Source organism: Carcharodon carcharias, chromosome 8, assembly GCF_017639515.1.
Source record: "Carcharodon carcharias isolate sCarCar2 chromosome 8, sCarCar2.pri, whole genome shotgun sequence".
NCBI lineage: Eukaryota > Metazoa > Chordata > Chondrichthyes > Lamniformes > Lamnidae > Carcharodon > Carcharodon carcharias.
The window spans coordinates 60,179,243-60,448,590 of NC_054474.1; the positions used below are offsets into that span (position 1 = coordinate 60,179,243).

General features: G+C 40.6%; 6 protein-coding genes across 9 annotated transcripts; 3 read left to right on the forward strand and 3 right to left on the reverse strand.

The window, feature by feature from the left end:
* Window positions 1-2,559: 2,559 nt before the first annotated feature.
* On the forward strand, window positions 2,560-130,488 carry rnf44 (ring finger protein 44). Of its 4 annotated transcripts, none has more exons than XM_041193334.1 (12): window positions 2,582-3,009; window positions 24,668-24,741; window positions 89,458-89,651; window positions 100,974-101,220; window positions 102,522-102,689; window positions 105,244-105,414; window positions 108,110-108,271; window positions 110,353-110,459; window positions 114,635-114,719; window positions 117,996-118,117; window positions 118,791-118,890; window positions 129,084-130,488. In XM_041193334.1, exons 1-12 carry the CDS (start codon window positions 2,688-2,690, stop codon window positions 129,144-129,146), a joined length of 1,815 nt encoding a protein of 604 aa, XP_041049268.1. In that variant the 5' UTR covers window positions 2,582-2,687; the 3' UTR covers window positions 129,147-130,488. The 4 variants fall into 4 exon arrangements, 3 of the variants coding, with proteins under 3 accessions (XP_041049268.1, XP_041049269.1, XP_041049270.1); XM_041193335.1 differs by having other exon boundaries at window positions 2,584-3,009; window positions 101,010-101,220; XR_005943764.1 differs by lacking the exons at window positions 118,791-118,890; window positions 129,084-130,488 and adding an exon at window positions 111,243-111,378 and having other exon boundaries at window positions 2,560-3,009; window positions 117,996-118,018.
* Window positions 130,489-142,482: 11,994 nt separating this feature from the next.
* faf2 (Fas associated factor family member 2) lies at window positions 142,483-157,097 on the reverse strand. The gene is made up of 11 exons (XM_041194016.1): window positions 156,948-157,097; window positions 154,590-154,658; window positions 154,141-154,275; window positions 153,440-153,516; window positions 153,219-153,357; window positions 151,901-151,986; window positions 150,364-150,455; window positions 146,972-147,149; window positions 145,160-145,331; window positions 144,331-144,474; window positions 142,483-143,254 (listed from the first exon to the last, which is right to left on the reverse strand). The coding sequence occupies exons 1-11, from the start codon at window positions 157,077-157,079 to the stop codon at window positions 143,072-143,074; spliced, it is 1,407 nt and encodes a 468-aa protein (XP_041049950.1). The 5' UTR covers window positions 157,080-157,097; the 3' UTR covers window positions 142,483-143,071.
* Window positions 157,098-176,820: 19,723 nt separating this feature from the next.
* cltb (clathrin, light chain B) lies at window positions 176,821-192,901 on the forward strand. Its single transcript, XM_041194196.1, has 5 exons — window positions 176,821-177,060; window positions 182,820-182,866; window positions 184,082-184,199; window positions 184,906-185,017; window positions 192,323-192,901. Exons 1-5 carry the CDS (start codon window positions 176,871-176,873, stop codon window positions 192,492-192,494), a joined length of 639 nt encoding a protein of 212 aa, XP_041050130.1. The 5' UTR covers window positions 176,821-176,870; the 3' UTR covers window positions 192,495-192,901.
* Window positions 192,902-212,176: 19,275 nt separating this feature from the next.
* Window positions 212,177-215,510, reverse strand: higd2a (HIG1 hypoxia inducible domain family, member 2A). Its single transcript, XM_041194588.1, has 2 exons — window positions 215,312-215,510; window positions 212,177-213,087 (listed from the first exon to the last, which is right to left on the reverse strand). Exons 1-2 carry the CDS (start codon window positions 215,460-215,462, stop codon window positions 212,921-212,923), a joined length of 318 nt encoding a protein of 105 aa, XP_041050522.1. The 5' UTR covers window positions 215,463-215,510; the 3' UTR covers window positions 212,177-212,920.
* A 330-nt stretch (window positions 215,511-215,840) lies between these two features.
* nop16 (NOP16 nucleolar protein homolog (yeast)) lies at window positions 215,841-228,382 on the forward strand. The gene is made up of 5 exons (XM_041194578.1): window positions 215,841-216,030; window positions 222,457-222,565; window positions 226,177-226,243; window positions 226,596-226,702; window positions 228,009-228,382. Exons 1-5 carry the CDS (start codon window positions 215,924-215,926, stop codon window positions 228,147-228,149), a joined length of 531 nt encoding a protein of 176 aa, XP_041050512.1. The 5' UTR covers window positions 215,841-215,923; the 3' UTR covers window positions 228,150-228,382.
* A 1,772-nt stretch (window positions 228,383-230,154) lies between these two features.
* On the reverse strand, window positions 230,155-249,500 carry LOC121281579 (ADP-ribosylation factor-like protein 9). Its single transcript, XM_041194577.1, has 4 exons — window positions 249,340-249,500; window positions 239,873-240,041; window positions 232,867-233,042; window positions 230,155-230,622 (listed from the first exon to the last, which is right to left on the reverse strand). The coding sequence occupies exons 1-4, from the start codon at window positions 249,472-249,474 to the stop codon at window positions 230,443-230,445; spliced, it is 660 nt and encodes a 219-aa protein (XP_041050511.1). The 5' UTR covers window positions 249,475-249,500; the 3' UTR covers window positions 230,155-230,442.
* Between the last annotated feature and the right edge of the window lie 19,848 nt (window positions 249,501-269,348).

Sequence of the window (269,348 nt, forward strand, 5' to 3'; positions counted from 1 at the left end):
GAAGAAAACAAGTCAGTTTTCTTCTTTAAATCCTTCTTAAACTCATTGATATTTTGAAATTTAGTTCAAAGCCATCAAACCTTAATTTATGAACTGCTGCTTATTTAACAAAATGCAATTGTGAAAGTTTTTTTTTTCCAAGGTTACAGAATCTGAGCCATAATAAAACATTCAAAGATAACCAAAATAGAGTACATACAAACAAGGAGCAGGAGTAGGCCATTCAGCCCCTCAAGCCTGCTCTGTCATTTAATAAGATCGTGGCTGATCTGATAGTAACCTCAAACCTGCCTACCCCCAGTAACCTATCACCCCCTTGCTTACCAAGAATCTATCCACCTCGTCCTTAAAAATATTCATAAACTCTGCTTCCACTGCCTTTTCTGGAAGAGGGTTCCAAAGACTCATGACCCTCAGGGAAAAAAGTTCACCTCATCTGCATTTTAAATGGGTGACCCCTAATTCCAAATTCTCCCACAAAAGGAAACATCCTCTCCACACCCGGCATGTCAAGAGCCCTCAGGATCTTATATGTTTCAATCAATTCGGCTCTTACTCTTCTAAACTCCAGTGGATACAAGCATAGTCTGTCCAACCTTTCCTCATAAGACAACCCACCCATTCCAGGTATTAGCCTGGTAAACGTCCTCTGAACTGCTTCCAATGCATTTACATTCTTCCTTAAATAACAAGACCAATACTATACACAGTACTCCAGATGTGGTCTCACTAGTAACTCAAGATAACCTCCCTACTTTTGCATTCAATTCCCCTCACAATAAATGATAACACAGATCCCAATGACTGAAAAAAAATAAAGAAAATCGCTATCAACCCTCTGAAGTAAAGTCTGTATCATGTCCAAGACTGAAACTCCCAATGACTTCGGGTTAGATATGGACTTACTCCATCTAATTATTTTTTGCCGTATATTTATGGCTGTTCAGGCAAATGAAATAAATTTGCATTCCCTGGTCTTTCAGACGGAAAACTATGATTATAAACAGGGTCTTAATGGACATAGCTCAGTAGTTGCTTAAATTATTGAATAAATTTGATTGTAGTGACTTTCTGGCCTAAAATTGTCTTAAGTCACTTACTCGCGAATTTCCTCGTTAAAAAAATCGGTGCCAGGTGGCTGTTACACCATTGCCCCATTGAAAATTAGGAGGAAATTGTGGTCCTGCATTTTAAAATGTTTCGAATTCATGGGTGAAGGCAGTGCAACGTTTACATGATATTAACCAAAAGGTTCAAGTTTAATAGCTGTTCTAGGCTAAAATAGCTACCAAGTTTCCGCCGCAATATCAATTTCGCAGCTAACATTGGTCTTACTGTCCCTGGGCTATAAATTGATCCTGATTGAGTGCACCTGAACATAATCTGGCTCATCTGTGACCTTCTGCATGACAAAATAGATACCATTGGATTTTCACAGGAAAGGTGGCACCTGTGGAATTGCTTGCAATCAAGAGTCGGGACAAGTAGTGAGGCTAAAGCCATATTTTGACGCATTGCGTTTTAATAAGGTTTGAACCAATCTTAGAAATCGTTTTGTATTAAAGATCTTTAGAGCTTTTTTTTCTAAAAAATGCCATTTATTAAAGTGGGAACTATGGCACAAGACCATAAGCAAAGTGCACACAAAAGAATCACTAGTCGCTAGGTTAAAGGCACGCTTAACAGTTCAGTTTCATAATTTAGGCATTTACTGGTTTCCTAAATGATACAGGAAAGCCAACACACAGTGATCTACTGTGTGGTCGAAATAATAAGCAGACTTATGCTGCCAAGTATTTGCAGAGGCAGGTCAGCTGGTCAATAGACATCAATGTTGCAATGGTAGTTAGTGTCCTTCACTGAGATGACATGGCTTGCTTTTATTCTGGTGGCGTCCCATTAAATGGGACGAGGTTAAGAGTTGGACTGGAACGGCTGGGATGTCTTTTTTTTAATAGATAGTATCAAGCAAGGCCAAGGGGAAATTTCAGTCGCCTCCCCCGATGGGGTATCGATATATCGAGTCTGGGAAGTGGCTTTGCAGCGCTGGCTCTGGGAAGCTGGAGCTGAGCACAAAGTATGGGCTGCGGCTAGAAGCCTGCATTCAATGTGAACACTGTACAGCGTTCAAATCCCGAGCTGGCAGCGGCTGCTCTGCGCCCCAGACCAGACAGACACACACACACGGAGACACAGACAGGGGAATTAGATAAGTAGGGGCATTGGAGAGAGAAGGCTGCATCTACGCGGCATTTTTTTTGTCTGTAGTGCGTGTATTGGATAGAAGTTACTGTGCTCACCATAAAGTTTTTGGCCAGCTCTCCTAGTAAAGAGAGGCGGAAACTTAGCTGGTGTCGTTTTGTGAAGGGCTCAAGTTTGGAGGGGGAGGAGGGGGGTTGAAGAAGACAAGCAGCAGCTGGAATGTTCTGTCTGGCACTGGGCTCTGACCATTTTGTGGGTGTGTTGGACGTTTAAGTTTGGCGAGAGTCGGAGTTCCGGATTATATTTAGAGAGAGAAAGAGGGGAGGGGAGGAGAAGAGGAGGGGGAACAATCCATCGATTTAAAGGGACAAGACTGGGTTTGGTTTGGAAAGTTTAAGGTCTGTGATTTAGATGAAGGCTGGGCTTTGAAGAAGAGGGTGAGAGAGGAAGGGAAAAGAATTTTAATTTTTTTTTGTTGTTTAAAAATGCCGATTGTGAGTAATTCCCAAGCGAATGGGGATCGTCTGCATTCCCGGTTCAATCCCCGGCTTCCAGCCAAGCGCGGCTCCCGGTGCCAAGCGGGAGAGATTCGGGAACAAGCCGCTCAGTTGGGAGCCTCTTCGGATCCAGAGGGGAGCCGCCTCTTGCTGCAGCCTGTGGAGGCTCGGCCCGGCCGCCTCTCCCCGCCCGCAGGCCCGGAGAATCCGCTCAGGCCCCGGCCTCGGGGAGCCGGCTGCAGCCCAGCTCTCCAGGCCGGCTCGGGGGCGCTGCTGGCCGCTCGGCGCCGTGCGAGGATCTCTTCAGCAGGTAAGAACCGGCTCAGTCAACATGGACAAACTGATCTTTCAATTGGGGCGGCCTGAAGGGGATTTTCAAAATAACCTCATTTTTAAATATATATATATATATATATATATATCAGGTCATGGTTACCTTCACAATATTGATCACCGTTTAATTTTCTGAATATGTCTGCTCTGTACAATGCGTTCAGAAACGCTGTTTTTTTTCCCACTTTTTATCTGGTCACAGTAAGGACATGTCTTAATAGACTCACGAGTTAAACGGCTGAACTTTTGTCACTGAAAGAGGCGTGCAGTAATCTGATGTTCTGAGAATTTCTCTCTGATTCCTACTGTGCATAGTTCCTTGCTGGACGGGTGTCTTTTTTTGGTACAATTGACATTATATCCTGGGTTTCTGGAACACGAGTTTAGTGATTCCAGTTTTTATGCGACCCTTATCCTTGTCTGCATTTGCCCTAATGTCGCTGTGAAGGGTTTTGTCTGGTCCATTAATTGTGGGCACAAATGTGTTCTTCCAACTTGGCAACCTGGAATACGAGCAGGAATACATTGCTGCCTTCACAGTGGTAAAGTTCAGGCTTGAACATACATGCACTGGGAAGTCAGGTGCAGTTCCGCTACGTGTAGTAAAGCAAACGTTTTCCCCATGTTAGAATCCGGGGTCTGCAGGTCTCAGCCAAACATGCGGCTTAAAGAATTGCTCTCGTCATGTAGGATATTTTCAGCAGAACAGCTCCATAGTCGAATTATCTTTAGCTAGAAGGATACAAAATGTGGCGTGCGGTGTGGGACATAAGATTGAAGAGGTGTGCAAAGGGAGATCAGCTGCCAAGTTAGAATGACAAATATTCAAATTGGTGCCACCGTGAAATAAACTTGATATGGATTTGGTTTACAGTGGCCCAAAGCTAAAATTAGCCTAAATTGTACATTTTTGAGGATGACGTTCAGCTGATTGTGTGACTGGCCTGACCTCTGAAAATCTATGTGCAAAATTAAAATATAAAAGGGGCACCTGCTTATAGGTCCTTTTTGGTGCCACATTACAATAACCTGTCAGTTCAAGTTAATGAATAAATTATAGAAAAATAAATAATTTGATGGACTTGTATTACTACCTACTATTACTATGCCCATGCATTTTGGTTGAATCCACACCTGTTTATATTTGCTGCAATAACAAAACAGCAAAATATTTGTTTCTTCAATTACCTTGTGTAACAAGGGTAAGCTATGGATTTCAAGAACTTTCATCGAAGAAAGTTATATTTGAGCTAGGTTTAACTCTTGTGTTCCAATGTTTTGTTCACAAATGTCTGACAAAAAGGAAAGATCTAAAAGATGATTACAACTTTCAAAGGTGTTGAGAGAGAATAGGAGCTGATTTTATCAATTTTGTGGTTATTGAAACCACAATAGAAAAACGTTTTTTCCTCTTTTAATAGTTGATGTGAATTTAGGACCATTTTATATCTATCTGACAGTTTTATTGAAGAATGTTATGATGTTGGATGGGGGAGTGGGGTGAGTCTACAACATGCTTTCCAATAATACATGGATGTAAATAGAAAAACAAATAGATACATTTAGCTTATAAAATGCAGTGAGATGTTAGATTCCCTCACTATTGATGAAGAGCATGCAGCGTGTAATGGAGGCATTGAAGCTCTTTAGCCAAATGTGGGACTGGAATTACTTGAGTAGCTCTTTTTTAATTCCTCACCAAGTGAAGAGGCAAATCTAACCAGAATAGTCAATATCAATCTCAAGGAAAGTGTAAATTTGAAAACAAGTGACCTGTACCTGATAGTTGCTACCAACGCTCCAGCTAGTAATAATGTTTCGCAAATGATTATTCATTAAATTTTTAAAGTGTGTGAGAGAGAATTATACACCCATTCATGACTAGCGTTGAATGAATTTCTGCAAGTACACTGAGCACTATTGGAATGTATACAAATATAATTGAAGCTCCTGTAGTAATTCATGTGGGTTAATTTTGGGTAGTGATCTGATTTGAGTGTTCTGAAATGGGCCTATCATGAACAAAAGTGATTCTGTAAAAAAAAACATTCATAGCCTGTGTTCTCATGAGCAGAATAGTATGGCTTATGTGTTATAATGTGTTCCTTACAGTCACTCTATCCTCTGAGGTTATACATAGCACACAGCCTATGAGGACCAGAGGGACCATCTTTGGTCAGCTGCTGTCAGGTACAGTGCCAGAGGTGTGTAGTGTCTTAAGAGGAAGTAAAATGATGCACGTTTAACTTTTAAACCCTAAAATTATTTATTAGCTTTGAGATAAAATGTCATCACAATGGAAAGCTACTTTAATAGTAGTTTGATACTATGCTGATAAAATGCTGCAATTCCAGGTGGGAGGAGAGGAAATGCAGAAATGTTGGCAGGACCACTCCAGTCCTACAGAGGTGTAACTCATGAGCTCCACAGAGCTGTTTCATGCTGCCTATGGAGATGCCTCCATCTCAAAAGAATCTTATTCTCCTAGCATAAAGATAAGCACAGCCACTAATAATTGTGAACCTAAAAGGACCAAATCTAAAAATATCAAAAACTTTGTGGTCTACCTATTTGCAGAAGGAGACCATAAATCTTACCCCTCTAAAAGTAAAGTGGATCAATTGCTTATGCAGAGATTACTTTTCCAGTCAGTAACTTGAAAATAAACTTGTCTAAACTGTTTTGCTTATAACAGATGTGTGATTAGAAACCAGCACTATTATAAAGACTCCTTACAGATTTTAATGTGACCTGCCAGGTTAAAAATTGCCTAAATCTAGATTTTTTCTTTTAAGTCTGTGCAATTTGTTACAAACAATTTATATTTATGTGCTGTTTACACAGCAAAATATTCCATAATTCTTCACAGAGATTTAATTTAACAAAAGAATAATTGCTGAGATATTGCTGGAAATATTAAGAGTGACAGAAGGTTTAGTCAAGTAGGTGAGTTTAAACAAGGTTTCAAGGAGAAGTGAGAGGTGACGAGTCAGTGATTTTTAGAGAGGGAATTTCAGAGATTGGAGCCTAGGCAGATGAAAGCATAGTTGCCAATAGTGAAGCAAAGAGAAGTAGAATGCACAAGAGACCAGGTTGGAAGAATAGGAAGTTCAGGAGGGGGATTGTAGGCTGGAGGACGTCAACTGATGCAAGCAGAATGAAGGCTATGAAAGGATTTAAGCACCAGATAAATTTAAATTTGAAGCATTGGGAAATGAGTTAATGCAGGCAAGCAAGGACAGAATTGATGGGTGAGTGGGACTTGATGTGGAATTTTGCATGAGCTGCCATTTCTGGAGGGTGGAGGGTGAAGGGTGGGAGAGTGGGCAGGAGAACACTGCAGTGGAAGATACTGATGTTACGTAAATGGACATAGGTGAGCACTAATGGAGAGGGAGGAATATGGGGTCAGCAGCTCAGCACAGGGTCAAAGAGGCTGAGCAGCCTGAGACAGTGGCTGCGAGTGGGGTTGGAATCAGCTACAAAGCTGTGCAGCCTGAGAGAGGGGCCAAAGATGATGGCTTAATTCTTCCCTGTGCCTAGCTGGTGGAAATTACAGCTCTTCCATGATTAAATATTGATCCCTAACACTCAGTGGTCAGCTAGGTGTCTCAGTTCAATTCCTCCTGGAACCACAATTAAAGATTGAGAATTGAGAGAGATTAAGAATCAAGTTCAATATAGAAAATTCAGAAGGGAATTGAAAAAAAGCAAGAGAAGCGAAGCAAGAGTATGAAAAGAGACTGGCAGCAAACATAAAAAGGAAACCAAAGATCGTCTTTAGGTATATAAATAGTAAAAGGATGGTACAAGGAGTGGTGGGGTGATTAGGGACTTAAAAGGGGAATAAGGCATGGAGGCAGGAGTACTAAATTGACTTAGGTACTAAATGAATATTTTGTATCTGTCTTTACCAAGATGATGATGCTGCACAGTTCATCGTGAAATATGAGGTAGTTCAGACAACAGGTTTAAAATTGGTAAGGGGGAAGTATTGGATAGGCTGACTGTACTTAAATTTGATAAAGTACCAAGACCAGATGAGATGCATCCAAGGATATGTAGGGAAGTAAGGGAGAAAATTTGCAGAAGCGTTTCATTATTTTCCAATCCTCAGATACAAAGGTAGTGCCAGAGGATTGAAGAATTGCAAATATTGTACCCTTATTCAAAAATGGGTATAAGGATAAGCCCAGCAAATATAGCCCACCCCAGTGGTGGGAAAACATTTAGAAACTATGATTCGGTGCAAAGTTAATAGTCACTTGGGCAAATGCTGGTTAATTAAGAAAGCCAGTGCAAATTTAAGGGCAAAATCATGTTAAACTAATTTGCTGGAGTTTTTTGAAGAGGTAGCAGAGAGGGTTGATGAGGGTAATGCTGTTGATGTTGTGTACATGGACTTCCAAAAGGCATTCAATACATTGTCACACAACAGACTTGTGAATAAAGATAGAGCTTATGGAATAAAAGGGACAGTAGCAACATGGATACAAAATTGGCTGAGTGACAGGGAACAGTGTAGTGGTGAACATTTTTTTTTGGAGTGGAGGAAGGTTTGTAGGGGAGATTCCCAGGAGTCAGTGTTAGCACTCCTGCTCTTCCTAATAAACATTAATTACCTAGACCATGGTATGCAGGGCACAATTTCAGAATTTGTGGATGACATAAAACTTGAACGTATTAGGAACTTCAAAAGGACAAGAACAGGTTGGTGGATGTGCAGACAAGTGTCAGATGAAGTTCAATGCATAGAAGTGTGAAGTGATTCTATTTGGTAGGATGAATATGGAGAGACATTATAAAATAAAGGGTACAATTCTAAAGGAGGGTGCAGGATCAGAGGGACCTGGGTGTATATGTGCATAAATCATTGAAGGTGGCAGGACAGGTTGAGAGTGTGGGTAATAGAGTCTATAGGTTCCTGGGATTTTTAAATAGGGGCATAGAGTACAAAAGCAAGGAAGTCATGATAAACTTGCATACAATATTGGTTCGGTCTGAACTAGAGCATTACATTCCGTTTTGGACACCATGCTTCAGGAAGGATGTGAAGGCATTAGAGTGTGTGCAGAAAAAATACACAAGGATGGTTCCAGGGATGAGGACTTACTGTTATGAAGATAGATTGGAGAAGTTAGGACTGTTTTTCTTGGAGAAGAGAAGGTTGGGAGGAGATTTGATAGAGATCTTCAGAATCATGAGGGATCTGGACAGAGTAGATAGGGAAAAACTGTTCCCATTGGTGGAAGGATGGAGAACAAGAGGGCACAGATTTAAGGTGATTGGCAAAAGGAGCAATGGCTTGAGACAACCTTTTTTCTGCAGCAAATGGTTACGATCTAGAATGCACTCCTGAGAGTGTGGTGGAGGCAGAATCATAGCATTCAAAAAAGATATTGAATCATTATCTGAAAAGGAAAAATTGGCAGGGTGACAGGAAAAGGCAGGGGAGTGGCATAGGTGAATTGCTCTAACAGAGAGCCAGCACAGGACATGATGGCTGAATGGTTCTGTGCTGTAATCATTCTATGATTCTATAAAAAGAAATAATTTACCTTCTCGCACAACTTTTTGATAGGTTAAGTGGGCGGGCCAAAAATTGGCATTTGAAGTATAGTGTGGGAAAACGTGAGGCAGTCCACTTTGGCAGGAAGAATAGAAAAGCAGAATGATGAAAGGTTAAGCAGGTTGGGCCTATATTCATTGGGGTTTAAAAGAATAAGAGGTGATCTTATTGAAACATAAAATTGTGAGATTCAATGGGAATGAGGGGGAAAAGTCTCCATTGGTTGGAGTCATACCTAGCACAAAGGAAGATGGTTGTGGTTGTTGGAGGTCAATCATCTCAGTCCCAGGACATCACCTCAGGGTAGTGTCCTAGGCTCAACCACCTTCAGCTGCTTCATCAATGACCTTCCCTCGATCATAAGGTCAGAAGTGGGGATGTTTGCTAATGATTACACAATGTTCACCGTTAGTGACTACTCAGGTACCAAATCAGTCCATGCCTATATGCAGCAAGATCTGGACAACATTCAGACTTGGGCTGATAAATGTTAAGTAACTTTTGAGCCACAAAAGTGCCAGGCAACAACCATTTCCAACAAGAGAGAATCCAACCATCTCTCCTTGAAATTCAGCGGGATTACCATTGCTGAATCCCCCATTATCAACAGCCTGGCGGTTACTACTGGACAGAAGCTTAACTGGGCCAGCCATATAAATACCATGGCTATGAGAGCAGGTCAGAGGCTGAGAATTCTGCGGCGAGCAACTTATCTCCTGTCTCCTTAAAGCCTGATCACCATCTGCAAAGCACAGTTCAGGGGTGTGATAGAATACTCCCCATTTGCCTGATGAGTTCAGTTCCAGTGACACACAAGGAGCTCAACGCTGTCCAACACAAAGTAGCCTGTTTGATTGGCACCCCATCTACCACGTTCAACATTCATTCCCTCAACCAATAGTGGCAGCAGTGTGTGCCATCTACATGACGCACTCAAACAACTCACCAAGCCTCTTTCACTAGCACCTTCTAAACCCAATACTACTACCATCTAGAAGGACAAGAGCAGCAGATACATGGGAACACCACCACCTGCAAATTCCCTTCCAAGCCACACAGCAGCCTGACTTGGAAATATATCGCCGTTTCTTCACTGTTGCTGGTTGCTGGAGCTCCCTTCCCACTAGCACTGTGAGTGTTCCTACAACACGTGGTCGGCAGTGGTTCAAGACGGTGGTTCACCACCACCTTCTCAAGAGGCGTTAGGGATGGGCAATAATTGCTGGCCAAGCCAGCAATGCCCACACCCCATGAAAGAATAAGAAAAAAACTCAGATGCTGAGAGGATGTTTCCCCTTGCAGGAGAGACCAGAACTAGGGGACACAATTTAAAAATAAGGGGTCTCCTGTTTAAGATGGAGAAAAGGAGGAATTTCTTTTCTCAGCGGATGTTTGGAATTCTCTTTCCCAGCGAGCAATAGAGGCTGGGCCTTTGAATATACTAAAGGCTGAATTAGACAGATCTTTGAATAGCAAGGGAGTCTAGGGTTATGGGGGAACATGTAGGAATGTAGAGTTAAGGCCATAATTATAAGCCATGATCTTATTGAATGGTGGAGCTGGCTCAAGAGGCCGAATAGTCTACTCCTCCCATTTGTTTTATGTTCAGCTTGTGGGGAAGCAACAACATCATCTCCATGCAGGGCTTTGGTTAAAATGACCATTGTGCCTGAGCGATGTCATCTGAGTTCAATTTGCAAAATATTATAAAAGGGCACCACTGCATTCCAATGAGTGTCCCCCTCATACTTGCTCAGAACACCAGATTAATATTGGAACCTGTGGTTAGATGGTGGGCTGAGTATGGGCCATTTTTACCTTTTGTATGCCTGGTTTCTACCATATGAGGAGAGTTAAAATTGTCACCAATGGTTTTCCATGTTGAACTTTAAATACGGTAGTTTCTTTTTAAAAAGGCTTTAGAATTGTACGCACCAAATTTTATCCGACACGTGAATTTTTTTTCTTTATCAAGTCGTTCTGAGTTTGAAATTTATTGTACAAACAACTCAAAGCTTCTGTTAATTTCTGTTTATCTCTTAAATTTTCCTTTTAACTTCAGAACTGTATGCTCAATGATTGCTGTAATAAAATTCCAAGTGTTGACCTGCCTTTGGTTATATCTAATTTTTTTCTTTATAATGTACATTCTTTAAAGTACCATTTGGTATTCTTTACTGGTTATAGCCTCTGATGAGGTTTTTCATCCATTTTTCAAATGGGACCTTAAACTGAGGCCTAGTTTGCCCTGTTGGGTGGACATTAAGGTGGCCATTCATCTTGTTTTCAGGTGGTCTGTACCCTGTCCTTTTATCCGATTTTTAAACCAGACGCCTTATTGTTTGGTGTATTACTGTATTTTGAAGCACCTAGACCCTAGGGAAGCATTTAAAATTGAAATTATTGGTCCTACCTGTGCTTGAGAAAGATCAGCCCAAGGTATCATAGCAGCCCGCAAAGGTCTCATCAGGCCTACCCTTTCATGCACCCTTGTGACCCCCTCATGCTACATTGTTGTGCTGCGATTAACTTAGACATAGAGCTACACTGATGCACATTGCCCTTGACTAGCTGCTATGAGACATGAGCAACCTGGTTTAAAAACTCTCCATGTCTATGTATGCTTTACTTCTATTTTCAACCCAGTTTTGCTGTCCATTAATGGAACAGGTTACTAGGTGATCTCAACACTTTTACATACACCCTGATTAAAAGCATCACTTTTTTAATCTGCTTTGGTTTCTTCAAGGTTCATTAGAAGCATGATATGTACAAGCTCCCCAAGTTTAGCTCAACCTAAGATACTGAGTTCATTATGCAAGGTATTCTCACCTGTTTTATCAAGTGGTTCAGATAAGTAGTTATTATTATTAATTTATTTTATTACTGAAAAGAGAGACATGTTGCTGAAACTTTTCACCTTGCACTCATCAGAACGAGCCCAAGAATGCCAAATGTCAAAACAATCACAACAATTTATACTGCAGAAGAGAAGGTTGCTGACTGGTTGGAAAGTTGACTCTGATTAGCCAAGGCATTGCCATAAAGAAAGCAATGGGGAGCTATAGATTCCCCAAGCTCCCAGGTAGTTCAAAAAAGGTGCAAGGCTTTAACATTACTCCACAATTGGGCAGCAATTACTCAACAATCCTAAGTGCACCAATAGCTACGCTAACAAACATTTAAGATAATCAGTGGAGCTTGTAACCTGGTTATTTTATGCTTGCTAGAAGTGACATACATTCATATGCAGGCATCCGTTCTGCAAACAAAAGGAATATGTTCAAGCCTAGTGCATTTTTTTAATCCCCCGGGAGCTTGGGGAGCCTTGGTTCCTCATTGGCTGAGGCATTGCTCTGGAGAAAGTAATCAGAACCAACCAATCAGCACCCTTTTCTCCTGCAGCATAAATTGTTGTGATTGTTTGGAATTTGGCATTCTTGAATTTGTCCTGATGGGTGCAAGATCAAAACTTGCAGATTTAAAAGATTATCAAAACTTGCAGTAACATGTCTCTCTTTTCACAATATTCAAGGTCTGTAATTTTTTTTAGAGTGTGCAAATGCATACATGTTTGGGGGTAGTCAGGATATCCAGTATTCTTGAGGTCTGTCACTGGCAGCCCTACTGGGCATGAAAGATCCTGTGGCACTGTTTGAAGAAGAGCATGGGAGTTTCCAAGTGTCCTCACCAATATTTGTCCTTCAACCAACATCACTAACATAGAACAGCTGGTCATTATTGCATTGCTGCTTGTGAGGCTAATTGTGAAGAAATTGGTTTTTTGCTCAATGCGGTTAGCTTTTTCCATGACAATGTGAGGGGTAAGATCAGCAATGACGGGGCAACATCAGGCCTTTTGAGATCCACAGTGGGACCAAACAGGCTTCTGTTCTGGCACCAGCACTCTTTTAGGCATATTCGTTTCTGCTGTTCTCAAATGCCTTCAGGTCATCTGCAGAGGGTATCTATTTACTTACCAGAACTGATGAAGCTGTTCAGCCTTGCTTGCCTAAGATCCAAGGCAAAGGTACGCCAAGTCCTTATCAGAGAATTGCTCTACACTGACGATGCGACATTAGCATTCCATATTGAGGAACACGTTCTTCAACAAATGGACGTGCTCTCCCGTGCCATCAACAAGAGGAAGACAAATGTCATGGTCCAGGATGTTGCTGTAGTGCCATCTGTCAGCATTGACAATGTGACACTGGAAGTTGTTAATAGCTTCACATGTCTAAGCTCCATAATCACCAGTGATCTGTCACTTGATGCTGAAATCAACACACGCATCGCAAAAACTACAACTGTTATGCCAAAGCCCTGTAAGAGAGTGTGGAACAACAGCAACCTGACTGAGAACACAAAACAGTGAATCTACCAAGTCTGCATCTATAGTGGTGAGACCTGGACAATGTATACAAGACAGGAGGAAAGGCTGAACAATTTTCACCTTCGCTGTTTCGGAAAAGTCCTCAGCATCTCTTGGTAGAACAGTCACTATCTCCGAGGTCCTGGAGCATCTTAATTCCATCAGTGCGCTCTCATTGTTAAGCCATGACATCTGCGTTGGCTTGGCGTCATTCATCGGATGGATGATGGCCGTCTACCCAAAGACTTTCTACACGGTGAACTGATCATTGAGCCATGACCTTCTAGGTGTCCATACCTCCACTGTGAGGGTACCTGCAAGTGAGACATTAAGAAAATGGACATTAATACTGACAAATGGGAGATGGTGGCTGATGGCCGTGACCTCCGGAGGTTGACTGTTTGGAAGAGGTGAGCAGAAATGAGCAGCTTAGTTAGTCAAGATGAGGTCCCAGAGAAAACAGAGGCCAATGAATCATGCATCTTCTCAACCCACTGTCTTTCTCTGCAGCAAGTGTGGCAGAGATTGCCATTCCAGAGTGGAGATCCTAAGTCACACCAAGCAATGTTGACCACCATGGCACAAACCATCGTCTAACTGAGAGGAAAGCTGTTACGAAATGAATAAAATTAAGTAATATATCACTGAGTGACTGAAATGGCATTTAATTTAACTTGCTCTAACAGATTCCTTGCAGTAATTGTGAAGAGGACCTAGATTTAAAATATTTATTTACATTTTTCCATTTTCAGAATAAACAAACTTCTGCAGAATAATTTTACAGCAAGAGGTGAAACTTAAAGGAGTTTAATCTCATTAGACTTATATTAAATATTAATTTAATAAATTAACTCTATTAATACTTAATCTGATTTGTTCAGCAAATCAAATTATTTACACATGTAATGCAGCACATCTTCAACAGCCGTACACCCAGATCAGTTGTTGCTTGAGGGATATATGCTTCATAATGAACTCTGAAAAATAAGGGATCACTTCTGCATGTTCTCTTGAAGTATTTCTAATTCCAACTAGTCAGGAAGTAGCTGGGATGCACTGGATTAATGTAGTAATCATGGTAAATTTTTGACGCTTCACTACATATCAATTTTTTTAATCAAGGAGATGTTGAGCGCAGCACTGGGCAAACCCAGAATTTGAAGATAGTTGGATTTAAAATACTGTAAAGTTTTAAATAGACTAACTTGTAAGTTTGTTAGTTACTTTAGAAAATTTCATTAGTAGTTTGAAAAACAAACTGCTTTTGTGTTGGACATGTGTAAATATATTTTGTGGCCTAGCCCCTTGGTTGGTGTTATCTTCACTGTCATCAGTTTCAGTTGGAAGTGATTGTGGCATTTTGAAATTATAATTTGCTGCTATTTAACATCTTACTTTACTCCATTTGGAAAAACCAAGCAGTTCTATTCAGACCAAGCATTTAATTGGTGGTACACTTTGCATTTTGTATTTGGCAACTTCATAACTCACTACAAGGGCAGAAGTTGTGGCATGATGCAACTGCGGTATTTACAAAGAGGCATATTATAGGGTAGCTACAGAGAAGCTTTTTTCTTTCGTGGGGAATCCTAATTTTAACTTTTATGGTTTTACATTAGGGCAGGATTTGAGTAGCCTGACAGTAACAATACTATTTGTGCAATGTTTCAAAGTCAAAAGAACTGGAATTGTAATTGAATCTCACTACTGTTTTTTTACAATATCAAATTGGCACAGAAATTGACTAAACACTGGAAAGTTGTCGATCAAAAATTCCCACTAAACTTCTTCATAAATGATAGGATCTATTTGTTCTTTTGGAAGGGCGGCTGGGATGGGGGTGAGATGAGAGACTGAAAAGCACCCCCGTGCAACACTGAAAGGATTACATGCTCGGGTGTGACTTGCCAGTACTGAGGTTTATACTGTTATGCTTCTGAGAGAAATGAAATCCCAAACTACCAGTAATGTAGCATCTGTTTATAAAATGTGGAGGAGTGCTGCTGCATTAATACCAATGTTCTTACTTGGGTGAACTTAGAACTGCACCTACATGTTTCCTCCCATGTGCAGCCTGACCCCGTTGCCAAGGTAGTGTATTTTTCACAGATGGATGTAATAGGCTTCCTATTACATCCATCAATTTGTTTGACCCCAGGAATGTGTGCAGAAACCAACAGCATTAAAGGAATTATTCCTTACTGAACATAAATGTTTCCTTGATGGCTTAGCAGATAGACATAATGAATAGCTGAGCTTCATATACCAAGAAGATTTAGGCCCAATCTCATCTGTGTTACATTTGTCTGAGTTTTTCCAGGTAATTCTGTTTTTGTTTTACATTTGTCCGATCTCAGCCAAGGATGGCGATGGGCACTAGAACTAGCCTTGATCCCCTTTGGTTAGGAAAGGGGAATTTGGCTGGGCTCCTAGTTTTGATAGCTATACAGCACCCTCTATTGGAGGGGTATGTGTGCATGCCAAATGAGATGCTGTCCACGGGTAAATAGCATTAAAAATTGAGGCTAAAACATGGCCACTTGAATGACATCAGACAGCATGAAACCATACTCCAGCAATTGGTCAATGTCTTCAGATTTGGACAAGAGGGGAAAAATTTGCAAGAAAAAAGGAAACAAAAGAATACAAAATAAGGGAAAAACATTAAAATAAATTCTGCAGGAAAGATGTTCTGTACAGTGCATAGATTTGCAAGGAATAACAGTCGAGTTTCCACTAGAATATTAGCATTTGCTAAATGATCACTGTGCTAGGAAACTGATGTAGCTGTTTTTAAATGGGAGAAACAAAAATATTAATGTGTGTTCATGACTGTTCATGGTTGGCTAAACGGAGACACACACTGACTCGTAAACCTGAATCACTGCTGATGTTTTCCATGTAATGTATTTGTTTATCCCTTGGGCCACAGCATGTTTGATGAGTAAATGCAAACAATTATACTTTTTGAAATGGCAAACTGTTTGTTTGAAATTGGAGGGAGAATGTCTTATGATGTAAAGTGCAAAAGATAAGCTATTCTCCAGTCATTAATTTCTGTTTCAGGGATACAAAGTGAAAATACTATTTTAATAAGCAGAAGTATAAGTCCCAAACTGATAAGTAAATGTTCTGCATCAACTTGAACTAACAACATTTGAACCACAGGACCGTATCTGATACATAATGTCCATTTTTCTGAGAAGATTTCATTGGTTCATCTTTCCTGGAATACTTGTACTGATTTAGAAACACTTACCATATTCACTATTGTGAGATTCTATGCTCTTTATCCAATCATTTCTATTAAGTGAATATTGTAATCAAATGCAATGATTAGGACCCCAGGAAAAGCTGAGTTTAAAAGATTCGCCCCCCTCGACTGAGCTGTCCCGTGTTCCAGTCTTACGAGGGCTCTTAAGGTAGATCAGAGATTGCTTCGATCAGTCACCATGCAGATACCGTATATTTGTTTTGTCGGGTGACGAACATACTAATTTGGCTAATCTGCTAGAAAGCATTGTTGTGTTCAGAGAAGTAGCTGAGCTTCAAATCTGACTCATGCAGTCCCCGAATTTTATTCGGTGCTGTTGTAAAATGGATGAATGCAGCTTTCCATTTCTCAGAAAGTTGCAACAGTTCCTTGGAAAATATTTCCAGATGTGAAATTTCAAAAAACACTCAATTTATAACTTTCCGTAGTGACGTATGCCCAACACTTAATGTTACATCTGGATGGAGAAAAGTTTCTACCCTCCTTTATTTTAGTTCATTCACGGGATGTGGGCTTCGCTGACTAGGCCAGCATTTATTGCCCATCCCTAGTTGCCCTTGAGAAGGTGGTGGTGAGCTTCCTTCTTAGGTATACCCACAGTGCTGTTAGGAAGGGAGTTCCAGGATTTTGGTGCAGCGACAGTGAAGGAACGGTGATATATTTCCAAGTCAGAATAGCGAGTGACTTGGAGGGGAGTTTCCAGGTGGTGGTGGTGGTGTTATGACTCGGCAGTTTGGTAAAGCAGAGTTATTTAAAAAATCCCAGAGGGAAACTTTTTTAAACAACTGTCATAACCTATATTTTTAAGTGTTATGTTTGAGTTGCAACTCTAAACTCGGGAATCAGACCACTGGTTCTCAAGGTTTTACATTAAACTGAATTAAACATTTTATTAGTTTTACAGGTTAAAATATATACACATGGCTACAAATTACTGCTATCATAACTTTTAACAAATTCCCAAACTAATCTCCATTAAGGCAACAGCAACCCATAGACTTAACCAAACACCAGGCAAAGCATTTTCACCTTATAAATTCAAAATGAGGTTCCTCTCTCTTTCATTCCTGTGGTGACAGTTGTAAGGTTACAGTTATTTTGATCTTACATTGCTTCTGCCATCCTTATATCTAGTACATCTCATTGAATGTAAATTCTCATTGTGGCACCAGCCCTCTGAACTCTACCTCTTCGAACAATAAAACCCCTTTCATAGTACCAATTTTATTAGCAATATGAATATATTGCTTGGCCTCTGCTGGCTAGGTGCCAGATTTCACCCCATTTCTTGAATGGTCTATTCAAAAAATACAAATGCACTCGACCTCTCTTACATCTCAAACATAGTACACAAGAAAGCACCCAGACTAGCTGGCTTTAATCCAATTAAGGCACACTCACAGACCAAACCTCTCTTTTAAAAGAAAAATATTTTCCAATAATATTATACATTATTGGCTTCATGACAGTGTTCACATCTATCTGCTGCCCTTGTCCTTCTAGATGGTAGTGGTTGTGGGTTTGGAAGGTGCTGCCTTGGTGAATTTCTGCAGTGCCTCTTGTAAATTGTGCACACTGCTGCTATTGTGCGTCAGTGATGGAGGGAGTGAATGTTTGTGGATGTGCCAATCAAATGGGCTGCTTTGTCCTGATGGTGTCAAGCTTCTTGTGTGGTGTTGGAGCTGCAGTCATTCAGGCAAGTGGAGAGTATTACAACACACTCTTGACTTGTGCCTTGTAGGTGGTGGACAGGCTTTGGGGAGTCAAAAGGTGAGTTACTGGTTGCACGATTCCTAGCCTCTGACCTGCACTTGTTGCCACAGTATTTATATGGCTAGTCCAGTTCGCTTTCTGGTCAATGGTAACCCCCAGGATGTCAATAGTGGGGGATTGAGTGATGGTAATGTCATTGAACATCAATGGTTGGATTCTCTCTTGTTGGAGATGGTCATTGCCTGACACTTGTGCAGCGTGAATGTTACTTGCCACTTGTTAGCCCAAGCCTGGATATTGTCCAGGTCCTGCTACATTTGGACATGGACTGCTTCAGTATCTGAGGAGTCACAAATGGTGCTGAACATTGTGCAATCATCAGCGAACATCAACACTTCTGGCCTTATGATGTAAAGAAGGTCATTGATGAAGCAGCTGAAGATGTTTGGGCTGAGCACATTGCCCTGAGGATTGGTTGTGGGATCTGCAGTGATGTCCTGGAGCTGAGATGACTGACCTTCAACTACAACCATATTCCTTTGTGTTAGGTATGACTCCAACCAGCAGAGAGTTCCCCCCCCCTGATTCCCATTGTCTCCAGTTTTGCTATGTCACACTCAGTCAAATGCTGCCTTGATGTCAAGGGCAGTCACTCTTCCCTCACCCTGGGAGTTCAGCATTTTTCTCCATGTTTGAACAAAGGCTGTATTGAGGTCAGGAGCTGAGTGGCCCTGGCAGAACTCAAACTGGGCGTCAGCAGGTTATTGCTAAGCAAGTGCCACTTGATACCACTGTTGATGACCCCTTCCATTACTTTACTGATTACTGAGAGTAGACTGATGGGGCAGTAATTGGCTGGGTTGAATTTGTCCTGAATTTTGTGTACAGGTCATACCTGGGCAATTTTCCACATAGCCGGGTAGATGCCAGTGTTGTAGCTGTACTGGAACAGCTTGGCTAGGGGCATGGCAAGTTCTGGAGCAGTCTTCAGTCCTATTCCCAAAATATTGTCAGGGCCCATAGCCTTTGCACTATCCAGTGCCTTCAGCTGTTTCTTGATTTCATGTGGAGTGAATCGAATTAGCTGAAGACTGGCATCTGTGATGCTGGGTACCTCTGGAAGAGGCTGAGATGGATCATTCACTTGGCACTTCTGGCAGAAGATTGTAGCAAATGCTTCAGCCTCATCTTTTGCACAGATGTGCTGGGTTCCCCCATCATTGAGGATGGGGAGATTTTGTGGAGCCACCTCCCCCCAGTGAGTTGTTTAATTGTCCACCACTATTCATGACTGAATGTGACAGGACTGCAGAGTTTAGATCTGATCCTTTGGTTGTGGGATTGTTTAGCTCTGTCTATCAATTGCTGCTTATGCTGTTTGACATGCAAGTAGTCCTCTGTTACAGCTTCACCAGGTTGACACTCATTTTTAGGTATGCCTGGTGCCACTCCTGGCATGCCCCGGCTGCACTCTTCTTTGAACCAGGGTTGATCCATTGGCTTGATGGTAATGCTAGAGTGGGGGATATGCCAGGTCATGAGGTTAGATTGTGTTTGAGTACAATTCTGCTGCTGCAGATGGCCAACAGAGCCTCATGGATGCCCAGTCTTGAGTTGCTAGATCTGTTCAAAATCTATCCCATTTAGCATGGTGGTAATTCCACACAACACGATGGAAGATATCCTCAATGTGAGTCTCCACAATGACTGTGCAGTGATCACTCCTACTGATACTGTCATGGACAGATGCATCTGTGGCAGGCAGGTTGGTGAAGATGTGGTCAAGTATGTTTTTCCCTCTTGTTGGTTCCCTCACCACCTGCTCCAGACCCAGTCTAGCAGCTGTGTCATTTAGGACTCGGTCAATGGTGGTGATACCTAGCCACTCTTGGTGATGCACATTGAAATCCCCCAACCAAGTACATTCTGCATCCTTCCCACCCTCAGTGCTTCCTCCAGGTCTTAAAGGAAGTGGCAGCAGAGATACTGGGTGCATTGGCTATAATATTCTAAAATTCCCTGGATTCTGGAAAGGTTCCAGTGGATTGGAAAAATGCTAATATAATGCCCTTATTCAAAAAAGTGGGGAGGCAGAAAGTAGGAAATTATAAACCAGTTAGTTTAACATCTGTCATTGGGAAATTGTTGGAATCCATTATTAAGGAAGTAGTATTGGGGCATTTGGAAAGTCAATATGCAATCCATCAGAGTCAGGATGGTTTTATGAAGAGTAAATTGTGTTTGACTAATTTGCTAGAGTTCTTTGCAGATGTGACAAGCACAGTGGATAATGAGGATCCTGCAGATGTAATATATCTGGACTTCCAGAAGGCCTTTGATAAGGTGCCGCACAAATGATTAATACACAAGATAAGATTACACGGAGTTCGGGGTAATATATTAGCTTGGATAGAGGATTGGCTAACCAACAGAAATCAGAGAGTTGGGATAAACTTGAACTCCCTCCTCCATCCCCACCCCCTTTCTGTTTCTTTCCCCTTCCTTTTGTTTTTTCCAATAATTTATATAGATTTTTCTTTTCCCACCTATTTCCATTATTTTTAAATCTTTTCTGCTCCCCCCACCCCCACTAGAGCTATACCTTGAGTGCCCTACCATCCATTCTTAATGAGCACATTCGTTTAGATAATATCACCAACTTCAACACCTGTGTTCTTTTGTCTGTGACATCTTTTGATTATCTGCTCCTATCACTGCTTGCTTGTCCCTACAACCACACCACCCCCCTCCATTTCTCTCCACCCACCCAAGGACTCTCCTCTCCACCCTCCTCCTCCACCACCACCAACCCCCCCCCCAGCCAACCAGCCCAACTTAAACCAGTTTATATTTCACCCCTCTCCTTGGATTCACCCAGTTCTGTTGAAGGGTCATGAAGATTCGAAACATCGACTCTTTTCTTCTCCGCCGATGCTGCCAGACCTGCTGAGTTTTTCCAGGTAATTCTGTTTTTGTTTTGGGATAAACGGGTGTTTTTCTGGATGGTAAGCTGTAACTAGTGGGGTGCCACAGGATTTGGTCCTTGAGCCCCAACTATTTACAGTCTATATTGATGAGTTGGATTCAGGGATAGAAGGTACTATAGCTAAGTTTGTAGATGACACCAAAATAGGTGGGAAAGTAAGTTGCAATGAAGAAATAAGAAATTTACAAATGGATATGGACAGGTTAGGTGGATGGGCCAAAATTTGGCAAATGGAGTTTAACTTGGATGAATGTGAGATCCATTTTGGTTGGAAGAATAAAAAGGTAACATTATTTAAATGGAGAGAAGCTTCAGTGCAGAGGGACCTGGGTGTCTTTGTGCATGAATCGCTGAAAGCTAGTATGCAGGTGCAGCACGTAATAAGGAAGGCAAATGGAATTTTGGCATTTATTGCTAAAGGAATAGAGTATAAAAATAGGGAAGTGTTGTTGCAACTGTACAAGGCATTGGTGAGATCGCACCTGGAGTACTGTGCACAGTTTTGGTCCCCTTACTTGAAGGATATAGTTGCATTGGAGGTGGTTCAGAGGAGGCTCACTAGATTGATTCCAGAGATGCGGGGCTTGTCTTATGAGGAGAGATTGAGCAGTTTAGGCCTATACTCACTAGGGTTTAAAAGGATGAGAGGAGATCTAACTGAGGTATATAAGATGCTAAAGGGGATAGACAAAGTAGACGTGGAGTGGAGTTTCCCCTTGTGGGGCATTCTAGAACGAGAGGCCATAGTTTTAGGCTGAGGGGTGGTAGATTTAAATCAGAGGTGAAGAGGAATTACTTTTCTCAAAGGGTCATGAATCTGTGGAATTCACTACCTCAGAGTGCAGTGGATGCTGAATAAATTTAAGGAGGAGATAGACATTTTTAATTAGTAACAGGTTGAAAAGTTATGGGGAGAGGGTGGGAAATTGGAGTTGAGGCCAAAATTAGATCAGCCATGATCGTATTGAATGGCGGGGCAGGCTCGAGGAGCTGAATTGCCTACTTCCCCTAGTTCTTATGTTCCAAGCTGTGTTCAACATGGAGGAAGGCGGTAGGTGGTTTTCAGCAGGAGGTTTCCTTGCCCATGTTTGGCCTGATGCCATGAGACTTCACGAGGTCCAGAGTCGATGTTGAGGACTCCCAGGGCAACTCCCTCCTGACTGTACACCACTATGCTGCCGCCTCTGTTGGATTGTCCTGCCAGTGGGACAGGGCATAACCAGGGATGGTGATGGTGTCTGGGAACATTATCTGTAAGGTATGATTCCATGAGGATGACTATGTCAGGCTGTTGCTTGACTAGCCTGTGAGACAGCTCTCCCAATTTTGGCACTAGCCAAAAGAAGAGTACTTTGAAGAGGCAGCGCTGAGATTGCCTTTGTCATTTCCAGTGCCTACATTGATGCTGGATTCCTTTTTTGTGACTTTTTAGTGGTTTGATGCAACTGAATAGCTTGCTGGGCCACTTCAGGGTGCATTTCAGACTCAACCACATGGAGTCACATGTAGGCCAGACCAGGAAGGATGACAGTAGTGAATCAGGTAGGTTTATATAACAATTGTTAGTTTCATGGATATTAGACTTTTAATTCCAGATTTTTATTGAATTCAAATTCCACCATCTGCCCTGGTGGGATTTGAACGCAGGTCCCCAGAGCCTTACCCTGGGTCTCTGGATTACTACTCTAGTGACAGTCTATTTCAAACCATGCTTGGGCATTGATACTAACTGGTCTTCACTTTTCTCAAGTAGCTGTTCATCTCTGGCAACAATTCAGTTATGGATTTGTCTGATATCCAGACACACGCACTTTCTAGCAGAGGTCCTTGAGTGTGAACCTTGGCTGCTTGTTTTTCCCTTCCTAGTCTTTGCATTGTAGATTGGACTAGGGATCACACTTAGATGGTCTGTGTGGTTCAACAGTAAAGGACGAGCTAAAAATAGTTGAATCATTCTCTTGTTCTGCAGCAGTTTAAATGTCATTAAGACTAGCAAGTCCCGAGTTCAATTGCAGATCTGTGCTGATGTCAACTAGTATAACAGTAGTAGCATTTTAATTAGCCTCAACATCCATGGGTTGTAGGGGGAAAATCAAATGGGGATGCACCACCCCCCCCACCCCCGCCCCCAGCCTCTGTTCAGTGATCTGTGCTGGAAGGTCTGCACATGTGGACACCTGGTGAGGACAGGATTAGGCATGGATGTGATGCTCCCCAACGTCTGACACTCACTATCTAGGATCACATCATAAAAACAGAGGCTGCACAGTGCCCAATGATTAGTCGATGCCAGCGGGAGAGGAGGTGCACATTGTTCTGTAGGAAGGGGAGGAAGTAGCCATAAATAAACCAAAAGAAGAATCGTCTACAGCAGCTTTCAAACTCTGAACACAAAGCAGTGATTTGTTGATTGATTTCAGCCTAAAAGTTTCATTTTTAAAATAATCTATTTTATGCCCAGCTTTTACTCGATTGGGACCAACTTAAACCCTGATATCAAGTTCAATTTTAATAAATAAAATTATTGCATGTACTAAAGTTTATAATTACCTTCTCATTTAATCAAAGATGTTTATATGCATATCATCTGAAAATTACACACAGTACTGCTGAATTTAGCAAAGGTTTGCCAATGAAATGTTTCTTGGTATGCATTTTTTCACAGCTATAGGAAAGTGATGCCTACCCTGATCTGTAGTCAATTTTCATTCAGTTATTTGATGTATGTATTCTGAGGATTAGGCCTATGATTTAGACTGGAAAAAAATAATCCAATGAAGCTGAAGTTCTTGAAGATATCTGCAGCAGCATGTGTAATGTATCAACTATCTTGTTTGAAATTCTGTTTCTGAGGAGGATAGGCAAATGCCTGTCTAAACAGCTGTGTGCATTTTTTTCTTGAGGGTTCTTTGTTTCCCCAATTTTCTAAATACAAAATAAAAACAGTTCCCTAATCTGTTTCCACATGAGCAAAAGTGACAATTTACCTATTGTGCCTGTCACAGTTTGTTTGAGTAGCTGCACAAATCCATCCTGCCCACTTGCAATAAGTAGCAGCTTTTGTTTGCAATTTTAAAAACCTATTTCAAGGATATTTATTTGACATACCTGAGTATAGATAAAGTATCTCAATTTTCAACCCCCTCCCCTCCCACCAAACCTCACCCCACCCCAATCATTCCAAATCAACACGTGCACTATTTCAACCATTTGTTTCAGAATCGTCAGCTATGTTGTTTCCTTAACTAGTTGCATGATTAATGGAGCCTGTCTATTTTCATAATGTTCTTGAATATTTTATATGAATCCTTCTGAGGTATGGGTGTGAATGATACTGGAAAGGCAGTTCATTTGAGAATTTTTTTTTAATTATAATTGAAATAATGGGATATTTGCCAACTGACTCTGGTCAAACCACATTCTTACTGGGGAGTCCACCAACTGAAGAAAATCCTTGCAGATTGTAAATATGATTGATCTGAAAGTGCTCAAGTTCTGCAAAATGTGTCCAAAAGTCTTCAAAATAACAAGGGTAAAGCTGTTTGTTTTGCAAGACAAAATTAACATGATAAACTAAACAATATGTTACAGCTTGGTGTGATAACACCAGCATTTTTCTGCTTAGTTTTACAAGTACAACAATTAATTGCTTTAAACAGCGTTATTTAAATTGATTAGAAACTTTATCCTTTTGCATTTATTATCTTTTTTCTTTAAGCAGGGGAGCTGAGTTCATCTTTTCAGTACCAGGCAAGCCAACAAACTTATAATTGTAATGAGGAAGGTGACAACAAGGTAGGTCCTTCACAATACATTTTAGGCTATGTCCAACATTATACTTTTCATGAATAAATAATTTCAACATATTGGAAAATGCCGCTGAAGTATATACCACGTGTAAGGAAGTGAAATTGTGTAGCCCATATAAAATGTGCAGTCGGTTGATTTTTAAAAAAAATCTAATGGTCGTTATTTGAGTAACCGTCTATACACAACGCCTGACCAAACTTCACTGACCAATCATGGAAAAGGGAGACCGGCAAATATTATGAAGAACGATAAATCATCAACTTAAATTTAAAGCAATGCTAGCCACAAAATGTCCCTCACAGGCATCTCCAATCCTTTATTGAAACAGCTGTGTTAAAATTAATTACTTTTATGTTCTATTCCTGAGCTCTCTAACAGCACATTACTAAATTATAAGTCTGAAAACACACGGTTGAACAATTTGCACTAAATCATGTACATCTACCCTTGTGTTAAAATTAAAATCTTGATATGAAGGAACTTCCAAACTTCTAGTGCAGAAAGAAATTAGTTCATTGTACACGTTACCAATACAGGTACTCCATGCAAGAAAGAGACATCCTTTAATGTGGAAGTCAGTCAAACTTGCATACAATGCTATATAAGTGATAGGAGTAAGATTTTGAGGCAATTACCAAGTGTATCTGCATCACATTATACATATAGCAAATAAAACAATCTTTGATGTTTAAGCACCATCTTAATATTTAGGTATGATAGACTTCATGAAGTAGCTCCAGGCTGTACTTTTAATTCTTAAAATCTGAAATAGGATAGTTATAAATAGTTTAAAATGTCTTTTCTGATTTTTAAGTTGCAGAAAAAAAGGGTATATATGTTTATTATTTATTTTCCAAGTACTAGGCTCGTTTGTATGTAAACATTTCCGTGTATTATCTGGTCCAGACAACTGGTGGTTTCACATCTCTCCCATGGGACCTTGCCAGGTTCCTCAGGATTTTACTGCCCTGCACCTGTTGTATATTAACAGTGCTGGGAAAATGTTGGGAATTAATGAACATCAGAATCACTGAAGATGCAAACGGGATTTGCATGACAAAGCCAAAAAAAATCAATTCAATTTGCTGATAAATTTTGAGACAGATGTCATTGGGTCACAATTTAATAACAATGCATCATTTGAAGGAAGAGTCCACCACTGAGTAATTTATTAGTTCTTGTCAATAGGCCAACATCTTGACAGCCAGATTAAAAATTGGTCTCTCAATGGCAACATGCAACACAATTAATTGCTTGACACTGCTTTTTTTTTTAAGATGGTCAAAACTTAAATCTGATTAATTCTTTGAAAATTAAGTATATTGGCAACTGTCTAATTAAGGCAAATACAAAGGTTTATTCCAAACCTCACATTGTATTGTGGAAATCTGATTGCAATATAGAAAACTGCATCAAAACAGCAAAGTTGTACAAACCTTAACGTGAGGAATATCAGTTCTGGAGAAATAGAACATTTCCCTTTTCAGTACCGACTTGCATTATTATAAAACATCCCAAAGTGTGTCACACAGGCATATGCAGACAAAAATGGATGCTAAGCTGCAGCAAGTGATATAGAAAGGGTAGGCAATGACCATATATAAAAGGAAAATAAAATTGGCTAGGGTGTAACACAGTGACTTGCTGTTAGCTATTCACTTGTGTCTTGATGCAACAATCCCTTCTTTTTCCGATGTATTTCCTTATGGTTCTCTGATAAATAAGCTAGGGGCGTAAGGTTTTTTTGTATACATAGTGCGACTTTAGCCCTGGGCTTGACTTGAAACTTGCTGATTCTGTCACTAATAACTCTTACTAGGTAGATCAAAGAAGCTTTCATTCTGTTAATCTGAGCTGAATTCAAGCCCAGGACTTGGTGGTGTAGGCACGACATACTAACTTGTAGCACACTCTTTTTTGAGGCTTTAAATTGATGGTGACTGTTGGTTCTCATCAGTTCTGTTGAAGGGTCATGAGGATTCGAAACGTCAACTCTTTCCTTCTCCGCCGATGCTGCTAGACCTGCTGAGTTTTTCCAGGTAATTCTGTTTTTGTTTTGGATTTCCAGCATCCGCAGTTTTTTGTTTTTTTTTTGTGACTGTTGGTATTGATAACTTCAGGTTCAGAAGGATCTAAATTCAAGTCTTGTAAGGTTGACAGTGTTTTACCAGTCTCCCACCACCCGCCTGCGCCCCCCCCCCCGCCCCTGGCCCCAGGTTAAATGACAAATGACACTCATCTAATGCAAGGAGTATAAATATCAACTAACAACATATTGAGCTGCACACCACCTAATTGCATCATTTTGAAGTGTTCTGTCCTAATTAAGACCGGGTGGGGATAGGCAGTACTCACTTGGCCTCACAACTGCTCTCGTACAATTTGTTTATAATGTTCAAAGAAGAGTGCAGGAGGGCATGCCAGGAGCAGCACCAAGCATGCTAAAAATGAGATGTCAACCTGGTGAAAATGCAACACAGAGTACTTGCATATCAAACAGCAGAAGCAGCAAGCAATTGACAGAGCAAAGCAATCCCACAACCAACAAATCTGATCCAAGCTCTGTAGTCCAGTCATGAATGGCAGTGGACAGTTAATCAAAAAATCGGAGAGGAGGCGGCTCCACAAATTTCCCTACTTCATTGATGGGGGAGCCCAGCATGTCTTTGCAAAAAAACCGGGCTGAAGCATTTGCAAACATTTTCAGTCAGATGATCCAACTCTGTCTCCTACAGAGGTCCCCAGAATCACAGATGGCAATCTTCAACCAATTTGATTCACTCTGCATGCTGTCAAGAAATAGCTGAATGCATTGAATACTGCAAACGCTTAGGACTTTGGACAACCTCCCAGCAATAGTACTGAAGACTTGTGCTGCAGCACTAGCTACGCTTCTAGCCAAGCTGTACCAGTACAGCTACAAAACTGGCATCTACCTGACATTGTGGAAAATACCCAGGTATGGCCTGTCCACAATCCAATCCAGCCAGTTACTGCCTTATAAGTCTAACTCTGGATCATCAGGAAAGTGATGAAAGATGTCATCGACAATGCTATCAAGTGGCACATATTCAGCAACAACATGCTCACCAATGCTTAATTTGGGTTCTGCCAAGATCACTCTCCTCCTGACCTCATTGCAGCCTTGGTCCAAGCCTAGACAAAAGAGCTGAATTCATTAGGTGAAGTGAGAGTGACTGCCTTTCGCAGCAAGGCAGTATTTAACCTAGTGTGACATCAAGGAACCTGAACAAAATTTAAACTCAATAGGAATCAGCGCAGTTAGGGGGGTGCAGTGTGTGAATCTCAGCTGGTTGAAGTCATATCTAGCACAAAGGAAGATGCTTGTGGTTGTTGAAGGCCAATCACCTCAGGTGCAGGACATTGCTGTCGCAGTTCCTCAGAATGGTGTCCTAGGCCTAATCATCTTCAGCTGTTGCATCAATGACATTCTCTCCATAAGGTCAAAAGTGGGGATGTGCAATCATCACACATCCACAATGTTCAGTACAATTCATAACATCTCATATATGAAGCAGTCAGTGTTCACATGCAACAGGACCTGGACAACATTCAGGCTTTGGATTATAAGTGGCAGAATACACATCTGCCACACAAGTGCCAGGCAATGGCCATCTCCAACAAGAGAGAATCTAACCATCACCCCTTGACATTCAATGGCATTACCATTGCTGATTTTTTTTTTTATTTGTTAATGGGATATAGACGTCGCTGGCTAGGTGAACATTTATTGCCCATCCCAAATTGTCCTTGTTCAAAGTGCATTTTAAGAGTCAGCCATGTTGCTGTGGGTCTGGAGTCATATGTGGGCCAGACCAAGGAAGAATGGCAGACTTCCTTCCCTAAAATACATTAGTGAACCAGATAGGTTTTTACAACAAACAACAATGGTTTCAGGTCATCATCAGACTTTTAGTCCCAGATTTTGGAATCCCCACTATCAACATCCTGGGGGTTACCAGAAACTGAACTGGACTCGCCATATAAATACTGTGGCTACAAGAGCAGGTCAGAGGCTAGGAATCCTGCAGTGAATAACTCACCTCCTGACTCCCCAAAGCCTGTCCACCATCTACAGGGAACAAGTCAGGAGTGTGATCGAATACTCTCCACTTGCCTGGATGAGTGCGGACCCAACGTCACTCAAAACTCAACATAATTCAGGACAAACCACTGCTTGATCAGCATCCACTGCACCACATTAAACATTTGTTCCATCCAGCACCAATACACACTGGCAGCAGTGTGTGTGCCATCTATAAAATCCACTGCAGCAACTCACCAAAGCTCCTTCGATTGCACCTCCCAAACCTAAGACCTCTACCACTTTGGAGGACAAGGGCAGGAGACAGGTGGGACCACCATCACCACCTGCAACTTGCCTTCCAAGTCCCACACATTACTGAATTGGAACAATATCGCCAATCCTGCTGTGAGTTCGGAGCAAGAGTAAGCCAATCAGACCCTCGACCTTGCTCCACCATTCAATGAGATCATGGCTGATCTGATTGTGGCCTCAACTGCACATTCCGCCTACCCCCTATTACTTTTGACCCCCTTGTTACTCAAGAACCTATATACCTCTGCCTTAAAAATATTCATTTGATCCTGTCGTCTCCACTGCAGAGAAGAGAGTTCCAAAGACTCACGAACCTCTGAGAGAAAAAATTCTTATCTCCATCCATAAGGTGAAACAACCTTTCAGCATGCACCCTGTCAAGTCCCCTCAGGATCTTTTCTGTTTCAGTAAGATCATTTTTCATTCATCTAAACTCCAGTGGATACAGGCCCAGTCTGCCAACATTTCCTCCTAAGATAACCGCACCCCCCATCGACCCCATCCCAGGTATCAGTCGTGTGAACCTTTCCTGAACTTTTTTTATTCATTCATGGGATGTGGGCATCACTGGCTAGGCCAGAATTTATTACCCATCACTTATTGCCCTTGAGAAGGCGGTGGTGAGCTGCCTTCTTGAACAGCAGCAATCCATGTGCTGTCAGGAAGTTCCAGGATTTTGACCCAGTGACAGTGAAGGAATAACGATATATTCCCAAGTCAGGATGGTGAGTGGCTTGTAGGGAGACTTCTAGGTGGTGGCATTCCCACATATCTGCCTCCCTTGTCCTTCTACATGGTAGCAATCATGAGTTTAAAAGGTGCCATCTACGAGGGTTGATGAGTCCCTGCAATGCTACTTGTAGGTGGTACACACTGCTCCCACTGTGCATTGGTAGAGGAGAGAGTGATTGTTTATTGATGGGGTGCCAATCAAGCAGGCTGATTTGTCCTGGATGGTGTCAAGCTTCTTGAGTGTTGTTGGAGCTGCACACATCCAGGCAAGTGGAGAGTATTCCATCACACTCCTGACTTGTGCCTTGTAGATGGTGGACAGGCTTTGGGAAGTCAGGGGGTGAGCAGGATTCCTAGCCTCTGACCTGCTCTTGTAGCCACAGTATTTATATGGCTAGTCCTGTTCAGTTTCTGGTAAATGGTAACCCCCCAGGATGTTGATAGTGGGGGCTTTAGCAATGGTAATGCTATTGAATGTCAAGGGGATGATGGTTAGATTCTCTCTTGATGGAGGTGGTCATTGCCTGGCACTTGTGTGGGGCAAATGTTATTTGATACTTGTCAGCCCAAGCCTGGATATTTTCAAGGTCTTGCTGCATTTGGACATGGACTGCTTCAGTATCTGAGGAGTCACGAATGGTGCTGAACATTGTGCAATCATCAGTGAACATCCCCACTTCTGACCTTGTGATGGAAGGAAGATCATTGATGAAGCAGCTGAAGATGGTTGGGACTAGGAACGACCCTGAGGAACTCCTGCAGTGATGTCCTGGAGCTGAGATGATCGATCTCCAACAACCACAAACATCTTCCTTTGTGCTAGGTAACTGGCTGGGTTGGATTTGTCCTGCTTCTTGTGTACAGGACATACCTTGGCAATTTTCCACATTGCTAGGTAGATGCCAATGTTGTAGATATACTGGAACAGCTTGGCTAGGGGCACGGCAAGTTCTGGAGCACAAGTCTTTAATACTATTATCAAGGTCCATAGCCTTTGCAGTATCCACTGCCTTTAGCCATTTCCTGATGTCACGTGGAGTGAATTGAGTTGGCTGGACTGGCATCTGTGATACTGGAGACCTCCAGAGAAGGTCGAGATGGATCATCCACTCAGCACTTCTGGCTGAAAATTGTTGTGAATGCTTCAGCTTTCTTTTGCACTGCTATGCTGGGTTCCCCCGTCATTGAGGATGGGGATATTTGTGGAGCCGCCGCTGCCGCCGCCGCCTCCGGTGAGTTGTCTAATTGTCCACCAGCATTCAGGACTGGATATGGCAGGACTGCAGAGCTTAGGTCTGATCCACTGGTTGTGGAACTGCTTAGCTCTGTCTCTCAGTTGCTGCTTCTACTGTTTGGCAAGTAACTAGTCCTGTGGTGTAGCTTCACTAGATTGACACCTCATTTTTAGCTATGCCTGGTGCTGCTCCGGGCCTGCTCCCCTGCTCTCTTCTTTGAACCAGTGTTGATACCCTGGCTTGATGGTAATGGTAGTGGGGGACATTCTGGGCCATGAGGTTACAAATTGTGTTTGAGTACAATTCTGATGCAGCTGATGGCCCAAAGCGCCTCATGTATGCCCAGTCTTGAGTTGCTAGATCTGTTCAAAATCTATCCCATATAGCATGGTGGTAGTGCCACACAACACGATGGAGGGTATGCTCAATGTGAAGAAAAATTATTAGAACTTAAAGTTGACATATCCCCAGGTCCTGATGGAGGGTAACATATTAGGTCTTACAAGAAATAGCTGCAGTGATAGTAGATGCATTGGTCTTAAATGTTCCAAAATTCCCTAAAAGGTTCTATCAGATTGGAAAATAGTGAATGTGACTCCTCTATTCAAGAAAGGAGGGAGGCAGGAAACTACAGGCCAGTTAGCTTAACATCTGCCATGGAGAAATTGCTAGAATCTATTATTAAGGCAGTTATAACAGGGCACTTAGAAAATCTTAATGCATGGTTTTGTGAAAGGGAAATCATATTTGACTAAACAACGTAGATAAAGGGGAACTTGTGGATGTGCTGTACTTAGATTTCTAGAAGGCATTTGACAAGGTGCCACATCAAAGATTCTATGCAAAATAAGAGGTCATGGAGTAGAGGGTAACATATTAGTATGGGTAGAGGATTAGTTAGCTAACAGGAAAGAGTAGGCATAAATGGGTCATTTTCGAGGTGGCAAGCTGTGACAAGTGGAGTGCCACAAGGATCAGTGCTTGGGCCTCAACTATTTACAATTTATGTCAATGACTTGAATGAAGGTATGTTTGCTAAATTTGCTGATGATACAAAGATTGGTAGGAAAGTAAGTTCTGAAGAGGACATAAGGAGTCTGCGAAGGGTCAGAGAGAGGTTGAGTGGGCAAAAATCATAACCAACGTATCTGCTATCTCTCCAGCTATCTCTTTCCTACCCTAGGATGTAGGCCATCAGGTCCTGGGATTTTGTCAGCTTTTACTATGACATTACTAATAACTCTGCCTCATTGCACAATACTAGATGTAAAATAGCTTTATCCCTAGTTCGTTCCACAATATATTGTTCCAGAACACTGTCACAAAAGCTTTCGACAAACTCATCGGCAGGCTCCTTTTGCCAATTGATTTGTCTCATCTATATGAAGATTATAGTCCCTTTGTAGCCATGTCTCTATAATGGCAATAAATCTAAACAATTTCTCCCTGTGCAGCTGTTTCATCTATCCGATTAAAAATGCTTCAGACCTTCATTCAGAAAAAAAGGTTTTTTTTAACAACTATTCTTTGCATGAATGTTATTCTCTGATGCACTATTACTGTTAAACTCTCCTGTCCCACCTGGCTTGTCTTTACCCAAATCACTACACAGTTCTATTGCCCTGACTTGTGGGAATAGTAACATGGTGGTAATATTACTGGACTAATAATCAAGAGGCCCAAAGGAATGCTGTAGAGACACAAGTTTAAATCCCACCACTGCAGCTGGTAGAATGTAAATTCAAATAATTAATAAATCTGAAATGTAAAAAAAAAAGCTAGTCTCTGAAATGGTGACTATTAAACTACCAAATTATCATAAACATCCACCTGGGTCACTAATGTCCTGTAGGGAAGGAAATCTACATTTCTTACCCGGTCTGGCCTACATGTGACTCCAGATCCATAGAAACGTGGTTGACTCCTAACTGCCCTAAGCAATGGCCGAGAAAGCCACACCGTAGCCCACCTGGACTGCAGGGGTTCAAGAAGGTGGATCACCACGACCACCTCAAGGGCAATTTGGGATGCACAACAAATGCTGGCCTTGCCAGCAATGCACTCATCCCCTGAACAATTTTTTAAAAAACTTTTCTCTTTCAATTTCTGAATCTCCTTTCAGTTAATCCCTCCACTCTTTTGGTTTAAAGCCCTATCCACAGCCTGAATTATACAAGTCGCCCGAATGCTGATCCGAGCCCGGTTTAAGTGGAGGCAATCACAGTCTAACATCATCCTCTTTCCCCAGAAATGGTGCCGTTGTCCCATAAATCAAAACCCCTTCTTCCCATGCCACTCCATGAGCCATGCATTTAATTCTCGAATCTGCTTGACCCTGTGCCAATCAGTGCATGGCTCGTAACACTCCAGAGATCCTTAACTTGGAGTTCTGAATTTTAACTTGGAAGCTGGGGTCTGTAATTTGAAATGTTGCTAATGGTACTAAGGAAATTTTTTATCTGTTAATATTTTTATCAATATCTGCAGAAAATTCTCATTTTGTGACGGTACAATTTATTTATTGGGCTAAATGGAGTATTTTTGTATTTTTTTATGGTTCATACTGGAGGGGGTTGTGAATGGTCAATATATATAACCAGTCACATTTGTCTGCTGCTAAAGGTTACTTGGTTCTAAATTTCACAAGATGCATTTCCTTACATTTTTAATCTGACCATTACTCTTTCAGGGGTCCCCCCCCCCCCCCACCCCCCCACTCCTTCTTTACTTCCCTCCTCCCACGGGATAGAGTTCCATGGATTATAGTCATCTTCCAGTATTCAATCCAAGTTGCCAGTAATTATGTGTGAGCTGAGACATATTGGCCTAGGTCTTCCAGTCAATGGCAATGCTGGATGCATTGCCACTACCTGCAAAGTTTTCTCGACCTGACGATACTGTCCATTTCTTGTGATCCTGGCTGAAGCAGAAATAGACAGTGCAGTGCTTCCAGGGTAAGTTCAGCTAGTGTAGTAGAGTCAGGAGAAGGAGAGGACATACCTCTTTTTTTAACGGTAATAGCTGCCATATTCAGGTAAGTTTTTAAGTTTTTTTATTGGGTGTGGATGATTGGGGAATCTGTTGGGATGCTCAGTTGTGTTAAACTGCACAACATTTCCTGGTTACAGGAATATCCTGTGAATCTGGCCCAAGTCTCCATCCTAAACTTGGGGTCGGAGACATTTGCGTCGGATCCTGGGCAACATGGAATCAACCCATCGGAAGTTTAAACTTCCCAGTCAATTTCCACAAATGTCTGTGTCAGGACTTTTGTAGCGTCCGATCTCGCATCTCACAATTGGTATACCATCTCGAATGATCACGTGACTGGAAGATTTGTGCCATTATTACCCTCAACTAAAATTTACACTTTCAGCAGGAGTTGCTGGTTAGTGATCAAGAATTGACTTCCCTGGTTTATTTCCCCTTCCCTGACCAAGCCAGCTGTAATCTTCCTACTGTTATTCTGGCTGACATCAGCTAACTCAGCACAGATCAGGGTTCAAACCTGGAGCATTGCTGACCTGTTTTGCATCAGCTAATCACTGATAAATTCGCTGAGTTGCTGAAGAAACCTACTGTAACTTTCTTCTGGTGTTTGTTGTAAGGTCAGGTAATTATTCCAAACCAGTGCACAATTTGTGGCCAACATTGTTCTCTGCAAAACTAAAAGAAAACCCTGCTCTTGCTCAATTTTAGCATTTACTTTGGAGGTGCTGCTAAATTTGTCAAAAGAACAAATCTCCAATATCAGAGCATTTGAAACAATACACTAACCAGTCTGCAACTAAGTTATAAACACAAGAAATGTTCCATTCTAACCCTTGGACCATGCTGAATTAATTCATATCAGCAGAATAGCAACAGGCTGTTGTAAATGGCTCCTGTGCTTCAGAGAGAAGGGGTAGGAAATTAGCTAATTCTTGTTCTTGGCTGTTATCTGATGATTCCTGCTGGGGAAGATGTGTGTGGATCTTGGATGAAGACAGATCAGATTCAACACAATGAAGTCTCCATGGTCAAAGAACCATGTCAAAATGCCAACACATGCTTCACAAGAGAGACTGGGCCTGATTGTGGCATTAAATTTCACCCACGAACGGTGCAGAGCAGTAAATGGCATATAAGCTACATATTTGGAAAACCATCCTTCAGTGGCTTCAGGAAATGCAGGATGAATAAGAGTTTAATGTAAAGAAAACCCTACTGTATCAGTTTCCCACTCCAGTAACTCATTTACAATGTGCTTTCTATCATAGAATGTGTTTTAAATGGAAGTGCTTCTAAAACCTGAAAGTCTAGGCTTCCCACTGACATTAAAGGCTGCATGTGGTACAGTGGACATTAAAATTCTCACAGCCAGCTTCACTGCTAAATGTTTCTCATACCCAGCATTTTTTATAATCCCTTGTTTTGTGTGGATCACCCTATTGTTTCTGTACTTGCTTTGATGTTAAGCACTTCCTGCACATGTCTTCATGAATAGTAGTTATTTAGTCTAAGTATCTTTGCCAACTGAAGAAGAATGAATGGATTTTAAATGCCTTTGAATTGTACTTTCTGGTTGCTGTAATAAAATTTATTGCACACTAATGTCCTAATTAGCACAGGAAAAGTAGTCTTGATTCTTTAGTTTTTGAATTGTTGCTTCGTTAGAACATTCTATTGCACTTATCTCTATTAATGTTAGACTTTTCTAATGAATTACTGATGTTCTTGCTCAGTTGTACTTTACTGCTTGATTACCTGCCCCGATGGTTACAGGAGAGAATCAGAAATGTTTTGCTTTTGTGATAGCTTTAACTTTTCCAGGAACACAAACTGCCAAAAGAATTATTTTATTTGTAATGAGTAAAACAATTGGAAGGTAAATTTAATGAATTTTAAGGAGAATATGGTTCACAAACCATTGTCTCCAGTCCCCACCACAAACTCCATTCACTCGCTATCTATTCCAACCCTCTGATAAATGCAAAATACTGCAGGTGCCGGAAATCTGAAACAAAAACAAAAAATGCTGGAAAAACTCAGCAGGTCTAGCAGCATCTGCGGAGAGAGAAACAGCGTTAACGTTTCGAGTCCATATGACCCTTCTACAGAGCTCATACGTACTCAAAACGTTAACTCTGTTTCTCTCTCCACAGATGCTGCTAGATATGCTGAGTCTTTCCAGCATTTTCTGTTTTGTTTAACTCCATCCCTCTCTCTGGCAAACCGTTTGCAGCATTGGTGTCATATTTGACCCTGAGTTAAGTTTCCCACTATGTATATGTGCCAGCACTAAGACTGTTTATTTAAAACTTCCTAATATTGCCTGATTCTGCCATACAGTAACTCACCTGCTGAAACCCTTATTCACACCTTTGTTACCTCTAGACTGGATTTTTTCAATGCTGTTTTCCCACCTTTCATCCTCCATAAACCTTAGCTCATCCAAAGCTCTACTATCCATATAAGACCATAAGATGTAGGAGCAGAAGTAGGCCATTCAGCCCATTGAGATGGCTCAGTGAGATCATGGCTGATCTGATAATCCTCAACTCCACTTTCCTGCCTTTTCCCTATAACCCTTGATTCCCTTACTGATTAAAATGTCTATCTCAGCCTTGAAGATACTTAATGATCCAGCCCTCTGCAGTAAAGAGTTCCACAGATTCACTCCCCTCAGAAGAAATTCCTTTTCATCTCCATTTTAAATGGGCACCCCCTTACTCTGAGATTATGCCCTCTGGTCCTAGACTCTCCCACAAGGGGAAGCAACCTCTCAGCATCTACCCTGTCAAACCCCCTAATGTTTCAATAAGGTCGCCTCTTATTCTTTTAAACTCCAATGAGTATAGGCCCAACCTACTCAACCTCTCCTCATAAGAAAATCCCTCCATACCTGGGATCAACCCAGTGAACCTCCGCTGGACTGCCTCCAATCCCAGTATATCTTTCCTTAGCTAAGGGGACCAAAACTGTTCACAGTATTCTAGGTAGTTTCTAACTAGTGTAAATGAGAAGTGTAGTTTGCAGTCCTAAGTCGCAACAAATCCCATTCATTCATCCATCCCTCCTATGCTCGCTGACCTACATTGGTCCCTGATTAAGCAACACCTAAATTTTTTAAAATTCTCATCCCTCCATGACTTTGATTTTCCCTATCTCAGCAAACTCCACAAAGTATCTTTGCACCAATTCTGGCCTCTTGCAGATCCCTGATTCTAATTGCTCCGCCATGGGTGTCCATGCCTTGTGTTCTCAAGCCCCTAAGTTCTGGAAGTCCTTCCTTAAACCTCTCAATCTCTCCTTTTAACTTTAAATATGACTCTTTTGACTAAGCTTTTTGTCACCTGCCCTAAAATGTGACTTTGTCAAATTTTATTTGATAATATTCCTGTAAAGCGCCTTGGGGTGTTTAACAATGCAATATAGATGCAAGTTATTGTCTAAAACAGGTGTACATCAGTTTCAGAGCAGTGGCACAGGAGAGTCTGCTCTGAGGAAATGTAAATTGAATTAGCCAATCTTTGTCTCTAAAGAGGTTTTTTGGCATTGGGTGTTTATTTTCTGACCGTCCATAGTAAAGTGGGGGAATCTTGCCCTCTGTTTGAGAAGCACATGCCAATTTGTTTTTATCCCATCTGTCTTAGCTGCCACTGATTAACTAAACCATTGGGAGCTGCATTAAATAATCTTGCAGATATGTATTCAGAGCCTCCCTAAGAGAATTACGGTGGGTGGTGGTGTGATTATGGTTTTCTACACTTGCATTTTTCACTCTTAATTGTGGAAATATTGCTAAAATGGTGTATTCACAACTTCATTCAACTGTGAGAAGAGGCTGCTGTGATTTAAAAGTTCTATGGCATTAGGCCCAGTGCCACCTCAGTTTCAAATAGGAAAGCTTGCTGGTTGGTAGCTTTGGGACAGTCTGTGTAGGAAACTGGAAGAGTCCAGTGTCGTGAAAGTTATGTTTGTATTCTGATAGTGAAATCAATTTGTCTTGTTGTCTAGCAATTCTTTAAAAGATGTGAAGGCAAATTATGCACATGTATCTTTTGAATTATTGCATTTATAGACAACGTTGAATTTTTATATGGTACTGAGACCTAGAACCGATGTGGAAAATAGTTAATTCCATCTGTTGTTTGAAGGTTGGCCATTGTGAAAGGGAGAAAAAGATATTTGTGCAACCCCCTCTTTCCCATTGGCACAAAATTCCCTATTAATTTGTGTTCTAATCAAACTTTTTTAACCACATGATACCACACTGTGCATGTGCATAAAATGAAAGGCACTCTACAGGTTATACTGGAATAAAGTTTTTTCAATTTTCGCTCTTTTTTTGTTCAAATATCTTTGAAAATAAAGCAAATGAGTTTTATATGAGAGTGAGTGAGAAGCAATCTGTTGATACAGATGGGGGTGAGAGAACTGAAACTCCTGTCCCCTGTCCTTACTGTAATCAGTGTGCTTTTTGACCAGGAAGGAGTGTGTATTTCCTAACCAAAGTGTATGATCAATTTGAATAAACAGCAACAAGCTTTCATGGGTTTAAATAGAGCTTATTCACAAGTTTGACCTGAAAATCTAACACTGTTGAATGATACCCGCTTAGACCACACCTGGATTACTGTGAGCAATTTTGGGCACCACATCTCAGGATGGATATATTGGCCTTCAATGGGGTGCAGCATAAATTTACTAGAATGATATATGGACCTGAAACATAAATCAACCAGGAAATATTAAACAATCTAGGGTTGTTTTCCCTAAAATTTAGAAGTTAAAGGCGTGATTTGAAAGGGTTACTGAAAGGAACAGAGGGTAGATTTCTACTAGCTGGTAACTCTTGGACTAGGAGAGATGGTCAAAAAATGAGAGCCAGACCTTTCAGGAGTGAAATTAGGAAACACTTCTTCACACAAGGGTGGTAGCAGTTTGGAACACTTCTGCAAATGGCAATTGATGGTAGATCAATTGTTAGCTTTAAAACTGAGATTGGTTAACAAAAATTTCAGAGATATTAAGGAAATGGAGCAAAGGGGGGTTATGTGGGTTTACCTTTATCTTCTTGAATGGTGGAATAGGCTTGAGGGGCTAAATAGTATACTCCTGTTCCTATAAATATAGATTTCCCATTATGTTTGTATACAGAATCCTATTATGCATATATGAGAAGTTTCATGCATTATATTTGTAAGGTGTGTATCTATATTTATTAGTTTGGGTTGTGGTTCAGTATATAGTATATTCACTTATGTTATAGAATTCATAATATACAGAAGATCCCATGTTCTAAAGCTATCACTGCCAGGACAGTCATAGGGTTGCTACATTTAGTTTCAGCTCCCTGCTTTCTGGTTAGTAAGGGGAAAATCAAATGGGATTCTTGTTCCTAATTGTTATTCAGTGATCTCTACATGTGGGTTTTTTTGTGTGAGATCTGGATTGACATAATGTGCATTGATAAAATAGCCTGCCAGAATGTACTAGACTTGCACATGATGTGCTAGATAGATTACAGCAGTCATGGAGTCATTATTTTCAGATGAGGTGAGAGGAGGAGCAAATTAGCAAAAATAAATTTGAGTTACATTTTTGGATATTAATTTATTTTTCTAAATTCTCTATTGGCAAGTTTATTATTACGTAGGCATAAATGGGCTTTGAAAGGGTCAATTGACTGGGTAAAACCTAAAAGAGTCTAACCAGATTGGGCTCTTGGCTCAATATGTTCTATTGTACAAAATGAATGTTGTGCAAGCCAATGTTATCACCAATTCGCCTAGCATCAGAAGTGATTATTTTATTAAAACTTGTGAAAGTAGGACATTTCAAAAATAAATATTGAGGTGATCTGTTGATTTTCAAATACAGAATGCCAGATTGCTTAAGTGGAAATGAGTACAGGAAATCACTTGTAAATATTATCAATGCTTGTTTAAAGTTTTGTATGTTTATCAGGGTAAATGCTGGTATTCAGAGATATAAATTCTCTTCCTCTACTACTGGCATGAAGCAAGTTATTTGTGTAATTGTTTATTTTGAATATAATGTACAGGTTATTGTTTTTAACCAATTTGCAGTTTCAAAAAAGTAGGCAATATGTGATCTATTATATATTTATGTATATTATTGGCTGTAGACTGCAGGAAACAACAGTCATTGTTAGCTGTGTAAAAAAAAAAACTGTTAAAATGGATAAAAAAGTGAAGCTGAACTTTTTATTTGGTGATGCTCCTTCCATTTGCAAAATTTACACTATCCTGTTGACTACTACCGTTTTCCTCCTTGCTGTCTTTGGAGAAATTGTAAATGTGTCTGTCAGACCACACAAAAAAAATGTATTTAATAATTATAGGAACAACCTTTTTTACTTGAGGTTTTGCCCAAGCTAGAACTGACTGGACTATGGAAGGTTTTATTGTGAAAATTAATTGAGCTTAAGGTATAAATTTGGGTCCATTCATTGAAACTCTTGCCTCAGATGAGTCTTCTGCAAGTTCAAGGGCAACCATTAATACAATTTTCTCCTGTTCTTTCAAGCTATTTTGTGCTTTAATTCAATTTATTGGATTTTTAAAAATGTAAATAATACAGTAAATGAGAATTTTGTGGCTTAAGAAAAATTGAATGAATATATAATTGAAATATGAACTAATTTGAATTAAACTATTTTGAATTAAAGTGAGTGGGTTGTAATTGCAGATATAACGTAGTTTCTTAAACTCTTACCTTGAATTGATATTTTTTACCCAGATTGAAGCAGGCTGTAAATTATACTTATATATTTTTGTACATAACTGCTCTCCAGCCAATTGTAAGTGGCATTGCCGGGCCTCCTTTGGGCAAGAAGTCACACGCCTGTTTTTTGTTCTTAATTCCCTTCCCAGACAGCTAACTCTGACAGCTACTGTGAAATGCAATCTTGCTAACATTTAGGTAAAATACAAAATCTTGTTGAACTCATATCACCAATACTTGGCACCTCAAAACATCAATTATTTTCCAATCTTGAAATCCTAGCAACAGCGTTACCATTCCATATTTGACACTATTGACCTGAAAATAAATGTTGAGCTGTTGCAGTGTGGGTGAGTGTACACCAACAACTTGCATTTGCATAGCTCATTAACGTAATTAAATCACCCAATGTGATTTGTTGATAGGTGAATGAACTGATCTGGCAGTAGGAGAATTAAGAGTTAACCAAAAGCAAAGTCAAAAAGATGAGGATTTCAGGACCAGAAGAGAAAATAGGGAGGTAGTCCAGAGAGTTGGATCTAGATAGAAAACTTGGCTACCAAGCATGGAACATGGTGAAGTGGAAATGCATAGACTTCAATTGGAGGACAACAGGATCTGGACTAGGACGTAGGACTGGAGGAGACGGCCAATTATACAAGACCAATTACAAGCAAGCACAAGGATCTTAAACCCTTAACTGTCATGTTTTATCATTTCGGGCACATTAGTTTTCACTTGAAATTTAAGTACAGGTGAATTTTTAATCTCAGCCTCATGGTCAGCCAAAAGCTAATAAAAGGCGGAAAATGGCATTAATTGGAGATTGAGTTTCCCATCCTGCATTCTACTACATCTCTGTTCTGGAGCAGTTTGTCAAAGGCCTAAAGCAGGCTGCCTGACTACTGTCTTGGTTGAGGAATAGCTTGCCGATGTACAATAGAGAGATTTTGGGGCGTGCACTGCAAAATGATGTGAAAGGAAGTAATCACCTTTATCAGATACTTAACATCTCCCCCACTACAAATTATGTAACGCCAGTAGTTACAGAATCTTATGGCTTCTCTTGGCTCTTCCCTGGTCCTTCTCTCCTGTGTTATCTCCTACTGGTCACCCAGTCATGTAATTTTTATTTCAGCCCTCAAGTACATTTTCATCCTCTAATCCTAATCTGAATATATAAAATCATAAGTAGAAGCAGGAGTAGGTCAAATGGCCCTTCAAGCCTGCTTCAATATTCTATAAAGATCATAGCTGATCTTCAACCTCAACTCCATTTTCTGCCAATTCTCCAAATCCCTTGATTCCCTAAGAATCAAAAATCTAACAATATTAGTCTTGAATATACTCAATGATTGGAATTCACAACCCAGAGGGCTCAGTGTACAAAGGTTCAAAATGCTAAGTAAAGAAATTTCTTATCTCAGTCCTAAATGACTAATCCTTTATTCTGAAACCATTTCCCCTTGTTCTAGATCCTCTAACCTGAGGAATCAGCCTTTCAGCATCTACCCTACCAAACCTTCCCAGAATCTTGTGTGTTTTAGTGAGATTGCCTCTCATTCCTCTAAACCATGCAGTTGACTGCATCTTTAATCATGGGCTCTAGCTTTAAGTGTCAGTGCATGGGTTTCCTGGACTTCCAGGAACTCACCTGAATTGACAGGCTGGAAGGCTTTTAAATACAGAGATAGGACAGTTACTTGTTGCCATCCGCGAAAGGCCTTTGTTCTGTGAGCTGCTTTAGAGGTGAATTCTGAGACCTTGGTGGTCATTTCAGCAACCTTGGAGTATTTTGACTTTGATCTGCCCTTCTCAACTGCCGGCTTTAAGATCAGCATGGGTGAATCTTCTGCGGCTGTACCTTGGACTGCAGATGAAGAACAAGAGAAGCAACACTAGCAAGGTCAGCAGCAGCCTTCTCCTCAATCATCTGTTATTCCACAGAGCAGAGGGATGAACACAGCTTGAGCTTGCATGAGGTGATACCCCCAGCCCAGGATATACAGGCAGAGGATTAGCTATCTGGACATGACTGAACATCAATGTCTCAGTCAGTTAGGGGATTGCAACTGGTCATTGCTAACATTTGCAACCTCCAGGAAGAAAACCCCCTTCCAAGGGGACCGTGTGGACACAGTGACGGTCAAAGTCATAACAGATTTAAATTTTTTTGCCTTTGCTGGTTACATTTGTAGAACATGCTCTGCACTAGGGCATGTCTCAGGTGATGGATATCTTTTTGCCAGAGCCACCATTTATGTCTACTTAGTTATTGATGAGGCCAGCCAAATAAGAGCGCCCTCAGCCTTGCTGCTCTGGTGAGATTCCTCCAGGTTTGAAGAGTCCTAGATCCCACATGTGGCAATCAAGATACCCTCAGATCAACCAGCAGTTTTCATCAATCAAAAGGGATTCCACTCCATTTAATGTCTAGCTGGTATGTAACCACCAGGCCAGCCTCTGCAAGATATCCAAGGAGCTGCCATGGTGCTTTCATTCTACACTAGTCAAGTTTCCTACAGTTAGTCAACCATACCTCCCCAGAGTTAGCAGCTGGCTCCTTGAAGATGAGGGCTGTCCTCTAAGGACGTGGCAGATGACACCTGTAAGGAGCTCCACCAATGACACCCAAAGATGCAACAGAAGCTGCATGAGCATAAGAATGGTCATTGACAAAACTATTGGGGTGCTTAAGATATGATTCGGGTATCTGGATAGATCTGGGGGGTCCCCTTCAGTATGTACCAGCTAGGTTGCGCACAGTGATAGCAGTGTGCTTGAAATGCACAACATAGCACAGCGGAGAGGACTGGAGCCGCAGGAGGAGGAAACTAATGACCGCTCAGCATCTTCAGAGGAAGTGCAGGCTACCCCACTGCATCCCTCCCCTTCCATTTTATTTATCTTTTCAAAATGCCAAGTCCCCTAGAATATTTAATTTCCAACCATGCAACCAGTCTCTTGTGCTACTAATTTGTCTATCTTGTTATAAATGCTTTGCGTATTCGGTGAAGCACCTTTAACTTATACCATTGTTCCCTGATTTGACTTTAATCATTGCATGATTACTGTTAGGCTCTTTGTTTCTTCCTGTCATCAGCTTATCTTATCCTTGCCCAAATTGTGACACTGTTCTATGGCCTTGAATTTTTTCTTTAGTGATGGGCAACAGAAGGGATATTTATAAAACTTATCTACAGGCAATCCCCCTTGATTAAGTCCACCCACTCTCTGGACCTTTCTTAGCATTGTCTCCTTATGAACAGAAACCCAGCTGCCCAGTGGTCCTCTCTTGCCAACCTTTCCGCTCACTGAAAACTACTTGTGGCAAACTTTTTCCCACCACTACACTCTTGGACTCTCCCAGTAGATCAACAATCATTGACCCATGTCCACTGTCCATTCATACACATAAACAAGCAAGGCTTTTGCCATTTAAGACCTTATTGTCGATGATTGCATTTGACATCCTGGCTTTTATTAAATGTGAGTTTATGGGTGCCTTTGCCTCTTACTAAACCTTCCTGCCAGGCTACAATTTCCACCACCAGTTTGCGCTCTCCCTTTACCAGACTGGCACAATGACATTGTGGGTCGTCTTGCCAAATCACACCTTAAACTTTTCCCCCTGCTCCATTGGCACTTTGTTCCTTCCACTGCCCCTCACTACGCCAGCTTGTTCCATCCATCTCATCTCTCCTTTAAAATCCACATTATCTACTGATCCCCATCTACCCACCTGAGTTCCTCCCTAAGATATCTTGCTCCCTACGTTTCTTCAGCCTTTGCATCTTTTTCTTAATTTCAATCTCCATCTCAGTATTTTCCTGTCTTATGAACTCTCCTGAGTTCACGGCCTTCATGTCCTCAAGATCTCTTGCAATTCAAAACATTCCTACCAGCATTAATGATGCACCCGTGGCTTCTCACAAGGCCATCTCCAACCACCTCCTTATATCCCTCACATCTGCATCCCTGAAATTGTGTCTAACCCCACTTCCTTCTGTGTCCAATTCTAGAAAGAACTCTTCTCCCAAGTTATTTATAACACTACTTCCAAATTTTAATCTGCTTTGCCTTTGGTCCTCCATACTTCTCTGCTGATCCAGTCATCTACTCTACCTGGAATGTCCTTGTCACCAGAAAATAGTTTGCTCTCTTCTATCTTGGTTATTCCTGCTGGTGCAGTCCACTCTTTGCTCCTTCATGTACACGGTAAGGGCATCTGACACACAATGAACTATTCATCACCCGATCTGGCTAGATCACATTGGGCAGCATCAGGTCTCACCTTCCCGTATCTGTCTTAGATGAGTCTCAATTTCCTCCAGGAAATATTTGAAAGACTGAAGCCATCATCTTTAATCCCTGCCACAAACTCCAAACCCATCACACCGCTTTCCATCTGTATCTCTGCTACCTTCTCCCAAACTCTCTAGTTTGTTCGAGTTCCTGCTGCTTGTGCACTGTCTCTCCCCCCTCCCCCCACAAACTTACTATTGCCTCACACTTGGCAGGAATGCCTTCAACCCTATGCTCTGGAATTCCCTCCCTAAACTTCTCTGCCCCTTCAGTACCCCTTCCTCTTCTGAAACCTTCCTTAAAACTCATCCATTTGATCACCATATATCTCATTTGGTTTGTCGTCCTTTTTGATTGCATTTATTGACCTTTTCCATATTAAAGCTGCATATAAACATCTGGACAGTGAAGTTGTAATTCTGATTACATAATGTATCATATAATGGTAACATTTTTCATGCATTATAATTTTTAAATCCACTGACAACCACTTTAATTCCAAAATGGGATTATAAAGCAGCTGGAAGCAAACATGCTGTTCTCTTCACCCTTTGGCTGGGTGCTTTTCCCAGTATAAATAGCCCAATTTCCACTATCCACAGTGAGGGCAGAGACTCAGATTGTCAGGGTGGAGTAGTTTGTTGCTGAATCTGGTCAATGTCTCCTTCAAATACATTGTGGTTGTTAACATGAACAGAACTAACTCAACATTTAAAACAATTGTAAACTGAGTTTGAAAGAAGCAGAACTTTGGATGCTGTCATTTCCAGAAATAAAGATTACATGTTCTCTTTTGGTACCAGGTCTTGTGGTCTAGATATCTAAAGATTTTGCCCCACTTTCGCGCAGTTAACTCTTTCACTGCTTCTATTGCTATAAGCCTGGTGTCATTGTATCATAGCATGTTGATCCCTGGTAGACCCTTCCGGTGCCCTCCAATGAGGCCAAGGAGTATAGTAGATAATGGTCGTGCTCTGAAGTCCACTAAAAGCAAACTCTCTAATGTGAAAGCGTCTACAGATATACAGCAATGCGAGTTCCCTCGCTGGACATGCACACACGGCGATGTAATCCTGTCAGTGTAGGTTGTATGTATTGTTGCACGAAGCAACAAAATGTGACCTGCGTCATGCATGTCACTCCGGGCCAGCTGAGTTTATTTTCATTTTGAAGAGTCTGTTTACGATAGTTCACTTCCGCCGTTGTACCCCCGGCCTTTTAAAGGAGTAAGGGGTGGGGGAGAGCAAAAATCGATACAAAGTAAGCGAGTGTTTGTGGTAACGTTAACAAACTCCTTCAGTTGTCTCATTGACTGACTGACTGACAAACAAGTGACTCTTCGATGCATATATACTGGATTATTTTTTTGCTTGGATACATTCCTCTGTAACAGTTTTAGCAAGCTGGAGTTGATGTATGATAGCCTGCTATCTGCAGTCTCTCTCTCTCTCCTCTTGCCTGGGATCTGGGCTCAGCTGTCAATCAGCAGCGTTGTTTGTCGTAGCCAGTTTCAGTGCGAGCAGTCCAGTGAAAGCTACATGTCGGGGGTAAAGCGAAGCTCTGCCAGCCGTTCCAGCCCATGTCATCCGGAGCATTCTCCAGCAGCAGCCGCTCGCTGGCTCTGCTAACCACTCCATGCAGGAATTGAGAGTCCGCCTGGCAAAGAGGGATCTGTCAGAGAACCGCATTGGTGAAAATCCAGCACGATTACTTACCTATTTATGTTTGGTGACGCCCCTGGACGGTTCCATTTTGAGCCTTGGAGGACCAGCAGGGAAAAAAAACCGAGAGAAAGAAAGAGAGCTCTTAGATAATAGGAAAGCACTGAACATGTAGTGAGAGGTGGAGGAGGATGAAGTGGGCAAGATCAGCGATTAAAGTGATGTCAGTTTAAAAGCCTAAATCAGGTATACGAGAATGCTTTTAAAGGCTTTTGCACAATGTTGCGCATATTTCGAATAGCAATATTTGGGCGTATGTTTGCATTGAACGAAGGTTGCACCAAGCCAGCTTTGCTCCGATTGCAAACGAATCTCCAGCCTCAGCTGGCTTTTGTTTGTGCTTTTTTTACCGCGAGCTGCCGTCAGATCACAGCCCCCGCCTTGTTTTTGTTGGTGCTGCCTTATATTTTTATTTCCTTATTTTCCCCCCTTTCTTTCCAGTGGTTGCTCGGGCTACACGGCGACTTAGTGCGTCGGTTTATTTTTTTGTGTGTTGTATTTATCGGGATTATTGCATGGTCAGTGCTGGGATTCGTTTGCATTTCTGTAGGATCATGTTTAGGCCTGAATTGTAACTGTACATTTTTGGCTGCATTGGGAGGAATGCAAAGGCTCTGGGCCTTCTAGCTTTTTGATGTACAGTAATTACAGATGAGCAAGAGTGACGGATTTTAGTGACCCAACAAAGCTTTAGCGCACTGTTTGGCCATTTATTTATTTATTTTCTAGGGAGGGTGTGTTTCCTCATCCACCAGCATATGTAATTAATGTAAAATTTTAATTTAAAAAACTATTTGTGTAACTTAATTAGTGATATTAAAAATACAAAGCATTGAGAGATATCAAGGTATGCAATAGGCTTTGCAGTGAGAATCTTTCTGTGGCCTTCAGCTTTTCACTGCTGCTGTTTGGATTCGGTGGGTTTCAGAAACTTTTAACAGCACAGATGGAAAGCAGGATCCTCCTTTTCCATTGGCAGTTTTAGCCTGGATTGTTGCCTTTATTGTCTACGTTGTAAACTCAAGATTGTATCCTTCAATCTGGCTCAAAATCTGCAAAACTTCATTCTGCTCTGAAAACATGCTATGTCTTAAATGCTGGCCTTTTTAAAAAAGAATGAAATAATTAGTTCTATTTTTTTAAAGAACTCTGCATGTTTTGTTATCTTAACAGTTTAACATGGATAATATTATGTGTATTACTTATGCCCCAGAGAACACTTTCCTCTCGAATGAGAAGCATTTCATGTGTGACCACGTTTAGATTATGATTTTGTGTAATCAAAATAAAATGAGTTTAAAATTCAGGCAATTTATACTTATACTGTATATGCGGTTCATTCTATTCAATATACAAAGAAACCCCATTCACTAACATCCTTCATATTCCACTTTTTTAAAAAAAAATGTCCTCAATATTCCGTCTCCTCATTCCTTTTATCTAACTACCTCATTGTGCATTGTAGTGTTGAAGTTGTAGTGTGAACTGGCCTCCTGTTCTGAGGTAAGCACAGAACTCTACCTTAGATGCATCTCTTGTTCTAGATCTCTTCTGTTTTGCTCTTTGGAGAAAGTGTGGGGTGGGGGAATGAGATATGAGAGACACTGTTTGGCACCAAGTACCTGGAGAAAGCACAGGGAAGTGCATTGGTCATGTAGCATCTTTGCAGGGAACACCTCTATTTACCTATTTTGCAGGATCTTATCACTTTCTATGACAAATTCTACTCTGCTTAGAAGTTTTGAGTTTAATCTGTGGCAAAGCTTTGTTGGATCTGCTTTTATTTCATATTTTTTGTGGACTGCTGACCTTTAGGAGTAAGACTGGATTGGTTTTAAAATTATCATAAGTATTTATTCATTTAGATGGAGAATCCTGTTTTGCAAGTAATGTAAGTTTGGTTTTACAACACTGAGAATGCTGAAGCTTTGTGGTGTGCAGTATAAATTATGGTCTGATGATTTGAAGCAAAGAATCTCTATGATAACTTTTATCATGATGTAGAGGTTGAAGGTATATGGCATTGCATGATCAATTGTCCTGTGAATTGCAAAAGTGGCAAGAGTAGCAATTTTTTAAAATAAAATGGACGATTGAGTAAGTCCAGCAACGAGTTATATAAACGTGAGCTTAACTCAGTTGGCAGTAGTCTCACCTCTGATTATGAAGGTTCATGGTCTCGGCCCCATTCTAGAATTTAAGCCCATAATCTAGGTTGGTAATTTAATGCAGGTCTGAAGGAGTGCTACATTGTCAAAGGTGTCATCTTTTTTGATGAGATGTGAAATTGGGGTTTTGTGTGCCTGTTCCAGTGATTCAATAGGACATACAAAATCCCATAGCATTTGAAGGAGAGTCAGGAATTTTCTTGGTGTCAACACCAGCATTTCTCCTTCAACCAGCACCAGCAGAACGGATTAATTGGTCATTCATTCAATTTGTTTTGTGCATGTTGGATGCTGTTTGTCGATATAACAAGTAACTGAAGCTCAAAAACAAATTTGTTACGGAGTGCTTTGAGATGTAGGTGCTGTTTAAATGCAGGTTTTCTGTAATTGCACAATTTGTGCATGAAAAACAACAAATCACTCCCTTGAAACTCACCATAAGCTATCTATTCTCTATACCTGGTGAACTTGATATATTTTTGGTGCAGCAAAAGTTTGTCCCATGGCTAAACTTGCTGGTGATAATTTTCACAATGACTCTTAAAAATGACAGCACACTTGTGTTCAATGATCACTTAAAACTCCATACTGCATATTCCACTCCAGATGCCTCTTAAACACAATCTATATGTCTGATCTGTTATTTGTACGATAAACACAACCACCACAGTGCATTCTGCTTTTATTTTACATGTATGCTCTCTTCATTTAATCCATTTGCCACGTGCCATAGTGTTTGAGAAATGTCTCTTTTTGTACTTGTTAAATAAAACCAATAGTCCGTCATTACTAGTACAGAAAGCATTATTTCCATCATTGCAACAGTGCTTGGGTTAAAAAATACAGTCCCTACTCACCATTCGGAAGTGTAGTTTCTAGACTCCATCATCTGCTGTGAATTTGTAGGGAGTTATCTAAACAATTCTGTACAGGCGATGGAGTCAGGATTTTGTCAAGTAAGCATTTGTCAGCAGTAAAAACCTTTTCCCATAAATTTGATCTATTTAATCTTTGAATAACAGCAAAGGCGCTTTATAATCTTCATTAGCAGTTCGGTATACATGGAATTCCTAGCTCAGAGGCACAAATCCACAGGGGAAACAAGACAGTATAGCTGGGCTACCAAAGCTATAACTTAAAATCTTAGCTGTTCACGCTGGTGTTTGGGGCAGTTTAGTACACTTGCAAACATTGTTCAAAAAGTATCTCCCTCCTGTTGGTATATGTTTTATCTGTTGTCTATACTCGGTCTGGTTTTGCGCTTGCTAATCCACTGCTAAATGCACTGTTCCTGCTTTTGGAGACCCAGTGTTGTTTGCAAGCTGTGTCACTGCTGCAACTATATAAATAATGTGTCTGTTGGTATTCTTAAGTATTACACTGGAAAAATTCAACTTCACAGATTTTGGATTTAAGCATGCATTTCCCAGTTATAATTCAATGCTTTTGCTTTGGTTTTATGTTGACAATATGTGACATACTATATAAGTAAATATTTATCTACATGTTTTAGACTCTGCAATTCATAAAATTTAAACACTAAACAACTTTAAAAACCATCAAAAACTATTTTCTCAATTGAGCATTAAAGGTTGTATAGTTGGTTCACATTATTATATTTTGACAGATTGGATTTTTTAAAAAGTTTTTGTGTCATTAACCTTTGATTTAATGGTAATGCATGCTATAGACTACACACTCCAAATTGTGAGTCTATTCCTTTTTCCTCTCTCCAGGTGCATCAATTGGTTTATTTATTTGTATTGTAAGGGTTGGTTTTGTGGTGGAAGCCTGAGCAGTTAATATTTGAAACTGAAGGATAAAGTGTTTTTTTTTTTAGCTGTTATTGTACATTTTTTTATCTTTCGAGTTTTCTTTATTATATTATTTTATTTTATTCAAGTCTTCAAATGTTTGCAAAACACACTTGACATATTAAATGGTCCAGCATCTTCATGTGCATGTTAGAATAGAGTAACAGCCAATCATTGAAGGGGGTGTTTCCATTGCTGTACTGAGAAATTAAACAATCACCATTTGTTCCTTTTACTTCTTAAAAATCTTATTTTTGTCTTCCCCTTCCATGGGCTGAAGTGTCCCATGTCCAATGTCAATGCTTTCGTTGTGATGTTTCCTTGCTGCTGTTGTTTACGGAGAAACTTACAACCATTACCACTCTTAAAGTGCAAACCATGCAAGAAAGAGGCCAGTGAATAGTGTCACCTCGGAGGTCGCATGACACTTGATCAGAGAATCCACAGCTGGTTGGGGGAACAGAAGCGATTGAAATCCTCAAATTGCATGTCTGAAACCTTTGCACATTTTAGATGGAGTCCTGGGAGTTATTGGGAGTCCTGGGCAGTCAAGATTCTTAAGTGATGTTTTCATCTGGAGCAGTGTATTTTGTATGCATTTGTGGGAGGGTGGGCTGGATATTTGCCACCAAAATACTTTTTTTATCAGAATATTCTTTTGCACTTGGTTTTGCTTCACTTCCATTTGTGGTGCAACAATTTTTGCTAAAATTGATACTGGCAGACAAGTTTTACAAATTTGGCTCAAAAATTTGGTCATAATTTGCTGTAGCAAGGCAGCTAACTGAGTCTGCCATTAGTTAAACTTGCCCATGCACGTTTAGATTTTTTTTTTGTGTAGCAACTTGCTGAAAGTCATGCAGGAAGCAGAGCATCTGGGACCTGAGTAAACAGGGCAAGCAAACTGTAACTCAACCAATCAGATTGAAGCACTGTGAAATGTAATAGTGCAAGGACTGAAGGAAGTGTCAGTTAGAATGGGTGAAATCTATGTCAAATCAGGTGCAGAAGAACTAAAGAGAGGATAAACCAATTGTATTAAGAGAGAGGAAAAATTGGCAAGTTAATCTTTATTGCAAGGGGACCAGGATACAACAACGAGAAAGTCTTGCTACAATTGTATCAGCAAGCAATTAGAAGGCAAACAACATGTTGGCCATTACTGTAAGGGGACTGGAGTATAAGAATAAGGAAGTTTGCTACAATTGTATAGGCATTGGTGAGGCCATACTGGGAATACTGCGTGCAGCTTTGGTCTCTACATATAAGGAAGGATATACTTGCCTTTGGGTGCAGTACAGCAAAGTTTCACTTTGTTGGTGCAAAAGCAAAATACTGCAGATGCTAGAAATCTGAAATCAAAACAGAAAATGCTAGAAACACTCAGCAGGTCAGGCAGCATCTGTGGAGAGAAACAGAAGTAACGTTTCAGGTCAATGTCCTGATGCCGCCTGACCTGCTGAGTGTTTCCTGCATTTTCTGGTTTCACTATATTGGTTCCTGAGATGAGAGAGTTGTCCTATGATGACAGGCTGAGTAGATTGGGTCTATACTCATTGGGTTTAGAAGAATGAGAGGTGATCACATTGAACCATTCAAGATTCTGAAGGGGCTAGACAAGATTGATGCTAACAGGTTGTTTTCCCTTATTGGAGAATATTGAACACGGAGGCACAGTCTCAAGGAGAGAAATTTCTTCATTCAGACGTTTGTGAATCTTTGGAATCCTCTATCCTAGAGGGTTGTGGATGCTCCATCAGTAAATTTTTGATCTCTGACGAAATAGAAGGATATGGGGAGTGGAAGGGAAAGTGAAGTGAGGGTAGAAGATGATTGGATTGAATGACAGACCAGGCTCATGGGACCAGATTGTCTACTGCTGCTGCTATTACTTACAGTAATTAATACTTACTACATCATTAAAAGAATGCGTAGAGTGAAATGAACAAAACTATCTGTGGCGAGTTTGGTTTGTATGTACTGCACAAATGCAGTAACTTCATTCTGTTCAATGCATTTTACTAGTGAGGCAGAGAGTGAGTTCCTGTTTTTACGAAGCTAACAGTAGAGCAGTACAACTTGGACAACAACTTTTGGATTTCTGCATTTCACCACTGCAATGTTTGAGAATAAATAACAGCAAGTATTTTTTTAATTCATTCATGGGATATGGATGTCACTAGCTAGGCCAGCATTTATTGCCCATCCCTGTATGCTCTTGAGAAGGTGGTGGTGAGCTGCCTTGTTGAACCGCTGCAGTCCATGTGGTGTAGGTACACCCATAGTGCTGTTAGGGAGAGAGTTCCAGGATTTTGACCCAGCGACAAGTGAAGTGCCATTAGCTTTGTTTTTACTTTGACAGCAAGTTATAACCCTTTAAGCTTTTCTTTGATCTAAACATTCCACCTGAAAAGGATGTTCAAATTAATATTTGCATGGAATGATTAAGTCTAAAATTATTGCAGCACAGGACTAGGACATGGGGCTTCTGATCATGAACATACTATCTAGTGTTTCAGCAGATGGAACAGAAATCTGACAGCAGATGTAATCCACTCTGCTCCTGCATGACTTTTAGTGACTGGTTTAATTGACCAGGGGTTTGGAAGCAAGTAGCCCATCCTGCATGTAGCTGGTGGATCAGGGGACTTCAGAGAAGAGGGGAGAAAATAATTTATAAAATGGGTAGAAATCAAAAGATTTTAGCCTTTTTATTTTAAAGTGCTGAAAACTACTTGAAGCTCAGAGCTGGCATGAATCCATAAAGAATGGCATATACAGGTTTGAGTAACTGAAGTATTGTTTAGACACTTAATTGTACATTTCGGTATATCATGAATTGACGTATGCCCTCAGTTCTAACAAGTGCAAAGAGCTCATGGATTTCTTTATCACCAAGTTGGAGATCATCCAATCAGCTGCCTCTAATGCTTGCACTCCTTCCACTTTTACCCTTACTCCCCTTTCCCCAGACCTGAAACCATACCTGTGTATCATTTTCTCCAGTCTTGCTGTCTACCTTTCTCAAAGTCATCTCATCTATAGACCCACCTTCTGCTCCTTAACTCCATTTCCTGTCCCTTGACCCTGTTTCCACTTGACGCTTGACCACCCAGTTTTCTGTCTTAGTTCCCCTGCTGTCTAGTACAATGAATATTCTTCTTGTTGGATACTGTCCCTCTCCCCTTGAAAAAAACCACCCTGAACTGCTTTGTCCTTGCACATATATTGCTGTCCTGCCAAACCTGCCTTGTCCACAGTTCACCAATTTTTACCCTTCAAATTTTTCCTGCAATTTTCTGTTTGAATCCCTCAAGTCAAGTTTCCACAACACTAAAATAATTGTGATCAAAGTGATTAAATGAATTCTTTCTGACTGTGTGCATTATCCCTTTTGCCCATTCTTAATCTCTCTCTGTCTAGTTTTTGACATAGCCAACCAAACTATCCTCCCCAATATCTCTCCTCTGTCATCCAGGGCAGTAGGACTGCTCTCACTAAGTTATTCGATTGTAGCCAAAACATATCAACCAATAAATTGTCTTGCAACCTACCCGCCATCAGCTGCAACGTTAGCATCCAATATGACCCTATATCGTCTCCATCATAAAGACTGCCTATTTCCACTTCAAAGCACCAACTTCTGCCCCTGCCATAGTCTATCTGCTACAGAAATCATTATCCACACTTTTGTCACTTCCAGATTTGACCATTCCATTGTTCTCCCGGACAGCTTCCCATCTTCCATAAATCTCAGTTCATCCAAAATTCTGCTGTCTGCATCCTCTTTTGTAAAACGTTCCACCTAGCCATCAGCCCTGCATGTTGCTAACCTATATTGTCTCCTTCAAATTTAAAATTCTCATCCTCATGTTTAAATCCCTCCATCGCCTTGACCTTCCTATTTCAGCAAAAAGCTCCAAAACTGTAACTGCAACTTATCAAACTCTCCTTTCTTCTCAGCCGGCCTTCTGGTGCTTCTCGTTATTCCACACCCACTCTTCCCCATCTTTCCCCCTTCCCCCCAATTTCAGCTATCTAGGCCCTAAACGCTGGAATTTCCTCCCAAAATCCCTCAAACCTCTCCATTCCTTTTAAGATTCCTTTTTAAAGCCCATGTCTTTGAAGCTTTTGGTCGTCCATCCTAATATAATCATCTTTGGCTTGGCATCCACTTTTATCTATATGTCTCTGTGAAGCACATTGAAATATTTTCTACATTGTCAGAGCTACAAAGAAAGAAATTACACTTACATTGCCACTTCCTCTCGACAGAATGTACCAAAGTGCTTTACAGCTAATTCGGGTTTTTTTTGGAAGTAAAGTCAATGTTGTAAGGAAAATCTGCCAATTTGAGCATGTCAAGGTCCCATATACTGTACTGAGATAAATGACAGATCATCTGTTTCGGCGACATTGGCTAAGAGATAACTATTGGCTGGGACACCAGCAGAACTTCACTGCTCCTCTTTGAATGGTGCCATGGATATTTTGTATCCACCTTAGAGCAGTTGAGCCACAGCTTAACATCTCATCCAAAGGATGACACCTCTGACAGTGCAGCACTCCTTCAGTGTGAACCTGGATTATCTCCTCAAATCTCTGGAGTGGGGTTTTAATCTCACTCAGCACTCTCAGTTCAATCAGAATGATAGCTATTAATGAGTCAGAGCTGAGATCTTGGTTATTGCTGTGGATATGTGCATAGGTCAGCAATTAACATAACAGATGAATGTATTATAACATTTAGTTGATGAAAAGGTAAATCAACTAATCTTATTATCAAGTAACCACATTTTTAAAAATGTATTTTCTAATTCTTATTAGTGGGGCAAGGATAACAAAACAGCCAAGGGTTATGGGAGAATGGTAAATAATGGATACTCAGTAATTGTTCAGTATCCATTTAACCAGCAAGTGTTTCTATATTTCTAGTAGTATAATCTTGCTCTATATTGAATTAATCTGTTTAAGCAATAGAATATATAATAAAAAATCAGGTATGTGTTTATTAATGGTAACATAATTACAAATATATCAATTACAGATATGGGTTTTGGTAGTTTATTCATGTGAATTTAATAATCTAACTAGGCCTTTTTCATCCTGTGTGAAGATATTTCATTGTTAAATTTATTAGAAATATTGACATTTTTGCAAACTTTTAACCACAGCTTTTTTTCTGAATTACTTTTGTAATTATTGCACTTTTGTCATTATTGTAATTAATAAAGATTTAGAGGGCTGTAGATTTGAGGATATTGCAGTGAAAGAAAGTTTTATCTTTTCACAAGATAAAACATGAAAATCTCTGCAGCTCAGAGAAGCAGATGTACACCTATTGTAATGGTTTGAATAAGCTGCAGTTTGTCATCCTATACATAAGAGCTGTGGAGCAAGTGTATACAATAAATACCGTTTACATTACAGTTGATATCAAATATGTAGCTAATGCTATAATTTTGCAGTATACTTTATTTACATGAATTGTCAGTCTTTGGCTGTGCACCCATTCATGAACTAGTACCTATTTATATGGCTCTGCATTTTTCCAATTTCTTATTTACATATTAATGGTCCTCTTTGCTGTGTTTCTAATGTGTACCTGTACCTTCTAGGGCCAATAAGTATTGTGTTAATGCAGTGCTGTATTCCTCTGAATTTATTTGAATGCATGTACATTTACAATTGTTGTGTTGTTTTTTGTTGTTTGTTTTGTATTTGGAACAAGAGCCCAGAACCACATCCAGTTAATATTTGGTTCACGGCCAATGCAGTCAAAGAGATATATTTAGTTAACAGTTGGTAAAGTCAAAGGGTTAGATTAGGTATTTTGGTAGTCTTAGGTGCAAGTATAAAAAGAGGTTCTGTTCAAATCCATGTGCAAATTTGTTAATTTACATTTGTGGAATATGTCTTTATTCTTGTATACAGTGCTGTGTACAGTTACTGTGAAGCTGTGCAATCAATTTAATGTAATGTTACAAACTTTTATAACTCAAAAACCAATTACAAGTCAAAGCTGACTTAATCTGAATGTGCTAATCAATTATTCTCCACTAGATATTTATTTAACATCTGATATTTTCACTAATTTAATCAAAAGCTGCAGATCCAAGAAATGGAATAAATTCATTCCTGCTTTTAGATAAATCTCTATGATTTTACAAAAAATAAATCTTCTCCAGCCTCCCCTGGGGCTGGGAAAGTAAAATTGCAAGGCTTTTTGATCAGTGTCCATAGCATTGCCCATAATCCTGACCAACCACTTCTGCTTTTAACAAATAATCTACTGATATTTTTAACTGTTGTAGACCTTCTCTGGGCAACATTGTAAATGATTTTCAAATGTATGGAGTAATGTATTAGCTACAGTAATGCACTATTGTACTCTGAATGCAGAGACACCAACTAGGCCGTTTCTTCTGATGTCTCATTTGACCTTCCTCAAGGGAATGAGAATGCAGAGGAAATGGGGGCAGGTGAGGAGTTTTTGTTCCACCTCATATTCAGTCGAGAAAAGATCATCAATGATATCCATGGACTGGGCAATTGGTACTTTGGTGTCATGACTTGGTACAACAGTGTTTATTTTTCATTTATGGTCCGAGGAAATGGATAGCCTTGAAAAAGATGATGTTGTGGATAGTTTGTCTCTGATCTGTAGTGGTTTTAATGAGCTTGTCCAGTGCAGATGTGTCATTCACCAAGAAGGTCCCAGATTTGCTTCCCAGCCTGAGTCACAACCTCAAATGGAAGGTTGATAAGAGTGCCACAATTAGGATTAACTAACTCCTGCTTGCAGCTGAGTGCACATGTTGCCATCAGGTGAGGACAGGTTGTCTTAACTTCAAGTTGAATAACCTGCCACTAGCGCATGAATAATACTTGGGAAACACCTGGTGTCCCTGGTACTGTACACAGGAAGACGATGACTTCATGAAAGTCGACGGAAAAATAGGCAAAACAAGGAAAATTGAAAGAAACTTGGTTGATATTTTTTATTTGTTTATAAACATTTAGGGAATGTAAATTGTATTTGGAAAAACTACTTGCCTTGTTAAATTATCACAAAAGTATGTTCCTTTTCTGCCTTGAAACAAAAGCAGTTATCTATTTTGCTGAAGAACACGCTGCTTTTGTGTGAAAACTTAAGACAGCAACACAAAATCAAACCGCTTGGATCATGACGTCCACAAAGTACTTCGCTGAGTCGGCTGGTAAAAGGAACTGGAGGGATAGGTTTCAAGTAGAGTCGAGCTGAATGTAAACTCCCTTTCTAACAGTTGTCTGTCTGAGCGTCTCAAGCTGTGACTGCAGCATGTGTGTAACTCCCTCCTCTCCAAACACGAGGCTCCGCTCCGGGAACGCGCCGCGGGAGCGCGCTCGCCCCGAATGTTGTGAATCAAACTTTTTAAGGTTGTGCCGTTCGGAGCCGGGAGTTTAATCACAAACTTCGCGACTGGAGGCAGGAGAAAACGGAGCTTGCACCAAACCAAAAAGAAACAAACATCAGTTTGAAATAAACCCACGCCGAGCCAAGCCAGTGGGAGGTAAGAGGGCGAGATATTATTGCTGGCCAGAGTGAATGGGGGAGTGAGGGAGGGGAGGATGGGGGAAGATGGTGAATGAGAGGGGGTAGTGAGTGAAGGAGTGAATGAGGAGAGAGGGTGGATGGGGGAGTGAATGAGGGAAGGGGTTGGATGGGGGAGTGAATTGGGGGAGGTGAATGAGAGAGAGGCAGGTAGTGACTGAGTGAGGGACCTGAGCTCAGCGGGGTGGCTACATTCACCTGGATACATTGTTTCAACTGGAGTCACTCTTCCTGCTCAGTGAGACCAGGTAAAGAGCGCGGCTCCTTCAAACTTCCCCATCAGCCCCCACCCGGAGGCTGAGCAGCATTCCCCCTCCCCGGGCAGGGGGAACAGTTACTGTCCTGTTTCTTCCTTTTGTTGTTTGATTTAGTTATTAATCTGTGGTGCTGGTTTTGAGAGCGCGGTTTCAGTGAAACTGAACCCACTGTACCTGGGGTGGGGGGTAGATTCTGTCACTCCAAAAAGGAGTGGGGTCGGATCAGGATTAAATTAACCCCACACCCCCTCCAACATCCCCTTTTCCTCGGCATGAGGGAAGGAAGGGGGCTGTTTAACTGAACTTGGGCTCCCTTTCTCTCTCTCTCTCTCTTTTTGTTATTATTTTGATCCTATTGTTCGGCTTCTGGATTCGGGGGCGGTTAATGGATTCACATTAATGGACCTCGAATGGTCCCGTTTATTACCCAGGCCGCCGCCCCCCGTGCCCGGGGAGGCAGTTGGGATCGTTGGTCCGGTTCGGTTCCCGATGCGGGGCTCGGTTTGATTCGGGTTTTGCTCCCTTTCTTCCCGGAGATTCATTGTTGCTTTGTTTGGCTGCGAGCACGTGGTGCCCTGGCGGCGCGGCCCCGAATCGCTGCTCCAAATGTATCCCTGTTGTGGGAGACTCGGCTTCGCCTCAAATCACTTGGACAGAGTCCCTGGGCGACTCGGGCAGGATTCCCACTTTGTGTCTTTGTTGCTGCTGCTGCACAGTGAGCTGAAAGGCGTCCTCGATTCCCCAGTGCAGCAGCAGGAGCTTTGAACGATACAATCGCGTTCGGCAGAGTGAGCCCATGTTTTTAAATGGTGCAGGCATCGTTACATTGTGTACTCGTCTCGACTGCTGGATATCAAAACAAACAAATCGCCGTCTCCGCTGGGGAGTTTGCCCACAGTAAGTTCGCGACTTGCTAAATTTCAAGCTGAAATTTAGTGTAAAATTGAAAACTTAACCTGATGCACAATACCTACAATAGCTTTTATTCTGGGCATGAGGTTGGAGCGCATGGCCTTAACACACAACCCCATAGTGCCACCCGACAGATCTGCTTTTCTGTCTACCAGTTTAAACACCTCTTTAGATTTAGATGTGGGTTATCAGTTGATTTGTTTTAACTGGTATACGAAAAACTTCAAAGTTTGTTTGATATAGACCCCAGATAGTTTCACCAAATCCTGGACGTTATTTCTGATTTGCATGCGAGTAGGTCCTGTTATTACTCAAGTTTCTACCTTTATACAAGCCAGACTCCTCCAGCTGCAGATTTTTACTTTGATGGTTCTGGCCATATGAAAAAAAAACTTCACTGGCATTCACAACTAGTAGCCAACTGGTAGAACTCAACCAGCCGCAGAATTTAACTCTGCAAGGTATAGTCAAACACAAAGCATAAGGTACGCTAATGATCCCAGCATCCAGAAAGGAAAGGGAAGCTTCAGCTGAGTTGGAATTTCTGATCTTCACAGAATTTTAAGAGCACAAAAGGAGGTCATTCGGCCCATCATGTCTGCACAGGCTCTCTAAATGAGCATTATGACCTAGTGCCATTGCTCTGCCTTTTCCCTGTATCCCTGCACATTGTTTCTATTCAGATAATCATCTAATGCCCTCTTGAATGCCTTAATTGAACCTGCCCCCAACACTTCCAGGCAGTGCATTCCAGACCCAAACCACTCTTTGTGTGAAAAAGTTTTTTCTCACATCACATCACATTTGCTTCTTTTGTAAATCACTTTAAATCTGTGCCCTCTCATTCTTAATTCTATTATTAGAATTCTTTGAGAAGGTAACAAGCAGGATAAACAAAGAGGAACTAGTAGGTGTAATATATTTTGATTTCCAAAAGGCATTCGATAAGGTACTGCACATAAGGCTACTTAATAAGATAAGAGCCCATGGTGTTGGGGGTAGCATATTAGCATGGATAGAGGATTGTCTAACTAATAGAAGACAGAGATAAGGGGGGCATTTTCAGGATGGCAGCCTGTAACTGGTGGAGTGCCACATGGATCAGTGCTGGGGCCACAATCATTTACTATATATATATATATATATATATATATATATAAATAACTTAGATGAGGGAAGTGAATGTACTATCGCCAAGTTTGCAGATGAGATAAAAATTGGTGGGAAGGCAAGTGGTGAGGATGATAAAGAGTCGACAGAGGGATATAGACAGAGTCTACAGAGGGACATGGTCAGGTTAAGTGAGTTGGCAAAAAACTTGGCAGATGGAATATAATGTGGGAAAATGTGAGGTTACGCATTTTGACAGGAAGATGGAGAAAGATTGCAGAAAGCTACAGCACAGAGGGATTTGCGAGTCCTCGTGCATGAATTCCAAAAAGGTAACGTACAAGTCCAGCAGGTAATAGGGAAAGCAAATGGAATGTTGGCCTTTATTTCAAAAGGAATGGTGTATAAAAATAGGGAAGCCTTGCTAAAACTATTCAAGACATTAGTTAGACCACCCCTAGAATACTGTGAGCAGCTTTGGTTCCCTTATCTAAGGAAATATGTACTGGGATTGGAGGCAGCCCAAAGAAGCTTCACTAGGTTGATCCTGGGTTGGAGGGATTTTCTTATGAAGAGAGGTTGAGTAGATTGGGCCTGTACTCACTGGGCTTTAGAAGAATAAGAGCTGACCTTATTGAAACATATAAAATTCTTAGGGTGTTTGACAGGGTAGATGCTGAGAGGTTGTTTCCTCTTGTGGGAGAGTCTAGGACTAGAGGGTGTAATCTCAGAGTAAGGGGGCACTCATTTAAGACAGAGATAAGGAGGAATTTCTTCTGAGGGTAGTGAATATGTTGCATTCTTTACAGCAGAGGGCTGTAGAGGCTGGGTCATTAAGTATAGAACCATAGAACGCTACAGCACAGAAAAACGGGCCATTCAGCCCTTCTAGTCTGTGCCAAAATATTATTCCGCTAGTCCCATTGACATGCACCCAGTCCATAACCCTCCAGACCTCTCCCATCCATGTATCTATCCAATTTATTCTTAAAACTTAAGAGTGAGCCCACATTTACCACGTCAGATGGCAGTTCATTCCACACTCCCACCAGTCTCTGAGTGAAGAAGTTCCCCTCAAGTCTGAGACAGACATTTTTAATCAGTAAGGAAATCAAGAGTTTTGGGGAAAAGGCAGGAAAGTGGAGTTGAGGATTATCAGATCAGCCATGATCTCGTTGAATGAAGGAGCTGACTCGATGGCCTACTTCTGTTCCTACATCTTATGGTCTTGTGCATCTAAACACATTGCTTGGCATACATTACACCAAAAATGATTTGTGGATGAAAGTGTGCAGTTAGTCTACTTGCAAAATGCTGTGTAGAACCTGCACAATTAGCAGAAATTTTAACACAGTCAAACCACTTTGTTTTCCATTTGCTAGAACCATTAGAAACCATCACTGGGATACTATGACAGTGTAATGGTTGTGCCGATTTTGCCAATTTGTTTAAAATATACACAACATAGCTAGTGACCTGAAAAATAGTTTACAAGTTTTGTATTTGTTTACTGGTAGAGTGTGCACATGTAAAAAGTGATGAACCGCATCTCAGTGATGATGATGAGGACAAGACCAAGTTCAAAATGAGTCATCCTTCGCTTTGGATGTGTTCCCCTAAGCAACCAGTTACAGAGGAGCTTACATGCAAACCAGGGAAAAGAAAGCTGACCTACCTTGGACATGGACTGATTTGGTGGGGGGGTGTGGTCGCCCCTTCAACAAGTTTTTTTTAATGAATTAAATTAAATTTGTGATTATTAATTAGACAAGGAGCATGTAGACAGCTTGAATAGATTGGAATGGATTGTGGTGTTTTAACAACATGAGCATGTTGCATTGTTTGACATGTTGTGGAAGTTTATTTTTACGTTCCCTGTCAGCTAGAGGAGTGTGTGAGGGGGAGAGAAAGGGTGTTGGGGGGGGGGGGGGGGGGGGGGGGGGGAGTGATTTTATAGCATTGATTTGTGTAACTTAATCAAGAAAGCTAGTTTATGTTTTGCAATGATGCATGGATGTTGAGGGACAGCACAGTGGTCGATGCTGTAATAATGCCCATGAAGCGATAGAATGCAAATTTGTGCTTGAGATTCTCTACACCATGAACCTTGGCTCAGTGATACCACTCATGTTTGAGAGTCAGAAGATCATAGTTTCAAGTCCCACTTCAGAATCTTGAGTCCATAATCTGAGCTGACTCTTCAGTGCAGTATTGAAATCGAGTCTTTGGATGAGATGTTAAACGTCTGCTCTCTTAGCTGAATGTAAGTGATCCCATGGCATTGTTTGATGAAGAGCAAAGGAGTTATTCCAGTGTTCTGGCTAATATTTGTCCTTTATCCACTACCTAATACTTATAATTTATTACTATATCATTGTTGATTGTGGGGCATTGCTGTGCACAAATGAACTGTTGTTTCCCTGCATGACAACAGGGACTTCATTTCAAATCTGCTTTGGCTGTAAAGCACTTTAGGATGTCTTGAGGTCATTAAGGGCAATATATAACAGCAGTTCTTTCATTCACCATGAACTTCTAGACTTGGCCATGCTTCCATGTCATCAATTCTGCAAATGAATAATAACATTGAGGACAGGGAGGTGTTTTTCAAACTTGGATTTAAGTAAGTAGATGTCTCGTCACAGTTTGGTAAGCTTGCAGTTGTGTCATCTTAAGTCAGTTGCATTAGTAAAGTCTTTGTTTGCAAATGGTGCTCATACATACTTGGATCATATGCCAGTGGCTTCATACCTTAGTAACCCAGCATTGCCTTTTGGTATAAACTGATTAAATTGTTCTACACTTATAGAAATGGAATCATCCTGAAAGTGGACCTTGGTGGTATTGAGCTTCAGACTGTGTTTAAAACTTTGAGCCACAATGACCATGAGTTCCACCAGTGTTCCACAAAGTGGTATTAGGAGCTAATTGTGTGATAATTTTTATTCTCTCTGTGACTCCTATAGAATCATATTATCCTGTGCAAAAACAATTTGATTTCTGCCTGTTGTATATTTCAGGCAATATATTGACTTTGACTATTTGCTTGAACACCTAGCCAAGTTTTTCTTTGCTTGAATTAACTTGGTTGCCTATAACTTTTAGTCTTATATGGGATAAACAGTCACTTACAGTTTTTTTTTACTTTGGGTGAGACATTAAACCGAGTCCTGTGATTCAGCTGAATGTTAAATATCCCCTGGTTCTATCTGAAGAAAAGCAAGGAGATTTCCTAGAGCCATAGCCAATATTCCTCTCCAACACAAGGTCACTAAAGACAGATTAACCTTATTGCTCTGGCGGGATGTCACTGTGAGCTAATAGCAATACTGTTTATTTACATAAAAGCAGTCACTGCAATTTATTTCTAAAAAGTAGTTTATTCTAAGGGTGAAGTGTTTTGGGACATTACCAAGGGGCATGAAACATTCTTATAAATGCAAATCTTCCTGTTATGTTTTCTGCCAAAGTTTCAAGTTGGGGAATTTTACACTTCATTTTAGATTAATAATCAGGCAATGAACAAGCATGTAATCATTTATTAAGCAGGGAATACCACCAGAATTGATCCTGACAGAAAATAAAGCAACAACATATATTAACCGTCCAGATTCATCCATTTTGCTTCTGGAGACGGTGCGGCATGTGATTGATCTAATGACTAGTGAAATCAGACTAGACTTATCTGGCAGTTATCATTAAACTAATTTATCTGTGTTCACATTTACATACAACTTTCATTAAACAGGATTGAGTTTTTAATAGATTTAGTTCATGTACTGATGTACAGTATATAAAACTTCCCCTCATTTTTTTGTACAGTTTCAGTTCTAGATTTTCACATGCTAAACAATATAATGGGTTACACTTTTCACCAACCTTAAGTTAGCTTTATGATTGAGTAACTTGACATTATTACCCAATACTGGGTATTTCTAACGTTTTTAGTTTGGAGACTGCAATACACTGGATTTCAAATACTGTTCTTTTACCTTTGAATCCACTTGACAAATGGGATGAAAAACTGTGTAATTTTCAACCAGTTTCCAGAGAGAGAGCAGGTCCACAACATAGACCTTCAATACAGCACAAGTTGGTGGTGTCATTTAGAAAAGCTATTAGGTGGCTGATGCGGAAAATAAAAACATCTACCCTGTCTTAGTAATCAGTAAGTTGAAGTTAAGATCATAAAATACCTGTAGATTAGGCTGGCCATTCAGCTTGTATTTTTCCATTCAAAAAGGACTTGTATTTTTACATTTAACTGTTTTATCAATGATTCCAGGGTTTTGCCTGGCAAACCATTCTGATTTTTCCCTATATGAAAAACCACCATGATGTCAGCCCTAAAATGATCCATTGCTGATTGGAACTTGTGTCTCCATGTCCTACTCCCAGTCTTATTCCCAGACTAATTTAGTATTCCAGATTATCTTTGCCATCACTTAATTATCTTATGTACCTCTGTAAGATCACCTCTTCATGTCTTTATTGGGTAAAAAGCATAATTCTCTTTAGTCTTTTCTTATACCTTTGGTCCCTGTACCAGGGACCAGCTTTGTGGCTCCTCTTTTATTGCCTCCAGCACTTGAACATTTCCCCTTTGTGCCTCGGTGACCAGAATGGGATGCTGTATTTAAGGTGTAGTTTGGTCAAAGCAGTGTAATGTTTGAGAATTTTGTTCTGAAATATATTCTGTTTTTGGATAGGTGAAGTAGAGGGATTTTTTTTGAATCTGGCATTTGTTGCGTGTTAATTGGAGGTGTTAGAACTTGACATTAGTTGACGAAAGTCAAAACAAATGGTCAGTTCTCTAGTACTGATGCCGTTCATCTTGATCAGCAAAATAACTCTTCCTTTCTTTCTGTCCCCCATATGTAAATAGTGTGGTTTTAACATTTAAATCTAGCTAAGACTGGATCAGAAAATACTACTGTTACACACCTTGCTTACAATTTTAGTTAAGAACAGCTTCAATTGTCTGGCTTGATCTTTTCTGTTTAACTAAGATCTCTGTAATTGTATGCGGATTTATATTAACGTGCTGATAAATGTTCCAAATTAAACATCAGAACTTAGTAGCAAAATACAGTTCCTTTTTAGACATGGTGGAATTCAAAATTATTAATTTCTGCTCTTCCATGGTTTGATTAAATTGACCAACATTTGCATATCAAATTGTATCTGGCACTACATTTTCCTAGCAGCTGCACTCCTTTGTACAGGCTCCACACGCGATCTATACCTGGCAACCATTACTAACCTAGTTTTAAGTCCCCAGTACAGCACTTAAATTCTGAACAAAGCAGAAACCTGATTGTTTAAAAACCAGTAGCAATCTTAAAACAGTAGCCTGCTGCAGCATGATAAAACTTCCACAAAAATGCACTTGCCAGCTGCATTATAGTCAGAATAGCATTTACGCATGAACTGGACAATGCTGTGGCCCACCTATTTGGAACCAAAGCCCATAATTTAAAGTGTACATGCATCTAACGTAATTTACATTGGAAAAGCCAAAACAGTACCTACTTTTAATGGGCCTTCAACTCAGAATAGCTGATCAGTTTAGGCACATGACTGAGTGAATGCCACAGTTGACTCATTTAGAATCTTTTACACAAGTCTCAGAATCCTGATCATCATCCCAAGTCCCTCGAACAGCTGCTCCTCCCACTTCACACTGAACATGCGTTGTGCTCTCTTTCTTCCTTTGTGCTCTGAGTAACAATGCCATGTACAAACTCAACTATATGTGGTTCACTGTAAATTTAGACTTTTATACATTAATTCTTGTGAAGCTGATCTTTATAGTTATTACTTGTTGCTGAAGATGAGATTAGTTTACTTGTGGAAGTAAAGCCATAGAAAGCCCAACATCATCTGTTGTCCTCTGTGATAATGAATTGGACCATGGTGACCCAAGACATACTTGCATGAGTGACTGAGTCCTACCATTAACCTTTAACTCCTGGAGGATATCCAATCTTATAACACTGAATTTAAGAGTTATTCACCATTCGAACGATTTTTGGTGTTTTATCCTGTACTTTCTGTTTGTTTCAAAATAGACCTGAAACAATTATAACAATATGGTAGTGTATAACCTTCATAAAAATAGGTTGGAACCATAACTGATATCTGCTTTTCACTTAACTTAGGACGATAAATTAAACAATCTGATTCTGTCCTCTTTCTCCATTGATAAAGCAGGAATTCCGTCTGTGGTTAGCACAGTGCTTTATTGTTTTGTAATTTCATGGGAGGTCTATTGTGCATTCTAAAATTCATGAACATATAAGATGGAGTTCAAACTTGAATGACAACCTGTTTGAAGAATAAACTGGACTATCTGGATAAAGTCATGAGTGTTTGTGTTTGCATCAATCTAGAATTGAGATTGGATCCCTGTGAATCAGGTGTTCTGTTCCATGCGTAAAATTTGATAGACAAAAAGATACCGTGCCTTATTTATAGGCAAGGCAGATAGGCCTCTATGTAAAGTATCTAGCAAAGCAATGGAATGGATCAAACACAAAGATTTGAAAGGTAGCTAAGTTTTCAGAAGTAATTAATGACTCCCTTTTCCACAAAAATCAGTTTATGCTGGATTTTGTCAGCAAATGCTAATGTGCTGATTGCCTCACAAACCATTGACTATCAGCATGAAATGCTGAATGTTGGCATATATGCTGCAGGCAGATGGCAAGTTTTTAGAGCAATAAACATGATTTTACTTAATATCTTTATAAGTGCAGAGCCATAAGCGTGCATTCAGGGAAATTCACCGTACATTGGTCGAAATGGTCCTCTCATGGTATCTCTTACTATTGTGGCTGCAGCGAGAGTTCACATGCAAGAGTTGTATATATTTCTGAGTTAAATCCAGCCCGAGAAGATTGCTAGAGTTATATGACCAATGTAATAAAACTTGCACTTGGTGAATCAGTCATGGGATCTGGGAATTTAGAACCCAGCTGAATCTTCACCTCTATTTTAATTAGGCTCAGTTTGGCTTTCTTCCCATCTGCTGAAGAGATAGTCTGTTTGAAAATATTTTTAATGAATTGTGACTTGGTGAGTTGAGATCAGATAATTAATTCTGGAAGGAAGGTTCAATTTTGACTTCATCCTTATTGAACAAATGGGCGTGATAACACGGAAATGTCTATGTTTCATATTCAGTAAAGAATTTCCTTCAATTTCATATAGAGAAGAGGGGGCTCGGTTTACTCCATCAGTGTCCCAAGCTATGTGCCCCAGGCGAAAAGAAATGTTACTTAGAAACTATTTATGAATATCTCTAGTAACTACAGATACATGTTAGAATCCCAGATAGTAGAAAGCTGAATTTAAAAATGGGGCTAATCCTGGATGTGTTCTAGTTTATACCTTAGCCAATGATTGGTCATTCAAGCGCTGTGATGCTGAGTGTTCTTTCCCAGCTACAGTGTGCCTTTGCCAGATAAAATGTTTTGGCTTTAGCAAAATCCAAATTTTCTTTACATAAGACGCTGAGCCTGTTGAAAAATAATTTCAGAAATACAAAGTGTTCAAAAACATTGTTCTTAATGTGGAATAATTTATAACTCTCTCTTCCTTTGGGCATCCTGTACAGTTCTAGTCATTGACACCGAGTGTGGCAGCAAGGACCCTGAGCAAAACTGGAGTCAATGGGAATCGGGGAAAACTCTGCTGGTTGGAGTCATACCTAGCACAAAGGAAGATGGTTGTGATTGTAGGAAGTCAAACATCTCAGTTCCAGGACATCACTGCAGGAGTTCCTCAGGGTCGTGTCCTAGGCCTGACCATCTTCAGCTGCTTCATCAGTTATCTTGCTTCCATCATAAGGTCAGAAGTAGGGATGTTCGCTGAAGATTGCACAATGTTCAGTACCATTCACAACTCCTCAGATAATGAAGCAGTCTATGTCCAAATGCAGCAAGACCTGGACAATATCCGGGCTTGGGCTGACAAGTGTCAAGAAACATTTGCACCACACAAGTGCTAGCAAGGATGTGGGCTTCATTGGCTGGGGCCAGCATTTATTGCCCATCTGTAGTTGCTCTTGAGAAGGTGGTGGTGAGCTGCCTTCTTGAACCGCTGCAGCCCATGTGTGTAGGTACACCCACAGCGCTGTTGGGAAGCGAGTTCTGGAATTTTGACCCAGCGACAGTGAGGGAATGGCGATATCTCCAAGGCAGAATGATGAATGACTTGGAGGGGAACTTCCATGTGATGGTGTTCCACAGGGTACTGCAGGAGTTCCTCAGGGTAGTGTCCTGGGCCCAACCATCTCCAACTGCTTTATCAATGACCTTCCTTCCATCATAAGATCAGAAGTGGGGATGTTTGCTGATGATTGCACAATGTTCAGCAGCATTCGCGACTCTTCAGATACTGAAGTAGTCCATGTCCAAATGCAGCAAGACCTGGACAATATCCAGGCTTGGGCTGACAAGTGGCAAGTAATCTTCATGCCACACAAGTGCCAGACAATGACCATCTCCAATAAGAGAATCTAACCATCACCCTTTGAAATTCAGTGGCACTACCATCACTGAATCCCCCACTACCAACATCCTGGATGTTACCATTGACCAGAAACTGAACTAGACTAACCATCTAAATACCGTGGCTACAAGATCAGGTCAGAGGCTAGGAATCATGTGACGAGTAACTCACCTCCTGACTCCCCAAAGCCTGTCCATCATCTGCAAGGCACAAGTCAAGATAAGTCATCCACTTGCCTGGATGAGTGCAGCTCCAGCAACACTCAAAAGCTTGACACCATCCAGGACAAAGCAGCCTGCTTGATTGGCACCCCATCCACAAACATTCACTCCCTCCACCACCAATGCACAGTAGCAGCAGTGTGTACCATCTCCAATGCACTGCAGGAACTCACCAAGGCTCCTTAGACAGCACCTTCCAAACCCATGACCGCTACTACCTGGAAGCACAAGGGCAGCAGATAGATGGAAACACCACCACCTGGAAGTTCCCCTCCAAGTTACTCACCATCCTGACTTGGAAATATATCGCCATTCCTTCACTGTTGCTGGGTCAAAATCCTGGAACTCCCTCTCTAGCAGCACTGCGGGGGTACCTATGCCACATGGACTGCAGTGCTTCATGAAGGCAGCTCACCACCAACTTCTCAAGGGCAATTAAGGATGGACAGAAGAGATTGCGGAAACTTGGAATGTTTATATTAAAAACAGGAAGGTGCAGGGACTCTTCATCAAAGTTTGCAAGATTTTAATTGTCCTAGAAAAAGTGCCCCCAAATAAACTGTGACTGAACAAAAGCTTTGTAATAATATGAATGTGCTGAAGCGCAGAAGGAATGTGAATAGATTCAAGTAGCTCACAGATATTGGTGAATGTGTGTAATAGACTGCAGGGAACACAGTGGAAGCGAAGTGTGTCAGCAATTTGAAGATGGAATGGGATACTTTTTTGGCAAAATGATAAGCAGACATGTGCAAGACAGCGGTGTATAAGTTATTGAACTTTGGGGCCTGCCGGATAGGCCACAGTGGTCTTTTCTGGTCCCACGCACTAACTTTCCACAGCACTAGGGATTGGAGAGGAAGGAAAGATCCTAGTTCCTCCGTTGCGCCTAGTTAAAATGTATAATAACAGTGGTTTTATCAAGATGAGGGATGTTGTTAATCCGAGGGATGGAGCGCATTCGTTTTGACATCAATAAGGTACTCAGATTAAACTGATACATCAAGAAACAGCTGCAGAGTAAAACTCCTCCTATTCTGCAACGATGTATCTTAAACTCTGACATGAGATGGGTGTACGAATGAGCTTTTCTGTTTCTATAGAGGTCATCTCAGTTGCTTCTGAAACTGTTGACCTAACTGCTGAAATGTAGGCTTATGTCCGCCAAGAACTGAGTTGAGGATAATCCAGTTCATTGAGTGTATACTATACAAAAAAAAAGTATTCACATTGAGGGCCACTTTCATATTCTCAGCACAACCAAACACATTTCTCAAGCACAACCAAACACATTTCTCAACCGGTTAAGCACTGTTATAGCGTAAGGAAAAACAGCAGCCACTTAGCGCAGAGGGCGATTGCACAAACAGGAATGAAATAAATAATCAGGTAACCTTTTTCCAATGCTGCTGGTTGAGAGATAAATATAAATCATTACATTGTGAAACTTGCTTGCTTTTGAATAGTGCCATATGATCTCTTAGGTCCAACTAAAGGCAGCAGGGACCATGATTTAAGGTTGAATTCTAAAGACAGCATCTCCACCAGTGCAGCACTCCTTTGGTACAACATTGAAGGCCCTGTCTATATTATGTGTTTAATCCTCTGATATGGGGCATGAATCTTTTGACTGAGGCAAGGCTGAACTAAGTAAATACTGTACAACTCCATTCCGGACTTGCTTTGGCATCAGTTAATCAATACTGCCACTTCTACAACCTGAAGAGAATTTGCTGGGTTTAGTGTGTGAAACTGCTAGACACTGCGACAGCAGAACATCTGTGCAATGCCATTAAGATTCGTGAGAGTGTATTCACCAGAAGAAGAGCTCGATATTTAAGACTCTCTTATTAGGAGGCTTAAAATTTATTGGGCAAATGCATTTTTTCATGGTCATCTTTTAGCTGCAGAAAAGGGGGAGCTTGATCAAACGATGTCATTGCATGTTGATGTCATTGTGTCAAGACCAATCGCTTTTTTTCCCTTGCTGAATGTAAATTGCCGAAGACTGCAATTCCTAGTGCTATGGAAAGATACTGTGCGGAACCAGAAAAGGCCACTGTGGCCCATCTGGCTGGCCCCAAAGTTCAATAAGCACTACCCCACACTCTTGCATATGTCCGGTTTTGTTTTGCCAGAAAACAATCTCATTCCCTCTTCAAATAGGACGTCAAACAATTGTCCCTGTGATTTGACATTCTAAACTCCAGTTTGACGTGATATGAATGCTGTTAGCCCTCATTGGCACACCACCATCAGCATTCTAATGGAGCAGAAGCTACTTTGTGGTGACATTGAAGTCTGTGCGATTATATGCGTAACTTGCAACATGTTGAACAGAGGTTCCCAAACTGTGGTACAGGTGCACAAGCCATCTCTTGGGAAAAGAGGGGAGAAATTGTCTAATGAAAAGAACAAAACCTTGCATTTATATGGCACCTTTCATGACCACTGGACATCTCGAAGTGCTTTACAGCCAATAAAATACTTATGAACTGTGGTCAATGTTGCAATGCAGCAGCCAGTTTGCGCATAAGAAGCTCCAAAAAACAGCTAGCTGATAATATTACCTCTCAATGAACATCACATTAACAGCATCAATAACAGGGCACTGTGGAAACTCCTCTTTAAAATAGTGCCGTTATCTTTTGTGCCCACCTGAGAGGGCAAATGGGGCCCCTGTTTAACGTCCCAGCAGATTTTATCTACATATTTGTTTATTGTACTATATAATAGGCTACTCAGGCAAAGCTTTAAAACTCAGGGAATTTATTACGCAGTTAACTTACTTCAGGATGTTTCAGTAAGAACACAGATACAGAGACAATTATTATTTTTTTATTCATTCATGGGATGTGGGCGTTGCTGGCTAGGCCAGCATTTATTGCCCATCCCTAATTGCTCCCTTGTACAGAGGGAGTCGCATGTAGGCTAGACCAGGTAAGGACGGCAGATTTCCTTCCCTTTAGGGAAGTTTTAGGGAAAGGCATTAGTGAACCAGATGAGTTTTACAACAATTGTCAATGATTTCATGGTCATCATTAGACATATAATTCCAGATTTTTATTGAATTCTAATTCCTCCATCTGCCGTGGCTAGTTCCAGATCCCCAGAAAATTACCCTGGGTCTCTGGATTACTAGTCCAGCGACAATGCCACTATGTCATCGCCTCCCCTTTCAGAGCTCTTACCGCCAAGCACACCATACACCACTGTTTCAATTGCCTAACATCTGTTTGTTGCGTCTAACTGAGCTCAGAACTAAATCAGGCTTTTTTTTTTTTTGCTTGTATATGTCACACGGTAGTTATATTTGCCAGAATGTTTTGGGACGAATTGAGAGCAGAGTTTCCTGAGTTGTCAGGCAGGACTGTCAGGTTTAGATACCATTTTCTACAGCTTACCTGAGAAGATGGATTTTCATCACCCATGAATGAAATCAAAATATCATCAGCACTTTAGTTTGAGTCACAAGTTGTTTTCTACACAATCTCAATATCACTCCAAATATTATGCACCAATGCTCAAACAAATGACCTCATTTGTCACACTAATGGCAAATAGTACTATTAAGCTGTTGCATAGGTTGGACATGAGTACTATATACACTTTGTACGATGCCTGGATATTAAAGGGGTTAAAATAGTAAACCTGTTTGCTGGCAGGATTTTGTGGGTAGTTGGAAGATCTGGATGCAGTAAGTAACATTTGAGAACCTCTTCTTTAAGCTAATAGAGGAGATATTTGGGCTACTCTTAAGCACATATTCTAGACACTAAGATGATATTTGTAACATACTATTACTTTTGGTTAAATGTGGAAATTTGAATTGAAAACGTCTATGTTGTTTGTTGATTATGTTGAATTGTAATTTCAATCTGCTGTACATTTTACCATAACTGTACACTCTGGAAAGTAATATTTTTCTTTGCATGAAAGATATTCTCAATGTTGCTCTAAGAATCAGTAGAGCTCTGTAATAAGTGCACCCACCAACTAGTATGCTGGGTTTCAGCTAGCAGTCTGAAATCCTAATGATTTCTCAAGTACTGTGCTTGGAATCATTTGCTTCCTTGAAGAGAAGGGGCATCCAGTTGTAAAAATGGGAAAATGCCAGACATTTTCACAGGGATAATGTCATTTTACCTCCGTTATACTTTTAGTTATATGTTATTTGTTCAGTTTGCGTTTTGAGTATTTTTTCATGTCCTAAAACACCCAAGTGTCATGGCAGCTTTTGAAAGTTAAACGGCTGTTCACTTAATTGTTCATCTGAAATCCCAATACAAATAAAACTTGTTAAACCAACCAATTTTTTTTTCTATTTTGGTTATGAATGGTTAAACTAGTAAAACATAATATAACTGATTACATGAACCTTTTTTTATTTTCAAGACAGCTCCTGTTGAATCTTTTTATTGATTCTGTTTAATTTCTGTTCCTGAAGTATACCATGTAATGCAGTCCCAAGATTTGTAACGGCTGCTTGTTGAAGTCATCAGAGATAAAAGATCATATGTTGTTTCTTGCAGAATTGAAAGAAAATCGTTGCATCTAGAATGAAAGTATCATATTTTTTTCTCCCTCTCCCCCTTTCTCTCGCGGGCTCCCCCCCACCCCCTTGCGTGCTGCCCCCCCTCTCTCTCGCGCGCTGGCCCCCCCCCTCTCTCTCACGCGCTGGCCCCCCCCTCTCTCTCGCGTGCTCGGCCCCCCCTCTCTCTTGCACGCTGGCCCCCCCCCCCCCCCCCCCCCCCCCCACGCGCGCTCGGCCCCTCTTCCACTCACCCAAAATAAATCTCCAGTCAATGCCATGAGCACACTTGCATCAGAATCACAAGGTTCAGGATTAAAGTCCCTCTCCAGGACTTGAGGACATAATTCTAGACTGACACTCCTGTTCTGTACAGAAGGAGTGCTGCACGGCCAGAGGTGGCACCTTTCGGGTGAGGCATTAAACCATGGCCCTGCCTACCCCCTCAGGTGGACATAAAAGGTCCCTTGCACTATTTCGAAGAAAAGCATGAGAGTTATCCCTTGTGTCCTGACTGCCTTTATCTATGGCCAATATCTATACATAAATCAACATCACAAAAACAAATTATCAAGCCATGATCACTTTGCTGTTTGTTGAAACTTATTGTGCACAAGTTGGCCACTGCATTGCAGCAGTGACTATAGTTCAAAAGTGCTTCATTAGCTTAAAATGTTTTGAGACATCAACCATATAAAGTGTGATTAGTGACTAATGAAATAATTTGTTTTTGGGCTTCCAGAACAACCTGCATTGATGAGTTCAGGAATAAGACTTCGAGTTTTATGGTTCAGTAGCCTGCTAACATCACTTTGCGTTCTGCCAGGGTCATTCAGCTCCTGATCTCATTACAGCCTTGGTTCAAACATGAGCTCCAGAGGTGAGGTGAAGAGTGAGTGCCCTTGATATCGAGGCAGCATTTGACTTGAGTGTGGCATCAAGGAGCCCGAGCAAAATTGGAGTCAGTGGGAATCAGGGGAAAACTCTCCGCTAGTTGGAGTCATACCTAGCACAAAGGAAGATGGCTGTGGTTATTGGAAATCGATCATCTCAGTCCCAAGACATCACTGCAGGAGTTCCTCAGGGTAGTGTCCTAAGCCCAACCATCTTAAGCTCCTTCATCAATGACCTTCCATTCATCATAAGGTTAGAAGTGGGGGTGTTCCCTGATGATTGCACAATGTTCAGATACTGAAGTAGTCCATGCCCAAAGGCAGCAAGACCTGGATAGTATCCAGGCTTGGGCTGACAAGGAGCAAGCACCACACGAGTGCCAGCAGTGACTATCTCCAACAAGAGAGAATCTAGCCATCACTCTTTGACATTCAGTGGCATTGCCTTCACCAAATTCCCCATTATCAACATCCTGGGGTTACCATTGACCAGAAACTGAACTGGACTAGCCATATAAATACTGTGGTTACAAGAGCAGGTCAGAGGCTAGGAATCCTATGGCGAGTAATTCAACTCCTGACTCCTCAAAGCTTATCCACCATTTACATGGCAGAAGTCAGGACTGGGATTTAATACTCTCCGTTTGCCTGGATGAGTGCAGCTCCCACAACACTTGAGAAGGCTGACACCATCCAGGACAAAGCAACCCGCTTGATTGGCACTCCATCCACAAGCATTTACTCCCTCCACCACTGATGAATAGTGGCAGCAGTGTGTACCACCTTCAAGATGCAGTGCAGTAGCTAACCAAGCCTCCTTCAGTGGCACCTTCCAAACCCACGACCACCTAGAAGGACAAGGGCAGCAGATGCATGAGAACCACCACCACCTGAAAATTCCCCTGCAAAGCACTCAGCACCCTGACTTGGAAATACATCACCGTTCCTTTCGTGTCGCTGGTTCAAAATTCTGGAACCTCCCTCCCTAACAGCACTGTGGGTGTACTTAGACCATGTGGACCGCAGCAGTTCAAGAAGGCAGCTCACCACCACCTTCTCAAGGGCAGTTAGCCAGGGACTAATGCTGAGAATGCCAAAACAATTCACAAATTTATCTTGAATCACTTCTCAAAGCACTCGAACCCCCAACAGAGCCCAACCCCCATAAGTGAATGGTTGTGATGCTGCATTAACATTAAGACTTTTCAGCTCTGAGTTAATCAAGGTCCATAACCTTCCAGATTATTACATGAACAAATGAAAGTGGCCACGTTCAGTCAGGTCAGCCAGGTGTCCTTGGGAGGAACTGAAATGATCAAAAAGGAAGAAGAATAAATTAGTCGTTTGATGCTAGCTGGAATAACATGTTCCTATCTCTGGTTATTGTTGGTACTTTCAGCCTTTGACGATCGCACCATTAAAAGTGGAAGTACGAATGATAGTTTACAACCTAACTGGATAGGCCACACGAAGCAGTCAGGAACAATGTTCAATACACACAAGTTTATTGTGAAAGGTTACCAAGAACTTTGCAGCCAAACAATTCTCTTTTTATTAATGTGTTATGGTATTTTAATCTATATCTACAGTGTGATGTTGTAGTTCATATTTTCCATATTGATTGAGTTTCCATTGATTCGGTTTCTATATGTACTTGTATTGTCTACCTTTGAATTTGGCCGCCTTTGTCATCCTTAATCTTTCTTACTGTCACGATAATATTCATTTTCATGTTGTTATCCTCAGTAAGTAGTTTTTTTATTTTCTAGCTAATTTTTTTCCCTATACTCCTCTCCTGAAAGCACTGCTCCCTCATGGGTTATGATATAATCGTGCTGGTTGTCCTCCAGTATTCCACTCAACTGTCTAGCTGGAGCTTTGGTGGTGAACCTAGGTAAATGGTTTGACAATGGGTGAGGATATGAAAGTCCTTCACTGGCCTTACCTAATTAAAATTTATCAGTATGGTTGCCAACAGGAGAAGACAATCAAATCAATTGAGTATTGTACATTGTTGTCTGCAATCTTGGCCTTTGTGCCAACAACCAATTGTTACACTAAATGCAGGTCACCAAATGGACAATGCCGCCAGTAGCAGCCCCAGATTCAGTGGCAGTGCAACCAGTGCCTTGTGGTTTGGTAGCCTAATGGTTATAGTGCTGGGCAAGCAAACCAGAGGCCATGAGTTCAGACCCTATCATGACGTTTTTTTTCTGGCAGTAACTCACAAATTTTCTCTGGAAGTTTCTAAGTGACTGTGAAAATGCAACCAGGTCACCAATGTTTTAAAGGGAAGGGAAAAACTCTTTCTCCACATAATTCCAGTCCAACATGACATTTTTGACTTAATGCCCCTGAAGTAATCCAGCAAACCACACATTTGTAAGCAAGCACTATGATATTCAAAAAGAAGAAAATTGGGCAAGACTATTGGCAATGAACCAAACATCCTACCAAGGTAAGACGACAGTAAGTTTAGCCCGGTAAACCCTTCAAATTCCTCCTCCCCAACAGCTGTTGTCTAATTTAGCATACTTGACTTAACAGCCTCGTGAAGTGATAGTCACATTTTCTGAATCGTGCCCATTAACCACTTTTCCGTACCCTTTGAGTGCACCTGTGGAGATGGTTGCACAGCGATAGCCTCAGTGATTTAGTCAGGTCAGGATGTTCCTGGAAGATATTAACGTTTACTGAAATGTATATTTTCAAGTCAGATAATGCCAAGGAAACCTCTTGCTAATCAACATCTCCTCCATGTTGAACATCATTTGAAGAAAACGCTGAAGGAAGTAAAACCACAGAGCACTCTGGGTTGGGGACCTCAACGTCCACCACTAAGAGTGGCTCAGTATTACCATTGACTAAGCTGGCAGAGTCCTGAAGAATAAAGCTGCCAGTCTGTTTCTATATCAACTAATGTTCTTGACTTTTCTCTCACCAACCTGCTTAGTTGCAGACATCTCTGTCCATGATAGAATTGGAAGAAGTGACATCGCACAGACCTTCTGACTATAAAGTTGTGTTACCACCATTCAGATACTCCATCATAATGCAGAACAACTGCTGCTGAACAGGCTATGAACAGCTCCAGCAGTTTAAATCTGGCCATGCGTGAAATAAGGTGATCCATCAGCACAAGTGAATTACATACCACCACAATCTAACATCACCACCTGGCACATTCCTTGATCATCAAGCCCAGGAGACCAAACCTGGTTCCAGCCCTGGAATGTAGAAGGGAATAACTACATCAACACCAGGTATCCCTTACAAAGGGGAATGGTCATTGCAATGCTACTACAAAGGGCTACCTGCATTTTAAAATCCAAAGTGTTTCCTTGTCATTGCCAGCCCTATTGTGGATTATTGGTTGATAATCAGGCTTGCCTCTTATTGAAATCTTTTCATCTAGCAGCACCAAAATCAGAGTCCCTCTTTGCCACATCACCACAGTAGTCCTCAGCGACTTCACAAATGGCATCCTCTGAATGATTATGGTGCATTATCCATCCTCAAGCTCTTAGTAACTTATGACACCACTCTTCTTCTATACCCCTCTGCTATTGTCCTGCTCAGTGGCACAACCCTTGTTTCCAGTCGTAGCCAGAGTATCTACTGCAGTGGCTTCTACTCCTGCCCCTGTGCTGTTACCTCCAGAGTCCTCCAAGTATCTATCCTCTCCTTGACCTATATCATGGAAAATACAAGGTCAGATTCCACATGTACATCCAGCTCTGCCTCTCCACAGTCTCTCTCCACTCAACCACTGCAGTTAGTGTATGGCTGCTCATGTGCAATCCAGTCTTGCATGGACCTCAGTTTCTTCATTTTTTGGCCCTGGTATGAACTCTGTGCCCTTACCAATAAGTTTCACCTCTTCCCCAGCCATTGGTTTGGGTTAAATTGGCCTATCCTAACCTTCATGTCCTGTTTTGCTGACCCCCATCTTCTCTCCTTTCCAAAGATCATGCACTTCCATCTCTGTAACATGTCTGCTTTCCTCCCACCTCAGCCCATCAGTAGTTAAACCTCACCCACAGCTTTTTCACCTTCAGCTATCTCTATTTCAGTGATTTCCTGGCTGACCTCCCATCTTCCACCCTCCATGAGCTCCAGGACATTCAAAACTATGCTGCTTGTCTCTGCCTACCTCACCCCAGGCCTACTTGCCCCTAAGTGCATTCCTTGTGGACCTACTTTGGTTCCTGGTTCTTCCAGTGCCTCAAATTTATAGTTTTAAACCTTATGTTTAAAATCCTTCACACTTTCTAATTTCTGTGCATCTCCTTTGGCCATTGTCTCTCTCTCTCTCTCTCCCTCTCCCCCCACCCTCCCCCACCCCACCCCACCATCCCCTGCAAGTGCTTACTCAGCTCTCTTGTGCATTATCTCCTTGCTTAACCCCACCATTGGCAGTTGTACCTTGCTTGGCTCGCGTTCTGAAATTCCATCTGCATCTCCTCTATGTGGTTGACTTTACAAAACAATTTATCAATGAGGTAGTTTTGAACGTGACGGTCACAACAATAAAATTAGTTTTGGCTCTTATAGTGCTTGTTTCTTTTCACAAGCATATAATGAAGCTGCAGATGAGTTCAGTTTAATTTACTACTGATCAGAAACATTCTCAATGCACGTAAAAGTTGACTGCTTATTTTGGGAGGCTGAAGTTTATGGCCTCCCTCTGAACAGACACTATATAAATGCAAGCTGTTGGTTGTTTTGTACAAACACACCCATCAATAGTTTTATCAATGCGCAAAAGCAGTGGCAGTGTACAGGAAGGGCATGCCCACATCATGAAATGTACGTGATTTTGAAAGTGTGCAACCTGTTGTTTGTTCCTATGCAGGCTGAGCCCTGTGGTATATGTGATAGCTCATCTGTGCATGTAAATCTTTATTCCCATCACAGCAGATTTACAGATGTCTTACTTTATAGCTTTATAGAAATTGTTTAAAGTTTTCTTTAAAAAGAAAATCACACAACACTATAATAAAAAATATCTCACTCTCAGGACTTTTTTTCTCTGTAGGTTAGATGTAGGAACATGTGGACTGTTAGCTGAACTGACACATAGAAAGACAACCATAAGATGGGATAAGATTTCCAGTCACTGATACTCTATTAAAGTCTAGTTATTGTATTTATTGAAGCTTTGAGGATAAAGGCAGAGTACAGTAAAATTCAAAATATTCTTTCAATAATTAAGATAGTCATTTTTAATACCTACGTGCTGGTTCTCCTTTTTTCCTCAGTTTGTGGAGAATTCATAGATTTCTGTACTGCATTCTTTTGTTTGCTTAATGCCATCCTTCATGACAACATTGGCAAAGGTTGAAGAAGGAGGTGTTAAGCTTGTTTGTGTTCTCTTTATTTTTTTTCTCCTTATATCTGCCTTTCACTCCTGTTTTCTCTCTTTTGCACTCACCCCCTTGCACACACAACCTCTCCTCGATCTCACTACTATACCTCCAGCACATCCTCCCCCTATTTTTGCTTTTCTTGATTCCTCTCCTCATTACTCAGCAAAGTTTATACTTTATTCAGTATGCTTTAGTCTGTTGCTATATTACCTTTGGTGTGATTGCTATATTACCTTTGGTGTGATTGACTTACTATTCAAATTACTATTACCACTGTTGACAAACCAACAAATACTAGCGTACTGTTTATCGCAAAGTAATGTCCATCACAGCGAGGTTGGATTATGGAGAAGTTGCAAGGTTTTCGCCTTTCACTTGGATATACAGTATGAACATTTTCTGATACAATACTGGTATGCAGTTGTCCTGCTCCTAGGCCTCTAATTTCTACAAGAACCAGCCCAGCAAAACAGAGACTGAATTTGCTGCATGTAAATTTGCACCTAGTGCTGTGCCTTAACTATTCTTCCATGTGCTGCACCTCCTTCCGTCAACATTACTTTCCAAATTGACATATTCCAAAAATGTTGTTTGTAACACTGCCATAAAAATTGGCATGTAATTTCCTCTTAATTGTTGATGAAAACAAAACATCATAGAATGGTGCTGCACCGGAGGCCATTCAGCCCATCATGCCTGTACCAATGGTTTGAATGAGCTAATTAGGCCCACTCCTCTGCTATTTCCCCATAGCCCTGCACATTTTTCCCCTTCAAGTATTTATCCGACTCCTATCGAATTTGTTTCCAGCACCCTTTCAAGCAGCACATTCCAGATCATAAAAAAACTTGCAATGTACTTTTTTTTTCCTTCTCTCCTTTGGACCTTAAACCTCTATCTTCTGATGGTTAGTGACCATTCAGCTATGTGAAGCAGTTTCTCCTTATTAATTCTATCAAAACTCTTCATCATTTTCATTGCTCCAAGGAGGGCCATGCCATTTTCTTTGCCTCTGCACATAAGTTCTGCATCCTGGGTATCATTCTGGTAAATCTCCTTCTCACCCTCTCTAAAGGCTTTGTCATCCTTCCTAAAGTGTAGTGCCCAGAATTGGCCACAATACTCCAGCTAGGGCTCAACTAATATTTATTATGGTTTAGCATAACTTGCTTGCTTTTGTACTCCTATGCCTTTATTCATAAAACCAACGATCATGTATGTTTTTTTTTAACAGCCATCTCAACTTATCATGTCTCTGATCATTCAGTCGATTGTCAGCTGCCAGTGGATTTCTGCAATAAGATTTCTGAGTGATAACTTCTCAGCTGACATTGGGCTGGCATTTTGTTTCTGTGCCCATTTCAGTGTGAAGCACTGTGTTTCATAATGAAAGAGAAACTTCCCAAAGGAGATATTTATTGTTGTAACTACTGTGCAAAGAATGGAATTACAGTGCTGGGAATTAAGTTTATTGCCATTCTGGGTATCTGGTGTCAACGTTGAGCGTTTCCAGGTTGTGAATAGTGAGTTACAGAGTAATCCTCTCCATCAGCACAGATACTGTGCCTTAGCTGTAACCACAACTGCAGAAGAGCAGACCCTGCCACACCATTGGGAATTTTTTCATTCTCCATATCAGCTGTTCTTGAGCTGTGCCTGAAATTGTCCATTTGAGTTGACTTTGGTTGGTGTATGATTCCTCATGCATCTGCCGTACTGTGATGACATCAAAGTCCAATAAACCAGTTGTGGATAACTCTGCAGTTTCCTAATGCCAAGCGATAAAGTTGGCAAAGGTCTGGTGTCAGCCTGAAACCACAGTCAGCTGATGGTTTTGTTTTGAATGTAAAGTGAAGCTAGGTATGATATACAAACTACCCTCTCTATTGGTGCTTAGGTATTTTAAATAGGAATGAATGAATATGAATCCCTCCAACATGCTGGCCACTGAAAGTATGTGTACACACTACAAGTTGCTCTAGCCACTGTTCAGGTCTGCTTCAAGATGGTCAAGGGCCTTAATTGTTCTAGAGATCCATATTTAGGATATGGGTGAATGTGTTTTCATGAAGACTGTGTGTGGATATACCCTTTGGCAAGACAAGAAATGACATGACCTAAATGAGGTGTTACCTGCCAGAATGTTGTCCTAATGTATACTAAAGCTACAAAAACTACTGGAAGCATATTCTTTAAGTAGTTAGACTGGTTAACGTGGCACTTTATATTCCTATACCAGTATCGGGCAGATCTGCCATGCTTTTTCTCCAAACTTGCAACCTTAGTAAAGATCATGGGGGCCAGTGAAAGTATACTTGGAAGGGCCATTGAATGGAATCCTGATGCTTGTTGAAACCAAAGCTATTTCCTCAGATTGTGTTCACGATTCCAAGTCTTATATCTGATGTTGGTGCTAGAATCTTACTGACCAGCATGTTTGTGAAATGTTTTTTCTGCAGCAACGAATAATGCTGTTAAAATAATTGTATGGCACATTTCACGAGGTGCACATTAACAAAAGGAACATTGAATAATGGGAATCACAGTTTCTTCCAGGCTAATGTATGCCTTTGTTCCGCAGCACTACTGTGCAATCCTGCTTAAGAATTGAGATGTCACTGTAACTTAAAATCCTCCCTGTTCCCAAGCAGCACCTGTTAGCTTCTGCTTACATGCTGGTCAACAACATTTGTGACTATATAGTGGTAAGTAATAAAACAAAAGTGCATTCAATGCTGTTTCAAGGTCAAGAACTGTTCAGTAAATTTGTACTTTTGTGCCTGTAACTCGCTGTTCAAATAAACCCATAAAACATCATTAAAAACACAGACACAAACAAAATGGGAAGTAATTGTAGAGCTGATATTGTAAGAAGCTATTTGTGTGCTGTGCAAGTTTGTGTGAACAATTAATATTATTCTAATAGAAGTTGGATTCACTTTCTTTTCTATTAATAGCTAGATAACCTCCATGGTGCAAACTTTTGATGATCCAGTGTCTTGTGCCGTTATCCTAACCCCAAGGGTTTGTGAAGCCTAGTACTGGAACACATTAAGTTGCAACTAAACTCAAACTGTTGTCCTAAAAGTTTCTCATAAAAATGCAGATCTCTATAAATATTTTCCTTTCCATGCTCTAGGTGTGGTTTGTTGCTTGTGTTTGTGTGTAGCTGCGAGATGCTGAATGGTAGGACTGCTTCTCTAATCCTATTTCTGAACCAGAAAAAAATTACCTCAGAATTATGTCTGTTTGTGTTACTGAGTACAAGATAATTAAGATATGAACCAATAATAGTTAGGACAAAGCTGTCCTAACCCATTTTTCCGACAGAGGCGATGCTTTTTTCTTTACATATTCTTTTCCCACTCAAATTAGTCAGAAGCACTGGACCCCAGAGCTGTTGAAAGCTGCTTAAAAGCAGTCAGTTTGTTCTGTTTTTTGTAGCCAATTACTATGCCATGTCCATGCCAGATTCCATTTTGTGCAATTAACTATAGTTGTACAGGCTATTATTAGTCATAAAAATCACAGATTAACTTTTTATATTTTGGTGGGTTGAGTCGAGTGCTTGCACTTGGGTCCTTGAAAGTATTTGTTTAAATTAAGTTGCAAACGAGAAAAACATGTCATTGTATTGAGATCAAGTCATTGCTCATGTAACTTTGTTGCTTCAACACTTTGGGCCTCTTAGTGGTGTAACAGCATTTACATTCACCAGCATCCTGCTGGCAAAAAAAACTCTACTGGAGAGGGCAGATTTTCCTACTGATTGATGCTCGCAGTTCCACACACGCTTGTAGTGAAGCCTGTGCTGCCTCAGGAGCAATCATCCCATTAGAATGGAGCTGACCTCAACATTCACAATTTTGTAAGAAACATGCTCTCATACTCTTGTAGGAGCAATGGTCATTGGGCAGTATTTGACTCTTGGACATTATGGCTACAATTTTAACCAACTCTGCAAGGTACTCCTCCAAACTCCCCCGCACATTGGCTTCAGCCTTCCATCCGCTTTGCTGCTGTTATTTGTGTGAGGTCCCTTGAGATGTTTGTGGCTGATGACTTGTGGATGCTTAAGCCTCTGAGGGCTCAGTTGCAAACTGTAGCACTTGAGCTGCCACCAGAACAGTCTGGGTCCAGCTGGCTTTCTGGCATCATGATTAGTATTGGCTGAGGGCAGGATAAGGAAGCAGATGCACTGACATTCTGTGAGGAGGCAACAGATGCTGCTCCCATTACGCCATTGCCACTCCCATGAGGCTGTGGCTCTTCACTTCAATTGAAACACAGTGGAGCAGACACAAGATGAGTGACACTTTGAAAGACCCTCCATTTACTCAACCCATCTCTGCAAAGCAAACATCTGCCTCTCAAGGCAGAGCACAAGTTCAAGCCCAGGATCTTCATGGCAGCTGTTTAATGGCCACATTCTCCAAGGCTGAATGCAGAGTGCTGATGTCATGCGAGAAAGAACCATGCAGGTTAAAATCTTTACCTATGCTTCCAGTTATGGTGCTTAAACTCTTTAGGTCTCCCAGTACTCAATTTGTGTGAAGTAAGCGTTTTCTCATTGTTGGGCCCCTAAAGTCCTCACTTTTGTCCTCCTCAGCATAACTGGCAGACATGCTCTCCTTCAGATTATCTGGACTTTTAATATACTACTTGTGGGACCCAGCAAATTGGTTGCAAAATTGACTACATTTCAAAAGCACTTCATTAGCTGTAAATTGGTTTGGGATATCAGAAGGTTGTGAAAGGTGCTGTATAAATGCTTCCTCTAGGGTCAGATTAAGTAGTGGTGCATTTTCGATAAGGCTACCTTCTTCAGCTTGATGTGGCACAGGGGCATCAACATTTTCAGTTTCTGGCCTGAAATGAAAGAAAGGGCTGAGTGCCTTTGGTGTAAAGGGAGAGCAGAAAGAGATGAGTCAGGCAGTGTGTGTAAGTTGGGATAAAAGCAAGAAGGGCATCGGAAGATGAGGTGTGAAGAAACCCTGCACAAGATAGTGTGATGAGTGATAATGTTAGAGACTATGATACTCCCGCCTATCTGTGATGGCCAGCATATATTCTTCCAAAGCAAAAGGGTGTGTGGTGACATCAGCATCCTCTCCAAGATTATCTGAAAGAAAGCAAGGACTGTGTTAGTGGCAGCCTTGAGATGTTTTGAGACCTGTCATGGTCAAATAATGCAATAATGTGTGTGGAACATAGGGAAACAAGGTTGTAAAGCAATGTGAGGAGGTGGAGTGAAATGGTTCTGTGATCGTAGAAGAGTGAAGGGAAGTGGAGGAAGGAAACATAGGCAATGCTAAACAAAAGAAGATCAAGCTCTATCTAGTTAGTTTTTTATCATCCTGATAATCACATGATACAGAGATAATGGAGTTTTTGATCCTTGCAATTAATCTCTATCAATTAGTTTGCAACAGACCAAGACATGGCATGAGGAAAATCCCTTTGGGAGCTAGAGATCCAAAGTCACTTGTTCCTTCCAAGCTTGCTACATGTCATATCAAATTACTCATGTACTTTTCCCAAAATGTTATTTTCTGAAAAAAATCTATCTAATTTACATTTAAATGAATCAATATGAACTGCTTCACTGTCCCCCGACAGAACCTGTTCCACAGATTGACCATTCACTGAAATATTATTTTCGCAGATTAGTTTTGAAATCCCGCACCCCCCCCCCACCCCCTTCAAATCAGGCCATGTCCTCTGGTTCTATTGTTCTGCTCAAGGTGAAATAGCTTGTCACAGCCTGTATTATTGAGTCCTTTTAGGATCCTACAGCAATGATATTGCCTCTCTGCTTTCTTTTTCCCCACTGAGAGCATGCTCAATTTACAAAATCGTTCCTCATAACCCAATCCCATCATCACCTTGATCACTCTGGTTTCTCTGTTCTGTATTGTTTCAATAGCTGCAATATCCTTTTTGTACTGTGACCACCAGAACTGTAACTAGTATTGTCAGTGCAGTCACACCAATAATTTATAAAATGGCAGGACCAGACTACCTCTGTTCAGTATTGACCTTTTTAAAGCATCCCAACATCTGATGTACTTTACTCACTGCCACTAAGCATGGTACGATAGCCTCAATTTATTATCAATCAGGACCCTAAGATCTGTCGGAAATTTTCCATTAACACTAATTTCTTTCCATTTAAGTGAGACTCCCTTGCTGAATTTTCTGAATAGTGTGGCTGCAATGATGGAGGGTAAGGTGATAGTTCATTTTCTTACCTTAACAACTTTGCAGAAATCATTGACAATTTATTGTCACACATTGGGAGCTAAGCTCCTGGCATTAACAAGCTCTGAAACCTCTTCCCATTGGCAATAGACGTGTTTCTTCGGCAGCTTTCACCCATCACTCTCCCTTGGAGGGAAACAAGATTTTGCTGCTGTTCACAGCCCATAAAGCTGTATCAGTGAATGCGAGACCCTGTCAATGAGCTTTCTAGCCAATGTAGACCTTTCGCTGCATTTCCCTGCTGTCTTTAGGGCAAGTGCACCTTCTCTTTAAGAGTTACTGGCTGCCTTTTAAGTTGCACCAGTGAAATCTACTTTCCCACTGCACACCTGATTCCTCATAGTGATCTTGACAGTACAAACTTAACATGGTTTCAGCAGCCATGTGATCAGGTGCGTGTAACGCACCCCATGCCTGACATTTTCAGTCACAATCAGATTTCGAAGCCAGTGTATTGCTTGAAAATATATGGGCTTACTATATTTCTGATAATGCTGAATCAGTCAATGACTGCAGCTGCATTACTGTACTTGATTCTGCTGTTGAGACCAGCTGATAATAGGTTTAACCCTTGGGATCGTTTTAGTGTTTCCTAATATAATAGGATGGAGTTTGAATTCCAGCCCAAATCTCTCCGACTTTATTCATTTTGATCAAATTCTAAAAAGGCAGTAAGAAACATATTTCCAGTGATTTCTGTTCTAATTGAATGTTGCACTGAAAGCTTGCGCACACTTAAATGCTTGCCCTTTGCAGCTCATGTGGCATTATGTGATAGAGTATATTCTCGTGACTAGAACAAATTTCCATTTTTAAGGAAAAATGTGTATGTTACTGATTTTTCTATTTGCCAGTAAATTGTAATATCATAGATGATGTAATTTTGGGCTGTTAGGAATTTAAAGCCTGTCTCCTCTGCCTGTTAACCTTAAGACTCTTGTGAAATGTATCTGGCCAGTTTTAACCCAGTGATCACAGGTCTGTACCACAGAACTGACTCCAGAGATGCCATAGATGGACTGGTGTGGGAAATGGAAAATGTTACACAGTTACACCAAGGAATACTTTAATGTTGGGGCTGAAGCACATTATTGGACAGCTTTATTTAATAGAACACGTTCTATTTTACAGTGCTTACACACTTCACTTTGATCAGCAAAATATGTACTCGCACCACCCCCCCCCCGCCAAAAGAAAAACCTAAATGAAACAATCACACAATGTTATACCTTTATGAAAACTAACTGCTTCAAGTAATGATTTCTCCACTGAGACGTCATAGATTCCTGTGTTAGAGGATTTAAGGATGGTACATACTGCCTTAACTGGAAACTGCCACAGAATTGAGGCTTGCCAGAAAGTGTAATTGAGTCTCAGCCTCTGGCTGAGAACTGTGAATCCTAGTCCCAGCCTCTCAGCACTCCCTTGATGCTCTTAGCTGAGTGTCCTGGGGGTCCAAGGCATTTAATTTGGAAAAAAATATTATGAGGAGACTACTGAAGTTGAGAAGATCAGATAAATTGGCAAGTAGGCACTGGATGATGCCAAACTTAATTTTGAAAAGCTGGCAGTAGGAAGGGACAGTGAATGTGTAGTGGCCAGCGGGGTTCAGAGTTATGAAAGTAAGTTCTCAAGCATACTCTTCCAGAATCACAAGCTAAACTTAGAGACTAGCAGGATGCAATTTATATGATTAATTTTATGATTCCATATATCACCATATTAAAATATGGTACTTGCAGTATAGTGAAAAGCTGTTATTTCAAAATTAAATGGCACGAATGTATAATACGAAATTAGCAAATGCCAGCCAGTGGCGAGATTAAGAACTAACTATATAATCAGTAAATTAAATTATAAGCCCAGATACGTGACCACTGTTAGTGACAGGAATCGCAGGCTTTTTTTTTCTACGAAAAATAACTTGGGAGGAAGTGACTAACATGGAGACTGATGGTAATTTCAGCAGATTGATAATTAAATTTCCATTTCATTGAATTAGAAATACACGTTCTGAAATTACCCTTTTTCTTTAAAATCTGCACCCTGAGATTGCATACATTAAAAATCTAAAGCTTTGCTGCCCATATCATTCTCCCCGTATCACTTATTGTACTGTTTGATGACCTGCAGTGACTTGGTGAAATCACCCTTTCACTGATTTGAAATATTTCTATGGATTGAATTAAAAAAAATGGAGTCTTGTTTTTACATTTAAACAGTGGGAAATTCTGTCTTAATTTCAATTACCCAAATTGCAGAATCATACACTACCAATAATTTTTTTTCATTCCCAAATTCTCATTCCTAAGCTCTGGCTACCAATTCCTTTCCACACTCTGTTTCATCCTCTTCCCCAATCTGCTCTTCCTGTTTCTTGCAGTCCTTGAACAGTTTCTCTCACCTTTTGTCTGTGGCAGCATTTTACATTGTGGTTGTAACACAAAAAATTCAGTAATTTCTTTGAAAAGCAGGTTTCCTTAATGCTGTTCCTTTCACTGAAAAGTTTTGCTCCAATTGAAGTGCTTTTGACATTGTTACTAGTCCATTTGTTACTAGTTCTAGTTTGAAAATCTAATTTGATTTTGAGACCAAAATGCCAAATGATTAAATCAGCACAGGAATCTGTGGCTTAGTCTGAATCCCATTCCCCATCCTGTAGAATACTGACTTGTCCCAATCTCTCTTAGATTTACTCTTGTGTGCAAGTTACACAAAGACAAAGAATCTTTCACTTACCTGTAATAGAATATGTTGTGGCTCCAGTTAATCACAACGTTTGTAAATTGCTTTTTGAAGTTGGTGTCTGGTTTCTTTAATTCTGTAATTTCATGGTCAAAATTCACCACCACTTGTTATGAAAACTTCTCTTCAGTTCCTTTGGCGTTAAACCTCCCGTCCTGCCCATGTCTGCCTTACAAATGTCAGTAGTGCCTAGATTACATCTGTTGTTCTTACGTTGCGCTTTGCAGAGCGACGACAGTCCCAGCCCAAAACGCCGGCGTCTCTCTCATTCTGTCCTTGAGATCCAGAGTGCATCTCCTCCTCAGACACCACCAATGCGACCATGGGAAATAACAGTGAATAGGCGGCCTCCCTCAGCCCCTTTCAACCAGCGACGATTCTCAGGGGAACGGTGCAACACACCAGCACATCACAGGAGAAGGTGAGTTCCTTATTGGAGGTAGACCTCCAGCTTCTCAAGGCATGTACAATTTTCTGCAGGGCTGTCTAGTGGTGGGAAGGGGAGATGATAGCAATGGGTATTTTCTGTCCATGTCCAAACTTGAGAGCACTAAATTTCTCCACCAGATTTTACAAGGGAGTTCCTGGAAAGATATGCTTCTTTCCTTCTGAAGTTTGCTATCTTGGTTTGATAAATTATAGCATGTAGCTGAGGAGGGAGGATTTGTGGTTGCTCTGTTCTATTTTAAGTGGGTACAACATTCTAATGCATTACAGTTAGAGAATAGAGAATTCTTGAAAATGCTCTTCACTTCAAGGAATTAAAATGTAATTGGATAAAATCTAAAATTGGCCCATCAGTATTTATTTGCTCTATTGAGTTGTGACATTATATAGTAATGCTTTGTGCAGAAGAAGACTACTATCCTTCCTAATTTCTGCTTCCTAATTTGCATACCATGTCTCTGAAGCTAATTGCCTTGTATCTCCTTTTCTAAAAGGAACTCATCTGGGTCCTTTTTAAAATCTGCTGTGGCTTTCTGTTCTTCCACCCTAATTAATCTTACTACAAACCTGTCACACTCTTACTCCTTTTTTATACCCTCAATTTAAATGTGTCCCCTAGCCCTCAGATCCTGTGCTAGAACTTGTCTGGAGCCATGTTTTCCATACTTGTGATAATTTTAAAAGATCAAGTGTCCTTTCACTCTCCACTTCCCAAGATATCTTTACTCAAAACTTGGCCCTCTTAAGTTCAGGAATCCACTTTCATAATCTTCCTCAGAACACCTTCAATAATGCTACATCATTCCTGTAGCATGGAAACCAAAATTGAACATGGACTTACAAATGTAGCCTCACCAACTTCAATATTACCTCCTTAAACTTGTAAGTCACATTCCCAACATTTATTTGCTTTTTTCACTATCATCTGTAATGGATCACTGAATTGACACCTTCAATGGCCTACCCACCAATGCTCCAACATATTTTTCCTACTCTGTTATCTCAAGAATGTTTCCATTTTAATAAGTAATTTATCTTTTTGTTTCTTCTACCTAATTGCATGACATACACTCGTCCATTTGCCATCTCTTTTTCACATTAACCAAGCTGTCCAGATCCCTTTGGATTATCACACATTGGTTAGCATCAATTGGTACTACACCCAGTTTGATGTAATCCACAAATTTGGACACTTTGGACAATGTTACTTCCTTGAAGTCATTTATAAAAAAAATACAAATTGCAATGACCCAAATATCAATCTATGGGAGTCCGCTGGCAGCTGGTTTCCACCTATCCATCTTTCATGCATCTGTCTAGCCAAATACTTTGCAATCAACTTTATAGACACAGACCTTGTGGATCAAATTATTATGTAGCTTAGCATTGATTTTCTCCCTGAAATGCAGGTGCATAATATCTACTTACTACTTTCTATAACTTATTGAGTGAATTGCAGTATATTGGTGAAATATATCAATTTCTTTGAGGGTGGATGAGGTGTCTCCAGTTAGATCTACACCAACTGTCATCAGACCCTGCACTTCTTGATGATCCCTTTGGAAATTGGCCATCAAAGTCCCAAACACTTAATGCCACAATGTTGGTAATTTAAGTGTTCAACTTGACTTTTTTTTTTACAAAGATGGGGTTATATTTGCTATTTTCTGTTTCAGTGAGTTTGGAACAAGTTTGAGAATTTGCAACTCCTGAGCCAACCCCATCAGCATGCAGCTCTGCTTACCTAGTATCCTACACTAAATACCCAGGGCTCTTTCTTAACACTCCTCTCTCAACATGGTGTCACCTTCACCCCATCAACCCATGAGAAAAACACTTCCCTGATCTCCAGTATGTCCCCCCTCCCTCCACCAGCAGCCCCAAACAGAGCGTATCATCTGGGCTGACAAATCAATTCTTCACTGAAGAAGTGCTGCATTGTAGGAGGTGCCACCTTCCACAAGTTGTTAAATCAAGGTTTTGTCTGTTCAGGTAGTCATAAAATATTACGTGACACTCTTTAAAGCAATAGAGATTTCCTGGTGTCTGGTCCAGCATTCACCTTTCAACCAAAACCACAAAATTAGTTTAATGATCATTATTCTCGGCACACGTTTAGCTACATGACACCAATTACGGTTCATTTAATTTATTAGCTATGTTGCACTTCGTAATGTCCTGAGAATGTGAAAGGTGCTACATAAATGCAATTTATTTTGCTTCTGATAGGAATGGAGGAGCAGGCCATTTGGCCCATCAAGCCTGCTGTGCCATTCAAACAGGTCATCTACCTTATGCCATTTTTCGCACTCTCGTCCTATCCCTTGATGTCATTAATATCCAGAAATCTATCGAATTCTGTCTTGAATATGCTCAATGATTGAGCTTCCACAGCTTCTGGGATAGAGAATTCCAAAGATTCACCGCCCCCTGAATGAAGCAATTCCTCCTAAGTATTAAATGGCTTGCCCCTTATTCTGAGACTGTCCCTGGTTCTAGACTCACCAGCTAGGGAAAACATTCTATCCACATCTACCCTGTCACATCCTGTAAGAATTCTGTAAGTTTCAGCGAGGTTGTTCAGATTTAAGACCCTAGTTTCAGAATGAATTATATCACTTTCAAACTTAATGTAAAATCCTGTCATATTATGGTCACTATTTCCTAAAGGCTCCTTTACAGCAAGGTTATTAATTAGCCCTTATTACTTAATACCAAACCTAAAATAGCCCAATCCCTAATTGGTTCTTCAACGAATTGCTTCAGAAACCCATCTTGTATACACTCCAGGAACTCATTCTCCACAGCATTAGTGATAATTAGGTTTACCAATCTATACATATATTGAAGTCCATTATTACTGTATTGCCCATGTTATATACAGCTCTAATTTCCTAATTTATACTGTGCACAGCATTACCACTACAGTTTGGTGACCTATATACAACTGCAATATTTGACAGCATCTGTGGAGAGAGAAACAGGACTCGAAACATCAACTCTGTTTCTCTCTTCACAGATGCTGTCAGATATGCTGAGTTTTTCCAGCATTTTCTGTTTGTGTTTCAGATTTCCTGCAGTATTTTGCTTTTATCCAACCAATGTTTGCTGCTCCATGCTGTTTCTCAGCTGCATCCAAGCTGATTCTACATTTCACTAATGTACTGATTTTGGCTCTTATTAACAGCGCTATTCCATCTCTTTTTTACCTATCCTTCCTAAGTGACGAATGTCCTTGAACATTCAGTTCCCAGTCTTGGTCACCCTGTAACCACATCATCGTAATGGATATATTTAAATGAACGTTTGGTAAAAATCCTTTTATATTTTTTGCTATTTTTCTCTCATTTTCTATTTGCGTATCCTCAGTTCTGTAGCCTTCTCATATACCACAGATATGTTGTTGGAAACTTAATATATTGCAGCTGGTAGCAGAGTGTTATTTATACAATATTTACGGGGCCCATGGTGGACCGACCTTACCATCTCCGTCTGGCTCCTTACGGCAGGAACGTATCTACTAGTGGTTTTATGACCATTATTCTACATTCTTTCAACATTCCTTTACCTGTGATTTTCTGATGCCATGATGATGTCCTATTTTCTATGCAGATATTATTTGTAGACAAGGAGCTAGAGGATATAAGTGCTAGCATCCCCTTTATCTGCAATTCAAAACAATTGTACAGCGATGTTGTTCTACACAATACTAATCAGCTGCTTGAATGGTCCCTTTCTGGAAAATAAAAATATATGTCCATTTCCATATAAACAAGTGTAAAGTAAAATCTCAATTTGAATGAGGAAAGCAACCCAATTCTCAGCTGTCCACAGCCATGCTTGTGTGTGTATATATTTCAGTGCCCATTTCAGTTCTAATTCCTTTCTCATCATATCACAGCCCTCTTGTCTTCTCTAAACAAAACTTTTCCTTCCATTTAACTTCTCCTTGTATTTCTCTTGACCCCACCATCTCCTGTGGCCTTGCTACTTCATGGGTTTGATTACCAAGAAGACAATCTGTAGCCACTTTCTCCATTCCTCACTACCCATATTGCCTTGTCTCCTTCAACCTCACCTTCTATGTCTGCACTGGAAAATGCACTTGCACTCTTGTACCCCATAATGCTGAGCCTTTGGCCATCTGGTTGCAATGCTATCGCTGAAATTGTTAATTCGCTCAACCATTCCTTACCTCTGTGATCCTTGCCTTGTGCTCAGTAAAACACATCTCCTATCCCAGTTTTCCTGACACTGTTCCATCTTTGTTTCTTGAATCCATGAGGCACAAATTTGTGTACCTGGTGCACAACTAACTTAGCCATTCATTGCTAGATCTGACTTGATGAACTCTACAATGCTTCACTCTTCTCTGCCAAAACGATTTAGTACCATAGCATTGTTCTGAAGGACTGCTTTCCTCCCCTACCAACTTTCTCTATAAACCTCTCTCTCTTTCCTACCCCTCCACCCTCACCTCTAACAAAAAAATGTAAAAGGAGTTTATTGATTTCTTTCTCTCTCAGGCAGAGTGTACACACTCAGCTGACCACTTTGCCAAAACTGTCCCTTTTCATGAACACACACATGTAGACTCTTATTCTTTTTTCCCCCAATTTCTACCTCTCTCTCTCCTTCTCCTACTCTCTCCTCTTCCTGCTGTATCCAAGCTCAGCATATCCACAAGACCGATGTCCCCAGCCTTAGACTTCATTTGCAATAAACTGCTAAATTGCTGGTCCCCATATAGCCAATACAGTAAATAGTTCAACTTTTCAAAGCTACCATCATCAATCCACTCTGCAAAAGGGAAGCACCCTTGCTCTTTCTTTTCAATCACTACTGTCCTTATAGTCAATATACTTAGAAACAAAAGAGAGGATGTTAGGAGGTGAACCAAGCTTCAGTATGTTCCCACTCAACCGATGAAAGTGAACTGAAGATTAGGGAGATGGCTGAGCCTTCTCCTGTTCATGATAGTCATTGCCCAACACTGATGTGAGTTGCATATTATGTTATCGAGGTCTGCCCTTAAGCTGGAATTTGCTGCTTCACCATAGGAGGAGTCGTGAATGAAGCTGAGCATTGTGGAGAAACATCAGTGAAAAGTCCCACTCAACAACAACAACTTTCATTTATCCAACATATATAACATAGTAAAACATCTCAAGGTCCTTGACAGGAGCAAAACTAGGCAAAAATTAAAACGAAACCAAAGACAGCTACACCAGGAAAAGTGAGACATTTGACCGAGCCATGTAAGGAGATATTAGGAAAAGCAACCGATAAAGCAAAAACTAAAGTGCTTGAGGAAATAAGAGAAAGTGACAGTGACTATATGGCAAACTCAAATTCTGCTTCTTTGGTGCCCATTTTTAATAAAATATGCAAATTGTTGTTAAAAGCACAATTGAAAGCATGGAAGGCTTTGCTAAACTAGTAATGAATGTCTTGGTATTTGAATTTACTTTTAGTTCCAGTTTCCAACATAAAACTTGATGAACATTAATTGTTGCTGCCTATGGATTTTGGTAGTTTTTAACATGCTGTAACACTTCTCAGTTTTGCTAGTCAGATTGCTTATCAGTACTAGAGTTGTATATGTTTTGGGATGCTTAGTGTGTAATCTGGAGTATTGCTGTTACTGGTACTTCTCTGCTGAAACCTGCCAATATTTGTTTTTGATGCCCAATTTGACAATCTTGGCTCTTGGTAGACTCCTCATTGTTTATGTCCAAGCTGCAAATGATTTAATCGTCTTCTCTCATGGCTGAAGCATCCAATCTGGGATCAGCACTGATGTCCACAGAACTGACTGTTCATGTTGTTGGTGCTTGAGGGAACTTCTGCAACTGTGTTGCCTCTGGCCTTCCTCTGGGCACATTGGATGTTGTGAGTTTGTTGTTACTGGTCCTTGAAAGATGCTGAACTGACTTTCAGTGTTTGGCTCTAGGTGGGCCGGTCAGCAGCAATATATTCCCAAGAGCCTTATGTTTATAATGCTCTATTTTAGGATGTCATTGCATCATTTGTACTGATCCCCTTGATGATGTTTACCCTGAGGCAGTTTTTCATAGAAGACCTGCTTAGGGATTCTGTAGTTATGCGGCAGACATGCCCTATCTAAGCTGAATTAATGAGGGGTAGTTTCCGTGCTGTTGAGTCCAGCACAATGAAGGACCTTGTTTGTGATTTTGTCCTGCCATCAAATTCTTATGATGGACCTCGGATAACTTTGGAAGTGTCTCTAAGCTTTGAGGTAGCACTTACGCCAGACCCAGGATTCTGCGCCGTACAATAAATAGGGTGGTAAGGACAATGGCCTGTTGAGTTTGATTTTAATCTTTGGCTTCATGCCATACTGCTTCCAGACACAATCATGGAGTCACCTACAGGCAGAACAAGCTTTCTGGATGTGTGCATGGGTATCTTCATCAATAGTGGCATCCCCAGAGAACACACTACCAAGATATGAGAATTTTTCTACAAACCTTAGACTGGTGCCATCAATGGTTATGTCTGGTGCTTCGTATATACCTGGTGCTGGCTGAAACATAACCTCTGTCTTGGAGACACTGATTTGGAGACCAAAGTCTTTAGCAGCACCCAAGAATTTGTTTGTCATGGTCTGGACGTCTTCCTTATTGTCCGAAGCTAGGATATAGTCATCTGCATGGAGATGCTCTCTGATCACTGTTTCTGTGACTTTGGTGGCGGCACACAATCTGAAGAGATTGAAAAGTGCCCCTGAATGGAACCTGATGTTGGTGCCTGCAGGCATGTCTTTGTTGACTTACTTAAGTATCAAAGAAGAGATGGAAGAATTGGGGATCCTTGCTTTACACCGCTGGTTACCTCAAAGGCATCAGACATCTCACCACCAGTCCAAACCCATCTAACCATGCCATCACACAATTGATGCAGTATTTTGATAAACTTGTTCCAATATCCTAGCTTGGAGAGCAAGTGCCATAGACCAGATCAACTCTCACTGTGAAATGTTTTAATTAGGTCTATGATACTGATGTTGCTCTTTGCACTTTTCTTGTCTCTGCCTTGCTGCAAATACCATATTGGCTGTCCGATGGTTAGTTCTAAAACCACACTGTGATCCCAGGAGGGCATCATCTATGAGGCTGTCTAGAAGATGGTCTAATAGGACCCTTGTTTGATCTTTACTGCGATTGACAGAGGACTTATTCCTCAGTAGTTGCTGCATGCAGTTTTGAATCCTTTCCGTTTCCAGATGTTGACTGTGTTGGTATTCTTGACGTCCTGTGGAACGTCTTCCTGATCCCAGATACTCTTGAGGACAACTGTAAGTTTATTAATGAGCTGTGTACTATTACACTTCCATATCTCTGGAATGCCATCTGGGCCAGGGACTTTGCTTTGTTTGGTTGATTTTTATTTATTCATTCATAGAATGTGGGTTTCACTGGCTAGGCCAGCATTTATTGCCCACCCCTACTTACCCTTGAAAAGATGGTGGTGAGCTCCCTCCTTGAACTGCTGCAGTCCATGTGGTGTAGGTACATCCACAGTGCTGTTAGGAAGGGAGTTCCAGGATTTTGACCCAACGACAGTGAAGGAATGATGATATATTTCCAAGTCAGCATGGTGAGTGACTTGGAGGGGAACTTCTAGGTGCTAGTGTTCCTATCTATCTGCTGCCTTTGTCCTTCTTGATGGCAGTGGTCGTGGGTTTGGAAGGTGCTGCCCCAAGAACCTTGGTAAATTCTTGCAGTGCATTTGATTGCCTTTATCACATCTTCAGTGCAAGGAGGAAGAGACAGGCTTTCTTTCTCAGACATTCAATTTTTTGCAGAGAATCTGCTGAGATCTCTGTTGACTTCAATGAAGTGTCGCATCGCCTTTCCATTACTGCTGTCTTATCAGTGATTGGTTCATTTCCTTCAGCTGTTAGGGCCCAAGCAGAGATTGTGGCGGATGGGCCATATACTATCATCACATTATGTAAAAACATGGATCATGCCTTTTAGCTAGATGTTGCAGCTTTTGTGGTCCACTGGTCATTCTGCAATTCCCTTAACTCTCACTTGAGCCTGTGTTTTGTAGGCTTGATGCTTGGTTGTTGACTGTGGAGTTGCTAAAAGACTTGAATGTGTGAGCTGTTTCAGTTTGAGAAGAAGGCATCATTCTCATCAAACCAGCCTTGGTGCTTGCGCTTGCAGCATCCCAGGATGTCTACTGAAGTCTTGAAGATCATAGAGCTCTTTCCACTTTGTCACTTGAGCAGAGAGGAGGGGGATCAAAGTTCAGATTGGTGTCAAGTTGTGTAAAAAGGTTACGGGCAATAGCAGGGTTATTGAGACATCTAGCTTTGGCCATGCCTGGCAAGTTGATTTACAATGTTTTGGCTGGATCTTTACACTCAGCATGGTACATATCAGGATCAGGGGTGATCTGTCCAGCAGTCAGTGCCTCGCATGGCACAAGTTATTTTGAAGTCAGCCTTTTCTTTCTATCTGACAAGTACATAGTCAAGGGGATGTCAATCCTTAGATCATGGCTATTGCCAGGTTGCCTTGTATTTTCCTTTCAGGTGGAACATAGTATTAATTATGCCTGGTGCATAATGAAAGTAGCAGTGTTCCATTTGAGTTTTCCTTTCCAACTCCATGTTGACCAAGGATGCCTGACCATTGATGTGGTCATGTCTGACCCTGGCATTGAAATCACCCTTGAGAATTTTGTCATCTCTTGGAGTCGATCGTAGGAAATGGTCCAGATAGTCATAGAACCTTTCCTTTACATCCCACTGTTGATCATTGTGGGAGCATATGCATTTATGAGCATTGCATGTCTCCCACGTCGTTGCAGGGGAGGGTGTAAGCTCATCAGGCATTCGTTAATGCCTTTGAGAACGTTTTCTAGACCCTTTGTAATTGGAAATCATTCTATAGAAGGTAGAGCACTCCAAAGAAATGTATCCTGCTCCCATTTCTTCAAGCTGGCCTTTTCCTGCTGGTCTTATTTCCCTGGCTGCTAGAGCTCAATGGCATTCAGGTCTGCAGCTGGTTTGGCGATTAAGTAGGCTGTGGAGATCCCAGAATGACACTGTCACAGTTAGTGAGTTTGTGTTTGCCTTTGCTTTAGTCTGTGGCTTCTTGCCACTGAAATGAGTTGCTCCCAGGCGTCCCATTGCCATAGGACTTGGTTGTATATCTGTAGGTCTCACTTTACAGCTAAACTTATGCTAAGGAATTTGATTATAGTTGAGGAAGGCTGCATGCTGCTGCTTCCATTCCCTCGGTTGCTTTTGCATGATCTCAGAGGTGAGGAGGATCCAAGACGCCTAGGTCACTTGGCAGCTGTAGTGGTTAGCCGTACATGGTGTTTGCTTTTGCCTTTCCTGCACTTTGTTACCGTGGTGTCATATTTGCTGAAATTGCCAAATACTTGTACGTATTGCCATCCATGCTGTAGTAGACTTTGTTTCTCCCCTCCAACATCTGATCCTCTACTCTGTAGTAGAGATTAACAGGTTATACCATGAGAAAGGGTGGATAGAATTTGAAGTGAGAGGCTGTAGATCCAGAGGGAACCTCTCTCGGATATCAGCTTCCTTTTCACTATTGAGACATTAGCTAGAATCCATCTGGTAATCAAGATGAGACTTGCCTCGCAACCTTTGAGCTCCAATCTGACAATAGAACATTATAGAGGAATTGTGTCACACAGGAAGTAAAATCTATCTGATAAATTTTAGCATCACACATTTCGAAGAAATAAAGTAAATCATTTTTGTTGCTTTGATTAAGGCGTCTGTGACACTGCAAAGCACCTAAACAGCTCTCAATTCCAAGATGACACTTTGAAAACTGGCTTATAATTCAGATTGTTTGTATGGTGCAAACAATTTGTGTTATGGGAAAAATTCAGTTTTGAAATTATCCCCATTATGAGAAAGACCTTCCTGAAAATGTGGTTGTGAATTATTATTTTATGTGGTTATTTTTCCTGCAATCTTCACTGCTTTTAAGGTAGGAGAGAGGGAAAAAAAATCACATGAAAGGAAAGCGACTAAATGCAGAATGGATATATCGCTCAATAAAGAAGTGCAGATTGAATGAACAATTTGAAATACATATATATATAAAGCAGTCATTCTACACAGGGGATTACTTCGTAGCCATCGTTGAATAAATGGTTTTGCCTAAATAACTTAGTTCAGGATTAGATGTGGCAGAAAAGTTTGGTATAAGTTGAAGTATATTGAGAGTGAAGGATGGGAGGCTGGCCAAGAGATCTTTTGAAATTTTCAAATTCAGAGGTGACAAAGGCATGGGTGAGAGTTTCAGCAGCAGCTGGTTAAGGGAGGGCTAGAGGTAAGCAAAACTATAAATGTGGAAGCAGGATGGTCTTTATGGTAGAGAGTATTTAGAGTTGGAAGCCAAGCTTGATTTCAGAAAGGATGCAGAGGCTGCAAACAGTTTCAGCCTGAGATTGTGGCTCAGGAAGGAGATAGAATCAAGGGTCAAAAATTGGAGTTTGTGGTGGGGTCAAAGTTAATGGCTTCTATGTTTCCAATATTTAGTGGGTAAAAGTTGTAGTTTATCCAAGACTAGATGCCAGATGAGTAGTCTGGTAACAGGGAGGCATTGGATCAGTCGAGAAAGCTGCAAAAGACATCTCTTGATTGCAAAGAGGCTTTCTTTCAGGGGCTATTAAAAATAATGCCAGTTAGGAAGCTGAGCCTGGCTGTAAGAACATAATGGGTCTCAGAATGTTGAAATTCCTTCTGCTCATCGTGGCTATGTTGTTGGGGTGGAGCTGCATCTCTCTCTGTATAAGCTGGGTCAGGACCATTGTGTGGTTTAGGGTTTCATTGGGGAGGTGAACGCAGAAGGTGGGGGTGGTTACTGAGTTGGAGGGATGTGCAGGCTGAATTTATCAAACTGAGATAGCATTTAATTCTCAACAACATCCACTCTCGGGACTCAAATGCTAATTTGCATTTACACAACTCTCAATCGCTAATATCTCTTTCATGCTAAGTTTCCAAGTTCTTCGCTGGGACATTCAGTGCAGGGCAGTATCAGTTGCTTAGCAAAAAGAAGGGAATTAAAATTAGCTGGGGTTGTGTGTCTGGTTGCATTTTCACAGCAACACTGGGAGATTGAAAATATCTGGTCACCTGCCCATCATAACCAACATCTAGGAGGAATTAACAGTGAGAAAAGTGGGAGCAATGCAGATAAACAAAATTCAAAATGAGGATGCAAAAATTGTCTGGATTTGGTGTATATTTTTAAATCTTTTCTCTTCACAGTTTCAATCTTTTTACATTCTTGCCGGTTTGTTGCAGTCCTCCTGCGCGACGCCAGTGGGGTAGGCGTGACAGGCCTTTGCATAATCCTATAAACCAGGATGAAAACTATCACCATCCTCCATATTCACAGCAACTGCCTATAGATGAAAATCGATCTTACAATCACACAAGCCTATCACCACGTATGCTTCACCCTGCTGCACATCCTCCGCAGCAAAATCCCGTCATGGTGGATCTCCACGAACAGGTTAGAGTCACTTACCACCTTGCCAGATAAACGGTGCTCTGCTCTTCAGCTACTTTCTGATTTAAATGTGTGTCACTGGTGTGAGTATTAACATCATTGTTGGGCCTGCTAACTAAAAATATGAAATTTAAATGCCCTAAATTAATTAGACGTAAGGTGGAATAGCAAGCGATTGTTGCGTTGTTACCACCGCACCCTATAATGAGGCCCTGTTTCCTTGAGAGTGTAAAGGATACTATGGATGAGTTGGAAAGGAAACTGACAAATAGGAATGGAATTGAGAGAGTTGGTGCAAAGGGATCAGGAGCAACTCGGGTTCTCCTCCTCTTGGGCGCCTTGCCTCACGTGACCAATAGACATTGCTATCCCCTGACAGATACTGATCCTCTCCCGTTCCCTACTTTCAGATCCTGTGGTCCACTCTGTGCATAAATTCTTAGACTACATTCTCAGTGCTTCGTGACGCCAGAACCATCCCGAGTATACTTATTCCCTGAGACCTCCCCTTTCAATCGCAGATTCCAGGACGTGTCCCAGTGTTCCCAGACCCTGGAACCCCCAAAATAATGTTGGATCCTGAGATGCCCCTCCTCCATCCAGGTACACATAAACACTTTTCCTCGTGCTCCCATATGCCAGTGCCACCCTTCCACGCTCGTAAATCCCTGGTAACATTGCCTGGCATAACCTTCTTGTAAAGTCTGTGGTTCACACCAATGGTCCAGTATTAGATTTCTGTGCATTTGTGTTGCAGTTGCACCAGGTCTTGCATCCCTAATTTTTCCATTCCTTCCCACTCACAGGCGAAGGGTTGGCTGACTTTCTTTATTTCCAAAGCTGGGATAGGGAACAATATTGGTTTGCAACTGAGTATTTCATCTTGCAGGAAAAATGATTCAAAATATTCAAATAAAATGAAAGGGGGAAATAAATACCATAGTAAGGCATTGTCTAGCTATTGCCTGATCTGTAAAATACCTGTAATAATTTGTGCTGAACTGGGTTTTGCTAATGAATTCTGTACCCTATTCAAGTCTAATATTATTGTATCAAAGCTTCTAAATAAATGCATTTTATTACGCTGTACAGTTTGTAAATTGGCCAAATTATTGAGATCCTTAGCTTACCAGTTAAGACATGAAATCTTTCTTAATCCATACAGTGGGAACTGATTGGCTAACTTTATTCTGATGTATAGACAAACATGAATAGAATATGCCTGTTGTTAGTGTCATTGAAGTACTGATTTCTTAAAACTATTTGCAGTCACCTTGAGTAATACTTTTTCTTTTTCCTCCTAGATGCATCAAGGAACAGTTCCTGTGTCCTACACTGTAACCACAGTAACGGCACATGGTTTCCCACTCCATGCAGGACAACATATCCCAGGGTGCAACACGCAACAGGTCCCAGCATGCTCAGTAATGTTCAGTGGACAGCACTACCCAGTCTGCTGCGTTCCACCGCCTGTGAGTCACAACTTAAGACGTGGCATGTTAAGTCACTATTCTCTCGCTGTCAAAAAAGTTAGTTTAGAAGAAAAGGATTAGGATTGAGACCTTAACAAAAAATTTCTTGCCATTTGTAATATTTTCTTTAGTGTCTGAACAACTACTGTGAAGTCAAAGTTTCATAGTCTCTTTTGATTACAATAAATTTGATTAATGAAGTCAAGGGGACACAGTCATCTAAATTCTGCATCTGTCTTGTACCAGAGGAGCCCCATAGGAGCTGAAACTCAGGTTTTGGGTTTCAGCTTCTTGTTCATCATGACTTAGTAATTTTTTTGAGAACATTTTTAAGAGTGCATTGATATTTTCATATGATCTTCAAAAGTGAAGAAAATTTCTACTCGGTCAGGTCATCCTTGAAATATAAATGGGATTTGTTTAATGGTGTACAACAACTGTTAAATCCTAGAGGGATTTTTCATTGCAGAATTCATCAGAAATATAGACCGTGTGTTTCTCAAAAACTGAAATAGAGAAAAAAAACTTTATTCATGATTTCTTAGATACAGTGCTGCCTCCAATTTGTTGGAAGATTGTTCAATATCTTTGCTTATTGTCTCAAGGAATATCAAGAATGCTCCTTTTGTGTTTTTAACCTTGCATGGATTTTATAATGCTATCAATAAATTTTTTTGCAGTTATTTTGCAGATTTCATATTTTATCCATTGTCAATGTGATTGACAGTTGAGACTCTTGAACACACTTTAAACATGTTAGCTTTGTGGTGAAGTCTCCACGTGGTGTTTGCCCTCAGTAATGTGTTCACATTGAGCTGAATTGAGTGCTTCAGCTTAGATCGTTCAACCAGTGCATACACCACTGACCCAACCAAGGACCAGAGGAGCAAAAATACATTTTAACAGCTGTTAATGTCCTCTGCCTTCTCTGTATGTGGATTTCATGACAACTAGGAAGCAAGATCAGCATGATCCATAGCCTACCTTGCTGCTTCATGGCAGGATAATTGAAATATTTCAATTTGTGATTGTCATAGCCCTAGTATTTCAACCTCCCTCACAACATAAAATTAAAAGGCATTTACTTAGTTAACCGTGCAGCTTTGTTTTAGATCATTTTTAACAGAGAGTAAAATAATTTAACTGTTGATTTTTTAGAAGTACTGGCAGTGTAACTAAAGCCTTTGCATGACAAGAGTGTAACTATACCATTTTAGTTTTCCTTAATTTCTATCTACCCATCACCTCTTTTTTTTTGTTTTCACTTCAGCAGCATAGGGTATGTTTTGTTTTATTTAAAGCCTTTCCTCTTTGGTTCCAATTGTAAAATTGGGTTTTGTGGAGGGACTCCTCAATTTTTAAACGATATGTCAAGTTCTGAATTAATGAAGTGATTCTTGTGGGGATGGGGGAGCCTGTCTAAAACTATTGTTTCCATTTAATAGAGCAGTTCTGACACCACCTCATCTCTGGCAGTAGAAATTGATAATGCTAAAATACAAAAAACTGAGTCAGGTTTTGCTGTAAAAATAATGGTAAAACTAAAAGCACCTACCATTTTTCAAATGTAAATTGGTCAACAGTTCTTTGCACCTCCCCCCTACTCCATCAGACCAGACATGTGCAAGTAAATACAAAAATCAGGTTTTGCTGCCGTGTTACCATGTTCCTCCAGAAAGCTGCGCTACGATGGTATCTCGCCGAGACATTCTGCATTTTCTGTTTTTATTTCAGACTTCCAGCAGCCATGGTATTTTGCTTTTGTGTTAGTCTAAGTAGGATCCCATTTAGTTCTGCCTTGTCTGTATGTCTGAGGAAAGGCTGTGGATTGAAAAGACTGTAAAGGTTTCCTAAGCATTGAGCTTAGCCAGTGAGCAGGTGAACCACAGAGACCCAGGAAGGTTGCAGGTTTGATTCTTCGTATGTTTGCAAAGTTTTCTGTCTTAGACAGGGCAGTGTTATGGGCACTAGGATTTATGGGCAAAGTAATTCAGGTTTCCCACTCCAGGCTATATGGCAACTTCTGCTAAAATTGTGCCTATCTGAACATCAAGTGGCTGTGGTACTCCCTACAGTTGAATAGCATGCTTATTTGTTATGAAGGTTCATAGGAAAACAATCACAAGGGTATGATGCTGCAGAGTAAATGACACCTGTTGGACTCTAATGCAGCAAAGAGAGAAAGGGGAAAGAAGTATTTGAAGTAGCTGAGCAACTCTTCCTCACATGCATAGCCATGAAAGCATTTGTCTTCAACAACAACTTCAATCCATAACAAATATAACTTCCTTTCTCCTGCTTGTTAATCATTGCATGTAATCTGTTTCTTGCCATATGTGTCTCTGAAATGCTAAGGTGCTGACCTGTTCAGAATATATGGTGAATTGCATTGTAACTGTCCTAACACTTGGTCTTTAGCTAACCACGCCCTGTAAATATTCAGAATTCCTAGGAATTTAGCAGTATGAGTACATCTGTTAAAGTTATCCATCTAGTGTCGTTTGATGTTCTTGCATTTTCATCCTGTAAATATCTTCTTATCATTTTTTTCCAGCTGATCCATGCGTGCACAATGCAGCATCTGCCAGTCTCTTACCAAGCCTTCCCTCCACTTATCTCCAGTGAACATTTTATACTGCACCCTCCCCATCTGCCACCCCACCAGCACCCCCACCTTCCTCCCTTGGGCCAGTTTGTTCCAATCCAGCCACAGCACCCACGACTGGTAAGTAAAATAATTTTAAAGAATAGGAAATGGCTCAAATTTAAAGCTTTATTGTTCAGTGCAGCCTTTCATTTATGTAATGCTATGAAAGGCAATAGTAATGGTTCACCTAATCTCACCCCCCCCCCCCCATCCTGTCCCGAATAAAATCATGTAAGTTTCAATTGAAGTTATATCATCAGCAGGAGTGAAATTCAATGGAGCAAGGATGCAAAACAGATGATATCACATCTGCAACCAGAATCCACCCACCCAATATTCAGTACCATTGGAGTCAATGGAACTAATTTGGACAGGGTATATTCGAGCAGCAGATATGTCATTGCTCATTTTGCATCCCATCCAAGTCACACCTTTACCCTTGTGTGTTTTGTATAATAGCAAAAAAGTTTACCAGATAATTTTATTTCTCAAAGACCCCCATGGGCCACTTAGGAAAATATTTATGTAACAGAATTGAGGGATATAGGGATAGTGTGGTGAAGTGGAGTTGAGGTCAAAGATCAACAATGACAGGGCAGGCTCAAAGGGCCAAATGGCCTATACCTATTTCTTTAAGTTCGTATGAATCTCACAGACGAGCAAGTCTTGAGTCTGATTGATGGTCTATGTTAATTGGGAGCAGGAGCGGCCTAATTAATTTCATCCCATGGGCTAGAAAACCAAGCATCAAACAGAATTTCAGCTCCTAATCTGCTTGCTGGAAATTGAGCATTTGATACTCTTTGCTCGGCCAATCTGCCAACAATTGCTAGCTGTGCTTACACAAGCGGAATGAATACTTGGGTGAGTTAGCAGGTTTGTATCACCCATAGAACTCATTTCAGCAGAGGGGATGCAAATTGTTACAAAAACACTTTTTCAAAACTATTCATGTTCTTCCCGCATCTCAAAACAATATTTTAGCAGTTTTGTGACATTTGTTGAGCAGGTGTTCTCTCTCTGCCATAAAGACAACTCTCAGAATGGAACACTGAAACCAGGAATTAATTTAACATATTTGGAACACAAAGCTTATCAAATAAATTCAAGCCACTCTGTCAATAATAAGAGTTTGCAATTTCTAAACTTGACTTCGTTTTGAATGAAACTCTTTTATATTTGCTGGTAAGTATGTTTAATGTATGTGTATCCATGTAGCCAAGTCAAGCACAGCAGGGTGGCCAGAGGGAATGTCTTAGATCCAATTATATGTGTAGAGCTAAATGATCTCGGTTACAGAAACACTGAGAATGCTAAAACTGGCCTCCGTTCTCCTGGTTTACAGAGAGGGAAACGTCAACCAGGAAAGGGAAATTAGGAGGCTTCTTTTTAACACTGGGTTGTTGTGACCTGGAATTCATCACATGAAAATTGGTGAAAGCAGATTCAGTGGTAACTTCCAAAAGGGCAACAGATATATACTTGAAAAGGAGAAATTTGCAGGCTATGGGGAAAGAGCAGTGGCTCTGAGCAGAGACTAATCTAAAAGTCCTTTCAAAAAGCTGGCACAAGAAGAATGGGGAGTGAATGGTCTCCTGTGCTGTACAACTCTGTGAAATACTGATGTTAGTCTATTTATTTTGTGAGAAAGATCTTGAATTGAGAGTTTCTGTGATGCCCTTTTGTAACATTGCCCAACTCTGCTCCTGTCTCAGCTCATCTGCTGCTGAAACCCTCATCCGTGCCTCTGTTTATCTCTAGACTTGACTATTCCAATGCACTCCTGGCCAGCTTCCATCTTGCACTTTCAGTAAACTGGAGGTCATCTAAAACTCCGCTTCCTGCATCCTAGATCACACCAAGTCTTGTTACTCATCACCCTGAGCTCACTGATCTACATTGGTTCCTGGTTAAGTAACTACTCAATTTTAAAGTTCTCATCCTTGTCTTCAACCTCTCTATGGCCTTACCCCTCCTGAACTAAGTCATCTTCTCCAGCCCCACAAACCTCTGAGATATCTGTGGTCATCTAATTCTGGCCTCTTGCATGTCGCCAGTGCTAATTGCTCAATCATTGATGGCCATGTATACAGCCATAAAGGCCCTAAGCTCTAGGATGTCCTCCCTTGGCCTCTCTGCCTTTCTACTTCTCTCTCCTCTAAGATGCTCCTGAAAACTTACCTCTTTTGACCATGCTGTTGGTCATTTGCCATATTATCTCATTATGTTGTTCAATGTCAAATTCTTTTTTGATAATGCTCCCCTCAAGCTCCTTGGGATGTTTTAATGTGCTAAAGATGGAACATAAATACAAATACAAATAGTTGTTGCTTGTAAATGACAATGACTTTTGTTCCATTCTTGACATACTGAGTAAGTACAGTACTGAATAGCTGAGGGAGTTACATTTTTGAAATCATCTTCTGTGGTGCGCGGCACATGAGATAATCCACTTTTTCCACTGCACTATGTGCAGCAGATCGTACTCCAGGGTGTTTCCATAACCAAGTCCCTTTTTTTTATGCAGTCTGTTAGTCTGACTCTCAGTTCCCCATCAGGAGAGCCAGCCATGGAAGAGGATGTATAGGAGGTCACCACTCTGCTGCCACTGCTGGATAACAACTCAATATTCAGAGATGGGAGCTCTGGATTCCATATGCTGGGATACTCTCATTGTTGTACTTGCAGTTAATTATTTCGAAAAACTTCTTTGGTTTCAAGTTTAAGTAAGCAATACTGATTTGAATCTATTCTACCTCTTCTTTCTCAATAGCCCCTGCAGAGGATAGAGAATGAAGTAGAAATGAGGGGGGACCAGCACCCAGTTGGTGGTTTTACATACCCACCTTCACATCATCCCCCTGCCATGCCGACTTCTGTCCCTCTGCAGTATCTTCCTCATGATCCCTTACACCAGGAATTGCCCTTTGGAGTGGTAAGTATTCTCTCTAATTGTCTTTGTATAATGAGGCAGTGTAATACAAACAATTATGTGAAGCTTTTTGATAACATGACAACAGTGACTATGAATGTAAAGGCGCTAAAAATTAAATTGCCAAGAGAAGAGAAGTTGTGATCTAGAGATAAATGATGTCTTAGTTTTGGCTTAAATTGTACATTATCCCATTACTGCTGTAACTATGATCACCATCTTTTTCCTCTTCAAATTAAACAGCGGCATAATTTCATTTTATATAGCAAATAATTCCAGAATAATTGATTCCTGGATTGACCATAAGTTAATAAAGTATGACTTTTTAAGCATGTGATTGATACTTTTGCCCTGTGTGTAGGCATATTGTGTCACTGGAGAACTTTGTCTTAAGTGCATCTCATCTGTACACTTACAGCCTCCATTCTCCTTAAATAATGAAACTGATGTTATTATTCAGGAGATGCTTCACACAGGACCTAAGAATCTGTGATTACATAATTGGCGTCTGCTTAGTACAGCAAAGATGCTATGGCAACCCAAGGTGGCTCAGTAAATGAGCAAAGAATGCTGTGATCTGAGGAATAAGGAATATCTTAGGAACAGCAGCAATATCTTAGTGAAAGTAGACTGAATATGGTAATGAAAGGAATGACAACATTAATAATATTTTTGGTCCTGCTACAAAAATAGTGAAAATTTTACTTACTCCTCGTGCACTTCACTCTCAGAATTAATGGGGATTGCCACTAAAAGAATTTTTTTAAATGCCGAGAGTATTTGAGGAGAAATTCCAATAATGCTCTGTATATTTCTGTCCGTAAAATTTTTTTTTTTGCAGCAGGGAGCAAAATCATGCTGTTTTTACTTTGAGGGGAAAATTACAGATGGTTCTTTATACAGATGTAAATTGGGTTGTTTAAATGAAAAACTACGACTGTACATTTAGTAGCAGAGTAAATAAAGTGGAGGGTTTGTTTTATTTGCCCTAACTAATTGTGCTAAGATTCTAATGTTAGAGAGTAACTGTACATGCACAGGTGACTTCACTGTATGTTAAAACCTTTTGTTGTACCTCAGTAAAGTAGGGGTGGGAATGGGGGAAACGTAAATATTGTGTGTATTTGACACAATGAGAAATGTGATAGCGAGCATTTGTTTGGTGCTCTATTTATTCTTTGAGAACATGTCTAAATCTGAGTTAAAAGTAGCATAAATACAGACATAAATAATTTAGCCAAGCCATCCATTTATATAGATGGGCAGCTAACTAAAATTTACTCTCATTTGCACCCTCACACCTGCTTCCCTTACATGCAGACTCTCTATCACACACACATTCTCCATCCTTCTCTCTTTCTTTACTATAGACAGACACGGCATGGAATGTGTAAGCACAGAAAATACTAGGAAGTGGAATGCATCTATGGGGAATCAGGTTGCAAGTCCGCATCCAATTAATGCTGGCAGGCATCCATATTTATCCTAATTGATATGAACATGAGACCTGTCCCTGAGATGGGTCTTGTTGGATGCTGATTCAGAGCTTGTTCTTGGGGCATTTGGTAATGGCATTTGGGGGTCAGATTTTGGGGTGAATCTGATCTACTCTTGCAACTGTAATACACTGTATGAAGGTGAAATAAGTAGGGATGTGTTTTAGCACTCAGCATCACCTTGTGGTAACTTCCATGGTAAATACACAGCATTTGTTTATACTGTAGAAAATGAAGGTTTGTGGAAATGAGGTAACTAACATCTAGGCCATACCTAAAGCCATATTCCTGGCACTCAGTTTTAACCATGGGCCTTGAACCAATATCTGCAATTATAGATGGTGTTAATTTTGAGATTAAATATTTTATTGCAGAAGTAGCTACCTATCACCTGGCTCATGAATGCTGCATTTTCTTTTCATAGCCACAGTTCCCACTTGTCTTGCACAAGGTAGATTGAAAGTAATATTCTCCTGTATTATAACAAAGAAGCCCACAATATTTTTTTAATTGCCTAGAATGAATATGTTACAGGAAGCAACTTTCAAATGTTTAATTGAAATCCTTATTTTTCCTTTATTTGGACAGCCATACCCACATGTTATGCCACGGAGAATGACTGGACAACGATACCGCTTACAACAGCCTTTGCCACCACCTCCACCCTATTACCCCAGCTTCCTGCCATATTTCCTGTAAGTGATGCATCCCACAGGTCACTTTTACTCTTTTAAGATTTCTTTTGATACATTTCTTAATGTTCTGAGTTACAGCTACATGTCTAAATGTAAATATGAACCTAAACTAAATAATGAAAAAGCAGCTGCTTAGATCTCATTTATTAGCTTTCATGTTATTTAAGCTGGTTTGCTGTGACTGAACCAGTCTTTAAGAAGATTACATACATTAACACTCCTATGATTGTGGATTGTTCAATCTGCTTAGACACAGTTTTTAAAACTGACCATGCCTGCACTGATCTATGTGTCACTGCCAATGAGGCTTCATTCTCTTTAAGACTTCATAAAACTTTTTTGTTAATTGTATGTGTATTTCATAAGATATGAAATGAGAGTAGACCATTGAGACTGCTTCGCAATTTAACAAGATCATGGCTGATCTTCTACCTCAACTCCCACTTTCCTACCTATCCCCATAATCTTTGATTCCCTTGGTACCTGAAAATCAGTCGATTGTAGCCTTGAATATACTCATCAGTTGAGCCATCTCAGCTGAGTAGAAAATTTCGATTCAAAGCACTCTCTGAGGGAATAAATTTCTGCTCATTTCAGTTACAAATGACTGACCTCCTTATCCTGAGACTAGGACCCCTAGTTCTAGATTCTCCAGCTAGGGGATGCAGCCTCTCAGTGTCTGCCCTGTTAAACTTCAAAATTTCATATGTTTCAGTGAGATAACCTCTCATTCTTCTAAACTCCAGAGAATATAGACTTATTCTGCTCAATCTCCCCTCATAGGACAGCCCTCTCATCCCAGGAATCAGTCTAGTGAACATTTGCACCCCTTCTAAGGCAATCACAGAACGGTTAAGGACATGATGGTAATTTGACGTGAAGAACAAGAGATGACACTGTAGCTGCCTATTTCTAAACTGTAAGAAAGCTGGAGGATGAGTTGCCCATTACACTGTACCTGATGATTATCTTATTCAGAATGTATTGAATAGTTACTAGCTTTGTGATTTGTACACAGTGCCACTTTGTGCTTTCTGGGCAGTGAGCACCTTATCCAAGGTCATAGATCACTGTATCTTAAAACAAAAGGTTGCTGCAATACTTAGTCCCAGCACCGGGTGTATTTATTCGTATCCAACTAGATCTCTGCAGAAAATTTTAACAGAAATCACAGCTGTAAGAAAGGCTGTTAACTTTCTCTATAAAGTTAAGTAGTTAACATGTCAGGACGGTTAGATTTTCAACTTGCTGCCCTGCAATGGACATGAAAATGAGGTGATTTCTAGAATGCTCCACTGATCTGCGACATCAGTTTTACACCTGGAAGTAAGTTGGAAATCTACCCATGGGTGTCTGATTCATTAAATTATTTATATTGAGTCAAGTTTATCCATCCCACAACAGTTACAAATTGTCAGTGCAATTATTGAATGAGGCTAAAATTGTACTCATGGTGATGCTGCAATAACCAGAAGAGGCTGAGCCAACTGTTTTCCGACTTGAACCAAGTTCAAGCTGGGTCAATAAAAATAATCTTTATTATTCACTCTGTTGAAAGTACATTTGTAAACAGCCTTAATTTCTAGGATTGGTTTTATTTAATGTTTGATTTTGGCATATTTATCCCTTTTTAAAATTGTCTCTTTCATTCCTTCCTCTTGTGGATCCTTGCTAGAGAATGGTCTGTTGGGCCTGGTAATCTTCAGTATCGTGCTTGTGTGGCCATTGTTCAGGTCATCTTGGCAGCCTATTAACTAGAGAGCATCGCAGCCCAGCATAATTCATACATGTGTGCTTTCTAGCAGTGATTGCTGGATAGTAATTAGGAGCAGATACCCTGACTGATTTTTTTCCCCCTTTTTTTGCACTCTGATTGCTTCCCTAGCTAAATCAGTTCAGGGACTGGGTCTCAAGCCTAGGACCTGTTGGTCTGTACTGTGGAGTGCTAAACCAGGTGGTGCTTTTTACCTACCAAGTTATCAGGATAGTGAACTTGGGTCAGTCATTCAATAATTAGTGATTTATTTACTAGTGATTTATTTTTGGCTTTCCACTATGTTCATTGCATATTTCTTTGAAATGTCTCTGGTGCAGTGTTTTATTTTGTTTCCCTATTTGTTCATTAGTGCTTTAATCTGACAGGTGTACAGCCTTGCTGTTATCCTTGACCTCTGTCTCTTTCTCCCCAATATGGTAATGGTTAATCGTGTTTCTCCTCTTTGCACTGCCCCCTTTGTCCTCAGTCATCGAATAATTTATTTTCTGTTTTCACCCCTTGGTGCATCCCCCATGTTTTCTTTTGCTTTGCACCTTTCCATGCAGCCTTATTTTAAATTTTGACTTTGGTCTCCAGAAGTCCAATTTTCTGTCATAGCTGGTTTGGAGGGAGATGGGGTTCAGAATCTGAAGCTGCATTGTTTTACAGTTCAAATCTTCTTCCACTGACTCTTCCATATGTGGAAGTGGACCTTTACTACTCTTATCCATCATTGTTTGATAGTTCCAGAATCCAGCATGCATTCAAAATAATCCAGAGTGTGATGATTTTAAATCAAAAATTGTAAGGGGTCATTGCTGGGAGCTAGTTTCAGCTTTCCAAAATATCCATTAATTTTTATGACTTGAGATTTGTGCGCTTAATTGCTCAGCAGCCCAATTTGTTTTTAATGTCAGTCCTGCTAACGGTGCTGCCAATTTGATAGGAACCTGGTTCTCTTAGAATATTTTACTGTTTCAAAACTAAAAAGACTGGGGCAAAGGTTAGTTGCATTTTAATCAATGCAAGGGAGTGTCTGTCACAGTCACAAACAAACCTTGGCTTGCTTTTAAGGTAGATCCAGGCAATTGGCACAAACTTTGTTTGGGCTTGCTTCAGCTTACTTGGATACAAGAAACTTACTGCACATTAATGCTGCTGACAGGCAGCAATTTGTGTAAGTAAATTGATTTTTTTTTTTGGAGTGACGGAATGTGTTCAAGGTGTGCCCCTAGGATCCACGAGGATTTCTTTCTTTGTTTTCCTTTTTTTTAAATGGTTTGGGCATAGGCACAAGACAAATAAAATTTAGATACACCAAATTAGGGAGCATAACAAACTGAGAAGGAGACGCAGAAGGACAAAGACAGTGTGATCAGATAGTTACTAGAAGTTGTTCGGTAGATTTGGGGGAGACAGTGGCATTGTGGTGATGTCACTGGACTAGTAATCCAGGCTAATGATCTGGGAACATGGGTTCAGATTCCACCATGGCAGCAGGTGAAATTTATATTTGATTGGTAAAAAGAAATAGTCTTGGTAATGACCATGAAACCATTGTCGATTGTTGTAAAAATCCATTTGGTTCATCTGGAAATCTGCCGGCCTTACCTGGTCTGGCCTGCATGTGACTAGACCTGCAGCAATATGGTTGACTTTCAACTGCCCTTTGAAATGACCAAGCAAGTAAACTCCGTTCAAGAGCAATTAGGGATGAGCAACAAATGCTGGCCTTGCCACACCCACACCTTGTGTTACACCCACATTCATTGAAAAAAGAATAAACTTGTAATCATTTAAACAAACAAAAACATATACCCTAACTGGTGAAATTCTTATGCAAAACAGAGAAATTTAGAGATGGAAATACAATGATCGTTCAAGGTAGCAGTCGAGCAGAAGAGGCTATAAAAAGGACAAATACGATCTGCACTTTATATTTAGGTACATTGAATAGAAAAAAACAAGAAAGTTATGCTAATCTGTGTAAGGCATTGATTTAAATCAGAGTTGTAGTACTGGTTGCAGTTCCAAGTACCCCATTATTGTAAATACATTAAGGCATGGAAAGGGTACAAAATGATACGGAATGAGCGGTCATAGCTGTGAAGAAAGGCTTTGAAAATTGAGACATTTTTCCACTGGACAGAGGAAATTAGGGAGGGACCTAATAGAGATTTCAAAAGTATATGTCAGTAATCTTTACCTATATTTTAGCTCTAAGTTCCTCCGAGTCTGAAGGAGGAACATTTACACCCTCAAAGTTTGTTTTGAGCTACTTTAAAAGACAGGCAACATATTATGCTTTGTGGAAGGAACCACCTGGTGTATTTTTCTGAATTAATAAATGAAATAAAGGGTTTGTTTTGACGTCTGCTTCATTTAAAATATTAAATTACTTTTCTTTCCTGTAATGCAGATCGATGCTTCCAGTGCCTCCTGCAGTGGGACCAGCCATTAGTGTGGAATTAGAGGTAGAGGATGTGGAAGTGGAAAATTATGAGGTGTGTGTTTCTCATTTCTCATGCCTTGGAGCTTTACCAAACTAACATCTGCGGTATTACAAACTTAACTTCGAGACTCTGTTGAACATTTTAAAATTCCAGTTGTAATTTGGCCTCAAGTGATTCCTGACTTCTACACAATTTGTTATTACAATACAACAACCAAAATGTGGAGGTGACAATTACTGAATGAGTTCAGACTATGGCGCCCTGGGCAGTGCAAGACAGCAGCAGTACTGTAATGTGCACATGCAAAATGGTGTTATGTTGGATTCTGTCATGATGTTACCACTATGAAGTTAGGAATGGAGGCCTCCTTTCCAAGCAATAGAGATGTTTACAGTCCCAAAAGAATAGTAAACCCAGTAAGAATAATGCATCCTTCCACTTGAGTTTCAAAGCCCCTTGCTTGCGCTTTTGTGGTTACCAGAGGCTCACAACTTTAGTAATGAGGTGATTCAGAAAGTAAAGGATAGATTGTGAAATTGACTATTTTAGTTGTGGTCAATGGTATAAAACAATCATTGAAATTTCTATTTCAAAATTCTCAAGCTCACTTATAAATTCCCCCACAGAGTCACTTTGTCACACCTCTGCAACCTACTACAGCAATATGCCACATCCATATTTCTACTTCGTCAAACACCTTGAGTCACTTATAAAAGCAAAATACTGTGGATGCTGGAAATTTGAAACAAAAACAAAAATTGCTGGAAAATCTCTTGAGTCATTTACTTTACTACCTCTCAGAAGCACCAAGTGAAAGAATGTGTGTTTCTGTTTTGCTGATTCCTGTTGGAAAGTGCGAATGTGTGGACATGTAGAGAACAAGATGGAGCTTGGTTGTGCAGTTTCTCAGAGTCAAGTAGCCTGTTGATAATTCGCAGTCTAGGTCTCGCATGACAAATATACACTTAGGTGAGGTATTGCCAACCTTGGAGCTGCACTCCAGCAGGAATCAATTCCTTCAGAAGAAGAAGGGAGAAAATTTGGAAATGTGGAGTGCAGCATGAAGTGATTGACTGGCTGATAGCTGCTGCCAGGGTTGGCAAATAAAGCTCTTCTAGATATAAATTTTTTGGGAGAGAAATGGGGGGAAAAAGAAACAAGGAGCAGTAGCTGCATTAATTAGAGACAGTATTGCTTCATTTATGCATCAGGGTAAATTGAGAAGTAGTTCTGACCCTTTGAATTGAACTGAGGAAAAGCAAGGGATCTAGACTGTTAAATAGTGCAAAAGGAACTAGTTAATTAATGGACAAAAAAGCAGCAAATGTTAACAGTAGAGCAATAATTGTGGGCAGCTTTAATTACCAGACAGTAGATGAGGATAGAGAATATGTAGTGAAAAGGAACACAGGAATTTGAAAAAGATCTGAAGAAGGGCCATACGGACTCAAAGCATTAACTCTGTTTCTCTCTCCACAGATGCTGATAGACCTGCTGAGTTTTTCCAGCATTTTCTGCTTTTGTTTCAGATTTTCGGTATCTGCAGTATTTTGCTTTTATATTGAAAAAGGTATTGTCCTTTTAGCCCCTTGAGCCTGCTCTGCCATTCAGTGAGATAATGGCTGATCTGTGACCTCCAATTCTACATACCTACTTTCATTCCATATCCCTTAATCCCTGTGGTTAAAAATCTATCAATATCACATTTAAAATTAACAATTGATCAACATCAGTTGCCATTTGCAGAAGAAAGCTCCAAACTGCTACCATCCTTTGCATGAAGAAGCGTTTCCTAATTTCACTCCTGAAAGGTCAGCTGCTAATTTTAGTCTCCAAACAAGAGAATTAGTTTATTTCTGTCTAATCTATTCTCCTTAATATCTTAATATTGGTCAAACCCACCCTTTAACCTTCTAAATTCCAGGAAATGCAACCCTAGTTTGTGTAATTTCTCCTCGTAATTTAACCAATGGAGTCCAGGTATCATTCTAGTAAATCTATGCTGCACTCCCTTCAAGGCTAGTATTTCCTCCTTTAAGGTGTAGTGCTGAGAACTACTCCAGCCTTTTATCCAGCATTGTCCACATGCACAGGAGGTGCTTAACATTGCTGTGTAGTTATTGTTTTGTGGACAAATGTAACAAGCAATTGTGCACAGCAAAGTCCCACAGATAACAATACGATAAATGAGCAGGTAGGCTGTTTTTGATCTTGTTGATTAGGGGGCTAAATGTACTGGAAGAACCATCCTGTCCTTTGGATTGCAGGACCATTTGCATCCACCTGATGGGGCCTTGGTCTAAATTCTCACTCAAAAGATTTGCGAGTCCTCAGTTGTGCTGCAATTACTCTGATGCATATAGTTTTGGGCACTTCATTAGAGGAAGAATGTAAAAGCACAGATAAAGTTGCACCAATAGGGTGAGGAGTTACAATTATGACAAAAAAACTTGAAATTCAGGTGTTTTTCACAGGAGCAGAGAGTGCTGAGGGATGACTTGACAGAGGTCTTCAAGATTACGAATGATTATGGTGGGGTGGGCCAAAAGGCCACAATGTTAAATAATCAAAAACAAGTTGGGAAATATTTCTTTATACAGATGGTGGTTAAAATGGAATGTTCTGCCACTAACAGTTGTTCAAGCAGAATCTAAAAATTCTTTTCAAAGGGAATTCTGAAAAGCAATACTACTACTGAGTAAGAGATTTAAGCAGCAAAGTTGTATTAATTATGAAGCTCATATGGACTGAAACTCAATGGGCCAATGCCTTTGTGTTGTAACATTCTTTATGACCCCATATTACATTTGCAGGCTTGAATGTTTTTCATAAAAAACTAGTTTCACACTAATTTTAAAATCATGTAGTATTGAATCACCAGCACACACTGCTCTGTACTTGATTTGGAATGCAATGTGTTTATTACCACAATCAGTATCATTCTGTGCTACCAATGAGAAAGGAAAAACTGCAATCACTGGAAAGCTGAAATTAAAATGGAACAATTTTGTAAATTGTTTTTGCTTTAAGGGTCCTATAACATACAATTCTGTATTAATGCAATTTTGCAAACTGAACATTTTTTTTAAGTGCCTCTTAAATATAATGAAAAGTTTCCTTTAACCAATCCACTCATTTGCAAACTTTTTCTTGTAAAACCTTTGAAATAGCATAATTGAGACAAGGAGCTTAGGGAGATTGTTATCAAATTTGTTTCACAGTTTTCAGAGTCCTAAACTCTTCGTGTTTATTTAAATTGCCAGAATAAAATATTGTTGAAACTTTTTGATTCTTCCTCCAACTATCATGAGCCTTTTATGTTTGCAGGCACTGCTGAACTTGGCCGAACGACTGGGAGAAGCTAAGCCGCGGGGACTCACCAAAGCAGACATAGAGCAGCTTCCGTCCTATAGGTTTAATCCTGAAAATCACCAGTCAGAACAAACCTTGTGAGTAGCACTTGCATTGTTAGCTTGTCTTTTTGTTCTGATCTGTTCATCTTTCCCCATCCCCCCATTATTGAATAATAACTGTTCATATAGAACCCAAAGGATGTGCTGCCTGAAAATAAACTCAACACACTGTTACCAATTTATCATTAATATTGGAGAAAGTAAAACAGTAAGTTTGAATGGACGTTCATCCTGCTGGCAGCGCAGTAGAAAATTAGAATGACCTTTTAAGGTTTAAAGAAGTGGTTTACCGTAACCTGCCATAACAAAGCAGCTGGCCATTGTGCTTCCTTAGATAAGAGTGCAAGGATGTACAATATATATCTGGCTGTTGTGGGAGTGTGTCATAGCCTCCACCCTCCTGTGACTGACTTGCGAGGATTGTGAAAGATGTGCTATGAATGAATTTGGTTGTCTTCTGCTAATGTTAGAAAGAAAGAGCAGTGCAGTGTGTAAAGGTAAGGAAACATCCCATGTTTCATTTCTTAGCATAGATATCTCAAATTATGAGTGCAAACACCAATTTAAAAAAAAAGTGAAACAATTATTTTTGAGGGGAGGTTTTTGCAAAACCATCTTTGATTGCAGCTCTGTGTATGCCATATGATACTTGGTGGCTATATTTAATACAAATACATTTAACAGCACTTTTGTTCTCTATTCTGCCTAGGTGCGTAGTGTGCTTTAGCGATTTTGAGTCGAGGCAGCTACTTAGAGTCTTACCCTGCAACCATGAGTTCCACGCAAAGTGTGTTGATAAATGGCTGAAGGTAAGAAATCTGTTTTGTATTGGTTTAGAATTCAAAGACTGATTTCATTTTCACTCGAGTTAATTAATTAATAGCAGTCTGCTAGAAATAGATTTCTGTGAATTAGAGAAATTACAGCAAGATACTCATCAGGACATGCAGAGTAGCCTGTATCAATTGTTGATCTATTAACAGAAAAACAATTGATCTACTTTCAAACTATCTCAACGCTATGCTTTCATTCACACCACCATTAGAAATTATTTTCAAAATTACAATATTTTTTGTTTTCTTCTGTAATTTAAAGGTGTTGACATTCTGCTGAAGCCCAGTTCAATGGGCATTGGTCACTCTCCAGCATTTCAACCAAATGGTGTGCTGTTAGCAGGGAGGTGGGGTTGGCTTGAATCATGACTCACTCAAACATATCCTCACCCAAGATCTGCATACATATGTGTACATCCAGCAACGTTTTCTGGGCAGGAGTGAGAACCGAGAGTGATTATTTTCTTCTTCTCCCCTTTTAGCTCAGACTGGGTATCAAATTTGGGACCTTATTAATCTGTGTGGTGCAGCTACTAATTAATAAAGAGAGCACCTATCTTGTTTTATGTTCTGGAGAATATCAAATAGCTGCCAGTAAATTTAAAGCTTCAATTCAGTTTCACAAATCTGATATTCTCTTGTGGTTTATCATGTCATTAGAACCATTTAATTGAATCACAACCTTGTAACTCTCTGCAAGCTCTTTATTCCATGTTCAATGAGTGAGAGGGGAAGAGACGAGATGATTACTGCCCATAATAATTCTGCTTCATTGAATATTGACAATTGCTGGACAAATAATTCCCCCTCTTCATCCCCCTTGAGGGGAGAATACTAGCCTGGTGGTCAAAAAATAAATGAGTGCAGTACTGGAGTTGCATAGGCAAGTACCTTGTCAGCAGTCCCATGGAAGATATATGGTTCTTGTTAATTGTCCTGTGGCATTCCTGTGCTTTTAAGTCCCTGAAGGTACTGTTTGTATGTAATGGTGAATAATTATTTTAGATTTATAAACCTGTATTTTCATATCCTATTTCTATTTTTTATTTCTGTATGTTGGTTTAACACCTTGATATACTGAGGAATGCGCCTATGCTGCAACTGAGTCTGAAGCACTGTACGGCTTCAAAGTACACAATTGTTTTAATTGTGCCAGCTCTTTTTTGATCTTATCGATTATAAAGATGCTGCTTTTGATTTTTTTATTATCTTGCATGCAATTTAACAACTTGTAGTTGTATCCTAAAATATAATTTCTTATAGCCTTCCTCCTCCTCTCCTGAAGGCATTGATTCATTTTGTGACTGGTGTTAAGGACAGCATTCACCTGTTCAAGGGGGCATTTTTCATGTGAGCTTAATCAAAGTTTAGCAGGATGTTGAGTCCTGGAGAGGGAAGGATACATCTGTCCTACCCTTACCAGATTACAATCAGGTTATCTCCAGCTGGGGTTATTCATTATCATTGAGAAGTGGGAGCTCTGGTTAATTTATTTCTCATGAACTCACCACTTTCTCCTGCATTTGAGTCTTCTAACTCATCAAAAACCAGGGATCGTACCTGGGATAATCCTGCTCTAAATACAATTAGAAGAGTGACAAGACCTTGGGGCTCAGCCTATAGATAGTGACTTCTGTGTATCAGCCTCTCCAATCACCAATAATAACTCTAGGTGGGGGTTGGAAAGAAAGAAAGGAAAAGAAAAAGCTTTGGGAGATTTTCCCATGACTCCAAAAGGCAAAACAAGAAACTTCAGAAGGCCACAGATACCCATGACACTTTAGTCATTACATTTAAGCACTCCATTCCACATCATATGACCAATGTCAAATATAGGCTTCCACGGGCCTGGAAAAGGCCACTGCCAGCAATCCTCACGGATTGATTCTCACAGGTCAATCCTCACAGTTACCAACTTTCTACCCCATTTCACCCCATGTACTTTAAATAGCCCTATCCGCCAAAAAAGTATCTTAACCCTTTTGAAATTTCCAGCATTTTTTACTACATTGTCTCTGAATAGGGCATTCTGCATGTTCACTGCCCTCTGTGTGGACAAGTTGTAATTTGAACTGTGCATTCATTTTTTCTCAACTGAACCCATGTAACGTATGTCGAAGACTTTGCATGAATATTGAACATCCCCCTGGGATTCAGTTAATCTATATTTCTTCTGAGATCTTGCATTAGTTTGACTTGGTTTGTAGTGCTTTTGCTGTGGAGTTAGAATTTTGTGGTTTTAAGTCCCCCTGCAGGATGTGAGCACCTAATGTAGATTGATACTTCAGTGCAGTACTAAATCAAGTCTTGCATGTTGGAGCTGCTCCCTTTCAGATTCGAGTTTAAATTGAGGCCCGTTGCCTATTGAAGTGTATGTAAAATATCTGTTAGTGGTACTTGAAGAGTCTGAATATTTCCTGACTAGTATTTATCTGTCAGTTGAAACCACCAGAGAAGCAGATTTCCTCTCTTGATGTATGTGGGATCTTGTGTACAAATTGACTGCCATATCTGCATATAAAAAGCAGTTACTACACTTCAGAAATATTTAATTGCCTGTGAAATGTTTTGGGATATCCTGATGGTGTGAAAAGCTTAAGATCACCAATGTGGAGATCCCTAGTATCCAAAGCCGTTCCTTGTAGCATGCAAATACAATCCAGTTTATCAACTTAAGTTCCCTTTCTGTTAATTCCTGCCAACATTGAATATCCTCCCAACAGTATAGGTCTTAAAACTCTACAGAATGCTCTAGGTGAAGGTGGCCTACTTCTTTGTACAAGCTGATTATCAATTTCTGGGACTTGTAAGCAGGAGTATACCATTGGGTCCCTTGAACCTGCTCCACCATTCAGTATCATCATGATTGATCTTGGAACTCAAATCAACTGCTATCAATTTATTCCAGGATCCCTTGAATCCCTCAGTATCCAAAACCTATTGCTCTCAGTCTTGAATATACTCAATGAATGAGCATCTCAGGGCCTTCTGAGATAGAGAATACCAAAGATTTATGGCCCCCGAGAGAAGAAATTTACCTCCCATCTCACTCTTAAATCACTGACCTCTTATCCTGAGACTGTGCTCCCTAGTTCCCAACTTTCCAGCCAAGGGAAACGACCTGTCAGTGTCCACCCGGCCAGTCCACTCAGAATCTTTAAATCAAATCACTTCCCGTCCTTCAAGATGTCAAGGAGTGTAGGCCCAATGTACTGAACATCTCATCATCAGAGAAATCAAACCAGTGAACCTTTGCTGACTGCCTGCAAAACATACAAATTAGCAGCAGGAGTAGGCCATTTGGTCCTTCGACCGTATTCTGTTATTTGATAATATCATGGCTGATCTGACTGTGGCCTCTACATTCTTGTCTATCCCCTATACCTTTTGACTCCCTTGTCAGTTAATAATCTATCTAACTCGCCTTAAACATGTTCAATGACTCTGCCTCCACTGCTGTCTGGGAAAAAGGATTCCACAGACTGACGACCCTCTGAAAGAAAAAAATTCTCATCTCCATTTTAAATAGGAGACCCCTTATTTCTGTATCCCCCAGTTGTCTCTCCCATAAATGGAAACATCCTTTCCACATCCTCAGCTGAACTCGCCGTGAGGTGAGAGTGACCACCCTCAATGTCAAGGCAGCTTTTGATCGAATTGTGGCATCAGGGAGCCCTAGAAAAACTGAAGTCAATGGGAATTTTTTATGGGGGTGGGGGGGGGTGCGGGGTACTCTGCTGGTTCGGGTCATACCCAGCACAAAGGAAGATGGTTATGGTTGTTGGAGGTCAATCATCTCAGCCCCAGAAAATTGCTGCAGGAGTTCCTCAGGGTAGTGCCACCTTAGTTGCTTCATCAGTGACCTTCTCTCCAACATAAGGTCAGAAGTGGGGATGTTCACTAATGATTGCACAATGTTCAGCGCCATTTGTGGTTCCTCAGATATTGAAGCTGTCGGTGTCCATATGCAGCAAGACCTGGATAATGTTCTGGCTTTGGCTTTTAAGTGACAAATAATGTTCGCACAACACAAGTGCCAGGCAATGACCAACTCCCGATAAGAGAGAATCTAACCATTTCCCCTTGCCGTTCAATGGGGAATGACATTACCATTGCATTAACATTGCTGAATTCCCCACTTTCAACATCCTGGGGGTTACCACAGAAACTGAACTGGACCAGCCATATAAATATCGTGACCACGAGAACAGGTCAGAGGCTGGAAATTCTGCGGCAAGTAACTCATCTAGAAGGCATAAGTCAGGAGTATGATGGAATATTCTCCGCTTGCCTGGATGAGTGCAACTCCAGCAACACTCAAGAAGCTTGACACCATCCAGGTCAAAGCAGCCTGCTTGATCAACACCCCATTCACCACCTTCAACATCCCCTCCACTACCGACTCACAGTAGCAGCAGTATGTACCATCTACAAGATACACTGCAACAACTCACCAAGGCAGCACCTTTCAAACCAGTGACCTCTACCACCTGGAAGGACAAGGGCAGCAGATGCATGGGAACACCACCACCTGGAAGTTTCCCTCCAAGTCACACAACATATTGACTTGGAAATATATCACTGTTCCTTCACTGTTGCTGGATAAAAATCCTGGAACTCCCTAACAGCACTGTGAGTGTACCTACAACATGCTGGTCTAGCGAGTGACACCCATGACCCATGAAAGAATAAATGAATCCACCCTGTGAAGTCGGCTCAGGATCTTAAATGGTTCAATAAGATCATCACTCTTTTAAACTCCAGTGGAAACAGGCCCAACCTGTCCACCCTTTCCTCATGAGACAATCCTTTCATCTCTGGAATCAATTGAGTGAACCTTCTCTGCTTCTATTGCAATTATATCCTTTCTTAATAAGGAGACCAAAACTATATATGGTACTCCATATGTGGTCTCGCAAACTGTAGAAAACTTTCCCTACTTTTATCTTCCATTCCCCTTCCAATAAATAACATCCCACTTGCCTTCCTAATTTGTAACTGCATACTAACTTGTCCCGATTCATATACCAGGACAACCAGATTCCTTTTGTACTATAGAGTTCTGCAATCGCTCTCCATTTTAAATAACATACTGTTTTTTTTTATTCTTCCTGCCAAAGTGAACAAGTTCACATTTTCGCACATTATACTCCATCTGCCAAAATTTTGCCTATTCACTTAATCTATCTATATTACTTTGCAAGCCTCATTACCTTCCCTTGACAACTTACTCTCCTACCTATCGTGTGTCATCAGCAAATATAGCAACTATACATTTGGACCTTTCATCCAGGCCATTGATATAGATGATAAATAGCAGAGGCCCTAGCACTGATCCCTGTGGCACTCCACTGGTTACATCTTGCCAATCTGAAAGTGACCCATTTAACTCTATTCTCTGTTCCCTGTTTTCCAATCAATCCTCTATCTATGCTAAAATGTTACTCTGTACACCATAAGCTCCTGTTTTGTGTAATATCCTTTTATGTGGCACCTTGTCAAATGCCTTTTGGAAATCCAAGAACATCACATCCACAGGGTTCCCCTTTATCCACACGGCTTGTTACTTCCTCAAAGAACTTTAATAAATTAGTCAAATGTTAACTCTTTCCCTTCCTCAAAACCACGTTGACTCTGCCTGATTGCATTAAGATTTTCTCAGTGCCCTGTTGTAACCTCTTTAATAATAGATTCTAGCATTTTCCCTATGAAGTATGTTAAGCTAATTGACCCGTAGTTTCCTACTTTCTGTTTCCTTCCTTTCTTGAAATACATAAGTTGCATTTGCTACTCTCTAATCTGCTGGGACCTTTCCAGAATCTAGGGAATTTTGGAAAATTAAAACCAATGCATCTGCTGTCCAAACAGCCACTTCTTTTAAGACCCTAGGATGAAGTCATCAGGACCTGGGGAGCTGTCAGCCTTTAGTTCTAATAATTTTCTTAGTACTCTTTCCCTGGTGACTATAATTATTTTAAGTTCCTCCCTTCCTTTCACCTCTTGATTTACAATTATTTCTGGGATGTTATTTGATCTACAATGAAGACGGACACAATATCTACTTAACGCGTCCACCATTTCCTTATTTCCCATTATTAATTCTCAGACTCTGTAGAGGACCAACACTCACTTTTAGTTCACAAAAACAGAAAATGCTGGAAAAACTCAGCAGGTCTAACGGTATCTGTGGAGAAAAAAAAAAGAGTTAATGTTTAGTCCATATGACTCTTCTTCATTAGGAAGTCATACAGACTCAAAACATTAACTCTTTTCTTTCCTCCACAGATGCTGTTAAACCTGTTGAGATTTTCCAGCATTTTCTGTTTTTGTTTCAGATTTCCAGTATCCACATTTCATAAGACTCAGTAAAGATATGTGCCAGTGAGAAAAAAGGACTCTAGGAAAAGGATGCATCATTCAGAGCTAACTAAGGAAGTCAAAGGCAGTATTAAATTGAAAGGTTGGTGGTAGGTGAGATGATTGGATAGAATATAAAAACTAGAAAAGAATGACTAAGAAAGGAGAAATGTGAATGCTGGAAATCTGAAACAAAAACAAAATGCTGGAAAATCTCAACAGGTTTAACAGTATCTTTGGAGGAAAGAAAAGAGTTAATGTTTTGAGTCTGTATGACTTCCTAATGAAGAAGAGTCACAGCTTTTAACTCACTTATAGTTTTTTTTCCTTTTTAAATACCTGTGGAAACTGTTTACTGTCGTTTTTTCCAGTTAGTTTTCTCTCCATACTCTAATTTCTCCCTTTTTTAGTCATTCTTTTCTGGTTTTTATATTCTATCCAGTCATCTCACCTACCACCAATCTTTCAATTTAATACTGCCTTTGACTTCCTTTGTTGGCCCTGAATGATCCATCCTTTTCCTAGAGTCCTTTTTCTCACTGGCACATATCTTTACTGAGTCTTATGAAATGATTGTCTTCCACTGTATCTCTACTGATCTACCCCTTAACCTAATTTCCCAATTTACTTTAGCCAACTTGTCCTTGTACCCTTATAATTTCCTTTATTTAAGTTTAAAACTAGTCTTAGGCCTACTCTTCTCTCCCTTAAACTGAATGTGAGTAATCATGTTATGACTACTGCTTCCTAGGGGCTCCTTTTACTATGAGGTCATTTATTAATTCTGTCTCATTGCACATTACCAGGTCTAGAATAGCCTGCTCTTCATTGGTTCTATAATGTTCTGCTCTAAGAAACTGTCCCAAAAGCGCTCTATCTACTCATTTTGCAGGCTACCTTTGCCAATCTGATTTGTCCGACCTATATGTAGATTAAAATCACCCATGATTATCACCGTACCATTCTTACAAGCCCCCATTATTTCTTCCTGTATATGCTGTCCTACAATGTAGTTACTGTTAGGGGACCCATAGACTACACCCACAAGTGACTTCTTACCTTTTCTATTTCCTACCTCTACCCAAACTGTTTCTACATTGTGATCTTTAGCTAAGGTCATCTCTCACTATTTTACTAATGCCATCTTCAATTACCAGAGCTACCCCACCACCTTCCTGGCTTCCTGTCCTTCCCAAATGTCAAGTACACTTGAATATTCAGTTCCCAGCCTTGGTCACCTTACAGCCGCATCTCTGTGATAGCTATCAGATCATATATATTCATTTCTATATGAACTGACAAAACATCCATTTTGTAATGAATGCTAGAATTTGGACGCAGAGCCTTTAGTTCTGTCTTTTTACTTTTGCGCGCACTTAAGAATGTACCCTCTGTAACTTCCTGCCACACTCTGATTATTATTACCCCATTGCTCTCTTGCCTTTTCGTCTTCCTTTACCGTTATATATATTCCCTCACTTGATCCCTACCACCACTACTTAGTTTAAAGCCCTCTCTATCACCCTATTTATAAGACTCACCAGCATACTGATCCTAGCATGGTTCAAGTGAAGACTGTCCCCAACTGTACAGCTTCTGCTTTCCCCAGTACTGGTGCCAGTGCCCCTTGAATTGAAAAGTAAATATATCTTCCCTTGGATAAAGAGACTAAAAGTGTACAGAGTAGTACAGGTATGTTCTCTCCAAAACCCTGTAGAATTGAAGCAAGATGTCCTTACTCTTGTACTCCTTGCCATAAGTGCCAACATGTCATTTCCTTTCCTGATTGCTTGATGTAACTGCATGTTAACTTTGTTTCTTATATAAGGACATCCAAATTTCTCTGAATATCAGCATTTAAACGTTTCTCATCATTTGTGCTCTTTCATTCAAGCTGTACATCCTAAGATCCTGTTTTTGTTATTCACCACAACCGCTGACTGAGTGCTTATCACTGTAACCCCACCCGATCCCTTTCTCATTTACTGTTAGCATTTATTTCATCTCTCCAGCTTCATGACTTTATATTTACTGAAGTGACAGCTCCTTTTTTTTCACCCAGTATCTCCAAAAGCCCCAGATAATTGATGCACTTGTTCCATACAATTTATCCCCCCCACCTCAATTCATTACCAGTGACCTACTTGAAGAGGTTTATTGCCACCTATTTCCCCAAATCCCAAAATCCAGCAAAGAAAGAAGAAAAAAAACTTGGATTTATGGAGCGCTTTTCATGCCCTCAGGATACCCAAAGCACCTCACAGCCAACCAAGTACTTTTAAAGTGAAGGCACTGTTGTAAGAAAATGCAGCAACCAGTATATGTGCACAATCGCATCCCACAAAAACGATGTGATAAATAAATGAAAAGATTATCTGTTTTTGGTAAGATAACAAGGTAAACATTGGCTAGGAGAACACCTCTAGTCAACTTCAAAAATTGCGGGAGGTTCTTTTACATCCACCTGAGAAGACAATGGTGCTTTGGTTTAGTGCCTCATCTGAGAGAGAGCACCTCCGACAGTGCATTCCCTCAATACTGTTTTTAATTCTTTCATGGGATACAGCTGTCATCAGGATTTATTGCCCATCCCTAGTTGTCCTTGAGAAGGTGGTGGTGGTGGCCTTCTTGAACTGCTGCAGTCCATGTGATATAGGTACATCACAGCACAGTGCTATTAGAGAGGGAGTTTCAGGGTCTTGATCCAGCGACAGTGAAGGAACAATGATATAGTTCCTAGTCAGGATGCTGTGTGACTTGGAGAGGAGCTTGCAGGTAGTGGTGTTCCTATGCATCTGATGCCCTTGTCCTTCTTGCTGGTAGAGGTCACAGGTTTGGAAGACACTGTCGAAAGAGCCTTCATAAGTTTATGTAGTGCATCTTGTAGGTGGCACACACTTTGCCACTGCAACGGTGGTGTTAAGAGTGAATGTTGAAGGTGGTGGATAGGGTGCCAATACTGCACTGAAGTTGGCTTGAATTTACAACCATCTGATTCAGAAGTGAGAGTGCTACCACTGAGCTAATTCTACAAACCTAAAGCTAATCCTACAGAACTACTTCCTGTGGTATTCCACTGGTCACTCCCTTAAGCGTTTGCATTCTCTGACTCAGCCTATAATTTAACCACATGAAAAGCTTCCCTTTGCTTTCTGTACTTTCTACCTTGTAAGTAATCATGTATGTCAAAGGCTTGGCCAAAGTCTAGAGAAACTAAACTTAACTGGGTGACATGGGGGAGCACACTGTTCACCCACCCACCCAATCCTTCCCCTTGAACGGTAGCAATCAAGGATCTTATCTGGAGACATCTTACCTCAGTTTGCACTGTGTAATTTGATGAACAATTATTCTATTTCATGATGCATTCTATTATTTTTACCTAGTATTGATGTCAAACTCATACATCAATACTAAGCAATATTTTTTTCTGAATTTATGAATTGTCTCGTTTGCTGCTGTCAATTCTTTTGACACAAGTCCTGTATCCATTGATTCTCTTAAAGCATCTATTGGGATGTGACCAATTCCATTTGCCACCTTCTTTGATTCATATTATGAAGTTTATAAGGGCCAGGTGCCTTGTACCTAATTGTCCTTTGTTTGTCTATCACATTATGGTGGTAATATCTATATCTGTGCGCACAGTGTAACACCAAGCAACGTATTCATCTGAAAAGGCATTAATGGAGTATTTCCTTCTTGTAGTTTATGGATTTCTTCTACCATAATGTTATAGTGCTGGTGCTAATTGCATAATTGTTACATCATTTGCAATAGCAATACTAACTTATTGTTTTTTCTTTACCCAGACCAATCGTACATGTCCTATCTGTCGAGCTGATGCTTCTGAAGTTCACCGAGATTTAGAGTAAAGCCATTTCCGCAGCACAATATTGAAGACGTTACCTAGATGACGTGGGGGAGCACACTGTTCACCCACTCATCTGTGTTACCTTAAGCCTTCCCCTTGAACAACAGCAATCTAGGATCTTATCTGGAGTCCTGTTACCTCTGTTTGCACCGTGCGATTTGATGACTTCAGCAAACACCTAGTATCTTCGCTTAGAAACCGTTATGGAGTTGTGTTGTACTAACATTGTGTTCCAAACTCCAAAGATTTTAACCTGCGTGTATTTTGATGTGTATTAACATTTTATAGTTTGTATGATCATTCCAAGTATTGACACGAAATTTGAGGGGTTGTGATTTCATCATATGCTCGAAAAGAAACAGTAGGTGGAAGACGATGGGGTACTCTGCCCAGTAAACCCTCCAGCATACTGTACTGATGGAGCGAAGCAGGATGTTTGAGAAGTGTGCGAGTGTGCGTGCGCGTGTCTGTATGTTATCTGTGTAATGTCTGAATGTACCTATCCATGTTTTCTTGTATTTGTACCATACACTGGTCTAGTTCTCTTGTGTGCCTTTGCACACACTATCCTAACCACTTCCAAAATATTTCCTGTATTGTTTGCATGAATAACAGTGCGTGAGTGTGTTTGAGTGAAAGATTAGAGGAGGGAAAATATTTAATGTGCACATATGCATGCGTGTCCAGCCAGCTTGGACTGGTGATGACTAGCTCTATCCAGCTGTGGGTGGGGGTGGGAATCTGTGCTCAGCTATTACTGCCATGCACTGTACTGCACACATACCTAAGCTCACAGCCTTTGTGGTGCAAAAATTATTCCAAGCAGCTAAATTATTTAGGATTTGTGGTTGTTGATTGCTCTGTAGATGCCACCAATTGTTTACCAATGATTTATGTGGTGGGATAGTGGATTGTTTACTGTTTTAATTAGTCCTGACCTGAGGGACGGTGGACTCTGTAGGAGACCCATTGGCCAGGGGCCAGGGCCCTGTGTTCTGTGTTAGGAAGATTTTTGCTTTGGTACTTGCACAGTTACAGTTACCTCATTTTGCCATGTATGTATTTGAAATTTGCTAATATATATATAGGAAATGGTTCTGATGCTAAACATTTTGTGTTTTCATCCCATTTGAATCATATTGTTGTAGCATTTAACATAACTAGTTATAATGTATTATACATCTGTAAACCAAATTGTTTCAGAGACGAAATTTTTAACAGATTTGTACTTTTTTTATGAAAGTTGCTAGTTATGCTTTACCAGGTAGTGCAATCATTTTTTATTGTTGTGGCTGATTTGAGAGGGTTGTTCACTAATAAATGTATGATGTATACCAACATAACCATGTTCTATGGCTGAATTTAATTTTCTAACTTAAGAGAACGTATTACTGACACTAAGCCTCAAGGGGAGTAGACTGGTTCATGTTGTTTGTTGTCACCACCATACATGTTACTGAGTGGATGATAACTGATGCTGAGACATGGACATATTACTACAGTGTTTTTATGTATAGATGAAAGCGCAATGGTTATTTTCTCTTTCCAGACCCAAATAAGTAGAAAATTCATCCACATATGGATTCTTAACAGGTATGGGTGGAAGGGATAGTACATTGGATTATAGTTTGCTCCAGCTTTGAGGAGTGACTTTTTGTAGTGTTTAATCACTTATGGATGCTCTAACCCATTGCAGCTTACTGGAGTAACTGTTCTATGATTTGACTTAACTATATTCTGGTATGATTGCATTTTTTATGTTTATTTTTAGGGTTGACATTTTGTGTATATTTTTGACTTAATAAGCGGATGATCATTTTCTGCTTTCTGCATGCAATGTCATTATATGTAATTCACCTGATAAACTCCCTATCTACTTTGCTAACCCTTTTCCCCATGGCTCCAATGTGAATGTAAGCACTGAAGTCCTACTGTTTTAAAAAAAGATTAACTTCCAAATATAAGCAATGTTAGCTTCTCAATTAAATTAATTATTTTTTTCTTCCAAGACATTGATCCCTGCCCCCAACCAACCCTGTAGCTAAAAGAACAGGAAAAACTCATGGAATTTGAAATGGCCATTCTTTCCAACATTTTTTTTTGAATTTCAGATGCTCATTGCAGTGAATGATGTTGCTGCAAAACAACACCGTGTCAGCATGAAGCACTCTCCTTGCTCAACTGATGAGTAAAGTTTTCTTTGCAATAATGGTTTTCAAACATTTAAGTGACCTTGTGCAAACTTTGATATGCTCCTGCAGAACCTTACTAAATATTGACACAATTCTGTAGGAGACTGACTATGCTAACTTCCAGACCATGATGTTACTACCCAAAGGAAAACTGTTACAATCGCAGAAATGTTTTATTAATTCAGATAGTGCACAGAGATGAAAATCAAAGGGACAAACCTGGTGACCTTTTGGGGCCCCAATACCCGCGTCAGGACCACAATTTCCAACTGCATCTTGTATCAATATAATGCTTTCCATCTGTTATCCTGTAATGTCCAATTAAGATAGCCAATCAATGCTGAATTGGGTAATGACCTCATTCCTTGGCCATTTTCAGTGAATTGTTATAATTTGACACAAATCTGTTCTCCACCTTTACCCAGAGACCCAAACTAGGACCTTTTCATTATCTGTAGCTGTTTTAGATTGTTTCCATTACCTAATTTATATATTGAATACTATCCTGCTGTTCCTTAGACCATTGAGTGGCTCTGGGGAATCTAAACATGTAGCTTTACTTTGAAAAGTACAATTCTCCATATTTTGAATTCCATTGCTTATCGTCCCCCAGGGATAGAAGCTTGTTCATTCATTACTTGCTTTCCATTGCCATGGCAATTTATTAATCTAGTTATCTAGTTTTTTTCCAAATAAGGTAATAAGTTAACATTTGTTGTGCACTCTTGTGTGTTATTTCATACTTTCCAAGAAAAGTAAGAAAGAAAAAAAAAATGACCATTAATATCCAGCTAATTAGTTCACAAATGGTAGTTATCAGAAGTTCATAGGATTTTTGGTGGTGACCAAATAGCATTCTACATCATAGTTAGCCCATGAGCATTTGGCTATATTAAAGTCACAATATAAATGCAAGTTGTTAAAATATAAAATTCAAAAATAATCTGCAAAAAGCATAGTAACAGATTACAGGAGGACATAGACTTTTGAGGTGGACAGACACATAGAAGTTGAAAGTTGGTGTAGTGAAGTGATTCATTTTGGTAGGAAGAATGAAGAGTGACTATATAAATGGCTTATATTAAACTAAGCAATTTTAAAGGCACTGCAGGAACAGAGACCTTGGTATATATGTACACAAAATTTAAGATGATAGAACAAGTCAAGAAGATTTAAAAAGGTAGCTGGGATCCATAGCCTTATAAGTGGAGGCATCGACTACACAGGCAAATAAGTTTTAGTAAAGCTTTATAAAACACTGGTTAACACCCAACTGGAATATTGTCATTTTTGGCATCACACTTTAGGAAAGATGATAGGAAGGAATGGATGTAGAGGAGATTTACTAGAATGATAGCAGGGACAAAGAACTTCAATTACATGGAGAGATTAGATAAGCCTTAGAACTGAATAGCTTAAAAGAGAAATTTGATGAATGGATTTGATAGTAAATAAGGAGAAATTGTTTCCAGTGGCAGAAAGAATGCTACCCAGACACACATTTAAGGTAATTGGCAAATGAACCAGAGGCAAAGAGGAAATATTTTTTTACATAGCAAATTGTGATCTGGAATGCACTGCCTGAAAGGGAAACAGATTCACTGGTAACTTCGAAAAGAGAAATGGATGAATATTTGAAGTGGAAATAATTACAAGGCTATAGGGAAAAGAGCAGGGGCATGGAATGAATTAGAAAGCTCTAAAAGCCAGCATAGGCATGCTGGGGCGAATTATGACCTCCTCCTGTGCTGTATCATTGTGATCCTATGGGGATTTTCCCCCCTCTTCTGCTTGCTCTAGATTTTTAGCATCTGAATTCCCTATGGTCTTCAATTTCTTTGAGATCATAGCAAACCTTCAAATATATGCAAAAAGAAACAAAACAACCTCGCTTGATCAACTGCATTATCCCATACTACCGTAACGAATATATTCAGTTGAATAAAGTTCATGACATCAGACTAGTTCTAATTAAATGGATTTACTTTATAAAGGATGAATATACTATTAAGGGATAGATCAGATGCTTACAGTATGAATTATTTAAGCTGGTTGTGGACAGGAAAACAAAGTTATTAGCCATTTCAAAGCAATTATTTTATGTATAATATATATATATAAATATACACCTTAACAGCTTTTCTAACTTCAGAAAAGCAAGCTAACTTTTCTCCACCAACACTATGGATGGTATCAATGACCTAAATGCCCTTTTACCAATACCTTCAAGTTCCCCTCAGTTTCAAAAATAACTATCATACATATCCGAACAAACCGGTGTGTATTTGTAATGTGTTTTGTTTTCTTTCCCATGTAACTCCTTTAAAAGGGACAGCCACCAAACCAAAACAAAGTAATTACCATAGAAACCAAAGATAATTTTGCTTTGAGGTTAAACATAGCATTGTGCTACTTTAAAATCAACGGATCAAACCAGACTTTCCTGAGCTGCTTGTTCAGCACCTAACTAGATAAATTCTCTAAAACGGACATTCAAGTAACTCAAGCTTTAATGGTGACTTATAAGTACTTCATCTATTTCAGTAAAGAGAAACCTTTAAATCCTAAAAAATAGAAGTAAGGCATTCAGCCCATCGCGCCTACTCCACCATTCTATAAGATCATAGCTGATCTTACTGTGACCTTAACTCCACTTTCCTACCAGCCCCCATACCCCTCACCTCCCTTGCAGGTCAAAAACCATAACTCAGCAAAGACTTAAGATGGAGAGGAATTTCCCTTCTCAGGGTTGTTAAATGGGAGAGCTCTTGTTTTTAAACTCTGCTCCTAATTCTAGATTGCCCCATGAGGGGAAGCATCCTCTCAGCATCTACCATAGAAAAGTTGCAGCACAGAAGGAGGCCATTCGGCCCATCTTGTCCATGCCAGCCCGAGGACACCCAGGTGCCCTTTCTAACCCCACCTTCCTGTACCTGGCCCATAGCCCTGCAGCTTACAGCACTTGAGGTGCAGGTCCAGGTACTTTTTAAAAGAGTTTAGAGTTTCTGCCTCTACCACCAACTCGGGCAGCAAATTCCAGACATCCACCACCCCCTTGCGTAAAAAAGTTCTTCCTCATGTCCCCCCTCTACCTTCTACCACTTATCTTGAATCTATGTCCCCTGGTTCTAGAATTCTCCACAAAGTGAAACAATTTTATCTGTCCACTCTATCTATTCCCCTCAATTTTGTACACCTCAATCAAGTCACCTCTCAGCCTTCTTTGTTCTAAGGAAAATAACCCCAACCTATCCAATCTCTCCTCGTAGCTACGCTTTTCTAACCCTGGCAACATTCTTGTAAACCTCCTCTGCACTCTCTCCAGAGCTATTACGTCCTTCCTGTAATGTGACCAGAACTGCACACAATACTCCAGTTGTGGCCTCACCAGTGTTTTATATAATTCCAACATTATATCCTTACTTTTATATTCTATACCTCTGCCAATGAAGGAGAGCATTCCATATGCCTTCTTGTCTACTTGAACTGTTGCCTTCAGGGACCTGTGTACTTGTACGCCAAGATCTCTCACTTCATCTAACCCTCTTAGTATATTCCCATTTATTGTGTAATCCCTGTAATTGTTTGACCTCCCTAAATGTATGACCTCACACTTCTCTATGTTAAAATCCATCCGCCACTTTACCGCCCACTCCACCATCCCATCTATATTGTTTTGGAGATTATGGCTATCCGCTACTTGGCCAATCTTTGTGTCATCTGCAAATTTCCCAATCGTGCCCCCTACGTTCATGTCCAAATCATTAATATATAAAACAAACAGCAAGGGTCCCAATACCGAGCCCTGTGGAACACCACTTGAGACAACTTTCCATGCGCAAGGACATCCATCGACCATTGCCCTTTGTTTCCTGTTACAAAGCCAAACTTTTATTCAGTTTGCCACGTTACCCTGAATCCCATGGGCTTTTACTTTCCTGTCAAACCCCCTTTTGATTCTTATGTTTCAATAAGATCACCTGTCATAAAAATATGCTTTATGCCTAATAAAGATTTTTAGTCCAACAGCTGGAAAACCAAACTGAACTTAAGACTTTTCTAAAAAAGACAGACTATGTATGGCTACCTAATTTGCATCACTGAACCTTCCACATTCCAGTCCATTAAGATGTAGACACCATGTCTGCAAAGATCCATCAAGGACAATAGTCTCAGGTGAATGAGTGAGCCATATATCCTGTCCCCATTAATAAGGCAATCACCTGGGTTATTCAACAGGATGTTCCCATACATAAACTAATCAATCTACATTGGGTATATGCTAAAGTGAATCACTTGGAACAATGGGACATTGCATGAGCAAGAGGATTCCAAGACATGAACTGATTAAGTTACAAGGAATACACTAGTCACGACCATGTTTGATTCACTGGGTGATGATCGTATGACAGGCCTCTGTGTTTAAACTTCTGCTTTCTCTGCAGGAAGAGGACAAGCAGCTGATATACTTCTGAGAGAAGACCTGAGTGGGGTCCCTCCTCCCTCTCTCCAAACCACCTCGCCATCTTCAAACCCTTTTTACTGATTGTGACCATCTAGGGATGTCCCTGCTGCAGATGGAGACTTATTAACAATTCAATCCAGCACTACTGACTCCAGAACAGCCAAACCAGCCATCTACATCTTTAAATGGGAAACATTGGGATTGCTGAAGTAAAGTCACAAGACCGCCAAACTTAGCCTGAAGCCAGCCGAGCCACCAAGCAACAGTCTGTATTCCCGTTTAATTTCTCTTAAGTTGATAAATCTATTCTTCCCTAATCTATTGGTGTGTGTGTGCAAAAATGGGAGTACATTTTATTTTACTTAGATCAGTTTAATATAATAAAGCTAACCCTTTTCTACATTAAACCCAAGAAAACCTGTCCGACTGGTTCTTTTATGATCATGGTGTATAAACAGTTAAACACTCACTGAATTGGTAAACATATCCTTTTCATAAAAGCCTGTTGTGATCAAATGAGGAAAGGGAAAAGAGGGGGAGCCATTCAGCCCCTTCCCACCTAATCATAACATCCCATTCTTCTAAACTCCAATGAGTATAGACCCAACCTGCGCAGAAGACACAACCGTTTCATCCCAGGAATCAGCCTAGTGAGCCTTCTCTGAACTACCTCCAATGCAAGTATATCCCTCTTAAGAAAACCAAAACTATACCAAATACTCTAGGTGTTGTCCCACCAATTCCCTGTACAGTTGTAGCAAAGCTTATCTACTTTTATATTCCATCCTGAGTGATTTAAGTTCAGTTGAATGTATAAGTGTGTTCATTCCAGTTAGTTGAAATAGAACTTTCCTGTTTCATTTATGCGGCAGCAGCTAAGCTACACCATATACTTAAACCTCTGCAAAACAAAGGGAGGTGATGGCATCGTGGTATTGTCGCTGGCCTAGTAATCCAGAGATCCAGGGTAATGCTCTGGGAACCCAGGTAGAATTTGAATTCAGTGAAAATCTGGAATCGAAATTGATGACCATGAAACAATTGTCAATTGCTATAAAGACCCATCTGGTTCACTAATGCCCTTCACAGAAGGAAATCTGCTCTCCTTACCTGGTCTGGCCTACATGTGACTCTAGACCCTCAACGATGTGACTCTTAAATGCTCTTTGAAATGGCCTTCACCCTGCTACAAAGTTACAAAAAAGGAATGAAACCCGTTGGACCACCCAACATTGACCTAGGCAAACACAGCACTGTCAACTCTGCAACGTCCTCCTTACTAACATCTGAGGGCTAGTGCCAAAAGTGAGAGTTGTCTCAAGACTAGTCGAGCAACAGCCTGATGTAGTTATCTTCATGGAATCATGTATTACAGACAATATCCCAGACACCACTGTCACCATCCCTGCTGGTGGGACAGGACAGACCCATCAGAAGTGGTGGCACAGTGGTATACATTTGGGAGGGAGTTGTCCTGGGGCTCCTCAACATCGACTCGGGGCTCCATGAAGTTTAATGGCAACACGTCACACAGAGGCAAGGAAACCTCCTGCTGCTTACCACGTACCACCACTCCACCCCTCAGCTGACAAAGCAGCCCACTTGATTGGCACCATATCCACAAACATTCGCTCCCTCCACCATCAATGCACAGTAGCAGCAGTGTGTACCACCTACACGATGCATTGTAGGAATTCACCAAGGCTCCTTGGACAGCACCTTCCAAAACCACAAACACTACCATCTAGAAGGACAAGGGCAGCAGACAGATGGGAACACCACCATCTGAAAGTTTCCTTCCCCCCAAGTCACTCACCACCCTGACTTGGAAATACATCACCTTTCCTTAAGTGGCTGGGTCAAAATCCTGGAACTCCCTTCCTAACAGCACTGTGGGTATACCTACACCACATGGACTGCAGCAGTTCAAGAACAGTTCAAGAAGGCAGCTCACCACCACCTTCTCAAGGGTAACTAGGGATGGGCAATAAATGCTGGCCCAGCCAGCGAAGCCCACATCCCGTGAATGAATTTTTAAAAATTATCCAAGGCCGTAAAATTCAGCATTACAAATGCCTTTGTACATATTTGCATCAATTATTGCAAGAACTCAGTAGTAGAAGCATAGGCCATCTAAATAAATACCTCAAAGCTGCAAACATCATTACTTACATTAATAGCAAAGCAAAAAAATTTATTTGAATAGCACTTTTCACAACATCCCAAAGCACTCTGCAGCCAACGAAGTAATTTGATTGTAGTCACTATTGAAATTTTATAAACACTGCAGCCAACATGCACATAACAAGTTCCTACAAACAGCAATGGTCAGATAATCAATATCATGAAAACAGGTTGAGGGATAAATATTGGCCAAGGCATCTCCCTGCTCCATATCTAAAGTGTCACTGGATCTTTTACATACGTTTGTGAGAGCAGACAAGACCTGCACCTCTGAGTGCAGCACTCTGAGTTCTGCACTGGAGTGTCAACATTGCTTGTTGTGCTCAAGTCTATGGAATAGGCCTTGACCACACAAACCTTCTGACTTAAGCGGGAAGAGTTCCACTAATTGAACCACTGTGACAAAAGGGCCCATACTACACAAGTTGCAGTTTTTAAACTTATTGTAATTTTACTGCTCCTCTATGCAAAACTGATCAACTCATCAAATTGTAAAACATTATATTTCTCAAATGTTAAAGTGCACATGAGAATATGCCCAGTATGCTGCCCATTACATCATGCCTTCTACAACAAAACGTGCCATTGGCTTCCTCTAGTCAGCCGGTATTCACTCACTCTCTCACATTTTTTGGCAAGATTGTGACCAGTAAACTTTACATCCTCACCCAACTCAAGTTGTTTAACATTTCCATTTTGGGAAATACCAGTAATTCATGATTTTTAAAATTTTCTCCTCTCAATTTTATAATATCCATATTAAGGATACAATTCTATTGTTCTGAAATATAATGAATTTTTAGATAAACGTACTCAATGTTCTGTCTTATAATTTGGAGCTGTAGAAGCTGTACCAAAATCACCAAATTACAATTGGATGTTAGCAAAATTCTCCTTTGGAGTGAACTTGACAATGTAATAACTTTTCCACCCCCAATACCATATCATCCCACACTATACTCATTGTAGCTTGCTGTCAGTAGATCATAATTAGGTGCCTCATTTATAGGTGAACCTCAGCTTCCCCTTGGGCCTTACTAAAGTTGTACAATCTCTGCCACCCCAGCTACAACCCGTCAATTCAAAACATTACACAGCACTAAGCACAAGGCAGATTTATAGTGACGTATTGCATTGTAACTTAAATTTTGTTGTGTGTGAAGCTTGACAATGAGTTTCTGGATGCATTTCATTGAGGTTATGCATTCATCCACAGTGCTACTGAACTTGCAACAGCAAATGCCTCGACAAACAGACTTAACTTACAATATAGTTAACTGGAAGGTTGTTTAAAAATATAAGTGACTTAAAAGAAATAACTTCAATTCATATACCACTTTCCACAAACTCAGGACATGGCAACATCAGGCAATTACTTACTTTTGAAGTGTGGTCATATTCTAATGTAGGCAAACATAGAAACTAATTTGTGCACAGCAAGATCCCAAACCAATGAGATAATGACTAGATAATATATTTTAGTTATGTTTGTCGAGGAATAAATATTGGCCAGGACAAGAGAACCCCTCTGCTCTTATTTAAAGTGTACCACATTATCTTTTACATCTGCCTGAAGGGGCAGACTGAGCTCTGTTTTATGTCATATACAAGACAGCACTTCCAACAGTACAGATCTCCCTCCACAATATACTAAAGTGTCTGTCTAGGCTATCTGCTCAAGTCTCTGGAGTGATGAGTCCACAACCTTTTAATTTAGGAGACTGGTTATGTATTCTATTATTTCTGTACAAAAATGACTAGATAAAGGGAATACTAGAGACTGGTTTTGTGTTCAGTAATTGGCTTCTTCTGTTGAAACATACAACTTTGTAGCTATAAAAAAAAGGCTTTATGGTGCAGTGTATGAAATTCTAAGAACAAAAGGATAAAAGCAGTGGATAAGTAAAGTTCAGTTAAACTTTTAACATTTCGAGCGACATGAATCTATTTGACCATTTATAAACTCAAGACAAAAAAATATTAAAAATTACAAATTACTCACACATTCCTCAAGTAATTAATATTTGTATTCCATTCAACTTCAATAAGTTACAAGACATGGGATGAGTATTGAATTTACAGCATCATACACAGCAATTTCTTCAATTTCAGATTGCGAACATGGAAAATTATATTCAGAATTCAATTTCAGATGCAGTATCACTCAATGCCCTATTCTTGTTAATCTTTTGAATGGTCTTAAGTAGGTGGGGGGAATTTTGGTTTGAAAATCGTAATTTTTAAGTGGACAGAAAACAGAGCAGCAGATTTTGGCTTAAGCTTATAATTGGAGCTCACTTAACCCTTTCAGTACTTGTCTCAAATCTATATGAATAGACAGTCTAAAAAGCATCAAGTTGTTCAAATTTTTTTTCCATTCCAGTAATGTAAAAAAGTGGTACAAACAAGTTTATCCAAACATTTCCAACAAAAAGCCATGAAATACAGAAAGATTATCCTTGGCAATTTAGCAAGAAAAACTTGTTAAAAAACAATATTTTTCTAAATAAAAGTTTTACGAAAACCATTTTCACTTTGAGTAATTGATTTTTTTTTAAATGATCTGAGAAACATTATTAAACAACAAAAGTGAACAGAAAGTGTGGTCCTTTAAAGAGAATTTCCCTGATTTTTCAAGTAAGTATTACTATCAGGAATATACTGCTCATACAAGTGTTAAAAAGGACAAGATTTATAGCAGTAGCTACCAACCTGATTTTTAAAATGTCTATGACATCTATTTGGGTACTGTTAGTCTGTAGGGGATACTTCTGCTACGAGACAAGATTTTAATCCTTCAGTCTCAACACAGGCAATATTTGTTTCATTTTAGTTTTCACCATTCTCAATTTTAGGACTTTATACTAACTGCATTAAATGGAGTTAACATCCCAAAATGCACTGGAAAGGGCATGACTTAACTCAAGCAGGGCAAAACAGATGTTGAAGCTACAATATTTTGGGGGAAAATATCCAAGATTGGTAAAGCGTTCAGGTCATTAGAAATTTACTTCCCAGACATTTAAATTCCTAATCTCAACAGGCTATCCAATAAATAGCTGTTATACACAGACATTAAGTGAGATTGCTTCTCTCGGCAGCTGTCTGTAGATTCTAGCCTCTGTATTCATATACATCGCAATTAATTTAAATTGTAAAGATTTTCCATTGTTTTTGCAGATCATAGCCTGATATCAAACTCCAAACAACTATCTGCTCTATACCTATGGAATGTAATGGCAATTATGTGAATAATTCAGTAATTGATAATAGCAAGCATAAGACAGATGAAAGAAACCATGGCCACTGAGGTCACAACTAAGTTTCTAAAAATAAATACAAAAATCAAGCCTGCATTTTTTCCAAGTAAATAGCATTTGTGGGGTTTAACAAAACCAATACTGACTGCTATTCTGTCTGATCTAAAATCAACTCAAATATAGCAACTGGAAGCACTGACTATCTTGGATGTCAAGTCATGAGAAACATTAATGGCACTGATTGGCATTCCAGGTATATAAAAAAAAAAATCAACTTTATACGCAAGGCAAATTACCCTGTAAACAGAAATGCTAAAATGAATACCCCAAATCTGAACAATATCAATTTCATAATTGTAACCCAACTCAAATTGATAACATTAACATTTATACTATAAGTTTAATGAAAACTTAGGTATCTAATCTTGGAGTATAATACACTCCAGAATGATTAAAACTATATCTGCAATTTTTAAGTTACATGTCTATTCAAAAAACTGCTACAAAAGCCTATCTGGAGTTCAGAAAATAAGAAAGGAAAACAACGCCAACTTTATCATTGCATTATAATTAAATCAACTAGTAGAATAATATTAAGGCCAATAGCTGTTTTGGTGGCAAAGTAATTTCATTATTAACTACCACCCAAAATCTATTCAAGATTGAGACACAAGTCATAATGCATCTTGGTAGAACAGGAAAACAATGGACAACATGCAAATGGTTAAAATGCCATTTAGTGAAAGAGTGCAATACAGTAATCCTAAACAATATTCCTGATCAAACAGTATTGAAGAAACAGTACATATACTTGATGCCTTGCAGAAAACTGATCATGAGACCATCAGGCACATGGTTTAAAAGGAGGCCGTTCTCCACTGAAGTGTTAATTTTGTTGGTCGTGTTCTCACAGGAAGCTATAAATAGTATTTGTTTCAATAAAAGTTTGCAGCACTTTATAAATAGGTGCAGAAAAAACTAGCAAAAGGTTAATTTGAAATATCAACAAATATCTGTACATGTCAGTACAATAGTGGAGAATGACTAAAAAAAACTAAACATTATTGGTGATAGGAAGCTCAAAAAGAACAAAATGAGTGGAGACAATATAGTCTTTTAATGCTGATACATCAACTCAACTATTTGGTGTACCAAACAGCTACCATCGGTTGTAAGGAAGTTACAGAAAATTATTCAAAAAGAAATCTATGCATAGAAAAATGATTCAACACAATAAAATTCTAAAACGATTTTAATTTATACTGTTGGAATAAATTACACCTCGAGTACAATAAGCCTGCTCAGGTATTAAACATGGAGCAAGCTCTAGTTACCACAGGCACTATAGGCTGACAAACTACATACTGAGGCTTCACCATAGCAAAGGCCATGGCAATTAAGAACTTAAACCAGTCCAGGTTCAAACAATTCAATAACAGCCAACCCTCCTTTGGTCTCTCTTTTTTTCCATCTTTTAATAGAAATACAACATAAATATAGGTAAATGGGAAAACAAAGTTAGCAGATAAAGGGATAAGGTCTCTCCGATGGTGTATTCTAGGGTCAATGCAGGTGGAGAAATGGATTAATTTACTTTTATATCTTCTGATCAAAAACTGCTCAACATTGCAGGGTTTTTTTGTGTTTTTTTTTTAAAATAGCATAGTGATGGACAGCGCAGTTCATCCCAGGAAATGATGAGCAACCTAGCTGCATAGACGTTTGCCAACCAATGCAGCAGAAACTTGGCTCATTTGTGAGAAAGTCTCTGTGATCCATTATACTGTGCAGCTATTAAAAATTGATCCCATAGTTAGCTTCTGGTTCAATCATCAGTAAGATCTTGAACAAACAAGACTTCACAGCGACTCAATCCTGCTTGCTGCAGGGTGGGTGGATTTGGCTCTTTCTCTGTAGGCAGGCAGGGCAGTACTCTGCGTGGAAAGTTAGCAACTATTTGAAATTTCTCAGGAGTTTCTTTCAAGGAGAACAAAAAGTCATATATCACCTGCAATGAAAGAAAAAAACATTAGTTTAAGAAATTTAATTTTTGACATTATACTTTAAAAAAATGCAACCATCTTTTTTCTCCTTTTCCCTTTCTCCTGGTGTTGACTCATTGCTCAAGCACACCTCTATAAGTGCTGGCTGTCCACCAGTACTTCATTCATTTGCCCATTGATCACATATAAGCGTCAATGGTAATTTCCAGCAGAAGGTCAACTACTTGGGGGTAGCTATGTATAATTCTGTCCTCCACAATTTCGACATAGGCAAACTTCAAGAAGGCATTATTGAATAATAATGATGAGTGGGAACTCTGCCCAAATTTTACCTCTCTTATCCTCGATGATGAAGCCAACTGCACTGTTCTTGCTACAGCCATGGCTGAAGTCAGCTTAATTAGCAGAGACCAAGGGAATTGATGGTCAATGTAGTGAGTAAACTCATGCAAACGGCAGGGGTACTGGAATAACAATGTTTAAGTCCAATGTTTGGACAAATAAATTGCCTGTATGTGGTGTTTAAACATCTTATATACCTTTGCATTAGACTTTCGCCAACAAATGAAATTATGAATAGCACTTCCAGTATTGTTGGTGCATCATAGTATTTGGGATTAATCTCAAAATATAGAAGAATTCAGACTATCAGAAAAAAGATTTTAAACTTTAAAGATCTGGTCACCAACTGTCCAACTAATACACTGTTAGAGGTAGGATGGAGGTGACTGATGTTGCGTGAAGTATTGCATAGTAACTATGCAATCAGACTGGTATTTAAAACAGCATTATCAGCCAAAATAAATCACTCTCATGCATGTACAAGTTATCATACTGTACAATTTCAATATACACAGTTTCACAAGCAAGCTATGAATAAGCAAACAAAACAATTTGCATTTCTACAACTATAAAGGCAGTTTATTGCAGTCAATAAAAATAAATATTGTATTTTGTAGAAGTACTAATAACTGAAACTGTATTAAATGTAGTTTCATTAGTTTTTTATTCCCAAGGATTTAAGGAATACAACATTTTAAATGTTTTCATTATGTAAATAGGAAGCATGGAAGATTCTTACTGTTAATGACTGGGTAAATAGAAATCGCCGTTCCACTCGAGTATCATTTGGCAACTTAAAGACAATTTTAACACTGTCTGGATTGTCTGGAAAAGGCTCAGGGGGAAGGCGTTCAGACTTGCGTTCTTTCTCTTCCTGCAAACTCTGCAACCATAAAAAAAAATTATGTTTTTTCCTCACATTTACAAAGTTACAAGGTAACATTTAACATAGGATGATATGAACGTCAGCTTGGGATTTCAATTGAATTTTTAGTGAGAATTCATTAGAGGTGGGGCACAAGCACTGTTCCATCCATGGCCATTTTCAGACATCACCCTCAAATCTGATCCTGTTTTCAACCAATGCCAACAAGTGTACTTCCAGTAGGTGTTGCTGGATAATAATCAGGAACAAGAACCTGTCTGAATCTTCTCCTTAATATGTTGGTCACTGAGGCCAAATTTAACCCCTTAACATGGCTGAGATAATTTATAAGCTTCATAAGCTTTTTATTCCCAAGGACAACATTGGGTAAATAGAAATTGCTGCTCCACTTGTGTAACATTTTCAACTTAAAGACAATTTTAACACTGCTTAGGTTGTACAGAAAAGGGCTCAGGGAAAGTCATTCAGACTTGCAGGGATTGACCCCGAGACCATCCTGGTGTGTATGATTCAGGTATTCAATGCCTCAACCAGCTCAGTCTTCAGGAAGGTAAGGTCATCAGTTAAACCTCCACATGTGGGTAGATAATGTCATAACATTACAAATATCTAGCCTCCCCACACTGAAACAGATTTTATTAAAATCATTTCATGCAGTTTTTTAAACAAGAAATCTCCTTACCCGTTGTCTTCTTTCTTCCGCAAGTATCTGTTGCCTGACATCCTCCTCCTCCTTTCTCCTCTTTTCTTGTGCCTCCTTTCTCTTCCTTTCTTTTTCCTGGTCTGCACGAAGTGAAGCCAAATAAGCTTCATCTTGCTGCTGTCTTAACACTTGCGTCTGATTCCTTTCCTCTCTGGAGATTGAAGAGACAAGAATAGCAAGAATATCATTATTCGCATAATCAGTTTCACATAATAATATTCACATAACCAGCTGTCAACAGATCACCGATTGGTTCAACTGCATGCTATTTAAAGACACAACAAATCCTGATTAAACCAACCCTTGCCAGAGAACAAAGTAAATATTGGTTAAAAAGTGAATTTTCTTAGGATTACTTCAAAAGAAATAGGAATATAGTCCAAAAAAAGAATTATTCACTCTTTCTCTAACCCTTTTCCTACTTGACTCTTGGCACTCTCTGCCTGCAAAAACCCTTGCTTTTGAAGGTATATCAAATGCATTCCTGGTTTTGTTACTAAAAATGTGCAGGACCAATGAGCATCATCACAATGTTTGTTGCAGCTTTTATTTTCCTCAAGCACTAGCCTTCTGGCCAGTAGTACAGCCAGTGAATTGGCTGAGACTGTCATGCCAATGTCAGGGAACACTAATTCAACATATCAATGGAGACTAAACTCAAGCCTAAACCTCTTTATTACAAGGGAATTAAAGAACTTCAACGATATATCAAGGATTATAGGATGAAACAAAGTTGCCATTTTAACTGGAGTCTCAAAACAGATCCATTTTTTATCCATCAATTCTCCCTGTTCCTTTCCCAAAGAAATGGCTCATTTTAAATTCAGTTAATTTAAAAGGTAAACATTTCTGATTTTGTTTAATAACAATAAATCCAACAGTCTTCTAGCCAGAATTAACAACCAATATCCTCCATGAATAAAAGTTTGCTCCTGATATAATAAGTTAATACCAGCCTTTTACTGCTGAAAAATTAGCTCAAAGTCAGCCCTTGTTGATCAAACTAATGCAAGCAGGGGCTACTTTTCCAAGGTTGGGAGTGAGAGCGAGGTGGATTTACTTGGCTTGGGAATACTGAAATAAAAACACAAAATGCTGGAAAAACTCAGCAGGTCGGGCAGCATCTGTGGAGAGAGAAACAGAGTTAACGTTTCAAGTCCGTATGACTTCTTCAGAGCTGAAGGTAGGTAGAAATGTGATGATTTTAAACTGTTTAAGAGGGGCGGAGCAGGTGCAGAAAAATAGGTCAGGGATAGGTGGAAGCTCAGGAGAGATCTTGAGCTCCATCCCCTCCTAAACAATATAAAATCCATCACATTTCTACCTGTCTTCAGCTGCAGAAGAGTTATATGGACTCAAAATGTTCATATGGACTCAAAATGTTAACTCTGTTTCTCTCTCCAGTGATGCTACGAGGCTGGCTGAGTTTTTCCAGCATTTTCTGTTTTTATTTCAGATTTCTAGCATCTGTACTATGTTACTTCATTTTAGGGAATGCCAAATGCTGCAAATTGAAATTGTTTCATTCCCAGTACAAACCTTACCAAATACAAAGCATTTAAAAAAATAAGAAATCTAAATTATTTGAAACAGCCTTTATTCTCAGAACCATGAGGTAATGCATGCTTGACCCATCAATTTATGGTTTTTAGATGAATTATTCACAAATAACCAGCCACACAATACCACCATGGATTTGTTACCTTAACAATACAATATTCCATACTAAATTACAGAAATTGAGGGCTCCCATTAATTTTGAAAGAAGTGCCGTATTGCTCCACATCATACCTATCAAGTCGCTCTGATACCAAGTATGTAGCATTAGCATCCATAATGAATGTCAGCTGATTGACAAAGTCTTCAGCCTGAAGAAGGCCTTCTAAACGACCAACTACCGTCATTCTTTGCTCTTTCAGCATGATCATTGCCAAAAATGGATAGGTGTTTTCTCGTAAAGCCTGTGACACTGAAATATATAGGCATACATGTTAGTTTGTTTGAAAATTTTATTAAATTATTTATCATTTTCCACTTTTTGCCTTGCTATCCCTATACCAGGGTTTAGATCGTGGCTCTTGCGTACAGAATCAATCATGGATCAGTGTAAATCATGCTGTTAGTAGCAAAAAGTAGCACTTCCATAGTTACTTCTTGAAGGACCATAGAAATATACAGCACAAAAAGAGGTTACTTGGCCTCTGAGTCTGCATGGCTCTTCTGAAAAGCAATCCAGCTAGTCACACTCTCAAGCCATTCCCCATGTTCCTGCAATAATTTTCTCCTTGAAATGAATGCCCAGCCACCTAAAGCTTTCTGCCCAGTTCAAAGTAGCACAACAAACTACTGGCCAAGTTCATCCTACTATATAGTTCATACAATTATGGCCCAATGAAAAACCTCTTGATGGAATTTGATCTGGTTTTAAAACAGCCAACAACTCTCTTTCAGTTGATAGATCTTGCATTGTTTCCACGCTGCAGTTAATCCTTTTGCGGTTAGTAAAAGAGATCTTCATTTCTAAAATGGTGCATACTGAATGAACACTTTCTTGACATGGTTCAAGCTGTCAAATACGTATATCTGAGATCTTGCAGAACTACTCTAATTTTCATATGTCACCGTGAAGGCTTTTCAAGCACATTGTGGTCATATGGTATTTGCAAAATCAGCTTGGAAAATAAAAATATCCACCAGCGGACAAGCCCAAAACAAGAAACAGAGTCACTTACATTTAATGTGTAACATGGTAATTCAAATACAGTATCTCCCAATTTGAGTACAAACATCTTTTTGAAGCTAACAATGAAACTGCCAACAGTGTCCAGTGAAGAGAAATGAAAATAGGACCTTTCCGGCCTAGCAAAGTGAACTTTGTTGCTAGAAATTCTTAATCCATTAAAAGCACATGAAAAAGACCATAAAAGCCTGATTGTTAGTTATCTAATTTTTAATAGGAACATGGATTTTCCTTAATTCAACATTTTAGCATAGAAAAAATTAAAATAGATTTCACGCAAAGAGATCTTTGTTTCATGTTTAGTATTTTAGTCAAACAAAATTCTCTCAAGGCTCAGATAAAAGCAAAAGAGGAGTCATATTGGACTAGAAATGTTAAATCTGTTTCTCTCTCCAATGATGCTGCCAGACCTGCTGAGTTTTTCCAGCATTTTGTGTCTTTATTTGCTCTAGATCAGATGTTATGTGGCATATGAACATTTCTACAAGTTATATAAGGTGTATTGGGTTACTTTTGTTGATGTCATTTTACTTTATCTCACAGTCATAATTATTAACTGTAGCACTGTTAGATTGCTGCACCAAACAAGCATGTGCTATAAGTAGAATTATTGACTACAGAGGCAGAATCTGAAACATTATTCATCCTGTAGCACAGAAAAACAGGCAGTCAATCTATATATACAGACAATTAATTATAAGAGAATAAGAAATAGAAGCAGTAGGTCGTCATTTGGCCCCTTGAAACTGCCCTGCCATTCAATAAGATCATGGCTGATCTGATTGTGGCCTTAACCCTCCTTTCCTGCCTGCCCCCATGATTCTTGACTCCCTTGTAGATCAAAAATCTGTCTAACTCAGCCTTGAATATAATCAATGACCCAGCCTCCATTGATCTCTTAATAAGATAAATAACCCTCAGAGAAGAAATTCCTCTTCATTGCCTTATTAAATAGAGGCCTCTTATTTTGAAACTGTGCCCCCTAGTTTTAAATTCCCTCATGACGGAAAACTTCCTCTAAGTCTACCCAGTCAAGCACCCTTAGAACCTTATATATTTCAATAAGATCACAACTTATTCTTCTAAGCGTCAATGACTATAGGCCCAACCTTTCCTCATGAGGCAAATCCTTCATCCCAGGGATCAGCTTCATGAACCTTCTCTGACCTGCTTCCAATGCAAGTATCCCTCTTAAGTATGAAGACCAAAACTGTATGTAATACTTTAGGCAAGATCTCACCAATATCCTGTACAGTTTTAACATGACTTTCCTACTTTTATATTCCACCTCCACTGCAACAAAAGCCTACATTCCATTTACCTTCCTAATTACTTGCTGTACCTACATGCTAATCTTTTGGGATTCATGTGCGAGGACACCCAAATCCCTCTATCCTGCAGCATTCTGCAGTCTCTCTCCAATAATATTCTACTTTTCAATTCTTCCCACCAAAATGGACCTCACATTTTCATACATTATAGGCCATCTGCCAAATTTTTGTCCACTCAATTAACCTATCAATGTCCCTTTGCAGACTCTTTGTAACTTCCTCACAACTTGCTTTCCTATCTTTGTATCTTCTGTAAATGTGGCGACAATACAGTCTGTCCCTTCATCTAAGTCATTAATATAGATTGTAAATAGTTGAGGTCCCAGCACTGATCCCATGTGGCACTCCACTAGATAGTTTGCCAACTTGAAAAATGACCCATTTATTCTAACACTGTTTCCAGTTAGTTAACAAATCCTCTATCAATGTTAACGGCCTTTGATTTGCCAGTGCAATTTTAGTGCTACACAAGAAACAACTCAATGGCATCTCAAAAGTTAAACGCAACAAAGCCATGAATGTTACCAAAAGGTATCAAGAGATTGTCGGTTAGATAATGGTGAATAGCAGCAGGAGGCTATTGATAGGAATATATTTGATAGGTTGATGGTTCAAACAGTTGGCAGAGGGAGCAGGCGAGGAGCTTTTGGAAGAGACACAGGTTTGCTAATTGAAACACAGTAATGTCCCCAAGTGCATTCCAGTATTGGAGTAAAAAAAAGAGAAACAAATCAGTCCACAAAAACAGAGAAATGCAAAAAAAAAATGCAGGAAACCAAAAAGTGATGAAGAATAAATAAAGACAAGCAGAAACACCCATGGAATACACAAACAGGTAAGGCATAGAACAAAATATATCATGCATAAAAAAAGTCACTGTGTTACGCTGCAGGAGATCTATATTTTACAGCACAGTTACTGAGTATGAGCTGCCAACCATAATCATTCATGGAAACTGTTGTTGGCACCAGGAACAGTTATCAAAGACAGAAGAAGAAATGTAGCATGATCTGTTATTTCAGGTAGGATTTTGTTTTCCATGCAATCATCTCAGTAAATTGAAAACATGGTAAAATTCAGACTTTACTTTTTGTATGATAAAAATCACTTACCCCTGTAGCCTTCTGGCTTACTGGTGGAACAGGCCCAGAAAAGCATCCTAGTGTTGATGAAGTTTACAACCTCTGGGTTGCATATTGTATTACTAAAGTGGAAAGAAACTGACATTTAGTCATTCATGATTGATAAGCTGCCAAACCCTTGAGCCCCATCTTTATGCAAAGGTATAATTCAATAGATATCAGTAAGCCGCTAATACTTCCTCAAGTGAGCATCAGTAGGCTGACATGATGGTCCTTTAGTCAAATAGCATCCTTACACTCTACCCAGGCACACACACGAATGGCCATTTGCTGGAGGCATGCTAGTTCCTCTATAACCATACCTTAATACGAATCATTATTTTGTGGGTGGGGGGTGGGGAGTGGTGGGGGCAAACTGAGAAACAAAATTGTCCTTGATAACGCCCTAATTAATGCAATATAAAAGCAGCATAAATCATAAAGGCACAGTCCATTGCAAGTAAAGTATTTACAGTAATCAAAATTTCAAATATTTCTAAGTTCCAGCCTCACACTACAGCAGTTCAGAGCTCTAGCAGCTGTGCACTATTCCCAAAAGGATTAATATGAATCCCTACCATCGCTGAACTTACATCTTCACAATTTTATCCCCCTTCATACTCCACTCTTAAGGCAATGACAAATACTGGACAAGATCACTGGAACACTACTACTTCACTTAAATGACTGATGTTCACACAAAAACCAGGGAAACAAGTGCCAGCTAGCTAGCTAATTATAAACTCAATGAAAGAGCCCAGCTCTTTCCTTGTCCTTTATCCACATGCACATGTAATTACAGTATTTATGGCAAAAATCAGCAGGCCAGAATCAATAAGTTCTGATGAGAGATTTTTGATCTAAAATGTAAATTCTGTTTCTCTATCTACAGATGCTGCCAGACCTGCTGAGCATTTGCAGTATTTCTGTTTTTATTTTAGAATCAAACCTAGGCTCTTCTTGGTTTGTGTCATTCAACAAGATGTAATTTGATGTATTTACCCACCAAGGAACCAGGAACTTTCCATAATGCATTTTCTTTTTTACTTCTTTGAAATGAGGACATTAATTTCTAAGTTCATCCCTCGGCCAGTAAACCAGAGAGCAGACTGGCCACTAGTTACAAAAACAACTCAATTTTCATTTCCAATGGGTGAGTAAATCACCCGCTTAGCTTACTGACCATGCAGTGACTATAGAGATTACTCAAAGAGTTTTACACAAAAGTTTGGACTGCACTCAGTGCAGTACTGTTACACAGAATTACATACAACTCACAGCACAGAAACAGGCCATTCAGCCCAACTGGTCCATGCCACTTTTTTTATACTCCACATGAACCTCCACCCACCATACCAAAATGTTAATATGCCTGTGCAACTATTAGTGTTCAAACAATTTCCATGCATGTAGCAGCATTTTGGGGTTTTTTTTGTAAACTCAAATTATATTTCACAAGGGCAATGTACAAGTCTTGGTTTTGAATAAAAAAAGCAATTCAGAAGTACAAAATAATACACTCACTTACCGACAGAACTCATCTGTGTCCTGATGGTCGTCACCATGAAGGTAAACTAGTAAATAGCGAAGCTCACGTTTGGCATCATTCAGTGCCTGTATTCAATATTGAAAATAATAAGTTACAAATAATGAGAAAACTATTCTAAAGCATGTTCAATAACTTTACTATTTGAAAGAGAAAACTAAGTAATAAAAAAACCTGATATTGGATTTATGATGACAAGGCAAAATCGCTGATTTTATTTGTACTGATGTAGCTTAGGTAAAGTAGAAAATCATGCATGTATGTTTAGTCTGCTAACAAAGTTTTAGCAAAAACTGATTCATCTGCACTGGAATTCAGTTAGAACCATAATTTCTTTGGAAAAAATATGCAATGAGTGGTGTCTCCTGCATAGGCAGCAGCAATCGTAGGTCTCCTCTGCCATGGCAGCAGTTGCGTAACAATTGGCTCCATTGTTCTGGAGGTAGGGAATCTGTTAATTACTATCCAGTGACCCTTGACCAAAAGTGCCTAAAAGGACATCAGCCATAAACATGATCCAGCTAAACTGTGATCAGCTGTGTTCAAATATAAAGAATGCTTACTTTGCCCAGACAGTGGAGCTTTACTTATTTGATAGAAACCCTAGAGGCCATGGAGTTTCGATTCAAAAGCAATTCAATAGTGTATATTTTTCTATTAATTTATAAGGAAAAGTAATTAGGTAAAGTAGCGCAATAAGTTATTTATAATTAGGCTTCTGTTCACAATATGTTTGAATTTTGGAGGTAGTGAGAAATAAAGAAATCTAGCTAAAATGCAACTATCCATTGGAAAGTGAGATGACAAGTCTACTTATGTTTACCTGCTAATTCATTCTTGTTCTTCAATAATTTATTATGTTGAAATTGATTTGTAGCTTTTAGTCTGAGCTATGTGGTTTTGCTTTATGTTTACTGAGATACCGAAAGTATAGTTGGTAGGCAAGTCATACTAGTTCCAATGCATGTTCCAACAGTACAAGGATCCATAATATACAGTAGATAAACAGTCTCATACACAATAGTGTGGGCTAATTTTCAGTCCATGTGAAGTGAGGGTTGTTTACAGAAACTCACCTCTTGCTCAGAGCACAAATAAGACTTATTGAATAGCTGGAATTGTATTATTGGTGTCTTGTGAAACTACACCTCAATCTGATTACCAACTTCAGGAGAGAAGGGAGACAATTTACATATAGTAGGGGCAGGAAGGGCAGGTAAACTTCAAAACATTAGAACAGTAAAATACCCTCAACTGTAGACTTAAAATAACTGTAAAAAAAATGTACTTGTGTACAAACCTGACTGTAGGTTCCCTGATAGAAGACTGGGTGGATCCTTCCATACTGTTCCTCAAAATTTTGAATAAACGCAACTACATCCCCAACAGGATCAGTAACTCGGCTCCTAGGATCTGGTCGTATAAACCGTATAGCAAATCTATACAAAACAAAAAAGAGAATTTAGATTCAGGATTTGTCTTTTTTTTAATGCTAGTTTTTGAAAATTTTTAGTATCTTACCTAAAGATGTCCAGTAGCGTATAATAGGTGAATCGGAATGGAAGCATTATCAAGTAATAACTCCATCCTAAGAGACCCTGCAAAATTCAACAGGTGTCATTGTTATCCACTTGGGTATAAAACTGTATGAACTGAATTATTTTTTGTTTTTTCATTAAAACAAAAATTAAAATTTTGTTGCATACAGCATATAAGGTGATCTGAGCAGAATTTACTTGTGGCTTGGCCACATCATCCAACCAGGCCACATATAAAATACAAAGCTACATTGGATATATTAAGGACAGCAGGCACAATGAAAATGAGTACTTAGATGCGTTCAGAAATCACCCTTTAACATAAGCCAATTTCCTGAATGAGGTCAAACCCAATATAGGTATCATTAATCTACCTCTTAAAACTATAATTGATTTCATGCTTGTTCCTGCCCTACCAAAAATATATTTTAAATAAACAAGGAATAAAATTTGAGCCATGCAGATAATGCAAGAAAGCATTACGATTCTACATCCAACTTTAATGGTGAATTCCCCACCATTTCACCAATACTGAGCTACAAAATAAGCACATTTAAGACATATATTTAGTTATAAATAACTCAAAATACAATTACACAATACAATTTCAACTGAGCTGCAATAACGTTCTCTGAAATTGAATTTAAGGATAAAATAATTAAAGTCACCATAATATGCTCTCACCCTAGGCTGAGGCCTTGAAACTACATAACTATAGACTCTGTGATCAGCTGTATGGACTTGAAGTGGACGAGAGGAAGGTGGATTAAAGACGCTGGGAACTCCTTCTTGTTCATTTAGTCTGTCCTGAACAGCTGCCTAAAGGATAAAAATGGGAATGAAGGAGAAAAAATAGGATTAAGAGTAATTCAAATGATCAGAAAAATAAATCTATAAAATGGGTTAAATTCTTTCATCCGACACATTACAAGTCACATTGTATATATTAAGGCACCAGTCACTTGCTGTTGATATCTGCTGCAATGTTAACATAATATATCAAAACAAAGACAACTGTCAAATTGAGTTTATCAAAAACATTTGCTTAAATAGGAAATAGCACATTTAAAGTTATTTTCAAATCAATGCCATAGCCCATTATAATATTTTACACTTGTTTCCTTCCTTTTTACCTCAATATTCCAATGATGCTGCTCAAGTGTACGACGACATTGGTCCATTGACTCGATACCAGTCAAGTCCTGTTGTGAGAAATGTAAAAAGAAAAATGTCTTAATTAAAAACAGTACAGACAAGTTTGCATTCAATTATCAACTTTAAATATACACAGTTATGTGGTCTGGTACTTCAAGCAACTGTTTGACATTTAAATGCTTTTATGGATGTTTTCAGGTATATTCCTTTTTACACCCACAATTCTTCATTTGTTCCAACCCCAAGAGCTGAGGGGCTGGTGCATAATGGGTTAAGGACTTAAGGATTCAAAGGATGCTCAAGATTAAGTACTAGTTACATGTTCATTTCGTTATCTCTGATCTGTCATACTCAATTGTTCAACAATGAGTACTGGACAAGGAGAAATTTCCACCACTAAATATTGGGATGACTTAAGTTACTGCCTTTGATCCCCATCACAACTTCCATTTTGCAATGACAACTTCCATCCCACTCTTGAGCAAATGTCCAAAACTGTGAAAGACCATTCACAACGTCAGTATTGTGTCTGATCCCAAGATGAGCTTCCTGCCACATATCCACTCCATTGCCAAAATGACTTATTTCCACCTCCATAACATCATCCAACTCCGCCTCTGCTTCAGCTTATCTGCTGCTGAAACCCACACCCGCACCTTTATCATCTTCATACTTGACTATTCCAACATTCTTCTTGTTGGCCTCCCATGTTCCACCCGACATAAACTTGTGCTCATCCAAAACTCTGATGCCCATATCTCAATTCATGTTTCCTGACATATACAGGCTCCTGATCCGACAATGCCTCAATTGCAAAAACCTCATCCTTGCTTTTAAATCCCAACATGGGCTTGCCTCTCCCTATGTCTGTAGCTCCTCCATTTCTAGAATCCACCAAGATTTCTGCACTCCTGCAATTTTAGCACCTTGAGCCAAATCTGCAATTTTAATTGCTCCACCATTGGCAGCCATTCCTTCAGCTGTCAAGTCCCTAACTTCTGGAATTCTCTCCCTAAATCTCCTCCTTCAAACCCACCTCTTTGACCAAGCTTATGGTCATCTCTACTGTGTCTCCCTCTATGGTTCTGTGCAAAATTTTTATTGATAAACACTCTTGTTAAGTGCCTTGGGACATATTTCTACATTAAAGACCCTATATAAATATGAGCTATTAACTTGTCTTACATTTCTAAATATTCTATGTCATATACAAGCTCAGGTTATAACTTAAATTAACATCACAGCTTATTTGTACCTTAGGACCAGCACTAAATTGCAGACTTGTCCTTTGATTTTCTCTTAATTCCTTGGGAGGGATGCAGAAGACTGCCTTGCCTCCACTCTGCAATCCTTTTCCCTCCCCAATGGTTCAGTCAAGAACAAAGCATATGAGAAAACTACCTGACAGCTGCTGCTGCAGTCAATTTTATCCACTCTTGCCTGTCTGGCTGTCCAAGAATCATCTTTTGAAATATCAGATCAAATCTGACTTTTGATATACCACCAGATCTTAACACTCCAAACAGGTTAGAGGTGTAAAACAATAGGGCCTCATTCAAGAATCAAAAATAACTTTGATTTTGAAAATCTTGAAAAACGTGCTCAAAGTTTGCTTTTTCAACTTCCAACTAATTGCTATAAAAAGCCTCCTAAATTACTCTTTCATTTAACGTTATTGTTCCCAAGGAATAGAATTTCATAGATCTTTCATCAAATATTTACAGATTATAACAAGTCATAGCAACATGGTCCCAGAATATTTGACATTTTAATGGGTGATTTCAAAAATGTGCTAAGTCAAATACAAATATTTGTTTACAAACTATTTTTAATATTAAGTTATTTTGAATAAGTTCCAGATAGTTTACTATAAACTAAAACCTTGATTTTAATGCTTTGCACTAAATTTAGCATGCATCAATGCTGCAACGAACCTTTAAATTTATTTCATAGGTGTAAATTATCAGTGCTAGTTATGTTCTGGGGGAAAAAAGTTAAATTGGTGACAGTTAAGATTAACAAGTAACATATTCTTAACACAAAATACAGATTCAATTAACTCTATTTTTAAACTATTAGCGTTCTTACTCTTTAGAACGTTGTAAATAAAACTGCACTTAACAGGGGAAGAAAAAAATAAGTGAATCATACCAGATATGGGGGGGGGGGGGGGGGGGGGGGATTACCAGAAAATGTGAGTACAGAAAAATGCCACAGGTGCAGAGGCTTCAGCCCTTCAGCACGATTAAATGAATCAAATAAATGAATTAAAAAGTACCCCAGAACGACAACTCATGTCAGCCTCTGTGGAATTCTATTGAGTTTAACAAATTTACCTGAAACTGCAACAGTTTCTCTGTCTGTTCTTGCGTTAGTTCCTCCTCTTCATTGCCAGGCGCCGCCATCTTGGATCTTGCGTTCCAGGCCTGTGCGGAAGTAGATGATTTTTGGGTAAAGTCAACAATCATGAAACGTAAAAAAAAACCCTCCAGCGCAGAAATATTCGATTTCTGGGGTTGCACCGGTATTCAGAAGCCAGGCGGCGTATTTCTGCGCATCGGGGTTTGGATTTCGGTGCATTCGTTCCCGGCCAGTATACCGTGGACGGAAACTGCCGAGGCTCTTCGGTAACTCTCGGGATCGCCCTGCGCCGACCTAAGCCGTCAATTGAGTTGCGGAGCTGGTTTGGAATCCGGTTCGGTGCAGCACGCGCCAGGTCCTGGGATCTGAGCTGGGGTTCCAGAACCTTGGCCCGGGGTTCCAGAACCTTGTACCTGGGTTCTAGAACTCCACGACGTCAACACATGGAGGCAACTTATTCTAAATGTATTGCTCGTCACAAACACGTGTCTCCGAACATTGTAGTTTTCTTCCACTGTCACCCGCAACACGGGATCGTGATCGAATAAGGGTCCGGCAGAGGAAAAGCTGCAAGAATGTGGCTGAACACACACTAGAACACGTTGCCAACGAACAACACTGACAATAGTTGATATGCATTTTTGAAAAGAGGGCTACAGTATTGAAACCAGACATGGTTGATAGAATAAAAACTGAAAATGCTGGGGGAGAAAAACAACTCAGCAGCATCTGTGTACAGAGAGGAACAGAGTTGCGTTTCATGTCTGTGACCTTCCATCAGAAATGAAACATTAACTCTGTTCCTCTCTTTCTATATGATGCCTAATCTGCTGAGTACCCCCACCCCCCCACCAAGCATTTTCTATTTTTGCTTCAGATTTCCAGCATCCGCAGTATTCTGCTTTTTGATTATGATGATGGGTATATCACGACATTGTTTTCAAATTATTTTTCCAGGCAACCAATTTTTAAACTTGCAGCTGAAAGTAAGTTGCAGTTTTTTTCAATGATTAAACATTGACTTTTTGAAATGCTCTACTCAGGTTAAATTTGTCTTCTGAGTTCACTGCCCTCTTATCTTCTCTTAATATCTTCCTCCATGTAAACTCCCCAATCCACATTTGCAGCCATCCCCTTGACCTTGCAATCTTATGCGGCTTCACTACGTCCATATCAATCGCAGATAAACTGCGCTCTGGTCATCTCTTTGTTGCGCTTTACACCTACACCCACTTCCAACCGTTTCCTCCTGAGTCTGTTCCTGAAAAATTCTCCCAATTCATATACAACTACACTTTCAAAATACCACTGTCTAGCCTTTGGCCATCTTTTGACCTCAACAAATCTGCTCAACCACATCTTCACCTCTACATAAGAACAAGGAGCAGGAGTAGGCCATTCGGCCCTTCGAGCTTGCTCCGCCATTCATTATGATCGTGGCCGATCATCCAAATCAATAGCCTGCTTCCACTTTTTCCCCATACTCTTTGATCCCTTTCACCCCAAGAGCTATATCTAACTCCTTAAAAGCAATCAATGTTTTGGTCTCAACTACTTTCTGTGATAACGAATTCCACAGGCAATCTTTGATGCTCTATTCCCCACTAAAACCATAACTCTCAACCTTCACTCATCTCCACTCCCTTAAGTCCAAGGGACACACACATTTTAATAGATATGGCTGACAACTAGTTTAACCATTCATTGTGAGATCAGGCTGGACCACTTCAGCTACTGTTCTCATCAGCCAAAACTGCCCACTTTACCAGGATCATTCTGAAAGATACCCCCAGCTTCTCCTGTCTGCTGCAAACCATATTAACTTCCTCTTTTCTTGCCTCCATCAACTACACCTCCAACAACATGTTCAAGGAGTTTATGGACTTCTATGTCACTAAAATTGCATCAGCTGCCTCTGCTACTCCTCCACCCCTCCCTTTAAAACACACTTCTTTCTTGTGTTTCTCTTCTATAAAATTGGGCTTACATAGCACTTTTCACAATCTCAAGATGTCCCAAAATCCTTTACAGCCAATTATATTCTTCAGTGGTGTAGTTATTGATGGAATGTAAGAAACATGGCTGCTTATTTGCACATAGCAAGCTCCCACAAGCAGCAGTGAGATAACAACCAAGTAAATCTATTCCTGTGATGTTGATTGAAGGTTTAATATTCGCCAGCGATAACGCCCTTAGTGCCATGGGATTTTTCTTTGTCCACCTGAGAGGGGAAATGGGGCCTTGCCTTTATATCAAATCTGAAAGAAGGTATGTCTGTCAGTGTCGCACTTGATTTTTCTGCTTAAGTGCCTAAGCGGGGCTTGGACCCACAACTTCTGATTCAGAGGTGAGAATGTTACCAACTGAGCCACAAATGACTGACATGTGTCTCCCCATATGCCCTTTCCAATGCTGTCCATGGATCTACCTCTTGCTTCCTCAACCCTATTCACACTAAATTGCTGACCAACCAACTTCCCTTCCTTTTTCTCATGTTAGCTGTATTGTTAATGGTTCTCTCTTCTCAGGTATTGTCCCCTTCTCCTGAATGCTTGAGCCCTCCATCCTTGTAAACTACCACCCCATCTCCAAACTCTTTCTTTCCAAAGTCCTTGAACATGCTGTTGTCACCCAACTTTCCTAGAGTCCCATATTTGAATCCCTCCCAATTATGTTTCTGTGCTGGCCTTACTGAAATGACTGTCCGCAAAGTCACAGACAACATCCTATTTGATTGTGAAAAAATAAATGATCCCTTCATTCTTCCCCATCTGTCAGCACCCTTTGACACGGTTGATCACACCATACACTTACAATGCCTTTCCGCTATCATCTAGCTTTTGGAATGCACTGGCCTGGTTCATTCTTATCTATTTAGTCTTAGCCAGCAACTGGCCTGCAGACATTCTTGCACTGCTTTCTCTGGTGTCCCACATGGATCTATCCGTGACTCCTTCCCATTTCTCAACTATGTGCTGCACCTTGGTGACATTATCCAAAAGCACAGTCTCAGCTTCCACATTCATGCTGATGATAAACAGCTCTACCTCACCATCACCTCTCTCAATCCCTCCACTGTCTCTAAATTATCAGACTGCTTGTCCAACACCTAATACTACATGAGCAGAAATTTCCTCCAACTAAATATTGGAAAGGCCAAAGGCATTGGCTTCATTCCCCATCACATATTCCATTCCCTAGCCAACGACTCCATCCCTCTCTCTTTGCAACGCACCTGTTATATTTGATCCCAAGTTGATCTTCTGACCACATATTTGCACAATCACTAAATTTCCATCTCGCAGCATCATCTGCTGCTGAAGCCCTCATCCATGCCTTTGTTGCTTCTATAACTATTCAAATGTAGTCCTGGCCAACCACCCACATTCTGCCCTCTGTAAACTTGAGGTCATCCAAATTCTGGTGCCAGTGCCCTAAATCCAATTCATCCATCACCACTTGGCTCACTAAACTACATTGTCTCTCAGATAAGCAATACCTCAAATTTAAAAGTTTCATCCTTATTTTCAAATTCCCCCATGGCCTCACTCTCCTATCTCTGTCACGTCCTCCAGCTCTATGATCATCCAAGGTATTTATGCTTCTCCAATCTGGCCTTCTGTGCAGACCCATTGGCCATTGTGTCTTCAACTGCCACAGCTCTAAAATCTAGAAGTCCCTGCTCAAATTTCTTTACCTTCTACCTTCTTTTCCCCCTTAAGGCACACCTAAAACTTACATTCATTTACCCTAACATATGGTTGGTGTCAAATTTTATTCAATAATGCTCCTGTAAAGTACCTTAGGATATTTGCTCATGCTAAAGGCATGATATAAATACAAGGCGTTGTTGGCTCAATATTTTCATGGAGGGGTCAAGCATTTAGGAGAAGAGGACAGTGCTTGAGAAGAGAGAACCACTAACAATACAGCTAACATGGGAAAAAGGAAGGAAAGTTGGTTGGTTAGCAATTTAGTATGAATAGGATTGAGGAAGCAGGAGGTACATCTTATGGACAATATTCGAAAGGGAATATGGGTAGATAAGTGTCAGTCATTTGTGTCTCAGTTGGTAGCAATCTTTAATAAGCATTATTTAACAATAAAATAGATACTTTATTCTGGCTAAATTGACACTACTCCTTATTGACAGATCTGAAATAGGAGGGATATTGCCACTAGTCTCAATGTGTTTTCTGTTAAATCATGGCCTGAATTTTTCAGATGGTGCGGTCTCGCTTCCTGCCATCTGAAGAGTCGATGGGGAACACCAACCCACCGACTCCAAGTGCCTTGCAGCCATTTCATGCTCGAATAAGCTGCAGGTGGGACTTCCGCCCCTCACTTGAGAGGAAGTCCTGACTTAGGGAGCTGCCAACCAATCAGGTTGGCTGGTAGCTCTCTAGTTCCTGCACTGGCAGCGCTGCAGTGAACAGAAGACGAAGTTCAGGAGTACATCGGAGCCTAACTCTGGGGCATGGAGGCCCAGGTAAATTCAAGGGGTCCCAGAGTGGGGAGGGTAGGGAAGGCCTGGGGGCACGAAGTGGACGATCAGGGTCTTGGGGGAGAGGTGGGGAGAGATGCTGGGGGCGTCCAGAGGCCACCAGATCTTAAGGGGCTGGAGGCGCCTGACTTTAGAAAGGAGCTTCTGATAGAGGTGCCTCCCCGACCCTTCCCGCCCGAGATGTAATCCTGTGGATTTTTGGCTTTCCCCCATGCCAACTCAATCCTCCTGCCAACCTAAGAATTGAAGCTGGGCGGGAAACGGTCCTTAAGTTGCCAATAAATGAGGGCCTCAATTGGGGCAAGGGCGGGCTTCCCGTCCAAAGCCTTGATCACGTCTGCACAGAGTCATTCTGTGGTCGGGGTGGGTGGGAACCTGGCAGGCAGCCAGAGCAACCATTGGCCTCAATACTCCTTGGTTGGGAGGGAAAAATCAGGATTTTATATGGTGGCCCCTGCTTGGTAATCTGAGTAGGTGGACATCAAATGAGGACAGACATGGATTGTTTCTGATGTGTGCCTGGAATGTGACTGGTGTCCATGAAAGCAATTTGAATGAATCATTGACTTTAGGTGAGTAGAAGATTAAATGTCTTCAAATATCTCGCCATTCCTTCACTGTCACTGGGTCAAAATCCTGCAATTCCTTTCCTAACAACACTGTTGGTGTACCTTCACCACATGGACTGCAGTGGTTCAAGAAGGCAGCTCACCACCACCTTCTCAAGGGCAAGTAGGGTTGGGCAATAAATGCTGGCCTAGCCAGTGACAGCCATACCCCATGAACAAACAAAAAATTCAGTCATATCTCTCAGTATGTTAAGTGCTTTTGTGGCACTACCTCAACAGAGTGTGAGAGTATTGGTGAGCTGACGGAATCTTAAATCTCTTTCTAAAAATCTAATATTGTATAGATTTAGCATTTAACTGCAAGTGCTGTTTAAATTCTAAGTCTTATCCAAGGGCCTAAACAGGGAGATGGAAGCTATCCATTAGCAGTGGCTGAAATAGTTAATTAAGGAAACTTAGCTCAAACTGGTTTGTTCTGTACTTGGGCTCAGTCCTTTTGTTTCAGAATATATAAATTCGCACATTGTCAGCATGACCATCACTGACTGCGACTTCAATGGAGTGTGAGAGTTTGGTGCACTGAGGGAGTTCACGGAGGAGGCGAGGGAATTGTCTTTTTAATTGTTTCACACTGCAGGAATTGGTTCTTGCTCTACAACAGGGAAAAAAGCTAGCTGTTTGCTAAATATCTGCTAAATGGATGAGTCTATTCTATTCAAAAACAGAATTACCCGGAAAAACTCAGCAGGTCTGGCAGCATCAGCGGAGAAGAAAAGAGTTGACATTTCGAGTCCTCATGACTCTTCAACAGAACTGAGTGAATATTAGGAGAGGGGTGAAATATAAGCTGGTTTAAGGTGGGGGTGGGGAGGTGGTGAGTGAAGGGCGGGGGCGTGTGGTTGTAGGGACAAGCAAGCAGTGATAGGAACAGATAATCAAAAGATGTCACAGACAGAAGAACAAAGAGGTGTTGAAGGTGGTGATATTATCTAAACGAATGTGCTAATTAAGAATGGATGGCAGGACACTCAAAGTACAGCTCTAGTAGGGGTGGGGTGGAAAGACTAGCAGGGCATAAAAGATATAGATTTAAAAATAATGGAAATAGGTGGGAAAAGATAAATCTATATAAATTATTGGAAAAAACAAAAAGAAGGGGGAAGAAACGGAAAGGGGGTGGGGATGGAGGAGGGTGTTCAAGATCTAAAGTTGTTGAATTCAATATTCAGTCCAGAAGGCTGTAAAGTGCCTAGTCGGAAGATGAGGTGCTGTTCCTCCAGTTTGCGTTGGGCTTCACTGGAACAATGCAGCAAGCCAAGGACAGACATGTGGGCAAGAGAGCAGGGTGGAGTGTTAAAATGGCAAGCAACAGGGAGGTTTGGGTCTTTCTTGCGGACAGACCGCAGGTGTTCTGCAAAGCAGTCGCTCAGTTTACGTTTGGTCTCTCCAATGTAGAGGAGACCGCATTGGGAGCAACGAATGCAGTAGACTAAGTTAGGGGAAATGCAAGTGAAATGCTGCTTCACTCTAAAGGAGGGCTTGGGCCCTTGGACGGTGAGGAGTGAGGAAGTGAAGGGGCAGGTGTTGCATCTTTTGCGTGGGCATGGGAGGTGCCATAGGTGGGGGTTGAGGAGTAGGGGGGTGATGGAGGAGTGGATCAGGGTGTCCCGGAGGGAACAATCCCTACAGAATGCCGCCTGGGGGTTGAAGGGAAGATGTGTTTGGTGGTGGCATCATGCTGGAGTTGGCGAAAATGGTGGAGGATGATCCTTTGAATGCGGAGGCTGGTGAGGTGATAAGTGAGGACAAGGGGGACCCTATCATGTTTCTGGGAGAGAGGAGAAGGCATGAGGGCGGATGAGCGGGAGATGGTCCGGACACGGTTGAGGGCCCTGTCATCGACTGTGGGTGGAAAACCTCGGTTAAGGAAGAAGGAGGACATGTCAGAGGAACTGTTTTTGAAGGTAGCATCATCAGAACAGATGCGATAGAGGCGAAGGAACTGAGAGAATGGAATGGAGTCCTTACAGGAAGCGGGGTGTGAGGAGCTGTAGTTGAGGTAGCTGTGGGTGTCGGTAGGCTTGTAATGGATATTGGTGGACAGTTTATCACCAGAAATTGAGACAGAGAGGTCAAGGAAGGGAAGGGAAGTGTCAGAGATGGACCATGTGAAAATGATGAAGGGGTGGAGATTGGAAGCACAATTAATAAATTTTTCCAGGTCCCGACGAGAGCATGAAGCAGCACCAAAGTAATCATTGATGTACCAGAGAAAGAGTTCTGGGAGGGGGCCGGAGTAGGACAGGAACAAAGAATGTTCCACATACCCCATAAAGAGACAGGCATAGCTGGGGCCCATGCGGGTACCCATAGCCATACCTTTTATTTGGAGGAAGTGAGAGGAGTTAAAGGAGAAATTGTTCAGTGTGAGAACAAATTCAGCCAGACGGAGGGGAGTAGTGGTGGATGGGGATTGTTTGGGTCTCTGTTTGAGGAAGAAGCTAAGGGCCCTCAGACCATCCTGGTGGGGGATGGAGGTGTAGAGGGATTGGACGTCCATGGTGAAGAGGAAGCGGTTGGGGTCAGGGAACTGGAAATTGTTGATGTGACATAAGGTGTCAGAGGAATCACGGATGTAGGTGGGAAGGGACTGGACAAGGGGAGAGAGAAGGGAATCAAGATAATGAGAAATGAGTTCCGTGGGGCAGGAACAAGCTGACACGATCGGTCTGCTGGGACAGTTCTGTTTGTGGATTTTGGGTAGGAGATAGAAGTGGGCCATCCGAGGTTGGGCGACTATCAGGTTGGAAGCTGTGGGAGGAAGATCTCCAGAGAGATGAGGTCAGTGACAGTCCTGGAAACAATGGCTTGATGTTCAGTGGTGGGGTCATGGTCCAGGGAGAGGTAGGTGGAAGTATCTGCGAATTGACGCTCAGCCTCCGCGAGGTAGAGGTCAGTGCGCCAAACAACAACAGCACCACCCTTGTCAGCAGGTTTGATGACAATGTTGGGGTTGGACCTGAGAGAACGGAGTGCAGTAAGTTCAGAGAGAGACAGATTAGAATGGGTGAGAGGAGCAGAGAAATTGAGACGACTAATGTCACACCGACAGTTCTCAATGAAAAGATCAAGAGAAGGTAAGAATCCAGAGGGAGAGGTCCAGGTGGAGGGAGAATATTGGAGCTGGGTAAAAGGATCCGTTGAACGGGAAGAGGACTCTTGCCCAAAGAAGTGAGCACGGAGACGAAGATGGCGGAAGAAGAGTTCAGCCGAGCCCAAAATTCATTGTGATGAGGGCGTAAGGGTATGAAACTAAGTCCTTTGCTGAGCACTGAACATTCAGCGTTGGAGAGGGGAAGGTCAGGGGGTATAGTGAATACATAGCCGGGGCTGGGATTGGAAGATGGGGTGGGGACGGAGGGGCAGGCAGGGGTGGAGGGACCTAGATGGTATCAATGAGTTGTAGGAGCTTGCGTTCCTTAGCACTTGAGAGAAAGAGAAAAAATTTCTTGTTGAGGCGTCGGATGAGCCAAAGAATAAAATGAAACTGGGGGCACGCGCAGCTTTGTAAAAGGGTGCGGCGGTGCTGCTGGAGGGAGAGGTTGAGTGTGTTCATATGGCAGCGCTTGACACTGAGTGTGGATCTCAGAATGTGACGGGAACAGCAGTCCGAGAAACGTTTTATGTCCCTGAGATACCTGTAATCCTGGGTGGGTTCAAAACAAGAGGGATGGAATTTCAGTTGAAATCCACGTGGGGTAATCCACAAATAGAACTGTCCTGGCAGACTGATCGTGTCAGCCTGTTCCTGCCCCACGGAACTCATTTCTCGTTATCTTGACTCCCTTCTCTCTCCCCTTGTCCAGTCCCGTCCCTTCCCACCTACATCCGCGATTTGTCTGACACCTTACGTCACATCAACAATTTCCAGTTCCCTGGCCCCAACCGCTTCCTCTTCACCATGGACGTCCAATCCCTTTACAGCTCCATCCCCCACCAGGATGGTCTGAGGGCCCTTAGCTTCTTCCTCAAACAGAGACCCAAACAATCCCCATCCACCACTACTCTCCTCCGTCTGGCTGAACTTGTTCTCACACTGAACAATTTCTCCTTTAACTCCTCTCACTTCCTCCAAATAAAAGGTATGGCTATGGGTACCCGCATGGGCCTGTCTCTTTATGGGGTATGTGGAACATTCCTTGTTCCAGTCCTACTCCGGCCCCCTCCCACAACTCTTTCTCTGGTACATCAATGATTACTTCGGTGCTGCTTCATGCTCTCGTCGGGACCTGGAAAAATTTATTAAGTTTGCTTCCAATCTTCACCCCTCCATCATTTTCACATGGTCCACCTCTGACACTTCCCTTCCCTTCCTTGACCTCTCTGTCTCAATTTCTGGTGACAGACTGTCCACCAATATCCATTACAAGCCTACCGACCCCCACAGCTACCTCGACTACAGCTCCTCACACCCCGCTTCCTGTAAGGACCCCATCCCATTCTCTCAGTTCCTTTGCCTTCATCGCATCTGTTCTGATGATGCTACCTTCAAAAACAATTCCTCTGACATGTCCTCCTTCTTCCTTAACCGAGGTTTTCCACCCACGGTCGTTGACAGGGCCCTCAACCGTGTCCGGACCATCTCCCGCACATCCGCCCTCGCGCCTTCTCCTCCCTCCCAGAAACATGATAGGGTCCCCCTTGTCCTCACTTATCACCCCACCAGCCTCCGCATTCAAAGGATCATCCTCCACCATTTCCGCCAACTCCAGCATGATGCCACCACCAAACACATCTTCCCTTCACCTCCCCAGCGGCATTCCGTGGGGATCGTTCCCTCCGGGACACCCTGGTCTACTCCTCCATCACCCCCTACTCCTCAACCCCCACCTATGGCACCTCCCCATGCCCACACAAAAGATGCAACACTTGCCCCTTCACTTCCTCTCTCCTCACCGTCCAAGGGCCCAAACCCTGCTTCCAAGTGAAGCAGCATTTCACTAGCATTTCCCCTAACTTAGTCTACTGCATTCGTTGCTCCCAATGCGGTCTCCTCTACATTGGAGAGACCAAATGTAAACTGGGCGACAGCTTTGCAGAACACCTGCGGTCTGTCCGCAAGAAAGACCCAAACCTCCCTGTCGCTTGCTATTTTAACACTCCACCCTGCTCTCTTGCCCACATGTCTGTCCTTGGCTTGCTGCATTGTTCCAGTGAAGCCCAACGCAAGCTGGAGGAACAGCACCTCATCTTCCGACTAGGCACTTTACAGCCTTCTGGACTGAATATTGAATTCAACAACTTTAGATCTTGAACTCCCTCCTCCATCCCCACCCCCTTTCTGTTTCTTCCCCCTTCCTTTTGTTTTTTCCAATAATTTATATAGATTTATCTTTTCCCACCGATTTCCATTATTTTTAAATCTATATCTTTTATGCCCTGCTAGTCTTTCCACGCCACCCCCACTAGAGCTGTACCTTGAGTGTCCTGCCATCCATTCTTAATTTGCACATTCGTTTAGATAATATCACTACCTTCAACACCTCTTTGTTCTTCTGTCTGTGACATCTTTTGATTATCTGTTCCTATCACTGCTTGCTTGTCCCTACAACCACCCCCCACCATTTCTCTCCCCCCACACCACCCCCCCCCACCTTAAACCAGCTTATATTTCACCCCTCTCCTAATATTCACTCAGTTCTGTTGAAGGGTCATGAGGACTCGAAATGTCAACTGTTTTCTTCTCCGCCGATGCTGTCAGACCTGCTGAGTTTTTCCAGGTAATTCTGTTTTTGTTTTGGATTTCCAGCATCCGCAGTTTTTTGTTTTTAAATCTATTCTATTCCTAAGTTTCAAAATAGTACAAGAACCTGGTAAGGTTTATAAAATAAATGAAAGAAAATGGCTAATTGAATAAAATTAGTGAGTAATTTATTAAAGCACATGAAGTTGGCAGGACAGATAATGTGTCATGGCTGCATCATTTGGGTGCAGCTGGATGCCGGTGTGATCCAGGGAAACACGTCTGCAATAAATGTTTGTACCTTGAAGATCTTCGGCCCTGAGTCATTGAGCTGTGGACACTGTGTCACATTGTGGAGAGAGAGTGTTACCTGGATGCTTTGTACCAGGAGGCAGACACACCCCTTAGGATAGGGTCTTCTGATTTGGAAGGTGGCCAGGTAAAGGAGGCTGTGACTGCAAGTGAGGCAGGTAAAGGGACCCAGGGGCCAGGAGTGCAGGGGTGTCAGCCTCTGAAATTCTCCAACAGGTTTGAGGTACTCTCAGCTTGTTTGGATGGGAATGGGGGCTGTAGAGTGGATGAGTTGACTGACTCTGGCATTGTGGTAAGGAAACCATTCAAGTTAGGGGAGAAAATGGGAATGTAGTGGTAACAGAGGACAACATAGTGAGGGGGATTGACACTGTTCTCTGTCGCAAAGACCAAGGGCGGAATTTTACGGCCCCATTTCGGTGGGAAGGGGCTGATAAATTTGGTGGGCCGTTATAAATCCCATTGACGACAGCGGGAACATAAAATCCTGCTGTCATAAAATTCTGCCCCAAGAGTCCAGACAGCTGTGTTCCCTGCCCAGTGCCAGTGTTAGGGACATTTGCTCAAGGCTGGAGAGGAACTCAAAGTGGGAGGGGTAGGAGCCAGTATTGTGGTCCATGAAGGTACCAATGACATAGGCAGGACAAGGAAGGAGGTTCTACATAGGTTGTATGAACAGCTAGCCATCAAATTAAGAAGCAGAACCTCAAAGGTAATCATCTCTGGACTATTACCTGAGCCACATGCAAATTGGCACAGGGAAAATAAGATTAGAGAAATGAATGCATGGCTCAAAGACTGGTGTAGGAGAAGTGGATTCTGGTTTATGGGGCATTGGCACCAGTACTGGGGAAAGAGGAGGCTGTACCATTGGGACAAACAACACCTGAACCATGCTGGACCTAATGTTCTAATGAACCACATAACTAGGGAAGTTAACGCGGGCTTTAAACTAAATAGTGGGGCCAAGGGATCAAATTTGGGAAGACATGGTAAAACAAAAAGTAGAGACAAGGCAAGAGAGTAAGGTAGTAATATGGGAAATGATAAACAGAAGGTGACAGGGAGGGACTGAGATTACAAATCTAGGAGTAAATCAGCAGATAATGCCAGGCATTACAAAAATAATAAAAGGACAAAATTAAAGGCTTTATATCTAAATGCACCTAGCATTTGAAACAAAATAGATAAACTGATAGCGCAATTAGAAATGAATAAATATGATCTGATAGCCATTACAGAGACATGGCTGCAGGATGGCGTAGATTGGGACCTGAATGTTGAAGGGTATGTGACATTTAGGAAGGACCGAAAGCTAGGAAAAGGTAAAGGGGTGGCTCTGTGAATTAATGATGATATTAGTGCATTAGAGAGGGATGGCCTAAGTTCAGGAAACCAGAATGTAGAAGCAGTTTGGATTGAGATGAGAAATGATAAAGGCAAAAAGTCACTTGTGGAAGTAGTGTACAGGGCCCATAATTGTAACTACACAGTAGGACAGACTGTAAAGGAAGAGTTAATGGGAGCTTGTCGGAAAGGTACAGCAATAATCATAGGCAATTTTAATCTAATCAAGATAGACTTGAAGCAGATAGGCAAAGGTAGCCTATATGGGGAGTTCATAGAATGTTTTTGGGATAGTGTTTTGGAACAGCTCTTTCTGGAGTCAACCAGACAGCAGGCAAAACTAGACCTGGGACTGTGCAATGAGATGGAATTAATTGATAACCTCATGGTGAAGGCACCCCTAGTTAGCAGCAATCATAATATGATTGAATTTTACATTCAGTTTGAGGTAGAGAAGAGTGAGTCCAAGACTAGTATTTCAAAATAAATAAGGGCAATTATGAGGGCATGAAAGCAGAGCTAGCTAGAGTGAACTGGCAAATGAGGTTAAGGGATAGGTCCATAGAGATGCAGTGGTGGACCTTTAAAGGGATATTTCAGAATCCACAGAATAGATACATTCCAATGAGAAAGAGAACTTCCAAGGACAGAACCCAACATCTGTGGTTAACTAAAAAAGTTAAAGATAGTATCAAACTTTAAGAAAAAGCATATAATTGCGCAAAGGTGGGTAGCATGTCAGGAGATTGGACCGAAAATAAAGAAGAGCAAAGAATAACAAAAAGATTAATGAGGAGGGAAAAGTTGGAGTACAAGAGAAAGCCAGCTGGAAATATAAAGGTGGATAATGAGAATTTCTATAGATATTTAAATAAAAGAGTTAACAAAGTGAGTGTTGGTCCTATGAAAAGCGAGTCTGGGAATTCAAATGGAAATTAAGGAGATGGCAGATGAATTGAACAGGTATTTTGCATCGGTTTTTACTGCAGAGGATACAATTAACATCCAAGAAATAGCGATAAATCAGGAAATGGAAGGGAGGGAGGAACTGAGAAAAATTACAATCATTGGAGAAGTGGTATTGAGCAAATTGTTGGAGCTGCAGGCTGACAAATCCCCAGTTCCTGATGAATTTCACCTTAATGTCTTGAAAGAAGTGGCTAGTGAAGTAGTTGATGCATTGGTTTTAATTTGCTCTTCTTTATTTTCGGTCCAATCTTCTGACATGCTACCCATCTTTGCACAATTATATGCTTTTTCTTAAAGTTTGATACTATCTTTAACTTTTTTAGTTAACCACAGATGCTGGGTTCTGTCCTTGGAAGTTCTCTTTCTCATTGGAATGTATCTATTCTGTGGATTCTGAAATATCCCTTTAAAGGTTCACCACTGCATCTCTATGGACCTATCCCTTAACCTCATTTGCCAGTTCACTCTAGCTAGCTCTGCTTTCATGCCCTCATAATTGCCCTTATTTAAGTTTGAAATACTAGTCTTGGACTCACTCTTCTCTACCTCAAACTGAATGTAAAATTCAATCATATTACGATTGCTGCTAACTAGGGGTGCCTTCACCATGAGGTTATCAATTAATTCCATCTCATTGCACAGTCCCAGGTCTAGATTCAGGGAAGGCTCCACTAGATTGGAAAATAACAAATTTAACTCCTTTATTCAAAAAGGGAGGGAGACAGAAAGCAGGAAACTACAGGTCAGTTATCTATCATAGGGAAAATGTTAGAAGCTAATATTAAAGATGTTATAGCAGGTCACTTAGAAGAGCTTAAGGCAATCAGACAGATTCAACATGGTTTTGTGAAAGAGAACTCACGGGCAGAATTTTGCCCTTGATGTGCAGGCGGGCCCCACCGGCTCGGTGACGGGCGGGCAGCCGATCTCCGCTGCCAAAACGGGCCCTGCCACCATTTTGAGTGGGCGGGCCACCTGACAGGAAGCGCTATGCGTTTCCTGTGTGGGGGGGAGGGATTCGCCAACTGTCAAAGTGAGCTCTTTTGGGCATGTGCAAAAGAGCGCACAGCTCCCTGAGACTAACTGCTGTTTCAGGGACATCGCTGAAAGTTTTATAAACTTAAAAAATAGAAAAATAAAAAAATCATTAACATGTCCCCCTCATGTGACAATGTCACACAAGATGGGCCATGTTAATAAATATCACATAAGGTTAATTAAAACTTTTTTTGAAAACAGACATGAAACCTCATCCCGCCAGTGGATGAGGTTTCATGTTTTTTCAGAAGCCCACTGGGGCTCCTGGCCTGCCCACCAGCCTTAAGGTGGATGGGCAGGGCCTTTAATTGACTTAATTATCCTGTCAATGGCCTCAATTGGCCATTGATAGGTCGGCAGGCAGACAGCTGATTTCGCTGTTCCCCCACCTTGGTGAATATTTAAATGGGGTGGGATGATGTTGGGAGATCCCCCCCAACATCATCCAGCGTCATTTTTGCGCTGGCGAGTGGGGCCCGCCCGCAATTTGCCGACGGAAATATTCTGGACCATGTTTCACCAATTTATTGGAGTTCTTTGAAGGACTCACGTGCTGTGAATAAAGGGGATGTATTGTACTTAGATTTCCAGAAGGCATTTGGTAAGGTGCCACATCAAAGGTTATTGTGGAAAATAAAAGCTCATGGTATAGGGGGTAACATATTGGCATGGATAGAAGATTGGCTAGCTAACAGGAAACAAGAGGGTAACCATAAATGGGTCTTTTTTCTGGTTGGCAGGATGTAACGAGTGGTGTGCCTCAGGGATCAGTGTTGGGGCCTCAAGTTTTTACAATTTATATAAATGACTTGGATAAAGGGACTGAAGGAATGGTTGCTAAATTTTCTGATGGCACATAGATAGGTAGGGAAGTAAGTTGTGAAGAGGATGTAAGGAGGCTACAAAGTGACATATATAGGTTAAGTGAGTGGGCAAAGACCAGCAAATGGAGCATAATGTGGGCAAATGTGAAATTGTCCATTTTGGCAAAAAGACTAAAAAAGAAGCATATTATCTAAATGATGAGAGATAGCAGAGCTCTGACATTCAGAAGGACCTGGGTGTCCTAGTGCAAAAGGCTAGTATGCAGGTACAGCAAGTAATTAGGAAAGTTAATAGGATGTTTTTGTTTATTGTGAGGGGAATTGAATACAAAAATAGAGAGGTTATGCTTCAGATGTACAGGACACTGTTGAGACCACACCTGCAGTACTGTGTATATTATTGGTTTCCTTATTTAAGAAATGATGTAAACGCATTAGAAGCAGTTCAGAAATGATTTACTAGGCTAATGCCAGGAATGGGCGGGTTGTCATATGAGGAAAGGTTGGACAGGTTAGGCTTGTATCCACTGGAGTTTAGAAGGGTAAGAAGTGACTTGATCAAAACCTTTAAGATCCTGAGGGGTCTTGACAGAGTGGATGTGGAGAGGATGTTTCCTCTTGTCGGAGAATCTAGAACTATGGGGTCACGGTTTAAAAATAGGGGATTGCTTATTTAAGACAGAGGTGAGGAGAATTTTTTTTCTCAGAGGGCCATGAATCTTTGGAATACTACTCCTCAAAAGGCATTGGAAGCAGGGTGTTTGAATATTTTTCAGGCAGAACTATTTAGATTCTTCATTAACAAGGGGTTGAAAGATTATTGGGGGTAGGCAGGAAGTTACAATCAGATCAGCCATGATCTTATTGAATGACGGAGCAAGCTTGAAGGGCCAAGTGGCCCACCCCTACTCCTAGTTTGTATGTTAGTATGTGTCATACAAACTTCCTTAATTGAAATTTAAGTCCTTATTCATGGTCATCAATATTAAGAACTTTATTAAAAGTACATAGTACATGAATAAGATAATGATATATCTTGGGCATAATAATTAAGAGAATTATTATATCTCCATTAGCAGAGAGGGCAATAGCCTTGGGGCATAGATTTAAAGTAATTGATAAAAGGATTAGAGGGGTGTTGAGGAATTTTTTTTCACCCAAAGAGTGGTGGTGGTCTGGAACTCAATGCCTGAAAGGATGGCGGAGGTAGGAACTCTAATTACGTTTTTTAAAAATGCTTGGATATGTACTTGAGGTACAATAACTTACAGGGCTATAGACCAAGGGGTGGAAGGTGGGATTAGACAAGATAGCTGTTTTGCAGCTGGAACAGGAATAATGGGCTAAACGGTGAGCTAAACAGCCTCTTTCTGTGCTTTAAATCTTTATATGTAATTAATGTAAATTTAACAATATTTTCTCCAGGCTGTGAAATTGATTTATATCAGAGAGGAGGAGAATGGTGCAATGGGATGGATTCTCATAATAGGTTTTATCTAAAAAGTTCTGGCACAGTGGTTCCAAAACTGTGGGTCATGATCCCAACTGGGGTCATAGAAACAGCAAATGGGGTCACAAGAAATCGAATCATATTAATCTCCTGCCTCCTCGTATTGTCCAGGCAGTGGGAAGTAACGGATCACAAGACAAACTCCTTTGGTTAGCCCTGGTGGGTCTCATTAGGTGTGCTGTGACATAACTGTGTGTCTACATAAATGTGTCAAAAATTTCCAGGAGCAGCTTCTCAGAGTGGCAGCGATGGAGACGGATGTGGATTTAACAATGAGCAGCAGCCCGGTCACTGAATGCCCAAGATTTTTGTCACAGTTTTATATGTAGATCTATAAGATGCAAACTTTATGAATTATATACTGACTGTTACTGTGCTACTTTACGCCTGGAGTTGTGTGAATTTTCATATGTTAAATTGGAGTCATATTGGAAAATAATTTGGGAAGTACTGTTCTAGCAGATGAACCTGTAAGATGGTTAATGGATGAGTAGATAATAGGAGTTCTACTGTCTATTAATGTATATTTTTTTATAAAAAGTTCCATAAAATTAAAAGCAGCCTAAATACTGCATCTGAATTTTTAATCACGCCAAATGCAGGCATTCCAAACACACATCATCATTGCACACTGAGATTAGGAATAAATATGTTAATCTGAAATATTTTTGCTGATGGAACAATAAAGCAAAAAAGGCAACAAAATACGCCACAACCAAATAACTAAAATAACTATATGCCTCAGGGATAAAGCTACATTAGGCCATTAGGCTCCAGAGACCCCAAGAACAAGGTTAAAGATGGTTTCTTAATTTTGTATGGAGCATGGTTGTAACATGAGGTAACAGAGGGAGATGATGAGGGCAATGCTGTTAATGTGATGTACATGGACTTTCAAAAGACACTTTACACAGTACCATACAACAGACTTGTGAGCAATGTTAAAGCTCTTGGAATAAAAGGGTCATAGCAACATGGATAAGAAATTGGTTGAGTGACAGAAAAAGAGTAGTGGTCAATGGATGTCTTTTTGAGCTGGAGGAAGGTTTGTAGTGGAGTTCCCCAGAGATCAGTGTTGGGACCCTTGCTCATCCTGGTATAAATTAATGACATACACCTTGGTGTACTAGGCACAATTTCAGAATTTGCAAATGATACAAAACTTGGAAGTATTGTGAACCTTGAGGAGGATAGTGTCAAACTTCACAATGATACAGACAAGTTGGTGGAATGGGCCAACAAGTGGCAAATGAAATTCAATGCAGCGAAGTATAAAGTGATTCATTTTGGTAGGAAGAACACAGATAAGCAATATAAAATAAAAGGTACAATTTTAAAGGGGGTGCAGGAGCAAAAGGAACCTGGGTGTATGTATTCATAAGTCATTGAAGATGCAAGGAAGGTTGAGAGGGTGGTTAATAAAGCATACAGTAACTATTGCTGAAAAAAGAGACATGTCCAAGCTTTTCATCTGGTTTAAATTTCAAACAATGCTTGGCACTTAACTGTCAGTCACCAACAGTGCTGCATTCTCCATGGCAATACCATTTTTCAACCAACCAGCACTCTCTCCACATATAATATCAATTGTTGTCTTCACCTTATATTGGTATTCTTGCGAGTGTCCTGATGAATGCAAGATGAAAAGCTTGGACAAGTCTCTTTTTTCAGCAATACTCAAGTTCTGTACTACCAAATGACTATTCATACAGTATCTGTTGTATGATATACGTGCCTGCATGCCACTGTAATGTAAAGGTGCTTGGGAGAGCAAGGGTTAATGTAGGACTGGAGAATAGCACTGCCCACGTTATGATGTATAGAGTCACATGGTAATAGACTGAGAGAGCAGTCTAGAAAGATCAGCCTGGAAGGGACAACAGCTCCATGCATGACCTTACCTTGGATCTGTAAATAGTTAACAAATGGTTCATGTTTAAATATACAAATCCCAAGATCTCATCATTGAGACATCCAAAGAACCCATATCCTAGGCTTTAAAAACAGGGAAATGGAGTACAAGAGCAAGGAGGTTATGTTAAACTTGTTTGGCCTCAACTGGAATATTGTATCCAGTTCTAGGCAGAATGCAGAAAAGATTTATGAGAATAGTTCCAGGGATAAGGAACTTAAGGTACATGGGTAGATTGTAGAAGTTGGAACTGCTTTCCTTGGAGAAGATAAGTTGAGAGGAGATTTGATAAAGGTAATCAAAATCATTAGGAGTTTGGACAGAGCAGGAAGGGAGAAACTGTTCCCACTGGTGGAAGAATTGAGAACAAGAAGGCACAGATTTAAGGTAATTGGCAAAAGAAGCAATGCAGATATGAGGTTATGAGAAACCATCTCACAAAGCAAGTGGTTAAGATCTGGAATGCACTGCCTGCAATTGTGGTGGAGGCAGGTTCAATGGAGGCAAACAAAAGGGTTGAATTATTAATTGAATGTACAAGGCTACAGGGGGAAGGCAAAGGAATGGCACTGGGTGAATTGCTGATTTGGAAAGGCGGCACAGACACAACAGGCCCAGTGGCCTCCATCGGTGCTGTAACAATTCTGTGATTCTTAGAAATTCCTTTCCTAAACGAGGTTTTTGAATGTAAATGAACAGTAACATGGTGACAACAGTAGGTAAAACAAAACTCCGGTAAGTAGACAACTTCAGGACAGTTTGTTCCCTGGAGAAGGAACACTCAGTGTTCATGGGTACGCTTGAGGTATTGACCGGTAAAGTTTCTTTATAACGTTAGTTTATTCTGTTCTGATGAACAGTAATACGGACTTGAAACGTTAACTGTGCTCCTCTCCGCAGATGCTGTCAGACCTGCTGAGTTTTTCCACCAATTTTTGCTTTTGTTTCAGCTGTGCTTTAAGGGGGAGGGGGCTTATTAGCCGGGGGGGGGGGGGGGAGGGGGGCGCTGTGCGCAGGCGTAATGGTCACGTGCCCACCGTGATCACGTGGAAGGGGGCGGGGCTTTGGCGCGTGGCGGTTGAATAAGGGTGACGTAAGGCGACTGGAGACGTTTCCGGTTTGCCGCAGCTGACTTCCGGTTTCCCTTACAGGTTGGAACCCGGTTTGAAGATGGCGGAAGATTTCGGCTTCTTTTCCTCAGACAACGGCACCACGGGCAGCGCCGAGGAAGACCCGGCCGCCGCCTTCCTGGCGCAGCAAGAGAGCGAGATTGCTGGCATCGAGAACGATGAAGGCTTCAGTATCCTGGACGGGGGAGAGGTACCGCCGGCCTTACAACCTCACTCACACGACGCTGGAGGTGAGGGGGCCGGGGCAAGCGCCGGGGCCTTGGGTTTTTACCGTCTCTGGGCCTGGGAGCCTGGCCCAGATGGGGCCGGCCGGACGGCCAACTGCGTTACTTCTGTTACTTCTTTTGGCTTTTCCCACTGCTTTGGCTTTTCCGGGGATTTGGTGTCAACCAGCCGGTGTCATAGAAGCCTCTGCAGCTGGAAATCTCTCTCCCCTGGGACGGGGAATCTCCCGAGTCCCCGGACTCCTAGCCCGCCGCACAGCCCTCCCTACAAGGTGAATAGCCTGAAATATCGCAGCGTCATCCTGGCAGCTGCCTGTCAAGGAGTTTGTTTGGACTGTGTTCCTCTTCACCCTGCCTCACTTTCCGCTTTGGCGCTGCTTGAGAGATTGTCTTTAATTAGGCATCCGTCAGTGAGTTGATGGAAAAGTAACTTATCAGTGTTTGCAGTTTCCGCGTAATGTAAGGTCTCTACGTGTCCCTAGCACAAATTTGGTTGTGTGAACGAAACTGAACGAAGCACTTCTCTCCCGCTGAGGCTGTTTTTGTACAGGGTGCTGATTCTATCTTTGTTCAATTTTAAACGAATTGAATGAAAATTACTAATGTTCCCCTCTGTGTAGCTTCTACCAGTGACAGCAGATTTGACCTTTAGCGCTTGCTGCATCTATACCTTAATGGGTGCAGTGTCTTGTCCAACCACTTTCCTTGTTGAAAAAGCGAATCGCGAGAGTTTAAATTTTCGACCATCATTTGGCACTGCATGATTGTACTGAATTATTACGAAACTGCTTTTGCGATTAAGGCTGAGGCTGCCTAACATTAAGATCGTTTGGGTTTAAATTTGCTGACTACTAAAATAGATGCAATAAAAAATTGAGCCGAAGGAGGCTTCGGTAGGCATTGATAAATGATGGAATAGGCAAACAACTGGCTGATGGAATTAATACCTTGTGAAGTTATACATTTGGTTAAAAAAACTTAATTTGGGGAAAGAATAAAGATTTAAGGGCTTAGATTCGCAATGTATTAGGCACATAAACACCATAATTCTCAGTTAAAGTGGTTAACTTGTAAAGGGCAGCAATTTCTTTATTTCATCCAGTTGAAGGGTTAATAATGCTAATACTGAATCAAATATACTGTAGTCTTTCACTACTGTATGTTGTTGCTATCACCAGATTTAAAATATCCCAAAATTTCAATAGCTGTGATATAACAATCACACTTTGAAAATATATTCATAACTTACTTTGTGTGATGTTATGAAAACTGATTTTTATCTAACACTGGATAATTTGTTGATAAATTGACTTGTCTGCCATCCTGAGTCAACTAAATGTCAAGCCTTCCATACACAAAATATTCTCATTAATTGTACTTGCATGTTTAACAAAGCTGTCCATTTTAGATGCATTTGTCAATTGGAAAAATATTTTGAATGTATAGAGCCTTTTAATATGCATGTTTCTATGTAGTTGATGACTTGTTAAATTACATGCTGCAGTGGTACAATTCAAAATTTTTAAGCTTAGTCCTTGATGAAGTTCTATGCTGGCAGCTAACCTCTACTGAACCACACACGAAGTTAAATAATCTGATTTGACTTGTCTGTGATCCCTCCACAGTCTTCTCCTCTTGTTTACATCAGAGTAACTGAAATTCTGTCTTTATTTCTCTCTCATCTTATTATGCTTAAGGTAAGTTTTCATGTTCCCACTCTTTTAGATCAGTTCAGTTAGCATTAGAACTCAAAACCATCACTCAGTATATTCAAAACTGAGGTCAATAAACTTATCAACACTAATGGAACCAAGGGATGTGGAAATGTCAAGCTGGTGTAGAAGTTCAGCCATGATTCTAGTGAATGGCTGAGCATGATCTGCTTGCAATTCTTATGTCCCTGAGGCTTAATGATTTATTAATTTACTCATAACTATTTAGAAGACATATTATTCTTCACCATTGATTCACAGTGGATATGCAATATGAAGTACTGGAATAGTTTTTTCGAAGAGACTGTCTGAAAATTGACATTCCTCACGAGTACAATAAACTCCGTATCCTGCCTGTTTGCATTGTAAAATCTATGCCAATCTTGTTGGTTTCTGTTCCCAAGTAGACCTCCAAAAAGCTTTATTCTGATATTCCAAAACTGGCTGGCTGTATTAGTTCTTCTTGTGCTTGGAGCCTTGAGGTCAGTCTCATTAACTCCAGATTATTCTGAACTTTCCTTCCCCATGAGAAACTTTGTTGAAGGACAACTTGGCATAGTGTTGTGTGTAAAGCATAAACATCAGTGGATCTGTAGGACCTGAACTGCTGTGGTGAAAACTTTCAATTAAGCAGAATAGAGATACCCTTCACTGTACTTCCAAAAACAACACAAGGAATATCGGGCGGCAGACTTCAAATAATTGAACTCCTGGTTTTGTTTATTTATGGATTTCATTTTCTATCTCTTGTATGTTGAGGTGGGTGCCTATAAAGTGTGCAGATGTCATTTTGTTGCATGTGCAAAATGTTTTAAAATGTGCAGTTCATCTTGTCTGAAATTACAAAGTTCACTGACCAAGCACTTAAACTTTGATCTGGGTCTGTTTATTTAATGACTAGGATTTGTGGTCAGAGGGGTAAAATTAACTATGCAATTTGCATTGAGTGGCATATTTTGTCTGATCAACTTTTGAGAGATCCGCTAGTACTATAGTGACTCCTGCATCTGCACACCGGTCCTATTACTTATTTCGTACATTTGACTGTGGAAATTTTTGATATAAAACGAAGGAACTTTAGTCTGCATTCCCTCTAATTATCCTCCATCCTTTTTAACTCTGCTTCACCTGAAGACAATACTTAAACTTGACTACCAATCTGTAACATAGGGTGTTACCTCAAATTTTAGAGAGATTAGAATTGGCATGTTAAGATGTGAAAAAAGTGAAGGCTATCCAATTTGAGTGTTCATCTCTGGAATTGCATGTTTTATAAATGCATTAAGTAACTAAGAATGAATTCTGATTACTAATCTATAAATCAACTGCTTTTTTTTCCTGCCGCCATCTCTACATTCCCTCATCGGTTCAGTATTTCATTACTGCAGTTTCCAGCCCTCAGGCCTTGAGGATGAATAATCTGTCATTGGCAACATTCCTGTAGGTAGGCAATATGATCAATAATGAAAGGAGCCATCATTGCTTAACAGTCGAGCTGCACTAAATGTTTTCTACATGCCCTTCAATATAAAATCATGTGAATTCTTTGAATTTATGCCCTTGCCCTAGTTTGTTCCTGAAGGCAGTGACCTATCTCTTGGTATAGTGCATAAATACCAGTAGCCAAATGATGAGTAAAACACAACTAATGCTGAGTTTATCCCCATCTGATGTTGGCAAAGATTTAACATCCAGGGCAGCTGAACAGTAGTCTTTTTTCCCTCCCCCTCAAACCTGCGATATGTAGTCAGCAATAGTCCTGCTCCTTGGCTGAAATCCGTTAATGTAGCACAGATTGTATTATCATTATGGCTTAAGTCACTAGTTGCCCACTGAGCTATTGTGGGCATATGTTCTTTTACTGCTTTTTAAAGAATTGGGGGGTGTCTATCTTTTGCTGTATCTTACTATTTCCCCACATTTATTACTGTTCAGCTACCTACACAAGTTGAACCAGCTTCCTGTAGAGAATTTATAGGTGTTACCTATATTCTCAATGATTTCTTTAGATAATCCCTGACTCAAACTCGAAGAGAGCATAGCATGGAAATTTTAAATATCTGGTAATGTCCAGTGTTTGCCCTGATGTGCTTTATGGACTTGTAGAATAAATGTTTTGGAAGTGTAGTACTTGAGCCCAATTAATGTTGGCATCACAACATGAATTAAATCTGGAAAAGTGATATAATGCATTTGCTGGGCAAATAAGGCAAGGAATGAGCAAATAGTAGGATACTGAGTTGTGTTATTAGCTGAGGCAGAGTATATAAGCAGAGGTTATGCTGGAACTGTATAAAACACTAGTTGACAACTCGTACTGCATACAGTTCTGGTCACTGATTACATCAAGGAGGATACAGTTGAGATTTGAGGATGTTGTTAGGAAAGTACAACTGAGAAAAGATTAGACTGGATCATTTTCTTTGGAACAGGGGGCTGAATGGAGATTTAATAATGTGAAATTAAGGGGCCTAAGGTGTCTTGAGGAAAGACCCGTTTTCCTTGGATGTTGATAAGGGTATAATTGATAGGATTGAGGATTTTTTTTTCCCGCCCAGAAGGTGGTGTAGGTCTGAACTCTGCCTGATAGGGTGGCAGAGGCACAAACTTTAATTGCACTTTTTTTAAAAAAAAAAGTGCTGTAACTTACAGGTATAGGTCTGTAGACCAAGAGCTATGAAGTGGGATTAGGCTTTATAGATCTTTTCAGCTGGTGCAGTGGGCTAAATGGCTTCCTTCTGTGCCACAAGCACACTATTTCTATTTAACTTGGTTTGCACCAGTTTTAATTCTGGCTTTTGCTAATGATGGGGGAAAATTCAGCATACATTGCCATTGGCAGGACTGCAGAAACAAGGATAACATCAAGGACATTTCATCCCAAAATTGCCAAAGCATTTGAAACGGAGCTAACAGAATCCAATTTGAAATGCTATCAGAAACCTGAGCATATTCTGGCTCATTTGACCTTGCAGAATGAAATGCAGTTATCTTAAATAATTTAAGCATCTTGTTGGTGCTGGCTACATATTAGAACACCTTCATTAGACAGCCCAGATTATATCCTTGCCACATGACCTCTCCAGTTATTGGTATCTAATTGTGTCTTGAACTTGAGAGCATTATTAATTGTCTTAATTTCAAGTTTATCAAACACTTAGTTGGAGTTGTTTATCTTGTGTAGTAGTTTCTTCCCTCCAAAACAATAATTTTTCTGTTTGCAAAGCTTAGATAATCTTTGGTACTGAAATTTAAGTGTGGAGTCTTGTTCTTTCCAATTTTATTTGAAATTGTTAATTTGTTTGCTATCTGAGTACATCCTCCATATTTTGCTTTCTGGACCAGATTTGACACTGAATTCACTGCTTTAATTGACACTTGCTGGTTTGGATACCTTGCTGCTCATTAACAATTCTGCAATCTGGCTTAAGGATGTACAGTTGCTTTTCCTGTTTACAGGTCCTGGATGCTTTGTAGAAGCTATGGCACTGTTGGATCTTGCAGTAAGTTCCAGTGTAAAGCCCCCATATGAAGTTAATGGGTAAGAGGAATGGCTTGCTGCTCACTGCAAAATGTAGTCCATGTTCATTCTGCAAGCAAGCTGTGCTGTGGGTTCCAGTTGAAGTTGACTTGATTTGATATCACTAAAGAGGAAAGATCAAGTTGTGACTGGGACTTTTAAGAAACAATTCAATATACCTTTTGGAATAGAGTTGAACCATAGCAATTGTCAAGTATGGGTGATTTAATGTCTCACCATGATCTAGCAAATCTAGTGAATGCAAATGCAAGGTACATTCCTGTTTTGGATTTTTCTAGCCCTCTTCCAAATAGTCTTGATATAAACATTGAAATTTTACATTGCAGCCTTGAAATCAGATGAACTATGATCAGATGCTGCTTCAGAAATAGTACATTTGTATGCTTATTTGGCAATAGAGATTTCTTTAGCGCTCTTGCTTTAAAACTTGACATTGTTCCCCTACAGTAATGTATGTCATTAAACATTCGTACATCTTCATAGTCAACATTTGAATTTTTTTTCCTTTTCAGGTGGTTTTGAAGAGGACTTATCTGCTGTTAATGGAGAAGTATATCAGGTAGGTTTGGAAATGTTTTCAAAATTGCATTAATGTTAGTTAAAGTGAGAAACACTTGGCATAACCTTCTGTAATTGCACACTGATTTGTGTAATATATCAAACATCATATTTGGCTTGTTGTATATGGGTAACTTACTAGAGATGGTCAGATGTGGTTGTTTGGTCAGATTTAAGTAAAATTGCAGAACTCAGATTGATTTTTGCCTTAAATTTTAGAATAGTCTGGGTTATTTATGAAACTTTCACTGGCTACAAAAATTTACATTATTCAGATTTTCAAGTGTAGTGTTGTCTCAACATTTTGGCTTTCTGATGGTTGACCATAACTTTGGGTTTGGATCAAGAAGTTGGTATGAGTCAGAATGAAATGTGCTAGAATTTCACAGCTCTATATCTTTTTTGATAAAGGATTGGAGAATATTTGAGGTTTTGCACCCACAAAGGGTGAAATGATTTGAAAGGGTTTTGAGGCAGAGATCCTCATTGCTGCTAATATTTGGGTATGCGCATGCCATAACCTGGAGGGCTATGAATTAAGCTGAAAAGTGATTAGTGTGGCTAGCTCTTCAGCCAGTATAGACACAATAGATCAAATGCTCTAAATTTTCTGTTTATCCAAGTACAAATAAATTGAGGCGCATATCTTTGCAAATCTTCAGACTTACTGGGTTGTTGAACATATTTCCAATTTGATTAGAATTGCTTTTAAAAGTGAAAAAAACAAGAGATGAATTGCTCTGGCATAACTTGCAAATATAGGGGAAATTACCAGTGCACTTCCAGCAGGCTTGAGGATCCTGAAAGTTGACACCCATCTGGTGTAACACCTAGTACCTGGTTAGTACAAAAATTGAAGGACAAGAAAAGCAATCACCAGAATGAAAAGGGATGTTGAATGTCATGGTTTGATATCACAAATCACTTGGGCATTGATGTCACAAATCAGTAAGCAGTTATGTTGATGTCACAAAGCCTAGTGGCAATGCAACATATGGTGGACTAGAAGTTTTAAGGGCAAAACCTTCAACATCAAAATGAAGAGAATAAAAACACTGATTGGACCTATCAAAATGTTCTGGGTACTATAATATGCTTATTTTAACATAATGTGAAGGTGAAAGACTTGTCCATATTCTTATACATTTAAACAGGGGTTAATAATTGTAGGCAGATAGAAATTGAATCGTACTTGTGTAATCATCTCTTAATGCAGGAATCAAATTGTCCAAATGATAGTTATGCGGCAATAGCTCGAGCAGATCGCTTGAGCCAGGAACCTGAGAGCATTCGAAAATGGAGAGAGGAGCAGATAACTCGCCTAGAAGATCTTGGTAAGAGGGACTGTGTTTAACATTGCACTAAATAGTCTTTAATCGTAGCATGAAAGAAAAATATGGATGTGCTGTTACTATCTGGTATGTTAGGAATTGAAATTCTATCCATATTCCAGATGCCCATCTTTAAGGGAAAGAAGCATAACTTACATTTTACTCAACACTAGTAATGGTTAAATTCTAACACCATGGAAAAGATTATGCACCCTGAAGAATTTGCCTGTCAAGTATTGCTGTTTGTGACTGACTTAAAAATATTTAGAAATGGGTTCAATTTGCAATTTTACTCGATTATACTTGGTAGAATTATTTGGTCACTGAATTAGCTGTATCTGTTTGTGGCAACCTTCTCTTTCCAAAACTAAAATGTCCAACTTATGCTTTCTTCTGGAGAGAAGTATCCCGAGGAAAACCTTGAAATTGGGAAATGTGAATTTAGTTTATTAGCTTGATTGATTAAGTAGGACATTTGCCTATTATGACCAAGAAAAGGTATTCATCTAGAGTTTAACCAGTTTATGCAACGTCTGGAAGCTTCTGCTAGTCTTGGAATGTGATTGAAAAGACTGTTTCCTTATTGGAGTTGGAAGGGAGTCTCCAGCAGAATCAAGTGGTATTGAGTTTCAGCTATTTGCTATCAAAATGTAAACAAACGTTGAGTGCTTTTACGTTTCTACAACTGAATTAGTTTTCCCCTCCTTAGATGCTGCTTCTCGAAAAGCAGAAATGGAATGGAAAGAGAAGGCAAGAAAGGAACTAGAAGAATGGTATGTTCGACAGAATGAGCAGCTGGAGAAAATAAAAAAGAATAACAGGTATGGCTAAAAATATTCACATTACATCTCGGCTGTAGAAAATGAATATACCTAAATTGTAAAGGCTTGCTGAACACCTGATGACTTTGAAATCAGAGATTGCTGTCAATTATAAAACATGGATTGCCTTGGGCATCAAATATACATTTGGGTCTCAACTCTGTATTGATTCGCCAAACTTATGAATGGTTTGCAGAATGAAACTATTTCATTCTTGCCAAGTTATGGGTACAAGTTGAGTGGAAGCATTAACACTCAATTGAGTTTCAATGTTAGTGATTTATTATAAGCAATAATCTTAACTAACCAAAAAATGTTGGATACCTGAATAATACTTCAAGCAGTTTGAATCCAGAGAGTAGACATGGAATTTAGAAATACAGACTTCATTAAGTTATGATCCCAGTTCAGTAGTTCCTCAACTTAGTACTTATTCACAAATGTATAGATTTATATTACTTTGTATTATGTAACTATTGAATCACCTTCCCATGCAACCGCAGAAGGTGCAACGCCTGTCCCTTTACCCCCCCGCCCCCCAACCGTCCAAGGGCCCAAACACTCCTTTCAAGGGAAGCAGCATTTCACTTGCACTTCCCTCAATTTAGCCCCCTTTCCGATCCCCCTTTTTCCAATAATTTATTTTTTAAACATTTTTTCTTCACACCTATTTCCATTTTAAATGTATTTCCATCCATTATTTTATCTCTACCTTTTAGTCTATTTCATCTCTACCTTTTAGTCTATTTCGATCCCTTCCCCCACCCCACCCCCACTAGGGCTATCTGTCACTTGGCTTCAGTGTCCTTAGCCATGGCAGGCAAAAAACAGCCAGGGTTTCTGCTGCTGATGTCCTTTATTGGAAAGTGTATGGCTCTCAGCTGAGAACAGGATCATTGGTTTTCAGCTCCTTATGTATCATAAAATAATTATAGAAGACACTTCTGAGCTAAATCATAGATAAAATCTACCCTTAATGTCATCATTAGCACATTCCTCAGCTAATATCACCACTGTCAACACCCTTTTGTCTATGACATCTTTGGCAATCTCTTCTTTGCCTCTAACCATCACTGGCCCTCTATCCAGCTCTACCTGTCCCACCCCCCCCCTTCAACCAGCTTATATTCCACCTCATTTCTATATTTCTTCTGATGAAGAGTCATACGGACTCGAAACGTTAACTGTATTCCCCTCTGCAGATGCTGTCAGACCTGCTGAGTTTTACCAGGTATTTTTGTTTTTTGTTTCAGATTTCCAGCATCTGCAGTATTTTGCTTTTATCCTATTGAATATGTAGCTTGTTTTCATTTTATGAACTATTGCACCATAAGGGTGCATTGCCATATGAGGACTATAAACAACTAGATTTGGGTGTAACATGTTTTATGAAAGGGTTCATTTGCCTACATAAAGAAGTTACAGCATACGTTTGAGGAATATGGTTGACTCTTAACTGCTCTAAGACAATTGGGGATGGGCTACAAATTCTGGCCTTGCCTCCAATGGCCAAATCCCATAAGCAAATGAGAATTTTAACATGAGTAGGCTTGGTACAACTGCATTTGAGTAATTGTGAATTTGAGGGGCTAAGGGCTTGTTTGATCTTAAATTCTGAGTTTAGTTAGTGGGTAGGGTTGGGTGGAGGGGCACATGATGGTGTCTGAAGACAGTTGTTACAAAAATTGCCATGTGACTAAAAAGTACTAATGTTGCTTGGCTCATTTTCCTTTTCCTCTTCCTCTATCTTGCCTGTCCAGAGAATCTAGCTACCCTGGAATGGGGCAGGGGGGAATAAACCAGTTTGGATATTTGCATTTCATCAACTGAAACATGAAACTGAGTGTTTTTCACCTTTTTAACTTGAAACATGTATTTCTCCAGTGCACCTTATGGTTGACCAAGCATCTGCTCTGGGGAAGCAAATTCAATCCCAAAAACAAGCAGGAATTGCTGAGGAAGAGCTACACAATCATGCAGGTTCTAAAATCTCTGGTGGTTATTGCAGAACTTTTCCTCAATCTCTAATGACGCACGTTCTTAAAATTCTTCCTTACAATGGTTAACTTATGAACTATATAAAAGCAGAATAAAACATAGACAATACCTTTTAAAGCAAGTTTTAAAAAGCAATGCAACTATTAAACATTTACATATGAATAATCAAATACTATGGCATTAGCAATTAGATCTCTTCATAAGTGTGCCTTTCAGAATGCAGATATTAAGCCAATGAATGTTAACCATTTGAAGGCCTTCCTTTTTCCATTTATGGGTATTTGCAGGACCAGGTACATATCTTAGAAGGTGATCAGGCAAGTTGACTTTTCAGGTCCTTGGCTTTATGACAAAGTGAAGTAATACTGAACCATTTTCAATTTGGTTAGGGCATGGCCAGAATGTTATCCAGTTTTGGCCAACACTTTTTTTTAGAAATTGTCAAAGCCTGGTGCAGAGGACATTAGACTACTACCAGGGATTATGGACTTTGAGTTATATGGAGGTGCTTAGAATTATGAAGGGTTTTTGATTAGAGTAAATAAGAAAATACTATTTGTTTGCAGAAAGTTGGTAACCAGAGGAAGCAGATTTGAGAATTGACAAAATAAAAACCAGTGAAGGAGATTTAAGTTTTTGATCTGGATTCCACTGCCTGAAAAAGTGGTCAAAGCAGTTTCAAAATCTTCTTTCAAAAGGGAATTTAACATAGAATAAGAGTAGAGGATTGAGATTAATTACATACTCCATCTCTGTATGATTCTGTAATTTCTTTTGGAATGGTAATATTGGGACTTACTAGTAACATTTGGGAAAATTGGTCATTAAATTTGGACATTTTTGGGATGACAAATTTTGTTAATATAAACGTGCTTACAGGCTTGAATGTTTTGATAAGTAATTCATAAATATGCAGCTGCTCATTTCTAGAACTGTATGCTGAGACAGCAGATTTAGTAAATGAAGACCACAAATGCAACATTTAGTGACAGTTGTAAAATCAGCTTTGCTTAGAAATTTATAATTATTGCTCTAATACTCTTTATTTTCAACTGTAGATTTCCAATAGAGGTGTCTTTCAACTTTTTAACCACTTTCCTAGTTTTTTTCCAGGCAAAGGTGAATACTTGCTACTGCAGATACTAAGTTCTTATTAAAAATATTAACACTGTCCTTCCTCTCTTTATCCTTTCTCTACCCACCTGTTCAACTTCTGTGCTCCTTTCCTGTTGGTCTGCGGGTTCACTCTTTCTGGATTAACATGCATGTGCACTAGGATCGTTGACGAAGCTTTCTACAAACAGTCCTTCGCTGATGTGATAGGCTACGTGTATGTTTGCTACTTTTTCTTTTTTTAATGTTAGTTCTATAACAGTTAAAATTCCATTGCTGTTTCAAATCTTAAAGGAAGCACTTTGAGACTTTAAGTGTTTTTAACAATGTCTCCACTTTATTAAACTGTCCAGTGGACACATCTAATTCCTGTAGAGCCAATTTTAATATAGCAATTTTGGTTCCATCCCTCAAGATATAGACTCATTTCCGAACGGTTAGATCATTATAGATATGGTTCCATTGTTTTTAACTATACCACCTTGTACTCCGGTGAGACTAGCTGCAGCTAATTTAACTTGCTGTTGAGTTTTGGATGTTGTCAATAGGTATACAGTAACTTTCAGAAGTTTATGAATGATCATTAATAGCACATTCCCCAGCTAATCTCCCCTCCTGCACTGAAGCTAACTAAAAGATCTACTGGTCTGGTTAAAATCAGCTCGCTTAGTATGAACTGGGGATTGAACACAAGACTCTCGCATTTCTTTTCTAATACCAATGTTCAAACTTCATAGTGATTCATTTAACTTTTTTCAACATACTATTCATGTACACATCCATTTAAAGATTATGCATGAATTAAATACTGAATTATATGGTAAATGAGAAGTCCTGGGAAGTAACACAGCCTAAGTAGAGAATCTTTCATAAATCAACTAGATAGCCAGCATTAGAGTTTTGCTAATTCTTTCCCTGGGGCCTGTACTCCTAGAAGTGTTTTACAAGTTAGGTGTAACTACAGTGACTCACAATTAAGCAGATATGCCATCATGGGAAGATAAGCTCATGTCCCAGGTAGTCTGAATAATTGGGTGGCTCTTCCCATACAGAATAGGTGGTGTATTGAGTTAATAGCATACTTGTGGTTTTTGTACTTAGTCTTACAATTCAATTACCATTTCAAATTCACTGCATTATATCCTTGGTTCACTTAAGTTTAACCGAACAGTGCTTTAACAGCATTTAAATATCTTCACTTGGAGAAATAACTCTCTTATTTTCCAGTTTGCAACATCCTTTTATCTGGTTTCAAACTGTTCCTCTTGTCTTTGGCTATATAATTTTTTTGTAAAGAGGCTCATCACAAACCCCTGGGCTCCAAACAATATGGAAAACATCCCTTTTTCTCCCTCTCCTATATCCAAGCTATGGGTGATTCCTTCGTTTCAGTGTCTCCATATAACACCAGTAAGGCCATCATTTTAAGTACTGTGCAGTTTTGGGCTCCCTGCTAAAAGAAGGCTGTTGAAGCAATGGAAAAGTTAATACATATGAGGAAATATAGGTATAAAAAAAGGAGTTACAAATTTTGGATACTTCGTAGAATAGACAAGATTAAGGGTGTTTAGCCAAGATTAAGGGTGTTTAGCATAATGAAGTTGTGGAACATGGGATTAGAATGGGTGACTAGCAGCTTCAGCCAGTACAGCCATGATGGGCTGAATGGCCTCTTTCTGTGCAATGAAGCAGTGAGACCAGATGGAAGGGCTACAGATCAAGCTGACATAGGTGACACCTTTATCTGTAAGGTTACACAAAGCAAGATTTTTTTTTATACTTGGTTGTAGGGCTGTAAAATATACGACAGTTGGTGATTGAAGCAGAAACTAGGTCAGCTTTTAAGAAAAGCTGGTTGAGGGGACAAAGGAAAATAACTAAAGTGGTTGCATGAGGTTTAGATGACTAATCATGCAAGTTAAAGATTCAACACTGTTCGGCTGTTTACAATTCAGATATCTCCTTTACAGCAGACTTATTGCCCAAAGTTTGGTCTTGGATTGACTGAATTGACTTTTGTAAAGCCTTCAAACTAAGGGTATTATTGCTTCCGATTTTGTGCATTTTCCTATCAATAGAGAGGGTAGGAGAAAATTAATGAGCAGGACCAATTATGCACACTGAAGTGGACAGTATTGGCTTTTGAGCATGTTACTTTTAACAAACTTAAGGATGGAATGTGCCATTGGCAGCAATGTAAAGCTGAAGAAATAATTTTTAAAAGCCTTCAGCAAAGGAGCATGTTGAGAAAAATGCAGACCTGAAAATATTTGGCAACACTAAATGCTAACAATAAGCCAAGATTGGAGTAATAACTGAAATGATGTTGGAGCTTACTCTTGTACACTAGAGTTTTCAAGCAGAACTGATAGCTACATGACGAACCAAGAGCATCCAGTGAGCTACATGAAATCTAATATCCAAATAAGTTAAGTCTGGCTTCAAGTTACTAGTAATCACCAGGTCAAATTGAGGTACTGGCTCATACTGTTTTACCTATTGTTTTTGCAGTGAAGGTACGATATAATTTTCTATTTTAGATCTCGACGGCTTGTGTCTGCATTTCATCTCTTAATTTCTTCATGGTCCAATTACTACAGTTTAAGTCAAGATGTACTTGACCCATTTGTCTGAAGAGATTCTGATCAAACTCCACCCATTCATTTCAGTTCTATTCATCGTGCTATAAGCCTGAAAGTGTCTAACTTCTTAATCTGCTTTCAGACACGTCTCTGTCCAAGCTGATCTTCACTCTCCTGGTAATGAGTGCAAAGGATATTTTGGCTTTTTGAATTCTGCAGAGTAACAAAACTAAAACAATTCCATACAGATTTTGTGGGTCTACACTTGTCTTCAAACCAGAGAAATGAATACTATAAATGTTGATTTATATTAGCTTTTTAATCCTGATTAAATAAAATTTTGACCAGCCCTTGTCCAAATTGATGTATATTGTGACTTGAGTACTTAATTCGTGAAAACAACTTGAGTTAGTCTTGTCACTTTCTTTTACCCAAGGGGATGAAAATGGAATTTGGCTGCAGAAAAATACTTGCTGTGGGAGTTGAAAAAATTGGTTCAGTAGCTTGGTGGTTGATTCTGGACTAGAAACTAAATCAGGAAGTCACATCTCAACGATGAGTTGAGAAATTGAATTTAAAGGCTGTGAAAAGCTGTAAATGGCTTCAGCTGTAGCTCTGAATCATTTGACCTAGACGTAACACATCACTCAAAGGAAACAAATGTTATTTTAATGCACAGCTTGCTTCTCAGTTATGTTGGCAGACTGTGAAAAGTGACCTTGTCACTTCAGTTTTCCATCATATTATGCATTTCTTTAACAATCCATCCTTTCATTCAGTTAGTGAATTTGCATATCTGCATGTAAAATGCAATTAACTCAGTTTTATATTGAATGGAAAGCTTGCTGTATGCATTGAGATTTGTTCAGATACATGCAAAACCAATCCTGAAGCTGAACTGTTTAGCCTATGAAGGGTGAGTTCTGCCTAGTTTATGAATATAATTAACTTTCCTGTTTAGAGCAGCAGTGACCTTTTATTGAAACAAGTTATTTGGAAAATCAATATGAAGCCTTGGAAACTGCAGAGCTTGAGGAAGCGCTAGCTAAATTTTTATTTTCTAAGTCTGTGCTGAATGGTTGTGGTTAAACGTCACACATGGTTTGGTACTAAGCTGTACAGACGGAGGTTCTAGATTCAATCCCTGGTCTCTTACTAATGTAACTGATTTTGCTGGAGTAGTAATAGGAATACTATTTGTTGTCTCCAACTCAGTTAAAGGGCTGGAATCAACCAGAGTTTGTGCTCCTGATTGCTATGGCCAAACTTTGCTGGAACATCCTATTAAGCATCCAGTAGAGGGAGGGGATGGGGTGAAAGGAGTTGGAATGGTGTGCTCTGTCAGAGCACTCCTGAGTTGATTAACCTGGCAGCTCACCTGTTGAATAGCATCTTAAAGTATTGCAGAGCCATTGTTCCTGCTGTCTGCAACTATGCCAAAGAAGGATCCATTTCTTCGGAAGGTGGGGTAAGTGTTTGTAATCTTGTTGTAAATTTGCCAGCAGTAGGAAGTAAGCATCCACATAATGAACATGTATCAAAGTCGATTGGAAACATTGACATGAAATATGCTTATTTACAGTCTTGCCTCATCTGTGACTTATCATTTCAGAGCTGCTGAAGAGGCCTTCGTCCAGGATTGTAATGAAGATACACCTGGAACAGAATGGGAGCGAGTGGCACGCCTTTGTGATTTCAATCCCAAGACCAACAAGCAGTCAAAGGATGTATCACGTATGCGTTCTGTACTGATATCGCTTAAGCAGTCACCATTAGTCCGCTAGACAGATGTTACTTAGCACTATGGTGTGGGCTTTCTTACTAGCTCCTAGTTGGATCCCACAAAAATTGACGGCCATTAGAATAGAAGGATGAGTGTTAGTCATTCCTGTTTGGACCAAACCATTGTAAATTACAAGATCTGAAGTGTTTAAGTGACTTCTTTTCCTTTCAACTATTTGTGTGGTTTATTGCCAATTTCTTGAGTTATTGGGCAGTCCAGTAAAATGGTTGCCCTCATACACTCCTGAATCTCATATAATGTTCAACCTTCTCAATTATTGATATCCCCACACTGTCCTTGTGCTGCATCACATGACTATTTATGCATGAATTATGAGTGCAATCTATTGGCCCTTGTTTAAAAATCATGTTGACTATGCTGTTATACATTAAAAGTTAAATATTAAAATGTTTGTTTTCAGTCTGTTTAAAGCAGAATACATTGAACTACATGAATGAATTCATATGAACATCCAGAACACTTAACAGACATATTTATGATCGCTCCATGTTTAGGATGCTGAAACACTGCGCCTCCTTCCTGATTTGAAATTGGCCACAAACAAGGGTTTGAGGGTTTCCGATTCTGCAACTCTTGGTTTAAGGCAATCTTGGTGACTGGTTATCCAATTACAGTACCAATATACTCTCTCTCTTTCTCCCCCCCCCCCCCCCCCCCCCCCCCACCCCCACCACACACACACACACACACACACACACACACACACACACACACTCCAAATGTTTTAATCAGTCCTAGATTATTAAAGACCACTTTGATCTCTGAACCCTGTCTCAATCAAGCTTCTACATTTGTTTTTCAGACCTTTCAAAAGGCATATCTAATGTGTTAGGGAAGACATTTTTTGCCCTCTTAAATTTAGAGGATTATCTGTTTGCACAAACTTTCTGGCTGTTCTAATATATTCTGTGTCTGGATGATGCATCTTAAATGTGCTTGAAGCACATCTCAGCTTATCCTAGAGATTTAATGTTTAAAACCTTCAATCTGTAAATATTGGGCATAATGGGTGCCATTGGCATGTCTGGTTCTGGGTTGGGGGGTGGATGGAGGTTAGAAGTTCTAATCCCAATGCAGCCTGGTGAGCTCAAAGCTGGAAGAGTAAATTTGACAGAACCTTCAGGATTCTTTCTCCAACACAAATTCCTATTCCACTTATTGACCTAGTTATACCACTTTGCATTCATTGAAGCTAGGATGCCCTCATTTCTCTTTTCTATTACCCATGGCCCCCTAGTATGATGCCCAGACTATACATAGTAATTCAGGTAGCACTCGAGTTTGTATCCCAGAACCCAGTTTGCCTTTTCAGTGTTAACAGACTTGTTTTTAATTAATATTATACTCTAATTTCCCTTCCTCAGCTTTATGACTTGTCAAAGATTTGTCTAGATCCTCCAACTGGCAAAATAGCTTGTAACAGTAATAGCTGCTGAAGATAGCCCAGGATTTATGTACTTCTTTCACACTCAGATTCTGGTGCCATTGTTCTGCCAAAAATCTACTCTATTGCCAAGGTCTCACTCCTCGTACACCCCTGTGGATGTACTGGATTATTTCTCCTAGCAGTGACAAAAGTTTGCCCTTCAATGTTTCTTGCACTGTTTGGAATCCAGATATTGTGCAGGTAAAGAATATGAAGTAATAGGCTGGCCTTGTTGGTTATTTCATACCCACATTCTATAGCTAACTTGCTATGCACTAAGCCAAGTTCAAGAGATAGAGTGCTCCTTCTCAAATTACAATTGGCGCAGCACAGCTGATCTAGTGGTGAGTGATGCATTGTATCCAAACCATATTTCTCTAGATTAAGTGATGAACCTCTGCATCTAGTCTACATTGTTACCAACTTCTGACCAATTTGGAGTGCTTTGTGCTCATTCCTCTACATCCTTAATGTAGTGGCCAGCTGTTTCAATCCTCATGCTTCCTTAACTATCCTTTTCAACTTCTAACTCTACCAAGTTCTAAAAATCCAGATGATTTCCTTCATGATCCCATCATTTCTGTGCCTTTCCTACCATGTAATTTGTGGTGTTGTCCATTGTTTTGTTAAACCACAGGGTATCCCAAAGTGCTTTGGAGCAAATGAAGTACTCTTGAAGTGTAGTCAATGTAGGAATGTCTTGTTAATAATTGTATCAAATTCAGTACATTTGTCCAAGTTCTAACGGTTTCTCTTGGTACACTGCTTCCATCAGAGTAAGAACTAAACATTGTTCAGTGAATTATCAGATTATCTAGATAGTATTACGTAGTGAATTCATCAAACATCACTAAGGCTGCATGAATCATTTATTCAAACTTCAAATCTCAGGCTTCTAGAATTTTTTTGCACCAAATACCATGATGGATTTTTCAATAAATTGAATTCTAGCTATCTGGGTTAGCTCCTCTTTCCTCCTTTTTATTCTGGGGACTTGAATGAAATGCTGACAGTTTCACTTCTGATCTGGAATATAGTAAAACCATTCTGATCTAGCATAGGTTTGGTGTCTGAAAAAGGCATCAGATTGATGGAAAACTTATTTTACATTTGAGGTGGTGGAGGAAAAGAGGTGTTTGTCTCACTACTTTTCCCCTCTAACATTGATAGGCCCAAAGTTGTTTGGATCTCCAGGCATGTATTTTAACTTTTCCAATTTTCTCCAATCTTATGTCTAGGTTATATGCATTTTCCTGCCCTTTGAGGTGTAACTGGAATCAGCACAGTTCTCCTCGTCTGGCCATCTTTTTAACCAAGTTGAAAGTAATTTAACGTATTCCATTTCTGCTTGAATTTCCCCTTATTCTAACAAAATGTGCCTTTCCTTTGGTCTCTTAATACTGGTCAATTTTGCTATATTTCTGACTATTTGCATATCATTGTCAAAGCACTTATTAAAATAACAAGCTTACAATCCAGGTAGAATATTAATTTCCCAAACAGACTTCACTTGTTCATGTTTAAAAACACTTCAGTTTCATGGACAGAGGAGCCCTTGTGCAACTTCAGTTGGAATTTGATTCTTAGAATGACCTAACTGGTGCAAAGGAGAATGCATGTGACATAAACCAGGTAAAATCTTCCCCAACCAGTTGGGAATCATTATGCTCTAGGGTAGTAGACTCTCTTTACCAAAGCTCACCTCAGGAATTTGGTTTAGCAACTTGTTCACCTTGTATTAACTGTGCCACACCTCAACTAGCTATTTTGCCCTTCCCTGCATTTAAGATGTGTGCTGATATCATTAAGCCTCCAGTAAATTACCAACCTTCATTAACTGCAGTAAATGTGATAGGTTGTGTTTTAAGGCAGGCAAAACTGGATAGTGATTGGCATGCAAATTCCTAAGGTTTAAAGATTAAGCACGTGTAACACTCCCTTTTCCAGTTTGCCAGTCCCACTAATTTTTTTGTGGTGGGGGGGGGTGGCAGTGATGTTTTGTTCAATTTAATATTTCATTCTTGTAGTTTTGTTAGAATTAGGTTTCTTAAACAGTAAAACTGATCTCTTTAATAGCATTAGGTCCAGAGGGGAAGTAGTTGGGAGAAGTATCCAGTTATGCACAAACAATAAAGGAAGGCTGGAACTAAATACTTTACATTTAACATTTAATCAATCAATATACCCACCTCTGTCTACCCTGAAAAATGTGCCCAGAGTTAATGATCTTTGATATAAGCTGCTACAGATAACCCACTTTTTCTTAAAGGAACCAAGTACTCAACCACGGCACAGATAAGTAAGGCACTTCACAATGTACAGTAGATCAAGGATACTTTTTAATAAATTGCCTTTCTCATGTATTTCTTATGTAGCTTGAAACTAGGTGGGACTCCTGTATGAACTTTTTTGTAGAATTTCAAAAAGGCATGTAGTACAGTGAATTTTCAGTCCCTTGCATGGAATTCAGATGTCCAATTAACTTCATGATGCATTAATCAAGGGTTTTGCTGTATGTCAAATCTTATCAACTGCCATGCTTAAAGATGAACTAAGAGTACCACAAATTCAAAAGTGTTAAAATTGCAGCCTTTTTTCAAACTTCTCTTTGGCTTTTTTATCCTTTCACTGGACATGGGCTAGGCTAGCACTTTTGTTGCCTTTGAGAAGGTGGTGAGCCACCTTGAACCGTTGCAACCAATGGTGCAGGTACAACCACAGAGCTGTTAAGGAGGGAATTCCAGGATTTTTGACCCAGTGACAAAGTGGTGGTATTTCAAAGTCAGGATGGTTGTGGCTTGGAGGGCGAACTTGCATGTGGTGGTGTTCTCATACATCTGCTGCCCTCCTCTTCTACACTAGACGTTGTGGGTTTGGAAGGTGCTATTAAAGCAGCCTTGGGTGAGTTCCTGCAATGCATCTTGTAGATGGTGCACAGTGGCAGCAGTGTGCACTGATTGTGGAGGGAGTGGATGTTGGAGGTGGTAGATGAGATGCCAGTCAAGTGCGCTGCTTTGCCCTGGATGGTGTTGGAGCTGCAATCCAGGCAAGAGGAGAGTATTCCATCACACTCCTGACTTGTGCCTTGTAGATGTGGACAGGCTTAGGGGAGTCAGATGAGTTACTCTTTGCAGAATTCCTAGCCTCTTACCTGCTGTTGTAGCCACTGTTTATATGGCTGGTCCAGTTCTCTTTCTGGTCAACGGTAACACCCCTGAGATGTTAGTGGAGGATTCAATGATGGTAATGGCATTGAACGTCAAGGGAGATGGTTGGATTCTCTTGTTGGAGGTGGTCATTACTTGCCACTTGTCAGCCCAAGCCTGAATGCTGTCTGGGTCTTGCTGCTCATGGGCATGGACTGATTCAGTATCTGAGGAATCGTGAATGGTGAATCACTTAATTCCAACATCAGAAATTTTATTTCTCAATTCGTGTACACGTTTGCTTTTTGCAAGTTTGAGGTACTTGAAGCCCAAGAAATTTTCATTGCAAGTGACTAACATATTCAGTGTTACTTACCCCTTGCAATGAAAATTTCTTGGGCTGCAAGTGAATAACATAATCAGTGTTAGTTGCCCCTTATCTTAACATCAAGTTAAATAATTTTGAAATTGGATTTTTCCATCTACAAAGTTAATAGAATGTTATTGAGGACAAACCCCATTGCACAATGTTAATGTCCATGCAGAGTGTGTAAACAAGACTGCTTGGCTGGTATTGTGTAGAAAGAAAAAAAAATAAACGAAAACAGAATTACCTGGAAAAACTCAGCAGGTCTGGCAGCATCGGCGGAGAAGAAAAGAGTTGACGTTTCGAGTCCTCATGACCCTTCGACAGAACTTGAGTTCGAGTCCAAGAAAGAGTTGAAATATAAGCTGGTTTAACGTGTGTGTGTGGGGGGCGGAGAGATAGAGAGAGGTGGAGGGGGCGGGTGTGGTTGTACGGACAAACAAGCAGATAGAAGCAGATCATCAAAAGATGTCAACGACAATAGTACAGTAGAACACATACGTGTTAAAGTTAAAGCTAAACGAATGTGCTAATTAAGAATGGATGGTAGGGCACTCAAGGTATAGCTCTAGTGGGGTTTTTTTTAAAAATAATGGAAATAGGTGGGAAAAGGAAAATCTTTATAATTTATTGGAAAAAAAAAAGGAAGGGGGAAACAGAAAGGGGGTGGGGGAGGGAGCTCACGACCTAAAGTTGTTGAATTCAATATTCAGTCCGGAAGGCTGTAAATTCCCTAGTCGGAAGATGAGGTGTTGTTCCTCCAGTTTGTGTTGGGCTTCACTGGAACAATGCAGCAAGCCAAGGACAGACATGTGGGCAAGAGAGCAGGGTGGAGTGTTAAAATGGCAAGCGACAGGGAGGTTTGGGTCATTCTTGCGGACAGACCGCAGGTGTTCTGCAAAGCGGTTGCCCAGTTTACGTTTGGTCTCTCCAATGTAGAGGAGACCACATTGGGAGCAACGAATGCAGTAGACTAAGTTGGGGAAATGCAAGTGAAATGCTGCTTCACTTGAAAGGAGTGTTTGGGTCCTTGGACGGTGAGGAGAGAGGAAGTGAAGGGGCAGGTGTTGCATCTTTTGCGTGGGCATGGGGTGGTGCCATAGGGGGTTGAGGAGTAGGGGGTGACGGAGGAGTGGACCAGGGTGTCCCGGAGGGAGCGATCCCTACGGAATGCCGATAAGGGGGGTGAAGGGAAGATGTGTTTGGTGGTGGCATCATGCTGGAGTTGGCGGAATTGGCGGAGGATGATCCTTTGAATGCAGAGGCTGGTGGGGTGATAAGTGAGGACAAGGGGGACCCTATCATGTTTCTGGGAGGGAGGAGAAGGCATGAGGGTGGATGCGCGGGAGATGGGCTGGACACGGTTGAGGGCCCTGTCAACGACCGTGGGTGGAAAACCTCGGTTAAGGAAGAAGGAACTGTTTTTGAATGTAGCATCATCGGAACAGATGCGACGGAGGCGAAGGAACTGAGAGAATGGGATGGAGTCCTTACAGGAAGCGGGGTGTGAGGAGCTGTAGTCGAGATAGCTGTGGGAGTCGGTGGGTTTGTAATGGATATTGGTGGACAGTCTATCACCAGAGATTGAGACAGAGAGGTCAAGGAAGGGAAGGGAAGTGTCAGAGATGGACCACATGAAAATGATGGAGGGGTGGAGATTGGAAGCAAAATTAATAATTTTTTCCAAGTCCCGACGAGATCATGAAGGATCCCAGTCGTCTCCAAGTTCAACGGATCCTTTTACCCATCTCCAATATTCTCCCTCCACCTGGACCCCTCCCTCTGGATTCTTACCTTCTCTCGATCTTTTTATTGAGAACTGTCGGCGCGACATTAGTCGTCTCAATTTCTCTGCTCCTCTCACCCATTCTAACCTGTCTTTCTCTGAACTTACTGCACTCCATTCTCTCAGGTCCAACCCTGACATTGTCATCAAACCTGCTGACAAGGGTGGTGCTGTTGTTGTCTGGCGCACTGACCTCTACCTCGCGGAGGCTGAGCGTCAACTCGCAGACACTTCCTCCTACCTCTCCCTGGACCATGACCCCACCACTGAACATCAAGCCACTGTTTCCAGGACTGTCACTGACCTCACCTCCTCTGGGGATCTCCCTCCCACAGCTTCCAACCTGATTGTCGCCCAATCTCGGACGGCCCGCTTCTATCTCCTACCCAAAATCCACAAACAGAACTGCCCCGGTAGACCGATCGTCTCAGCTTGCTCTTGCCCCACAGAACTCATTTCTCGTTATCTTGACTCCCTTCTCTCTCCCCTTGTCCAGTCCCTTCCCACCTACATCCGTGATTCCTCTGACACCTTACGTCACATCAACAATTTCCAGTTCCCTGGCCCCAACCGCTTCCTCTTCACCATGGACGTCCAATCCCTCTACACCTCCATCCCCCACCAGGATGGTCTGAGGGCCCTTAGCTTCTTCCTCGAACAGAGGCCCGAACAATCCCCATCCACCACTACTCTCCTCCGTCTGGCTGAACTTGTTTTCACGCTGAACAATTTCTCCTTCAACTCCTCTCACTTCCTCCAAATAAAAGGTGTGGCTATGGGTACCTGCATGGGCCCCAGCTATGCCTGTCTCTTTATGGGGTATGTGGAACATTCCTTGTTGCAGTCCTACTCCGGCCCCCTTCCACAACTCTTTCTCCGGTACATCGATGATTACTTCGGTGCTGCTTCATGCTCTCGTTGGGACTTGGAAAAATTTATTAATTTTGCTTCCAATCTCCACCCCTCCATCATTTTCACGTGGTCCATGTCTGACACTTCCCTTCCCTTCCTTGACCTCTCTGTCTCAATCTCTGGTGATAGACTGTCCACCAATATCCATTACAAAACCACCGACTCCCACAGCTATCTCGACTACAGCTCCTCACACCCCGCTTCCTGTAAGGACTCCATCCCATTCTCTCAGTTCCTTCGCCTCCGTCGCATCTGTTCCGATGATGCTACATTCAAAAACAGTTCCTCTGACATGTCCTCCTTCTTCCTTAACCGAGCTTTTCCACCCACAGTCGTTGACAGGGCCCTCAACCGTGTCCGGCCCATCTCCCGCGCATCCACCCTCACGCCTTCTCCTCCCTCCCAGAAACATGATAGGGTCCCCCTTGTCCTCACTTATCACCCCACCAGCCTCCGCATTCAAAGGATCATCCTCCACCATTTCTGCCAACTCCAGCATGATGCCACCACCAAACGCATCTTCCCTTCACCCCCCTTATCGGCATTCCGTAGGGATCGCTCCCTCCGGGACACCCTGGTCCACTCCTCCATCACCCCCTACTCCTCAACCCCCTCCTATGGCACCACCCCATGCTCACGCAAAAGATGCAACACCTGCCCCTTCACTTCCTCTCTTCTCACTGTCCGAGGACCCAAACACTCCTTTCAAGTGAAGCAGCATTTCACTTGCATTTCCCCCAACTTAGTCTACTGCATTTGTTGCTCCCAATGTGGTCTCCTCTACATTGGAGAGACCAAACGTAAACTGGGCGACCGCTTTGCAGAACACCTGCGGTCTGTCCGCAAGAATGACCCAAACCCCCCTGTCGCTTGCCATTTTAACACTCCACCCTGCTCTCTTGCCCACATGTCTGTCCTTGGCTTGCTGCATTGTTCCAGTGAAGCCCAACGCAAACTGGAGGAACAACACCTCATCTTCCGACTAGGGACTTTACAGCCTTCCGGACTGAATATTGAATTCAACAACTTTAGGTCGTGAGCTCCCTCCCCCATCCCCACCCCCTTTCTGTTTCCCCCTTCCTTTTTTTTCCAATAAATTATAAAGATTTTCCTTTTTCCACCTATTTCCATTATTTAAAAAAAAACCCCACTAGAGGTATACCTTGAGTGCCCTACCATCCATTCTTAATTAGCACATTCGTTTAGATAATATCACCAACTTTAATACCTATGTGTTCTATCGTACTATTGTCGTTGACATCTTTTGATGATCTTCTATCTGCTTGTTTGTCCCTACAACCACACCGCCCCCCCTCCACCTCTCCCTCTTCTCTCTATCTCTCCGCCCCCCCCACACACACACACCTTAAACCAGCTTATATTTCAACTCTTTCTTGGACTCGAACTCAAGTTCTGTCGAAGGGTCATGAGGACTCGAAACGTCAACTCTTCTTCTCTGCCGATGCTGCCAGACCTGCTGAGTTTTTCCAGGTAATTCTGTTTTTGTTTTGGATTTCCAGCATCCGCAGTTTTTTTGTTTTTATCATTGTGTAGAAAGAGGTTGGAATGTTAGCCACTGACTTTGAAAAGGTACCATTGGGGTGAAAAGGTACTGTTGGGTGAAATGTTTACTGAGCTTTGGTGCATGCACACACTTATCAATTATCTTCAGGAAGGTATGAATAGAGCTCGGGTCAAATGTGGCTATTTGCTGAATTCTAAGTGGAGACTCTACGTTTATTTGGCACTTTTATCTCAGGTACATGGTCTACAGATGGGAGCAGTTGGTTCAAAGTTTTTTCACCAGTGGGTGAGATGTGCCAAAACATTGCCTTTGCTCGAGTGACTTTAAAAAAAGAAAAGGACATACACAGCCTTGCTACTTGTTTCTAGGTTTTAGTGTTATCCATTTTGTTCACCTACTCCCTGAACAAGTTGATAAATTTCTATCCCAATTTATCTGGCAACTGTTCAATTTATATAGAAAAAAAAATTGTTAATTTGTATTTTTGCAGCATATGCAAGATCTAGTAATATGACCACTATCACTTGAGTGCTCTCCATCCTCCACATTTTCCATGGTTTCATTTTTCACCACTAAATACTGCATCAGCTATCACTTGCCAGAACTGGAACGGAGTTGATACAAGAATTCAATGAGTAGACCACTCCCAGCTTCATCGTTAATTCTGTGCTTTTTGAAATTTCCTGCCATGGTCAAGTGAACAGTCAGTAAAAAAAACCAAGCCTTTAGCTGAATATAGGTACAATGTCTCAAAACCAACAACCTCAGGATCGAGGCTGTGCTGGACTTCAAGCTGGGCAGCTTAGGTCAAGCAGGGTGGGATCAAAGGTTGCTCAGACTGTGGGATACATGGCAAAAGTGATAACTAATCAGGTGCTGTTGCAGCACCTAGCTGAATTGTCCAAGTGAGTGTTTTCATTTTAATCAAAATTGCATGGCATTTTCTAAATGTCTGGTTTTTGGACAGCAGGATGAGTGCTTTTTTTACTTATCCTAGTGTTTGCACTAGATCAGAATCATTTATTTACCAAAAACTACATGAGGTTTTGGATTGGTTCAGGTGCACTTTGTACAAGCAGCCAGTATGTTGTTTTTATTCTCACACATTTTTGTATAAAGTACACCATCCCAGTTGATGAGACTTTCCTGAGTCAGAAGGTTGTGGATTTAAGTCTCATTCTATGACTTGTGTACAAGTAACATCTATCATTCCAGTGAATTAGTGAGTGAGTTGCTGTTTATCCGAGATGTTAACCTGTGGCTCAATCTTCAAGTGGTTGCAAAAATCCTATGCCACTATATCAACTCCCCTGCTCTTTATTCTTGGTGTCCAGGCCAATATATGTTCCTCCATCAAAATTGACACGTTGAAGCTTCTTGTATGCTCATCAGGGCACTTAGCAAGATTAGCAATATAAGAGGAAAACAACAATTTATACTGTCTAAGAAAGTGCTGATCTGTTGGCAAGTGGACTTAGGCATTGAATGGAAAATGCACTAATGATTGTGACTGCCAGTTAATTGCCAAGTATTGCTTGATTTTTAAACCAGGCAGCTTGACCCTCATTGGTCAAGGCATTGCCCTTAGGAATAAGGTCAGTGAATGGTTGTCACTTGTTTTGTTTAGCTGAAACAGATGTAATGTGTCCACATGTTCTTTCTGTCTACAAAGAACAGGGTCCTGTCTATTAATTTACATAGCATCCAGTACACACAAATGTGCCACAATGTGAGCCCGACTGACTATCTTAAATTGGTTGCCAGCATAATTCTTAGAACACTGAGGATTTAGCAATCGTTGTACAATTGGGCCTAAGCCAATTGCTCACCATTCAATCTTGATGTTGAAAAAGGGTACATCAAAAGTATCCTGCAGGATAATGGCTACCCTGATCAGATCATTTTGCGCTATATATCATGTGAAGCCATGAATGGGCTTAAGGCTGTCACTTTCAGCCCTGAAAAGTGCCCAGTCTACCGCAGATTACCCTGGAAGGGCAAGATATCTCAATGTGAGCAACAAGTGAAGCTAGTTGTTTCACACTGCTACTATGCAGTAGCAACATGCGTGGTATTCGCTAACAAGATGCTGCCATCAAGCCAACAAGATGTTCTGCCTATCTCACAAATGAGAAATGTGGTATATGAATTTCCATGGTGCCAGTGAGATGCTAGGTATGTAGGTCGTATGGATCAAGGACTGGTGGATTGTCTCAAACAGCATAACCCAGCTGCTGTTTGCAAAGGGCAAAGTACAGACTTTATCCAACCAGCCCATGCTTGTAAAACTCAAAATACTGTCCAACATTAAATGTGATTCTGCGATTGTACAACATTTTGCTAAATCCTCAGTGTTCTAAGAATTATGCTGACAACCAATTTAAGATAGTCAGGCTTGCAGTGTGGTGCATTTTCGTGTACTGGAATCTACATATTAATACACAGGGCTCTGTTATTTGCAGATCCAAAGAATGTGTATGTACATTGCACCTGTTTTGGCTAAACAAAATAAGTGACAACCATTCGCTGACTCATTCCTCAGGTTTAATGCCCTTCAACATAAGGGTCGTGAGGACTCAATGTCAACTCTTTCCTTCTCCGCTGATGCTGCCAGACCTGCTGAGTTTTTCCAGGTAATTGTTTTTGTTTCTTGTTAAGGTGTTGGATGAGACGAAAAATAAAATGAAACTGGGGACAAGGACAGCTTTGAGATAGGGTGAGTTGGTGCTGTTGGGGGGAAGAGGTCAAGTGTATTCATATGGCGGTGCCATGTGTGTGTTCATATGTAACTTCTGTTGTCATTCCGTAGGGACCGTTCCCTCCGGGACACCCTGGTCTACTCCTCCATCACCCTCAACACCTCATCCCCCTTCCATGGCACCTTCCCATGCAATTGCAGAAGGTGCAACATCTGCCCCTTTACCTCTTCCCTCCTCACCGTCCAAGGGTCCAAACACTCCTTTCAGGTGAAGCAGCGCTTCAGTTGCACCTCCTTCAATTTGGTCAACTACATTTGCTGCTCCCATAGCGGTCTCCTCTACATTGGAGAGACCAAACAGACTTGGTGACCGCTTTGCAGAACATCTTCAGTCTGTCAGCAAGCATGACCCAGACCTCCTGTTGCTTGCCATTTCAGATTTGTGGACGACATGCAGTGAGGAGACACCATAGACACTCACATTGCATCTATGACTACTCTCATGCCCACATGTCCGCCCTTGGCCTGCTGCAATGTTCCAGTGAAGCCCAACGCAAACTGGAGGAACAGCACTTCATCTTCCAGTTAGACACTTTACAGCCTTCTGGACTTAACATTTAGTTTAACAACTTCAAACCATGAACTCTCTCCTCCATCCTCACACTTTTTTCAATATTAATTTTCATTTTAAAATTTTTATTTTTTTATCCACTTATTTCCATTTTTATTCATTGTTTTGTCTCCACCTTTTATCCTATTTTCAATCTTTTTTCCCACCACCATCCCCTCTCCCACCCCACCCTCACAAGGGCTGTCTGTCACTTGTTCATGTTGCTCTTTCCAGAGTGCTTACCCTTGTCCTAATATCACATTCTGCTTTCTGGCCTTAATGCCACCATCAGCATGTCCTTTAGCCAGTACCACTACCATTAACACCCCTTTTTCCTTTTGTTCATGACATCTTTGGCAATTTCTCCTTTGCCCCCACCTATTGCTGAACTTCTATCCAGCTTTACCTGTTCGACCCCCCCTTAAACGGTATACATTTTATCACCTTTTTACTTCTCTTTAGCTCTGAAGAAGTCATAGACTTGAAACATTAACTCTGTTTTTCTCTCCACAGATGCTGTTAGATCTGCTGAGTTTTTCCAGCATTTTTTGTTTTTGTTTCAGATTTCCAGCATCCACTGTATTTTGCTTTTATCTGAGATAAAGCGTTGAAAACCAGGTGGAGGATTTTAAATTCTGTTTGGGGAATTGGGAGCCAATTCCAACCAGAAAATATGGGGTGTTTGTTGAGCAGGTCCTAATATAGCTTAGGATATAAGCAACAAAGCCCTGAATAAGCTGACATTTATGGAGGATAGGAGAGCATTGCATTTGACTCTAGAGGTGACAAGTACTTTGATGAGTATTTTGGGTTGAGGCAAGGAAGGAGATGGATGATTGTGGTGATGGAAGTCTTTTGTGATGGAGATAAGGAATTAGAAACTCAATGTGCTAAATAGGATGCTAGGTTTTGAAGATTTAAGGATGAAAGAAGGGATGTAGTTCATTACTGGACCAAAGATCTTCAATCTTCCCAATATTTAACTAAAATAAATTGCAAATCTTCCAGAACTGGATTTTGAAAAGTCTGACTAAGTAAAGAAGGAATTGTGAAATGCTGGAGAGGTAAAACTTTTGGTGTTTATGTACAACATGGTACTAAATCTTTGGTTGAGATTGATGAGGTACAGCTGAGGAATAGGGGCCAAGGATAGATCTGGGGACTCCAGGTATTAGTGCAAAAGCAGGATAAAAGGCCATTCCTGGAGAGGTTATGCTGTAATTGGTTCCATTGTTACCTATCCAAATGAAGGCAGTCATTCTCAGCTGGACAGCAGGAAAGAGGTGTTGGAGGATAATGGTTGGCCATTTCAAAAGCTGCATTTGGTTTCAAAAACAAATAGTGCACTGTAATGAATGTCATTTATGGCTTTGATTAGTAACAGTTTTAAAAGATGCCAACATGAAACTGAGGACAAGCACAAAACAGATATTCTGAATGAATGAATGTTGCATGTATGGGGGACCCAGAAGGTATCAAAAGAGGAACTTATGCCCCTGAAATTGTCCAATAGGTTCAAGTTTCTTGCAGCTTGTGTGGATGAGTGCAGGGACTGTAGGGTGAATGAGCAAACTGCAGTGCAATGGTCAGGAAGCCATTCTAGTTGGGAGGGAGGGATAAAAAGGAATGTATTTGTAGTAAGGGAACAGTATAGTTGGGGGAGATACTATCCCCTGCAGACGAGAGCATGAGTCCCAAAGGGTCTGTTGCCTACCTGGTGCCAGAGTTAAGGACATCTCTTCTGGTCTAGAGAGAAACTTGGAGTGGGATCTTTCTTTATTTGTTGAGGTCCACATGGGTACCAACAACATAGGTAGGACTAAGAAAGGGGTTCTGCTGAGGGAGTCTGAGCAGCTAAGAGCTAAATTAGTTTAAGAAAACACAAAGGGAGGGTTCAAGTGAAGAGGAAATTTGGAAAGACAAAGGTTAAGACAACAATGCCAAGTAGCAATATGGGCAATGGTAACCAGAATGTGATGGGGACAGAGCATTCAGACATGAGTGCAGCAGCAAATATGGTCAGTAAGGGAAAATGGCTTTAAACAGAAGGGGAGGAGCATTCAGGTGAAGAGAGATTTAGAAATTCAAAGATAAATGTTAAGGCAATGGAAAAGTAAATCTATGTGGGTAAAGATAATTAAATGGGACAGGAAGGGAGAGTTTATTGGTAATGATGAATCAGAGAATAAGGTCCATAAAGGGAATAGTAATGAAAAATGAAATTGGAGTCATTTTATCTGAATGTGTGGAGCATCAGCAATTAGATGAATTATTGGCACAAAAAGATAAATGGTTTAGATCTAATCGCCAAACATGGTTACAAAGTGACCAAGATTGGGAAATAAATATTCCAGGGTACACATTTAAAAGACAGGCAGAACTGAAAAGGAGGGGTAGTCCAGTAACAAAGGGTAATATAAGGACATTAATGAGAAAGGTTCTTGGCTCAGAAAATCAGGAAGTAAAATTAACATGGGTGGAGATCAGAAATAGCAAGGGTCAGAAAAACTGGCAGGAGTAATTTATAAGCCTCCATAGGTAAAAGTAAGCTGGTACTGTCCAGGACAGCGTACTGGTAAGAAAGTGGCCGAGCAAATGGGAATGCAGAGATGTTGGGAGGGAGAGCAGCAGCTGGAGAGAGGTAATCTTCCAGCTGCAGTTAAGAAATCAAGTGGCTAACCCATCAAATTGTGGTTAAAGGATTGAATGGGGAAAATGGAAATGAGGATGAGTCACTCGGTTGTAGTTAATTATGTTTGTGTGGGTGTGACAGTTTCTCGATTTCTGTACCAATATTTCACGTCTTTTAATCATAATGGCCGCTACTGAAACAGATCAATTATCTGATCGTGTGAAGATTGGTTCAGGCAGAATGTGGCGGATTTTTAAAAATCCTTTTGAACAAATAATAGGCACTTCTTTCCATGCTTCTTGTAGTTGGAATTTGAAATGCAGCACTTTTTTTGATGTGCTTTCATCTTTGTTTGAAATATGAACAAGCACCAAACTCATTCATTATAGCTTATTGCAATGGTTTGACATCTTCCACCACCACCATTACCTGATCCCAGAAACTTCAATGGTTGGCTGATTGTTGTGTTTATAAGATTGATGTGGTATTTTAGAAAGTGCAGTGCCACCTTTAAAGCTGACCCATTGTAAATCACAATATTCCTGATGCAGTGAGGAATCGTGAGGTTTTCTTGTTGGTCTTTTCTGACGGATGTTTTGTTGTGAACCACTTTGGTTGTCAAAGGTTTAGACTGCGAGCCTGCGCTGTTGTTTGTGGCTGCATCAATCTGTCCAGTCCTTTTGATGTCAGTCATGGTGTGAATTCTTTATTTTGTTCAAACATGTCTTGGGGGGCGGGGGCAATGGATTGATAACCAAAGAGGGCTTTGAATAATGAAACCACAAGTTCAACATATAAAAAAAGCAGTTACTGGTCAAAGAAACAACCTTCCACACATTCAATTATAATTAGTCAATATTTCTTATACGACTGTACTAGTAGGAAATTTAAGTTACTTTCACCCCTGTGGGTCCTATACCACTGAACAGAGCACCAAACAGGACATTATTGCAACTTGTAACAAAGGCAATGTAATAGTTGCAGGGGAATTTAATCAGCTTCTAGACCAGACCAATTAAATTGGCAAGGGTGGTCTGGAGGATCAATTTGTGGAATACTTTTGCGACAGTTTCCTGGAGTAATATGTCATAGAAGCAACTAGGGATAAAGCTATTTTAGATCTAGTATCATGCTACGAGGCAGGGTTAATTTTTAATATCATAGTAAAAGATCCTTTGACAAATAATGTGGAATTCATCTGTATTATGATCACTAAATTTGAAAGTGACATATTCCAATCACAAACAAAACTTAGAGTCCAATCACATAGGACTTGAGGGAGAGCTGGCTGAGGTTAAATGGGTAAATAAACCAAAAGGTATGGTGGTAAATAAACAAGGAGAAACATTTTAAAGAACCAATTCAATTATTCAACAAAAATATATTCCATTGAAAAACAAAAACTCAACAACAAAGATCGATCCATGGCTTACTAAGGAGGTTAAGGATAGTGTTTGATTGAAAAATGTTGCAAAGAACAATAGTTTGAGGATTGGGAGTATTTTAGAAATCAGCAAAGGGCCACCAAAAAGCTGATTACTCTCATTCTATTTATTTCCCTTTACATACTAGCCAGGAATATAAATAGGTTGTATGAGCTGTTACAAATCTATAAAAAGTAAAGGGATAGATAAAATAAACTTTGGTCCCTTAGAAACAGAGACAAGAAAATTATCATGGGGAATGAGGAAATGACAGAGACATTGAACAAATATTGTGTGTCTGTCTTCACAGTAGAAGATGCTAGTTAATTAGCAGGAAATAAAAGGTAACCTTGGGGCTAAAGAGGAAATTAAGGTAATTAATATCAGCAGGGAAAGTACTGGAGAAATTTAAGGAACTAAAATCCAACAAATCCTCAGGACCTAATGGCCTGCATTCCAGGGTTCAAAAAGAGCTGCAGAGATTGTGGATGCGCTGGCCTTAATTTTCCAAAATTTCCTAGATTCAAAACAGCTCTAGCAAATTGGAAATTAGCAAATGTAACACCACTATTCAAGAATGGGGGGAGAGAATACAGGGAACTACAGGCCAGTTAGCCTGACATCAGTCATTGGGAAATGCTGGAATCTATTATTAAGGAAGTCTTAACATTAAAGCATTATATGAACAAGAACAAAGAAAAGTACAGGACAGGGACAGGCCCTACAGCCCTTCAAGCCTGCACTGTTCATATTGCCCGTCAACTAAAACATTTTGCACTTCTGGGGTCTGTATCCCTCTATTCCCACCCTATTCATGTATTTGTCAAGCTGCCTCTTAAACACCACTATCGTACCTGCTTCCACCACCTCTGGCAGCGAATTCCAGACACTCACTACTCTCTGAATAAAAAACTTGCCCCGCACATCATCTCTATAGTTTTCTCCTCTCACATTAAATCTATGTCCCCTAGTAATTGACTCTTCCACCCTGGGAAAAAGCTTCTATCTACTCTCTATGCCACTCATAATTTTGTAAACTTCTATCAAGTCGCCCCTCAACCTCTGTTGCTCCGGTGAGAACAATGGTGAGAGGTTTCTCCAACTTCTCCTCATAGCTAATAACCTCCAAGACCAGGCAGCAACCTGGTAAACCTCCTCTGCACCCTCTCCAACACCTCCACATCCTTCTGGTAATGTGGTGACCAGAATTGCATGCAATATTTCAAGTGTGGCCTAACCAAGGTTCTATACAGCTGCAGCATGACTTCCCAGCTTTTATACTCAATACCCCTGCCAATGAAGGCAAGCATGCCATATGCCTTCTTGACTACCTTATCCACCTGGGTTGCCACTTTCAGTGACCTGTCGACCTGTACACCCAGATCCCTCTGCCCGTCAATGCACTTAAGGGTTCTGCCATTTACTGTATAATTCCTGCCTGTATTAGACCTTCCAAAATGCATTACCTCACATTTGTCCGGATTAAACACCATCTGCCATTTCTCTGCCCAACTCTCCAACTGAGCTATATCCCGTTGTATCCTTTGACAATCCTCTTCACTATCTGCAACTCCTCCAACCTTAGTGTCTTCTGCAAACTTACTAATTACCCCAGTTACATTTTCCTTCAAATCATTTATGTATACTACAAACAGCAAAGGTCCCAGCACTGATCCCTGCAGAACTCCACTAGTCTCCATTCAGAAAAGTTGATTAGAACAAGTCAACATGGTTTTACAAAGGAAATCCTGTTTGACAAAATTTATCAGCATTCTTCAGGAATGCAACCAGTAGGATGTAATGTATTTGCATATTCAAATTGCATTTGATGAGGTGCCACATCAAAGGCTACCAGACAATATAAGAACTCATGGTGTTGAGGTATACATAAGCATGGATAGAGGATTGGCTAGTAAAGTAGATAAAGGGGAACCAGATAGATGCAGTATACTTGAGTTCAAGAAGGCATTCAATAAGTGCCATATAAAAAGGTTAATACACAACATAAGGGCTCATGGAGTCGGAGCGGGGGGAAAGATATATTCGTACAGATAGAGGATTGGTAATTGTCAAGAAACAGAGTAGAGATAAATGGGACATTTACTGTAATCCATATAAATCCAAGCGCTTCCTAAAGGATAAACCTTTCACCTGGCTTTCAAACAGCGCAGGCTCATGGCACACATATCCCAAATAAATCAAGTGACGCCTGGCAGAGAAAATAAATCCTCAATTTATCTGATCACCTTGTAGATCAGCCCCAGGAAAGATATGCTCATTTTGGTGGTCACAATTGGCAGAGAATATTTGGTTAACTAGTAACTCTTGAGCTAATTGTATTTTAGACATGCTCGAATGATTAATTAGTCAGTGTTGGAAGTAGTAGATCAATATTAGTCTGCTTTGAGGTCAAGCCTCAAATATAAATGTACAGTGTTGACACTATAGCAAAGACTCAATCTGGTCTCAATGCAGAGCCCAGTTATCAGTGAAAGACTTTATTGATAGTAAGGCAGTGTAAGCCAGTGTAAGTTCTATTCCATCACAGATCCTGTAGATTGAATGTGATTTACTACATCCAGCAAGACCCATTCTTTGCATCATGGTACTTCTGAAGTTGATGCACTATTTACTGAACATAGCTGATGGCCTTATCTGCAGTTCAGAAATAAAACCTGAAAAAAGGTAAAGGCAAATATGAATTGTAGCCACTAGTTCAGGCCTTATTTTGTCTTGACAAAATTGAGGTACATTTGAACTTTTCCTTGCCAATTCTTCCCCTTCTCTTAAAGTCAAAGTCTTGCTAGGTACTTAACATGGATTCGGACACTAATACATTTAAAAATCAAAATAAATACAAACTACTCATTTTGAACAATGAGTTGCAATTTTAAGATAACAAAAGATATGCTCCACACCATGCTGTTTAAAAGTAACACTTTACAACAAGTAACCAAACCAGCTGTTTTCTCCCTAATGAATTTCTTATACCTATTTAGTCTGCTGACAAAGAACCTCCAAGAATTGTTTTCAAGCATTGAATACAGATGACACAGTTGAGATTCCTGAATGAGCAGATGTAACAAATTTGACAAAGCAGTATGGAACAAAGCACTGCATTGTATTCTAGACAGTAAACTTTAAACATTTGTAATTTTATTTCCATTGAAATGTCTTAAATGTCTATTTCAAAACAATTTTTGAAGCACATTTCAATATTGAACTACAGAATATATTTTTAATAATCTAATATAATGTACATTATGGTGTTTTAAGGATGGGTGCAAACTGTTGTGTTAGATTGGTTTTATTACAGCCTCTATGCATTTTTTTTTATAAAGTGCAGCATGTTGGTAGCAGGAAGCTTATATTTCTTGACCAGACTAAACCTCAATTGTTCAAAGGTGAAAGAGTGGGAGCTTGGCATTTCTCCACAGGGTGAATCAGACAGCAAGCCATCTAGGGCACAGATTAGCAAAGGTGAGGGGCAAAAGTTCACCTACTCAATGTCAAGACCTGTGACTTATGCATAGTGAAATAAAGTGCACATGGAAATGGAAGAGAATGTGAAACAAGGTTTGGAATCTTTGACTTTATCACAAATCCACTATATTTAACAGAGGATTCCTTTGCAACAGAGAGATCCAGTTATACTGTAGCCAACACAGCTCATATTGAAATATGTTTGGCACTTGTAACTCCTTAAAATTAAGTTCTCACCAGAAAGTTGAATTCTGAAGTTTTATTTCTGGAGTAAGTTTCAATCACTTTCATGTTTCAGTTATTAGAAAAGATGCACAAAGTAACTTCCTCTGTTTACCATTTTGCATTTTCCAGTTTCAGATGCTCCTGCACAAACACCAACAGTGTAGAAATTCACTTATTCCTTGCGTTTCATTGCAGTAGCTACCACACCCACCAAGATAGCAGCAACAGTGAAACCCTGGGCAAAGATACGTGCTCGCATTAACAGCTGTGATTGTCGAGTCTTGCCATGTTTAAAAGCGATCAAACCATAAGTAAGAGCACCTGCTGTGCCTAACATTCCTATAAAAGAAAACATTTCATTATTCATCTTAAGACATTTAAAACTATAGTCCAAGGGATTTCAAGCTTTAGTCTTTGTGCACATGGAGCCTTAGGAATTACACAAAGTTAAAATTATGTTCTAATGAATTTGCAGAAATGTCAAGTTGTTGACATGAACAGATCTTGATGTCCTATTTTAACTTAGACACCAATGAGGCAGCAGTGCTAAAATATATCCTTTGCAAATCTCCATTGTCATCTAATAAAAAGATGAATAACCACGTTGGAACTAGAACAGAATTGTCTGGCCTTTTTGAGGGCCATAGGTGGCTCTCAATTTTGCCACCTTGGCATTAGTTTACATTATATCAACAAGATATTACATTTTACTAGTTAAACATTGTGCACTAAATTCAAAGTTGGATTATAACCTTACAATTCAACTGTTTTCTCATGACAAAATTAAGTCACTTGGGCAAATGTGGAGTAATTAAGGAAAGCCAATATGGATTTGACAAAGGAAAATTGTGTTTGGCTGGTTTGATTGAGGTTTTTTGGCTTGAGATGGGGTTTATGATAATTATGCAGTTGATGTGGTATACATGGACTTCCAATAGGCATTTCATAAAGTGCCAGATGACAGGCTTGTCAACAAGTCGAAACTCATGAAATAAAGCAGACAGTGGCAGTATGGCTATGAAGTTGGTTGAGCAACAGAAAACAGAACAGTGGTGAATGATTGTTTTCTGGACTGGAGGAAGCTGCATGGCGGGGTTCCCCAAAGGTCGGTATTGGAACATAAATGTGGGCAGAGAAGAGGTGGAATATGTGAGTAGGCACAAATGAAATTGAATGCAGAGAAGCATGAAGTGATACATTATGGTAGGAAGAACAAAGAGAGGCAATATAAAAGAAAGGATACAATTGTTCTAAAGGGGTTGCAGGAGTAGAGACAGTTGGGGGTACATTTGCTTGCACAAAATGTTGGAGGTGACAGGTTGAGAAAGTGGTTAATAAAGCAGATGGGATTCTGGGCTTTATAAATAGAAACAAAAGCAAGGAAATCAAGGTGAACTTTTATAAAACACTGCTTCGGCCTCAATTGTAGTAGTGTCCAATTCTACATGCAACATTTTAGGATGAGAAGGCTATAAAGAGGGAGCAGAAAAGATTTGGAAGAATGGTTCCAGGGCTGAGGCACTTCAGTGATGTGGATAAATTGAAAAGGCTGGGACTGTTCTCCTTAGGGAAGGTTGAGAGAAGATTTAACAGAGATGTTCAAAATCATGAGGGATGTGGACATAGTATATAGAAAAGTTTCCATTGGTGGAAAATTGTGATGAGAACTAGAGAACATAGATTTAAGGTGATTAACAAAAGAACCAGAAGTAACATGAGAAGAAACCTTTTTTTACACAGCGACTGGTTAGTATCTGGAACACATTGCCTGAAAATGTGGTGGAGGCAGATTTAATCATGGGTTTCAAAAGGGAATTGGATAATTGCAAGGCTACCGCGAAAAGGCAGGGGATTGGGACTTGCTGAGCTGCTTGTGCAGAGAGCAAGCACAGACACGACAGACTGAATGGCCATGTTGTAACCATTCTATGATTCTACAACAAGTTTTGTGGATTGGGCACAGTGTGGCAGTAGGGCACTACAATCTGAGTTTGATCTCTACAAGCATTGTTGATATGTTATAATTTTCTTTTTGCTTAGTATACAACAGTACATTTTGGAACAACACACACTTAAAATCCCGATATAAACCAGAGCGTCACATAATACATTTTATAGCATCTGGATCTGTAGCATTACTGAATTTAACATCATTCATCACTATAGTTAAGTCGACCAATGTGATTAAATTAGACCAGTTTTTCCCGTCATATCTGTAGAATGATGATTTTGTTTGAGTAGCACCTAAGTTAGATTATTGACCTGTATAAGTTCGTATTTGAAGACTATTTTTCACTTATATGCGGTGAAAAAGAGAATCGCCAATACATTTAAAAAGTTGCGTAATTATTTTTCATTTTTTACAATTGGAACAGCAGTATTAGGGACACAATGAAAATAAACTCAATACCTAATGATCAGTATTCAACTTTGTTCTTAAAAATAAATTTGCTCTTTGGGGATCTTGATTAACTCCTTTCAGCATCGAAGCACCTTGAATAGGCGCTTTCCCCCCAAAGTCATGACCCGATAACTTGCACCTCCTCCCTCAGGGCCCACTCACCGATTGGCACGAACGGATTTTCCTTCGTTTTCCTTATAAACTTGTCTCGAAATCCTTCCTCCTTGGGTCTGGCCAGTGGGGCAAAGCCCTCGATATCCGGAGGCTTCGTTAAATCGAGCACCGAAGCAGCAGAAAACCGTTTCATCGACATCTTCTTCCGCCGAGCTATGACACGTGACCGGAACCGAAAAGAGGGCGGGGCTTCTGCCGTGACTGACACCCACCCCACATCGCGGCTCATTCTAAAAGGCGGGGCCTCGATCTGTGATTGACATCGAACCAATCCTCTGATCATTCTAAAGGGCGAGGCCTCGGCCTCGGCCTGTGATTGATAGCTAATCGCATCTATCATTCTAAAAGGTGGAGCCTCGGCCTGTGATTGACAGCTAACCATCCTTTATCATCTTATTATCTTAATCGGAACTATTTTAAATGAATTATTTAATCTAAAAATCTTTTCAGAAGATAATTGATTAGATTTGTCGTCGAAAGATTATTTTTATTGTTAATAAAACGGAATCCTGGAACTGACTGGGGGAGGGTCAGCGGCAGAGGTCAGAGTTGAGGCAGGGTGAGACACGCGGCTGAGCTCGAGCGCACATTTGTTGGAAAATGCCGAAAGCTAAAGGGAAAAGCAGGAGGAAGAAGTATGATTACAAATCTGATCGGAAAAAGCTCAAACGTAAGATGCTGAAGAAAACAGCTCCGCGGATCGAGTGGTGAGTATAAGGGTGGTCGGGGTTCGGGGCCTCCAGTCTGTGTTCAGTAAGGAAGCTGCTCTGACACGGGTTCCCCTTCGCTGAGGAACCTTTTCCAAAGTGCTGGAAACTTCCATCTGTCGGAAAATAACGATGACTACGGATAGTTTATTTAATCGCCGGGTAATAGTTTTATTTTTTTATCCTTACCCCCTCCCTCTTTTTTTTGTGGGTGGGGGTGGGGTTGCCTGTAACCAACTCTCAAGACTTGCTCTTGATTCCTTTGGCTCCTGTCGCTGTATTAACATTGTTTCAGACGGCAGCATCCTCGCTTGAGTGTCAGGTGAGTGATTTGCCTCAGTGCAGTACTAAGAGAGTACTACATTGTCACAGGTGCCATATTTGAATCAGATGGTTTTTTTTTGAAAAGCAAGACATTCTCCAGTGTCCTATCCAACATTCAGTTTTCATCGCAGACCAGCAAACATTTAGCACGAGGGGAGGGATGGAATAAAGCGATAAGTTGATTAGGTGAGATGAAGTAAACATTGCGAGGAGGTTCACGTGGAACGAATTTGCTATAAATTCAATCTAAAATCCATTAACTGGTCATTAGTTCTATTTTTGGGCAGAGTTCCTATTGAAACCACTGTCGGCCAATGAGTTGGAAGTGAGACAGTACTTACGACTGGACCCACAACAAACAGTCCAATTTACAGAAAACAACTCAGCGAATGGAGTCTATTTAAAAAGCCTCTACAGCAAACAGAGCTCATGACCAAAGTAGGGTGGTTAGGTCTCTCAATAAAAGTAGTGTGATTTTCGAGTAAAATGCAGTTAATGTGTCTAAAATCAATCCCAGCTATTGACTAGGGTATGAACTAATCATCTCCATTCTGGCTGGGAATAATGATGTTACTATATGTAACCTATCTCTATGCAAATTGGCAATTGCATTGCTTACAAAACAACAGTGACTACATTTCAAGCAGTAATTGGTTGTGGAGTAGTTTGGAATACCTTGAAGGCATGTAAGGTTCTTTATGAAAAATTCAAGTCTGTATTTTTTCTTTCAATTAGTCCACAGGATGGGAAGGTATGAAATAAAAGACAAATTTGAGTGGTTTTGAATCATATGAACAAGGAGTAGACCATTTAGCTCCTCGAGCTTGCTCTGCTATTTAATAGGAGTATGGTTGATCTGATAGTAACCTCAAATCTGCTTCCTGCCTACCCCTGATAATCTATCACCCCTTTGCTTACCAAGAATCTATCCATCTCTGCCTTAAAAATATTCAAATACTCTGCTTCCGTTGCCTTTTCAGGAAGAGAGTTCCAAAGATCCATGACCCTCTGAGGGGAAAAGAATTTGCCTCATCTCTGTTTTAAATGGGCGACCCCTTATTTTGAAGCAGTGACCTCCTAGTTCTAGATTCTTCCACATGAGGAAACATCCTCTCTCCATCCACCCTTCCAAGACCCTCAGGATCTTATCTGGTTCAATTGCCTCTTACTCTTCTAAACTCCAGCAGATACAAAACAAAAACAGAATTACCTGGAAAAACTCAGCAGGTCTGGCAGCATCGGTGGAGAAGAAAAGAGTTGACGTTTCGAGTCCTCATGACCCCTTCGACAGAACTTGAGTGAATCCAAGAAAGGGGTGAAATATAAGCTGGTTTGGGGGGGGGTGGTTTGGGTGGGGTTAGAGAAGTGGAGGGGTTTGGTGTGGTTGTAGGGACAAACAAGCAGTGATAGATAGAAGCAGATCATCAAAAGATGTCACAGACAACAGAACAAAAGAACACAGGTGTTAAAGTTGGTGATATTATCTAAACGAATGTGCTAATTAAGAATGGATGGTAGGGCACTCAAGGTATAGCTCTAGTGGGGGTGGGGGGAGCATAAAAGATTTAAAAATAATGGAAATAGGTGGGAAAAGATAAATATATATAATTTATTGGAAAAAACAAAAGGAAGGGGGAAGAAACAGAAAGGGGTGGGGATGGAGGAGGGAGCTCAAGACCTAAAGTTGTTGAATTCAATATTCGTGTTGTTGAATTCAATGTTCGTGTTGTTGTCTGGCGCACTGACCTCTACCTCGCGGAGGCTGAGCGTCAACTCGCAGACACTTCCTCCTACCTCTCCCTGGACCATGACCCCACCACTGAACATCAAGCCATTGTTTCCAGGACTGTCACTGACCTGATCTCCTCCCACAGCTTCCAACCTGATAGTTGCCCAACCTCGGATGGCCCGCTTCTACCTCCTACCCAAAATCCACAAACAGAACTGTCCCGGTAGACCGATCGTCTCAGCTTGCTCCTGCCCCACAGAACTCATTTCTCGTTATCTTGACTCCCTTCTCTCTCCCCTTGTCCAGTCCCTTCCCACCTACATCCGTGATTCCTCTGACACCTTACGTCACATCAACAATTTCCAGTTCCCTGACCCCAACCGCTTCCTCTTCACCATGGACGTCCAATCCCTCTACACCTCCATCCCCCACCAGGATGGTCTGAGGGCCCTTAGCTTCTTCCTCAAACAGAGACCCAAACAATCCCCATCCACCACTACTCTCCTCCATCTGGCTGAACTTGTTCTCATACTGAACAACTCCTCTCACTTCCTCCAAATAAAAGGTGTGGCTATGGGTACCTGCATGGGCCCCAGCTATGCCTGTCTCTTTATGGGGTATGTGGAACATTCCTTGTTGCAGTCCTACTCTGGCCCCCTTCCACAACTCTTTCTCCGATACATCGATGATTACTTCGGTGCTGCTTCATGCTCTCGTCGGGACTTGGAAAATTTATTAATTTTGCTTCCAATCTCCACCCCTCATCATTTTCACGTGGTCCATCTCTGACACTTCCCTTCCCTTCCTTGACCTCTCTGTCTCAATCTCTGGTGATAGACTGTCCACCAATATCCATTACAAACCTACTGACTCCCACAGCTACCTCGACTACCGCTCCTCACACCCCACTTCCTGTAAGGACTCCATCCCATTCTCTCAGTTCCTTCGCCACCGTCGCATCTGTTCCGATGATGCCACCTTCAAAAACAGTTCCTCTGACATGTCCTCCTTTCTTCCTTAACCGAGGTTTTCCACCCACGGTCGTTGACAGGGCCCTCAACCGTGTCCGGCCCATCTCCCGCTCATCCGCCCTCATGCCTTCTCCCTCCCAGAAACATGATGGGGTCCCCCTTGTCCTCACATCACCCCACCAGCCTCCGCGTTCAAAGGTTCATCCTCCGCCATTTCCGCCAACTCCAGCATGATGCCACCACCAAACACATCTTCCCTTCACCCCCCCCCCCCCCATCGGCATCCTGTAGGGATCATTCCCTCCGGGACACCCTGGTCCACTCCACCATCACCCCCTACTCCTCAACCCCCTCCTATGATACCACCCCATGCCCACGCAAAAGATGTAACACCTGCCCCTTCACTTCCTCTTTCCTCACTGTCCAAGGGCCCAAACATTCCTTTCAAGTGAAGCAGCATTTCACTTGCATTTCCCCCAACTTAGTCTACTGCATTCGTTGCTCCCAATGTGGTCTCCTCTACATTAGAAAGACCAAACCTAAACTGGGCGACTGCTTTGCAGAACACCTGCGGTCTGTCCGCAAGAATGACCCAAACCTCCCTGTCGCTTGCCATTTTAACACTCCACCCTGTTCTCTTGCCCACATGTCTGTCCTTGGCTTGCTGCATTGTTCCAGTGAAGCCCAACGCAAACTGGAGGAATAACACCTCATCTTCCGACTAGGCACTTTACAGCCTTCTGGACTGAATATTGAATTCAACAACTTTAGGTTTTGAGCTCCCTCCTCCATCCCCACCCACTTTCTGTTTCTTCCCCCTTCCTTTTGTTTTTTCCAATAAATTATATAGATTTTTCTTTTCTGACCTATTTCCATTATTTTTAAATATTTTTAAATCTTTTATGCTCCCCCTACCCCCACTAGAGCTATACCTTGAGTGCCCTACCATCCATTCTTAATTAGCACATTCTTTTAGATAATATCACCAATTTTAACACCTATGTGTTCTTTTGTTCTGTTGTCTGTGACATCTTTTGATGATCTGCTTCTACCACTGCTTGTTTGTCCCTACAACCACACCAACACCCTACACTACCTCCCCCCCCCCCCCCCCACACACACACACACACACCTTAAACCAGTTTATATTTCACCCCTTTCTTGGATTCACTCAAGTTCTATCGAAGGGTCATGAGGACTTGAAATGTCAATTCTTTTCTTCTCCGCCGATGCTGCCAGACCTGCTGAGTTTTTCCAGGTAATTCTGTTTTTGTTTTGGATTTCCAGCATCCGCAGTTTTTTTTGTTTTTATCCCAGCAGATACAAGCCTAGTCTGTCCCACCTTTCCTCATAAGACAATCTGCCCATACCAAGTATTTGTTAAATCAGAGGAAGAAAGGGGTAGTTGTGAAAACACTTCTTTAACATGGCAAAGGACCAAGAGTGGTGTACCTGATAGATAATTCTGAAGGCCATATCCACTAAACCATTATGGCACAGAATGGTTAAAAAGGCTGAGGACAAAAACAGCTGACAACTTTGCAGATGACACCAGTAGATAAATGACAGAGTGAGATCTGCACAGATTAGGAAGGTGGACTGATGATGGCAAATGCCATTTAATGTGCACAACAAGATCATTAAACTAGAATCAGGAAATAAATCATAGTAAACTAAGTTAAATACTTCTAGGTTACAGAAAACGTCAGAAGAGAGGATCCATGGATATTGGTGCATTGCTTACCAAAGCCTACAACACAGTGAGGTACTAGGGCTAAATGGATTGTGGTTTGAATAGCCAGGTGATAGAAGTGATATAAGACATGGGTATGTTTGCATTTGGGATAAAGAAAAAACTTGCATTTATGTAGCTCCTTTCACAACTTTAGACACCTCACAACCAATGAAGCACTTTTGAAGTGTAGTTACTGTTGTAACTCTTTCGAGTACAAACACGTTTCTATCTGTTTCAGATGAAGTTACATTGTTTCATAGTTTGCCATTGTGAGATTTGAACTCTTGATCTTGGGGGTTACAAACCCAGTACCATAACCACTTGGCTATTTAGGCCAAGCCTATAAGAGTAACTCTTTTGAGTACAAACACGTTTTCATCTGTTCCTATTCAGATGAAGTTACATTGTTTCATAGTTTGCCATTGTGAGATTTGAACTCTTGATCTTGGGGTTACAAACCCAGTACCATAACCACTTGGCTAGGAAACATGGTAGCCAATCTGCACACAGGAAAGATATACAAACAGCAATGAGAAAACGACCAGATAATCTGTTACGTTGGATGAATGATATATATTGACCAGGACACCAGGGAGAACTTCTGTTGCTCATTGAGATGGAATTTTGAATTCTTGGATATTCCAGAGAATGAAGATGGGACCTTAGTTTAATGTGTCATCTAAAAACAGCACTTCCAATTGCGTAGCACTCCCTCAATACTGCAGTTGAGCATCAGCCTAAATTTTGTGCTCCAACCTCACTTTATTACAGCAAGAATATCCACACACTGGAGGCAGTGCAGAATTGGGCAACTAAACTGATATCTAACTGGTATGAGTGATAAAGGGAGGTTGTGGAATTTTGTACTTTGGATAAAATGCTTACATAAGATTTATTCAAGATTCCTAAAGGAACAGAAAAATTGATTAATACATTCAATATTGGCACCAATTCCGTGGGATACAGACTAAAGCTTAGAAGATGAAGGTACACAGATATTTAGATTTAACTATCTGACGTAGAAAGTGGTGAATGTCTGTATTTGACTAGCAAGGGAGGTAGTATAGGCAGAACTACTTCTTGAGTGCTCTGCCTGAAGTAGGCCTTGGAGATTATCTTCTGAACCATAGCTAAGTGTTGTGATTTTTTTTTAACCACAGGTAGGGTGGGGAGACAGGTCCTGAGTCAAAACGGGGATAGAACCCTATGCTGTTAGCATTAATCTAATCCATGCACAGTCATCTAGCTGACTTAGATAACCAGGCCCCTTAAAGGCAGGTATTATGGGGAAATATTTAAGGAAAAATTGCACAGATATTTGAGGAAGCAGTCAATTTGTTTTTTTTTATTCATTCACAGGATTTGGGCTTCGCTGACTGGACATTCATTTATTGCCCACCCCTAGTTCCCCTTGAAAGATGGCCAAATAAACTCCAGAGTACTTTCTGGCCCTGTACTTTCCTAGTACGATTGGTGAAATATTTTGTTTTCAATAAATTTTAAAAATAGTTCACTCGTAGTTATCCTGTTGTCATGTTTATTTGCAGTAGTCACTAAATTGTGTTGGAATGTACCAGGTATTTTTTTTGACATGTTATACAAATGGTGTCTTAATGTTTAATAACTGAGCAAAGTGTTTAATTGAAGATTTGATTTTTTTTTTTAAGTACACAAATAAGAAAAGCATGGAATATCAAGAAAACAGTTGCTCAGAATTTAGCTGACATGGGTTTGGCATCTGATCCAAACCATGCAATTCCGATTAAGAACAACAAGGTATGTACAACCGTGATTCTGTATTAATGCTAAAGTCTTGTCTATTTACTGGTAAACTGAAATCTTTGTAGTGAGTGTGACGTAGAAGATGGACAGTATTTCATGATGCATGATGATCTGACTGCATGATTTGCATAGTGATTTATTACCTGTTCCTAAAATGAAGAAAATCTAGCTCACATCCTCCTGCTTATGTTGTTAATTTGTGGGTCCCTGACACTGAGGGAGTTCTACAGTATGAATATGGGAATAAAATCAGGATGCTGTTGCTACAGTAGAGGAGATGATGAGGGACCTGTTTTAAAGGAGCAGATACATGCTGAAGGCCTGAGCCAAGACAAGGGCCTACAGCAGCTGAATGTTTAATGGAGGTACTTCACAGCAGTTACTGCTATTTCCCAGGGCCTACTGCTATCTCTACATGGCAGCCCTGTGAATTGGCTATAATACAGGGGGCAAGTTAATTCAGGACCTGGGTCTTTATGCTGCCACCTTTTATATAGAACAAGAGGCCATTTATGTTGTCAATATGAGCAGCAGGTCGGGAAATACAGATTAGGCATTAAGCAGCGGTAGGCCTGACTGTCGGCTATTTTCTTTCTTCCTTTGGAGATAGACAGATTTTTAATTAGTAATGGGTTGAAAGGTTATGGGGAGAGAGTGGGAAATTGGAGTTGAGGCCAAAATGAGATCAGCCATGATTGTAATGAATGGTGGGGCAGGCTCGAGCGGCTGAATTGCCTACTCCTGCTCCTAGTTCTTATGTTCCTTTGGTATTCTGCCAACATTGCAGAGGAAAATCCTGGTCCAGGTTTCTATAGAAAGATATGAAGTGGATGACCCGGATGGTTTCCCTCATCGTATTCTTTTGATCAGCCCTGTTGTTGAAAATGTTGCAAAAAAACCCACTTGTTTTTAAACTAGCTTTTCCTTTTCATGGAGGCAAAGGTATACCTGCTATGCTGAAAAGTAATGGAATAATCCCACGTTCCATGGGCTTCAGTGATTGCTGTTTGGTTCACAGGTTATGTTAAATTTTAAAAAATGGCTGCTTCCAATGCAGTTACCTTTGTGTGGAAAGACAGATGAGTGAATAATCAAGATTTTTTTTGACTATTTCAAGCCAAATCACATGGGTGCATGTGGAAGATTTGTACTTTTTCTTGTCAGCCTCTTCATTTATGATACATCATAAGACTGGTGTGGGATATTAATTGACTGAAGCTGGACTTGGGCCTCAACTGAAAAGCATGCATTTTAGATCAGGGCTTAAAATTCTAAATTTATTAATGTGTCTCTGTGAAAAGGCTTGTCTTTAACATAGCTCTATTGATACTTAATTCTGAGTGCAGCTAATCTGACTTTCTCCTTGATTTTTGAACTGAGCTACTGTTACTGTTGCCTTGGTTCAATTGGTAACACTTCTGCCTTTGGATTAAAATACTACTTAAGGACTTGTAATAAATCTAGGCTCACCTTTTGGCCTGTTGTCCAGGAAGTGCTGCTTTGTCAGAAATGCTGTCTGTTAGGTGAGACCTCAAATCACACTTGCCTGTTCAGGTGGATATTCAAAGACTCATGGCACAATTCGAAGAACCTCAGAATTCTTTTGACCTGTCCAAAATTCTTACATTAGCAAACATCACCTAAAACAAATAATTGGTAATTTATTTCATTTTTGTTTGAGGGACAGTCTTGTGTGCAAAATAGCTGCAACATTCACCTATGCTAGTGTGTTCAACTTGCACCTTCAATACCTTAGCACCTTGTGTGTGCTTGTTTGTTACTTCCTAGTTTGTCCTGTTTGAATTTTGTGAGCCTGGAAGTTTGCACAGGCCTGTTTCTGACCTATGTCTCATTGTTGCATGCGTCTCAATTCAGCACCAAGATTTATTTTGGTACCTGCAGCTTAATATATACACATTAATGGAAATATGATTTAAATTTTTTTGCGTGACTTGAGGTTCAATGGTACATGCTTATGTGTCTTGTGATTGCACTGCACTTCAAAGCAATTCAGTCTATGTGAAGTGTCTTGTGATTTCTTTGAAGTGTGATGAGGAAATGTATAAACTAGCTTATTTTCTATTACATATCTACAAAATAACTTCTACAAATTATTTGAACTTAAAGTAAGTTGAATTTCAGTTTTTACTTTAAATCTAAGATTTTGGGTGATAGACTTTGAACAATTGTGATGATGTGGAATTCTGACATTTAACATTTTTATGGTATTACTTTCTTTTCACTTGGACACAGCATGAGATACTTAATTAGGTTTGGGTATGTCATTACTGCACCACCATTCTCCATTCTCAGTATACAGTACAAGAAGTGGAGACTGTTGAGAGTATTACAAGAACAAATCCATACAGCTGCAATGCAAAGGAAGATGGTTATGGTTGTTGGAAGGTCAATCACCTTAGTCCTGGAACATCACTTCAGGAGTTCTCAAGGTAGTGTCCTAGGTCCAACCATCTTCAGTTGCTTCATCAATGACCTTCCCTCCATCATAAAATCGGAAGCGTGTATGTCTGCTGATAATTCATAATGTTCAGCAGCATTCACAATTCTACAGATACTGAAGCAGTCTGTGTATATATAGAGCAAGACCTGGACAATATTCATGCTTGGGCTGTTAAGTGGCAAATAACATTCGCACTACATAAGTGCCAGGTAATCTCCAACAAGAAAAAAACTAACCATTTCCCCATGACATTCATTGGCATTACCATCACTGAATCCCCCACTACCAAGATCCTGAGGAACCATTGACTGAAGCTGAACTGCATAAACTATATAAATACTGTGGCTACAAAACCAGGTCAGAGGCAGGGAATTCTGTAGGAAGTAACTCACCTCCTGACTCCTCAAAGCCTGTCCACAAGGCACAAGTCAAGAGTGTGATGGAATACACTACTTGCCTGGATGAATGCAGCTCCAATAAAACTAAAGCTTGACACCATCCAGGACAAAGCAGCTTGCTTGATTGGCACTCTATCCACCACCTTAAACATTCACACCCTCCACACCAATGCACAGTGGCAGGAGTGGATGCCTTTTACAAGATGCCCTGCAGCAACTCACCAAGGCTCTTTCGACAGCACCTTCTAAACCCGCCACCTCTACAGCCTAGAAAGATAAGGGCAGCAGATGCATGGGAACACCACCACCTGCAAATGCCCCTTCAAGCCACGTACTATCTTGACTTGGAAAAATATCGCCATTTCTTCACTGTTATGGGGTCAAAATCCTGGAACTCCCTCCCTGATAGCACTGGATGTTCCTACACTGCATGACTGCTGTAGTTCAAGTAGCTCATCATCCCATCTTCTCGAGGGCAATTAGGGATAGACAATAAATGCTGGCCTAGCAACACCCACATCCTGTGGGGGGGAAAAAATAGAGACATATGGTTTTGGTCAAAAGCTGTCTTTCGTACTGTCTCAATGCATAAAGTGAGGAAAGAATTTTTGAATACATTCATTCAGCATTTCTGCACTTCTTTTGCAAAGTCTGTGTTTCACTAAAGTTATGCTCTGCTTATAGTGTTGTAGACAAATAATGGTAGATTGTGTAAATTATTCTTAGTTCCTGTATTTGTTTTACAGCAAATGAAAATGGAAACAGCCTCAAAAGATGGAAAACAAGTCATTATTAAACCATATGTCATTAAAGGTTTGTATCCAGTTGTCATTTCTTTTCATTTTACATACCCTTAGATCAGCATTTCTGTTTTTTAATATCACAGTTGTTAATGATTCCACCAGGGAGGCTGTGACCTATTCACGTGTATGGATTAGCAGAGGATGAGACTAATAGATCCAAGGAAATTTGTTTTATGTTTTGCTTAATTCATAACTTGTTCCTTTGATATATATATATTACTGAATAAATATACCTGGTAATAAGTGGCATTTAAATTGAAACATAAAGGAACCTATATATAAACAAATGGCCTTGTTTAATTTTATGAATGTGAAATTTTGTAAAGTGAAATATAAACTACTCCCAACTTTTCCTATTTCAGAGCTAGAGGCAGAGGCTAGCCTTCCAGAAGTAAAAAATACTACCCTCTCCAAAGAATTAATTGACTTTGTGCGACATATGGTTGAGAACTACAAGGACAATTACAAGGTATGGAATATCTAAAAATAAGTTTCATGTAACATTGCTCAGCTTTCAGAAGGTAGAGTTGGCAGGATACAAAACTGAGCAACAAAATGTTAAACAATTGCTCCTTCACAGAAGCAAGGGACTATTGTCTGAGTGGTGAGATATAAATTTCTTAATAAAAAATGAAATCAAAGATAGATGAGACTAAAACTAGTCAATTCTAGGACTAGAAGATTAAGTAGTTATCCACAATCTTTGGAACTTAGATATCTATTGTTATTCATGCACCAGTTTTTATTTTTCACTATTACTTGTGGCCTTAAGTTCTATGAGAAATGAAATGACGATTGACATTTCCAGAAATATTTGAGGAAAAAAGAGAGGCTGATAAAGTTAGAATGTGAAGCAGTAGTGTTTGAGTATTTTATTGTACTATTTGGCAATAACTGTAATTTGTAATATTGTAAACCTCAGTAGCCAAATAGTTATCAGGAATTCAGTAAAACATCCTAGTGCATATGACCAAACTGGGTGGGCAATGCATGCCACTTTGCTATTACAGGTGAGTCTTTTCAGAATTAGAAATGTTTGAACTGAATTGCATTATAGAAAACTTTTTTAAAAGGAGGACTTAACTGGAAATTTAGTTTTGTCACTTGCAAAAACATTCTGCAATTAACTTGATAATAATTACTCTGAAGGAGTAGGTGGACAGATCCAAGCGTGATTTGATGAGGCACACTGCCACTGCAATAGTCTGGGCTGGGCAAATGTTGAAATGAACAGTGTAGCCAAGCAGGAGATTTCATTTAGGAGGTTGATGTCATTCCCCCTCATCTAGGTTTCCTTCAAGGCCATGATGTCAATGCAGTCATCCACATTGAGCTCCTGCATGGCAGGGGACTTTGTTCACAAGTGAACAGAGATTCTGGAATGAGATGGGTGATGATAGGTGACCCACTGGGGGATTTCACACACTGTCAGCATTAGGAGGGATGAGTGGAACAGTGAGATTGGCAAAATAGGTGGGAAGGTCAAAGAGAGTAGGATGGGCAGTTGGGGGTTGCTGCTCCCAAGTAGGTAATTAAGAGTGCCTCATTGGCTCTGCTGGCATCCTCCAAATGATCCATTAAAGGAAACTAGGCTTATCTAAGAAGGAGCCAAGCTTGGCATGGTGGCAGAAGTGTAAGAAGGCTGAGGAGCAATGAAGGTTTGGGTTTGGTATTTGGGAGGGCAAGGTACTAGACTACTTATGCACAGATTTACAATCACAATGTTGTTTTTAAAATTGGTACCATTGAATATGTGCTTTTCATTTTTCATTTAGGCAATGGCCAGAGACGAGAGAAATTATTACCAGGACACACCAAATCAGATCAAGAATAAAATTGCGTCTTACAAACGTTTTTATCCAAGTGAATACAATGCTTTGGTAACTCCTTTGCAAGAGAAGATGGATTTATCTTGAGACCAGATTTTTTTTTAAATGGACTGTAGTATTCAAGAACTACATTATCAGCCTTGAGAACTAGATTTCTTCTGTAGTTCAGTTCTTGCATACCATTCCATTTTGTAAAGGGACTATTATGTATGTTTCCCTAATGGGCTACTGTAAATTTTGAGACAAGAGCTATTTGTGATTTTCTCCTCCTGGAAGTGAATGGTATGGCCTGCTAGTTGTCATTAAAATTGTGGATCTGAGATTGTTTTTTGATTAAGATTGAATGCTATGTTTAAAAGCAACTAGGTGTTGAATATGATGATTCTGAGGTTTACGTATGCACTTTGACAGTTCAGATTGTGTGTAGTATCAAACTATAGTAAAACACACATTTTATAACAATATTTGGGTAGTTTTTGCATCGGATTAGCAGAAAGCTTCATCTGTGGCCTGAGCTGGTAGTTGATGATAATTACCAACAATGGACAAGGTCAGGGAGAAGTGGGTATTGAAAATGTTCCTATTTCCTGGCTCATCTATTTAAACTCTTAAACAAATTGTAAACTTTAAACTAAATTTCATGTCTCTAAAGGATGATTTTGAAAAACAAAAGTAACATCTGCTTTAATCAGTATCATAAATTCCCTCCTAGCATTGAATACTAGGATCAATTTATACTTTAAAGGGTTTGATAGGATAGACAGAGATATTTCCAATTAGAAGGGACACCAGAACTGAAGGCCATAAATATAAGTTAGTCAATGAAATCCAATAATTCAGGAGAATCCTCCACACCCAGAAAATGTGGAACTTGATATCATGAGTAATGGAGGCAATTAACATTGATGCATTTTAAGGAGAGCTCAATAAGCAAATGCATGAGACAGGATATGTTGGGGGTTAAAGAGGATGAGAGGAAGCCATTGTGGACTATAAACAATGCAATGAAACAGAAAATGCTGGAAAAATCAGTAGGTCTAGTAGTCTCTGTGGAGAGAGTGTAACAGTTAACATTTTGAGTCCATGTGACCCTTCTTCAGAACTCTGAAGGTTCATACAGACTCAAAACATTAACGTTGTTTCTCTCTGCACAGATGTTGGATAAACTCAGCAGGTCTGCAGGTCTAACAGCATTTTCTGTTTTTGGTTCAGACTTCCAGCATCCGCAGTATTTTGCTTTTAATGTTGATTTGAATCTGCTTTACATTATGGCGTGTTTCTGTGCTGCAAACACTGCTGTAAAAAGAATAAGCACAATTTAAACAGTCTAAAGTGCAGTGTTTTTGGAAGCATGTTGAAATTCAGTGTCCACTCATTTAAATAGAATGGGTAGTTATTTTCATCCAGCTACATAGGATCATATTCCATTTCTATACATTAATATCTCAAATATAATGTCAACAGTAGGAAATCCAACTCCTGTTAAGTCATTAATTACAAATAATTGTAATTGTTTTAAAAGCAATTTATGTTTCCTCAATTTGTGGCACTTCCACAGTTGAAAAACTTCACTTCCATGATTATTTTTAAAATAAATATTTCTCCAGGATATACTCTGTTATAGTTGTAATCAATGTCAACTTTTGCTAATGTCCTGTATTATGATTTACATCAATTTGATTTTTAAGTTTAAAAAGTGTAAATTTTAAACCACTGCCACCTGGTACTAACCATAAGAATCTACAGTTGTCTATACAACATTTGATTATAGCAGTAGATTCTTCATTTCTGCTAAACTACTTTTGTTTAACAGCTTGGAAAAAAATTAGCAACTCTTCAATAATTATAAACATATTCAAGAAAAATTTGAATTCTGCCCCTAAATTAGAAAAACAGTGGATATCAATGGGAGGATTAAAACATGGAGAAAGACCGATTTAAGTCGGAAAATGCAGATCATTTGACGAGACAAAACTTGCATTTTTCAGGTTGTCAGAAAGCACTTTACAGTCAATGATTTTATTTGAAGTGAAATCACTTATCAGACAAACACTGTAGCCAATTTGCCATAGAGCTAATACACCAAAGAAAGCTGAAAAAGTAGGATAAATTTCACTACTACAAAAATCTTATGTTTAACATTAGGATTATCAAAAAAATATAACATACGCAAGGATACTAAAACTCCGTGTTGCTATGGAAGGTTGTTAAAAAAAATTAAATATGCATACTATTACAATTTTTGAAAAGGTAAATCCATTGCTTTCTTCCTCCTCCCGCCCTCTGAACTCAATGTGGCTAAGACATGAATTACTGGATAATATTGTAATACTTAAAGTAAATTTTTAGCAATCCTCCAGAAATATGAATTGCTGTTTGCTCAGCTTTTCTGTGAAATCCACTGAATGATAAGTTCCTTAACACAGTGAATACTTTTCGGGATCTCCGTCCCATCCTTGGTGACATTAGTAGCCATGAGGAAAAGTTTTTTTTCATAATTCACATCGTGGAGTAGAAGCTTTCTATGAAGATCAGAAATATTAAGAGCCCCATGAAGGTCCTATAAACAAAATTAATAATAGTTATTGAAACAATGTTTACAAAACCCTTTACTGAAGTACAGTTAAAGTATACAGTGAATTTATTCATCAGTGATGGGACAAAGTGGAATCAATAGTCAAAGATGTAATGAAAACTTGAAACTCTTGCTATAATAGAGCAGCTCATTTCAACAGGGAAGGTAAAAGTAAGGGTCATACGGACTTGAAACGTCAACTCTGTTTCTCTTTCCACAGATGCTTCAGACCTGCTGAGTTTTTGCAGCATTTTCTGTTTTTGTTTCAAAAGGGAAGGTCATGTTTGATTAACCTTGAATTCTTGAAGGAACAGAACAGGACATAGATAAGGGTAATGTAGTAGACATAATGCAGTGGGGTTTCTAAAAAGCTTGACCTATGACTAAGTTCAGAACCTGTGACAAAAGTCAAAACACATCCAACCAGGGTTCAAATTACACCATGAATAGGGAGTTGGCTACAAAACAAAAAAGAAAGTGAGAAGGGATAAATGGTAGTTACTTGGATTGACAAATAATAGGAAATGGTGTTCCCCAAGAGCTTCCTCCCATCCTTCATCAAACACTATCAGCATATTCTTGTCAAGAATCGATGCTGGGTCCATGTTGTTCACAATTTACATAAACGATTTGCACTCAGAATTTGGAACTACCAGTTTTAAATTTGCTGATGATACCAATTTGGGGTTTGTTTAATAAAGAGGACTGCAACAAAGTACAGGAAGGAGTTAATAAACTTGTAGAATTTGGCCTTGAAGGAAACCTAGATGAGGGGTGATGTAGTTCCATATTAGGATGGTGTATGGCTTGGAGGGGAACTTGCAGGTAGTGGTGTTACCATGTCTGGTGCCGTTGTCTTTCTAGGTGATAGAGGTTTTGGATTTGGATGTTGCTGTCAAAGGAACCTTGGTGAGTTTACTGCAGTGCATCTTGTATGTTGCACACACTGCTACCACTTTGCGTTGGTGGTGAAGGTAGTGAACGTTTAAGTTACTGGATGGGGTATTGATCAAGTGGGCTGCTTTGTCACGGATGGTGTCAAGTTTTTTGACCTCTATTGGAGCCGCACTCATCCAGACAAGTGGAGAGTATTCCATCACGCTCCTGACTTGTGCCTCGTGGACAGTAGACAGGCTTTGGTAAGCCAGGAGGTGAGTTACACTCTTAAGAATGCCTAGCCTCTGACCTACTCTTGTAGCCCCAGTATTTATACGGCCAGTCCAGTTCAGTTTCTAGTCAATGGTAACCCCCAGGATGTTGATAGTGGGGGATTCGGTGATGGCAATGTCATTCAATATCAAGGGAAGATGGTTAGTTTCTCTCTTGTTGGAATGGGAATTGTCTGGCATTTATGTGGTGCAAATGTTACTTGCGACTCATCAGCCCAAGCCTGAATGTTGCCCAGGTATTGCTGCAATGGTATAGATTGCTTCAGTAACTCTTTCCAGTACAAACCCATTTCCATCTGTTTATACAGATGAAGTTACATTGTTTCATAGTTTGCCATTGTGAGATTTGAACTTTTGATCTTGGGGTTACAAACCCAGTACCATAACCACTTGGCTATTTAGGCCAAGCTCTAAATGCAATTTCCACTGCACCCTTCTGGATCTTTTCCCTGGCCAGATGAAATTACATTATTTCATAATTTGCCATGGTGAGATTTGAACTCTTGATTTTGGGGTTACAAGCCCAGTACCGTAACCACTTGGCTATCATACCAGAACTTAGATTGCTTCAGTATCTGAGGAGTTGCAAATAGTGCAATCAGCAGCAAACATGCCTACATCTGATCTTATAATGGGGAGATGGTCATTGATGAAGCAGCTGAAGATGGTTGGACCTGAAGAACTCTTGCAACAACATCCTGGACCTGAAATGATTGGCCCCCAACGACCACTACCATCTTCCTTTGTGCTAGATATTATTCCAATCAGTGGAGAGTTTTCCCCCTGATTCTCATTGACTTCAATTTTGCCAAGACTCCTTGACGTTAAGGACAGTCTTGGGGCTGTCTCTTAGAACATAACAACCAAAAATTTAGTAAGCTTAATAGATTCTCAGCTGAAATGCAACATGTAATATCCATGGAATGATAATGTGAGAGAAGTAACACTCCCTTGAGATGAAATACTTTTAGTGAATGAGACAAATTTGCTGCTAAACAGTCCATTCTCATTTCACTTACCCTTCCACCCACACAGAGGACTTCCATCAAATATACGTTACCTGTTTATTTGCCAATAACACTAGTGGCAGCAATGGATCTTGTTTGAGCAGCCGATGAAGCTCCTGCCCAGCAAGAGGCAAACGTTCGTGGTCTGCAGAATCCACCACATAAATCAACATTTGGGCTTTGTTTAGGTAGAGATTCCAGTATGAGCGCAAGTTGCAGCTACCTCCAACTGTAAAATAAAATGCATCTTCAAGAACTAAATAGGATATTGTGTATTTTTAGATTAAAGGAACCTATTCAGATTACAACTTGCATTTTCTAGCATTCCTCAAATGCTGCAGGGTGTCTCAAAAGACTAAATGAATGCCAAGCAAGAGGGAAAAGGGCAAGAATCTGAGTCACAATTGTGAAGAATATTATAAAAACCTTTTCAAAGCTTGAGAGGATGGTGGATGGTGGTAACATAGAAATTAACTGGACAGATATTCTAAGAGGACAGGAGCACAATGATTAAATTAATGGCCACTAATGATGAAGCAAAAGACAAGGAGTAACAGTGTTAAAGTAAAAAGGGTGTGTGTAGAAACATGGAGCTGGAAAAGGTCAGCATCATCATGGAGGGGTTTGTAAGCCAAGAGAGTGAAAGAATGCATTTGACCTTTGAACCAGCAGAGGTTAAAGAGGATGGGGTGGGGAGAAGTGATGATACAGAAAGGAAACTCTGTGGTGAGGATACAGATTGCCGTGTTCTCAATAAATTGAAACTGGTAACACAGTTGAAGCAGCATAGTCAAATCAGTTCATGGAAAAATTGTGCCTCAATGCTGGGACGCCTTCACCTGCATCGCACTGGGACCATTGTCCTGGCGAATGTACAGATACGCATTCTATAGAATGGTCAGTCACATCAAACACAACTTTAAATTGATGTATATGATATTGTTTTATTGAGGTATTGGAGCACTGCAAACTTCTCTTTGAAGAACTAACAGCAACTTGAGACTTCAACAGGACTCACACCTCCTATAGCCAAATATTAACTGTCTTCATTTCAAATGCTTCCCATAATGAATTAGATATCCAAGAAATTGAATTTAGCTATTCCCTGGGTTTGCATACTCTTAACATTTCACAAAGATTGCTCTAGTGACCTACTGCTTATGTTCAGAAATAAACTAAGACATCAACAGAGAAAATGCTTCAAAATACATGCTTATTAAATATGCTGATAGGTTGGCTCAGTTATTTGTAATGACAATATCTGTCAGAGACAATGATTATTTGCCCCAAGCAGGCTGAAGCCAATTTTTAAATATAAAATGATCCTGTTTACCTATGTTAATTGGAAAATATAATTCAGAAATTCCTATTTTGTCAAAGCTAACTGCAACTTAATTGAAAGGAAACAGTTATCTCTCCACTCTTCCAAGAGCCCCCACTTCTTTCAGTCATGACAAAACTGCGTCGTAGAATTCTCTATCATTCTTCAATGCTAATGTCACAATTTACCCTATAAAACAAGCTAACCCTCAATTCTTGATCGAATGCCAACTATAAACTGTCACACCAACAACATCCCCCAATTGTTGCATGAACCCATCTGCCAATATTGTTAAAACTATGAATTTCTAGATTTCTTACCAGAACAAGCCCTATACCATCTGTAAATCTCTATTGTTAGGTTATACCCTTATACTTCTGTATGCTACAGTAAAATATATGAATTGCATGGCTATATGTTGTACAGGTGGAACACCTGCATTTAGTAAAAGAAGTCTGATCTCTTTACACCTTTCAGTACTAATTTCTATTGTAAAGAATCTTTTGCCTTTGTTCCAACCTGTTCAAACAGCAGGGTTTCCATCAATTTTTATTTCTGCCAGAAACATAGAAAAATAGGAGTAGGTCATTCAGTCTTTCAAGCCTGCTCTGTCATGCAATATGATCATGGCTGATCCTGTATCTCAACTCTATATTCCCACTCTTGCCTCACACCCCTAGATGCCTTTAGGGTCTAGAAATCTATTTCCTTCTTAAATATATTCAGTGACTGGGCCTCCTCAGCTTTCTGTGGCAAAGAATTCCACAGGTTCAGCACCCTCGAGTAAAAACGTTTCTCCTCATCTCAGTCCTAAATGGCCTACCCGGTATCCTGAGATTGTGACCTCTTGTTCCAGATCCCCCAGCCAGAGGAAACATCATCCCTGCATCTGTCCAGCCCTGTCAGAATTTTACACATTTCAATGAGATCCACTCTCATTCTTCTAGTCCAGGGAATACAGGCCTAGTCGGCCCAATCTCTCCTCATACAACAATCCTGACATCCCAGGAATCAGTCTGATGAACCTTCAATGCACTATTGCAAGTATATCCTTTCTTAGGTAAGGAGACCAAAACTGCACACAATACTCCAGATGTGCATCTTTGCTTCTGTACTCAAGTCTACTCGCAATCAAGGCCAACATACCATTTGCCTTCTTAACTGCCTGCTGCACTTCCATGCTTGCTTTCAGTGTTGGTGTGTAAGGACACCCTGGTCCCTTTGTACATCAACATTTCCCAATCTATCACCATTGAAATAATACTCTGCCATTCTGTTTTTCCCACCAAAATGCATAACTTCACACTTATCCACGTTATACTGCATCTACCATGTAACTCTTTTGAGTCAACCAAATAAGCTAAATTTACAAAATTAGGGACAAATAAAAGGCAGCCCCTTAAAGGGAAACTGCAACAAAGACAAAATTTAAAGGAGCATCTGCGAAATATATGCCCACTCACTCAACTTGTCTAAATCGCCTTGAAGCCACTTAACATCCTCCTCATCATTCACATTCCCATCTAGTTGTATGTCATCAGCAAACTTGGAAATATTACATTTGATTCCCTCTTCCAAATCATTGATATATATCGTGAATAGCTGGAACCCAAGCACTGATCCCTATGGTACTCCACTAATCACTGCCTGCCATTCCAAAAAAGACCCATTTATTCCTACTCTGTTTCCTGTCTGCTAACCAATTCTCAATCCATGCCAATATATTACCCCTAATCCCATGTGCTTTAATTTTGCACACTAACCTCTTATGTGGGATTTTATCAAAATCTTTCTGAAAATCCAAATACACCACATCCACTGGTTCTCCCTTATCTATTCTGCTAGTTACATCCTCAAAAAATTCCAATAAGTTTATCAAACATGATTTCCCTTTCATGAATCCAAGTGGACTTAGTCCAATCCCGTTGATATTTTCTAAGTGTCCTGTTATCACATCCTTTATAATAGACTCTAGTATTTTCCCTACCATTGACGTTAGGCTAACCAGTCTGTAATTCCCTGTTTTTTTCCCTACCTTTTTTAAATAGTGGTGTTACATTTGCCACTCTCCAATCTGCTGGGGCTGTTCCAGAATCTACAGAATTTTGGAAGATGACAACCAACGCATCCACTATTTCCATAGCCACCTCCTTTAGAACCCTGGGATGTAGATTATCAGGCCCTGGGGATTAATCGGCTTTCAGTCCCATTAATTTCTTCAGCACTTTTTTTAGTAATGCTAATTTCCTTCAATTTTCCCCTTCTTACTAGATCTTTGGGTCTCTAGTATTTCTGGGAAGTTATGTGTGTCTTCCTCCATGAAGACAGAACTAAAGTAGTATTTAATTGCTCTGCCATATCCTTGTTGTCTATTATAAATTCTTCTCTGTCAGACTGTAAGGGGCCTACATTTGTCTTCACTAATCTTTTTCTTCTTGCATACTTATAGAAGCTTTTATTGTCCTCTTATTTTCCTTTATGTTGGATTCTCCACCCTCAAAACAAACATCAGGGGTTCTGCTTCTTCACTGCTCAGGAATAATAATTTGTTAGGTCATTAAGATTATCTCAAATTATCCATCACTTGAAAGTTCTACACCAATGATTACCAGCATGCTTGTTTGCTGGTGGTTTAGCAATCTAACTTAAACACAAATTTGTGTGAGGTGTGTATGAAAATTAAGTTCCCTCCCTAAAGCACTGTAATAATTGGCTATTTTTAAAAACATGTTTTCATTAACTCAGCGGTTCTCAATGCTTCTTTACTTTTTTCATTATTAATGGCCTCCCAAATTCAAAATCTAATCCTATCTACTCTAAGTATTCAATTTTACTTTCAGCAGCTTCCTTCATAGGAAAAACCCTTTTGTACATAAAATGTGATAGCTGGAATCACTGTCTTGTTCTCTATTCAGCTTAATGTGTCTATGAAAGAAAACTCTCAGTTCCTCAGAAACATAGCTTCTTATGTCTCTCACTCATCTAACTAGTATCTGTACTTTAGAAGCTGCACCTTCACCTCTTCATTCGTGGAATTGTTGAGCTTGCTATCTGCTCTGACTTCAAACAGCACTCCCACATCTTCTACAGCTCTCACTTTTGTGCCAAATACTTCTTTGTTCAAGACATGAAAACTGCTCCTGGATCTGTCAAGGCTCTTTTAGGATTCTATACTTATGGAAAGAGCTTGTTATCTGAAAAGTAATCCTTCTCCTGCCTCTAACCTCTCCTTTCCTCCAAGACAAGTACATTTGACTATCTTTAATTTATGAAAACGTATGGACTTTTCCTTCTGTCCCCCCTAAACTGAAAATATTCTATTCCATAGATTTTTCCTCTTCTTTGATCTCAATGTTGAAAATAACTAAATGTTTTGTTTCCCAGGATAATAAAACCATGCACTCTTTACCTTGCTACAATCTACAGACTTATAAAAACTCATTTTAGCTTCACCTAATCACCAATACTTTGTCTCTGCTTACTCCTTTCAACTCTGTATGATGCGCCTTGGTGTTTTGCCTTGGCTTCTCAATTATATATTGCACCTTATTAGCAATCTCAAGTAGAATGATTGTCAAAACTCAACTCATTTTGATGCCATAACTTTTCCTGTGGATGACAACAACTTGTATTCAAGTAGAACCTTTAAAATAATAAAATATTCCAAGGCACTAAACACAGGAGCATTATAAAACAAAACATGACATTCATTACATAAGGAGATGGTTGTTTGGTAGTATAGGACTTGATATTGCTGAAAAGAAAGGGACATCTTTGTTGAAACTTTTCATCCTGCACTCATCAGGACAATTCGCAAGAAAATGCCAATGTCAGGGGACACAACAAGTTTATACTATATGAGAAGAGAGTGCTGATTGATTGGTAGAGGTATTGCTAGAGGTATTGCCATGGAGAATGCACCAGTTGATGGTGACTGACAGGGAACTGCCATGCATTGTTTGAAATTTAAACCAATTGACTCTGGTCATGGCATTGCTCTGAGGAATGAACCAGCTGTCACTTATTTTGTTTAGCTGAAACAGGCACAATGTGTGTACACACTCCATCTGTAAAGAACAGGGCCCTGTGTATTAATATATGTAGCTTCCAGCAAACACATGCCACACTGCGAGCCTGACTGACAGTCTTAAACTGATTGTCAGTATAATTCTTAGCACACTGATGGTTATTTAGCAAATGTTGTCCAATCGCAGAATCACATCTAATGTTTGACACTGTTTTGAGTTTTGCAAGCACAGGCTGATTGGGCATAGTTTGTACCTTGCCCATTGTGTGCAGTGGAAGGGACATGCTGTTTGATATGATCCGCCAGTCTTTGGGTCCTAAGGCCTACGTACCTAGCCTCACGCTGGCACTGAAATTCATACACCACATTACTCATCTGTGGGATAGGCAGAACGTCTTTTTGGCTTGACCGCAGCATCCTGTAGCAAATACCACTTGTGTTGCAACTGCATAGTAGCAGTGTGAAAAAGCTAGCTTCACCTGTTGCTCAAATTTTTGAAATACCTTGCCCTTCCAGGGTAATCTGAGGCAGACTGGGTACTTCTCAGGGCCGAAAATGACGGCTTTAGGCCCGTTCATGAGTTTGCACAATATACAATGCAAAATGATCTGACCAGGATAGCCATAATTCCCACAGGATGCCTTTGATGTGCCCCATTTCAGCATCAAGCTTGCATGGTGAGCAAATGGCTTGGGCCCCATTTACGAGGTTGCTGATAAGGCCATTCTTTTAGCAGATGGAACTGTAAGAATCCTAATGCGTATATTGACCAGTGAAGGTAGGCTTTCAGTAGACCATGGTAGAAAACCCCTTGGCAGATCTCTCAACTAGTATGTCAGGGAGGGGAGTTAATTTGACTGCTCAGTTTCAAAGGTGAATTTGAGCGCAGGATAGAGCCCATTAAGACATGCAAGGAAATTATTACAAGCAGCGTTTGAATTTCAGTGCCAGTGTGATGCTAGGTATGTAAGCCCAATGTCTCAAAAGACCGGTGGATCACATCAAACATGTTCCTTCCACTATTTGCAACTGGCAAGATACAAACCATACCCAACCAGCCCATACTTGCAAACAGTGTCCAACGTTAGATGTTATTCCGTGACTGGACAATATTTGCTAAATAATCTTCAGTGTGCTAAGAATTATACTGATAACCAATTTAAGATAGTCAGTCAGACTCAGAATGTGGCACATTTGCGTGTACTGGAAGCTACTTGTATTAATACACAGGGTCTTGCTCTTTGCAGATCGAAAGAACATGTACACACATTGCACCTGTTTCAAATAAACTAAATAAGTGACAGCCATTCACTGGTTCATTACCAAGGGGATTGTCTTGACCAATTAGAGTCAAGCTGACTGGTTTAAATCACAAACAATGCTTGGTAGTTAACTGTTAGTTAGCATCAAATGGTGCATTCTCCATGGCAATGTCTCTACAAATCAGAATCCACTTGCCAACCAACCAGCATTCTTCTCATACAGTATAAATTTATTGTTTCCCCTAACAGTGGCATTTTCTCGCGAATTGTCCTAAGGGGTGCAATACTGAAAGCTTCGACAAAAAAATGTCTCTTTTCTTAAGGAGATGTTAGAACAGATGAACAAAAGCTTGGTTAAAGAGATGGGTTTTAAAGAACTAACTTTTTTTTTACACCTCTTCTGAATCCTCCATTCCATCACAATGCTGTATGCAGAATATTGTACTCACTTTCAAGGAAATCCAATTTGCAGCCTCCAGTCTGTATGCATATTGCATTAAAGCCTTGAGTAGGTGAAGTGCTATGCTTCACTGTATGATTGGCCAAACAATTGAGAATGCTGGTTTTTCCAGCACCGTCTAAACCAAGAACCAGAATCTGCTTCTCCCTAGGTTGGGTCTGTTTGAAAAAGCATCCAATTAATAAAGAAGCAAACTATGCAATCAAGTAAATAGCAAGCAAACCAACAAAACCACAATACATAGAGCATAAAAGGTAACAAGTACATTATGTAACTAGGAGACAAAACCCATCTAATATGCTGGACAAATGCTGTTTCTTCCATCATCAATTTAACCTTTCAGTCTCAAACTTAACATATCGGCTATGAAAAGCTTTCACTTTACCCCACTTCAACCTTCATACATTACTTCATTGTTCATTCCCACAGATGCAAATGTTAACCATATAATATCAGATGTGGAGAAATATTCCCACAGATGCAAACGTTAACCATATAATATCAAAGTCGGAAAAATATTCTGGATTATTTTGAAAACAAGGATGTAGAAATTGTGCAAAAGACTCCATTCAGCAACATTATTTTTGTCCTATGCCAGTTTACTGTTATTCAAATTCTATTCACAGTATCCTAATCTTAGCCTCCCCCCATACATAAAAGGAAAACAATGAAGTAACTAAAATCAGGAGCAAGAAAGGTTAATTAAAAGAAAATGTATATGACAAGATGCAGAGGATATTTACCCAAATGGTTCTAAGGATGAGGGAATTGAGCTACAAGGTTAGATTGGAGAAGATGAAACAAAATGAGGTGTACAAAATTATGAGGAGAACAGATAGAGTGGACAGGATAAAATTGTTTCCCTTGATGGAGAATTGTAGAACCAGGGTACATAGATTCAAGATAAGTGGCAGTAGGTGTAGGGGGGACATAAGGAAGAACTTTTTTATGCAGAGGGTAGTGGGTGTCAGGAATTCGCTGCCCAAGTTGGTGGTAGAGGCAGAAACTCTAAACTCTTTTAAAAAGTACCTGGATCTGCACCTAAAGTGCTGTAAACTGCAGGGCTATGGGCCGGGTGCAGGAAGGTGGGATTAGAAAGGGCACCTGGGTGTTGACAGGCTGGCATGGACAAGATGGGCCAAATGGCCTCCTTCTGTGCTCTAACTGTTCTACGGTTCTATGGTTCTAAGCTGGAATTGTTATCCTTAGAACAAGAGGTTGGAGGGGAGATCTGATAGAGGAAAACACGATTATGACAGGATTAGATAAGGTAAAGAAAAGCTGTTCCTATTACCTGATCATAAGAACTAGAGGACAGAAATTTATGGTTTTGAGCACAAAATACAGGGGAACGTGCGGAACTTTTTTATGTGGTGAATGGTAATGAACTGGAACTCTGTGTCCACAAGGAAGTGGAGATGATGAATGATTTCAAGAGGAAACTGGATGGGTCTTTAAGGAAAATAAACTTGCAGGGCTACAGGGATACAGCAGGGGTCCCTGAGCCTGACTGGATTGCTATGCAGAGACAGCATGAACTTGATGGGACAAATGGCTTCCTTCAGTGTTAAAATCTTTATGGCACAATGATAGTTAATTAACTTTTATTTAGAAAGCAGCTTTAGGTAGCGGAGTGTTAAAAGAAAAATGGCTCTGTTTAAAAGTATAAAAAATGATAGATGATAGATCAGAGGTTTTCAACTTTCCTCATCAGCTTCTTTAATCAATTCACTGCTCTGGATATTTTGCACCTGCATTTGAATAGAACAAAGAAGAAATGAGAAAAGAGAATAAATAACGTAAAATCACAGTTGAAACAAGCCTTCCATGAAAGAAAGCAAATTTGTTTGGAGCGTGGGGTGGTTGGCAGGTGTACATGAATATATGAGCCATAAAGATCTGTTACAGACAGGAAGGGAGGGGGTTCATTTAACCAGCTCTGATTTCTCCTCTCACCACCCATATGTAAACAGAAAGGTATTTTCAATTTGCTTCCCCCTTTATAAGCAATGCCCTCAGTTTCAGTGTGGTCCAATTTCTATTAATAACCCCAGAGCAAACTCATAATAGGATGAACTCAGAGGGTTAGTTTATTTGCACACACTCAAATGTGGGAGGAGGGTTGCAATGTTGCCTCCTTTTCACTCACAGTAAAAGAAGGACAGAGAAAGAAAGATTTACAGGGCAAAGGCCACAGAAAAAAGAATTATTGTTTCATGTGAGCCCAGAATCAAAGTCCAATGGTGAATTCCTTCACAGAGGCTGGCAGGCTGATCCGTTACTGGAAAAGTGAATGATCCAGCAGAGTTGATTTCCATGATGAGATAGGCCCAGAGATGAATTGGTCTTGTAGGTGATGGTACAGAAGTTCCTGTCAAAACAGTATAGATGGGGCCAGGCATCCAAATCTGGATGGAGACCCTTTTTTGTGCTGCTGCTTGGTCAGTGGGAAAATGGCAAACTGAGGTTTCTTAGTACCGCAAGGCAATACTACTAGGTTCATTAGCTAGAGGATCATGTCACATGGATCCCACCTCTCCAATTAGGCTTTGACAAAGTGTGTGTATCCCTTTGTCTGGGTCCCTGAGATTGTTAATGTTCCAACTGTTGTAGGATTCTTTGTCCTAACAGATGAAGCAGCTCTCATTGGCCAAGCCTGGCTTATGAAATGTAGATGGCCTTTGTACAGTTCTCTTTGGATTTGGTCTCTGCAGCCCACAGGGGGTCATTGGAGCTCCTTCAGAGATAACAAGGTGTTAATTTCTGTGAAACTGCAATATTAGCTCTTATTATTTGAGGGTCACAGACAGACATAGTTTCAGCCATTTTAAAAAGGCTTTGTCCAGTTTTTAAAACTTTAGAAATCAGCCAAAGTATATAAGAGTGTAAGGTCTCGGCCCCCTAACATATATACAACTGAGTTTATGCTTTGAAAGCTTCTCTGCGAGTTGAACTGGAAACTGTGTTCTCTTGTATTCAACTAGACTGCACAGATGTTCCCTGATCCAACCCCTTGTTTGTTTTGAGTTATAGAATCATAAAATAATTATAGGACAAAAGGAAGCCATTCAACCCATTGTGTCCATGCCAACTCTCTGCGAGAGCAACTCAGCTAGTCCCATTCCCATGTACTTCCCCCATAGCCCTGCAAATTTCTTCCAAGTGCATATCCAGTTCCCTTTTGAAAGCTATGATTAAATCTGCCTCTACTACACTCTAAGGCAGTGCATTCCAGAACCTAACTATTAGCTGCATAAATAAGTTTCTCCTCAGGTCACCATTGACAAAAGAACCAATCATCATAAAATTGGTGCCCTATGGTTCTCAATCCTTCCACCAATGGGGACAATTTCTCTGTCTACTCTGTCTAGATCTCTCATGATTTTGAGCACTTCTATTAAATATCCCCTTAACTATTTCTTCTTGATTGAACCTGCCTTCACTATACTCTCAGGCAATACATTCCAGATCCTAACTGGTAGCTACATGAAGAATGTTTTGCCACATGTCACCATTGCTTCTTTTGCCAATTATGTTAAATCTTTGCTCTCTGGTTCTTGATCCTTCAACCAATGGGAACAGTTTCACCCTATCTATTCTGTCCAAAACCCCTTGTGATTTTGAATACCTCTATCATATCTTCTCTCTACTTGCTATAAGAATACTACCACTATAAGAATACAACAAAAATAGTCCCAACTTCTCAAATCTATCAATGTAACTGAAGTTCCTCATCTCCATTTTGCCTCCCAATCTTCGTTTCCAATTTACTTGGGACAGATCTGTTCTCATCCAATTGAGATTGGCCCTTCTCCAATAAGTTCGGACCCTCAAACTATAGGAGTTTTACAATTAGCTTCAATTTTCCGTTATAAATACCTGTTCATGGTTCATCGTGTTATTTTAGAGCTAATTTTCAGTTTTGGAAAGATTAGAGCTTAACTGTAGAAAATGGGATAAATGCAGCTAAAGCAGCTTGAAGTCTATGACAGGTTGGGGACATGTTGACTTAAGGGGTTAACAGCTCGAAAGGTAAGATCAAAAAACAGCAGGTGGGCTTACTTAGCTGGAGAATTGGAGATGAGATGTCTACACTTCTTGCAAAGAAATGCAGCCCAGAGTGTTATTTTGTTTTGTTTTGGGAGTTAAAGCTACAATTAATGTAAAAGCATTCAGTGAGGCCTGGAAGGCTATGTCATCATGAAGATGGGTGGAGCTTAAGAAAGTTCCAGCGTTTCAATTTATCTTGTGTTTGCTGGGAAAGTGAGTGTTCTGCACCAGGGGAAAAAGCCGTACCGAAGAATTGCTGCCGTTAGCAGGCTGCAGGGAGCAAAAGTGTTGCTGTGTAGTTGGAGGAGAAACTCCAGGAGCTATTTCATAGCTCTGTGCAGTTACGGCTCAGAAGGAATCCTAGGGAGCTGAGAATGTGGCAGGTCACTAGCTCCATCCTGGAAAAGGTTAGGGCTAGGGAGCAGCTCTGGGAGCCATTTCTCGCTTGGTGCAGCTGGAGAGATTGCAGTTTGGTGAAATCCAGCAGCAGTGTCAGCTTGTGAAGCTAACCAGCTATTAAAGAGCTGAAATTGCACCAATAAGTAGAGGCTGGAGTGCAGATTCAGAAATCCAGGGAAATGAAGTCTGGGAGACAAGACCGAAACCCTGGGTAGTGTGCAGTCATTGAGGCAGTCCGAGTTGGAGCGGCTTTGAGATAATTCAGAAGCTTAATCTTCAAAAGTGAAAAGTGTGGAGTCTATTGTAAGGGAGTCAGAATTTCAATGAGATTAGTTCACTTAGTTAAAAACAAAAAAACTGCGGATGCTGGAAATCCAAAACAAAAACATAATTACCTGGAAAAACTTAGCAGGTCTGGCAGCATCGGCGGAGAAGAAAAGAGTTGACGTTTCGAGTCCTCATGACCCTTCAGTTCTGTTGAAGGGTCATGAGGACTCGAAACGTCAACTCCTTTCTTCTCCGTCGATGCTGCCAGACCTGCTGAGTTTTTCCAGGTAATTCTGTTTTTGTTTTGGTTCACTTAGTGTTTGCTGATGTCTGGGTGGATTGCTGTGAAATCTGTGGGATCCGTCTTGATCACATTTGCTATATGTTGTACAGTGTGAGGTGTTTGACCACAGTTTGCCTGTTAATTCACATGTACCTCATATTAACCCTGAATGTTAGAGTATAACAAGTTTCTTCGAAGCCTGTGGAATCGTATGGTTTTGTTCTCTCAAGAAGTGGATATCAATCTTTGTCTACTTTAAACAAAATGTTATTGGTCACTAATTAAATCCTACTAAAAACTTGGGGGTCTGGTCCAGGATCATAACATTTCCTAGGTTAGAAAAGAGGATAATTTGGCCACTGACATCTGCTATCAAGTGATCCCTTTAGAAAGTGCATGTCTGTGGATGTTTTGTGATTATCTGCACCAGATGAGTAACATGCCAACACTCACTGTCTTGGTTCATACCTAGAAAATGGTCCTTTGGGCAAGTGAGTGAAGGGCTGTAAGCAACTGCAAGGAGTTAACATGATCTGGAACAAGTGGAGGAAAACCTGGGGAGGGTAGAACAGAGAGTTTATGCTTTGGGATCAGTTCGTTGATTTTTTTGAGCCCCATGCCACCTCTAAAGCAAGAAACATCCAAATTACTGCAGCAGTGGCTGCACACACTTAAGAAATACACGAAAAGGGCCAAGCAACAGTTAGGAACACTGGAACAGGAGTAGGCCATTCAACCCCTTGAAACCAGTTCACCATTTAGTGAGATCACAGTTTATCTGTATCCTAACTTTGCCCACCTGCCTTGGACCATATCCTTTATACTCTTTTCTAGCAAAAATCTATCAAAGTTAAATTATTAATTGAGCTTACATCTACTTTTTGTGGGACAGAGGTCTAACACGTCTACCATCCTTTGCATGAAGAAATACTTAAAGTAATGTTCCCCTACCCTGCCAAGCTGAAAAATGTTTCTCTTTCAGAATCCTAAAAAAAAACCTCAAATCACCCCTTAACCTTCTATATTCAGGGAATACAAGCATGACTGACATAATCTCTCCTCATAATGTAACACTAGGAGCCCTGATAACATTTTGGTGAATCTGTGCTGAACTCATTGCAAGGCCAATCTACCCTTTCTAAGGCCCAGAACTGTACCCAGCACTCCAGATTAGTCCAACCAGGCTTTTGCGTAGTTGTAGCAAAACTTCATACCACTTATATTCTAGCTCTCCAGTTATAAAGGCTAACATTCCATCAGCATTTTTTGAACCGGACAACTAATTTTAATAATCTTTGTACATGAATCCCAAAATCTCAACTCTCCCTAGCTTTTCACCAGTTAAATATTACTCAGTTCTATCCTTTTAAGATTCAAATAGCATTACCTCACATTTACCTGTGTTGAAATCCATTCGCCATCGTTTCGGCCACTCACAATCTATCAGTGTCTTTGTTAATGATAACACTCCCATCTATATTACTTCTTTTGGTTTTTGTGTTTACAGCAAAGTTGGATATATGGCTCTCTATTGTGCTAGGTCATTAATAAATAAACTGTAGTGAATAAATTAAGTCCCAGCGCAGATCCTTGTGGGACATCACTCGTCACCTAGAACCAAAGAAAAGTTACGTTGCAGAAAGAGACCATTCAGCCCATCGTGTCTGTACCACCCAAAAAGAGAAGAAAGAAACTAGCCGCTCATTTTAATCCCACTATCCAACACCTGGTTCATAGCCTTGCAGGTTACAGTACTTAAGATGCAGATCCAAGTACCTTTTAAAAAAGTTAAGTTTAAAGTGATTGGTAGAAGGATTAAAGGATCATGAGGAAAAACATTTTCACCCAGAGGGTGGTGGGCGTCTGGAATTCACTGCCTAAGCTGGTGGTTAAGGCTGAAATGTGCAACTCATTTAAAAAGGATATGCACCTGAAGTGCTGTAACCTCCTTCCAATTGGAGTAGACATCTATTATCCCTGCACCAATCTTCAAGCCATGCTGATCATTTCTCTTCTATTCCATGAGCTTTAATTTTAAGCCACTGTCTCTTATGCGAAATTTTATTTAAAAAAAATAATTTGTGGGATGTGAACATGGGCATTTATTTCTCATACCTAATTTCCCTTGAGGCAGTGTCACGAGCTAGCTTTTTGAATTGCTGCAGTCCACGTGGTGTGGGCACACCCACAGGGAAGTCCAGGTAGTGCAGTAGTGAAAGAATGGTGACATAGTTCCAAATCAGGATGGTGTATGGCTTGGAGGGAAACTTGCGGATGTTGGTGTTTCCCTCCATCTGCTGCTTTTGTCCTTCCAGGTGGTGGAGGGAGTGAAAGTTTAAGGTGCCAGATGGAGTGTTCATCATGCTGGCTGCTTTGTCCTGGATGGTGTTGAGCTGCCTGAGTGTCGTTGTAACTGCGTTCATCCAGGCAAATCAAAAGTATTCCATATCACATTCCTGATTGGTGCCTTGTACACAATGGACAAGATTTGGGATTTATTTACTACAGAATTCCCAGCCTCTGACTTGCTGTAGCCACAGCATTCATGGCTAGTCCAGTTAAGTCTCCAGTCAATGGTAACACCCAGGATGTTGGTAGTGGGGGAAATTCAGTGATGGTAATGGGTCTTGAATGATAAGTGGAGATGGTTAGAGTCTCTCTTCTTTTAAATTACTCGTTCATGGGATGGAGGCAGCGCTGGCTAGGCCAACATTTATTGCCCATCACTAATTGCCCTTGTTTAGAGTGCATTTAAGAGTCAACCACATTGCTGTGGGTCTGGTGTCACATGTAGGCCAGACCCAGTAAGGACAACAGATTTGCTTCCTTCCCTAAGGAGACATTAGTGAACCAGATGGGTATTTTTTTTACAACTATTGGCAATGGCTTCATTGTCATCATCAGACTTTTAATTCAAATTTCACCATCTGCTGTGGTGGGATTCGACCCTGGTCTTAAGCTGCTGGATAAGTTCTGAATCTATCCAATTTTGCATGATTGTGGTGCCACACAAATAGCAAATGTGTCTTCGGTGTGAAGATAGTACTTCTAACTCCACAAGGACAGTGGAATGGTCGCTCCTGTGAATACCGTCATGTCCAGATGCATCTGCAACAGGTAGATTGATGAGGTCAAGTAGGTTTTTGCTTCTTGCTGTTTCCTCTCACCTCCTATCTGCTATATTGGGTCTGTTAGTGAATATTAGTGAATGGGTCTTTACAACAATTGATGATAGTTTCACACTAGCTTTATATTCCAGATTTATATATAGAATTTAGGTTCCATCAGCTGCTGTGGTGGGATTTGAACCTGTGTCCCCAGAGCATTCCCATGGGTCTAGATTACTAGTCCAGTGACATTACCACTATGCCACCATCTCTCCCCTGATGACAGGACATACTTAGGAATGGTGATGGAGTAGCCTGGGACATTGACTGTAAGATACAATCTGCATGTTTGACCATATCAGGCTGTTGCTTGACTTGTCTGTGAGACAACACTCCCAATTGCCTTCTGGAAGACTAATTTAATTACATCCATAGAAATTCCTCATCTCCTACTTCAGGTATTTCATCAAAAAATGCAATTAAGCTCATTAGACACAACTTACCCTTTACAAATCTATGTTGGCTCTCTAATCAGCTCACTCTAATTATAGATTCTAATAACTTCTCTAGTTCTACAATAATCAACTGTGCTTATTTTACCAGACCATTTTACTTCTTTGTTTTCCTTTTTAAGACAAATATACACAGCATTTTTAGCCATAATTACAATTTACTCATTCAATAATTTAACTGGCACTATGATCTATTGTAGGTAAAGGATAATACTAGAGGAATGTCTAATTCTAGCTCCGAACTTAATCTGTATTTAAACCATTAACAGACGTGCTTAAGCTGGGTGAAGTCTGTAGTCAATTAAAAACAGATTTTCAAATATTATTTCAGCACTTGTTAGTTTGTCGTAATTTTCACGATGTAAAGAATTTCAAATTCAGCAAAACAAATGGATTTTGAATACTAGAAACCAAAACGTGGTCATTTCTGTCATTTACTTTTCCTAACGGTTTCATTGCTCAGTAAATTATAACATGACATTCTTTAGTTCAGTTAATGTCTGAGCCTGCTTATGCCATTGATGTTTATGGCTGAGAAGGAGGTCATTCGGCAAATCCTATCTGTGCCAACTCTTTATTAGGGCAATCCAAAACGACGCCTCCTTTCTCTCCACAACCGTATATCTTTCTGTTTCAATTGTTTAACCACTTTTCCTTAAAGGTACAATGATCTTGCCTCGGTGTGTGATAAAAGCATTTAAAACTAATTTTCTGTGTAAAGAAAAGAAATGCCAAACCACATAATCACAATAGGATTTGATATCAACAGCTGCCAGGTCCCATGCCCCCATTATGCACAGATGAAATGCATCCACTGAACTAGTTCTTTGTCTTTTACCTCTTTGATACTATCGTATTCTTCCTCGGGATAACGCCTTTTGCTGTTAAAGTACTTCCATGACATGAACACCACGCTGCCCATGATTGCAACTACAGCTCCTATTGCAGCTCCGATATGGCGCAGGTGAGCCATTGTTCCACGTTGACCCCTCAGTAACCAGGACGAGAAACGTCGTCTCGCTCTGTATTCTGCCACTCCTGCCTGAACGTCACGCCGCACACTCACACCTCAGCAACAGTTTAATCAATTTCATTTTAATTTATAAACAGTGTACAATAAAGGACCAAAGAAAGTTAGAGACAGGTTTAGGATTTCCTGTGCATTGCGAGGTTCCACTTATGGTTTGATTGGCCCCAAATAGACGAAACATCCTCAGATCATAGACAAGAGGGAAGATACCTCACGCTCTGTAGCAGAGAAGCGAAACCCGTGCGTGCTCATTATTTTTCATTGATTTGCCAGCTGGACAGTCGTCAGTGACAAACTGAATATTGCAATTTTGACTGCTTACATTTCATTATCTTCGAAGGAAATACAGTCTGCAAAACCACAGTATATTATGTAAAATATCATAAACTCGGACGTTCTATCTCATCAACGTTCTATTGTCATCTTGTTCAAAACAAAATTATTTCCATCCTAATGATCTATTTATGGGAAAAAAAACTTTGAAACTTAAGGAAGTATATCCCACTACCCAAAATATTGTAACCAAAATGTCCTGTGCTTTCTCCATATTAGTAAGTGGATGATATATGTAAAGAATAAATTATAAGATAGCTCTAGTTACTATATTGTATCACAGGCTAGGAATTAAGTAATATCTTCTAACAAAATGCTCTTAACAAGAACTTGTATTTTATCAGCTACTGTTTAGTGAGCTAAACTGATTACAGAAAAATGTAAAAATGACCAAGTTGTGATACGACCATATGAAAGAGGAGCAGAAGGAGGCCATTTGTCACCTCATGCCTGCTTCGCCATTGAATAAGATCACGGCTGATCTGTTTGTGTTTCCAGTTCTACATTCCCATGTACCTCCCGATAACCTTTGATTCCCTTGCCTAACAACAATCTATCGACCTTTGCCTTAGAAATATGCAATGACCCCACTCCACTGCCTTCTGAGGCAGACCGTTCCAAAGTCACACAACCCTCTGAGAGAAAAAAACTCTCCTCATCTCTGTCCTTTAAGGGCAACCCCTAATTTTGAAACAGTGACCCCTAGTTCTGGACTCACCCACCAGAGGAAACATCCTTTCCATGTTCACCTTGTCAAGACTATTCAGGATCTTAGACACTTCAATCAAGCCCAGCCTGTCCAACCTTTCCTCATAAGACAACCCACTCATTCCAGTTATCAATCTAGTAATCTTGCTTTGAACCACCTCCAATGGATTTACATCCTTCCTTAAATAAGGAGACCAAAACTGTGCACAGTATTTGAGATGTGGTCTCACCAATGCCCTGTATAACTGAAGCGTAACATCCTTACTTTTATGTTCAATTCCTCTCAAAATACAGGATAACATTCCATTAGCTTTCTTGGTTACATGCTGGACTTGCATACTAACTTTTTGTGACTCACACACGGGAACATCTAAATCCCTCTGCACTTTGCAATTCTGCAATCGTTCTCTGTTTAAGTAATACTCTGTGAACAACTTCACATCTTCCCACATTATACTCCATCTGCCAGATTTTTGCCCACTCACTCAACTTAGCTATATCCAACTGCAAACTCCTTATGCCTTCTTCACAACATACTTTCCTACTTATCTTTGTGTTGTCTGCCTTTGCTCCCCTCATCTAAGTCATTGATATAAATTGTAAAAAATTGCTGCCCCAGCATAGATGCCTTTGGAATTCCACTAGTTACAGCCTGCCAATCAGACAAAGATCCATTTATGCATACTCTCTGTTTTCTGCCAGCTAGCCAATCCTCTATCCAGGCTAATATGTTACCCCTTACGCCATGCGCTTATTTTGTAATTTCAATGATTTTAACATAGAATAGGATAGTAACCATGCAGTGGGTAAAGAAGGGGAGGAATTCCTGAAACGTGTATAAGATCTTTCTTGAACAGTGTCTTTCTAGCCCACCAGGGAAAGAAGCAATGCAGGATTTAATTTTGGGGAATGAGGTGGGGCAAGTGGAACATGCTTTATTCAGAGAGTATCTGGGGAATAGCTATGAATAAGGCAAGGTAGAGTCAAGTGAAAATACTTAACTGGAGAAGGGCTATCTCTAGTGATCTGAAAAGGGACTGGTTCAGGTAGGTTGGAATCAAAAATTCATAGGCAAAGCAGTCATTTTCCAATGGGAGGCCTTCAAAGAGGAGCTAGCTTGGTTTACATATTAGATACCTTGCTGTGAGGGGTAAAGGAAGAGCATCCAGAGCTGGAACTCACTGGAACACTTAAGATATAGAGGTTACAATGGGACATAAAAAGGATGCTTATGGCAATTGTAAGGTTCACAATACAGTAGAAAACCAAATTGAATATAGAAAATACAAAGGAAAGGGAATAATGAGGGGGTGAAGGGAGAGCATGAAAATATATCAGTGGCAAACATATCAGTGACTCAAAGTCTTTAATAAACTTATTAATAGTAAAAGGATAGTCAAAGGAAAGGTGGAGACAATTAGGGACCAAAGAGGTGATCCTGTAGAGGCAGAGGGCATGACTGAACCACTAAATGGGTTATTTGCATCTGTCTTCACTGGAGAAGACGATTCTGTCAACATAACAGTAAAGGAGGAAGTGTAGTGATCAATATTGGATAGGACAAAAATAGATAAAGAGGATGTATTTAAAAGTTTGACAGTTCTCAAAGAAAAAAAGGCACATAGTCTGGACTGGTAGTGGGGTAGTTGTGTATATGGAGTTTCAAAAGGATTTTTACAAAGGACCACATAATAGTGTCAGGACAGAATGTATTACTACCCATAATCAATATGATTTGTATGGAAAGAGGTGTGCTTTTCTTACCCTTGGAGTGTGTATTCCAATTAAATAATTCAGCAGCAAACTTTTGCTTTTGTTAGTTTAAAAATCAAGAAGTTTATTTATTCTCACGCACTTATCCCAAATTAACACAATGCCTCACACATGCACACACACACACACACTCACACATACACACATATTTGATACAGATGAAATAGTACACTGTAAAGAATGTATCTTTTTATGAGCTGATCTATAAAACAAAATCTTTTTTCCACCACCCCCATAAATTTGAAAAGGATAGAAAGTGGGACAGCAAAAGGAAGGCAAGTAGCCAGGATAAAGAATGGATAGTTGGGAATACCTTGAGATCTCCTCCTCAGCTCAGGAAGGAAGGTACTGAGGGTGGAGGTGAGACTCAAAGGCCTAAGTGTTTCCATTGTAATCAAGTGGGATACATTTATTCAAAATGCTGGAAGTTGCAAGAGAAGCCCATGGGACTTATTGGTGTTCATAAGAGTGAATCCAAAAAGGGAACTCAAAAAGAAAATGCCACAGATCAAATTGTAGCTGTAACTACAAATAAGGGTTTGGAGGTAACCACTGCTGTGAATGTAGGTGAAGTGAATAAGGTAGATGAGAGATATAAAGTGTTTTTGTCTAAAGAAAAGATAACCCCTTTTTCATCAAATGATGCAGCTAAACCCATAACTATATTAAGGGACACAGGAGCTACTCAAGCTCTTTTGCTGGAGAAGGACCTAGTTTTCCCTCCAGAGAGTTCAATGAAAGCTTAAGTATTGTTAAAAGGGCTAAGTGGAGAGGAAATCCCAGTTCCATTGTACGAAGTGCAATTGAAGCGTGATTTGTTGTCTGTATCGGTGGTTGTAGGAGTGGTTAAGAAATTATCCATGGATGGAGTTGATTTACTGCTGGGGAATGTTTTGGCAGGAGTGAAGGTTATAGCTTCACCCATAATTACCGAAAGTCCAAGAGAGACTAAAGAGACAGAGCAGTTACAAGAATAGTCTCCTGGTATGTTTCCATCATGTGTGGTGACCAGAGCAATGGCTAAACAAAGTCCATCACCAGAGGTCAAAGTAATACCACGAGCAGCTGGTAGAGTAGCCGAAACTTTCTTTAAGGATGAGGTTAATTCAAAGGAAGTGTTTGGCCAGTCTTCATTAATTGGGGCTCAGAAAGCGTACCCAGAGCTAACAAGTTAGCACAGTCAGCTCACACTGAAGCTGAGGCTGAAGGAGTTCCGGAGTGCTATTACATTAAAAATGGAGTTTTGATGAGAAAGTGGACCACCCCCAGAGCTCTGCAGATGAGGAATGGACGGTTGTTCATCAGATAGTGGTAGTACCCATATATCGTAAGGAGAAATTGCGAGTAGGACATGAAATTTCTATGGCAGCGCATGTAGGAATACAGGAAACCCAAGCATTGATAAACAGGGATTTTACCTGGCCAAGACTTTGAAGAACCATTTAGTTGGGTATTAGTAGATTGGGTAGGACCATTACCCAAAACAAAAGCAGAGCTTCAGTATATCTTTACAATCATGGATATGACAACCCTATTTCCAGAAGTTACTCCATTAAGGACAATTACAGCTAAGGTGGTAGCGGAAAAGTTAACTCAGTTTTTCATTTATTATGGCCTACCGATTGAAATACAATCTGACCAAGGTTCTGACTTCATGTCTAAAATTTTCCAGGACATAATCAACAGTTTGGGTATCAAACAACTAGTCTACCACCTTTCACCCACAGACATCGGGAGCTTTAGAGAGATACCATCAGATCGTCAAAACCCTGATTAAGACCTATTGCCATGAATACCAAAAGGATTGGGACAAAGGATTAGATTTCTTACTATTTGCTACCAGAGATTCTCAAATGAATCTACTGGGTTTAGTCAATTTGAATTGATCGATGATCATGAAATAAGAGGTCCATTAAAAGTGATTAAGGAAAAGTTTCTAAGGCAGAAAGACAAATGGTCCGTGTTGGATTACGTGTCCATGTTTCTAGAAAGACTCACAGGAGCATATAAAGTAGCATGAGAAATCCTGAGATTTTTGGGAATGTGTGGGTTTTATAGGATGTTTCTGCCTAACTTCACCACAATAGCTGTACCTCTCACCAATTTGTTAAGAAAACAGGCAAAAGTGGTATGGTCAGCAGAATGCCAAGCAGCCTTTGAAAAGCTAAAGGCAATCTTAACAAATGAACCAGTGTTTGCCACCCTTGACTTTATCAAACCTTTTCAAATAGCAATTGATGATAGTGACTTGGGGGTAGGTCAGTCTGATTACAAGATCAATTAGGGATAGAGAAGCCAGTGGGGTACTTTTCCAAGAAACTAAATCAATATCAGAGGAAGTACTCTACAGTAGAAAAAGAAACTCTAGCATTGTTGTTGTCCCTTCAACACTTTGAAGTTGATGTCCAACATGATAACAAAGAAACACTAATCTATACTGACCATAATCCACTGGCATTCACTGAAAAGTTTAAAACTCGAAATGCGAGACTGTTTAGATGGAATCTATTGTTCAACCATTCAATGTAAAGATTGTTTACATTGCTGGCAAAGATAATGTGATCGTGAATGCATTGTCCCAGATGTAAAATACTAAAATAAGTTAAAGGGGTAAGAAATGCTGAAGATTGTATAAGAGGGTGGAAGGATGAATGGAAGTTAGTCTCGTGTTTTGTTGTCCACGTGTCACATACCTTGTGGTGAAACGCATTTTGAAATAACGTTTCATCTCTTTTAAGGGTGCAGTTATGTAAAGCAGTTATGTAATGAAGAAGAGTCATAAGGCTCTGAAGAAGAGTCATAAGGGGGAGAATTTTCTCCATGTTGTGTGGGCTGGGTGGGAACGGGCGCGGAGCTGATTGCCGCCCACCATTTTACATGGGCAGGCCAATTAAGGTCTGCCCGGTGTGATGCACACCCGGAAGCACTCAGCACTCCCTGTGCAGGCGGAGGGAGGAGGGAGAGTCGGAGCCTGCGCTCTTTCGTGCATGTGCGCAAAAGAGCACAAAAATCACCCTGAGGCACATAGCTGCCTCAGGGAGATTAATTTCATTATGGAAAATGGAAAAAAAAGAATTTAAAAAATTACTCAGACATGTCCCCTCATGTGACAACGTCACATAAGCTGGGGCATGGTTATGTATTTCAATAAAATTTTTCATTTAATTTATGAAGCTTTCATGAAACCTCATCCGGCCCATGGATGAGGTTTCATGAGAAATGTGAAGGCCACCTGGGCTCTATGCCTGCCCATCAACTGTAAGGTTGGACGGGCAGCCCTGTTAACGATTTCAATGGTTTTTTAAATGGCCTTAACAGGCCTTTGATAGTTTGGCGGGTGCGCAGCTGATTCTGGTGTGCACCCACCGAAAAGAAGATTGGAATGACTCGCAGTGACATCGGGATGCACGCCCGACGTCACTGCGGGTCATTTTACACGTCGGCGAGTGGGGCCCAACCCCACATGCCAACCAGAAGATTCAGGCCAAGGACTCAAAATGTTAACTCGTTTTTTTTTTCTCTCCACAGATGCTGTTGGACCTGCTGAGGTTTTCCAGTGTTTCCTGTTTTTGTTTTTTTTTACTGCTGTTGGACTGTGGATTAAAATTACAATGGCTGCAGTTTGAAAGGCATGTGTAGTGGAACAGTGTGAGGAATATATACAATGTTGCTGTCCTGGAACAGAGTCTGCCGTGAAAGAGAGGATGGTGCAGAGGAGGAGTTCGGTCTAATGGGGCACTGCCTGGCAACAACATTTTAATTGGCTCCTAACCAGGGTTTGTGTGAGAGAAATGTAACAGAATAGCTCCTAGCCTGAAAGGAAAAAGATCCACAAACTTTCTCTCCTGTGTGTGTATGATTCCAGTAATTCTACAATAATAGCTAGCTGGCTGTTTCTCTTCTTTTCTCTATAACCTGCTCTCTCTCTGAAAACCCCTGGTCAAGAGGCAAAGGGGAAAATCACTGTTAGAGATATTGAAAGGCAATTGCTCAACTAGTGAACTAAAGACTGAAAGTCCTGGAAGACCACCTCGTGTCATCAACAAAGAACTGAAAGGAATTTGGAAGATATTGATCAAAATCAACCCATCGAATCCTGTACTCTGGAATTGGTGCTATTGAACTGTTTTACCCCACCCTTAAAATCCATGTTTTTGTGTGTCTTATGTGTCTTGTATGTGTGTGTATAGGGATTTAAGAAGGGGTAGAGTTTAGGTCATAGAATTAGAAATTTGCAGTTCATATTTCTTTCTTTTGCCACAGATTAAAGACAATTTGTTCAATAAACAGTTATTTACTTATTAAGTTTACAAACCTGGTGCTTGTATTCTGTTAACCTAAATTAAACATTTAGATGGGTTCAATCATTCATCGCGGTTCCAGGAGCAGTGGGGCTTGATGTTGCAACGCATCATCTCCAGTGAGTTGTGACAACACTTTTACAGATCACAACTATTTCAGTCTCTGATTTATGATTTCTGGTCTCCCACGTGGCAGACCTGTGATTTCATTCATGGATTTGATGATTTAAAGCTGAAGCTAGAGTCTTGTAAAGCGAAGGGTTCACAGGTTGTCAGGTTTCTTGTCATCAAATATCAAGGAGCTCGGTTCTCAGATGGGCTTTGAAACTAGAACAGGTTAGGCACTTTGGCTACTTGATGACTTGCAGTTAGTTTGAGTCTGGTTCTCAGACTGGCTGGCAACTGATGGTTTTGATGGATCTTCTGAGTCTTGGGGTAGTAAAGGTGCTGTCATGCGATCACATGGCTGCTGGGTTAGCACTCCTGAGGTCTGTCTAGTTTGGATGGGGGAGACCATTGTGATGCAATAAGAAGTTGATTCTGGCTGTTGAGTTTCAATCTCCCCCTTTGTGCAGTATGAAACATGTTGACAGGGAGGCTTGAACTAAATAGTCTTTAGGTGTTGATCCATCCTTAAACAATGAGATGTGTGAATTCCACAAATGGCTATGAGGTACCCTCATCTATGTCCACACTTAATTAGGTATTCACTGGAGACTCAATAATGTCTATAGTCCAAATGCCATAAGTCACATGATTTGCAGCAGCCATCTTAACAGCTTGATTGTGTCCAGTTTTTAAAAGTATTGACTGAAAGTTCATAACATAATGTGCCTGTACTGGGCATGACAATAATCTAGTTAGCAAAAGTACAATTGATGGGGTTAAAAGGACAGTAGTGGGATACAAAATTGCCTAAGGAGATTCTTTCTTAACAGTTGGGCAAAATTTTATGTTCGTCGGTTGGGCGGGCTTGACCGACTCGGTGGCAGGCGGGCGACTCCTGTGGAGAACGGGAAAATAATCGCTGGGGCGGGCAGCCTCAGACTGCCGGTTCCAGTGGGGAGCTGGCAGCCTGTTTAAAGAGTGGCCAGGCAGCCTGCTTGGGGCAGTGCACCATGGCCACTCAGAAAGGTAGAAATGCTCCAAGGAGGACAGAGTAGGAGGAGGTGGAGGAGGAGGGGGCCGGGCTGCAGGAGAGGCCAGTGGGGGGCCACTGTGCACCCAGATTCTCAGGCGCATGTCTTGCTGTCCTCCTGGAAGAGGTGGGCCATCGACGTGATGTTTTGTATCCTGACGATGGGAGGAGGAGGGCCCTCCATGTTACCAGCCAGGCATGGGAGGAGGTGGGCGAGGCTATAATTGCCCATGATGATTTCAGACGCACTTGGCACACAGTGCAGAAAACACTTCAATGACTTGCTGTGTTCAGGGTGAGTACCATGTCTGTCTGGGCTACTTGAGGCAGAAGTCAGCCTTAGCCTTTGTGCCTCCCCCCCCACCCTCACCATGTTTTGCTGCCGTTACCGCATAGGGCATCTGTCGCACGCTGGGTGGGCAAATGGGTACTGACAAAGTTTACATCAGCCTTAGTGGTTGAGGAGAAGAAGGGCTTTCTGTGCAGCATATGTTGGTTTCTGTGGCATTTGAGTAGTTTGGGGGCAAGCTGCAGGGGAGGCCGGTAGACACATACTCAGAACTCCAACCCATGTCATATTGATGGTAATGACTTGGTCCAAGGGGTGCCTCAAGGTCTTTTGGGCAAGTCTCATCTCCTGGCATTGGCGCCGCACCTATTTGCTCCTCCTTTCCATGGGTGCTAGAATGCGTGTGCTATTCAAAGTAATGGACGCTGAATGTGTCCAAGCGGACCGTTGGGGGAGGGGTTTTGGACCAGCCGTACTATCTTCTGGGGACTCATCACTAGTTCTGTGGACAGGAGCAGGAGCCGTTGGTGGCCTCAGATGGCCCACTGTGGTTAGGGTGCGGCACGTGCGTGCAGAGTACATGAGCAACCTGCCCCAATAAATCCTCTTATGTGTTTTGCAGGCAAAAAGTAACCACATTGCCCTGGAGCACCTGAGGACTGGTGGTGGGCGCACCCTCCTCCAGCGCCTCACTCCATTCAAGGAGCAGGCCATGGAGCTGGGCACGAGGCAGGAGGCCAGGGCAGCTGGGGGTAGTGAGGCTGGGGTCCAGTGGGCAGGTATTTGAGGTCCACAGTCCCATCCACTCTGTCTGCCCACCATCCAAACCACAGCTGGTTGCTGCAATCGTTAATGCTGCAACAATGCTCATTCAATGACTGAGGCATTCTGACGTCGGGGTCATACAGGAGGGACCCTTGTCCCCTGGAGGAATAGCCTTTCCACCACCTTCCAAAGTCACCTTATCCCATTTGTGATCACTATCTTGGTCTCACATGCCATTGGATTGCCGCTGCACACCCAAAGATTTATTGCATTTTCGGAGGTTTGGGACCTCCTGCACCTTTTCAGCCAATGTGCCCCACATTACTTTGTCCAGAAGGTTCTCAGCACTTCAGCTGTGAACCTCATGGCACTCAACTTAGATGAATGCCACCACGTTATTCATCCCTGTGCCAAGGGGAAATGTTGCCTTCTGGCCACCCGGTCTATGGCCCTCCTTACAGAATGAAGGGCAATAATATGACCTCTCAATCTCCTGAGTTCGGCGGAAAATAACACAACTATTTGAAATATTTCGTCAGTCACGTAACTATCCAGGCAACAATGCATCCACATCAGATACCTCAGCACTCTCCCTGCTCCCCTGTTTCGTTACAAGCCATGTGCCATTCATGAGGTCATCTAACCAGCCTGTATGCATGTGTGTTTAATGCTTGGGGCCCGTCTTGACTCATTTGGACCTCACCAACATTCTTCTTTTAAAGGTCTTTAAGGGTGAACTACTTATGAGGGTGGGGGGGGAAAGGGATGAAAAGTTGAAGTGAATGTATGCTAACTGATGCACTGTCCTTGTAATTAATTTCAATATCACCACCAGAGCGACCTGCACGTCCTCAATGCAGTCCCCCCTCCACACCTGAGGGGCAACATGTGCAACTTGCGGCACATCATTTCAGCCAGCCAGGCACCAACACAGACACACACACCTCAGTGGGGACTTTACCGTCGGCTAGTGTCCTGGGTCACAGTGGAGAGGGCATATCACGATCGCTGGAGGAGATGGTAGGAGCAGAGAGTGCCGATGGCTCCAGCAGTCGGAGGGCTGCATGGGACGAGGCACATGCTTAGTCCGGCACTGATGATGTGCCTCTGGAGTTGTCTCCATTGCAGCAGATGCAGGAAAGGCGGCAGGAAGTGCATTTGCATCTGGCAGGGTTGCAAGAGGGAATGGTTCAGTTGCTCTCTGTGACGGAGGAGTCTAGGCAGAGTGCATGTGAAGAATCCGCCCTCAGGGCAGAGCATCAGGATTCCTTCAATGAGAGATTGGTAACTCTCATAGAGAGGGGCTTCCACCAAATGGATCAAAATATGATTGGGTTATGCTCTGACCTGCAAGCCATCACAGCGGTTCTGGCCACAGGTGGTGTTTCTCATTGTGGGAGATATTGTGGACACCAAGCACCGGCACTTGGTGCCCATGCTACTGCGGTGAGCAGGGAGGTAAATTTAGACCTCACATCGGTGCTGCAGCTGCCTGTATCACTGCGAGCCCCTCTCATGATTCTCCAGATGAGGGCAGCAGCTCCTCCGCCCCTCTGCCAGTCAACGTTGCTTCCATTGAGGCTGCGACAACTGGGGAGGTGCCAGTTCAGGAGCTGGCTGCTCCCTCCCAGGTGGGGCCATCAGAGATTCCATGGGCCAGAGGACACCAGCCAAGGTCATCAAGGCCAATAGGACAGCAGAGTCAGCAGGCTGTCTCACAAGCCACTCTGAGCAATGGGGTGGCACCTAGACAAAGCACCCGGAAACGAAAACATAAGACACGTTAGGCACTCCACGGGTATGCCACTGGTGATTTTGTGTTGGCCTTAGAATAGGGACCCCTTTTTGTAACATTGTCGAATAATCATGTGGGCTTTAATTGTGGACAGAATAAAGTCCACCTTTGTTACCATGGCTGAGCGTCTTTTCATTGAGGTGCTTTTTTCATTTTCACATAATTATCATGAGTGTTAGAGTGGAGATTGATGTTTCTGTACTAAGGCCTTATTTGCAGCTGATCAGGTGGAAGAGGTAGCACCCAAGTGCCATGTGTGGAAGTGCCAGGTAATGCTGCTCCTGCTGATCCATGTGTGTGGAGCTAGCTGAAGGTTCTTTGGATAAAATTGTCATGGGTGTCCCTGCCTCCTTGGTGTAAATGCAGGTCATCGTTGTGGCCCTCATCATCGCCCTGTGCTTCCTCATCCTCTGAGGCACTGCCGGATTCATCATGTGCAGTCTCATCCAGGGCATCAAGGTCTTCATCGTCAATTGCAACCCCCTTTTCCAGTGCAAGATTGTGCAGGGCACAGCAGACTACCACTATCAGAGAGACGCAATCTGGAGGGTACTGGAGTGCGTCCCCTGAGCGGTCCAGGCAATGGAAGTGCATCTTGAGAAGACCGATGGTTCTCTCCAACACAGCCCTTGTGGTGCCCTCGCTCCTATTGTACCAAGCTGTTCTTGGACGGCATAGTAGTGTCATGAGCACCTTCACAGGGGATAGCCCTTGTCACCCAGCAGCCAACCATCCAGCCGAGCCGGAGCACTGAAGAGCCCCGGCACCTGGGAGTGTCTGAGGATGTAGGCATTGTGGGAGCTGCCTGGGAACCTTGCAGAGACTTGTAAAATCTGCATCTGTGATCGCACGTTAATGGAATGGAAGCCCTTCCTGTTGACGAAGGCTCACCAGCTGGCGCCTTGATGGCCACATATGTGCAGTCTATTGTACCCTGGACGTGGGGTAAGCCAGCAATGGCTGTAAACCTCTGGTTCGCTGTGCCTGACTTGTGTGGTCACAGCGGAAGTGGAAAAGGTGGATACCCGTCTGAACAGAGCATCTGGAACCTGCTGGACACAAGTGTGGACAGCTGATTGGGAGACACCGCAAAGATCACCCACCGAGCCCTGGAAGGAGCCAAAGGCATAGAAGTGGAGGGCAACTGTGAGCTTCAGAGCCGCTGGCATGAGGTGTTCTCCCGTACAGTTAGCGTAGATCTCAGGCCCAATCATCTGACAAATATAGTTGACTGTCTCCCTTGAGAGAAGGATCCTCCTTCGGCATTGCACCTCTGACATATTGAGGTAGCTGCTTTGCTGCCTGTATACACTGGCAGCAGGATAATGGCATCTTCTGCAGCCCCTGGCACCTTGGACAACCTCTTGGCCCTGCACCCCTTGTGCCTGCACCTGGACACTCAAAGGTGCCTCCCTTGGAGGCTGATTGTCCAGTCCTGGCCTCCTCCTGATTCTATCCCTCCCTCCCACCTCAGGGGAGCTGCCTCCACTGGAGAGGTCAGAACCCATAGCCCCAGGCTAAATGGAGGCCTCCTGAAAGCTGCAAGGCCGAAAAAGAATGCTGTCTGCAGAATGCTATCACTTTACACAAAAACCTCTTGGACATCGATGAGAACTACTAACAATCACACAGGCAAATTTTAAACACTTTCATCAATTATAACTTCATGTAAAATATGAACAACCCCTCTGAGTCCACATATCCCAACATTGCAAAAGTTTTCTTAAATAATCTCCTACCTGCCTTCCTGTTGGGCCCATGTGCTGACCTGAAGTTCGCATGGGCCCCTCAAAATCGTACACAATTGGCAGTTAAGGGGCTTAATGAGCCCTTCAATTAATGGCGGGTGAACTGGTCATGCCCGCCCACTGAAATATCGCGATGGTGCGCGCTGACATCAGCACACTTGCGCGACGTCAGCGCGCATCATTTTACGTGCTGACGTGCGGGCTACGTCATCCGCACATTAGCCTGAAAATTCTGGCCGTTGTTTTTCATTCTGGAGGGAAGCATATAATGGTATTCCCCAGAAGGTGGTACTAGGACCACTGCTCTGCTTGATATAAGGTATACAGTGCATAATTTCAACATTTGCAAATGATATTAAACTCAGAAGTGTAGTAAACAATGAGGATAGTAATAGATGCCAGGTGGACATAGACTGACTGGTGAAATGGGAAAGTCCATGGCAGATTAAATTTAATGCAGGGAAGTGTTAAGCGATACATTTTGGTAGAAAGAATGAGGAGAGGCAATATGAACCAAATGGTACAATTTTAAAGAGGGTGCAGGAAAAAGCATATGGGATTCTGGCTTTGGAAGGATGTCAAGGCCTTTGAGAATATTTTGAAGAGATCTATTAGAACCATACAAAGGAGGAAGGACTTCAGTTATTAACATTCAAAAGAAAATTGGATGGATACTTGAAGAGAAAATATTTGCAGGGTAATAGGATTAATTAGATAGCTCTATCACAGGTACGATATTCTCCTTCAGTACTGCATTATTCTAACCTATGATTCTACTGTTCAATTTCTATGTTTTAATCCAATACAGCATTCCTCTTCTATATATTTTTAAAAGATTCACATTTGATCATTTGAATTTTAACCAGGTATCTCTTTCTCCAAAGGAGGTCTGGAAATTTTCGATTTTCTTTATTCCTTTTCTGGGTTTATTTCAAATTAAATTTTCCAAAATACTATTGGCAATTTCACTTAACTATTTTATAACTAAATGCATGCTAAGTAAATCTGAACTCACAGAATCACAGAATTTTAACGGCACAGAAGGAGGCCTATTGTGCCTGTACTGGTTTTCCAAATGAGTATTATGATCTAGTGCCGATGCCCAGATTTTCCCTGTACCTCTGCACATTGGTTCTATTCAAATAATCACCGAATGCCCTCTTGAATGCCTCGATTGAACCTGCCTCCACCACACTTCCAGGCAGTGCATTCCAGACCTGAAATACTAGTTGCGTGAAAATTTTTTTTCTCACATCACATTTGCTTCTTCTTTTAAATCTGTGTCCTCTCATCCTTGATCCTTTTACAAGCAGGATCAGCTTCTCCCTATCTACTCTGTCCAGCCCCCTCATGATTTTGAACATCCTCTTAGCCTTCTTTTCTCCAAGGAGAACAGTTCCAATCTCTCCAATTTATCTTCATAACTGAAGTTTCTCATCCCTGGAACCATTTTTTTAAACCTCTTCTGCTCTCTCGCCAATGTGTTCACATCCTTCCTATACCAGAAGCCCAGAACTGTACACAATACTCCAGCTGAGGTCTAATGAGTGTCTTGTATAAATGCAGCATAACCTCCTTGCTTATGTACTCTATTAATAAATCCCAGGATACTATGTGCTTTATTAACTGCTCTTTCCACCTGATATGCCACCTTCAATGATCTATGCATATATACACTTAGGTCTTTCTGCTCCAGCACCCCTTCAAAATTTCACCCTTTAGTTTATATTGTCTGTCCATGTTCTTCCTACCAAAATACACCACCTCACACCCCTCCACATTGAACTTCATCTGCCACCTATCTGCCCACTCCACCAACTTGTCTATGTCCTTTTGAAGTTCTACAGTCCTCCTCGCAGTTTACAACATTCCCAAGCTTTGTATCATCCGCAAACTTTGAAATTGTCCCTGCACACCAAGACCTAGAGTCATAGAGTCAGAGTTTTACAGCACAGAAAGAGGCCCTTCAGTCCATCGTGTCCACACATGAAGCCCCTATCTACTCTAAACCCATTTTCCAGCACTGGGCCCGTAGCCTTATATGCTTTGGCATTTCAAGTGTTCATCTAAATACTTCTAGATCATTAATATACATCAAGAAAATCAAGGGTCCCAATACAGACTCCTGGGGAACTCCACTACAAACCTTCCTCCAGCCTGAAAAATATCCATTGACAATTACTTTCTGCTTCCTATTTTTCAGCCAATTTTGTATCCACATTGCTACTGTCCCTTTTATTCCATGAGCAACAACTTTTCTCACAAGTCTGTTGTATGGCACTGCATCAAATGCCTTTTGAAACTCCATATATACCATATCAACAGCATTATTTTCATTAACCTTTTCTGTTACCTCTTCAAAAAGACTCCAGCAAGTTAAATTTCCCCTTTAGAAATCATGCTGGCTCTTCGTTATCAACCCATATTTTTCCATGTGACTACTAATTCTATCCTGAATAATTGTTTCTAGAATCTTGCCCATCACAGAAGTTAAACGGACTGGTTTGTAATTGCTGGGCTTATCCTTACAACCTTTTTTGAACAAGGGTGTAATGTTTGCAACTCTCCAGTTCTCTCGCAACTCCCCTGAGCCTAGGGAAGACTGAAAAATTATGGCCAGTGCCCCTGCAATTTCTACTTTCACTTCCTTCAATATCCTTGAATGCATTTCGTCCGGTCCCGGTGCCTTGTCAATTAGAAGTACTAACAGTCTATTTAACACTTCCTCCTTATCAGTTTTGAACCCATCTCATGACAGCGTTTTCTCGTCTGTCATTATGGCCTGGGTAGCATCTACCTCCTTGGTAAAAACGGATGCAAAGTATTCATTTAATCCCTCAGCCATGGCCTCTTCGTCCATGTGTAAATTTCCTTTTAGGTCCCTAATTGTCCCTACTCCTCCTTTTAGACCATAAGACATAGGAGCTGAAATTAGGCCATTCGGCCCATCGAGTCTGCCCCGCCATTCAATCATGGCTGATAAGTTTCTCAACCCCATTCTCCCGCCTTCTCCCTGCTATTTTACTGTCATTTTACTATTTATATGCCGATAGAAGACTTTGGGATTCCCCTTTATGTTGGCTGCCAGTCTTTTCTCATAAATCCTCTTCATTTGGTTTTCAGTTGTATTTTCTACCTGTGTCAGGTGTCCTGTCATAGAACACTTTTTCTTCTTTATCTTAATGTCTTCTTCCTTTGTCATCCAGAGAGCTCTGGATTTCTTTGTACTACCTCTTTCTTTCAATGGAATATACCTTGACTATGTCCGAACCAATTCTTTTTTGAAGGAGCCCATTGTTCAGCTACAGTTTTTCCCACCAATCTTTCATTCCAGTCTATCTGGCCCAGCTCTGTAGTTGCCCCATCGAAATCAGTTCTCGTCCAGTTAATTATTCTTGCTCTAGATTGCCGATCATCCTTTTCTATCAGTATCCTAAAACATACAATACAATGATCACTGTCTCTTAAATGTTCCCCACTAACACTTGATCTACTTGGCCCACCTAATTTCCAACAGTGTATTTTCTTGTTGGTTTGGACACATACTGCTGTAGAAAATTGTCCTGAATACAATTTAGAAACTTTTGCTCCTCTCCACTCTTTACACTACCACTGTCCCAGTCTACATTCAGGTAATTAAAGTCACCAGTTATAACTACTCCATAATGCTTGCATCTCTCTACAATTTTCCTGAAGATTTGTTCTTCTACGTCCTTCTCACTAGTTGGTGGTCTATAGACTACGCTGAACAATGTAATTGCACCCTTTTTATTCCTTAGCCAAATTGATTCTTCCCTTGAACCCTCTGGGACATTCTCTTTCTATAGCACTGCAATGGTCTTCTTAACCAATACCACCACCCCTCCTCCTTTCCTACTTTTTCTGAACACCTTGTGTCTGGGAATATTTAACACCCAGTCCTGCCCTTCCTTGGCCCAGGTCTCTGTTATCGCTGCAACATCCACATGGCAATCTGCATGTTTAACTCTCCAATCTTATTTACTATACTCCGTGCATTCACATACATACATAGCATTCACATACATACGTAGCATTCACATACATACATAGTATTCATATACATATGTAGATTTTGTTATTTTCTCCCTCACCCCGACTTCACCTATTAACCTACAATTCTCTATACTAGTGCTCTCTGTCCCTCCCAGTATTTTGCGCATAGACTCATAGATGTTTAGAGCACAGAAGGAGGCCATTCACCCTATCGTGTCTGCACTGGTCAACATTAAGCACATTTTCCAGTGCTTGGTCCATAGCACTGGAGGCTAAGGCAATGCAAGTGAATATCTAAATACTTCTTAAATGTTATGAGAATTTCTGACTCAACGCAACTTCAACCTTTCAGGCAGTGAATTCCAGGCCGCCACCACCCTCCGGGTGAAGAAATTTCTCCTCAACTCCCCTCTTAGTCTTCTACCTCTTACCCTAAATCTATGCCCCTGGTTATTGACCCCTCTACTGATGGAAAAAGTGCCTTCCTATCTACCCTATCTATGCCCCTCATAATCTTGTAGAACTCTATCAGGTCCCCTCTCAACCTTTGCTGCTACAAGGAACCCAACCCCAGCCCTATTCAGTCTTTCCACATAGCTTAGACCCTTCAGCCCAGGCAGTATCCTAATAAATCTCCTCTGCACCCTACACAGTGCAATCACATCCTTCCTATAATGTGGTGAGCAGACTGTGCGCAGTTTTCCAGTTGTGGCCTAACCAGTGTTTTGTACAGTTCCAGTATAACCTACTTGCTCTTGTATGCTATGCCTTGGCTAATAAAGGCAAGTATTCCATATGCCTTCTTAAGCACCTTATCTACCTGCCCTGCTACCTCAGGGATCTGTGGATATGCACACCAAGATCCCTCTGATCTTTGGTACTTTCCAGGGTCCTACCATTCAGAGTGTAATCCTTTGCCTCGTTAGCCCTCCTCAAGTGCATTACCTCACACTTTTCCAGGTTGAATTCCATTTGCCACTACTCTGCCCACCTGACCAGTCCATTGATATCCTCTTGTAGTTTACGGCTATCCTCCTCATTATTTACCAACCTACCTATTTTCATGTCATCTGCGAACTTCTTGATCATACCCCCTACATTTAAGTCCAAATCATTTATGTACACTATAAACAGCACCAAACCCTGTGGAACCCCACTGGAAACAGACTTTGAGTCACAGAAACATCCCTCACCATCACCCTCTGCTTCCTGCCTCTCAGCCAATTTTGGATCCAACGTGCTACTTTGCCATGGATCCCATGGGCTCTTACATTCTTGACCAGTCTGCTATAAGGGACCTTGTCAAAACCCTTGCTAAAGTCCATGTAGACCACATCAAATGCTTTACCCTCATCAACACTCCTAGTTATCTCCTCAAAAAATTAGATCAAATTTGTTAAACATGACCTTCCTTTAACAGATCCATGCTGAGCATCCCTGATTAATCCAAGTGCAGATATGTTCTGTCCCTCAGAATTTTTTCTAGTAACTTCCTCACCGCTGAGGTTAGACTGACTGGTCTGTAATTTCCTGGTCTATCCCTTCGTCCCTTTTTAATAATGGAACAATGTTAGCAGTCCCCCAGTCCTCTGGCACCTCACCTGTCGCCAGAGAGGATTTGAAAATTATTGTCAGGTACCCGATATCTTTTCCCTTACCTCCCTCAACAGCCTGGGATACATCTCATCCGGGCCTGCAGTTTTATCCATCTTTAAGGCTGCCAAATCCACTAGTACCTCCTCTCTCTCTATGTTAATTTCCTCTAATATTTCACAGTCCTCCATCCTGATGTCTACACCTGCTTCGTCCTTTTCCATTGTGAAGACTGACGCAAAGTCTTCATTGAGGTCTGTACCCACGTCTTCCATGTCCACAGACAGATTACCTTTATGGTGCCTAATTGGCCCTACTCTTTCCCTCGTTATTCTCTTGATCTTTATATATATATTTTTTAAAACCCTTTGGGTTTTCCTTTATTCTACCTACAAATGCTTTCACTTGCACTCTCTTAGCTTTCCTAATTTCCTTTTTAAGTTCCCCTCTGCACTTTTTATACTCCTCTAGGGACTCTGCCATATTGAGCCCTCTGTATCCGCCATAATCTTCTCTTTTTTTCTTAATCCTAAACTTTATGCCCCTTGACATCCAGAATTCTCCAGACTTGGTCTGCCCCTTTGTCTTTCTGGGAACATACTTGCCCTGTACTCTTGCTATTTCCTCTTTGAATGCCTCCCACTGCTCTGACACAGTTTTATCTGCAAGTAACTGCTCCCAGTCCCTTTGAGCCAAATCGTTTCACAATTTAGTAAAATTAGCATTTCCCCAGTTTAGAACTTTTATTCATGGCCCAAACTTATCCTTTTCCATAAATATCCTAAATCTAACTGAGTTATGGTCACTATCTCCAAAATGCTTCCCTACTGATGCGCCTTGCACCTGCCCGGGCTCATTTCTGAATATTAGGTCCAGAACTGCCCCCTCCCTTGTTGGGCTTTCTACATACTGGCTAAAAAAGTTCTCCTGGATGCATATTATGAATTTTGCTCCCTCTCTACCTTGCACACTAAAACTATTCCAGTTAATGTTTGGGCAGTTAAAATCCACTACTATTACTGCCTTATTATTCTTACACTTCTCTGAAATTTGATTACATATTTGATCCTCTTTCTCTTCCTGACTGTTTGGGGGCCTATAGTACACACCCAACAGCGTGTTTGCCCTTTTTGTGTTTTTTACTTCTACTCATATGGCCTCATTTGATGATTCTTCCAAGCTATCATTCCTCCTCACTGCTATAACTGATTCCTTGATCAATATTGTGACCCCCACCTCCTCTTCTATCCCCTTCTCTATCTCATCTGAATTCCCTATAACCAGGAATGTTGAGCTGCCAATCCTGTCCTTCTTTTAGTCAAGTCTTGGTCATAGCTATGACATCATACTCCCATGTGCC

Bases quoted from the DNA above. Each gene is read 5' to 3' on its own strand.
- rnf44 (XM_041193334.1), top strand. From the start codon at position 2,688: ATGCCGATTGTGAGTAATTCCCAAGCGAATGGGGATCGTCTGCATTCC. The intron at 24,742-89,457 runs GTAGGTCCTTCA...TGCGCTTTGCAG, and splicing joins ATGAGGAAGGTGACAACAAG to AGCGACGACAGTCCCAGCCC. The intron at 102,690-105,243 runs GTGAGTCACAAC...ATTTTTTTCCAG, and splicing joins TCTGCTGCGTTCCACCGCCT to CTGATCCATGCGTGCACAAT.
- cltb (XM_041194196.1), top strand. From the start codon at position 176,871: ATGGCGGAAGATTTCGGCTTCTTTTCCTCAGACAACGGCACCACGGGC. The intron at 177,061-182,819 runs GTGAGGGGGCCG...TTTCCTTTTCAG, and splicing joins TCACTCACACGACGCTGGAG to GTGGTTTTGAAGAGGACTTA. The intron at 185,018-192,322 runs GTATGGCTAAAA...TTATCATTTCAG, and splicing joins AAAATAAAAAAGAATAACAG to AGCTGCTGAAGAGGCCTTCG.
- higd2a (XM_041194588.1), bottom strand. From the start codon at position 215,462: ATGTCGATGAAACGGTTTTCTGCTGCTTCGGTGCTCGATTTAACGAAG. The intron at 213,088-215,311 runs GTGAGTGGGCCC...TTTCTTTTATAG, and splicing joins AAATCCGTTCGTGCCAATCG to GAATGTTAGGCACAGCAGGT.
- LOC121281579 (XM_041194577.1), bottom strand. From the start codon at position 249,474: ATGGCTCACCTGCGCCATATCGGAGCTGCAATAGGAGCTGTAGTTGCA. The intron at 240,042-249,339 runs GTAAAAGACAAA...TTTTTCAAACAG, and splicing joins AATACGATAGTATCAAAGAG to ACCCAACCTAGGGAGAAGCA. The intron at 230,623-232,866 runs GTAACGTATATT...TTTTGTTTATAG, and splicing joins TGTTATTGGCAAATAAACAG to GACCTTCATGGGGCTCTTAA.
- faf2 (XM_041194016.1), bottom strand. From the start codon at position 157,079: ATGATTGTTGACTTTACCCAAAAATCATCTACTTCCGCACAGGCCTGG. The intron at 154,659-156,947 runs GTAAATTTGTTA...TTCTCACAACAG, and splicing joins AGAAACTGTTGCAGTTTCAG to GACTTGACTGGTATCGAGTC. The intron at 147,150-150,363 runs GTAAGTGATTTT...TATATATTTCAG, and splicing joins TAAGCCAGAAGGCTACAGGG to TGTCACAGGCTTTACGAGAA.
- nop16 (XM_041194578.1), top strand. From the start codon at position 215,924: ATGCCGAAAGCTAAAGGGAAAAGCAGGAGGAAGAAGTATGATTACAAA. The intron at 216,031-222,456 runs GTGAGTATAAGG...TTTTTTTTTAAG, and splicing joins ACAGCTCCGCGGATCGAGTG to TACACAAATAAGAAAAGCAT. The intron at 226,703-228,008 runs GTATGGAATATC...TTTTTCATTTAG, and splicing joins ACTACAAGGACAATTACAAG to GCAATGGCCAGAGACGAGAG.